Source organism: Caretta caretta, chromosome 8 (genome assembly GCF_965140235.1).
Source record: "Caretta caretta isolate rCarCar2 chromosome 8, rCarCar1.hap1, whole genome shotgun sequence".
Lineage (NCBI taxonomy): Eukaryota > Metazoa > Chordata > Testudines > Cheloniidae > Caretta > Caretta caretta.
Window position 1 is genome coordinate 77,450,818 of NC_134213.1, and position 288,358 is coordinate 77,739,175.

General features: G+C 41.6%; 2 protein-coding genes across 5 annotated transcripts; one reads left to right on the forward strand and one right to left on the reverse strand.

The window, feature by feature from the left end:
• Positions 1 to 1,019: 1,019 nt before the first annotated feature.
• On the forward strand, positions 1,020 to 25,420 carry GTF2B (general transcription factor IIB). The gene is made up of 7 exons (XM_048861384.2): positions 1,020 to 1,182; positions 4,548 to 4,654; positions 19,205 to 19,338; positions 22,501 to 22,647; positions 22,784 to 22,913; positions 23,621 to 23,902; positions 24,957 to 25,420. Exons 1-7 carry the CDS (start codon positions 1,166 to 1,168, stop codon positions 25,088 to 25,090), a joined length of 951 nt encoding a protein of 316 aa, XP_048717341.1. The 5' UTR covers positions 1,020 to 1,165; the 3' UTR covers positions 25,091 to 25,420.
• On the reverse strand, positions 13,136 to 150,918 carry PKN2 (protein kinase N2). Of its 4 annotated transcripts, none has more exons than XM_048861360.2 (23): positions 150,565 to 150,918; positions 136,497 to 136,526; positions 99,179 to 99,479; positions 84,175 to 84,326; positions 73,902 to 74,019; positions 71,592 to 71,737; positions 71,281 to 71,494; positions 63,410 to 63,595; positions 62,727 to 62,836; positions 48,211 to 48,354; positions 47,995 to 48,070; positions 47,501 to 47,675; positions 47,101 to 47,230; positions 46,436 to 46,572; positions 46,269 to 46,341; positions 46,097 to 46,188; positions 41,098 to 41,274; positions 40,291 to 40,353; positions 39,866 to 39,942; positions 37,320 to 37,462; positions 35,416 to 35,523; positions 22,221 to 22,303; positions 14,016 to 14,102 (listed from the first exon to the last, which is right to left on the reverse strand). In XM_048861360.2, exons 1-22 carry the CDS (start codon positions 150,610 to 150,612, stop codon positions 22,244 to 22,246), a joined length of 2,760 nt encoding a protein of 919 aa, XP_048717317.1. In that variant the 5' UTR covers positions 150,613 to 150,918; the 3' UTR covers positions 14,016 to 14,102; positions 22,221 to 22,243. The 4 variants fall into 4 exon arrangements, with proteins under 4 accessions (XP_048717316.1, XP_048717317.1, XP_048717312.1 ...); XM_048861355.2 differs by lacking the exons at positions 14,016 to 14,102; positions 22,221 to 22,303 and adding exons at positions 28,135 to 30,608; positions 30,687 to 30,767 and having other exon boundaries at positions 150,565 to 150,917; XM_048861359.2 differs by lacking the exon at positions 22,221 to 22,303 and having other exon boundaries at positions 13,136 to 14,102.
• Between the last annotated feature and the right edge of the window lie 137,440 nt (positions 150,919 to 288,358).

The following is a 288,358-nucleotide window of genomic DNA, read 5'->3' on the forward strand; positions in this document are numbered from 1 at the left end:
AGCTGTTGCAAAATCTTCTACCAAAATGAATTCCAAGAGAGGTCCAGAAGGTCAAACCCAAATCCCTCAGACCTAGGATGACCAGACAGCAAGTGTGAAAAATCGGGATGGGGGCTTGGGGTAATAAGTGCAGAAATAGACAAAGCCCCAAATATCAGGACTGTCCCTATAAAATCGGGACATCTGGTCACTCTACTCAGACCTGTCTGCCCCTTTTATGTTAGATTTCAGAGTAGCAGCTGCATTAGTCTGTATTCGCAAAAAGAAAAGGAGGACTTGGGGCACCTTAGAGACTAACAAATTTATTTGAGCATAAGCTTTCGTGAGCTACAGGTCACTTCATCGGATGCATTCAGTGGAAAATACAGGGGGAAGATTTCTCTATGCAAAGACCATGAAACAATGAGTGTTACCATACACACTGTAAGGAGAGTGATCAGGTAAGGTGAGCTATTACCAGCAGGGGTGGGGTGGGGGTGGTGGAAACCTTTTGTAGCGATAATCAAGGTGGGCCATTTCCAGCAGTTTTTGTGAACTGCTGGAAATGGCCCACCTTGATTATCGCTACAAAAGGTTCCCTCCCCCCCCCGCCCCGCCCCCTTGCTGGTAATAGCTCACCTTACCTGATCACTCTCCTTACAGTGTGTATCCCATGAAGTGAGCTGTAGCTCACGAAAGCTTATGCTCAAATAAATTTGTTAGTCTCTGAGGTGCCACAAGTACTCCTTTTCTGCCCTTTTATGTTAGTAAGGGCTATAATTACAGCAACAACATGTCAATCAAAGAAAAACCATGAAGCAACCACCTTGAAGCTGTTATCTCCCGTAGCTATTTCCACAGGACAGTCCAACGACCGCCTCCAGAGGCGGGACAATGCGAGAGTCAGTTTCAGAGCCGGGCTGAGGGAGGGCGCGTGTCCCCAGCTGGCGCCCCGCCCCTAGCCATTGCCCCACAAACGGGCACCGCCTCCAGAGGCTCAAGTTGAGGCAGCAGAACGCGAACCCTTTCGTTTTGTCCCTTCGCGCGTCCCGTACCGATGGCCTGGCAGAGCCCCGCCCCAGTGGCGGAGGATATATAAGGGAGTGTGCTGCGTGCTTGTCTTGAGCCGGCCGTGTGCAGCGACAGCACAGCCTGGGACTAGGAAGGAAGGAAGGAAGGAAGGAACATGGCGTCTACCAGCCGGTGAGTGGAGCGAGCGGCTTCGTGGTGGTGGTGGCGGTGGCGGTGGCGGCGGCGGCGGCTAGTAATAAAGTGTCTGAGTGGAGCCCGGGCGCGGCGATTCCGGATTATTAGTTGGGGAGAGAAAATGGCTGCGTCTTCCCCCCCCCCCCCCCAGGTTCAGCTCCTGGGACAGCAGTGCTGACGCGTCCCCCCGCCCCCAGCTGCCATCTCGGGTCTTGGTTCCTCCTCGTTAGTCCCGCTCCCTTCTCTCGCCTTGGCCCCCTTCACTTCTCCCCCACCCGGCCCCCTCCCCTCCCCTCCGTCCCTGCGGGGGCGAGGGGGGCCGGCCTTCTTCAACCGCTCCCTTTCCCTTTTGTGCGGGTTGGGCTTTGACCTTCCTCTCGCTTTGGTGCCCCGTCTCCGTTCCCTGCCCCATTCCCTGTGGTCCTTCCATATCTGGTTTCTACTTTTAGTGCCCCCCCCCCATCCCTAACTCCTTGTAGCAGCGATGAGAGTTTGGCCAGAAAGGCTCAGGGTCTGATCTCGGGTCACCTGTGAGTAATATGCAGCTTGGCCAGGGTGCCTGGTTTTGCCTGAATGCTAGTTTCAAACGTTTTTGTAAACCTCGGAGTTCGTAAGTGATGTGGTGACATGTAGGCTAGTGACGGGATCATCTGCTGCTGCTACCAACTCGTAAATATTGAAATAGGAAGCCTGAGATCTCCAGCACAGGGGTTCTCAAACTTCATTGCACTGCGGCTACCTTCTGACAACACAAATTACTACATGACCCCAGGAGGGGACACTGGCTGAGCCTGCTGAGTCCCGTAAACCCGAGCCTGAGCCCTACCACCCCGGGGAGGGTTACAAAAAATCAAAGCCCAATCTGCCTCTCTCCCCTCAGGTGTTCAGAGGAAGGGGAAGGTGTATGTGTGTCTCTCTGCTGGGCACAGTGGTGTTGACACTGACCTGCAGGCTGGGTAGCCTGTAGAGGTGAGTCAAGGGTGGAGGTGGTGCTCCCTCCCTTGCCCCACCTGTTCCTCTGGGTGCACCTACTCCAGTTTGAAAACCTCTGCTTTATAGTATTTTTTTAAAATTTTAATTTACATCCTTGATTGTTTGAGTAAAGATGCATTCTGGTCCGAAACCAAGGTCTGCTAGAAACTGGGTAGTCTGTTACCCCCTTTGTTGCTGTATAAAACTCTTTGTGCAGGTTAAATCAGGCCATATTTTAACATAAATGGAAGAGTTGCCACAATATGTCTGGTTTCAGAGTAACAGCCGTGTTAGTCTGTATTCGCAAAAAGAAAAGGAGTACTTGTAGCACCTTAGAGACTAACCAATTTATTTGAGCATGAGCTTTCGTGAGCTACAGCTCACTTCAAAGTGAGCTGTAGCTCACGAAAGCTCATGCTCAAATAAATTGGTTAGTCTCTAAAGTGCTACAAGTACTCCTTTTCTTTTCACAATATGTCTGGATGCATATTCTTTTTCTTCTAAATGTTCCTATTAAAAAGCCCCTTTCAAACTTTGCAGGGCCTACTATAGAAAGATTTTTATGGTCCCCTTCAGTTTTTTGGGAGAAAAAAGGAAGTAGTTTTTCACACAGTGCCTTGTGGAACTCATTCCCAGGGGATATGGTGAAGGCAACAAGTATAACTCAGTTCAAAAAAGAATTGGATAGCCATTAGTGGACCTATTCTCCATTAAGTTATTAGGCAAGAAGGTCAGGGATGTAACCCAATGCTCTGGGTGTCCCTGAATCTCAAACTGCCAGAAGCTGGACCTGGACAATGGGATGGATCATTTGCTAATTTTCCTGTTCTATTAATTCCCTCTGAAGTATCTGGCACTGGCCACTGTCTTGAAGATGGGATACTGGGCTAAATTGACCATTGGTCTGATCCAGTATGGCTGTTCTTATGTTAAAAGCTCTTCTATTTCACACCCCATAAAATTTGTTAGACAACATTCCATTATCCCCAGTTTTCCTCATCGCCATGATCATGTGGTATAGGTAGGTCCCTTTTTTTGGCCTGCATTAGCAGCACTGAAAACTAATTACTCTTTGGGTTCCTGTCACAGTTTTCCGTTTTGGACATTAATCAGTTAGTGATTGGTCCCAGTGCCTGAACTATCCTTTATGGGTGAAGAAAGTGTTCTTTCAAATTAGGGCTAAAAGGTACTGTGATGGGACAGTAGAGCGAATCTACTTCCCCTTCTGTATCTGCTCTAGGTTTAGTGAACATTTTCCAGTGTTATCACAACTTCTAGTAGCCGTGAAATAAATGCACACTTTAATAAATATAATGGCCATGAATTTTATTGAAATATTTCAGTGTACAGACGTATAAACTAAGGGGGAATAATGTAAATATCCGGAGAAATGGGCAGACTTTATATACACTGATACGCTGCTGATACTGTCAGAGGCCTCTGTTCTGCTTTGTGGATCTGGATTTAGTTCACTTTTTTATTTAATATGCAGTCAGCCGTGTGAACTTGGGATGCCTATTTAAATGCTCCATATGGCAGAAAGTTGTTGCGTATGGACCAGCATCACTTTTGTGAGTTCTCTGAAATTGTTTCTTCATAGCTTTTTTTTAAATGTGATGCAGCTGGAATCCGTTGAATATATGCAATAAAATTTACTTATTTTAGTTCTTCTTAGTATGTGCTTCTGTGAATCGCTGCTGCTTTATCTTACTAAAATTGTTTAATGTAAAGATTTCCCGACCTAGCAAGTTATGTTTTAATTTTATATTTTAATCTGGCTAAAACTGTGGAGGTTTTTTTTAGATTTACTGATCAAGTTGATAAATTGTTGGTACTGTAAGATGGTGGTTTTCTAAAATAGTAAAGAATGTACTGCTCACTAAAGGAATAGCCTAATTAGATTTAAAAGAAATGGCTAGCTAAATGCAGGAGGGAATATTTAGAATGACATGGTCATCACTAACTTCTGGTAGGCATTGACTTAGCAGGAATGGATTTTCAGGTAGTCTAGTAATTTACTATATATATATATATATATTTTTTTTTTTATTAGAGCACTTCACTCAAAGGAGGTAGCCTTGAGGATTTTAAATGGCAAGATGTTTCAGAGTTCTAATCTCCATAAATCCTGGGTTACCAAATTTATTGTTCTCTGCAGAAATCTCATGTGGTGCTCCTAATGTATTGCTCCACACAAACAATTTGCATGTTTGTAAATTACTCTGCTCATTTGTGCTGTATGTTAAAAACAGCATTAAGGGCATGTGGCTTGAAGTTTTCTTCCATATTGTAGTTTAAATTGCTTTCCTCTAACTTGAAATCTTTTTCTGGAAATGAACTTTTGTTTGTTTGAAATATTTTGAATGCTGTGTTCAATCTTTTTCTTTTAGTTTGGATGTGCTTCCCAGAGTGACGTGTCCAAATCATCCAGATTCCATTTTAGTGGAGGATTACAGAGCCGGAGACATGATCTGTCCTGAATGTGGACTAGTAGTGGGTAAGTAGTTATTCAAGTTGTTGTGACTCACTCTAAAAATGGAGATCAACTATCTGAAGTAATTTGCTTTTTCTCATGGTTGGTGTGTGTGAGAAATTAGTGTATTTTAAGCCTTTTACTTAGCACTAAATAGATATTTTCCCTTTTCTAAAAAGAATCTACCATTTTGAAGAGGCAGTCTTCTGATAATTACTGGCACTTTTAAATAAATGAGCTGTATAAAGTTCCATAGTTTTGTAGCAGATACCCACGTTATGGAGAATATAATTGACCATTGCTGCTTGATGGAAGTCAAGCTGATGGCCTTTAAACCACTGACTTTCCAAATTCAGGGGGAAAATGGGGTTCTTGGACTACAAATAGCTATTTTAAATATCTCATTTGTCTCAAAATTCAGTTATGTCTCAAAGATATAGTGATAGATATTGGAAAAGGGTTGATCTTTGCAGTGTTAGAGGCATCTGTTTCATTTAAAGCTGGGATGCTTCCTATAACGTGGACAAATGTGAAGATTTTACTGTATTACAGTTCATGACCATTACAAGGGTGACGCATGTAAATTGGGATACATATTTAAACGTGATATAAAATTAAGCATGAAAACTCGGATTTCAAATGTGATCACCAGCTAGTTAAAAGAATTAACAAAAAGGATTAGATTAATGTATTGTTTTCAAAATACTTGGAAAAGTCAGTACATAGGAATGCAGTAATTGCTGTGTTGGATCAGACCAGTGTGTCACCTAGTTCAGTATCATGTCTCTGGTAGTGACCAGTACCACTTCTTTCAGAGGAAAGGGCAAGAAACCTTGAAGGTAGTTATGGAATAACCTGCTCATAAGAAGTTTCTTGCTGGTTCCCATTTAGGTTGGCTTCTGCTCTGAAAGAGGCTTTATATCCCTTCCAAAACTTAATTTTTAAATTCCCCCGGATTCTAACTTTGGGCATTTGTTTGGATAAGAATAACCAGTCTTTTTTTAATCCTGTGAAGTGCTTTGCCTCAGTGATATTTTGTGACAGAAATTTTCACAAGCTAATATTTTACGATGTATAAAAAAGTGTTTTTTTATCAGTTTTAAATGTGTCATCAGTCACTTTCATTGAATTATTTTGTATGTGAATAGAAATGTTCTGGATATATCTTGTTTTTCATTCATTACCCTAGACATTTTTATGATGTCCCTTCTTATACCTCTCTTCCGTAAGGTACCATTCTTTTCCATCTCTCTTCATATGAGTTTTTTCCATGCCTTTAATCATTCTCTTAGCCTGTTTCTGAACCCCCTGTATTTCAGTTACATCCTTCTTGAGAAAGAGTGACCAGAAGAACACTATTCCAAGAGAGGGTGTACAACTGACATACAGTGGCATTCAATTCTCTATATTCTGATCCCATTCTTTTAGCATTATAACATTATTTTTTTGACTGCTGTCACACACTGAGTTAAACATCTTCATTAATAATGCCAAAGTCTCTATCCAGAATTACAACTAAATCAGAAATAATGCTTTAAGGGAAGTGTTGTAAACAGGACCTATTATACGCTCTTCTAATGAAAAGCAAACTGGTTTTAATTCTTTATTAAATTACTGTGGAAATTCTCTAAGTCCACTATATATTAACTGATCTACACACCCTTTTAAAACATATTTAATGCCTCCATGCCCAAATAAACAGTGTCATTTTAATTAAATGGGTCTAGTTTAAGTGTCGTTAATTCTGAAGGTTTGGATGTAATCTTAGCTAACTTGATGTTGAACACCTAATATTCCTTTTTTGAAATATGCCATTTGTGAATTTATATACGAGGTTGAATAATGTATGAACCAGGCTGAAGCTGCTGTTTCTTGGATTATTCTAGGCAAAGTCACAAAATACTATCTTAGTAGTGTAACCTTATTTATAGGTTGGTGGCAGCCATCTTATGTCTGCCTGTAGAAAAAGGATGAGTGCAGCTGATGTACAGTTTCACAAATAAAAGTGCGCCAACTGTAAGCTTCAAATTTGTCAGAAGTAAATATTGGAAGCCCATTTTTTGGATTTGCCCTCTTGTTTCCCATTAGTGAGATGTTTGCTTTTGGGATTCAGTTTGGCCTGCTTTCATTTTAAATTAACAGCTTTGATGTTTTCTTTGTAATTCTAAAGTTGAGGGTTCTCAAACTGCATTGCACCATGGCCCCCTTCTGACAACAAAAATTACTTCATAATCCCAGGAGGGGGGACCAAAGCCTGAGCCCCACTGCTCTGGGGGCCAAATCTGAAGCTCAAGGGCTTCAGCCCCAGGCATGGGGCCTGCAACCTGAGTCCTGCTACCCAGGGCTGAAACCCTTGGGCTTTGGCTTCAGCCCTGGGTAGTGGGGCTCAGGTTTCAGCCCTGGACCCCAGCAAGTCTAAGCCAGTTCCGGTGACCCCATTCAGAGGAGGTTGTGACCCATTTTGGGGTCCTGACCCACAGGTTTGAAAACTGCTGTTCTAAAGCAACAAGAATTTTTCATGGGCAGGGATTTAACAAAATACTGTGTTAGCACAGGGGTTCTCAGCCTTTTTCTTTCTGAGGACCCCCGTCTTCCCCCAACCTGCTATAAAAACTCCATGGTCTACCTGTGTCCAGTAAGTGGTTTTCTGCATATAAAAGCCTGGGTTAAGGGGTATTAAGCAGGGCAATTGTCCAGGGCCCCATGCTACAGGGAGCACAGTGAACTTAAGCTCAGGCTTTTGCTTCAGCCCCAGGTGATGGGGCTCAGGGCCCCAGACTTTAGCCCCGTGCAGTGGGACTCCAGCTTTCTGCCCTGGGCCCCAGCAAGTCTAACACTGGTCCTGCGTGGCGGACCTCTGAAACCTGCTCGTGGTTCCGCAGGGGGCCCCAGACCCTGGTTGAGAAACACTGTTAACACAAGCTTGACTTCTGGCTGAGTCATATTGTGGAGTGGTTCAGAGGGCTTCTGGCAATCACAAAATGAACTTAAATCCTCTGGGCTCCTGTTATTGGGAAAACATTGCCTTTTTCTTCACAGGTAGAGTTCTAAGCTTTCAACAGTATTGAGGTGTGGGGTTTTTTTTGTATGGATTCAGTGTTAAAAGGAACTAGTATTTACATTTATTGTGCGAATTAGTGCACTTAATTTTTCTTCTTTGGACTTCCCTTTTTAGCAGTTCAGTTTTCCTGCCTGTGTTGAAGTCTTTACTTTGGGTTTATATCAGTTTGCTTGGAAAATTAAGTGTGTGTTAATTAAATGGAAGTAAGAGATAACTAAACGACCAGTGAATGCATCCGATGAAGTGAGCTGTAGCTCACGAAGGCTTATGCTCAAATAAATTTGTTAGTCTCTAAGGTGCCACAAGTCCTCCTTTTCTTTTTGCGAATACAGACTAACACGGCTGCTACACTGAAACCTAAACAAACTGGAGAGATCACCAAACAGGAGAAATAGTGTGAACATTTATCATAACTTCCCTTTTACTAGTCTCTAAAGGAATTTAAGTGAAGTACAAGGGTAGCAAACTGATAAATAAACTCAAATCTTGGTTCCTGTACTTATCAAGTATGCAGAGCCTGTAAGCTTTAAAAGTGTGGAGCCAAAATCTTCCATTCAGGTCACAGAGGTGCTCTGTGTCTGCTGCTGTAGACTTAAGGATGAAATAACCCCCACAAGACATGCAGTCACTCTATATGAGAAGAAGTTGTTGGGCCTGCTATTAGAGCCACAAAGTCATGATTTACAGTTCAGCCTCACCAAACCAATGTAGATTAAGACCAATATGGAGCACTGCTGAATGGTGAGCAATCTTTTTTGGTTTCTTATCCCATGTACAGCAGAAATGGTAATTTCAGTTGCCAATTGTACATGCATGTGCATGTACAAGTGCAGTCTGAGGACTGGTAAGAATTTCTTAGAGTAGTAGATCAGTAAAGTAAATAAGCTGGTCTTTGTAAGCCACCTGCAAGAAAAAGTGATGAATTCAGTTTAAAACACCACCATTTCTATACTTCACAATTGTAGTTTGGCACAAAGGCAAAAATCTGGTTCTGTGCATAGGTATATAATAAAATACATTGATGTATAATTTGCTTTTTGGAAAGATGACAGACCAGGCAATGCAATAAAAAACGAATTGGTAATGAAATCCTTTTTGAGTGAATGTCAAATTGCCATTTTTCTTAACTCTCTACTTTGGCTGTTAGGAGTGTCAGGTATTGGTCAAAAGGTGTATTTTTGTTTAGTTACAGAACAACAGTTGGCCTGGAATAAAATACCTGTAACACATTGGTTCCCAAAACCTGAAAAGTCTGACTTCCTTGATTTTTTTTTGTTTGGGTTTTTTTTGGGTTGGTCAGCTTCTTTCTTGTGTAGCTTGGACAAAATCAGTACTGTAATTCAGGTGAGACAGTGTATATCCTCATAGCCTCTGGCTGAGCAGGAAGGAGAGAGGAAAAGGAAATGTGGAGGGAGGAATGGGGGGAGTTGGGAAAGCTGGAGAAATGCACGTCACTTATTCTTCACACCATTATTTTTGCCTTTTGAGTACTGCAGGAAGTGCATATATCCCTTTTTTCCTAGAAGGTAATTAAGAAATGTTGGTAGTGATTTGACTGACAGTGTTCTGTGTCACTACTTGAAACACTGTTTCAGTCTGTGGGAAACTGCTGTTGGAGATGCTGCCTTTTCAATGGGATTTTAAACAGATCTTGACTAATTTTGGATGCTAAGGATTCTTTTGAACCACTTGTAAAAGCTGAGGTTTTGCCTTAGTGTCCTGGTAAAATTCAGTTTGATTAAATTCAGTCTACTTACAGTCCCATTTTCATTGCACAATAGTTGTCACTTTGTGTCCTAAAAGTTGTGTAGTTTTGGTATGCATTGTTAAAACAGGTTGCACACACTTTATAGTAATTTGTAGTGAATGAAGATCTTACAGCTTGAAAGTGGTGTTACGTTAATTTATTCAAGCAAGGACTCCCCTTCAGCTCTTCACTACCCTTCCTTTTACTTTGGACCTCTACTGCTCTTTCCTTTCCTTGCTGCTCAGGAACTGTTATTCAGCTGACCTTTTTTCCTGTCTCCTAGCTGCCAATGTTCAGCCCTTCTAGCTCTCAATTAAGATCTGCAATTTTGACCCATAATATCAGTGAGATTTATGTGTTAATGCTAGAGTCTCAATCTGGATTGACCAAAACCTGAAATGCTATGGTGTTATGATCAGGTTAGGCCCCAGATCTGCTAGAATTTTACTGGAGGAATTCCTGCATTTCACCAAGTTCATTTGCCCTACTATTGCCAAAAATTAAACTAAGCCACTTTTTTGTAGCATGTACGGTACAGTAATGTGGTGTTTTGTGTGCTGCTTCAGGAGAAGATCCTGAATGCAGTTCTGAGTTGATGATTTCAAGTTGGTTAAAACCCTGACCACATCCTTTTATCACTTCAGAGCAACTCGTCCAGCCTGCTGGACAAGGGCAATAAGGGAGGCTGGGATAGTGCTGAAAAACCTCATGCTTGGCAGCATTGACCTGCCAGTAAGTGCGGAGAGTGGCTACAATTGCTGAGTGGGAGTGAAGTGAAGAGTACAGAGCTGCCGTGGGGATAAAGGACAAGGTGGAGCCTAGCAGCTAGTTAGATGGGAGAGGCCTATGTGAAATCAGCCACATACCTAATGCATTGGGAGAAAGGGACCATGGACCTGCAGCGCATACCTGAAGCCCAGTTTTAATATATGGGCTGTTAATGTTCTGATCAGAAGTGTGGCGACTGGGGAGAGTATGTCTACGCTGCAATGAGACACTTGTGGCTGGCCTGTGCCAACTGCCTCAGGCTCATGGGGCTTGGGCTAAGGGACTGTTTAATTGTGGTGTAGATGTTCAGGCTTGGCTAGCGCCTGGGCTCTAGGACCCTGCAGTATGGGATGATCCCCTACCTTGAGCTAAAACATCTTCAAAACAATTAAACAGCGCCTTAGCCTGAGTCAGCTGGCATCTGCCAGCTGCGGGTTTTTAATTGCAGTGTAGACATATCCTGGATCTTCTCTTTTGATCTGCAGTCAGATGACTCGAAGACAGTTGCCAGTTTAATTTTTCTAACTAGGTGGAGGTGGCAGTATAGCAACTTTTAGAGTCTTAAGCCCTATGTTAGGGAAACTGGTATTCCTGTTAACTGTCTGATATTGTCAGTTAAAACTCGTGGTTATTTTTCTAGTTCTTGATAAATTTGTGATTCTCATACTTCAATGCCTGTTCCCATCGCAGTTATTCAATTTGCCATAAAGATGAGGAAAAATGTAATAAGGGAATTACTTTCCTCCTAGTCTTAGAATAGAATTAAATTGGAGGTGATGCAAGATCAGTGCTGAAAGTGTGTAGGTTGTAGTGAGGTCCTTAATTGACAAGCTCCTCATGCCTGCTCTCTGTAAAGAAGCTTACTGCTCAGACTCAAGGAAAACACGACAGTGTAAGCAAGCTGCATGTGATACAGTCAGTCTGAAATTAGGACAAATTAAGTTATGGCCTAAATTTACTATAATCTGTTACTTAAAATTTAATTTAAATAAAAAAATTAATACATATTTGCTGCCAAAGTTTTTTAAAGAGTCAAACCACTGAACTAGTGGAAGTCACTGAAGGCACCTGGGACCAGTTTAAAGTGCTAAACAAGATATTGACAACAATAGCCTCTTCTGCAGATACAGAGAATATTTCTTCTTTTCCATCAGTTTAATGACTAGACTGATTGGGAGTTGAAACGTCAGGAAAGCTTGCTTTTCTTTTTCTAATACGTCTAAAAGCAAGGTGTGAGAGAATGAGATCTGCTGGTTCTAAAATCATGAAAAACATGGTGACCAGACACAATCAGTTGAGTTCACTAACTAAAGATAATACTTCCAGCACACTTGAGAGTTTTACTTAACTAATAAAAAAAAAAACCTAAATGCTGTTTTTGCACACTTTAATTGAATTCCAAATTTACGTCCAAATAGAGCTTGACACAAATCCCAAATAAAAATGAATCCTCTAGTAAATAAGAAATGCATCATTCACTGTTTTCCAACATCATAATTGTGTGGTTTAAAAAAAAAAAAAAAAAGTTAAGCTACATAAATTGCTTAAATGTGTCTATATAGATACAGCATATTATCCTGTTAGCAAAAGGGATCCAGTTTGGTGTAAAAGCTGTATTTAGTTGCAGACCAACATTCTTATTGGTTGGTAACCATTAAATCAGCCTTTCTTTAGAAAAATAAAGTACAAATTCAAAATGTGATTAAAATCAACTATCTAAATTAAAAAGAGCTACAGCTCACTTCATTGGATGCATTCAGTGGAAAATACAGTGGGGAGATTTATATACATAGAGAACACGAAACAATGGGTGTTACCATACACACTATAAGGAGAGTGATCACTTAAGGTGAGCTATTACCAGCAGGGGGGCGGGGTGCGCAACCTTTTGTAGTGATAATCAAGGTGGGCCATTTCCAGCAGTTGACAAGAACATTTGGGGGGCGGGGAGGGATAAACATGGGGAAATAGTTTTACTTCTGTAACGAAACACCCATTGGAAATGGCCCACCTTGATTATCATACACATTGTAAGGAGAGTGATCACTTTAGATAAGCTATTACGGGGGGGGGGGGGGGGGGGGGGGGGGATCTTTTGTAGTGATAAACACCCATTTTTTCATGGTTTGTGTGTATAAAAACATATTCTGTATTTTCCACAGTATGCATCCGATGAAGTGAGCTGTAGCTCATGAAAGCTTATGCTCAAATACATTGGTTAGTCTCTAAGGTGCCACAGGTACTCCTTTTTCTTTTTATCTATATCAAGATTTCCTGCTTGATTTAAATTAAAATCTGATTTAAAATGCTTTTATTTAAATCATTCCATTCTGAAACCACTTGTTTGGAGGCAAGTATCAGGTTAGTGTTTCATAGTGAGTCAGTACACCTTACTGACGTGTTTCAACCAGGTAATTTAGGAATGGTCAATTTAACTGGTGATACTTAATATTAAGTGAGTGTTCTTCCATTTAAGATACCAAGTGAACTATTTCAGTCTTACTAGACTTAAACCACCAGAAGAAAGGACCCCAAAAAAGGTGTATTGAGCTTTCCAGTTCTACCTGAATCTGAGCTTTTTGATTGGTTGTAATGATATTTACTCTTCTTCAAAGTGGGATTCTTGTCTAATCTAGCATAAACAGAGGTAGATCTATTACATATGCGTATGACATGCTTATACTTTGTCTAAAAGTATTTTAGGTTTGAATGTGTAAAGTTGTATTTTTTTAGAGATAATCATTTTGCATGCTTGAAATTGCTGAAATTTCTAATAGATCTTTCATTCAGGATTGTTAATTACTGTTGGTAGAGCGAAAAGAAAAGGAGTACTTGTGGCACCTTAGAGACTAACCAATTTATTGCTCACGAAAGCTCATGCTCAAATAAATTGGTTAGTCTCTAAGGTGCCACAAGTATTCCTTTTCTTTTTGCAAATACAGACTAACACGGCTGTTACTCTGAAACCTGTTGGTAGAGCCTCTGTTAATAGGGACTGCCATTTAACATATTTTTCTCAAAAGGATGCCAGAATATATTGATGTGTTCAGAAGTCACTGGTTGGTTTTCATTCTACATGTTTTTGCTTGATGCTGCAAGATCATGGCTCTCACTATTTTTTCTAATTTAAAAATAGCAATAATTTCAGTGATCCCTAGATGGCAGCACTTTCCTTAATTAACTACAGGAATAAAATTAACTTTTAATGAATTTTAAAATAGTTCTGTACTGTATTTACAGTGCTCTTGTACAATAATGCAAATTAATTTTACTGATAATGGAATATATTTAAGACCAAAGCGCTGAAGGCTATAAAGTGTACTTTTTTGATGCAAATTTATAGCTACCTTTAAAGCACATCAAGAGTGAAAATGCACCTAAAAACAAATTGCAGTATGTCTGCAAGGGGAAACTTTAGACACTATTTCAAGATGCAATATGACTAGTAAACTGTGAATCTGTTACTTTGGGTTCTAATTTTAATCTTGTTTATCTTTATTTTGCTTAAGCATCTTTAAGCTATGCTTTCTTTGCATTACAAATAAGATAAAAACCAGTTTGCCAAATGGAAAACAAAATCAACATGCATACCATTTCACAAAAGGTATTACAATTAAGTATACATTACTGTAAAGTAGTTGACAGTGTTCCTTTAAGATGTATAATTGCAGATAAAATGTTCTCAACACTAAGTTTTGTTGACACAAATATTTCCTTCATTGAGAAGTCATGTTTACTATCATTTTTTGTAAGACTACAGTACATATAGTTTGTGATGGTTAGACATTTCTTAAACAAATCCTAAAAAGAAAGATGTGAAGTGGCATTTTAATTTTAGATGCTGACTTGAGTAGAATGCTGGATTCCTGTAGTATTTCCTCCACTGCATTTGTCAACTGTAGGGAAAAAGGCAAATGTTAGTCGGAAGTTTTCTGTTTTGAATTCTACTAAATAAGCTTTTCAGATGTTTGGGAACCTAAAATCAAAGTGGACTCTACTGTCTGTATTTGGTTTTGGGCAATATTTTTAAAAAGTAGCTGCATACCAGAATGGAGAAAAAGAAATGTTCGGGCAAACAGTGTATCATTTGTCCTGTAAAATACTTCATTAAATTAGTCTAATAATGGCTTTCCTTGAAAATGGACCCTATCTTCTGAGGATTTCTTCCTGAAGGCTTTCATAAAAGGGGAGAAAGTACTTAGATTTACTTGTCTTCCCGACAAAAGTTAAATAGAGTTTAACTGCCTCCAGCTGGCGTTACAGAAGTATGTATTAACCAGTTTTGGGATTCTGCATGAAATGGGAGACTTGAAAATAGAGAAGGAAATACTCCCATGTATTGTACATTCTCCATCATTACTGATAACAATTGCAGTAAATAATTATAACCTATTTAAGTCATCACTACGCAGAAACATAAATAAATTTCAAAAGTGCTGACTCAGTATTTCCAAAACAATGACAATGACATTAGCGCTTGTAATGAAGTGCCATTTTACAGATGCTTCCAAACAAGGAAGTCCTTTTGGTAGGATTAGACCTAGGAATTTCAGCTCAATATTTGGATGCATGTCTCAGCCAGGAAAATTCAGTTGTTCTAAGTTCTGTTGCTTTACACTATTTTTTTATACAATTTGTATTAAAACTTTGAAGTTGTCTATTTTATCATTTATTCAAGGGCCACACTTAATTTTGTGTGCCTAAATCTCTTATCAGGTTTTTAAAACAGTGGCTTTGTTCATTTAAAAAAAAATTTTTTTTAGCGACTTGTTGTGGTTAAATTAGCTACTTGTAAGAGTTCATATTTTTCTTGCTAATGTAAAATATTTGCATACTGCATCTAAAGATATATAATACCTTATATTCAGTGGTTGGTCTAGTTGATCCTTTTTTACTATATTGGCATAGTAATGTTAGTCTTCTGTTTGTAATATTTTGTAAAAGTAGGCAGTGATATGCTTTTTTTCATTCGCACAGGAATGGCTCATAACTCACAAGAGGCAGATCTTTGAGTGAGTCATTTAGGTCATTCCCATTTGTGTGGGAAATTATTACATCATTTCCCTGTACTCAGTGTTCTATTTATACCATGCCAATACTTTAAGTACATTTTGCTTTTTTTAGAGGCAGTAAACAGTATTTGGGAAGGTTGTCTTGAAGTGAAGTTATTACTAGGCCATAGAAGGAGCACTACTTAAATATTTACAGAGTTCAGGAGCCAGAGGATCATGCTGTCTGCTAACTTGAGTTGGGGTGGAGGGGGATGTGAGTCATGGAAAGGATGGATATCTGCTTTCCTTGCACAATACACGCTAGATTTTCTTAATTTTCTACCTCTATACTCTTGAATGCAGTTCTGGTTCATGCTGACGTTTTTATATTCTTTGGTTTGTGTCAAAGCAATTAAGCATCCAGGGTGGATTTGATTTAAATCACTAGTCTGGAAGACTCGATTTAATCATGGATTTCTACATAAAAGTGCGTTCTTGTTGGTGGTTATAACCTTAATACATATTCTTCGCAACTCGGATGTAGGTTTCATTTTTAGAAGGTGTACACTACATTTTTTTTAGTGATTTATTTTGAAAACTTTTCAGATTAATTTTGCAGCTATATCAGAAAATGGATGATTGGTTATTTCGTTTACCAAAGGTAAATGAAGCAGATACTTCACCTCCCAATGACTTCATAAATATCTCCAGTTCAACAGGTTAATCATTAATATTTGGAGGATTTTCTTGCCAGGCTGTATTAGGAGAACAGCATGAGAGAGACATTTAAATTTTTTATTTAACTAAAACAATGTGATATATTCTGGATTTTTTCTTCAATAGCAAACAAAAATATTTTAACAAAACAAGCATATGAATTTTTGAATTTAAACATTCGAGTTTTTTCAAATCAGGTTTTTTGTTAATTAAAATAGTTAAATTTTTTTTAAAAGAAAAACAACTTAAATTGACTGTCAGCCAGGTCAACATGAGAAACTTAAAATGTTGGCTCCTGCAGCTAACTCAGTCATCTTCCCCTTCATTTTCCTGTTTTTTTTTTTTTTCATAATCTGGAAAAGAAAAACAAGCTTTCCTGCTTTTTCAGGTCCCAAACGATTTCTCAGTTTGGAATGAATTAGTCCAAAGGAAGAAAATATTCTTTCTACACCCGCAGAAGAAGCTACTACTGTTAAGTGAGGTTGTCACTTCAACAGTCTCTGAATCCAAGTGCTTAAGTGACTTCCACCAGTTCACTGGTGTGAATTTCTTTAAAACATCATCAGCAAACATGTATTTCTTGAATGGTTTATTCCCAAACTGGGTCTCTTTTACAGTCTGCTGCCATTATAGGCTTTCCCTTCTAATGAGAGAATATGGTAGATCTCAAATCAATGAAGGCTACACTCAGAAAGATCTCAAGACTTCCGGAATATGCTGTTCAAACAGTTTCACTTTTGTTTCTACTGCCTGTCCCTCCCTTTTCACATTTTTCAGAGAGAGGTAAGGGATTGACTCTGTGTACACAAATTTGCAGAGGGACAATAGGGTTGTGGTCAGTTATTTCTTACCTCTATATATTTGTGTTATTTATTTAAAAACATTTTTTCTGTTAACAAGCATGTAATCTCTGGAGACACAAAGCCACAGTTTGAGAACTGCAAAATTACGCATCTCTGATAGTATCTTCTAGACTTAACACCGAGTCCCATTGGGTAGATAAAAAGATTAACCTAAATAATCTATACAGAAGCCCCTGGAACCCCATAAGATTGGGTCCCTAATCCATAAACTATTGGAACTCCTTTACAAAAGTTTTCTTAAACATTACATGAATATATTTGTCTCATACTATAGAAATAGAATTTATAATCCCTGTTCCATAATGATATCTTGGAGCTATAATGTATCTTTAGATAGGATTTTTCCCTCAAAAAGCATTTTATCAAAAAATCTGATTTAAATAAATCAATTTTTTTTTGTTTTAAAAAAATCATTGACTTTTATCCACCCTGTAAGCATCAAGGTGATGCATAGGTATGAATATAGTTAAGACAGACCACTAGGTACCTATTGGGTTGAACAGCTAAATAGGCTTATCCTATGTTGGTAAGGGAGAAATTTCACAAATAATTGCTCAGTGTTATCTAAAGATGTTTTTGTCTCAAGTTGATTAGCTTAATGAACGTCCGACATGCTTCTCATGGTCTTTATGAAGAAAATGTTCCTTTTACAAATTTTTTCCCCATGAATTTTGCAGTTGGGCCTATATCCATTGTTCTTCACATATTTCTTCTAAAGGGTCTTTCTGAGGGGAAGTTTATTCTTTATAACTTGGTGAACTGTTACTATCTCAGAGTACCAATGTCTTTCTCACTATTAGTTGCTTATGGTTATCACCACTCTTTTTGGATCCTTACCTAATGACAAAATAATTACATTTCCTTATACTAGTCTTGCTAACAAGCCTCCTTTTGAGGGTCTGAGCACTGTTCATCAGGAGTAAAAAATCAGACTCCAGTTTATACTAATCAGATTTCTGTAGTGGAAATGTATTATGCAGTCACTATAATTATATTCTAGATAATACTTAGCATTGCCTCAGTGCAGGGGACTGGACTAGATGACCTGTAGAGTTCCCTTCCATTCCTACAGTTGATTCTAGTCATATTTTTGCAGACATTCCCTAGACTTGAACATTAAAATTCTTTGGAAGGACCATGTTTTAGACTTTTCTCAGATTATTTGTATCAGTGTTACTGCATTGTAGATTCTTTTCTAATATTAAAAAAATAAAAACTGAGAGCTGGGCTACTTCTCAGGTCTTACCGAGTTATAGCTAAAGAATTTCTCCTTTTCTTATATGCTGGTGTTTTCAAATCTGGCTTGGTGATACTACTCTAGGAGGAGATTGGGACAGACAAGAGTGGAGCAATAGGGGTGGGAAAAGCTGTTAGGAAGAGACAACTGCAGTGCTCCTCAGACCGTTACCATTTGCTCCCGTAACATGATGCAGGTATAGAAACCCAAAAGTGTATCTGAGGCAGACAGTTCAGTCACAGAACACGGGTTTGGCTCTTTTTCTTAGTCTGAATTAACAAAGTGATAACTTAAAGCACAGTACTTCAAAAAAAAAAAAATCATGCGTAAATATTCAATGCACACATTCTGTGATGCTGCCAGATGTTAGGTTAAGCAGGGTTAGACTGGGTCAGGACTTAGAGAATACGAAGGGTAGAATCTGAAGGATCTGCGGGCAGCGATCGATCCAGCGGGGATCGATTTATTGTGTCTAGTCTAGTTGCGATAAATTGAGCCCTTAGCGCACTCCTGTACTCCAGTGCCGTGAGAGGCGCAAGCAGAGTTGATGGGGGAGCAGCAGCAGTTGACGCCCCCTGGTGAAGACACCATGGTAAGTCAACCTAAGTACATCTACTTCAGCTACGTTGTTCACGTAGCTAAAGTTGCGTAACTTAGATCCTCCTCCCCCTCCCCCCCCCCCCCCAGTGTAGACCAGGGTGAAGGAACATAATTGATGCTGCAAGAAGTGGTGGTGGTGATCTAGTTAGGTGACACACTTCCTTTCAAGTTAGTGTTTAATCAATGCCTTAGAAAGCCCACAGGGAGCAATAGGCTCCTGGAACAGCCTTCTTGAAACTAAAGTCTTAATTCCTTTTGGTTATTAAAGATCCCAGGGCACTCTGTAAGAGTAGGAAAGTTTAACCCTGTGTATTCTGGTTAAATACCTACACAGGTAATTACATTCTCCTTACTTAAATCCTCCCTGCAGTTTGAGTTACACCTTTTTTTACTTCCTGCTCCTCTAGTGTTTTGTAGAGTTAAATAGCTCCTGCACGTTATCCCAGAAGTGACTGTTGGTGGATGACATGATCCCTAGCTATAGCTGATAGCTCAGAGGGGTGCAGTCTGCATAGTGAGGCTTAATGAATGCAACATACTTTGAGGTAATGTGTTACAATAATGCAGATTATTACTTTTTATGAATTCAGGTGACCGGGTCATAGACGTAGGGTCAGAGTGGAGAACTTTCAGCAATGATAAAGCAACAAAAGACCCATCTCGAGTTGGAGACACCCAGAATCCGCTCTTGAGTGATGGGGATTTGACTACAATGATTGGCAAGGTAACATTTTAAAATACAAATGTTTAACATTTTTAATAAAATTTTATGTCAAGTACATATTTATATGGTCACAGGAAACCTATGCAGAGAATTGAATGCCATAAAAATAAAATGTTTGGTATAAACTGAATTCTTCACAATAACTACTTGTTATGGTCCAGATTTGGCAGTCTCCCCTCCTGTGTGGAGTAGGGGGTAGTAAGAAGGAATACTGGACTAATCGAACCTTCTCGGTAAGAAGTAAAACTCATTGATAGTGTTGTGGGGCTACCTACTTTGCTTTTCCATTGCTGCTGCTAAGGAAAATGCGGTTTAAAAAAATGACTGTGTATCCCTAAGGAATCATACATAGATTTAGAACTGCAGAATTTTTCACATTTGGAATATACCTGAAAATCCTTTGAGGCATCAGTTAAAATTCTGTATTCAAACTAGGCTGTGTTTCATGAGAAATATTGTATCAATTTAGTATTTAAGATGAGGAGAAAGATAACTGTATGCATGTCTATCACGAATGCTATCTAACTGTTCGTTTGGCATAACAACATTAAAAATACAAATTTGGAATTTTCCTAGTTACTGGTACTGTTATCCTACTGCATTGTACATGTGTAGGATTATAAAACTAGTCAGATGGAAGTTTAGTACCAGTTTGACAAAGTAGTGTGACCCACTTAGAAGTTTGCTATTTGTTTTGATATTGTAAACAATCTTCCCTACTTCATGCCCTGAAGTGTATTTTGCACTGTGAAATCCCAGTTTATACAGCAAAAGGTTTCCCACATTGTTAGTGCTGGTTGACCTTCTAAACGAAAATCTGTGATCCATCTTCCTCCAGTACACTTAAATACATTTCATGAGCTCCTAACTAGAACAATTAAAAAGTTTCAGTTCAAGATTGCTTTTTGAAAAATAAAACTTAACAATGTGATGGGTGAGCCTGTCTTATTAGGAAAGGTGTTCCATACCAGGTTTAACTGGGGAAATAGTCTTCCACTTTTGATTGACAGGCAATTGTGATTATCATCACTAGCAAAGGAAACCTAACTTGCAGTGATACAGTGAAAACTAGGAACATCTGTAACTAAAGCTTGGTATTCCTTTTTTAGAGACTACAAAATCTGAGTCCAGTAAAGAAAGTTAATTACGGGCTCTTCTCACATGAGAGGTGCCTTACAATGGTCAGCTCAATGCTATAGAATCAAGAGCACCTGGGATGAGGGGTGGTTGGTCCACCTTTCTCCTGTGTGGCTCATAATAGAAAATAATCCTGCACTGAGTCTGAAGTTTCCTCAGATGTTTGAGTTGCAGCAGTTTCTCAAGTTTCCTAAAAGCCTGAAACAGGAGGTAATAAAGTTTCTTCTTGCACATGAAAATAAATTTCTATTTTTTTATGATGATTTCTCCCTTGTTGTGGATAGAGAACACTTGTATTCTTTCTGGAGTGATGAGTTCTGCCTAAGCACCCAAAGATGTCTGAGCAAGTTAAGTTGTGTACCACTCGCAATGAATTTTATTTGAAGGTGTTAGCAAGGGAAGATTGTTGATCATTCAGAAAAATCTGAATTTCTGTCCATGATTTAAAGAACTGTTAGTTCTTTACTTTGGGAGCCATCTCATTTCCGTGTGAAAGGAGTTAATGATGACAGGGACTCACCATGCAGACATACAGAGTCAAGAATTAATTGAATGGCCTACAATGAAGTTTACTACAACAGCTGGTTTTCAGGCATTTTCTTAGTAATGAGAGCTTGGTAGTTTGACTCAGTGAAGGCAAGAAGAGGCAATAGGTGTAACATTTTGGATTTGTGTAACTAAATCGCTGTTCTTCCCTGACATTCGCTAGTCTCTGTGCACATTGCAATATATCCCTCTCATTGAAGGTGGAAAACTTTGACTGCTTCTTGAAATGTTCCAAATAAGTATTCTTCTGTTACGCATCGAGGTACAACTCTAATAAAGAGCAAGGTGCTTCCAAGAGAGCTATCTGACATTAGCTGTGTGGCACCAGAGGGGATATCTTAACTCAAGACTAATTACAAAGTAATAATTTTTCCTGCCTTTAAAAGGCAGCAGTGCTTGGAGATTTTCAGCCATGTTAATCAGACATGCATTGTTTGACAAAGGTGCTGTTTTCAATATGGTGTTTCCTTCAAGTCCTTTAACTTTTGAAACAATTTGTATTGGGCAGGAATGATAAGATTTTTCACGACAAGCATCTTACACTTACGTAAATTGTAGAGACATGGGGGGAAATGCATGTAGGGATTATGCATTGACATTGCCAGTTTGAGTAATCAAGTCTTAATTTTTTTAACATTTTTCTCAATTTTTCTTGGAGTGAGTGTGGGAATCCTTAGGGTTTTTTTCAGGCATAATGTTTGGTTTCTGAATATGGCAACAACTTAAAATGCTTCCTATTCTAAGCAAGCAGCATCCCACAAATTGGTTTTGGATCAATCATTATGAATTGATTCAGCCTTTGACTTCCACTTTTTTTGTGAGAGCCATCATTGGAACAAATTGTCACTGTCCTAATCATAAAACTTCATCTTTCCAATCTACCATTCAGCCAAAATGAGCTGCAGCACAGACCGAATGGCACTCGGGTATTAGTTGTGTGAGGCTTGGCTTAGTGCGCTTGGGCTTTAGCAATTGTAATGGGCACATCCAGTGTTCCAGTTCAGCAATATGGCTTGTGTTCATGGTATATAATAGTAGTATAATGAAGGTTTTGTGTAAGGTATCTAGGCATGCTCACTAAGGCAGAGGTTTAATTATGCTTTATTAGCCGAATTAGCTAGCAAATTTGTGCTAGTCCACAATGAACCAGTGGGGATGTCTAACTTCAGCAGTAAGGTTGTTTTAAAGGGACACATTACCTGTTATGTATCCATGTTTTCTTTTAGATTGAGAATGCTGGCAAGGTCTCCTGATAACCCTTCTCCCAAATCCTCTGATTTTCCTAGGAATGGAGATTCACAGTGGAGTTATGGTGGTATAGATATTACACGTGCAGTTTGGAACGCTGCTTGATTTTGAGATTTTTCACTTATGTATTTGTTCCAACTAAGTCTTGAATTAGAATTTTATAAACCTGGAAAATTTGTACTTGAAATATTTCAAGTATGGAATCAGGTTAATAATAAAATCATTTTTCAGGGCACAGGTGCAGCAAGTTTTGATGAATTTGGAAATTCAAAGTACCAGAATCGCAGGACTATGAGCAGCTCTGATCGAGCAATGATGAATGCCTTTAGAGAAATTACTAACATGGCAGACAGAATCAACCTTCCCAGAAATATAGTTGTAAGTTCGTGTCTACTTTCCTTAAATTGTTCTGGCATTGACTTAGTTAGCATAATATAATGAGCACATGAATTTTTGATATTGCTGCTAATTAAATGGCCTAGAGATAATTAAATTTAGTCTTCTTGCTTTAAAGGATCGAACAAATAATTTATTCAAACAAGTGTATGAGCAGAAGAGCCTGAAGGGAAGAAGTAATGATGCCATTGCTTCTGCTTGTCTCTATATAGCCTGTAGACAAGAGGGCGTTCCTAGAACATTTAAAGGTAAGTTTTCAGTTGTACAGATTAAAGATATTTATTTTTATTTGATAAATTTAGCTAGTATTATAGCAGTATGTTGGTAGGATCCAGAAATGGGGCTACAGTGAATGTTAATTTCAGCAACAGGCTACATTTGACTATTTTAATTACTTGAATAGTACTACTAATTAGGATTTTCCTATATGCAGCCCATTACTTCAAATGGATTATTGGGTTTAGCTATCTTGGAAGTTTAATTGTATTAAGGATATTCCTGAGTTACTATTTAAAATTCAGAATATGACATTTGAATACCACTGGTAGTATCTAAAAGGTGTTGCCTGATGATCTGAGCATTGCAAGGATTCATCCATCTACATTTGAACCAACAGCTCCATGTTTGAATGGAACTTGTTTGTTTTGTCTTTGTGGTGTGTGTGTGTGTGTTTTTTTTTTTTTTTTTTTTGTGCATCACATTTGCCTTTAAAGATAGTCAGACTCCATGGTCATTTGCAGAGCAGTTAGCAGTGGATTTGCATGATTTGAAAATTGTCTAATTTAAGAAGAAATTTTCAAATGTGGTATAAGTATTAACTGTTTACAGTGGTGGCCTGCTTTGTGACCATTCTTTTATAGAGGGGGGCTGAAAAATACAACTATGGAGAAATTTACATGCTTAAATTGGAAAACAAACATCACTAAACCTACATTTTAATTCTTTCTTTATTTAGAAATATGTGCAGTGTCCAGGATTTCAAAGAAAGAAATAGGTCGGTGTTTTAAGCTTATTTTGAAGGCTCTGGAAACCAGTGTGGATTTGATCACAACTGGAGACTTCATGTCAAGGTTTTGTTCAAATCTGGGTCTTCCTAAACAAGTACAGATGGCAGCGACACACATAGCACGTAAAGCTGTGGAATTAGACTTGGTTCCTGGGAGGAGTCCAATCTCTGTAGCAGCTGCAGCTATTTATATGGCATCACAAGCCTCAGCAGAGAAAAGGACCCAGAAAGGTAAAATCTTCACAATCCAGCTTTATCCATTGTTTCAACAGGAAATATGTAGGAAAAACTTAATTTAAGGCAAAGAAAATCTGTTTCACTGAAGTCTAAAAGAGCTTCATAAGCCACCAGTTCATGGGTGGACAATGAGAGACCCACAATAACTGACATTTTTCTCATGAAGCTTGAAATGTAAAAGTTAAGCACCGTTTAGCTGTGCTGCACAAATTGACTTCCAGTTTGTGTGGTTTAGTAATTGGGCTGTTTAAATTATGCTAGTTTTGAGTCTACAGCCACCGTTTTTGCCCAACTAAGCATTTGTACACTTACATCCTGCTTTGCTGAAATATTCAGAATGTAAACGTGGTGGTGGTGGTGGTGGTTGTTAGTATCCCTATTGTAATTATAAACCACTCTGGCAGCTGGGATGGGCTGGAGATTGCATCTTGGGTACGTCATCCCACCCCCCAAATCATCCTGTGTTCACAACTGCAAGGGAGGATGATTTGAGGCTAGTTTGTAGTGGACAAGAATGTCTCTTGGGTAAAGAAATCTCCTATACTTCAGCTCTGTGCTGTGCCTTTGTCTCTCACCTAGACTTACACAACTTGTGTGGTCTTCTCAGACTCTAAAATGCAGCTTGCCTGTCTTTCACATACACAAGTAGAAATGACATTCCTCTGCACTTCCCCCATGATCTTCAAACAATTCTACAGACCTTCATTCACTTCACTATCAAATTCAAAATTACCATCCTTATTTTTTAATTCATACATGAACTAGTTCCTGCATACCTCAAACTGTTTCCTTCCCTTACTTCCTCTGCTTGTCTTAACACTAGCTGCTTCTATAATATCCTCCCAGTGATTTCTTCTTCTGTCTCTTCATTTAGATTCACTGCAGATCTTAGCCAAAACAGTATTTTCTTCCTTGCCTTTACCTCTAGTTGTGGTTCTGATTTTAAATGCAAAACTCAGGAACTTGATTACAAAATGGTGTTTGAAATAAAACAAAGCAAGAGAAAATGGTTAATCCATGCTTAATTTGCTTCTGTTCATTCCTCTAGAAATAGGAGATATTGCTGGTGTTGCTGATGTTACAATCCGCCAATCTTATAGACTTATCTATCCACGAGCTCCAGATCTCTTCCCAGCAGACTTCAAATTTGACACCCCTGTGGACAAACTACCCCAGCTGTAAAATTGCTAAGGTTACATTTAATTTCTAAAGAACACTTGATTTCTGCCTATAATAAAGGATGTATAAAGTGTTGCTACTGAGCCTTCATATTGTGGAACTGGAGGAGGATATGAAAATCAAACTGCTGGAACACAGCACACATTCCAAGGGTAAACAAAATAATTGTGTGACATTTTGTATGTATATATTAGTGGAAGTAAATATTTAATGACTGTTGGAACAAGTTCAATTTCATATTATAGTTTAGATTTCTTTTGTAGGGAATCTAGTAAAATGTATTTTGGAAAACAATTGAAATTATGTAATTCCCAATAAACTTTTCCAAAAACATTTACTGCCTTGCATATTTTGCTAGAATGTGACATAGTCGGAGCAGTATAAGATTGAACATAATCTGGCAGATCTTCATACCAGTATGGGTCCTATCAAAAATACTTTCACACTCATTCTCTTGGCAATTTTTAATCTCTAGTGTAGTTTTAATATTTGTAGTTAGCTGCAATTTACAGTATGGTAGACTCAACCCACTGTGCAAATAGTTGCCCAAAAGCAGTTTGAATATTTGCACAACTGCTGCTGAAGGTTTCTGAACTTGTTATGAAAAGATTAGTCATTGTTGGCACAGCCTCCTTGATTCTCATTGAGGTCTCACCCTGTTTCTGTGAATTTCACTTAACTCTGAAGCAACTAGAAGAAACAGACTGAATTATTTGAATTCTTGGACACTGACATCTCATTCTACAAAAGATGATAAACTACGTCAAATACTGATACTGCCCTGTCATTTTCATCTATATCAAATTTGGCTAGCTGATAGTTAAGCTTTCAGCACTGATGCATTCTAAATTAGCACTTAGCATTTGAAATGATAGTCCAGGTGCTGAGGAGTTAAGTCAGGAGTTGTCTCCCCTCCCCCAAACTAATTGCTTCCAAAACTGGGTGCCTCTTGACAGTGTCCCTTTGTGTTCAAAGCAACAAATGTACTTCTGGTTTCTGAACTAATTTTGCATCACAGGTGCAAGATTTACTTTAATTATCAAAATGAACAGCTGAGGGGGTCAGGCTGCTACACATCTGGTCCTAATCCATCCAAGGCAGGGCTCTGTGCCCAGTGCTAATATTACTAATAGTGCTCACTGTTTTCTTGCTGCTTCAGTTTTAATTCCTTTCTCTCACTGAAGACTTGAAATGTGGCAGCTTTGTTTTTTTGTTTTTGTTTTTCATGCCATTTGAAGTCCTGACTACATGTGATCATTAGTTCCCATTCTATAGGAGTAAAAGGTGGTATCCTGCATATCCAGACTAACTGGGTGGAGATAAGTTGCATTCAAGCTTCATAAATTTTCCCTTGATTGTCAGTAGGTTGATAGTCTTGCCCCAGACTGCTGTTGTGTGCTCTTACAGTTCCAGTGCCTGTGAGCTAAACCAGGGCCTTTCAAAGTACTGAATAGTTAAGGTTCTTAACTGGTTGACCTGTGTTGTGCACTGTGTGCTAAGGTAACCTTACCAGGTATTGTGCTTAGTAAATGTACAGCAGCTTCTTTTAAGACTTGATTTTTAAAAAACCCAAGGATTGAAGCTGAGAGTACTGTATGGGCTGTCCCCTTCAAAGGTAATCCCCAGCAAAGTTAGTTTGACCTAAAGAAGCATGTTTCACAAAATTTGGGCATGAGGGAAGATATCCTCCAGCACAGAGCGAGGGTGTGGTAGAATGTTGACAACCAGAGAGGAAAAGTAGGAGCCTGCTTTGAGGATTGCTGTAGTGGCACTGAGGCAACTCCTCTAATCTACCTACAGGCCCAATCCCTTGTAGAGAGGAGGAATAATACACTTTACTGTCAGATCATAGGTGCTACGGAATAGATTTTTCTGAACTTGAGGGACTTTTTCTAGGCCTTGCAGCCTTTGATACATCATTCCTACTACAGGAGTAAATAAGGGTTAGCTGTAGACTATTTTCATCCCATTCATAAGCTTATCTTTAAAAACAGGCTCCAACTTGTAGACAACTCAGTTTTAACTTCAGATCCTAACTCCCATAGGTACTCTTGAAAGTCTTTTCTTAACCATAGGTTTCAGAGTAGCAGCTGTGTTAGTCTGTATTCACAAAAAGAAAAGGAGGGCTTGTGGCACCTTAGAGACTAACATTTATTTAAGCATAAGCTACATGTAGCTCATGAAAGCTTATGCTTAAATACATTTGTTAGTCTCTAAGGTGCCACAAGTACTCCTATTAAAGTAACTGTCCCCATTTATTTCACTTTCTGGACTGAGTGGTGCTAAAGAATGGGCCCAGATGTTTTATGGGTGGTGATTTTTAAATAAACACTACCTTTTCTCACATAAGGGAACATGATCTCTAGCTCTCAGGATAATCTCCTACTCTGGTCCCCTTGGGGTGCTCTTTGGAGAGGGGCTTTTTAGGTTCAGCAGGTAACCCATGCTCAGAAGACTCATGGTCCAGCTTGTAGAGCAGTACCCAAGGGAGGCATCTGTTTAGGAAAGAATGAGCATATACATCATGTGCTGTATTATCAATCAGCCTGATTAGTGAAGGGGCAGGATTCCTCAGCTGCATCACCAATGACCTGGAAATTTAGATTTTAAAGTAGCTTATAGACACCTGTAGTATGAAGGCAGTAGGCATTGCTCATATGCTGCTAATTAAAATGTAAGTGAAAAGTTGCTACAACTTATTAAAATGAACAATGGTAAAATTTGGCTTTGCTTAGTCAGGAATCAACCATGTATAACACTTTTTTTTTTAAATTAACAGGAACTAATCTTTATATACCATCATCCCTGTAAACATTAAGCTATTAAAGGGTGCTCTTACACAGATGGTCATATTAGGCTCCCTTGGACTGTGTGCCAGTGTAAAGTAAGCAGCAATTAGTAACTAAGGTTCTACCAAAAAGTTTGGAGTTTTGTTCTAAGTATCCTCTCTTATGGTGGTTAAATATCAAATTCAGAAAAATCTGTGGGGGAGTGAAATATGTAAGTCACTACACAGTCAATCAGTAAAATCATATTTAGGACACAAGTTACAAACTATTTATACTTTAATTTGTGATATTAATGACTGCAAAACACTTCGAATGACATTGTTAAAGGCACATTTCATTTTAATGCATAGTGTACCATTCTAAAATATCCTAATTTCCTTACAAAGTGCTTGAGCAGCCACATACAGATAAAGTATAGCAAAATATATTTACAATCTAGTTAAAATCTTAATCTGCCTAAAAATAATTTTAAAAAACTACAGAGATAAAATTAGTGCTTTCTTTCAGCTTAACTGTGTGAACATACCCTGCCCTACTATTTTTTTTTAGTGATTTACTTTGATGAAGAAAAATTCTGTACAAGATGTAGTTACAAAAAGGTATTTCCCAGGGTGCTTTTTAAATGCTAAGCATCCTCTTTTAGACACTTTTCTCTATATATGTTTGGGAGCCCAAAAGGGTAAACAGACTGTACCTCAAAAGTATTGAGTGCTTAAATTTTTAAGTTCAGTTTCATTCGCACTTCAAAGATAATCAGCATCTTGAAACAAGTTAAATTATATTGTTCCCACTTTAAGACCTTCATTTAATAAACCAAAAACATGATTTCTATATTCTGTCCTGTTGCCATTCTTCCTTTTTGCCTAAAAGGAAACTGTCCTATACATTATTCAGGTCTATCAACCCATTTTCTCCCAGAGGCCTCATGGTTCAGGACTTCTGATATTTAGTGTTCTAACCAACAGTCATTTACTTACAAAAGGTTCACTTTTCAAAAGTAACACCTTGGTGTTTCACTATTCCATTCTTTAAAGATCAGCATGGTTTGTGTTTCTTTCGTATTTCATTTGGAATATTTAATTCCACAATCTGCACTCATTTGACTTTGGATTTTTACAGTCTTTGCTAACCATTTTCTCTCCAGGTACCCAGATGAACCTACAAGAGGTAAGCACAGGATCAAATATAAATGTTATTGAGTTAAGGAAAACACTGAACTTGTTTCCAAGAGTGGCTGTTTACTTACAGAACACTGACAGCCAAAAATAGTTCTATGGAGGAGTTTAAAAGTACACACAGTATCTGGTCTAAACTATTTTTGACTTTTGAGGTACAGGTTTTAGTGTTGAAGTTTATAAAATATACACTTATCAAAAATATTTATACATTCTGTTACAACATATTGCTTTTACCCTCAGTAATTACCAATCTAAGTTCTGGAATTCAGTGGCCCAAAATGTATACAAATGTTAGTCTATTAAATCAGAGTTCTGTGATGTGTTCACATGGCCACTGTGCAAAATTCATGAAGTGGTACAATTAAATTACATGCCTGTAACTAAGAATGCATTACAACAACTTCCAAATATACATGTTCACAGCATGTATACATTCAAAACCTTTTGTTTTCTAAGATATGATATATAGTAGACAAGATGAACTAGATAGCTAAATATGGTATGATTAACTTAAGATTTGTCCAATTAGTGGAAAAAGGCTTGGATTTCAAGAGTACAGAAGTGGATGGACTTAGGAACACACACTATTGATAAGACTGAACAGACATTCTTATCTGCTGAGTCCTTTCTCCCTCCCCTCCCCCCTCCTTTTCTTTTTTTAAGCCATGCTTAAAAGCAAAAACTGTTTTGGCAAGTGGCTTTGGTAAACTTTCAGGACCTGTCTGTGTTTGTTTTTATGGAAGCACTTTTACTGTTCTCTCACAAAGGCAAAGGCATTTAACACTTTTTTTCTAATAAATACCATAGAAAATTTACAAAACAAGGCATCAGTTCTTAGTTTCCATTTTAAAACAAGCTGAAAGTGTGCATAAGTCTAAAATTAAACATTTTTGGACATTACAGTAATTTTTTTAAAAACTGACCATTTGCCTTCTCCAGATAAAAACCATATTCTCATGAATGTCAACAGCACCCCAAACTTCTATTTTAAGATGGCTGAATAAAATTAAATGGTTATCAATCTAGCTCAAAATCTCCCCCCCCCCCTACTTAAGGCATGTATTTTACAATGTTATCTGCTGTAGAAAAGTAAAAATTACAGTACAGATTTAAGTGTGTCCATGTGAGAGAGCTTAATGTGGCCTGTAGTCACCAACTCAGCTTAAATGCTATAGAACTGTTTTCCAGTGCTCAGATAAGTATGACATGGAGGCCACTCTTCACAAGAGTATTAAACAGTACACTAAATCTTCATGTGAATAAAAATCAGAAGCTACAGGTGGCACAGAGCAATTGAAGGGTTGGTATTCTTCTGAGCCGGTTAGCTAGGATTTCACAGTATCTAGAAATTTAACACCAATCAGCAATGTAATCAAAATCTCTGAATGTTTCCTGCTCTTCTTCTGAAAGTATCCTTGGTTCCCGGGGTGGAGTGAGAATAGGTGCTTCTGAGGTAAATTCATCATCAAAATTACTAACATCTTCTCTTCCTCTAATGGTGGGTACAAAAGGGGGCTTCACTTTCTTAGCCAGCAAAGCATTCCAATCTATTAGCTGTAAAACAATCAATTGTGGGTTAGTTTCCTGCCTCTGAGAATTAATATTTTACAAACTACACTAGCTTTTACTTACCCGGAAGAAGTGATGCTTTTTCACATCCTCAGCATCTTTCTCACCAGCTCCAAGACGCCGCTCTGGATTTCTTCGTAGCAGCTAACAAAACATTTTGAAGATCTTAGCACTCAAAATTGGGGGGAAAATATAGAATAGGTAGCTGATGCTACAGTCCAAAGGAGCAAGGAGATTAGATTTACTGGAAAAGCACATACTCTGTCCCAGAGGAAATGTGTTGCCCATGGAGTAGAAGAGGCAGAGGCAAAGGCAAAAGCTCTAAGTTTCTTTACAAATTGTAAAATTTACTTAAGCTTGTCATCTTTTCCCTCATTTAACCTGGGAGAAAGTGGGTCCTTACAGCATCCATATTTCTCCACCCCTCCATACCCTGTTTCACAGGGCTCAGTTTTGTTAGAAAAGGCTGAAAACTGCTTCATGCTTTGCCACAGAGGGAAATGTGAGATTTCCAGTCACTGAAGACCCTAGAAACTAAATTCTGATCTCCATGTAGAAGCATGTTTTTCTATAAATGGGCCCATAACACAAGCATAGAATTGAGGTGTTGGCTTAAGTTTCTAACCAAACAGACATTTAACTCATCCTTTTACTAAATACTGTCACATACCACACTCATCCATGACCTGAACACAACAAAATGAGTTAAAACTAAGAGGATAATTAGTATCTACCATATCTTTAACATGCAAGTCCTAACACCAGGTCCTGGGTGATCACATGGGAAAACTCTGTTCTTGCCAGTAAGTGTCCAGTTTGGAGTGACTATTCTGTAAGGCCGCTCTCTTTCACTGGGCTAACAACAGATCAGCAGCATAGAAATAAGAACGGACAGCAATGGTTTGGATAACCCACCACTGAAAAGCAGTATTAGCCACTGAGGTGAAGGAGTGCAGAGGTACTACCATTTCCATACAATTTCATAGGATAACCAGTATCTTTTTGCCCATGAAGTCACCATAGCATGAATGAAATGAATGCTAATGGGCACCTTTATTACTTCCTTTGCAACTTTCCATAATAAGCAATTTCATCCACCTTGGACGGGATTTGCAAGGCTTCTGTTCCCTTCCTTACAACCTGTGTATTGAACAAAAAGGAAGTCCCATTTCCTGGACATGGACCAAGTAAGATCATATTTACAAGATGTGAGGGGACTGGATCCTAGAAAGAAGTGACTTTGAAAAGGACTTGGGGGGTTATGGTGGATAACCAACTGAACATGAGCTCTCAAACGGGATACTGCGACTAAGAAAGGTAATGCAACTCTTGGATGTATAAACTGGAATATAAAATAACAGTAAGGTGGTGCTATTACATTTGTATACAGCATTAATGAGACTATTGCTGGAATACTGTGACAAGATCTAGTGTTCAAACTTCAGGAAGGATACTGACAATTTGGAAAAGGTTCAGTAAGAGCACTGAATGATCAGTCTGGTAAACCAACCTTACAGTGAGAATCTAAAGAGCCACCATCTTTTTATCTTATCAGAGAGATGGTTAAGACATGACTTGATCACTGTTGGTAAGTACCTGGGGGATATTTGATAGACAGATCACTATGCCTTTGTCTGCTATCTTGTGGAACTGAAGCTATGCAAACTTGAAATAAGGAACAACTTTTTTTAAGCAGCGAAGGTAACTGGCCATTTGAACAATTTACCAAGGAAAAAGTGTTAGATTCTCCATCACTTCTCGAAAGACCAGAAGATATGCGATAGTTCAACTAGAAGTTATTGGGCTTGTCACAGGAATTCTTAGGAGAAATTCCATGCTTATGTGTTATGCAGGAGGTCAGACTATATCACCACTGTGGTCCTTCCTGGCTTTAAAAATCCATGAAATCGGGCTGTCGCATGTTTAAAAAAATTGCAATTAATTGCACTGTTAAGCAATAGAATACCATTTATTTAAATATTTTTGGATGTTTTGTACATTTTTGAAATACATTCATTACAATTACAACACAATATAAAGTGTACAGTGTTCACTTTATAATTTTTGATTACAAGTATTTGCACTGTAAAAACAGTTATTTTTCAATTCACCTAATACAAGTACTGTAGTGCAATCTCTTTAGCATGAAAGTTGAACTTACAAATGTAGCACTGTTGTTTTTGAATGCATTTTTTGTACATAATGTAAAATTTTAGAGCCTGCAAGTCCACTCAGTCCTACTTCTTGTTCAGCCAATCGCTTAAACAAGTTTGTTTACATTTTCAGGAGATAACGCTGCACTCTTCTTGTTTACAATGTCACCTGAAAGTGAACAGGTGTTCTCATAGCACCGTTGTAGCGGGCATTGCAAGATATTTACATGCGCTAATGAGTCTCATGTCCCTTCATGCTTCAACCACCATTCCAAGGGCTATGCGTCCATGCTGATGATGGGTTCTGCTCGATAACAATCCAAACCAGTGTGGACTGATGCATGTTGATTTTCATTATCTGAGTCAGATGCCACCAGCAAAAGGTTGATTTTCTTTTTTTTCAGGGTTTGTGTTTTGTAGTTTCCGCATCAGAGTGTTGCTCTCAAGACTTCTGAAAGCACGCTCCACACCTCATCCCTCTCAGATTTTGGAAGATACTTCAGATTTTTAAGCCTTGGGTCAAATGCTGTAGCTATCTTTAGAAATCTCACATTGGTTTTGTCAAATCTGCAGTGAAAGTGTTCTTAAAATGAATAAAGTGCTGGGTCATCATCCGAAACTGGTATAACATGAAATATATGGCAGAATGCGGGTAAAACACAGCAGGGGTCATACAATTCTCCCCCAAGGAGTTCAGTCACAAATTTAAACAATGCATTTTTTTAACGAGCCTTGTCAGCATGGAAGAATGTCCTCTGCGATGGTGGCCGAAGCATGAAGGGGCATATGAATGTTTAGCATATTTAGCCCGTAAAGACCTTGCAATGCCTGTTCTCACTTTCAGGTGACGTTAATAAGAAGCGTGCAGCATTATCTCCTATAAATGTAAAAAAACTTGTTTGCCTTAGCGATTGGCCGAACAAGAAGTAGGACTGGGTGGACTTGTAGGCTCTGAAGTTTTACATTGTTTTGTTTTTGAGTGCAGTTATGTAACAACAACAAAAAAAATCTACAGTTTGTAAGTTGCACTTTCACAGCAAAGATTGCACTACACTACTTGTATGAGGGGAACTGACATAATATTTATTTTTACAGTGCAAATATTTATAAATATATACTGATTTCAATTACAACACAGAATACAATATATGAAAATGAAGAAACATCCAAAATATTTAATAAATTTCAATTTGTATTCTATTAATAGTGCGATTAAAACTGCAATTAATCTTTTTAATCGCAATTTTTTTTCAGTTAATCGCATGAATTAACTGTGATTAATCAATAGCCCTACTATGAAGGACTGGGAACTGCTTGGATGTATTTTATTGCCCTAATATTGTAGGAGAATAGCCAAGCCTCCTTCTGCCCAGCTTCAGAATGAAAGATCCTGTAATGCAATCTTAAATAGTGCAGTCTTCCTTTACTGCTATATTAGAGTGGAGTTCTCTTCCTCTTAATATGAGATTATCTAAATGGGGTCAGTTTAAATCTAGTGCATTTGGAAAAGATTTAGATATAGATGTCAATAGTTTTAGGTTTAGTCGTATGACTTGGTACGGTATGCTTTATCCAGCAATTGAAACATTTTAAGTCTAAGATTTAAAGGAACAAAGCTCTAATCACATTTCAACAGATGGGGCTTTTTAATCTGCTTATAGAATTTCTTTCCTTCAGTTTTAAGGTTAAATATTTGTTAGCAAAACTATCTTCTGTCCCTCCTAAACAGTGAAATAATTTAGCATCTCAGAAGGAAGATAAATGAAATAACGCAATTCACCAGACGGGGTGATCTCATGAACTAAGCATTCTGTTTGAAACACAAAACTACATGCTGTGTCTACTCAGGTACTGGAATCTGTTTTCTGAGGTTAATCTGAGCACAATAAAATTCATTTAGCACATTTTCTGGAAGAAAAGTAATGGTCCTGTCTATTCTATGGGGACATTGCCAATGCTATGGATTTTTTTCTTAAGGGTTTGCCCTGGTGCGTCTGGCCAAAATTCTTATACTATTGAAAAGCACACTGTATATTAGTTGAGCATATGGCTGCACCCTTTAGCCTAAGGTATTTCACTTATGCTCTGTCTATACAATTGTGCCTCCTCTCCCATTCTTACGAGAAGAGACTTTTAGATGTAGTGTGTGTGGTATTTCCAACCCCTGACAGAATGAAATGTGAAAATCCCAAAGTCTCTTCTTAGCATAGAATACTCATGTGGTAGTACTGAGCTACCATGCGAGTCTCTGGGAAGGTGTTCTGTTACATTCTTTCCCAGCCACATTTAAATAGGAAATTCTGTATCTAGAAAAATCTGGGTCAGTGTTAAGAGATTAACAAAAGTTTAATTTATAAAATGTAATGTAAGAAGTTTTTAATGAATGAAAATGATTTTGTAAGAATTTTTTTTTTTTTACTAACTAGAGAATGTAAATAATAGTCAAACACTTAAGTTTCATGTTAAATCAAAATGGTGATGCTGATTTTAAAAAGTAACAGTGAAGCAGTTCTGAAACCAATCTGATGAGAAAACAATGTCAAATGTAATGCAGGCACTTAAATTCCCCTCTTCATGGAAAACAATAATTAAACAATAAAAACATGAAAATATTTCACTCTTTTACTATATAGTCTTACCCTTCTCATTATAGAGATGGCTTCTGTAGAAAGGAACCGTGGATATCTTACTTCATCATTTACAATACTGTCAAAAACCTCTTCTTCATCATCTCCAGGGAAGGGTGACTAAAATAAAGTAGTTTAAGGAGGGGAAAAAAAAAAAAAAGACATCATTTTTGGAAGCTAACTTTTAAAATCAACCTATTATTTCTAAATAAACTAAAGCAAGTTGCTGCTGCTGCCATATTTAAGGTAAGGCAAAAAGGAGAACAATTGCCTTATTACACATTCAGCTGCCCATTCAGAGTTAAATGTCTCAATGTGTCAAATTATTTTCCCTCCCTGTAATAGATAATGCAGCTCTCTATAGGGGAAAATGCGATAGTAATACTTCTTATAGACAGACAAGGCAGGCCACAACATCTTGTCCCTTAATCATTTTTTTTAAAAACGTTTGGTTTTTAAAAACACATTTATAAATAGTTTTCCTGTGCACTGAGGCATAAATAATAAACTATCTAACATGGTAGAGCATTTATTGGTACTTGTTTCAGGTGGCTGCCACTCCAAGGTAATGTGGTCATCCCAAATTCATTTTGAGAAAACATTTACCACATCATACCATCCAGCAGTTTTTAAACTGTGGTTTATGGACTATTTGTAGGTCATAGGGTGTTGGTGCGCTTCATTTCCATTTGAAGAAACAGACGTTAGGGGTAAAGATGGAAAACGGACAAAAGTAGGTTGTGTGATTAACTTTTTTCTAAAAGGACAGAATGCACATGGAATTAAAGACAGCTATTATTAATAAATACTTCTCCAATACTATTTTTCAACTTAAGCAGTTGTATCACCTTTAAGGAGTTTTTGCAATTAGGGCAGGAGGGGAGGTAATATTCATTTATATATGCTAACATCTATGGTGCAGAATTTCTAGGCTACTACAAAGAAAACAAATTAGATAGGACATTCACAGAAAGTGCGAAGAGCAAAAGGGTGTTGTAACCATGTTATGAGATATGAGGATATAAAGAGCGAAGGTAGGTGAATCTTATTACACCAACTTCTGTTGGGGGAAGGAAAAAGCCACCAACAGAAATTGGTCCCAATAAGAGAGCTTACCACAACTACCTTGTCTCTCAAGAGAAAAACAGTAAGTCAAATGCTAAATAAGTGTGTCTTGCATCGTGACCTACAGGTTGCTGTGAGAGCACACTACAGTTTAAGGTTGAATTTCAACTTCCATTGTAACTTTCCCCCTTCTTCAGACTATCTTGATTTTCTCCCCAAAACTGTTAAGTTGAAATTTTCCATGCTTGCACTGAGGCCAAAGTTGTGGTATATTGGTTTTTGTTTGTTCATCTAATTTTGCTTAACAAACAAACCATTTGGTTTACAATCTTAGATCTTTAAAAAAAGAATCCAATACTTTTTCCATATGTTCTGATCTGAAATTGCACGCTCCAGTGTTAAAAATAGCTGTTGCTAGAACTTCAGCCTTGTTTTTGTAAATCTCCCTAATACTCAGTCTAATCTGAAGGTAACTGGTGAAGTGGTTTGAAAGTTACAAATGATTAAGTTTGGTACTCAAACTGTATAGTGCCACTGAAATCAATGAGCTACAATGATTTACACCTGCTGAAGATCTGGCCTATAGTGTTTTCTATTCCTCTATTTTTAACAGCAAAAAAAGCTACACCTTCAAGTTTTCTCATTAAGATATCCCATAAAAATCCATACAGGATATGGAACCAGGCCTATATGATACAATAGCTGTAAGCTTAAAAAGGTAGGACATTCTAGAATTCGAGAGCTTGAGATATCCAGTTTATTTTTGTAATCATGCTAGGTTTTATAAGGTTGCTTACACACATCCAAATCTGATGGGCTATCAAACTTTTTTTTGCTACAACCATGCTTACCTCCCCAACTAGCATCTCATAGATGAGTACACCAAGACCCCACCAGTCCACAGCTCTTGTGTAGGATGTTTCTGTCAACACTTCCGGTGCAAGAAATTCTGGAGTGCCACAGAAGGTGCTTGTTCTATCTCCAAATCCCATTCCTGCAAAAATTACAATATTCATAACAAGATGTATTCTTACTACTCCCCTTCCAAGTAAACAACTGCTTCAGTCAGTAAGATTTATTCTTCAACTATGTAAAGGAAAAAAATTAATTATTGGACTTCAACAAATGAGTTCAGTTTACAAATCTTTCCCCCCCTGTGTCAGCCGTGCAAACACCGTCTTGGCCCTGTGCTTCGAGCTGGATTCTCTGTCTGTACATGACTACCCGTACTGATGATTCTGCAAGCCAAATTAGCCCCTCCGTTACACCTTGGTCATCACATTGAAGACAATGCGCTTGGAGAGATGCAACAAAGTGGAACTTAGTAAACAATTCTGTTGGCACATGAGAAGAAATAGAACACATTTGTCATTTGCAGCACTGCAACCAGAGCAGGTAACAGAAGTAAAAAAATAGCACACACTTATTTTTGACACTCAGATAAGCAAAAAAGATTACGATGTACATGGAGTGAATCTGTTGAATAAGGTTTCATTTTACATAATCATTTTTCACAGCAGAACTATAAATTGGTAGGGTTTCTTCTACCAGATTCTAGCATATGACATCAAAGTCAGAGAGTCTTGCACAGGATTTAGTTGAAGATATCCACAGTATACAAATACGACGATATAACAAATCTCTATTAAAGTTGGAACAATGATTATTATTATTATTTTGTATTACCACAGTGCCTAGGGGCCCTGTGATAATGTGCTGTATGTTGCACCAGTAGTGACTAATGGTATTACTGTAGACATCACTATGTCATGATACTAATGCTCAAGGGCATCAGGGTGCTTGGGACTGTGAAAATGTATAGGGAAAGGTGTACTACCTCTTTAAGGGACAGGCTGGAGCTGACAGCCTAGGGATAATCAAGTAGGCCCTGCCACTTTCTGGGGCTGGGCTATTTAAACACACAGAAGCTGAGGGGAATAGAACCCAGACTGGCTGTTGTGGGTGGTGCTCTCTCTCTCAGGCACCTACAGATAAGCCTAAGCTGACTCAGAGACTTCGCCGTGGACTAAATTTGGGAGCCCTGAATAACGGCCCTGGTGAACTGTTCGTTGCAATGAAATATGATTAAAAAGTGACATGGCATTTGGTTAACTTATGTTGGCTTCTCCGTGCCTTGGCTGTTAAAGTGAATCTACTGCTGCTCTGCTTGGGAAAATTGAGGTGCAGCTCACCTGCAAGGCTGTATCAGACCACGAGGACGCATGCATGGATTGTCCACACCTTCAGAGTGACATATAACATTCCGTCCCCCAAAACATGCTTCTAACAATTATACAGTACTAGTGCAGTCTTCATGCTTTTTTACCCCATACCGCCACCCCCAAATATAACATCTGCAGAAAGTGTAGGATTAGCACTATGGCAATGGCACCAAGGACTGTTGTGGTATTAGGAGGTTGTGGGTACAAACTCTGTGCCAAACTTTAAAGGTGAACTGCAAAGAAAAAGAATAATTTTCCATGTTAAAAAGTATCCTATAGAGCTTGATTTTATTGAAAAACGAGGAAATCTGTCTCTCTCATTGATCTTTTACATTTATAACATGACCCTTTGTCATTTTCTAGGAAGTTTTTGTTTATAGTCGAATAGTCACATAACTAGTATCAAAGATATGCAAACAATTCAACTGTAATCTTTGACCTACTGCCCTCAATTTACTAAATTCCATTTCCTATAGTGCTGGGACCTGGAAAGTTGTAGGACAAGTAAAGCAAGCTGGAAAAGGAGGAAACAAATCCGGTTAGATTCGTCCTGTTGATGGCCATCCCTCTCCCCCCACTGAGTTGTTAGAAAAGGGGACACATGTCCCAATGCAGGCAGAGAATCTGAATTACTGATACTAGATCTGTTTTATGTCTCATTTTTAAGAAACCAGCTAGACGCCAGAAACTGACTATTAAAATGTGGGTCCTTTTGAAGATATTTCACTATTTTGAGCTGTGCTCTATTTAGGGAGCTATTTCCACTGCACTTTGTTGTGTGAATTATTTTAAAATTGTTGAAAGTGGACAATGAATTAGAAGGGAACAGTGACTTTAGTGTAGATGGAAAGAAAATGAATGCTTCTAAATATTATTGGATGATGCTTCTAACAGGACAAAGTACTGTTGAGCAAAATGTGATATGACTTATTATTAACAAGCAGATATGACAAAGTAACAACCCTCTTGCGTACAGTCATTCCAACAGAAGAGGAGAACCCTGATAGCAGACACTTGGGTGATCTCCCCACTGAGGGTCTTTTGCTTCCACTGTTCTCCAGCTGAAGATCCCAGAGATTTTTTTCTACAATGATATATAGACAGAGTAAATATGCTAGGTGCTCCTACCTCTAAGACTGCTTAACTGAAAAATCATTTAGAAGAAAAGCAGTTACCTTCTTTGCAAAGACCAAAGTCGGCTATTTTCACAAATCCTTCTGTATCCAGCAATAAGTTATCCAACTTCAAATCTCTAAAAAACAATATTTGAAAGTAAAATGGAATTACTGATATGCCTATAGTGATACTCAATAATAATAATGCACTCTAAGATAAAAAAGTTATTCAAAAATAAAAGAGCAGTACAATGTCCCTCTTAAATTTAGTTATCCCTTTCCTGATTTAAGACTTCCATCAATAACTTATGGTTTACACTCATAAGTATGTCAGAATAAACTTTTTCTGCTAGCATTGAAAGAAATATAACAAATAAAAACATAATGCGTCCAGTAAGCAAATCAGGGTAGAGATGAAGAAAAACAGTGTTAAGAAAAGGAGAAATTATTAAAATTCCAGTAGTGAGAATGTATTGATTACTTACCTATAAACTATTTTGTGCTCATGTAAATACTGGAGTCCAAGAACCACACACGCAGCATAAAACCTGTTCGAATAATTAAATAAAAGCTAGAATTTCAGTGCATTTCAGTCTTGCTAAATTAATCAATCAGTGTTTTTTATTAAAAAGAAAAGGAGTACTTGTGGCACCTTAGAGACTAACCAATTTATTTGAGCATGCAGATAGTCTGCATATAGAAACTTCTCTTCAGAGGATTTTTTAATATGTGATACATGTGGAATTCTATACAATTCTAAGTCAAAGCTTTAAAATTTACCAGGCAAAAGTTTAGACAAACGTGGCCCAACCTGTAACATGTTTTGTCTGCCTATACTGTAGTTTTCTATGGCACCCATTGCCATAGTATCCAACACTTCCCGCTGAAGCCGGTACATTTATATAATGTTTTAATTTCAGCTAACGTTTTAAACAGACTACTAATTCTTCAAAATAACATTACAAATATTACGTATTTACATTTTAAGGCAATTTAGATTTAAGCTATTAGCATATAAGCTTACATTCTGACAGCCTAAAAAATGCTTTGACTATCATAACCAAAACAGAATATATATTTTTTCTTCTAACCAAACTGGGTTGAATGTATTTTAACAAGGCTTTAATCTTTAGTCCATTTAAGATGATTACAGTACTAAATGAAGTGATCCAATACACAAGCATGCGAAGGCAAGAAAAGTTGAACATAGTATTTTTTTCAGCCCACTGAAACAGAACAATGTATATCAAAGCTTTTAAATATTTAATGGTACTAACAGTGTGAACACTTACACTGCTCTTGGTTCAGAAAAGACATCAGTATGAATGTGCATCATCAGGTCTCCACCAGCAGCATATTCCATTACAAAGCAAACGTGATCTTTGGTTTGGAAACAAGCAAAAAGGTTCACCAAAAAGGGATGCCGTACACTATTCACAGTTTCAAAAATTCGCTTTTCACACATAAGGCTGCAAACAGAAAATATTTTAATAGCAAAATTTAAAACTGAATGTTATATTACAAATTTCAACACAAAGAACAATACAATTGACAAGACCGCCCTCATCATCCCCCACTCCCCACCAAAGCTTTCAGAATACCTGAATCTTTTTCTAATTTGATAGGATACTCTAAACACTAAAATTTCAAAGTGCAATGCAGCATTTTAACTGTACAACTCAATTGACTTTGAAGGGAGTTATATGGCTAACATCTCATGAAACTCTTTGAAAACATACCTGTTGGAATTTCTCAATATGCCCACAAATTTAAACAAAATATAATATTTAAAATCAACTGATACAAACTGTATTTATATCTATGCACGTAATATTCAAGCGGTGGGAAAACCATTCCATTGCAGATTTTGGGCACAGACAGCTGAAGTATTACCCCTGGTATTTGCTATGAAAACCATTCCATGAATATACAGTCTCGTGATTCAGTTGTCTTTTTCTTTCTGCATGTCATGACTATACATGCATACATACATTTATTCTCTCACAGTGCAAAGCACCATAGAGTCAAATCACAATGAACAGTAAACAACGCAAGACTCACTGGCCAGCAAAATTCCTCCATGTTTTGCAGACTTCACATAGCCTTGAGAAGCACACCACATTGTATCCCATCCAGTCAGCCCACAGGTGCAAACTATGTGGCCCACAGGACTGTCCAGACTGGCCCTCGAGGCTAGCCCCCGGCTGTCCCCCCTCCCCCGCAGCCTCAACTCGCCATGCCACCAGCGCTCTGGGCGGTGGGGCTGCGAGCTCCTGCCGGGCAGCATGGCTGAGAGAGCCGCTGGCCTGCCCCGGTGCTCTAGACTGCGTGGCGGCTTGGCTGGCTATGTCCAGGCAGCACAGCTACCAGTCCTGGTGCTCTGAATGGCATGGTAAGGGGTTCCAGGGGGCAGTTAGAGGACTGGGGGCGGTTGGATAGGCATGGGAGTCCTGGGGGGCCTGGCAGGGGTGTGGATAGGGGTCAGGGCAGTCAGAGGACAGGGAACGGGGGGGGGGGGGGGAGGGGGGGTTGGATGGGGGTGGAGTCCCGGGAGGGGGTTGGATGGGTCAGGGATTCTGAGGGGGGTAGTCGGGGCAGGAAGTGGGAGGGGGCGGATAGGAGGCAGGGACCAGGCTGTTTGGGGAGGCACAGCCTTCCCTACCCGGCCCTCCATACCAGTTTCGGAACCCTGATGTGGCCCTCAGGCCAAAAAGTTTGCCCACCCCTGAGTCAGCCACATAGCTGAAAAACAAACACTCACCACGGGAGCCCTTTGCCCCTGGCACCAGTCCCTGGAAAAATTTTCTTCAGCAATTTTCCTCTGCTCATCCAACCCACATGCCCTGTAAACTCAAGTTTTCTTTGTCTCAATGATATCTCTCGTCACTCCAGTTATGTTGTAAATTTGGGAGATTGTCTCCTTGCTAATCATGAGCAAAGTACAGATAACGTGCACTAGTCACCTATAACATTGCAATGCAAAGGCAGAAAGCGTCTTAACGTTTCCTTGAAGTCCACGTCTCCCATACACATAAGATGCTGAAGGCAAGAGACTGCATCTTTGCTTCTCCAAATGTGTCCGAGTGTCACTACAGCAGCAGTCGTGAGTTCAATTCTATGTCTGATCTCTACATGATTTTTAACATCCCTTGTAGTCACACACTGCACAGACATTTGAAGTGCTCAACGTACTCCAATGGTTCCTCAGATTTGGGTAGAAGTATTTTCACCTTTTCTAACAGATGCCACCATTGTCTTTGAATATCTAACTTCTCTGCTTCCATTACAACTCTTTCTAGAAATTTGTGCACCTCTTCTTCTGACAATCTGATCAGGTCAATATCACTGGTGAAACACAGATGACTAATTTTGTATCCACCAACAGACATCTCCTATAAGTTTCCATCAGTGGCTCCTCTTAATATTTCTTCAAGATAACAGGTTGAAGAGGGTTCGTGGATAGCAAGCACCCTGGCTGGCACCTATCCTCAAGTCAAACCAACTACTTTGCTCGTGTCCCACAAACATGAAAGCCATCATGCTTCCATAGAGGTTTACCTTCAGCTTATTACGTTTTCACCAATCCGATCAACCATAGGATTTCCCAAAGAGGTTTGTCCCATATGCTATCAAACACCTTAGCAAAATTCACAAAAACTTCCATCGTTCTCCAGTACTCTCTCACATAGCACATGCAGGTTGAACATTTGCTCCACTGTACCCCTTCTAGGTCTAAAACCCCTTGTTCTTCAGTCAGAAAGTTCTCTATCTTGGCTGCAATTCTCTTCAGGATGATATGCAGCAGTATTTTGCTAGGGTGTATCAATGACATTTCCACAAAACAGCTGGGTCTCCCCTTTTATGAATAGGGACTATCAGGGACTGTGACCAAGTCTTCCAGACTCCCATATCACAGTTACAAGCTTATGGCATGCCTAGATGAGTGTCTCTCCACCTCTGTTAATTAATTCTGTTTGTATTTGTACTTTATCCATTCCAGAGGCTTTACTGCTTTTCAATGTCTACATCACATTCTCAGCTTTTTCAACTGTAGGCTGATAAGGATATATCAAGCTCTCATATATAGATCTCCTCTGCCTTTTTCACTTCCAACTTAGAATTTGTTTCACTCATATTACAGAGTTCTTGGCAATACCTATCCCAAGTGTTGGGTGAAAGGGTATTTTTCCTGCCAAGAATCCTTTCAGAAAAAAGTCCTGGTGATTTGATAGGCCTTCCTAGTGGCGTTTGCCACAAAAGGATTATGTATGGTGATGCACTGTTCTTCAAGCCAAGCTTCTTTTGCCACTTTAATCAGTGAATCTTTTGCCACTTTAATCACAATATGGGAATATTGCTCTCTCTTTTGCTTTCATCAGTCTTCCTTTTTGCTCTTAGTTTCCTTCAACGATCACACAACTCAATCTTCTCAGTGATACAGCTTTCTTCTTTAGGATCTGAACTCCTGGGGAAACATCCATGTTCTCTAATGAAGCAGAAAATGTTGTATTCTATCTGATGTATGCTACTAGTGCAGAGGTCAGCAGCTTTTGTTCAGTTATCTTCTTGAATTCCACTTGTTTCATGGACTTTCAGTTTGTCAATGTTATAACACACTCTGAAGGTACTTGCTTCAGGCAGACCTGAAGAAGAGCTGTGTGTGGCTCTAAAGCTTGTCTCTTTAACCAACAGAAGTTGGTCCAATAAAATGTATTATCTTACCTCTATGAATACACAGATCAGTTTTGGTAGAGAACTGCAAACATAATGCTCCAATTGGTTTGACATCCTAGAACCTCGACACATATCTACCTACGTAACACAGTTATTTCCCCACTTTTTGTATATTATACATAAGATGAGACTTTTAAAACTCTACTGCCTTGGCCACATGGTTTGGACAGTTCAATAAGCTACTGAACTACTCATTGAAGTTCGGCAGAATTCCCCAGTTTGTGTTTCTCTTTAGCTTGAAAAGAGAAGAGTGTCATCAAGTATCCAGTTTTGCCAAATAGATCTTTGACAAAAGTTTTAGAGGATATTATGCTGTATGTGCAAACGTCTCGTTTTGAAGCCCTAAGGGACAAAAATGAGAGGAACCCCTGTTGACTTATATCCAAATGTTTTCAAATTTCTTAGAGCTATATACAAATAGTTAAGTCAAAGTAAATGTCCCTCCACACAAGTTCAACTCAGTGCTTCAAGATAGAAGCTCCCTCTGAGGTGCTTCATTCTGCTCACATATTTCCTCTCTAAATGGAGTGTTAGTAATTACTATATACTGTTGGCAAGAAGGAAAAGGATGCTGGAAATTTTGTCCATCCAAGAAGTTTCACTGGGACTAAGTGGTTTGTAAAAAACCCAAAAACTCCAGGACTATTTTTCCAAGTAACTCTTGAATTAATATTTTAGTGTAGAGATGATTTTCACATTCTGTTGTAAACCTCAAACTGCTATAGAATGAGATCTCAACATTTATTTTGAAAGAGAAAAATCAGCCTGCAGATCCAGTAAAGATATGTTTTACTTTGGACTGCTAAGAAAGGAATGAGTTTCTAAAGTCAATGAGTTTCTTCGTTATATCGCCTGTATTAGAGAAACATCTGACCATTAGTTTTGACTATATTCCTCCTTCTGCTTGATTTTATTCTTCTCAAGGTCATGTTTGTTTCCTGGGCTCTGGAATTATAGGTTTTTTTTAACATAAGAATAGTGACCTGGAATTCAGGAGTTTTTTTTAACCTCATCATTTCGATGTTTGGGCATTGTCTGCTGAGGTAACATTCCTCAATATAGTAAGCTCAGATCATAGCATAATGGCCCCTCCCAGTGGGAGGGTAATTTATGTGTTCTCTCCCAAATGAAAAAGGAGACTAGTTACACTCCGAAGATCTACAGACTAAGATGAAAGCCTCTAGTAACACCAATTCCTATGTGTTAAGTTCATATTTATATTGGCAGGTAAAGGGAAACCTAACAGTTTTTGACTGATACAAAAAACTCATGGAAATCATATTTGCAGCTACAATGGGAAATTTCTCTTTCCACTGTAGCCACCTGAGAACATTTTCATATGTTTAACCACAATACTACCGTTTAATTGAATGCAACTAGACTGAGAAACAAATACCTTACATGAGAATTCCTCTGCTAAATACAATCTGAACTCTCACTCTGGGCTCAGTAACATTACTCCGTTAAAATCTATGATAATTTACAACCCAGTCACTATTTCCTGCAGAGGAAAAAAAATATACATCATCATGTATTAGTTACTTTCTTGAAACTGACCTGTCTACTTCATCACGAGCAACAATGTCTCCTTTCTTTAACGCTTTAATAGCAAACATCTCATTTGTGTTTTTGTATTCAGCCAGCAGCACCTGAAAGAGTAGATAAGTGATTTATTCAAACAGGTGAGTTTTTATTTTTTGAATACACTTGTAGTCATCAAAAAATTTACCTTTCCAAAATGACCTCTACCCAGTACAGCACAACACCTAAAATCTTGCAGACTAAATTGAAATCTTTGTGTTCTGTAAAACAGCAATGAATGTAAAAAGTTACAGAAAACTTCAAGTTAGGGTTAACAACAAAACATATAGTCAAAAAAACGAGTGTGTATTTTACCTTCTATCTTCAGGCTCTCGTATGTTGGTACTCTTTATGTCTGTGTGTGGAATTTCAGGCTCACAAATTATTTCAGGTTGGAGTTTTGAAACATTACTCTCTCTCTCATTTTCAAAGTCAAAAGTAGTTTCTGCATCCTGTGAAATATGTAGAAGACACAGAAATCTGAAGATTTAGAAAATGAGACTGCTGAAGAATGAAGAAAGGTACTATATTTAAGGAAAGTGAAGTAAAAAATACTGCAAAACTTCAACAGTGTGAAATTCAAAGTATCAATTAGCCTAAAATGCTGTATTTACTGACAGGCCTCTGTTAAATCCTATTCTTCTAAAGTCATTCCACTCTTTGTGAATACTAACACACACTTCTCTATAAATTGCAGGAGTTGGTTTTTGGGCCTATAAAGCTACCAGTAGGAAAACAGTGTGACTTAAACACTTAAAAACCACGGAAAAAGGCCAATCTCTATAGCCAGGATTATAACATACCATGTGTAATTGTGTACAATTTGATAAAATTTCACACACACAAATTGTAGCATTCTCTATTTAAAATAGAAGGAAATAAATGCATTGTAACTACAAATGTTGTAACACAAATATTAAATATTTGATTAAAGATGTGACATGCTGTGCAACACTTTTTGACTAGTTTAAATGTCCTGCCTGAACGGGTGTATCCGGTCCCTTTTTCTCAGATGAAGAGTCACATATTTCTCCAAGGGACGATGCACGGGGTGGAGCAGGCGGAGGTTCAGGTTCAAGTTCAAAGTCCAATTTGGCTACAGGAGAGTCACTTACAGAAAAACAAACACACTCAGAGTACAATGGAGACTGTTTTACTAGTATTAAAAATACTTAAGAAAAACCTGTTTCAATATGGTTTTAGAACATCTTACTTTTTCCTTTTTTAAATAAATACAACAAATGGCTGTCCAACTAGAAAATGTCGAGGTTTTAAATTCTGTAGACTAAATAAGGAAGATTTTTTTCATTTACATGAGTAAATAAGAATTGCACCATTACTTTTGTACGTAAATCTGGCTTCAAAATCTTAGGCATTTACCTCGCTGACCGTGCTAGTTCAGGAATGCATGTATCAACCACTGGCACTGTCGTAGGCACAGAAACTTGAGGGCTGAAGGTACCAGAATGATTTACTGTAGGAATAGCTCTTCTCACCAGCCTTCCCCAAGTGGCAATATTAATATTCATTTGAGGAGCTCTGAGAAACGTTTTGCCTGTAGATATTGTGAATAAAGAAAATAGAGCACAAGTAATTTCTTTACCTATTACCAAAAGCTATAATTAAAATTCATCAGTTTATAATTTATGGAGAACAAACTGAATTTGTCATGTTCCTTAGCAATTTTCAATGATCCACCATTAAATGCTACTGTATAATATACAATTCTAAACAAACACTGTTGAATGTAATATTAAAGATTTAACTATCACCAATTTTATCTGCAATTACATTTTAGGACTGCATAAAAACATGCAAATCTGTACTACATTCTTAGCTTTATAATTTAATTTTAATTCCTAATAAATTGTTACCTTGTTGTTTTGAAAAAATTTTCTTTTGTCTCTGGAGTTTTGGTCTTCTTTCAATAACTGGATTAAAAAATGTAACCTGCAGTTCAGATAATTTGTATATTACAATTCCACTTTCAGAATATAATGCATTATTAAGAATTTATTAAAAGCGATTTAAAATATTCTGCAATTTAATTATTTCAAATGTGATTGAGTTTTTGCATTAAGTGCTCTTACCTCTGCAAATAGAGTACCCTGTGGTTCAAGATAGAGACACATGCCATGTCGCTGGTTGTCTAAGAAATCTTCTAATCTCAGAAATTTCACTGCGCACAGAGACCTCCAATCACGCCAATAAACTGAAATTTCTAATTCACGTGACTACAACAGTAAAGAAACAAAAAGAAGTGTTACTTACTAGTTGCCTCTGTGCAGTCATACTTACGGGATCTAGCTCCTCTAGTGTTGAGGTGGAGATCTGTATTCAAAAGCTGGGAATGCAGGAGCACACTCACATTACGATGATGTAACTGGATTGGTTTACATAAAGGAGTGCACCCTCCCTCCCTTCCACTCTAAGGCACCTCAGTTTCTCCTCCTTAGCCTCCAAGGCAGAGATGAAGCTGGGTGCACAGTGTGAACGTACGGGCAACTCTTGAAGAATAATAGTTACCACTAAATAACCATTCTTTTTTCTTCTAGTGTCTCTGTGCATTCCCACTTATGGATGATTAGCAAGCAGTGTCCCCATCAGAGGATGGTGGGTGAGGAGATCTAGGCAAAAATGGACTGCTCCACCACTTTACCAGATTGATCACTGGACTGCAATGCCAAGTCCATACTTTATTTAAGTAAACATTGCTTTTCATCAGAACTCTATGTTGCTGATTTGCAAATCTTTTCAACAGGCACCTGTCTCAGACAAGCTACAAAGGCAGGTGTGGCCTTAGTAGAATATCTTCAAGTCAAGAGGCACTGGTTTCCTGGCAAAGAAGTAACATTACTCAATACACCCCTTAATCCAGTCTCAAAGAATCTGCTTATTACTAGGTTCCCCCTTTCTCCACAGGTAACAAATCTGTTTGATTTTGGGAAAGACTTAATACTCTCTAGGTAATAGCACACTGCTCTTTTTATGTGTTAAGGGGTGCAAGTGGGACTCGCCTTGGTGAACATGGGGTTAGGGGAAGAAAACAGGACAAAGATATAAAGTGACAGATGGAAGTCTAGGAGTCCCATAGGGTAGTTGTATCTGGACATGATGACATCTTGGTAATTTGCCATTTGTAAACCCAAAGAGGTGGAATAATAGGCTTTCCTCCCAACAGCATCCAGTCTATGCTCCTCTCCGTCCAAGGGTGCAGACAGGGACCCCTTGTTACTTTTAGATAACTCTAGGGCTGCAGAGACCTGCATGGAATCTGCAGAGGGATGTTGAAACAAAACTAGTGTCCCTTGAGAGCACAAAACATACAAGATTAGCTCTTTTCGATACTGGGAATGAAGGCAGAGAGCCAAATGTCCTTCACTGGATTGAGCAGTCATGGAAAAATAGGAAATGTGACATTGTCTTTTGTCTGCCATTCCATGATGTCAAAAGAGAATCAGATGCATCTGGTGCTGAAACCTGTCTGAAGCTAGAGTGTCAGCCATTCTCTCCATCAGCTCTTGAAACCGCTTCAGTCCATCTCTACTCCTGATGAACAAAGTCCCAATTTATCCATCAGGGGATGCACTGTTGGTATAGTTCCTTATGGGGGACTCCTCCATTTTCCCTGAAGGAGCCTCCTCCGAGTCATCATAAGCATGCCACTCTTCTTGATGCAGCCAAGATCCTGGTGCTGACAGTTGTTGGTCACAGCTATTCCAGCTCAGACACGGCTGTCCTCAAAGGCAGCAGTGCCAGAAATGAGGCTAAGCTGTCTGCTCCAAGGAAGGTATCTCCTTTGACAGGAAAAGTATCCATGTCAGTGTGATTGCCAGTGCCAAAGTGGGTACCGTGCTGGTTTTGGTGGTATCAAGCCAAATCTTCACTGATGCCTGAACATAGGGCTATACCAACAGTTGAAGGGGGCCCTTGTATAAGGTCTTTCCAGGCAGATAGGGCTTTTGGTCAAGATGAAGGTGAAGAAGAATAAGAAGAAAGTTCACCACTGTTACAAAGGCTAATTGTTAGGAGTAATTCAAAAGCAAGAGTCAATCATGTGTAAAAATAGTTTGTTTTATATATATGCTATTTGTGGGACAGTTTAAAACATTTACATACTTTGTATAAATTATAATTTCAGAAAAAAATTTACAGACACTAACTGCCATCCACAAATACCCAGTATATTACATCTCAGTCGCTAGGTGGCCTGTGGTCATTTGAGCAATTCTGTATAGTAACTCTAGAACCAGATATGCGTTTGCAGAGCATTCTGTGGCTCACAGGGGATAAAATCTAAGTTTTTCAACTAACTGGAACTGTTGATATATCTTGCTATGTAAAACCCCAATTTCGGTAATTTTTTCAACCCTATATACTTATGAAAGATGCTACCAAAAATAAAGAGTAATACTTTACAAAATAATCACAACACTTTATGGAATTAGTTATAGCAATGGACAGCAGGACAAACTGGTGTACAGTAATAAACTGAAATAAACAATGGTAGCTATGTTCTAAAAGCAACAATGGAAGAGGGAGAAGACATGTAAATACAAGGGGATGATGATTAGTGGTGTTTATTCTCAAGGCTAAATATGACTTTTGGTAACCAAGACCACAGGGCCCCACATATATCCCATACTACTTCTGTTTTCAGAGTATGCAGTCTGGATTGTTCCAATGGGGGCAAATCTGCTTGTTTCCTAAAAGGAAGGAATTTGCTTTTAGCTTCAGGGAGGGGGAACCACAAATCAGCAAAACTGGGGACCCCCTTTGGAATACATCTCAGATGGAACGTTTGAGGCAAATCAATCTGAAAATTAACCCCTATTTATTTAGGACCCTAACGTTAGGATTTTTTTTAGAAAAAGTCTTGATATATATACATAAAACCACAGAGATGCAAGGACAAAGTAAAGCTTAATTAGGCCTCAGCAACATTAAATGGACAAAAAGAAAGGGTAAAGAAATGCTAGAGTGCAGTCCTGTTCAATACTTGTTTCCTAAGGATTACATGTAAGAGAAAGTTCTTCTGAAACTTTACAAGTGCTTTCACCAATTTGTGTGAATTCTGACTATATTCATGAAGATATGGAATTACCAACTCTGTCTACTTTTAGACAGAACATGGACAAACATTATGCAAGTTTCCACATATGAACTGTATTCTAAAACACCTGCATTACGGTCCAAGACATGTCGAACAAAATTATCAGTCTTGTTCAGTTTTTGCAAATTGTGTAAGATCTAAGCAAGAGAGCCATCACTTTGGGCTAGGATGAGGCTACATTTTTTTTTTTTTTTACACCTGAGACCATACTAGATTTGAGCTAGATCATCAGAGCTGAGATTACTAGAACGTTAACTCTCTGTAAAAATCAGTTACTAGCCTTCTTGTAACTCTTGTTCCTCGAGACGTGTTGCTCATATCTATTCCAATTAGGTGTGTGCGTGCCATGTACACAGTTCACTGGAAGGTTTTTCCTTTAGCAGTACCTGTCAGGTTGCCTCTGGAGCGCCCTGGAGTCGCACCTTCATGGCACCGCATATCGGGCCCTGCCAACCCACCGCCTCTCCAGTTCCTTCTTGCTGGATACTCTGACAGAGGGGAAGGCGGGTGGGTTTGGAATGGATATGAGCAACACATCTCCAAGAACAAGTTATGAGAAGGTGAGTAACTGTTTTTTCTTTGAATGCTTGCTATATTGATTCCAATTAGGTGATTCCCAAGCCTTACCTAGGCGGTGGGGTCGGAGTTTATGGAATTGCTGATTGAAGCACACAGCCACCTGCCGAATGCTGCATCATCCCTGGTGTGCATTCTGGCATAATGTGAAGTGACAGTGTGGACCGAAGACCATGTAGCCACTCTGCATGTCGCCTGGATTGGTACCTGGGCCAGGAAGGCCACCGAAGACGCCTGAGCTATGGTGGAGTGTGCAGTCAGAGCGGGGGCAGCAACCTTAGTGAGGTTATAACACACCCAGATACGGATGTGATCCACGACAATATCCTTTGCGTGAACACTGGGGGGGTCTTTCATCCTGTCTGCCACAGCAACAAACAGCTGGTTTGATTTATGGAATGGCTTAGTTCGTTCAATATAAAAAGCCAGTGCACGCCACACATCCAGGGAATGGAGTCTCTGCTCGCAGCTATTGGCATAGGGTTTCAGGAAAAAGACTGGAAAGAATATGTCTTGACTGGCGCGGAAACTCGAGACCACCTTTGGGAAGAACACCGGATGGGGTAGCAGTTGCACCTTATTTTTGTAGAAAATGGTATACGGAGAGTCCGAAGTGAGATCTTTGAGCTCGGACACCCTTCTAACTGATGTTATTGCAACCAAAAAGTCCACCTTGTAGGAAAGATAGAGGAGTGAGCATGTAGCTAGGGGCTCAAATGGGGGCCCCCATCAGCCTCGAGAGTACCAAGTAAAGGTCCTAAGAGGGGGTGGGCTGGAGAAGAAGAAGATACTCATCTTGTGCAGTAACGATGGTTCTTCGAGATGTGTCCCCCTGTGGGTGCTCCACTCTAGGCGTCGGTGCGTCCCTGTGCCAGAGATTTCTTGCAGCAGTACTTGGTCGGGGGAAGGGCGTGCACAGGCGTCATCTCGTGCAGCCATTGACACCTCCTGTAGCGCGCGCTCCGCCGACCGTCCCTCCTCTACCACAGAGCTCGGCTGTGTGAACTCCGAAGTAGAGGGGAGGAGGGTGGGTAGTGGAGCATCCACAGCGACACACAGCTCGAAGAACCATCGTTACTGCACAAGGTGAGTAACAACTTCTTCTTTGAGTGGTGTCCCTGTGGGTGCTCTACTCTAGGTGCTTATAGTACCCCATCACGTTTGGTAGGTGTTTGGAGTAAAATATAAGTTTGTGATGAGAGCACTATACGGCCAATGATAGAGTGAGTCAAGGCCTTGGGTGATAGCGTAATGCTTTGCAAAAGTGTGCTCCAATGACCAGGTTGCAGCTCTACAAATATCTATTAAGGGGACATTGTTCAAGAATGCAATCGATGTTGCCATGGCTCGCGTTAAGTGGGATCTGTTCCCCTGGGGGTTCTTTGTGATGCAGGTGGTAGCAAGTTTGAATACAGGTAGAGTCTCTGGTCGATACTGCAGAGCCCTTGGAGCGCTCTGCTGTAGAGACGAATAGTCTTGGTGACTTGTGAATGGTTTAGTTCTGTCCAAGTAGAAGGCTACGGCCCATCTGACATCTAGCATGTGCAATGTTACTTTGAGAGTCATTATGTGGCTTGGGATAGAAGGCAGATAAATGTATGGTTTAGTTAATACGAAAATGTGTAGCCCCTTTGGGCAAGAATTTTGGGTGAGGACGTAACATAATTTTGTCTTTGGTAAATACAGTGTACGGTGGTTCAGCCATCAGTGCTCCTATTTCACTGACACATCTGGCAGACGTGATTGCCACTAGGAATGCGATCTTCATTGACATATGAAGGAGCAAGCAGGTTGCTAGAGGTTCGAAGGGAGGTCTTGTGAGACATTTGAGTACAAGATTGTGATCCAAAGGTGATGCAGGTTGGCGTACTTCTGGGTTCATGTTCTGTATACCTGCTAGAAAGTGTAACTGGGTGAGCGAATATCAAAGCCCCTTCTATCTGTTCATGGAGGGCCATAACGGCAGCGAGGTGGACTTTAATAGAGCTTTCAGCTAACCCCGTTCCCTTCAGTTCTAGTAGGTAGTCTAGGATCATAGATAGGGGCGCCTTGATTGCATCCAGCTGTTTTTGCTGACACCAAAGGGAGAATCTTTTGGTGATAAGTATTTCCAGTGATGAGGGGACGGCTATTTATTAATACCTGTTTTACTTTCTACGAACAGTTCAATTCCCCATGTTGGAACCAGAGAGGAGCCACGCTTTGAGATGGAATTTCGCTGGGTCTGGATGGAGCGTCAGGCCCTTGTTCTGGAACAGGAGGCCCGTCCAGAAAGGCAGCAGCTGTGGGGCGCAGACTGCTTGACGTGAGAGGTACGGAAACCAAGTCTGTCTGGGCCATGTGGGGAGAATGAGAATGATGTATGCTCTGTTGAGTCGTATCTTGCGGATGACCTGTGGGATCAGGGGTATCGGCGGAAAGGCGTATGTGAGTGACGCATTCCACGGGATGAGGAAAGCATCCCCTAACAACCCTGGTGCTAGGCCTGCCCTGAAGCAAAACAGTGGACATTTGTGATTTGTCACTGAGGCAAAACGGTCGATTACTGGGTGACCCTATTTTTGTAATATTGTGTCGAGAACCCTGTCGTGGATTTCCCACTCGTGTTCTTGAGAGAAGTGCCTGCTGAGGTTGTTGGCTGTAGTGTTTTAGCACCCTGGTAGGTATGATGCTATGATGTTTATATTGTTGCAAATGCAGAAGTTCCATAAATTCATGGTTTCTATGCATAGCGAGTGAGACCTGGCTCCTCCTTGGCGATGATGTAAAACATGCATGCCACATTGTCGGTGAGAACAGAGATTGAGGTTTGTCGTATGAGTGGGAGGCATGCATTGTGTACCACGCGGTGTTCCAGGAGATTGATATGTAGTCAGGTTTCTGTCACAGACCACTTACCTTGTACACTGTGGTGACCCAAGTGGGAGCTCCAACCTACCAGGGAGGCATCTGTTGTAATAGTCACTGATGGGGGTCTTGCTGAAAGGGAATCCCGGAGCATACATTCCCTGGCTGTGTCCACCATTGCAGGGAGAGGATAACTCTTGGTGGTAGTGTCACACTTCTGTTGAGAGAGTGTTTGCTGTGCTCAACCAGTACTGCAGTGCATAGACTGTGCTCAACCAGTGCTGCAGACAGCGCATATGGAGTCTGGCATACTTTACTACGAAAGTCATAGCTGCCATATGTCCCAAAAGTCCTCACTGCAGTTTGTGGGCTGATGGTCACTGTGGAAATAAGACTGGTCAATGTAGTGAATCTGTGGTTTGGCAATATTGCCTTGGCTTGTATGGACTCTAGGTCGGCTCCGATAAACTCCAATTGCTGGGTTGGTTCCAGGGTGGATTTCTTTTCATTTATCTGTAGGCCTCGCTGGTGAAACAGGTCTATTGTTGTCTGCAGCATGCCTGCCGTTTCTTGCCGGTTGGCTCCCTTGAGAAGGCAATCGTCTAAACTGGGGAAGATTATGACTTCTTTGCATCATAAATGTGCTGCTACTACAGTGAGCGTTTTTGAGACCACGCAGGGAGCAGTGGACAGTCCGAAGGGAAGGACCCTGTATTGGTAGTGGTTGGGTCCTACTGTGAACCTCAGGAAGGTCTTGTGGGCAGGATGCATGGTAATATGGAAGTATGCATCTTGGAGGTCAAGGGCTGCAAACCAGTCCCCCCCCGTCTAGCGCTGGGATTATTGTGGCCAGAGTGACCATTTTGAACCTGTGGTTGCATACAAACGTGTTGAGTTTTCGGAGATCTAAGATTAGTCTCCATCCCCCTCCTTTCTTCTCTGTCAGGAAACATTTGGTATAAAAACCCCTCCCTCGCTATTGATGTGGCACTGGTTCTACAGCACCCAGCAGTGGGAGGTGGTCTACTTCCTGTTGCAGAAGGTGCTCGTGAGAGGGGTCCCTGAAGAGGGATGGGGAAGGGGGCAAGCGGGGATAGCTGTAAAAGGTATGGTGTAGCCAGATTATATGATCTCCAAAACCCATTCATCTGTGGTTATCACTGCCCAGGCATGGTAAAATGGGCGTAAGTGGTGACCAAAATTGTGAAATGGGGTATCTATTGGCGCTAGAGGTGTGAGAAGGTCATGCATACCCTCGACCAAGACTTCAAAATTGTGGCTTAGATGTAGATGGACGGGTGGACGAGGCCTGGTTCTGTGGAGCTCGTTGTCTCTGAGCCCATTATTTGGATCTGTTCTGAGTGAAGTATCGTGGTTGTTGATGGTTAAACGAGGTGTCTCGTGACCTCTGGTATTGCGTAAAGGGAGGGTGTTTGTCAGGCGGTGGGTGTATGCCTAGTGTACTCAGCGTCGCTCAGGAGGCCTTCGTGGTAGGGAGGACGTCGTCTGTTTGAGACGAGAATAGTTTATTCCTATCGAAGGGGAGGTCCTCCACTTTTAGCTGTAGTTCTTTTGGACTTCCCGAAGCCTGCAACCATGATGTTCTTCTCATAACCACAGCTGTTGAGATTGTTCGGGCAGCTGTGTCTGCTACATTGAGGCTTGCAGCGCTATGCGGGCTATTAACTGATCCTCGCTGATAATAGCATTGAGGACATTTATGCTCGGGGAGGTCCTCCACAAGCTCTTGTATTTTACTATAGTTAGAGTAGTCGTAGTTTGCTAGTAGAGCAGCATAGTTGGCAACTCTAAGCAGAAGGGTGGCTGACAAGTAAACTTTCCGCCCAAAGAGGTCCAGTCTCTTGTGTTCTTTATCTTGCAGTGAGGAGCAGAAATGAGGCTGTTTTACTGCGATGATTAGCAGCCTCTACTACCAGAGAACAGGCTTGAGGGTGTGAAAACAAAAATTCCATACCTTTGGCTGGAACAAAGTATTTTCTGTCAGCCCTTTTGTTGGTGGGTGGTGCCGATGCTGGTGTTTGCCATATTACCTCCGCAGACTCCATTATAGCCTCATCCATGGGGAGGGCTCATCCTTGGTCGATGATGCCGGTTGTAAGATTTTTAAACAACTTATGTTGTTTCTCCTGCACCTCATGTAAGGCAATTTCTTGGCTGCTTGCTACTCTTTCGAAGAGTTCTTGGAACTGTTTCAGGTCATCTGGTGTTGTAGGGGTAGATGGCATCACTGCTTCATCTGGTGCAGAAGATGAGTGTGGGGCAGGTGGTGAATCATCCAGGTCTGCCTCAGATAGTATCCCTTCCTCTTCTATCTCTGTCTCAGGGGGGTCAGAGGTTTCTCTGTGTGGTAATGATAGGTGTACTCTGGAACCTCTTGTTGCTGGGAATGGGGGACCAGAATAGGGGTTCTGGTATGTGGGCCGAGGACCCCATTGTGGCCATTGCATGGGGTAAGGTGCTAATGGGTAAGGCTGTGAATGCTCAGACGGATGAGGCTTAGGCTTCACTGCGTTCTCCTCTGTGATGGGGATGAACGTTGAGAGGAGAAGCCATTGTCCTGCACGTCTCCTTCCTCACCACTATGCATGGAGAGTGGTGCAGGAGACGAAGGATGGTACCGTGCTATGTAGCTCGGGCAGTGTTCAGTGCCAAGCAGCAGTGACTGCGGTCCAAAGAGACTGGTATGTCAGCAGGATGCAGGAGTTGCACTGGTCCCGCCTTGGGGTTGCAGTCGACCGTTGGAGCGCGGACCAGTGCTGGATTCGGCTCGTTAGGCAGCAGGAAGTCTTGGGTCAGTGCCGGTGGCAGCAGCATTGATAGCAGTGCCGCTGCCTTTGTCACACTCTGCACTGGGGTACTCGGTGCTGTGAAGGAGACTTGATGTCTCAACTCCGGTGCTGCGCGTTGGGGCTTAGCAGGGGTCCACTGAGGGACGGTGCCGGAGGAGCCTGGTGCCTTGTAAATGTTCGCTCTGGATGAATGGAGCACTGAGGGTAAAGACCTTGCTGGAGAAGCTCTCTTTTTGTGAGAAACCCTTGCTGGAGAGGTTGAGGCTCCCTTCCTGACAGTTTTGGAAGTCAGAGCCTTATCAGAGCTCAGGGATCTCCGTTTATGAGACTCCCCACAGGACGTCTCTTGCGGAGGTTGGAGGGATTTCTCCAGCAGAAGCATTTTCAAGCAGAGATCCCCGTCACGTCTTGCCCTTGTTGTTAAGTTGGTGCAATGTATGCATTTCTGGGAGATATGAGTTTCTCCCAGACAGCAAATGCAGGATGTGTGGCCTTCAGAGACTGGCATCAGTTCATGTCAGGAGTCACACTTTTTAAATTCTGTGGAGCCCGGCATGACTGCAGCTAGGCCTCTCCCACCTCTTGAGAGATGAGGGTTAATTGTAATGGTAAACTATAGAAACTGTTTCCAAACGGGGAGTAAAGGAGAGAAAAAAAGTCATCTTCTTTCTTCTCTCTCTTTTTTTTTTTTGGAAGAAAAACCTCTAAGAGAACTAAGGAAACTATGTAACTACGTATACACAAAGAGTAACTAAACAATGTAACTAAATATAGACTAAAAAAGTTCTTATGTAACTTGTAACTTCACCTCCCCCAGAAAGTATCAAAGAGAGCACAGCCGCGGAGCCCCGTCTGCAGCCGAGATTGGTTGAGAAGGAACTGAGGGACGGTCAGGGGAGTGTGCGCTACAGGAAGTGCCAACAGCTGCACGAGACGACTCCTGTGCGCGCCCTTCCCCCGACTGCGTACTGCTGCGAGAAATCTCCTGCGCAGGGACACCTAGAGTGGAGCACCCACAGGGACACCACTCGAAGAAGAATAGAAGGATATAATCTGTCTAATCCCTTGAGGAACTGCCGACCATTTCGTTAGTGAAAATGGTGTGTCCATGCTCTCCAGAGTGAAAAGCTGAGATGGCAGCCAGGTGAATCTTTATTGAGGAGTGAGACAAACCCTGCTGTTTCAACTTTAGGAGGTAGTCCAAGATAAAGGGGACCGACGATTGTGTTAGAGGGATACGACTCTGCGAGCACTAAATCACAAATCTCTTCCACTTGGCTAGGTAAGTCGCTCTGGTTGAAGGCTTTCTGCTACCCAGAAGAACCTCCCTAATGGGGTCTCAGCATGAAAGCTCTAGCCGGTTCAACCATACAGACTCGAGATTCGGGGTGTGGAAGCCTTCTGTGCTGTTGAGTGATGAGGTCCAGAACTAGTGGTAGAGCAATTGGAGTGTCCACCGATAGCTGCAGTAGCATGGCGTACCAATGCTGATGTGGCCAGACCAGTGCCACCAAGATCACCAAGGATCCATCGCTCCAGATTTTGAGGAGGGCCTTGTGAATCAGTGGTATGGGAGGGAATGCGTAGTCCTTCCATGGAAGGAAAAATGCGTCCGCCAACGAATCCAGGCTGTGGTTTAGGAAGGAGCAGAATTGTAGGCACTTCCTGTTGGCCCTTGTGGTGAACAGATCAATCTGGGGAACTCCCCACCTCTAGAATATATTGTTTACCACATCTGGGCGGATAGACCACTCATGGTTGTGGAAAGACCTGCTGAGGTGGTCTGGTAGTTTGTTCTGAAACCCTAGAAGACAGGACACTTCCAAAAGTATTGAGTGTGCTATGCAGAACTCCCAGAGCTTGAGGGCTTCCTGACACAGGGGTGAGGAGCATGCGCCCCAGTCTGTTGATATAAAACATCACTGTTGAATTGTCTGTCAGGACCGATATGCATTTGCCCTCCAAGAGAGGCCAAAAGGCCTGACATGCCAGCTGGACCACCCTGAGCTACCTTACATTGATGTGAAGCATCAGTTCCTCCTGAGACCAGATGCCCTGAGTTCTGTGCTTCCCAAGGTGTGCCCTCCACCCCATGGCTGAGGCACCAGTTGTCAGACATAGGGATGGACGGGGTTTGGAAAACACAACCCCTGCGCACACCAAGTGTAGGTCGAGCCACCAGTGAAGAGAACTGAGAACATCTGGTGGAAGGGTAACCACCATGTCTAGGCTGTGCCTGCTTGGTCGATACACCAATGCGAGCCAAGCTTGGAGAAGTCTGAGTCTGAGCCTTGCATGTTGCACTACATACATACAAGATGCCATGTGACCTAGGAGTTTTAAGCAACTCTTTACTGTGGTTATAGGGAATTGTTTGAGGTCCTGTATGATGTGAATGACCTGGAAGCGGGATTGGGGCAAGAACACTGCGGCCTGTGCTGAGTCTAGCACTGCCCCTATGAACTCCATTCTCTGAGTAGGGGTGAGCGTTGACTTTTGAGTGTTTAGGAGGCGACCCAATGCATTGAAGGTGGATCTTATGAGGGAAACATGTTGATCCACTTGTGTTCTGGACCGGCCCTTGACTAGCCAGTCATCTAGGTAAGGAAATACCTGAACCTGCCTTTTCCGCAGAAAAGGGACCATGACTGACATACATTTCGTAAACACTCGAGGTGCTGAAGATAGGCCAAATGTAGCACTGTGAATTAGTAGTGGAAACTCCCGACTGTAAACCTTAAGAAGTGCCCGTTGGGCAGGATTATGGAAATGTGGAAATATGTGTCCTTCAAGTCGAGGGTGGCATAACAATCTCCTGGATCCAGGGACGGGATGATAGTGGCCAAAGAGACCATTCGAAACTTTAGTTTCTTTATGAACCTGTTCAGACTGCGCAGGTCCAAGATGGGCCCGAGATCCCCTTTTACTTTCGGTATTAGGAAATACCTGGAGTAAAACTCCTTTCCCCTGAGCTCCGGTGGAACCTCCTCCACAGCTCCCGCCGATAGGAGGGTTTGTACCTCCTGTATGAGAAGTTGCTCGTGAGAGAGGTCCCTGAAGAGGAACGGGGAAAATGGAAGAGAATATCCCATCTCTATCATGCAGAGGACCCAATCGTCTGAGATTATTTGGGACCACGCTTGGCAGAAATGGGATAGACGTTCCGAAAATGGGAAAGAAGGATCCAGTCGAGAGGTTGGTACAACGCGCTCGGGCACGTCCTCAAAAAGCCTGCCTAGGGCCTGGTGTCTGCCTAATGACCCAGACCCCCTGTTATTCGTGGGTTTGGCGACGGCGGTTCTGGTTTATTGGATGCCGGCGGCTCTGGTCCTGCCTAAACTGCCCCTGGTATGGTTGTGTTGTGGGTTGAAGCCTAAACTATCTATGTTGGATGGCAGAGGTGTGCAGACCCAGTGATCTTAGAGTGTCGCGGGAGTCTTTCAGACTGTGGAGTCTCGAGTCTGTTTTCTCTGAAAATAACGTGGCCCCCTCAAACGGTAGGTCCTGAATTGTCTGTTGAACCTCCCCAGGGAGGCCGGCAGCCGTGAGCAATGGCGTACTGTGATGCCCGAAGACATCGTCCATGTTGCAGAGTCCACTGAGCCTAATGCTGCTTGCAGCAATGTCCTGGCAACCATCTTGTCCTCGTCCACAAGAGCAGAGAATTCCAGTTTGTAATCTGGCGGGACAAGGTCTGAGAATTTGGATATTGTGTCCCAAGACTTGAAGTTATATCAGATAAGGATCACCTGCTGGTTTGCAATCCAAAGCAGAAGCCCCCCAGTGGAGTATATCCTCCTCCCGAAGAGGTCCAGCTTCTTTGCGTCCTTAGCTCCAAGGGTAGTTCCTTGATGCCCTTGCCTTTCCCTCACATTAACAGCTGCCACTACCAATAAGTCCAGCGGGAGGTGGGTAAACAAGTATTCATAGTCCTTGGAGGGCACAAAGTACTTTCTCTTGACTCCCTTAGCTGTAGGAGCCAGAGGGGATGGTGTTTGCCACAGGGTTTGTGTGTTCTTCTGAATGGTCTTTACCAGGGGAAGGGCCACCCTGGTGGGTCCTGCCAGGGATAAAATGTCTACTATTGGACCTGACACCTCAGTGACCTCCTCCGTCTGTACCTCGAGGTTCTGAGCAACTCGCCTCAGAAGTTCAAGGTGGGCTCTGCTGTCGGGACGGGGGGGACCTCGAGGATGTCTCTGCCACCGCCTTATTTGGAGACAATGATTAGGGGCCCTCCGGCCCATCCAGCTCCTCAAAACGCTGCAGCTCCGGCCCCAAGTCAGAGTCCGCTTCAGTGCCAGTCCCGGTACTGGTCACAGTACCATCTGTGGTACTAAGTCTTCCTAAGTACTAAGTGGTATCAGTCTTCCTGTATTGCTTCTTTGGGACAGGAGACTGTGAGAGATGCCGAGACTGATCCCGTGCTATGCTCGGCGCAAGGGAATGCCAGTGCCGAGGGTCTCTGCTCCCAGAGTCCTTCTCCGGCATCTCCCAGACCGAAACCAGCGTGCTGTGCACCGACACTGAGGAGCCCGGTGCCGCATCCATGGAGCTTGACTCAGACTGAGGGCGGAGAGCTGCTTCCATTAGCAATAACTTTAGTCTGTGATCTCTCTCCTTCTTTGTGTGGGGGCGAAAGCTTCTACAGATCTTGCACCTGTCTGCTTGATGAGACTCCCCTAAGCACGTTAGACAAGCTGAGTGCAGGTCACCCTTTGGGATAGGCTTCTGGCAAACCTCTTATGGCTTAAATCCCTGGGTCTGAACATGCCCCGGGTCCTGGAAGTGGGGGAGGGAAACACCCACCAGTACCCCAAGTCCAGTGTCTAAGTACAACAATCTTTAACTATTTACAGAAAATATGCAAGAGGATTGCTCGTTGAAGGTGAGAGATGAAACGTTCCTACGACCGCCACTGATGGTAAGATGGAACTGGAGAGGCGGCGGGTCGGCAGGGCCCTATATGCAGCACCATGAAGGCGCGACTCCAGAGCCAACCCAATGGGTACTGCTAGGGGAAAAATCTTCCGACGAACCGTGCACGCAGAGCGCACACAGCTAACTGGAATCGATCTGAGCAAGCACTCAAAGAAGAACAAAACACTTCATGCCATGGAATTGCTTCTACGAAGAACAGGAATACTTATATACATGGAATCTGAATAGGTTCATAACAGTTGAAAAGAACAGACACAGAAAAGCATGAAATTAATCTATGGAACTGAATCTCCATCAATGGAAACAGCAGTGTCTTTACCCTGTCTAGTTCCAGTGTAAACTTCTGATCCCATGACTGATTGGAAATAGGCTTCCAGCTAGTTTGACCAACCACAGTGTTGTCCAGCTTCAATACAGCACAGATTTCATCTGTAAGTAAGTTACACAAACTCAGCTTAAAAGTATAAGAGGATTTTCCACAAAAACAAAAAAACTTCAGTGTTAATGCCTCACTAAAAAAATACCATTATGCCCACATGATCCAATTAAATTTAGGATTAAGAATTTTTGATCCACCAACATATTGATGAAGAGCTAGACCATTTTTAAGTTTGAAATCAATCTCTCAGTTACACAAGTCACAAATACAAAAATGCATTCCTCTCAAAAACATGTGTGTATGTGGTTAGTAAATCTGATGAAGTTTTGAATTCTCTTACTCTCTTCTCTTCCCTCATTCGTCCTGTACAGTAGCAACAGCCCCACCAAGAAGCCCTCTTAACTCTTTGGTAAAATTTAAAACAATATCGATTTTTTTTTTTTACTGGCATCTTTCTTCCTGAGCAATATGCATAACAGGACAGGAAGTGATTGCTTGAGATTTAGCTGTAATAAAGATACAGTCACTGAGCAGGTCTTATACTGCAGATTTTTTTTTAAACAAAATTAACTTTTTCTGAGCATTTTAATTAGACTGTTTCAAAAATAAAAAGGATACTAAACTGGACAAGTCATCTGTTTTCAAAAGGTTTCGACTACTCCCACTTTTACTTTTGCTTGTTCTGCTCATGAAAGATGATCTGGCTTCACTTGGACTCCAGCCAGGTAGAGTAATTGATGTAGCTTTTGATCGACCAGGGACGTTTTCCAGAATATCTTGGCAACCCATGAGCCTTACTTCTAAAGTACCTGAAACAAGATAAAAACAATTGCTTTTGTCACATACTAAGTTCTTATGTGTACACAGTGCAATGACTAGTGAATGATTTTGTATTAGAACCTCACATTCTGACCTATACAGAGGTTACTGAGTAATAGAATTCACAGATATTTGCTTCAGAGAAGTGATGAGAGACTCAAGTTAGACAGTAGTGTTATTTATTGGAAGGAAATCCACTGAAATTAAAAAATTAAAAACATCAAGATTAAACAAATATGGAATCAAACATCAGCAGGGGTTACAATTCAGTGGTATAGCATAAAGCAATTTTAAAACAATCTATTCTGTTATGCTTATATGTAAAGATCTTAATTCTTAATATTTAAGCAAAAGAAAATGAACAGAACTGATGACTACATCAGTAGGGAAGAAAAATTGTCAACTGAAATTTAAAGAAAAGACAATTTCTCACAAATGACAGCTGTGTTAATATTCAATTTAGGTAACAGATACAATGATGTCTACTGTACACTAGCAGGCATTCTTCAATAAAATGTGATAGGAAGCAACACTAGAAATTAAATAATTTACTTTCTGAATGAGGGCACATGTATCGAAGCATGGCAGGTTTTATTTTTTGTTGAAAAATCCTCCAGGAATTTTTATATATTTATTATGCTGAATATGAACGTATTAAGTTATGAAAATATTGAAATGCTTACCTATGTACAGCAATTAAAGAGATACGGTCATATCATATTTGACCCAAAATTTAAGTAATTAAAAATAATCTTTTATAAAACCCAACAGCAATGAAAACTTTTCTATGAATGCTTTTAAAATATAAAGCTTTGAACAAGGTTTCTAGATAGCATTATAATGCTATTTTGCAACCCAAACACTGCAACATCATGCTAATGCAAAGATGGAAATGGACTTTAAATAGACTGGCAACTCTATTTTATTTCCCAAGTTGTTAAAAATATAAGTAAGTAAGTAGATCAACACTGAAAGCTAAATTAGATTTTTTGAGTTTTCAATTTAATAATAAAATTTAAAATTAAGACTCTCTGTTGAAGGGACAATCTCAGCTTACTAAACATCATATAACTAAAACAAAGTTAAGGAAAACACCAGCATGCTTTTTGTTTTGTTTTTTAAATTACAGTGACTAGTGATACTACTAGTTTGTTGAAAAAACATTAAGAAATCTAATTTTGTTCCTGCACACTGAACTCAGGAGTTAAATATATGCATAATTTAAAATCTCAATCTTTTGTAATTTAAACATATCTGGATTTGCTGAAGAAGATGGTCTTTTACACAAGTGGGTATGAGGCCTTTAGGCTGCTTCCCAATCCCTACCCTCTCTGCAGCAACACAATAATGTCTGAATCAACAGTACATGGAAATCCAAGAAGACACCCTCCCCCTTCTGGAGTTAGAATTTTCATATTGATGCAATCAAATTCATTGAAAACTTGTAGACTCTCAGACTTTTGCCAGAAGGACCATCTTGATTATTTAGTCTGACCTCTTGCACATTGCAGACCACAGAACCTCATCCACCCACTCTTATATCTACTACCCAAGATCCATAAACCTGGAAATCCTGGGCGCCCCATCATCTCAGGCATTGGCACCCTGACAGCAGGATTATCTGGCTATGTAGACTCCCCCCTCAGGCCCTACGCTACCAGCACTCCCAGCTACCTTGGAGACACCACTGACTTCCTGAGGAAACTACAATCCATCGGTGATCTTCCTGATAACACCATCCTGGCCACTATGTATGTGGAAGCTCTCTACATCAACATTCCACACAAAGATGGACTACAAGCAGTCAAGAACACTATCCCCGATAATGTCACGGCTAACCTGATGGCTGAACTTTGTGACTTTGTCCTTACCCATAACTATTTTACATTTGGGGACAATGTATACCTTCAGATCAGCGGCACTGCTATGGGTACCCGCATGGCCCCACAGTATGCCAACATTTTTATGGCTGATTTAGAACAACGCTTCCTCAGCTCTCGTCCCCTAACGCCTCTACTCTACTTACGCTATATTGATGACATCTTCATCATCTGGACCCATGGAAAAGAAGCCCTTGAGGAATTCCACCATGATTTCAACAATTTCCATCCCACCATCAACCTCAGCCTGGTCCAGTCCACACAAGAGATCCACTTCCTGGACACTACAGTGCTAATAAACAATGGTCACATAAACACCACCCTATACCGGAAACCTACAGACCGCTATTCCTACCTACATGCCTCCAGCTTTCACCCTGACCACACCACACAATCCATCGTCTACAGCCAAGCTCTGCGATACAACCGCATTTGCTCCAACCCCTCAGACAGAGACAAACACCTACAAGACCTCTATCAAGCATTCTTACAACTACAATACCCACCTGCGGAAGTGAAGAAACAGACCGATAGAGCCAGAAGAGTTCCCAGAAGTCACCTACTACAGGACAGGCCTAACAAAGAAAATATCAGAACGCCACTAGCTGTCACCTTCAGCCCCCAACTAAAACCCCTCCAATGCATTATTAAGGATCTACAACCTATCCTGAAGGATGACCCAACACTCTCACAAATCTTGGGAGACAGGCCAGTCCTTGCCTACAGACAGCCCCCAACCTGAAGCAAATACTCACCAACAACCACATACCACACAACAGAACCACTAACCCAGGAACCTATCCTTGCAACAAAACCCGTTGCCAACTGTGCCCTCATATCTATTCAGGGGACACCATCACAGGGCCTAATAACATCAGCCACACTATCAGAGGCTCGTTCACCTGCACATCCACCAATGTGATATGTGCCAGCAATGCCCCTCTGCCATGTACATTGGTCAAACTGGACAGTCTCTACGTAAAAGAGTAAATGGACACAAATCAGATGTCAAGAACTAGAACATTCATAAACCAGTCGGAGAACACTTCAATCTCCCTGGTCACGCGATTACAGACATGAAAGTCGCTATTTTACAACAAAAAAACTTCAAATCCAGACTCCAGCGAGAAACTGCTGAATTGGAATTCATTTGCAAATTGGATACAATTAACTTAGGCTTGAATTAGAGACTGGGAGTGGCTTAGTCATTATGCAAGGTAGCCTATTTCCCCTTGTTTTTTCCTAACCCCCCCAGACGTTCTTGTTAAACCCTGGATTTGTGCTGGAAATGGCCCACCTTGATTATCATACACAATGTAAGGAGAGTGGTCACTTTGGATAAGCTATTACCAGCAGGAGAGTGAGTTTGTGTGTGTGTGTGTGGGGGGGGGGGGTAAGAAAACCTGGATTTGTGTTGGAAATGGCCCACCTTGATTGTCATACACATTGTAAGGAAGTGATCACTTTAGATAAGCTATTACCAGCAGGAGAGTGGGGTGGGAGGAGGTATTTTTTCATGCTTTGTGTGTATATAATAAGATCTTCTAAACTTTCCACAGTATGCATCCGATGAAGTGAGCTGTAGCTCACCAAAGCTCATGCTCAAATAAATTGGTTAGTCTCTAAGGTCCCACAAGTACTCCTTTTCTTTTTGCGAATACAGACTAACACAGCTGTTACTCTGAAACGACTCTTGCAATAGTTACTGAAGTCCTCAAATCATGATTTAAAGGCTTCAAGTTACAGAGAATCCATCATTTACTCTAGTTTAAACCGGCAAGTGACCCATGCCCCCTGCTGCAGAGGAAGGCAAAAACCTCCCAGGATCTCGAGATATCTGACCCTGGTGAAATTCCTTCCCAACCTGAAATATGGCAGTCAGTTAGACCCTGGGCATTTTGGGAAGACCCAAACAGCCAGACATCTGAGAAATAATTCTCTGTAGTAACTCAGAGCCCGCCCCATCTAGTGTCTCATCACTAGCCTTTGGGGATATTTGCTACTAGCACTCCCAGACCGGCTATGTGCAATTGTAGGCAGTCCCATACCCTCCATACTCCAAACTCAGTCTTGAAGCCAGTTAGGTTTTTTGCCCCACACTGCTCCACTTTAAAGACAACCCTAGGTGCTCAGGATATTTCTTCAGAGGCCAAAAATGTGGACAGATTTTAAAGTGTCTGATGACATGAAAATCTTTAGCATTTAACACATTTCATGTCATAAAAGCATTTTTCCTTTAAATGAAGATTTAGATTCTTTTCTTGCAGTGTATCAAGGGATGTCACCAACTAATAAGTATATTAGCCTGAAAAGCCATTAACTATATTTGAATTCTACTAGTCTTCATAGGTGCTGGAACTAGGACTGCTGGAGCACCTCCTGGCTTGAAGTAGTTTCCATTATATACAGGGCTTATAGTTTGGGTTCAACGGCTCTCAGCACCCCCACTATACAAATTGTTCCAGCACTCCTGCTAGTCTGCAGTCCTCCACCTGCAGCTGCCATGTAATGAGGGCAGTGTGGTATGTGGTGAGCATCCGTGCTTAAGGACCCTGCTTTATTTTGCGACGTTCCAAATGGCTGTGCATAATAAGATCTTCACAGCACCCTGCCCAGACTCTTTCTGAGAAGCTCAGCCCTTAAAGGCACAGTCCCCAATACCACACGCAGCTAGTGGTACTTGCTTCATCCTCAACCAGATGATAGCAACAAGCCAGCAATGTCAAATCTTCTCTGAGGCTGACACACCACCCTCTGGGAGCAATAACCCCAATTAACCAAGCCATGTTGTTTGGAATCATTTTTGATTATTCAGGGAATTAATATATACCCTACTCATGAGTCTGTTCCTGTTGAGGGCAAAATATACACACGGTTATTCACAGCACTAATGCGATAGTTCAGTTTTAAAAAAAAACAAAAAAAGTAACCAATGTCCTTTGCTGCACTTCAGTGTGTCTTCCATTTTTTTTTTAATTCACTTTGTCAAGACTGCAAGATAATTAACGAAACTATCAGTAAGAAATATTTAAAAAATTAACTATTTTGCCACCTGTCTTGATATAAGATTACAATTTAAGAGAAAGGTAAAATGGTTTTAAAATCAAGGGTCAGGACATTAATTATACCCAGGGACACTGAAATCCTCAGTGCTCCAGTAAAAATTCCTAGTGAAATCACATTGATTTGGAGAAAGACTGTGCTGAATCTGTAAAAATGCCACACAGATAACCAGAGGGATTTGCAGAACTTTGTATCTCCACTTTTTGTCCAGTTGTTACATTTCTTATTTGATATAAATGTAAGACAAGAAGAATCATTCCAAGTTATTAACATTAGTGCAGCCTGGCATACAAAGAAAAGTTTGTGTTTGTTATATTAATTTTTTAAAAATTAAACTCGTAAGGCCAAACTCTGATATCAGATATACATATATATCCCCTGTGTTGCAAAGACAGAATTTGACTTCCTGTATTTGTTTTTTGGTTTTTTGCCAACAAACTTCCTCTGTTACAGTTCAGGCTAGCAGTTAAAGGTAAAGTCGTTGGGGAAAACAAAAGAAAACAGCTGGATTAGTACTTCTAATTTGGTAGTTTATTTAATAATTTAATAGACTCAAAATATCTGAATACAGTTTTATTCAACACCTGCTTTAAGCAAACAAAGTAAAATCTGGAGAGATGTATTTGAGATCTTCATTAAAAACATATGAGATCTCTTGAAAACTTTTCCTTTATGAGGTTCCACAATTCAAGATGAACAGCATCTCTGAGACACTGATTGGCTATATAGTCTTGACTTTCATAACCCACTATGCAGACATTTATTTCTGTGAATACTAACACTTAATTCCTCATATTTAGTTATTTTAATCTAGGAAAACCATTAGCACAAATAAATTGGGAACTTAGTATTTTTGTGCATTTCCATTAAGGAATATTTGAAAATTTCTCTACTTTATAAATATAGTTTTAATTTTGTTTTTTTAAACATAAATCTCGCCTTCCATGGAGCAAGTGAGACCTAGTGGATAAGGTACAGGGCTGGGAGGAGACCTGGGTTCTATTCCCAGTTCTGCCACTGACTTGCTATTTGACCTAGGCAAGTCATTTAACTCCTCTGCACCTCAGTTTTTCCATCTGTAAAATGGAGACAATCATACAGTAACTCCTCACTTAAAGTTGTCCTAGTTAACGTTGTTACATTGCTGATCTATTAGGGAACAAGGTCATTTAAAGTTGCGCAATGCTCCCTTATAACATCATTTGGCAGCTGCCTGCTTTGTCCACTGCTTGCAGGATTCTCTGGAAGAGCAGCCCCTCCTTGTGGGGATTAGAACCGGGGGGGGGGGGAAGGGGTGCAGCTTCGCACCTCCCCCCACATCAGCTCCCCTAAATTCCCTGTAAGATATGTGGCTCTGCAGCTGTCCAGCAGCAGTTCAGGTGGCCCTCCCCCCACTGCTGTGCTGTTTCTGCCCTGCCCTCTGCCTTGGAGCTGCTCCTGGGAGCTTCCTGCTTGCTGGGGGAGGGGGTGAGAGGGGTGCTGATATCAGGATGTGCCCCTGCTCCCCCTGACAGAAAGGAGGGAGCTTGCTGGAAGCTGTTGCTTTCTGTCTGAACTGCATGCGACGAAGTGGGTATTCACCCACGAAAGCTTATGCTCCAATACGTCTGTTAGTCTATAAGGTGCCACAGGACTCTCTGCTGCTTTTACAGATCCAGACTAACACGGCTAACCCTCTGATGTCTGAACTGGCTGATCTGCTTAAAAGGGCAACGTAAGTGAAGTGGGGTCAGCATACTGAAGGGGCAATGCACATCTCTCTCATTCATGCAGGCACCCCCCCTGCACTTTAAAAAGTCAGCACCTGTGTAGCGGTGCATGTGCTGTCAGGAGGAGGGAGTGGTGCGCTCCATCTGGATAGCGTGGGCTCATCATCATGTTCAGTTTTTGCAGGGAAGTGTTTGCAGCTACTGCCCTGCATCTATTGTGTTTCCTCCCTCCTGCCTCAGTCCAAGCTGCCTTGTGGAGTGTGAGGCTACATTAACAGCAGCGTATTAACGCTTAAGCCTCAGCTGAGTACTAGTTCATCATTTAGCAGTGAGGCATTCCCTAGGAAATATTCCACCCTTTTACTCTACCACCTCAACCGAGCTTCACAATCATTCATTGCTATGTACAATATTAAACTGTTTGTTTAGAATTGTTTAAAACTTATACTGTATATGTATATAATGTCTTTTGTCTGGTGAAAAAAATTTCCCTGGAACCTAACCCCCCCCCATTTACATTAATTCTTATGGGGAAATTGGATTCGCTTAACACCGTTTTGCATGAAGTCGCATTTTTCAGGAACATAACTACACCATTAAGTGAGGAGTTACTGTACTTACCCTCCTTTATAATGCACTCGATAATCTAAAGATGAAAAGTGCTAGCATTAAACTAGAGAGACCTATTTAAGGACCAGAACATTTCTTTTTTTAATTGAACTTTGTACATATCAAATATATTTAAGGAACCTCAATCACTTGTAATGCCTTATGGGCATTCTATCAGCCATTACAAACACTAAAGCCTTTATATTTATATACAAATTATGTAACATCTTTACTAAATCTAGCTTAAAATTTTAGTGTGTGTGTTTTGGTCATATTTCTTAAACAGAATAGTTGTAAGATAAGCATGTAAGCATGAGATATTTCCACATACTTTTACAGACAATACAGAATAACGTGTATATGAATCACTTGAGTTTAATAAAAATGAGAAATAAATTATAGAAAACCACATACCTGTTAAAGCTGCTGGTTTGGATAGTGTACTATACTGGTTCTGTGTAGATATTATACTTTGACGTGGACTTAGTGTTGGTGAAGAGACCAATGAAAGCTCCTCTATAATAATACTGCTTTTGGGATGGTTTTTAGGAAGTTCATTCAGTCTTTGTTCTAATGAATACTTTAAGAGGTCCAGCTTCTGGCTTGATTCATTAAATCTTGCTTGAGCCTTGTTCAATATAAATTAAAAAAGATTTTTAGAACAATCCACATTCTTCAAACATAGTATTTAAAATTAAATTTCATAAACTACATTAAAAAGTTACTTCTGAAAGTGCTTTTCTGTCGGTAACTTTTCCGGAGCCAAGCAATTTCATCACGTTCTTTGCACCTTCTGCTACTGCATACTCTATCCTAAAATGATGCCGCAGTTCTTCCATTCGAAGCTCAAGAGGGCTTATCACAGGTTTTGCTACAAATAAACAAAACATTTAATCTTCACTGAATACCATCTATTACTTTTGTTCTCAATATTTAGCAATTAAAACAATTTAATAGATGCAGAATGTAACAGTATAGGAAAAATAGATGCAGCTTTGTTAGACTGTAAAAGAAAAGCAGATCATAGCCACGTATGTTATAGAAGCAATAATGAAACTCAAAGTTTTGCATTTAAATAATTATGTTCTGAGCTTGATAAATCCACTAGACTGATACTAACCAAATAACTAAACTTACTAACTAGAGGATATGAAAGACCATGGTCCTCCCCCGGGAAATTAAGGGACAATGCCCTTGCAAAAAGCCAAGTCTCCCACACAGCCCCCTACCTACTGGAAAGAGTAAGGTTTTGAGTTTTTCTTCTAGATTTCTGCCTCTGAACCCAAACTGGAGACTTCATCTTTCATATCACTCTGACAAGATGATGTCTGATCAGTTTGAAGCTCTAACTATTGCCCTATTCCACACCACACCCCAGGTCTTGTGGCTGCTGCAAGAATGAGGGATGAGAGAGGTCTTACACCATACCTTTCCCAAATTGTTTTTGGTCAGTAACTAGTGACGCCTTCTGCTGGTGCTCAGATTTTCCAAGCAGCAGCAGAGAATTACTTGACAGTTTCACTACTGCCTCCAGAGTTCAGAAAAGTAAAGAGTGAACATGACCAGTGTTATTGATGTATGCAGTGTTGTTGTAGCCGTGTCGGTCCCAGGATATTAGAGACACAAGGTGGGTTAGGCAATATCCTGAAGAACAGCTGTGTACTCAAAAACTTGTCTCCCTCGCCAACAGAAGTTGGTCCAATAAAATATATGACCTTACCCACCTTGTCTCTTAGTGTTACTGATACCTTCTAGTACCGTTTGGCAAATCTAGGAGCAGCAGTGGAGACACTGCAGTCCTGTCTGCATACTCAAGAAGATAACAGTGCATTGATTTAAATTCGGTAGGTTCTCTTTACATTTCTAAATCTTATGGTTGTAGTTTGACAAAATTTATGACACTTCCCAGTAAAAAGACTTCCCACTTATCACTAACAAATGGATACATCAAGCCCTGATTATCAGGCAATTTCAATAATTCACAAAATATAGATGTACAAGATTTAAAAACTAGAGATAACACACTGCTCATAATTTTACAGCATCATACTATGATAGTTCAGGGCCTTTAACTTATCTGTAAAATTTCCCTGTAGACTGAAAAATAGCAGATAGGTTCTCTTGGCCTGCAAGGGAACTTTCAAAAAAAAAACAAAAAACAAAAACAAAACAGAAAACACCACACCACTAAATTCTGAGTAGTGTTTGAGCAACGAAAAGATCTGGTTTGAGACAATTTTGTGCTTTGGTTTGTAAAAACTCATAGTTTCTTCCCTGGCCTAAAATTGCCAGATGTGGGCCCAAATCCTATTTGCCTTACTCTCTTAAATGTTCCCATTAGAATTAACAGTCCTGGACTATCCACATGAGTTAGGTGGGCAGAATTTGGACCTTAACCAAACTGAACTTCTTTAAAAAAATTAAAAGGAGTACTTGTGGCACCTTAGAGACTAACCAATTTATTTGAACATAAGCTTTTGAGAGCTACAGCTCACTTCATCGGATGCATGCAGTGGAAAATGAGCTGTAGCTCAAGAAAGCTTATGCTCAAATAAATTTGTTAGTCTCTAAGGTGCCACAAGTACTCCTTTTCTTTTTGCGGATTCAGACTAACACAGCTGCTACTGTGAAACCTTTAAAAAAATTAAAAGCTGTAAAATTTCGAAGAGGAATTGCTACCCACACACAGCAGCTATTTTCTCCACAGCAGAAAAAAAAAGAGCAAGAGCATATGAAATATATTAAAGGAAAAGCCAAAGTGGAAAGGACGAGGTGTGAAAAGATAATGCAAAGCAAACCACAAGCTACACATAAGGGAAAGCATTTTTTCCTTAGAAAAATCACATTCAGGTCTGAATATGTAGTGTGGCATCTCTATTGTGCTGTGCTATTTAAGTTCATTAAAACCAAAGCCTGTCTTCTATCTGACCTCCTCATCCACCAAGGTTTTCTTGCAGTCATAAATACATATTAGTACAACCCTATGTAAAATTCAAACATTAGTAAGCACATTTCTGTCTTCTCTACTTCATCACCATTATCAAAAGCCAACTCATTGGTCTGGACTGCCTGAAGAATCTGCATCCTTATGACTTCTATTTTCGTCTTGCTGTCCTGGAGCATCTGTTGAGCTGTAGCAAGGAGTTTTCGATCCTATTAAAAAAAGAAGGAAGTTTTAAAATGTAAACACTCGGGATGACAAAGAGGTGAAGACGAAACCTAGTTAACAGCAGCTGACATTTATTCCCAAAGCATGAAACGTTTAAAGTTTGCAAAGTAGATCACTAGGACCTCCTATCAAATTCACAGTCCATTTTGGTCAATTTCACGGCCAGAGGGTTTTTTAATTGGTCAATTTCATGTTTTCAGATGTTTACACCTGAAATTTCAATGTTGTAACCCTGGGGGTCTCAACCCAAAAGGGGGCCATAGGGGTGGGAGTCACAAAGCTATTGTAGAGGGTGGTCACAGGATTGCCACCCTCACTTCTTTGCTACGTTCACAGCTGGAAGAGGTTCCCAAAGGTGGAGGTGGGTCTGATCTCCACCTTGAGTAGCCATGCAGGGGAAGAGGAAGTCCTGTCCCTCCCCAGCCTAGTAGCTGGAGCCTGGTGAACGATAGGAGACCCCAGCAGCGGTGTCCCCAGCCCTGTTGCTCTCCCTCCCCCCAATAGCTAAATTTCCCAGAGGAAGTCTGATTTCACGGTCCGTGCCATATTTTTCATGGCTGTGAATTTGGTAAGGCCCTACAGATCACATAATGCAGCAAACCAATTCACCAAACTACTCTAGGACGTTAATGGAAAGTAAGCTAGGGTGGAGGTATATTTTTAGTTCATGAAAACACCTCAAGCCATTCTATTGGAAATAATCTGGATAAATGTGACATTGTCTAGGAACATCAGATCTCGTAAGATCATAGTTCTATCTACCTTGCTGACCTGTTTTTACCTTATTGCTCTGATTTTCGCCCATGCCCTTACTGCTACAGATTTCTGTTTTACTTATTGGTAACACTTCTACACATGGATCCCCTCCAAATTTTTTCATACGGTACACATAACTAAAAATCACTCTCACTTTAATTTAGCATGGCAGCTAGTGATACTCAGCTTTGGCCTGGCAGCCCCTCTGTCCTGACTGAAGGGCTGCCGGGCCAAGTTTCAGTGAGTGGTGTTCTGAACCAGTGTATGGGATTGCAGCGTCACACAGGTCTGGGGGCCCAGGGCAAACTTCCCCTTTTGCCCCCCACTCTGGGTGGCCCTACTCCCCACCAGTGGTATGCACTGTGCACAACGTGCATACAGCTGTGGGCACCCCGGCTCCTACATGAGAGAAGATGCAGGTAATCCATGGTGTGGTAAAAGACATCACATACTTTTAACAGAAATGTACAAACGTAGCCTCAGAGTCAGACCTGAGTACTTGTTATAACATCTGTTGTGCTTAGATCTTTTAATGCCTGAGTCTCCATGAATGCAGAACATTTCTAAGCACCCATATCAGCCCTGAAGGGGTTAAGGTGGTCCAGAAGAGAGGCCAATTAACCTTCATAGTTGCATATGGAGGGAGGCCCAGAGATTTGAAATTTGAAGTAGCAGGGGGCTACAAAGGGAAATTCTGCAGTCACTCACTGGGAGCAAAGAGGTGGGGAGAAGGAAACCCATGGGGAAAATAAGCCTTGGGATCCCAGCTGTGGAAAAAGGGCACACTGGGTTTAGTTATTTGGTTAGTATCAGTCTAGTGGATTTATCAAGCTCAGAACATGAACAAACCTTGCAGATTGGGAGGACGCGGGGGGGGTGGGGAAGCAGTAGATGTGGTATATCTTGACTTTACTAAGGCTTTTGATACTAATCTTGCATGACCTTATCATAAACAAACAAATTAGGGGAAATACAACCTAGATGGAGCTACTGTAAGGTGGCTGCATGACTGGTGGGAAAACCACTCCCAAACAGTAATTAGTGGTTCACAGTCAAGCTGCAAGGGCATACCAAGTGGGATCCCACAGGGATCAGTTCTCGGTCAGGTTCTGCTCTATCTTCATCAGTAATTTAGATAATGGCATAGAGAGTACACTTATAAAGTTTGCAGATGACACCAAGCTGGGAGGGGTTGAAAGTGCTTTGGAGGATAAGACTAAAATTCAAAATCACCTGGACAAATGAGAGAAATTGTCTGCAGTAAATAGGATGAAATTCAGTAAGGACAAAGGCAATGTACTCTACTTAGGAAGGAGCAATCAGTTTCACACATGCAAAATGGAAAATGACAGCGTAGGGAGGAATACTGCAGAAAGTGATCTGAGGGTCATAAGATAAACAGGAGTTAACAGTATAACACTTGCAAAAAAAGCAAACCTCATTCTGGGATGTATTAGCAGGAGTGTAGTAGGCGAGACACAAGAAGGAATTCTTCCACTCTATCTCACACTGATTAGACTTCAACTGGAGTACTGTGTCCAGTTCTGAGTGCCACATTTCAGAAAAGATGTGGACAAATTGGAAAAAGTCCAGAAAAAGAGCAACAGAAATTATTAAAGGTCTAGAAAATATGACCTATGAGGGAACATTGAAAAAATTGGGTTTGTTTAATCTGGAGAAGAGAAGACTGAGGGGGGACATGACAATAGTTTTCAAGTACATAAAAGATTGTTACAAGCAGAAGGAATAAAATTTTTTCTCCTTAACCTCTGAGGATAGGACAAGAAGCAATGGGCTTAAATTTCAGCAAGGGCAGTTTAGGTTGGACATTAGGAAAAACTTCCTAACCGTCAGGGTGGTTAAGCACTGGAATAAACTGCCTAGGGAGACTGAACAATCTCTGTCATTGGAGATTTTTAAGAGCAGGTTAGAAAAACACCTGTCAGGGTTGGTCTAGATAATACTTGGTCCTGCCTTGAGTGCAGGGGACTGGACTAGAAGACCTATCAAGGTCCCTTGCAGTCCCTTGCAGTCCTTCCACTCAAACAGAATTGGAGTAAAATGAAAAGGATGATTTAGTCTGTATATTAAACGGCTGGAGCGCCACAAACTGCTTTTCAAAGACCTGCTGGATCACTGGGAGCTGGTCGAATTTGATAGTCCTTCTCTCCCCATCATGTCCCCTCCCCCCAATCCCAGCCATTTCAGTTGCATCGCTTGCAGGTACTTGGGTTCTTTTACATTTTTTATTTGATACCTTAACCGTAGTCCAGATTTTTATGCGTATAGGTTAAAGCAGTTCAGCTGTTTTAGTCACAACTGAGAACTGTGCAGCAGACAAAATGGATACGTGGCATATCATTTTATATTTGTTGCAGAAACCATTGGGGACAGTGTTTCAGAAAAAGCATCTTCCCTTTCCTAACCCCGCCACCATACATGAAACTGGACTGATTTAAACATTTATCAATTAGCAAGTAAAAGATTCAGTGACTGATTATAATTGCCTGCTTCAGCTTAAAGGACCCTGGGCTATGAGAGGCCACACTGGTGCATTTCTGATGATGATTAAAGGCTAAGATTTTGTCATGGGTATTTTTAGTAAAAGTCACAGGACAGGTCATGGGCAATGAAGAAAAATTTATAGAAGCCTGGTCACCTGTACCTGACTTTTATTAAAAATATCCATGATAAAATGGAATGGGGCTGGGCAGCTGTGAGCTCTGGGAGGCCCCCAGCACCCGTGAGGGCTCAGAGCTCCAGGATCCCCCTCCATCCGCGGCTTGGAACTGCAGGGGTCCCCTTGGGGCCCTGCAGGGATGCCCTTGCCCTGCTGTGGTAGCCAAGAAGCTGAGGAGTAAATCCCCACCACCCATGGCGGCTCAGAGCTTAAGCGGCGGGGTACCTCACAGCTCCCTGCCGCTGCAAGAGGTGGCAGGACCCTGCGGCTCCTAGCCGCAGGGGCTGAAGTCACAGAGGTCTTTCGAAGTTACGAATTCCATGACTTCTGCGAACTCCCTGACAAAATCGCAGCCTTAATGATGATCCATGGGGATCACCTGAATTTTTTTTAGGAGTACCTAAAGCTGAGCTAGAGAGACTGGTCATATGACCTCACAAGGATATAAATGACCTGGAAGTCAGGGTACATGAGCAGGTAGATGGACACAATCTAAGCTTGTATGGACTTTGGTTAAAAGGTACGCTTTTGGTACTTCTTCCAGCTGCCTTATCACTACTTCCTTTTCAATCTAGTAAGCCACAGGTGCATGACAGGCAGGTGTTTTGGTAAAGGACCCCAAAGTATTGGGCAGTTCCAACTGGAGATGTCAAGAGAAACTCATACTGGATTCAACCCAATAATACAGAGGTTCTCAAACTCTGGTGGTCTGTGTATAGTTCCCTCTAAGGTGTGCGCCTGGGTGGCCGCACATGAGAGAATGAAGGGCCACTCACTGAATTAGAGGAGCCGCGCAGGTGTGGCTCCACTAATTAGGTGCCTAGACCCTGGAAAAGACGCACATGTAAGGTGAGGTGGTGGCCTTCGGGGGAGTAGGGGCTGGGTGAGAAAATGGGGTGGTGGGAATTTGGGATGTGCAAGGCTGCGGCAGCCAAAGAGGCAATTTTCTCCAGCTCCAGGGCTGCGGTTGCTGGGGATATACGGCCCTCCTTCCCAGCCTCAGCTCTGTGGCTGCTGTGGTGGGGGAAGAGACCCCCCCCCTCCTTCCCAGCCACAACTCAGTGGCTGCCACAGCAGAGGAGAGAGGAAGAGACCCCCTTCCTTCCCAGCCCAGCTCAGTGACTGACATGGCAGGGGAGACCCCCCTCCTTCCCAGCCCTAGCTCAGGGGTTGCCGTGGTGGGAGAGAGCGGACACATCCATTGCATTAGAAAGGTAAGAATACTGATATTAAAATAAGAGTTGTGTGCTTTTATTTGTAGAATTTTTTTTATTATTAAGGTTTTTTTTAAATATAGGGTTTTTATCCAAAGCGCTTTACAATAGTTAGCTAATGGTACAAACAACATTTGGAAAGATCATTAAGTGGTCCGCCGAGACCCTCAGCAATTTTCAAGTGGTCCGCAAAAAAAAAAGTTTGAGACCTACTGAAATAATAGACTGTTTTGCGTGGGGTGGGGGGAGTGTTTTTACAGAAAGAAGGATTTTAGGCGCCGTCTGATTTTTCTCATTTGAATATTGAGACTTCCTTTATATCCACGAATAAATAAATAAATATTTCCGTGTTTGGTTTAAAAAAGCCTTGATTAGATGACTCATCTAGAACAATGTACATCATAAAAATAATGATATGTGAGCCACAAAATTAAAGAGAACCTATTTAGTATTCCTCCATAAATTTTTCCTTTAACATCTTTTGATTCTACTATGTGTATGTGTTATATATATATATTTTCAGATCTATAATTTATTTAGCTCTTTTGTAACATTTGTTAATGTCAGAAAGTTAGATTGTAACTTTACTATATAGAATATCAAGACATCTACCAAAAAAACCCCTTATGTTTAAGTAAGTTTTCTCTTTAGCTTTCTTCCAAGTGTTCCTCCACATAAGAGTAATTAGAGCAATTACCCTTTAAAAAGAACTAGTACACTTTATATTTAGAAAGATTAATAGTAGATTCATAAAATCCTGATAGCTTCCCTATAAAATGGGAGGAAAAGACTGAAAGTTTGTCTTTGTACAAGAATCTGTTACTGTTGGCTAAAACTGATGTATGCCTTTCATAGACATATTTTGCAAAAACACATTCTGCTTGACTGGCATGAACACTAGAGCTCAAAAATCTTGCTCAAATCATCCTTTAGCCCAATGGATTAAAAAGATGCACCACTCTTACGTACGTAAGAGCAGCCATACTGTGTCAGACCAATGATCCATATAGCTCAGTATCCAATCTTCTGACAGAAGCCAGTGCCAGATGCTTCAGAGGGAAAGAACATGGCAATTTCAAACGAATCATCCCTGTGTGTCTAGGCCCAGCTTCTTGAAGTCAGAGGTTTAGAGACCCACCAGAGCATGGGGTTACATCTCTGACCATCTTCGCTAATAGCCAGATAGCCTAATCCTCCATTAACTTATCAAATTCTTTTTTGAACCCAGTTATACTTCTGGCCTTCACAACTTCCACTTGCAATGAGTTCCACAGGTAGACTGTGCATTATGTGAAGAAGTACTTCCTTTTGTTTGTTTCAAACTTGCTGCCTATTAATTTCACTGGGTGACCCCTGGTTTGTGTGTTATGTGAAGGGGTAAATAATACTTTCCTATTCACTTTCTTGATAAGGTTCATGATTTAATAGATAGCTATCAAATCCCTCTAGGCTGAACAATCCCAGTCTTTTTAATCTCTCCTCATATGGAAGCTGTTCCATACCACTAATCATTTTTGTTGCCCTTCTCTGTACTTTTCCAATTCTAATACACCTTTACCCCAATATAACGCGGTCCTCAGGAGCCAAAAAAATCTTTCCGTGTTATAGGTGAAACCGCGGTATATTGAACTCGCTTTGGCCTCGAGCATTTCCGTTATTAATAGTCAGCAAATCATTTTGTTAGAACTAACATGGTGTATGCAGTAAATAAATCTGTTCTACAATGGTTAAATTGTATCTCCTTTCTTTAATTACAACAATTATTTTATAAGCTTACTTAAAACTACACTTATTAAAACTTATTAACTACACAGGTACTAAACACTGCTAAATGCAACCATGTGAGCTACATTTCATCATACATTAATCATTTGGTCTGCAGTAATGCTTAGGAAAATGCAAAATTCACATAAAATATCAGAAAAAGCTTTTAATTACACATCCTGACAAATTACTGTAAAAGGATTTTGGTATTTAGCAAATAGGAGCATAGGCCACTTTGTCACTTAGCCAACTATGTTATACATATATTGTTCAGTAATATGAACCGTTAACTATTAAATAGTTTGAAAACATTTTGGAGATGGGAGTTTTTTGTTGAGGGGCAACATTATGAATTATATCTACATCTGTAAGTCATTCATAGGTTGGACACATAGCATCCACTCTTGATTAACTATCCCACTTTGAGCCATAAGTTCCTTGTAGACTTGTTCTGCCTTCATGGCCTCTTCTTCCGTAAAACCTTCAAAGTTGTTCTCATCTTCTTCCTCATCTTGGTTGTCATCACTTTCAGTGACAAAAGCACTTTTGAAACCATGATGCCAACATTTCTCTATCGTTGACGGAGGGATTCCTAGCCAGGCTCTCTCCCCTAAGTTAAATACATCCAGCAAATTCAATTTCTTGATTACATCTGTTATGCTACTGTTGTCCTCAACAATTTTCTTTACTAAGACTTTATGATGGTTCATTTTAAATGTGGCTATAATGCCTTGATCAAGGGGCTGTATTTTGGATGTTGTGTTCTTAGGAAGGTAGCTCACCTTTATCTTCCCGTCTTTGTTAGTTAAGGTCTCTACTGGGGGGTGGGCGGGACAGTTGTCAAGTAGGAGCAATGCCTTTGGATCCAGGTTTTGTCTGCGTTGGTGACTCCAGAGAGCTGGTGCAAAATATTTATTAAACCATTCCTCGAAAATATCCAATGTCATCCAGGCTTTTTTGAATGGCGATAAATGAATGAAAGCGAATCCATGTTCTTATGGTGGAAAGCCCAAGGTAACCTGGATTTTCCTATGCACAGAGGTTTAAGTTTATGTGAACCGGTTTTACTCACGCAGAAAAGTATTGTCACTCTCTTATCACCTTAAAACCTTCGGCCTTTTGTTCTTCAGTCCTAGAAGAAGTGTTCTATCCGGCAGCATACGGTAACATAAGCCGGTTTCATCAGCGTTACAGATTTGCTCCGGAGCATAGCCACACTCGACGATGATCTCTTGTAACTTTAGCGGGTATTCGTTGCAAGCTTTTATATCTGCAGAGCACGTCTCTCCTGAAATTGTGACTTGCCGAATGCCATGACGTTTTTTAAAACCATTAAGCCATCCACTGCTAGCTTTAAATTCATTACCTTGATGTGCAAAAGCGTCCTCACCCAAGCATCTAAAATAGAGATCCTTCTTCAATTTCTCCACTTGTTTCCTTATGTCACCGGAAATTGGCGTGCCATCAGAGCGTTCTTGGGTAAACCACATAAATACTGCTCTATCTAGTTGGTTATCCTGGGCAGTTTTGAGGCGTTTCCTTTCCAGACCTTCACGTTCATCCAGTTCAACTAGCACTGATCGTAACTTTTCCTCATCTTAATGTTGTTTCTCCCACTCCTAGTTCTTTTGAGACCTTCACTTGGCTCATTCCTGATTTCAGTCTGTCCAAAGCTTCCAGTTTTTCTTTGACTGTCCATGCCTTTCATTTCCATGGCTGTGAACAACTTGCCATTATGTCAATGGTATTTTAATATTAATGCTAACAATTTTTTAAAATTGTTTAGAAAATGTCAGCGCAGAGTTACAATGTTTCCAAAATACAACTAGTGAGACAACTTAAGCTTAGTCGATACTGTACACAATTTAGAAATGAGATTAAAATAGGCGGGCGAGATGAGAACGCCTAATGGGACCATCGGCAGGCAACATACGTTTACTCCTGCCTTCTCATTGTTGCACATTCGTTCCACCACTTTGATACATACAGTACGTTGTGTGTACAAATGTGCATGTATGTAATTTGACAGAAGCCACATTTTAAGAGCCGAGGCACCAACCACTGATGGTTTGTAACAACTTTAAACTGGCAAGGCAGCAGCAGGTTAGTCAACAACAAAGTTAGACTGAACTCTACTTTCTGATAAATTAGGCATGGTTATAAATACAAAGGCCGTTTTTATTATAACGGCTGTTGAAAATTAGCTACCACCTCGCACATGATTTTGTTGTCCGCAAAACGGAATTTAAACTTTCAATGGTTTTAAACTATCAACGGATTTAAACTGTCAACTTTATAACTTTAATTAAGACTTGCAGACAAGACTGGTTTTTATGAAAAGAAGAACGGAGTGAAAGTTTAAAAATGTTGTAAATGCGCTCGGCTTTGTGTTTCGACTTTCAATCCAAGGCAGGCTTGTAAAAACATACATACTGAATATGTACGCGCTAATCATTAAATGTATGAACTGGGATTAAACAGAATAAAAGTACTGTATGTTGTAGACGAGGCAGAAAACCATTTTTGCTTTACCGCGTTATGTCCGAATTTGTGTTATATGGGATCGCGTTATATCGGGGTAGAGGTGTATGGCTTTTTTTGAGATGGGGTAACCAGAACTGCATGCAGTATTCAAGGTGTAGGTGTACCATGGAGTTATACAGTGGCATTTTGATATTTTCTGTTTCGTTATCTATCCCATCCCGAATAGTTCCCAACATTGGTAGTTTTTTTGATTGCTGCTGCACATTGAGCGGATGTTTTCAGAGACCTATCCACAGTGACTCCAAGATCTCTTCTTGAGCGGTAACAGCTAATTTAGAGCCCCATCATTTTATATGTATAGTTGGGATTATGTTTTCCAAATGTGCATTACTTTATCATCACTCAATTTCATGTACCATTTTGTTGCCCAGTCACGCAGTTTTGTGAGATTCCTTTGTAACTCTTCACAGTCAGTTTTGGATTTAACTATCCTGAATAATTTTGTATCATCTGCAAATTTTGCCACCTCACCCTTCACCTCCTTTTCCATTTAATTTATAAATATGTTAAACAGAACAGGTTCCAGTACAGATCCTTAGGGAACCCTGCTATTTACCCCTCTCCATTGCGAAAGCTGACCATTTATTCCTACCCTTTATTTTCTATCTTTTAATCAGTTACTGACCCATGAAGAATCTTCCCTCTTATCCCATGACTGCGTACTTTGCTTATGAGCCTTTGATGAGGGAGCTTGTCAAAGGCTTTGTAAAAGTCCAAGTACACTCTATCCACTGGATTACGCATGTCCACACACTTGCTGACTCCCTCAAAGTATTCTAATAGATTGGTGAGGCATGATTTCCCTTCATAAAAGCCATAATACCCAGAATAAGCATCACAATATGTCACACCATGTAAAGCACTACACAGCATGCCTTGCTTTTTAGAGTGAATCATGCATAATCAAAGATTAACAGGTGCTAGATTTCATAAACTCGATTCATTATATAGGTTGAAACCCATGGGATAGAACTGATGAAAACTAAACCACCTCTTAATGAGCACCTTCGGTAGGATGAAACCACACTTCTAGAGGTGAAGAGTATAACATTAATTGTCTAAGTTCTACATTACTATGTAGTTTCTTGAAATAAAAAATAGCACACTGTTCATATGTTCAAACTACATGATTTTTATATTTTTGGTTATTTCAGTGTTCTTTAAGTATTCCAAAGCCTTACCTTTGAAGAGCCATTTGAATACATTTGTATCATATTCTCTGCTCCTTGCTTTACTTTCAGTTCTATATCCAATTGCTTTTTTAAGACCATCAATCTGTTGTTTGTAGAAAAACGAGGGTCACTGTTTGGAGTATCTGGTGTTCTGGGACACTCTGTGAATTAAATACAAGATGTAATTTTCATAACAAGTCAATAAAGCTTTTCTAATATACTTCAAATATAATGTTTAATAAAGAGAAAGCTTTGTATTTAAATATTAAAATTGTGCAGAGATATTTTGAGACAATATTGCAAATATGCTTTAATGTGAAAAACCCGGTGAAAGCCCAGGGATTGCTGCGCATGGGCTAATACACAGGAATCATTGACTGGGTTGGTAAAAGGTACCTAGCTTTGTTTATCTGTCCCCATGGAGAATTTGTCTTTTCTAAGATGTCTGAAGTTTAAGGGCAAAGTGTAGTTTACCATTAAGCCTTCCCAAACCCTCCAACCCAACTTAAACTAGAAAAAGAAGAAAAGTTCCTGGATGACCATATTCAATAGTGATTGGTAAGGTCTACGAACAGATATATTAAATACATTATATCTAACATTATTTCAATCATTAGAGACATGCCAGATGCAGTTTACAGCAAGATGAAGGAACTGGTAACATGAACTCTTCCTAACAGTACGTATATACTGTGCTGAGTGATTGCCGATTCAGGGGAACTAATGGAATCACAGGTATCTGGGTAATTAACTGAGCAGCCAGATTACTGAAAAAGTATAACTTGGGAAAAGAGAATGATATATTCTTGCTTGGGAATGTTATTTTTTTAGATCCTGTAGCGGGGTGGTTACCCGCTCTTGTCCTGTGGGGCTTAAAAGCCAGCCCTAGGAGAGAGCCCCAGGGCTGAGGCCAAGAAAAGCTAGGCTGATTGGGGAAATGACCACAGCTGGGCCAAGCCTCAATCAGGCCGCAGCTGGGCCTATAAAGGGGCTGCTAGGCAGAAGCTTAGCCAGAGTCTCTCTCTGCATTTAGAGAGGGAAGGGCCTGGCTGCAGGGACTTAGGTAATACCTATATTGGAGCAGGGCTGAGGGGGAAAGGCCTTGGGAGCAGGGGAGCTCTGGCCTGAAAACCCCCAGGCTGCGAGGCCTAGATTAGGGCCTATTAGGTACTGAGGTTGCAAGGGGGCAGCCCATAGATAGGCAGAGGCAGCAGGTCCAAACCCCCTCACCTGTGATGAGTGGCTGATACCCTGCAGTCGGCCCTGGGGAGGGGGAATAAGCAATGACTGGCAGTGGCCAAGACTGAGGCGAGGTGGAGGTAGTGGGTGGGGAATTCCCCAGGGAGGGGAGACCCTCAGGGATTTTACTGCCTGGGGTTTACTGCTGGGGGCAGCACCCCAGTGGGAGGAGGCACTGGATCTTGGGAGGGACTGGGGCCGGTGGTAAGGTGGATCACCAGATGGCGCTCCAGAGGCTGACGAGCTAATTCCCAAGGACAACCAGCAGGAGGTGCTGCCGGGTGAGTCCAGTTCTATTAGAGATCCCTATTCCTTTTTTAACAGCATTTGTTGCAGCTTTTATCAACCAAGTTATACTGTCATCAACAAGTTCCATTACTTGTCAACTACTACCTCCTTTAGATAAGTACATTAATCACTTATCCAAATTCCATCTCCTGGAGTACAAACTATTAATCTCTCTCCATTCTAAGAATCAGTGTTCACTTGATTATTTCCTATTGCTTAACCAGTTTTAATCCCCAGTAAGATTTTGTTTTTTCACCTGTGGCTAATAGGGCCCCTATCCAAACCTTTCTGAAAAACCAAGTAAATTACGCCCACCACATCATCTATTTTATTTCTTTTAAGCAGAAAATAATTTAGAGAGGGGCACTATATTAGAGAAGTCATCCTGGTTTGTCCCTAGAAGGTTATACTTAGAAGTGAGTGTTGTGATATTCTATTCTTATGTAAATTTTCAATTGCTTTCCTTGGAACTAAAATGAGACTCACTGATCAACTTCCTAAGAACTTCTCGTTTTTATATATATATATACAGAGAGAGAGAGAAAGAAAGAGGCACTACATTAGCAACTTCCCAATTTCAAATGCCAGGTTTTTTTTAGCATGTGCTATTTCACATTACTTCTGCAGAACTTTCTGGTAAGTAGAATATACAGTAGTTCTGGAGATTTAATGCATTTGCTTTCAAGTCTGCCGTATAATTTTTCTCCTACAGACGTCAATCTCTGTCAAGGCTGCTCTCAGATTTCCCATACGAACTGCTTTTGATGCAGCAATTTTCTGAATTGTCTTCTGCACCACACTTTCCTCATTCAGGTGCCTCCTAAAGTTTCACTTCATCCTTACTGCCCAAAAGCTCAGGTTAATAAAAATAATGTCATAACATTTTTAAAACCACTGAAGTTATTCCTTCCGGGTTTCCCAGTACATCCTGTCTTCTGGGTCTTAGCCCCAGCCTAAACAGAGAGTTGCATTGGTATAATTTAAGTTTCTTTAAACTATCTTTGTTAAACCAGTTCCAGAGGCTTGTTGGAAACAATTTCTGTTTAAATAGTCTTATTTCGGCTTAGTTTAAGATGACACAAACAGGTTTAAGATAAACCTATCCCACATGCCTCCATCTCTTCCATGTTCCCTCTCCCTTTTTTTTGTCATTCCATTCAGCTAATCCTCACCTACCAATTTCCCCACTCAAACAAAACCAATAACATAATTATCATAACCTGTGCAAGCCATCACACCATCTACTCTACTTGCATATTTTTTACAATTACCAGTTACTTAATTAGCTCAAGTGATAGAGTCCCCAACCCTTCTGATGACCCAAGTGGAGTCATTGTAGTTGGACACGATTAAGTTTGCTTTTACAGTTGCTTTTTAAAACACACATACTCAGGAAATTATAGAACCCTTCCCCTACATGAAAAGCATATTAAGATTCCAGAGTAAAACACTCAAAAGTTAAGAAATATCAGAATTAAGGTTACTTGTGCAACTGTAATTCACTCACCTCATGCGCATTATAATAGTCTTTAACAACACGATTCCTCCATCAGGTAGAACCAAAGTGACCCTTATATGGGTCATCAGCAGGGTTGGGACCTTTAGCTCCACAACACTCTATTTGAGCTTACCGAGTAACTTGTAGCAAACAGCAATAGTAGGCTGTTATCTTCCATGTGGATCAACTACTAGAGGGGGAAAAAATCCATTTTGCTAGTGATTTTCACAGCTTTATACTGGACAGCAAAGAATGTTGAGACTCCAGAATCTTGCATTCATTACCAGGTTTTGGAGGGGAGAGTTCTCTAATGGTTATAGACTTCTGCACTTGTGCTCCTATTTTCCCATTCACTCTCTCCTTTCCCAACTCATATTCCTCTATCCTACCTAGCTCCTATTGTTCCCTGCCTAATCCTTCCCTGACTCCTTTGCACTCAAGTCAGGTTGCTTCCTCCTCTTTCTCCTTGCTGCCTGAGTGCTAGCGGAGGGTCACTGAGCGCCCCCGCCTGACATCACATTGGCCCCCTAGAGCACTGGTTTTCAAACTTTTTTTCTGGCAACCCAGCTGAAGAAAATTGTTGATGTCCGTGACCCAATGGAGCTGGGGATGAAGGGTTTGGGGTGTGGGAGGGGCTCAGGGCTGGGGCAGGAGGTTGGGGCACGCACTTACCTCAGGCAGCTCCCAGTCAGCGGCACAGCGGGGGTGCAGAGGCAGGCCTTCTGTCTGTCCTGGCACCGCGGATCCTGCTGCGCCCCAGAAGTGGCCAGGAGCAGGTATGGCTCCTAGGTGGCTCTTGCCTGTAGGCACTGCCCTCGCCCCCATTGTCCGGGAACCAGCCAACGGGAGTGCAGAGCCAGTACTCGGGGTAGGAGCAGCACACAGAGCCCATGCCCCTGCTCCACCCCCCAGGAGCCAGACCTTCTGCTGGCCACTTCTGGGGCACAGCGTGGTGCTGGAATAGGTAAGAACTAGCCTGCCTTAGCCAGGCAGCACCACCGACGGGACTGACCAGAGCCGCTGTGATCCAGTCCCTTCCATTCCGTAACCCAGTTCTGGGTCGCAACCCATGGTTTGAAAACCACTGCCCTAGAGGAACAAAAGCAGGAAAATTTCTGCTTAGCCCCTGCAGGATAGAGCACATTCAGTTGCTCTGTGGGGATGGAGCATGCTCAGTGAAGACAATCCTCCAAGAACATACTGCCAGGGGTGCTGGAACAATTTGTATAGTGGGGGTGCTGAGAGCCACTGAACCAAACTGTAAACCTGATGCAGCCGATGAAGTGAGCTGTAGCTCACGAAAGCTTATGCTCAAATAAATGTTAGTCTCTAAGGTGCCACAAATACTCCTTTTCTTTTTGCTGATACAGACTAACACAGCTGCTACTCTGAAAACTGTAAACCCTATACATGATAGAAACCACTTCAAGCCAGGGGGTGCAGCAGCACCCCTAGGACCGCATGGTCCTATACATACTGCCATCCTCCAACAGACTTTTACTGTGTATGTGTAAACTATAATTTTTCAGAGACTGACTGCTTAACCAACTCAAATTTGGCTTTCACAGGAGAAGGCAAAAGGCACATCCCTAACACCAAAGCAAATGTATTTGTAAATTCTGAGTCCCTGCTCCCAAGCATGGAGGTATTAGATATTCTCAAGGAAATGGCTGTTGGAATTTAACAAGAGCAAAACAATGTATTTTTGCTTATCTTGTTTTAGTAAACAAGAGAACCATTTTTTGCTGAAAGTCTTCCCCTCCCCACCTCCAAATAAAAAAAAGGGCGGAGAACCCTGAAGCAGGCATCTGGCATAGAAAATTTCATGTGAATGGTTTAAATTTTAAGCAACTGAAAACAAGATCTTATAGTTGAAAGTGTTAGGCAACCTTAACTATAAGCAGCACTACCAGCAAAGCCTTTAATGTCCCTTCTCTCTGTATTGTCTGTTCAGGTTGTAAGTACTTTGGGGCAGGAGCTGTCTCTCATTCTATATTTATATAGGACCTAGCACAGTGTAGCTCCAGTCTCAATTAAGGCCAGTTAGGCACTACCATAACAAAAAACAAGAGTAATAAATTCATCCAGGTCATTTAAGTCAATTGGATTTAAGCAAATACTTAAAATTAAACATGATCCTAAGTACTTTGCTTAACTGGTACAAAAGAAGGTATTTTTCAGGTGGAAGAGGTATGTGTGAATAAAAGGTTCTCTAATTATTTAGCCACATTCGCTTGCACAATAATGAAAATGTAGTATTTAATTTGTATATTTCATCCTTTAATTTTTATACTAATGAAGCCCGTAATCTTATTGCAGATGTGGAGAGCTTTACTGTACTGTGGATTAACAGCCTTTCACCTATTGATGCCTAGGTGAAGTTACAGTTTATGTAATAAGTGAAGTAGTTTGGCTTTCAATACAGATTTTAGTGGATGTCTATCTGGTTCCCATAACTAGCACAATATTTTTGCTCAGACTAGAAAATACAAGTGTTTTTGGTTAAAACTACTGGGTATTGGCAGAGTTGAATGCTAATGTACATCAGTTGCTTACACTACATTTTTTTAAAAACAGTTTCAGTCTTTTGCTTTTGAGAGAGAGCACTAATTCACCAAATTCACAAAACAAGTTAAAGGAAATATTTTAACTCATTGATGACCCATTTCTCACATTTTTAAATAAGACTGGGTTAAATTTGAATCATGGTCATTTTCAGTTTGAAATGTTTTTGTTTATAATATATGACTGTGACCTTTATTTTTTATTCTTTGGACTTTTTTTTGTAAAGTCTCTTCAGCTTGATTTGTACAGTACTTATTAGCAAACATGGTTTTTGCCTCTAAATCCTCACTTGACAAACACTGCCACCCAAATTGCAGTCATTAGTGGAATAATTGAGCTCATCTCCTTCTGAAACTGTCTGGGATTCTTGCCTTGGATGCTAAGAGCATTATCTTTTCAACAAGCTCAGCATGAGATCTGGGAACCCAGGTTGCTTTCTGAATTTGGTGTCCCAGATGGTACTACTGCATGCTGCTAAGCTATTCAATTAGAAGCAAGCACCCTTGGTAACTAGTTAACTTTAATCTTATTTTAAATTATTTAATTGTATTTAGCTCCTTCAGTGTCATGACCAACAGAAGCTCCTGAGATGCACATTGCTGCGTTTTTATTACCAACAGCTCATTTTTCAGGCAGCATTAGACTTTCTAATTGTGGTCTCCACATTGTCTCCCCTCTTCATCATGGCTCTCTTTCTTCACCTTTCCCATTCCCTGCCCTTTTGGTTAAATCTACCTCCTGCCTGTTAGTTCTATGCTGTGTAACTGTAAGCATGTAACAGAAGAATAGATTTATAGGAGAAGAGATTAAATAAGGCCCAGGAAAAAGTGTGATGAGGTAAGGAAAGAGGCAATCAGATGCCTCATTTTCTCCCCGAAAAGTGTTCTGCAACAAGAATAAAGTAAAAAGAAAAGGAGTACTTGTGGCACCTTAGAGACTAACCAATTTATTTGAGCATGAGCTTTCGTGAGCTCACGAAAGCTCATGCTCAAATAAATTGGTTAGTCTCTAAGGTGCCACAAGTACTCCTTTTCTTTTTGCGAATACAGACTAACACGGCTGTTCCTCTGAAAAGAATAAAGTAGTACCTCCCATGGGGTACCTAGTTAAATAGGAGTCTGCATACTATAAGTATTATATGAATAAACTGTTCACATGTTACAAGTCAAAATAGTTCAGCATTGTGCTACTTGATTTACTGTTCTATGTAAATTGTAGTCGTAAGACATATGGGAGAGCATTAAGATAACTTGAAAAACACTTCTACATACGTGCACAAGGCAATAACAAAACAAACACGCCCATATTTTGGATTAGAATTAATCCTTCAGATTTACAGTAGTAATGGCCACCAAGCATCCATTATCTTGTTTGTCAATGAAGCATAACTTAACACATATCCAGTACAGTCTAATGCTTTTTTCTGGGTTAAACACCACCACATTGATTTAACTTTCCTAAAACTCTGCCTCTCACTTTGAGTAATGCAACATTCTGAAAGATGATGAGAGATCTAGATACAAGCCTTACTTCTAAAACAAGGCTAGATACACCAGCAATTCTATAACAGAAAAAAAAAAACTATTTTATGTTGTGGCAAAAGCTATTACCTTTGAATTATCAGAGAAAATATGCTGAACCTAATGGTAGATTCAATACTACAGCTTTTTGAGCAATCTGTGCTTAATGACGGAGGTTTAATGCCAATTCCTCATCTAATCCTCCTCTTGAAGTGGCTGCTGAAAATAATTTCTGATGGCATTAAGACATAGACCTCTAGCCAAAGCACCAACAAAAGACCTTTTATAATTCATATACATTTCTGAAATTAGATTTATTAGCAATTTAATTTGTAACAGTTATGGCCTCAAGTATGTGTGTGTGTAAAAAAATAAACTATGAATCTGATGTTCATAAAAAGTAGGGCTGTCGATTAATCGCAGTTAACTCATGCGATTAACTCAAAAAATGAACTGAGATTAAAAAAATTAATCGTACTGATGAATTTCAATTGGTATTCTATTGTTTATTAAATATTTTGGATGTTTTTCTCTGATGATTACCCAGCACATGTTCATTTCAAGAACACTTTCAGAACAGATTTGACAGAATGCAAAGAAGGTACCAATGTGAGATTTCTAAGGATAGACACAGCACTCAACCCAAGGTTTAAGAATCTGAAGTGCCTTCCAAAATCTGAGATGGACGAGGTGTGGAGAATGCTTTCAGATGTCTTAAAAGAGCAACACTCTGACGTGGAAAATACAGAACCCAAACCATCAAAGAACATCAACCTTCTGCTGATGGCATCTGACTCAGATGATGAAAATAAATATGCATCAGTCTGCTCTGCTTTTGATAGTTATCGAGCAGACGCTGTCATCAGCATGGACACACATGTGTCTTCTGGAATGGTGGTTGAAGCATGAAGGGACATATGAATCTTTAGCACATCTGGCACGTAAATATCTTGCTATGCTGGCTACAACAGTGCCATGCGAAAGCCTGTTCTCACTTTCAGGTGACATTGTAAACAAAGACATGGGCAGCATTATCTCCTGCAAACTGTAACCAAACTTATTTGTCTGAGCGACTGGCTGAAGTAGGACTGAGTGGACTTGTAAGTTCTAAAGTTTTACATGGTTTTATTTTTGAATGCAGTTATTTTTTGTACACAATTCTACATTTGTAAGTTCAACTTTCATAGTAAGGAGATTGCACTAAGTGCTTTACTAGGTTGTAATAAAAAGTAAATATAAAATGAGCACTGTACACTTTGTATCCTGCGTTGTAATTGAAATCAATATATTTGAAAATGTAGAAAATATCCAAATATTTAAATAAATGGTATTCCATTATTGTCTAACAGTGCGATAATTTTTTTAATCACTTGACAGCCCTAATAAATAGTAGTGCTGGCTACAGCTAGATACTGTGCCATAATAAGAGTCCATATAACATTTGCATAGCATCTTCTTTCTGTAAATCCTGACGAGCTTTACAAAGATTATCTTTACAGCCATTTTATAGATAAGAAAACATGCAAGGAGAGGTAAATGACTTTCCCAAATTACCACAGCAAATCAGAGATAGAGAAAGAACCCAGGGTCTCCAGAGTTCCAGTCCCAGCGCTATCTAATGAATCACACTGCATTTAGATACTGTGCAGTCATCCATACATCACTTAATCAACTTACCCTAAATCTGACCTGCAAAAACCCAGTTCTTTTATCCTTAAGTAGGACTATGGAAGTTATGTCTAGAGCCCTGAATCCAGCAAGTAAAGGAGAGTTTGACTTTACTGACCCACAAACACGACTGAAGATCCACAAAGAGATCATGGTGACCATAGCGAATGCTATTTTCACAACTGTTAAGTCTTCTCTCACAAGGCCAGTTTGAGATCATGTCACCAAATCTCAGGGTGTCTTCTCCCTATATTCTGAAAGGCAAGGGACAACTGTCCCCCAAATGCATGAACACTGGGCAGGAAAAAGTTGTAACCTGTAGTTTAATCTATAACTAAGCAACTACTGGGAGTTCCCTACCAACCATGTGCAAGGTGGGATGTCCCCACCATCTAGCAAATGGTTATTGCAGAACTCACAGTGGCTCCTAAGCTTCTGTGCCAAGAATAAGTTTCCATATAACCCTGCAGTCTGAAATGAACTAAGAATAGCAGATGCTATCTGATGTAAAGATTCCCAGCACCCTCAAAGATTATTAATTTTGGGAATGGTAGTGAGCACCTTTAAAGGGGCCAGATGAGAAACTGGACAATCGGCATTCCTTGAAAACTGCAAAGAGAACACCTTTGATCCAGGACAGAGAGTGAGTCAGCCCTCTGAATATAAAAAGGTGGTGATCTTCACAGTCTAGCTACCTCTCAATAGATATTAAAGTTCATACATCTGAGCCTTTGTGTAGCAGGGCAGTTACCCCACTCCTAGAAAAAAGGCTAGGCTGACTGGGGAAGCAGCCACAGCTGGGGCCACGTCCAGCCTCGTTACAAGGGCTCAGGGAGGAGCTGGGTCAGTCTCTCTCCAGCCTGGGAGCTCAGGGTACTGGAGTAGAGCAGTGCTGGGGAAAGGCAGGAGGAGCTAGGGCACTCCAGCCTGGCAAATCCCCAGGCTACAGGCACTGGGGTTGCAGAGGTGCAGCCCGAGGTTAGGCAGAGGCAGCTGGTCCAACCACCCTGTCAGTGATGAGTTGCCATGACTGACTACAGTTTGCCCCAGCGAGCGGGGATTAGATGAAGACTGGCAGTAGCCACTGAGGCAAGGTGGGTGTCCGGGTTTGGGGTTCTCCTGGGAGGGGAGACCCAGAGCAGGGGTACTACAGAGGGCAGAACCCCAGGGTAAGAGGCACCAGGGTCCGGGAGGGATATGGGGGCCAGCGGCAGGCGAGACACCGGCCAGTAGGAGGCGCTCTGTGTGTTGGAGAGCTAATTCCCAAGACAACAAGCAGGAGGCGCTGTGCCGGTAAGTCATCGCTTCGCTACACTTTCAAACAAAGATTACCAGTTTGATTTTGCGATGGACAGATGCTCACTAACACAAACTTATGACCAAAGCCAGGAATTTAACATTAACCCAGCATACCACCTAGTCCATGTGCATCCATTATCAAAAGAGGTTGTATCTGCACATCAGATTCTCAGTCTTCAGAAAGGAAATTTACTGATAGCAGGAGGTTTTTCCTGTGAATTAACAGCTGTATTAATGTGGAAGGAGCTCAGAGAAAATTAATTTAAATTACAAGGGCAAATGGCATACAAGAAAAATAAAATAAAAAGTTATTTTATAAAAATAAATAAAAGTTAGTTCTAAGTTCTTCCTCAATGATCAACTTAAACACTAACAAAAGATTCGTAAGGTTTCTAGTCTTCAGAAAGGTTGTAAAATATGTTGTTAAAGAATTTAAGGCTTCCACAGGAATAACTGATATGAACTAGAGCTAAGAACAAGAAGATATATACATTGAATTCATAAGAAACATTTCCTTCCCCCCGTCTCCTCGAGGAGACTTAAATATGCAGACATACCCCTAGATACAAGGAATTTACTCTATATTTGTAATTGTCAAAATATAAAAATGACATACTTTGATAGGACAATATTGAAATAATCACTAAGATCAAGACTGTAAAAGCTCTGTATGGACTTAAAAACAGCAATTAAATAAGAAAGAAAATTCAGAAATAGCACTGAGTAAATAGCGAGATTAACACCAAGTAAAAGCAGACACCTATTAATCTTGTGGTTGGTAGTTGTGGCAAGAACCTTCAGAGCAGCAACCCGAGGACACAGTCTCCCTGGGCTCATGCTGGAAAAAAAGAAGAGTCATCTCCTTTGTCTTTTACTTTAAAGCTCCAGTATGGAAGACAAAGAGGGCCCAAATAGTTTTGGAACTGCCACTTGTTAGCAAGAGGTATGGGGAAGCCTCTGCTGGATAACTCTGGCCTTCTCAGGAAGGGATCAAAGGAAGAGTCAGACTCTTTGCCCTGGTTCTTCTGACCCAGCTCATGAGCTACACTGTTTTGTTGATGGTCAGTTGCACTTCATAGACTCAGACTTTAAGGTCAGAAGGGACCATTCTGATCTTCTAGTCTGACCTCCTGCACGACGCAGGCCACAGAATCTCACCCACCCACTCCTGTAACAAACCCCTGACCTATGTCTGAGCTATCATGGTTTAAATCATGAAGTCCTCAAATCATGGTTTAAAGACTTCAAGGTGCAGAGAATCCTCCAGCAAGTGACCTGTGCCCCACGCTGCAGAGGAAGGCGAAAAACCCGCAGGGCCTCTGCCAATCTTCCCTGGAGGAAAATTTCTTCCCGATCCCAAATATGGTGATCAGCTAAACCCTGAGCATGTGAGTCAGACTCACCAGCCAGACACCCAGGAAAGAATTCTCTGTAGTAACTCAGATCCCACCCTATCCAGTGTCCCATCATAGGCCATTGGGCATATTAATCGCTAACAGTCAAAGATCAATTAATTGAGAAAATTAAGCTCTCTCATCATACTCCATAAACTTATTAAGCTTAGTCTTGAAGCCAGATATGTCTTTTGCCTCCACTGCTCCCTTTGGAAGGTTATTCCAGAACTTCACTCCTCTGATGGTTAGAAATGTTAGTCTAATTTCAAGTCTAAACTTCCTGACGGCCAGTTTATATCCATTTGTTCTTGTGTCCACATTGGTACTTATCTTAAATAATTCCTCCCCCTTCCTGGTATTTATCCCTCTGATATATTTCTAGAGAGCAATCATATCTCCCCTCAGCCTTCTTTTGCTTCTGCTAAAGAAGCCAAGCTCTTTGAGTCTCCTTTCGTAAGACCGGTTTTCCATTCCTCGGATCATCCTAGCAGCCCTTCTCTGTACCTGTTCCAGTTTGAATTCATCCTTCTTAGACATGGGAGACCAGAACTGCACACAATATTCCAGATGAGGTCTCACCAGTGCCTTGTATAACAGTACTAACACCTCCTTATCCCTACTGGAAATACCTCACCTGATGTATCCCAAGACTGCATTAGCTTTTTTCACGGCCATATCACATTGGCGGCTCATAGTCATCCTGTGATCAACCAATACTCCGAGGTCCTTCTCCTCCTCTGTTACTTCCAAGTCATGCGTCCCCAGTTTATAACAAAAATTCTTGTTATTAATCCCTAAATGTGCGACCTTGCACTTTTCACTATTAAATTTCATCCTTTTACTATTACTCCAGTTTACAAGGTCATCCAGATCTTCCTGTAGGATATCCCGGTCCCTCTCTGTATTGGCAATACCTCCCAGCTTCGTGTCATCCGCAAACTTTATTAGCACATTCCTACTTTTTCTGCCAAGGTCAGTAATAAAAAGGTTAAATAAGATTGGTCCCAAAACCAGTCTCTGAGGAACTCCACTAGTAACCTCCTTCCAGCCTGACAGTTCACCTTTCAGTATGACCCGCTGTAGTCTCCCCTTTAACCAGTTCCTTATCAACCTTTCAATTTTCATATTGATCCCCATCTTTTCCAATTTGGCTAATAATTCCCCATGTGGAACCGTATCAGATGCCTTACTGAAATCAAGGTAAATTAGATCCACTGCATTTCCTTTGTCTAATAAATCTGTTACCTTCTCAAAGAAGGAGATCAGGTTGGTTTGGCATGATCTACCTTTTGTAAAACCATGTTGTATTTTGTCCCAATTACCATTGATCTCAATGTCCTCAACTACTTTCTCCTTCAAAATTTTTTCCAAGACCTTGCATACTACAGATGTCAAATTAACAGGCCTGTAGTTACCCGGATCCTTTCTTAAAAATAGGAACTATGTTAGCAATTCTCCAGTCATACGGTACAACCCCTGAGTTTACAGATTCATTAAAAATTCTTGCTAAATTCTTCCCAAATCACACACTAGTAAACATCACTGGTGAACTCCTCTTGCGGCAGAGCTGTATGCATATTCTTTCCCAGGCCCTATGGAAGATGTTTACTACTAACTAAAAGCCACTTGGTCCTAGAGAAGCTGAAACTAAAACCAAAAAGCTAGCAAGCGAGTGCAAAGAGAGAAAAGAAGGGGAATGGAGACAGAAGGGACTGGTCCCAGTTTGTTTAGTGTTGTTGCTATTCAATAAGGGATGGGGAAGGTATTTGTCATGTTCAAGAGCAACAAAGAAGCAGAAAAACTAAAACAAAAAAAAACCAAAATAAAAAAACAAAATAAAGACTTTTTGAAGTCAAAACATACTATTTAAAAGGGCTCTTTCAAAACCTTGATTTTTTTAAAAAAATTAAATTTAAAATCAATAGTGCGCCCTTCAAATACCAATTGCAGAGTAAAACCTGCAGCGACTGATTTGTGTACAGCATCCAGCAAAATGAGACCCCAATCTTGGATGCTATTGTAATACATATAATGATTCTTCTTGTAGACAAATAGCACTGGAAATCTCAAAAACATGACCCCTCTTAAAGTGTTTCATTTAAGAGAGAAAGTGGGATGTGACAAATATCTCCACTCACCCGCTTCTGAAGTAATTCTATTTAAAAAAGCCTCCAAATTTATGTCTGTACAGATTTTTCAACAAGAACCCACCTGCAATCTAGGTATCTATTTCTTCACCTCATCATCAGCCACTTCAGTTCTCTGCAATGCTCTGTTACTTGATTATTGCACGTCTTAACTCATGAGAGAAATTACATATATGTTTTTAAATATATGTGACATGTAGAAGACATACATAAAATGTACACATTTCCATTTCGCCCTGAAGCATACTTATAACCACCCTGAAGCAACCCCTCTGCCTCACAGATTCCAAAGTAGTTCTCATCCAGCCTTCTTTGGTTAGAGTGCATCTTGCAGGAAGACCAATAATAAAATGCACTGAACTCTATGCAAGCCTAACAAGGGTAACTCAGCACTTTGGCAGCATGCCATATTCTCAGATATTGTGAGTAAACTGAAATCACCTGCCAGTATGTTTCAAGACTCTCACTGCATCCTCTACTTTAAAACAAGATTGATATGTTCTTTTTATTCTGTTGCCCAAACTTCTCAAGAGTTGACAGTTACTTAACAGACACCCTCAATGGCATGTGTATATTTATACAGACTCATATTAGCAATATTTTAATGTCAAATCACCATACTGTCCTTATCCAAGTCATTTCACAATACTGAAAAAGGCATTTGTTTGACTGTTTACTTTCAAAACATTCCATTTTGAAATGCCAAGTTTGATATTTTTCAAAATTAATACCAACTCCCTGCACTTTCACAGAAAATACAAGTTAGAGTATAACGTAGTTTAAAATATCAGTTAATGACAGCTTCCACATATGTAAAATCCCTAAGATTTATTCAAATTATTATGATAAACAGCCATTTTTACTGTAAGTTAGCCAACGAACAGAATAAGAACTAGTATTTTAGTTTCAAACTATTAAGGCAAGGGGTTCAGAAACCTTTTCATAATGTAAATCACAAAACACCTCTCATGTACCACTTTCCCACCCATTTGTAATCACATAACATTCCTTGGGGAAACTACATGGAAAAGCAATATTAGGAAATTATTTTTATAATTTTGGCAGTCATCTTAAGCACTTTAGTAACTGGAAGTAATTGCAAGCACTACATGACTAGCCAGTGGTCTCCTGACCACAAGCAATTGCTCTGCGGACCACCAGTCCTCTGAAAGACTACAGTTTAAAACTTACTTAGGGAATCTAAAACTATTCCAATTATTATGTGAGGCAAATATAAATGTAGGTTGGTAATTCTTTAAAAAACTATTGATACCCCGGTTGCAATAGCAATTCTTTATAATTAGAGGATTTCATTTAAAATAAATCAATGTAAATAAAAGTACAAAATGTCTAAGCTATGAGAAAAAAATAATAGTTTTTAGTATTGTATTATACCTGTAACATCTTCTGGATCTGTTACAACAATGTGCGCATTTAATTCCTGTAATTTATGATGCAATTCTTCCAATTTCTTGTTTGATTTTTTCAAAATGTTGTCCACATAAGCCAAGTTTTTTTTATCTGTTGTGACCTTTCTCAGGTTCTCTGCTCCTTCCTTGATTTTAAGTTCCTTCCTTATTTCACGTTTGATTTGGTCCTTTATTTCATCCAACTTCTGTTGTACCATTGTGTCTGAGAAGTCCAATTTTTGGCCAATGCTTACATTTTCCGAGACTAGAAGACTTCGGGCATCCCCCTACAGGGAAAAGAAAAGCATAACCAGAGGTTAGCTGCTTGCATGACTAAAAACACTAGGCTTATATCCAGAATATATGTTAGACACCCACCTTGAGAAGCCATTTATTAAATATTTCTCTGTCATGCTGCCCCGACAAATCAACAAGCCCATAAAATTGTAAAAGTTCACTGAAGTTATGCTTTACAAGTAACAGATTTGTTTTAAGTCTAGTGACACCTTTACCCTGCCCTTTTTTTTTTTTTTTTAATGGAAAGAGACTTAAATACCTCTGGATTTGTCATGCACACATGCCTTGCCTTGGAGCCAACATCTGTATTTTTTCCAGATTTAATTGAGAGTTTTAGTAGACTAAGTGGATCTAAGCAGTAACATTTAATTCTTACAGTTAGTAACAAAGAAGAATTCCTATACATTTACTTAGAATTTCAGTAGTTACCCTATTTAAAAGTACTGAAAAAAAACAAAACAAATAGAGCAACCATTTCATAGGCTTAAAGAAACACTGCAGTGTTTATAGATACTAGGTATTTTGGAACATATGTTACTCTAATGCAAGTTTCTCTTTCTGATTTGCTTCTTTTAAATTTTTATTTAGCAGGATTTAAAACATGAAATAAAAGTTGCAACTTCCTTTCTTGGCATAGATAGATGGGCAGAGGAGGAGATGAAAGTATGAAGAATAACTGATCAAAATAAGTTTCTGTAAAGCATAGGAGTGGAGAGTGACATACAAAATAGTTATTTAAATTACAAGTGTGGTTCAAAATATTTTGTTTGTGTGGATCCTACTTATTCTACATGTATTCGCTGGGGCATACCCTCATGCCCCATTCACCTTGGGTATACAGAGCAAAGCAGCCCTCACAATTTCAGTTCCCTTGCTAATTCAGAAACCCAGTAAAGATGGATTCGGAAGGAACAGGAATGGAGTGCAGGTTGCGGATGCCACACCGACAAAATAGTTCAAAGAACCAGTTACCGTAAAGTAAGACTGAGTCTTTATCCATGTAGATCCCCTCCTTATGATAACTAGCTATTAGTTCCCAGATTAATAGGAGGAGGGTCTAAGGAGTCTTTATCTACAGCTAGCTAAATAACGATTGCAGAAATGATCTACTAATTTGGAATCTGATCTAGTCTCCAAATCCAGGGCATAACATTTAGTAACAGTATGTTACTGAGCTGTAAGTAGCTATCCTGCAGATGTCCGATACAGGAATATTTCATAGGTATGCTAAAGAGGTTTCCAAGGCTGTTGTTGAAAGGGAGCCCTGACTGTTGAAGGAAGGTGTATATCTGCTAGTTAGTAACAGATTGATCCACTTGGATAATCTCTGGGAAGAAATGGTTTAACATTCTAAAGCTCTCCCTAACGGAAAGAAAGCATTTGGATAAGGGTTAAATGCGGTGGGGATGTTCCGTAAGAACTATTTTAAGTTCCAAGGATGGGAAAGGCTATTTAATGGAATGACAGGTGTGAACCATTTTTTAAAGAAATTTTTAAACAGTGGGATGAAACAACATAGAATTCTGAATGTGAAGGTGACCGGCTGAAACGGCAGCTAAATGGACTCTAATGGAGCGGATGGTGAGGCCCTGTAGCCTGAGGTGGAGGATGCAATCCAGAATCTTGGGAACAGAAGTTTGCAATGGATCCAGACCTTGTTGTGAAGCCAGATACAAGATCTCTTCCACTTTCATCAGTAGACTGATCTTGTAAAGGGTTTCCTTCTTTGTGTCAGGGATTGTTCTACAAGTCCAAGACAGCCTCTCTGTGGGCTCATTCAGCCAACTTCCAAACAGGTACAGGGATGGAGACATGGATGGATAATTTGGCCTTGACAGTAAATCCTGCAGATTGGAGAAACAGAGGTCTTATGAGCTTGTGTATTAGAGTGACTGGAATTAAAACAGAAAAAGGGATGAGAAGCATTGTGGAGGGACTCTGGCATGGTAAATTCTCTGAAGCAGAAGACAAATTTTTTGTTCTTGCAGGTGGCAAAAATAGATCTATCACAGGGAGCCCTATCTGTGGAATAAAAGCTTGAGAATGGAATCTATTAGTCACCACTCATGGCTGGCTGAATACTTTCTGCTGAAGTAATCTTCCAGATAGCTGTTTGCTCCTAGTAGGTGAAGAATCATGGGAGTTATCCTGTGAACATGGCAACATTTGCACACACACACACACACGCACTCACACAGCTATTGTTATACTACAATGGAGACATTATCTGTCAGGAATCCACTGTTCTTTTCAAGAATGGTGGAAAACTCTGGAAGCTAGCTGAATAACCCAGAGTTTGAGTACATTGTAATGGAGCAAGAACTCTCTCCAGGACTACACTGCTTTGAATTTGTAGGTGGTTTTGATAGATGCCTCCATGGCTGGTTGGGAGGGGACTATAATCAGCATCACCATGGGAGGTTGTGGTGCAGAATGGTACTCCTTTGCAACTATCTGTGGGTTTGTCTACCAGTTCAGGGAAACTTGTATGGTTCCAACTCTTATAAGTTAAGTTTGGTGGTTGGAAAACATACCTCAGCCATGCAGAGGCATCTCATAAGTGCATGATGCCATGTGATACAATAATTTGAGAGTTTCTTGTTGCTCTTTCAAGATTATATCTGAAGCTGGAGATGATGGGTATGATTGACTGAAATCTGTCTAGAGGGATTTTGCCTTTGTTGACTTAGAATCTAGAAGATCCCCTATAAATTCTATGGATTTTGTTGGAGTGAGATTATTATTTATCATTCACTCTCAGACTGATGGAGTGAGTAAATTGCATGCGGTGGAATAAATTTTCTGTACCCTGGATGAATCGCTGTGTGACAATAAGTGTCCTGAAGTTGAGAGGCGTAAACCAATCTGAGCTTCTAGAGAGGATATGATGAAGGCTGGTGTCACCATTCTTAATTTAAATCAGCATATGAATTTGTGTAGTCACTTCAGGTACCTGATAGTTTCTTCTGGGAATAAGTAGTAGTGGGAACAGAAATCCTTCCCTACCCTCTGAACATCTGGGTACTACTTCTGTTGCTTCTAGGTTGTAGTAAGGAACCCACTTCCTCGTTCAGCTTTCTCTTGGAAGATGCATTTCTGAAGAGGGATCAGGGATTGGGTATGGGGCAAGGACTAGACCGGTATGGAGTGGCCTTCTGTAATAATCTCCTATACCCATTGAACTGAAGTAATTACAGCCCAGGCTTAAAAGATATGCAAAAGGCAGAAATCAAAAACGGAGCAGACAGAAAACTCCTCAACTTCAACCTGCCATATGGAAGATAATGCAGTGAAGGTAGTAGAGGAAGAAGACAGGGCTCATGTGGGAGAAGCAAGACCTCCTATAGAAGTGTAGTCAGCAGCCCTCTGTTGCTGACAGGAGGAAGTTCTCTGTCTGAACCGGGCCTCAGGTTTCCTCCTAGTTGCAGGTGTACAGATACCCAAGAATCTCAGTGTAGCCCTAGAGTCCCTTAGGGTATGTAACAACTCATTTGTGAAGCAACTAAACAGGTCTGGCCCTTTGAAGGAAAGGTCTTCAATATCCGTTTGGACCTCTTTAGGAATCCCCAGGACTACCCTCTTCTTGGCAAAGGCTAGGACCACTGAACAGGCTGCTGTATCAGGGTCATCCGGGACTAATTGGTGGAAAGTTCTGTCTAACTTTCAAACTCCCTCTGAAATGATGGATCTCAAGACAGCCCTCACTTCCTGTGGGACCTTGTCAGTGAATGATGACACTCTTTGTCCCAGGTCCTGTAGTCATATTTAAAGACTAGGGCTTGATAGCTGCTTATTCACAGTTGGAAGACACTGAGAGGCAGGCCTTTCTGCTAAGAGGTCAAAGTCTCTTGGGATCTTTTGTCCTTGAGCGGTTTTAGGTAGTCCTGTCTTCTCAGATTTCTCCTATGCTGCAGATACTGCTAGATCTGGGAGTCAGATGCAAGTAGACGTCCTTAGAGTGGCGTGGTGGTGGAAAGGAGACATGGTATGTTTTCTCTGATTGTTTCAGTGCAGAAAGTAAAGGCTAGAGTTTGCCAAAGGTGTTTTGTGCGCTCTAGAACTCCTTCATTTATTGACATTGTCAATCTGCCAGGGAAAGTAGAATGGTGAACAAAGTGTATGTGCTTTTTCCTGTACCACAGATAATTGCGTGTTCTGTGTCTGCTGTCCTTCCTAGTATTCCTGAAAGGACTTGAAGTTGTCAGATAATAGTATTGTAGTGGATATCACCAGAGGATAAGGATGTAAATATAGTTTAAAAAAAGTTAACTGTTTAAACGATTAAAATATTTTGTTTAAATGGTTAACCAATTAAAGGGCTGCTCCAGCCGCTGGGGCCGGCCAGTGCAGGGCTGCTGGGCCGGCCGGCCCGTGGGTTTAACAGTTAAGGCAGGTTAACCGGTAAGACTAATGCTTACCAGCTAACATTTACATCCCTACCAGAGGAATGCAGATTGTTCAGAGAAAGGGTTGAGGGAAGTCTCTTCTGGATGTTTAAAAAGCCCAACAATATCTTCTACCTCTACATCCTGAGCCGCTGCCTCCTCCTCATGTTGTTCTCTCTATCATTCCCTAGGGAGGTCTACCTCATTGAATGGTCTATTCAGGAACCTAACTGATGAAGGCAACCTAGGTTTGTAGGAAGAATGAGAGTGCAACTCCTAGATCTAGACAGGGCTCCCCAGAATGCCCAGAAAGTTAGAGGGGTAAGACTGAAAAGGCCCAAGATGATGTTTTTCAAGGCATGTCAGGAAATCTGGGTGGAGGGCCCTCAAAATCTGCTGGCAGTGATTTTGAGTGTGATCTGGGGGTTGCTGCACTAGAGTAATTCCTGCAAGGAGAAAGTAAATGGATGTCAAGAGAAGGGTCTCTGCTTGACTCTAGAAAGCGAGTGAGAGAACAGGGAAGGAAGAGAGAGTACTAGTAAATACATTCTAGAAATATTGCCAACCTATAAGTGGTAGGATAGGAGATTACCAGTACCAAAATTCTTCTGGTGCTGGAGAGATCTGTGCCAATGGCATCAGTACTGAGGCTGGTGCTGGGTCCTCAACCTCAGAAGTCAGAAACAGATCTGCTGGTATCATTAAGGATTCAGGCACACCCTCGTTACTAGATCTGGTATGTGCCAGTGAGGAGTCTTTGCTGGTAGAAGGCTTCAGTGCTGGAAGTTCCGCTCTGCCAGGTGAGGCAAAGAATCAGCCCCACTAGCCTGTCCAGTGCAATCAGGCCTCTGAACTTGTGACTTAGAAGAGTCAGGAGGGTCCATGACACTCTGTTAATACCTCTGATCTCTCCCATTGCAGAGAAGAGGATTGGTGCCATGAGTCACCCTTAAAGCAGAGTTCAGATCTGCCTTGCTTTAATGTGATGGAGGTGGTACCAGAATTTGGCAATGAGCTCCCAGCCAGTGCCAAAATTGGTCTGGAGAACAGAGAGCAGCTGACTAAAGTAGTTGGAGACTCTCTCTCATTACCAGCAATAGAAGTCTTCAAGGGTAGAGTCCCTATTTATAAGGGCACTGAAAAAGTGAATCTTTAGGAGGGAGAGTTCCTTTTCTGAATTAGAGAAATGTCTTTCCAAATCAGACACTTTCTTCATTGACTGCACCAGCAGACAGATCTTTAGAAAAGTATATTTGGAAAAGTGAGCTCCACTCAGTGAAGATAGATGAGCACACAGACCAACAGTCTGGAAAGTGACTCTTGCCCAAACAGAAGAGGCAGTCTGTGTCCACTGGTTAGAGGAATATCTCTGTCATACAACAGGCATGGCTTGAAACTGGAGGGCTTAGGTTTGGCCATTAAGCAGAAAGGTGCCTAGGCACCAACTAATAGTCAGAAGAAGGAAAGAAATAAAATAAAGATGAGGCTGCAAACAGGGCAGAAAAGTGTATCTACACTAGTTCTAGTAATTACTAATAGTTACAAAATTGATTTGATGACAGGGCATTACAGGATGACAGGCAGACACTGCTGAGTTTGTCTTGCTGCCAAGTGAAAGGTGGTCAGGGACATTCTGTCGTCTTTTATACTCTTGGGTGCGGGGGGGGGGGCGGAATAGGGAAGGATACGGGGCATAGGTGTACTATAAAACTACAGAAACAGACTCAACTACAACTTGTTAAAATTATATGCAAGTTCTCCTCTGTACAAGTACACTAACCCACTTAAAAACAAAAACAACAACAAAAAACACCTTTTACCAGAATACTTCCAGCCTAAATAAAATCCAGGCATTAGCTGCCATTTTTGAATAAGAATATCCTAAATAATAAGAGGAGCAAGAATCACCATCTTGCCTTGGATTTGTTGATGAGTATTCATGGGACAGAAGAACAACAGATAAGCACAATTTTTCATTGTTTAATTGCTTAAGCAACTCAAGGAAGTTCATGCAAATGTAGTTGTACTGTACAGTGCACAAGAAACTTGTCTGACTTGTGGAGAAACAATTTATCCTAGTACAAACTAAAATAAGATCAGCAGGACAGATTCATTATGCATACACAATGTGACTATAGCATAGTTGTATATGTAGGTATGTGAGGAATCCACATTATCTGCCAGAGTACTAAATAATTGCTATCAAGATTTAATACAAATACTTATGGCCATTGTGGAGGATAGGAACAGTTGGTACCTGGAAAAGGAAGCAACCAGCCACATTTTGGTGACTATTTTATGTAATTACTATGCAAGTTTTGTTTCAGGCACTTGCTTGTATTTATGTAGAGAGTGAATCTAAAAATTACACCGTGATCCCTGGTTTCCGAATTCACCACAGGGCATATAAATCTAGTAGTGTAACAGTTAATCTCAAGATTTAACATACAGTCCTCTGGCTCTTAAAAGAAAAACACATCAAAATACAGCATTTTCTTTGGGTTGTTCCCCTACCACCACCACCACCACCAAATACATTAATTTGCACTTGGCTTTCTAGCCAAACACAGTCCATTTACTATAGTCATGAGCATCCTAGAAACAAAATTAAAATAAACAGAAATAAGTTGATCTCTACTGCACTTCAGAGCATAAAGTCCTATTCTGAAATTTACAAAGTTCACTGGAGGGGAAAACAGGTAGTAAATGTCAAAAGTAAGTATTATATAAACAATGTAACATTAGCACCCAAAGTATGCTAAGATCTATTTGCAAGGAATGTACATACAATATGTAGCCATTTTAAAAAACCTAGGTCCTCAAAACAAAGTAGTCATAAAATAAATTAATTGTAGAAGTTAGATCTAGAAACATGTAATGTGAAAGAACAGGTTAAGGACTATTTAGAAAAGCTGGACAAGCACAAGTCCATGGGGGTCGGATCTAATGCATCCAAGGGTGCTGAGGGAGTTCACTGATGTGACTGCAGACCCATTAGCCATTATCTTTGAAAACTCATGGCGATCGGGGGAGGTCCCGGATGATTGGAAAAAGGCAAATATAGTGTCCATCTTTAAAAAAGGGAAGAAGGAGAATCTGGGGGAACTACAGACTGCTCAGCCTCACTTCCGTCGGTGGAAAAATCATAGAGCAGATCTTCAAGGAATCCATTTTGAAGCACTTGGAGGAGAGGAAGGTGATCAGGAACAGTCAACATTGATTCACCAAGAGCAAGTCATGCCTGACCAACCTGATTGCCTTCTATGATGAGATAACTGGCTCTGTGCATATGGGGAAAGTGGTGGATATGATATATCTTGACTTTAGCAAAGCTTAAAATATGGTCTCCCACAGTATTTTTACCAGAAAGTTAAAAATGTATGGATTGGATGAATGGAGTACAAAGTGGATAGAAAGCTGATTAGATCATCGGGCTCAAAGGGTAGTGATCAATGGCTCGATGTGTAGTTGGCAGCCGGTATCAAGTGGAGTGCCCCAGGGGTCTGTCCTGGGGCCAGTTTTGTTCAACAACTTCATTAATGATCTGGATGATGGGATGGATTGCACCCCTCAGCAAGTTCGCGGATGACACTAAGCTTGGGGGAGAGGTAGATAAGATGGAGGGTAGGGATAGGGTCCAAAGTGACCTAGACAAATTGGAGAATTGGGCTAAAAGAAATCTGACGAGGTTCAACAAGGAGAAGTAGAGAGTCCTGCACTTAGGATGGAAGAATCGCATGCACTGACTGCTACAGGCTGGGGACTGACTGGCTAAGTGACAGTTCTGCAGAAAGGGACCTGGGGAAAGTGGACAAGATGGGGGTGAGGCCAGAGATGAGGAGTTTGGGGTGCAGGAGAGGGCTCCAGGTTTGGGGGGGACTCAGGGCTCTGCGCTGGGGGTGCAGGTTCTGGGGTGGGGCTGGGGATGAGGATGGATGGATTTGGGGTGCAGGAAGGGGCTCCAGGTTTGTGGAACTGGCCAATGGGAGTGCAGAGCCCATGCTCAGGGTAGAAGCAGTGTGCAGAGCCCCATGGCCCCCTCCACCTAGGAGCCAGACCTGCTGCTGGCAACTTCTGGGGCACAGCACAGTGCCAGAACAAGCAGGGACTAGCCTGCCTTAGACGAGCAGCTCCACCGAAGGGAATTTTGACAGCCCAGTCAGCAGCACTGACCAGAGTTGCCGCGACCCAGTTTTACATTCCACGACCCAGTTTTGGGTCGCAACCCGTCATCTGAAAACCACTGGACTAGCCAGTTCTTTGACAAGTCCTTCAATGTTCCATGGGATTCTCAAAATAGCTGAAGGGTTTCTTAAGTGTTAAAAGTAGAGTGAGGGCAACTTTAAAATTATACACCTTCTTCTGACTCTTCAGTGTGTAAATCAGAACAACTCAACAATCAGTAGAATGGGTGTGAATACGGCTAAGCCTACAGTAGTGTAAGATAGTTTAATTTACACCACTTTATGCATCACCTCTAAATTTGGCCCAGCGTGACTGTGTATCCCAATGCTAAACAATTCACAGCGCCCATCTTGTTACTAATAAGCATAACAATAGAGTCCAAGATGTCCTATATTCTTGGTAAGTATATCAATGATGAGGTAGAGTGTAAAGAAAGAAGTAGTGATGGAACGGATAAGAGAGTCTGTCTGGGCAAAAATCACACTGGGGAAGAAAGCTACTAGAGCCTCCTCTGGGATAGTGCTTGGGGTGAGCTATAGACCACTGGGATCCAATTTGGATATGGATAGAGACTTCTTTAATGCTTTTAATGAAGTAAATACTAACGGGAATTGTGTGATCATGGGAGACTAACTTCCCAGATACAGACTGGAGGACAAGTGCTAGTAATAACAACAGGGCTCAGATTTTCCTGGATGTGACAGCTGATAGATTCCTTCACCAAGTAGTTGCTGAACCAACAAGAAGGGATACCATTTTAGATTTGGTTTTGGTGAGTAGTGAGGACCTCATAGAAGAAATGGTTGTAGGGGACAACCTTGGTTCGAGAGATCATGAGCTAATTCAGTTCAAACTAAATGGAAGGATACACAAAAATAGATCTGTGACTAGGGTTTTTGATTTCAAAAGGGCTAACTTTAAAAAATTAAGGAAATTAGTTAGGGAAGTGGATTGGACTGAAGAACTTGTGGATCTAAAGGCGGAGGAGGCCTGGAATTACTTCAAGTCAAGGTTGTAGAAACTATCAAAAGCCTGCATCTCAAGAAAGGGGAAAAAACTCATAGGCAGGAGTTGTAGACTTAACTGGATGAGCAAGCATCTCAGAGAGGTGATTAAGAAAAAGCAGAAAGCATACAAGGAGTGGAAGATGTGAGGAATCAGCAAGGAAAGCTACCTTACTGAGGTTAGAACATGTAGGGATAAAGTGAGAAAGGCCAAAAACTATGTAGATTTGGACCTTGCAAAGAGAATTAAAACTAACAGTAAAAGGTTCTATAGCCATATAAATAAGAGGAAAACAAAGAAAGAAGAAGTGGGACCGCTAAATACCGAGGATGGAGTGGAGGTTAAGGATAATCTAGGCATGGCCCAATATCTAAACAAATCCTTTGCCTCAGTCTTTAATGAGGAGCTTAGGGATAATGGTAGGATGACAAATGGGAATGAGGATATGGAGGTAGATATTAGCACATCTGAGGTAGAAGCCAAACTCCAACAGCTTAATGGGACTAAATCGGGGAGGCCAGATAATCTTCATCCAAGAATATTAAAGGAACTGGCACACGAAATTGCAAGCCCATTAGCAAGAATTTTTAATGAATTTGTAAACTCAGGGCTTGTACCGTATGACTGGAGAATTGCTAACATAGTTCCTACTTTTAAGAAAGAGAAAAAAAAGTGATCCGGGTAACTACAGGCATGTTAGTTTGACATCTGTAATATGCAAGGTCTTGGAAAAAATTTTGAAGGAGAAAGTAGTTAAGGACATTGAGATCAATGGTAATTGGGACAAAATACAACATGGTTATACAAAAGGTAGACCGTGCCAACCCAACCTCATCTCCTTCTTTGAGAAGGTAACAAATTTTTTAGACAAAGGAAACGCAGTGGATCTAAATTACCTCTATTTCAGTAAGGCATTTGATACGGGTCCACATGGGGAATTATTAGCCAAATTGGAAAAGATGGGGATCAATATGAAAACTGAAAGGTGGATACAGAACTGGTTAAAGGGGAGACTACAATGGGTCATACTGAAAGGTGAACTGTCAGGCTGGAAGGAGGTTACTAGTGGAGTTCCTCAGGGATAGGTTTGGGGACCAATCTTATTTAATCTTTTTATTACTGACCTTGGCAGAAAAAGTAGGAATGTGCTAATAAAGTTTGCGGATGACACGAAGCTGGGAGGTATTGCCAATACAGAGAGGGACCGGGATATCCTACAGGAAGATCTAGATGACCTTGTAAACTGGAGTAACAGCAATAGGATGAAATTTAATAGTGAAAAGTGCAAGGTCATGCATTTAGAGATTAACAACAAGAGTTTTTGTTATAAACTGGGGACGCATGACGAGGAAGTAACAGAGGAGGAGGAGGACGACCTCAGAGTATTGGTTGATTACAGGATGACTGTGAGCCGCCAGTCTGATATGGCTGTTAAAAAAGCTAATGCGGACTTGGGATGCATCAGGCGAGGTATTTCCAGTAGAGATAAGGAAGTGTTAGTACTATTATACAAGGCACTGGTGAGACCTCATCTGGAATATTGTGTGCAGTTCTGGTCTCCCATGTTTAAGAAGCATGAATTCAAACTGGAACAGGTACAGAGAAGGGCTGCCAAGATGATCTGAGGAATGGAAAACCGGTCTTATGAAAGGAGACTAAGAGCTTGGCTTGTTTAGCCGAAGTAAAAGAAGGCTGATGGGGAGATAGGATTTCTCTCTATAAATATATCAGAGGGATAAATACCAGGGAGGGAGAGGAATTATTTAAGATCCGTACCAATGTGGACACAAGAACAAATGGATATAAAACTGGCCATCAGGAAGCTTAGACTTGAAATTAGATGAAGGTTTCTAACCATCAGAGGAGTGAAGTTCTGGAATAGCCTTCTAAGGGGAGCAGTGGAGGCAAAAGACATATCTGGTTTCAAGACTAAGCTTGATAAGTTTATGGAGGAGACGGAATAGCCTAATTTTCGCAATTAATTGATCTTTGACTATTAGTGGTAAATATGCCCAATGGCCTGTGATGGGACGCTAGATAGGATGGGATCTGAGTTACTACAGAGAATTCTTTCCTGGGTGCTGGCTGGTGAGTCTTGCCCACATGCTCAGGGTTAAGCTGATCGCCATATTTGGGATCAGGAAGGAATTTTCCTCCAGAGTAGATTGGCAGAGGCCCTGCGGGTTTTTCGTCTTCCTCTGCAGCGTGGGGCACGGGTCACTTGCTGGAGGATTCTCTGCACTTTGAAGTCCTTAAACCACGATTTGATGACTTCAATAGCTCGGACATAAGTCAGGGGATTTGTTACGGGAGTGGGTAGGTGAGATTCTGTGGCCTGCATTGTGCAGGAGGTCAGACTAGACGATCATAATGGTCCCTTCTGACCTTAAAGTCTATGATTCTATAAATGTCATCACTGATGATACAGTAGCCAAGTACAAGATATACAGCAAATGCAAAAAGAATGCATATGCACCACAGCAACTTTAAGAGATTCCCGTTTGCCTTTGGTCCAAGGCTGGCATAGATCTACTTGAATTAAACGGAAAAGATTATTTTGTTAGTGGACTTTTACTCAAATTCAACCACCGTGCAACAACGTATCAAGTAAGGTGATAAGACACTCAGTTACAGCTTACTTATCATGGGATTTTACATTAGTTAATACATAAGGGTCCACAATTCACAAGTGGATCATCTGGCAATTCTGATACATCAGTTCAAGTATACCATGTCAAGCCTGTACAAATGGGTTAGCAGAGAAATCATTGCAGGCAGCAAATAACTTGATTTTAAAAGCCCAGGCAAATTCAAAGGATCCAAACTTTGAGCTGTTGGAATATAATAATGTAAAGTGCTTTCCACAAGGGGCAAGATGTCATGTTTTACAAAATGCTGCTTTTATTGCAGAGTGTCATGCTGACAAAGAAATAAAATGCATTCATGAACACACACCTGAAGGTCCAAAGCCTTAGTGCCAACAGCAATTCCACTCTGTTCAAGCAGGCAACAGAAACCACCCACACATTCCCTGATGAGGATTACCATAATATGGAGGAGTCCTCACTGGCTATAGAGTCTGCATAGCTATTTCCTACTCTCTCCCTCCCAGGTTATGTGTCGGGGCGAGAGGGTGCAGGGACAAAGAATAGCTGAACCACCGTTAGCCGGCACAAGCAAGAGGAGACTAAGCTGTTCTAAAACTGGGCTGGAACAGAGACTCCATGAGCTACAACTGGTTATTGGTTCTGTGTGTCTCTTTTTCCCTCTGGTAGCTTCATGCAAAAAAGGAGATATCTTTTGGTAGGTGCTTCCACAGCCTGTACGGAAGCAGCCCTACTAGAATGTGTTATCACCCTTTGAAGAGGGTGAATGCCTGCAGTCTCATAGCAAATGACAAGATATCCATCTCAACAGTCTCTGAGCTGAAATTGTGGATCCTTTGGATCTATTCGCAAAGGAGATGAACAGCTAGGGATCTTTGAAATTGCTCAATCCTACCCAAAGTAGAAGGGCAACACCCTTCTAACATCCAGGACTCCTGCGGAAGAGTTATGTGGCTTCAGAAGAAAAACACTTGTAGATAGATTGATTCAGGTGGAACACCAAGAGAAGCTTAGGTAAGAATTTAGGATGTGGGCTTATAGAACCCTTCTTCTTGATGATAGCTACTAGAAAGCCAAGCTCCAAGATACAACCGCATTTGCTCCAATCCCTCAGACAGAGACAAATACCTACAGGATCTCTATCAAGCTTTCTTAAAACTACAATACCCACCTGGTGAAGTGAAGAAACCAATTGAGAGAGCCAGAAGGGTACCCAGAAGTCACCTACTACAGGACGGGCCCAACAAAGTAAGTAACAGAATGGCACTAGCGGTCAACTTCAGCCCCTAACTAAAACCTCTCCAACGCATCGTCAAGGATCTACAACCTATCCTGAAGGACGATCCCTCACTCTCACAGATCTTGGGAGACAGGCCAGTACTCGCTTACAGACAGCCTCCCAACCTGAAGCAAATAGTCACCAGCAACTACACACCACACAACAAAAACACTAACCCAGGAACCAATCCCTGCAACAAACACTGTTGCCAACTCTGGCTGCATATCTACTCAAGGGACACCATCACAGGACCTAACCACAGCCACACGATCCGGGGCTCGTTCACCTGCACATCTACCAAAGTGATATATGCCATCATGTGCCAGCAATGCCCCTCTGCTATGTACACTGGCCAAACCGGACAGTCTCTACACAAAAGAATAAATGGACACAAATCAGACATCAAGAATTGTAACATTCAAAAACTAGTAGGAGAGCACTTCAATCTCCCTGGACATTCAACAACAGACTTAAAAGTGGCAATTCTTCAACAACAAAAAAACTTAAAAAACAAACAGACTTCAACGAGAAACTGCGGAACTGGAATTAATTTGCAAACTGGACACCATCAAATTAGGCCTGAATAAAGACTGGGAATGGACGGGTCACTACAAAAAGTACTTTTCCCTCTCTTGATATTCACCCCTTCTTGTCAACTGTTGAGAATAGGCCACGTCCACCTTAATTGAATTGGCCTCGTTAGCACTGACCCCCCCACTTGGTAAGGCAACTCCCATCTTTTCATGTGCTGTGATATTTATACTGCTTACTGTATTTTTCACTCCATGCATCTCACGAAGTGGGTTTTTGCCCATGAAAGCTTTTGCCCAAATACATCCGTTAGTCTCTAAGGTGCCACAAGGACTCCTCGTTGTTTTTGCTGATACAGACCAACACGGCTACCAGTCTGAAACCTACTAGGAAGGTCATTTTCACAGATAAATAAAGTATAGAACAGGTTGTCATAAATTGAAATAGATGTTTCATAAGGTAATTGAGTACCAGGTTGAGGTCCCAGGTCAGGGTGAGAGCTCTACTCAGCGGGTAGAGATTCCCCAAACCCTTAATAAACCTGGATGATACAGGATGAGCAAATATTGAAAACCCCTGTGTAGTCAGATGAAAAGTTGATATTGCAGCCAGACCTTAACTACCCCAATTTCTTCAGATCCAGCAGATAATCCAGGATGACTGAAAGAGGCACAGATCCAGGCAGGAAGTGGCAATGACAGCACTAGTGGAATAATTTCTTCCATTTCTGCAGGTAAGTAGTATGGGCTGATTTCCTACTATTCAGTAATACCTGTTGCACTTCTGCAGAGCATGAGGATTGATTCTAACCTTGCAACCCAGTTAGGAACCATGCTCGGAGGTGGAGAACTAGGGTGAAGGCGTTTTGGAGTGAACCATGTGACCCACATCTTGTGAGAGGAGAAAACGAGTGGTCAGGACCTTGAGCGTTGAAGACACAGATGCAGGAGGTAAGGGTACCAAGTTTGTCTCAGCCAGGTTAGTACAAGTATAACCTTGGTCCTGTCCTGTCTGATTTTGTTCACCACCCTCAGTATCAGCGGAGTTGGAGGAAACACATAGAGCAGACTCTTCTTCCAGGACAGAAGAAAGACATCCCCCAAGGAGTGGTGGCCCAGATCCCCTCTTGAGCAGAAAAGACGGCAATTCTTGTTCCTGGAGGTGGTGAAGAGATCCACCTCTGGAAGACCCCATCTTTGGAATAAACTGTGGAGAACTTGAGAGTCTAGCTCCCATTTGTAGTCCTGTGAGAAGTGTCTGCTGAGAACATTGGCTGGGGTGTTCTGAATGCCTGGGTGACAGACCACCAAAATTTGGATTTGATGAGCCATGCATCAGTTCCATGGTTTCTCAACACAGAGAGGGGGATCTTGCTCCTCTCCGCTTGTTGATCTAGAACGTGCAGGACACACTGGCTGTCATGACCCTGATTGATTTGCCCCAATGAGAGGTAAGAAATGGGGGCAGAGATTCCTGGCAGCAATCTGTTGGAGCTCAGGGATGTGCAGATTGGTTTCCTGAGTTGTCCATTTGCCCTGAGTCATGAGAACATTGAGATGAGCTCTTCATCTCAACAGCAAAACATCTGTTGTTCATGTTAGTGATTGAGTCGGGTGACAGAAGGGAATGCCCATGAAGATATTGAGTTCATCTTTCCACCAATCCCAGGAGTTCCTCACTTGCAGAGGAGCCATCACCTGTCTGTTCAAGGTGTCTTTGACTGTAGAACAGGTCATTCTGAACTAACTTTGAAAGCAGTGCAGGCGTAGCCTTGCATTATTGGTCGTGAAAGTACAAGCTGCCATGCACCAGCTGAAGACTGATGACTATAAGGAACTAAGGACTCCCATGGCAAAATTAGGTGGAGAACAAGAAATCAGAGGGGGAATGTAATACTTTTTATCTGCCCTTTTGCATGTTGGTGGAATAGTAGCAGGTGTTTGCCACACAGCCTTTGTTGGATCCAGGAGCACCCCAAGACCACCACCACACTGGGCGGCGTTGCTGACTATGTTGTGAATCGCTCTCAACTTCAAGTGGAATTGAAGAGCATCAGCTACCCTCTTTATGAGTTTTAGAAATTGCTGAAAATCAGCCGTAGAACGTGCTTGAGGCATAATTGCTTCATCTGGAGACAAGGTAAGATGGGCATTCAAGGGGTGGCCTCTTTATCAGCCCTGGCCTCCTGTTCCTCAAATATCTCCTCCTATGCAGGGAATTGGTTGGGGAAAAGAGGACTGAACAACCCCAGTCTCCCTTTGAGATGGTACGAGTGGTCTGGAGAATTGCTGTCGGTAAGCAGCCCAGGGATCCCAATATGGTCATTGGGGAACCCATAAGGAAGTGGAAACGGCATATAAGAGGTTGGTTCCACATCTTTGATGAGGGTCACAATCTTCCCTTTGACTGTATGAGAATGTGTTCCAACAGGATATGTTGGGGAAACCTAGGAGAGACTGATTGGAAGTCTCCTTCATCCTCCTAAAAATCATCCAATGGAGGAACCCCCAGAAAAAAGCATGGAGAGTCCTGAGGTACCAGAGGATGGTAGTAGTCCAGAGACTGAAATCTCAGTACCAAAAGATGTTCAGCATCCATGAGGAGTAGGGACTCTGGCTCATCTCTTATGGACTGGTCCCTTGCATGTCTAAATTCTTGAGGTACTGAGTAAAGGAATTGGTACCAACATGATAGCTAAGGATGTGGTAGCCAAAGCTGATGGCACTGTCAATGGTGGACGTACCAATGCAGGTGCCAAGGAAGCCTGGTGCTGCTGTTTCCTCAGTATGGAAGATGCCAAATGAGTAAGTGCCAAAAGCAGGGCGGAGCCCAATGGTATCAGACGGAGGTGCTTAGGATTGCTCTCCTTGTCCCTGGTCTAGGGTACTAAGCTCTGGGAGAGCCATGTATCTCCCTTAAGCTCCAGGGCTTTCCAGCTCTGCTGGAATCAGAGGTGTCCTTCAAGTCAACGCTACTGAGCTGAGAGGTCGAGGCTTCAGAGACCGTAAATCTTGCAGGGGACTTGGGCTTTTTTTTTTTTTTACCCTGGAGCAGGATCCTTCAGATGAGTCTGTACTCCTCCTTCTGGGAGCCCTCTCAGAAGCCTCCAGTGACCTCCTGTTCTTAGAGGAAGCCTGCACCAAGGTAGAAGGGGTGCTGGATCTGTCCAGAGACAGATGAATGGGAGCACAGGATGTCTCCTGACCTGACTCAGATGTTGGCTGAAGTGATTAAGAGTCTGAGACTAATTCCTCTGTTCTTCCCTGCCTTTGACCTCAGGGCTTATCAGAAATTGCACTTCTGGGAGATGTGGGACTCCCCAAACAACAGACACACTTAGTGTTGCTCACAGGCATAACCTTTCAACAGGAGAGGCAGAGTTTGAAGCCTGGCAAGCCAGGCATGCCCTGCCAGGAAGACAAGGCTCCCCAAGAAGAAACAGGAGGGGAAAATAAATAAATGCAATCCTCTCACTACTAACACTTATCTAACTAAGTGTAACTACTACTAACAACTAACTAATCTTAACTATAAGAAGAAGAAATAGCATAGGCACATTCTGAGACCCTAGAGCTCCATCTCAGGCCAAGGAAGTAGAGAAGGAACTGAGGGTGGTTTGCCCACACATCCCTATATAGACTCAGTGTCCACCATGAAGAGGCTGAATGGGTACTGCAAGCAGAAAAATCTCCATTCGAAGGCTCAAGAGAAGCATGTACACCTGAAGTGGAGCACCCACAAGGACACTACTTAAAAAAGCAACATATTTCAGTTTGTAGTCAGACTGAAATTTTGTTAACACAGTAAGCCCTCAAGGGTCACAAATGAGATACCACTACTTTAAGAACTAACATATAGGAAAACACAGAACTAGCTATCTTACTGCAGTGGCTTAATGAGCTCAACCTCTCCTGGGTTGCTAGCTTGAAGACTGACTATTTAAACACTTAAAATTCAAGATGGTAGGCCTTTAAATCTCTGCACACCAGGCAAAAGCTTTTCAAGAATGCTTACTAAAAGTAAGAGTAGCACTTTTGGTATCTATTCTAGCAATGTGGTGTTTTGTAGCCTTTATGGAGTCTATAGTGCCTGATACAGGGAAGTGATTACTGATGCCAGCCAACGAAACTCAAATTCCTAACCCCTTTCTCAGTTAGTTCTGAACCAAATAATGCATGAATCAGCCTCTTGGGCAAACTGAATTTACTATTCAACCTGCAATTTAAAATGTATGGGAAAAAAAAACACCCTAAAACTGATGAAGAATGGAAACTTGATGCTGTTTCCTCTGCTGGGGAGAGATTAGCATGGAGTTGAAGGCATCAAGATATCAATGCTGCAACTGAGTAAAGGGAAGCAATTTCAATTTCAAATGAGATTCTCCAATTTCCACTGCTAGCAGGAAAGGACAGCCCTACAGTCCAGAATTGATACTTATGCTGTAGTGACCTTTTTGATAGCATGGTGTATCTGAATTGTTTTATCCAATTTATTCACCATAAGGAATATGGAGCAGAAGAGAGTTCTGATTTAATTGTAACAGGTGGAAACATGAAGAGTTTTCAGTTCTGGTATGCTTTGAAGCATTTAGTTTGCAAGACAATGACAACAAGGTGTTGTCTATTCACAAAGTGTTGCTTAGAGAGGGAGTGCTGTCTTTTCTTCCTAGGTTCTGATTAAGGAATTTATTTAATCATAAAAAAAACCAACCAACAAACAAAAACAAAAAACCAACAACCCATCTACCTTTAGTATAATTTGGAACATGAACAGAGAACAGTTTGGATATGAACCTAGATTTTTCAAAAAGAAAAGGAGTACTTGTGGCACCTTAGAGACTAACCAATTTATTTGAGCATGAGCTTTCGTGAGCTACAGCTCAGCTCACGAAAGCTCATGCTCAAATAAATTGGTTAGTCTCTAAGGTGCCACAAGTACTCCTTTTCTTTTTGCGAATACAGACTAACACGGCTGTTCCTCTGAAACCTAGATTTTTCAAATAGCCATATTAAGAAGGGAAGAGTTAGGAGATTAACAGACAGAAAAAGAGGTATACCCCGTTTTTCCAACCCAGAATGCAGAGTTTAGTTTGTGAAGCCATGTAATTCTAACAGCTGATCAGGCAGTGTGATTCAATATATAGAACTCTAGGACTGCGACTCTGGGGACCTGGGTCCTATTCCTGGCTCTGTCATTGATTCACTATGACCTTCAGCAAGTCACTTAACCCAGCACCTCTCATATTCATCCTTAGATCTCTACTTTACAAAGGAAGGTATGCATTAATCACCCCCATTGTTAAGAAACGGAAATTGAAACAGAGGTTATTATTATTCTACCTTAAGTGAAAATAGAATAGAGTTGCTAGCAGATATGTCATACCTGCATAAGATCTAACTTCAACATCGTATTTTTGCAGCATTTTAGTGCACAAGATTGGTATGGAACACTGTGCTCTTAAATTCATATCTTATAAAGTGAAAAGATCAAGTTCTCATTAAAATGTGTGGAAATGAGCCCTACTGCAGGTAATTCTTTAGTACTTTAAGACACACTGTAAGACTGTGTATGCTCCAAATTGTAGTCCATGTAACTGAGTGGGAGAACATCTGTCAATTCCTATTATCTTTTGTTTAGGCTATACCCTTCTGTTACAAAAGAGAAGTCACTATTTATTCATGATTAAAGATGCAGCAAACAAGCAGAAGGAGCAAGATTTCAGCCGTTTCTAGAGCTGTACATAAAAAAAAAATCACATAACTATCAAGTGATATCAAACAAAATGCACAGCCACATTGGCTTGTGTCCTACAAAAAAGTGGTGGAGGGAAATTAATATTTTCCAAATGGAGAAGAGAGCAGAGGAAAAAAATTATTTGCACATTTCTCAAAAATTTTCAAAAAAATCAAATCGTACTTGATTGTGTACCTCCTGAAAGGTATTGAACATTTGGTTTCAGATATCTGTTCTGGAAACTGCATTTAAATCTACCTAGTACAGATTTAAGTTTTCACTGATTTTCCAGTCCTCTTCCCCCATGTCTGTTCATTCTTCAGACGATTTTTATTTTACTGAAGTTTATGTAACACTGTGACATTTGATTCTTATTATCTGCCATCATAATTTTATTATTTTGTGGACTATTCTCAAAACACCATAGATACCTTTTATTAAAAAAATTGCTTTTATTCATGCTAATAAAATAACCTGCAACTCACATGGAGGCAGATACAATTAAATTTGAGACTTTTTTGCTGCGAGCAAGCATTTAATTTGGTTTTGAAAAGAGGCCACATGAAAATTCAATAAGAATTGCATATATTTGTTTTAAAGCATTACTGTTCACTCTCATTCTCCTGACTTGCAAAAACATACTGACCAGTACTTTATTCTCAATATTGCATTCCATTGGAATTGTAAGAGTTAACTAATTAATGTTTACTTTTAGTGGCCATAATTAAGTACCAATCTTTCAGTACAACAGCATATTGATTTCTAAGATTATAATTCTCACTTGATACATAATTAGACAAATGTGCTACTAGAACTCAGAAAGATTAAACGTGTTGTAGTTTCCTGCACCATTCTGAAAAACTGGAGATTATACATCATTCTATACAATCAATTTAACATATTAGGTCTTGAAAACTTTATTCAGAAAATTCAATTTAAAATACATACATTTAAAGGATTTCTTTGTACGAAAGTGTGGTTTTATAGTGAACTACTTGCCAAGGTCCTTGAAGCTCATGATAGTAATTCCTGCAAAACACAGTAGTCTTTGATTTTAAGAACAAATATAATCAATTGCAAGCTTCCCATCTATGGAACTCAATCACAAAACCAGATGTGACTACTTCTCTTGATTACTAGAACTACATGTTTCAGAGGAACAGCCGTGTTAGTCTGTATTCGCAAAAAGAAAAGGAGTACTTGTGGACTATTTCCTCCCTCCCAGAGGCAAATGCAACTATGGTTAAGATCTCAACACCCACTCAATATCAAGACCAAAAACCTGAAGGTTTAAACAGACTGGAGCATTAGTTTACTGAGCTACCAGGCTAGCAAATAAGGATTTAAATTTAATCTGAGTCACAGCTCTTGTTTTTGGTAACACTAATCTGGTTAAGTTACAGATAACCATAATGCACTGCATTATATGAGAATAATCAGTGTCAATTAGGACGCTGATTAAATGGGGTTCAATTCTCATGTGCTTTCGAGTTCCTGGTTGCATCTCTAATAGCAGGACAAGTTTAATACATACAATGAAGGCTCCTTTAAAATGTAAAAGGAACTTTGTCACATTGTGTAAACATTATACTGGAGGAAGAGCTAAAGAAAAGTGCCTTACGAGTGATGAAGTTACGCTTATGATGTGGAAATATTTCTAATTCAAGAATATTGTAACGCAGGAGGATATTACATTAACATCTAAACTTCCATCTCCAGCTTCCACCCCAGCATTAACTCCATACATTTGGCCATATTCATCCCTCGGTTGCTCCAATTTTGGCTAGCATTAAACTAGGGCAATACCCTCAAGGCAGATGGCCTAAAAGTGGGATGTGGCACCCGCAAAAAATGGCCCCCTCCCTTGGCGGTATGAATCAGCAGGGGGCTATAACAGCCCAAACAGCAAGTAGCTGTATCTGGAAAGGGGACATGGGCAGGTAACACACTTAGATGCTGTGGTAACTGGCATGTTATAGACATCTGATTCAGCACACTCCCTTAGCAGTGGAAATCCCAGAGAACTCCATTCACAAACTTAGAACTGTTACTCCTGACAAAAAACACCCAGGGGAGGCCAACAGTGGAAACAAACCTAGGTGTGAATCTTCCAAGGCACAAGAGACCAGGATAACACTGGGAAACAACGTACCTCCTTGTTCTGGTGAATTTTTGTTATATTTAATTAGGAACAAGATTAGTATGTAGAATTAAAGCATATACTATCTTTCCTCCATTTCATTATCAGACCTGGCTATGCTATGTATAATTTAGCATGTAGGTTTTCTGTGTATGTGAAATCCCAACACCATTTATGGAACTGTAATAAACCATTTTTCACTCATTTGTTTTATTATATTAACAAAGTTAGGAAAACTGCATTTAAGTCATTAAGTATTATGATTTTCAGAAGACCACATATGCTGTACCATGATTTTTATTAACTGCCAAAATATAAATTAGTTCTTTCAACACAGACAACAAGATCTTATAAACTGCCATAACAATGGATTCCTTACTATTTTTTTCCCTAAGTTCTTGTTGCACCATTATTGGGACTATTTTCAACGTCACTAAAACTGTACTTGGATAATAGCTGAAAAACAGTGAGTACCCCCAAAATGTGTACAACACAAACACTAGAATAAAAAAATTCATTTTCAGCATTTTATCATAACATTAATAAATCCTCAAACATTTTCATGTTTAGGAGATGGGGAAATAGACAAGTTGAGCCCCTTGTCGACAAGTCCCTTATGTAGTGAAAGGCTAATTCAGAGATGGAAGAATCAGAGTCTACCCATTGCAGCTTCCATACTACAGATGAGTACTTCTGCAAGGACAAAGGACTGCCCTTTGTATCAGATACATGTATGGTGCACACATGCAATACCCTGTACTACCAATGAATGCATTCCATGTGCAAAATAAATTGTGACCTCTTCAAATAACATGTCAAATTTAAACTAACTGAATTATGCTTTGGAAAATTACCCATACAAGACACCTTTTTAAATGGAGCTATGAAAAAGTATGCTGAGTGGAACATGAGAATATGGTAATGGTAAAGGGGCAGAGTTATGATTGGTTGAGTGACCTTAACTGTATTTCCATACTTTAGATGTTTACAATACTTTTTTGAAACCTTAAATTTTAACATCAGCCTGAAAAATCAAATCAATCGAGAGAGTTTTTCACCTAAAGTTTTCGGCCATAACTCCAGGTTGAAGCTTTCTGCATGAAAATATACATTATTTTCTACAATATGTTATAGTTCAGTTATATTTGTTAATGCTTACAATGATTTCATCCTAACAGCCCAGTTTAGTATATTTCCAGTATATATCCAGATGTTTTAATATGTGCTCTTCTCTATAAAGAATGTATTCTAATATTTGTGTCACTATGCAAGTGCTATCTGTTGAAACAGGTGTTTATTTCCTTGGGAAACGAATACACATTATTAGATTACCATTGAAAACAGTGTTTCAAGCCATTTCAGAGGAACATGGATGGGGCCAAATTCATCCCATGTGTAACTTCAGTAGGGATGAATTTGGCCGAGGCAGTTATTTTGCTGTCTCCCATATTAAGCTAATTTGCATTTTTATGTAACCTATTTTCAAATTCTCAATACATTTCAAATATCACTTACTGATTACTAGACGTACCCTCTTAACTAATTTAACGTAACTGGTCATATAAAGAATTTTTATCTGAGCATTATTGATTTGGGAGTTAGCAAAGCATTTCTACTTGTACATCACGAACAACAGCCAACTGATTCCCCCATCCCCTCCATGGACAGATAACATACTTCATGAATTACGATTTAATATTTTTAAATAGCATATATTCACTAAGGTGTTAATGAAGCAAACTGACAGACTATTTAATAGAGTTATGATTTAATTAAAAACCATTTTATGTGCTAGTACAGAATGCTTTTGCATGTAACTTTTATGTCACCTGTACTACATGTAAATGCTTTTACTGCTTACTTTTCATATAAAATACTTTCATAACTTTATCTAGCATGCAGAATCTATTCTACATGATACAAGATATCACATATGTATCTAAGGGTGTGGGAGAAAACTGAATGATATTGTTATGAGTTTATGGCATGTGACAGTATAGGGGAGATTCTCAAAAGGTAAAAAGGGCAGCAAATGGGAGTGAGCCCCCAAACTGTCCTTTGTACCACTGAAATGTCCCCCTCAGATTATAATGCATGTGGTACAAGTCTGAGAGTCAATGTTGCATATCCATCCGTATCTTTAGCTTTTCCTCCTGAAGGTGGACAGCTGTGACATGTTACACTAAAACAGGTTTTAGTATTTTAAATTTCTGCTCGTAATGATAACTTGAGTCATGAGCAGGAGGAGATGAAAGTTCTAAAAACCATTAAAATTGACTTATGAGCTCGCCCATCACAAACATGAGAGTTTTCTTGATAATTTACTTTTTTGTAAGAGTTAAATTGAAATTAGGCTCCTCTTAATTAGGAGAAGGATTTTCCATTTTACCCATGCACGTATTTTTACAGAGGGGTTAATAATGTACCTATAAAAGTGGAACCCAGCATTAAAAGTGAGCAGCCCCAAAATCTATGGATAGTCATTGTTTAATGTTACACATTAGCTCAAGTATCCAAGAGTGATGCTATGATTTGATAGCTGTCTTATTAGGAACTCTGTACAAATGGAGTTTTTCTGTACCATATTTCATCTCATTTAAAAAAAAAAATCACAAGCCATTGAAATTATGTAAATGAAAGCCTCAATTAAAAGGAAAAGAGATCTCCTATTAATCTACCAAATGTCATCCCGATGGTAAGCTACTGAAACTAAAATAAACTAATACACCAGTAGCTTAATAGAAATCTGAATTATCCCCAGTATATGAAGCTATATTTTTGTTATGTATTATAGGTATGTTCAAAATCTACTTTGTTTATGGCAAATTCTAGTTTGTAAAAGTGATGCATTACTATATTTTAACTAAGTTATTTTTAGCCAAGTACAAGACTAGCAGAAGAGTTGAGAGTCTACATTCCACTCTAATTAGGCCATCATGTTTAGCAGCCAACTATTTTAAGCCATTATAAATGTGGCATTACATATCAGTGATAAAAACCAACACTTCTGTTTTATGAGGCAATGGGCCAACTGGCTACATAGTTGATCTCAGTTAAGGAATTACATTTTTGCTTTCTAGGACAGTGTTTTACCAGGGCTTGAAAAATTTGCCAGATATCTAATAGCAGCCAATAAAAGACAGGTGAGTTCCTCAGTCAAGTTCAGTGGCAGCACACTGTTGAAAACGGTACGCTTATACACACCAGTGAAAGGGATGTATGTTTGGATTTGCATTAGGGCTTTGCCCCTGGACTCTTTGTGCGCTCTATCATGGTAGCTTTGTCTGAGAGCTGTGTATCTGAAATGACCTTTTAAGAGGCAAAAATTCACTCAACACCCCAACCTACTGAGAAAGCTCCTGCTGCCTTCCTTTCCAGCTCCTGGGGCAGGGAGGCAAAGCCTCCCACATTTCTCCCACCACTGTCAAGGAAGATTATGGTAAGATTACTTTTCAAGAGCTGAGGCTAAAGCTGTTTTATCAAATGTTCTGTTTGCAGAGGTATAGACATCTAACTCCATGTCTAGTAAAAATATATGGAGAATCACACACCCATTTTACACTACTCTATGGAAGTGCTGCTTCAGCTCAAGAGATAGAAGATGATGCACTCTACCAGAAACAATACTATTTGACAAGTTCTTCCCAGAACATTGCTGATATATATTCTGATTCATTTGGAGCATATTTCTGTCGTCTTTATCTCTTTCTTCAGCCCTTTCAAAGAAGTGACCACCACTCATTGACTCCTAATTCCCATTTTTATGTAAAGAAGTTCTAGCTCTTCTAACACCTAAGAAGAGCACCAGAAGGGAAGACTATTTCCTGATTCTAATGAATGTTAGTAGTGAACTTTTTTCCAGAGTAGCAGCCGTGTTAGTCTATATCCGCAAAAAGAAAAGGAGTACTTGTGGCACCTTAGAGACTAACAAATTTATTTGAGCATAAGCTTTCATGAGCTACAGCTCACTTCATCGGATGCACTGAACTTGTCAATGAAAGAACAGTACTTAGGACAACTGTGCTCTTATAAAAAACTAAATTGGGACATCTGAAAACTACAAATACCCTCTCAGACCCTCCATGAACAGAGACAATGATACTACAAAAAGGGCATTAGGGGTTAAGAAATCTGAAGGAACAGACTCCACTGGATGAATTACATGGAGCCTGTAATAACAGATTTAGCCTTTAAAGTACAAATAACTTGCTTCTCAGTTTTGGGGTTTTTTTTTAATGCTTTTTCTGTTTTTATGAGCCCTTGTCCCTGTGTTGGCCTGCAGTATACTCCTTAAATTGTCCTTCTAATTGCTCTCACAACGGAACCCTGACATTTTAGACGTTGATTGTGAGGCCCTCCAGACTTTGCTGGAAAACCTAGGATTTTACTGAAAGTGCATTCTGCAGAGATATTAGATAAATTCTACTCCTTGGGTAAGTTCTCCCTGATACAGTATTAGGACATAGGCTGTTGTCCCAGCTCAGATTTTGAAAGGGTCTGTCACTTCCTTTTGATGTGGCCTTTTGAGGGGTCTCAGCTTCTCCTGACTGACCCTTCTTAGTTTGTCCTCACTTGGGTCAGTTCCTGGACCCAAACCTTCAATTAAGTCTATTAGACCTTCAAATGTTAGGGTTTGCAGTCTCCTGGCTATTTTCTTAGAGGCAGTCTGGAGCAGGGCTTTTCCTCCTTTTCTATCCCAGTCTTTTTTGCCTCCCTTTCCTTCTCTTTACTCTCCACTTTATAGCAGGTCTTGTTTTCTCTGTTGGTTGCAGCTGTGGGTTCCTGCCTCATTGCTTGTAAACAGGAGGAACTCTCCTCCTTCCCCCGTATATGCTCACTATGTGGGATGTAGATCCCCTTACAGGATCTCATTTATTTTGGTGCACACACTCCTTCAAAACTGGAGGTTAGCCTTGGTCTCATTGGATTGCCTGACGTAGACTTTGGTGACCTGGTACTTTTCTATGGAGGCACCAACTTGTGCTCCATAACAAGCTGGGGGGGGGGGGGGAAGTGGAGGGGAAGAGATCCGAAAGTTCCTTAACAGCTTGATTTTCTAGGAAGCTGAACACTCTGTCAAGGTTCCTTCCTCACTCTGAACTCTAGGGTACAGATGTGAGGACCAGCGTGAAAGACCCCCTAAGTTTATTCTTACCAGCTTAGGTTAAAAACTTCCCCAAGGTACAAACTTTGCAGGGAAAAGGAGCACCTCTGTAAAATCAGGATGGTAAATATCTTACAGGGTAATCAGATTCAAAACACAGAGAATCCCTCTAGGCAAAACCTTAAGAGACAAAAACAGGAATATACATTCCCTCCAGCACAGCTTATTCTACCAGCATTAAACAAAATGAAATCTAATACATTTCTAGCTAGATTACTTACTAATTTAACAGGAGTTGGAAGGCTTGCATTTCTGATCTGTTCCCAGCAAAAGCATCACACAGACAGAAGAACCCTTTGTTCCCCCCCTCCAGATTTGAAAGCATCTTGTCCCCTCATTGGTCATTTTGGGACATGTGCCAGGGAAGTTACCTTAGCTTCTTAACCCTTTACAGGTGAAAGGGTCTTGCCTCTGGTCAGGACAGATTTTACAGCACTGAATACAGAAAGGTGGTTACCCTTCCCTTTATATTTATGACAAGCTCCCACTAAGTTTTGATTTTTTTTATAATTATGTTACTATTTGAACCAAATGTGTCTGCCTGAATCTAGTCTACAGATAACCTCAAAAAACTTTAAGTATGAACTTTCCAATTAATCTCAAAAAGGTGATAAGCCTAAGGATCATACAATATTGTTAACTACTTCACTCAAATCACCTAAAAAGAGAGACCGTTATATAAAAACCTGAACAATTTACTGTGAGTGGTCTCTCGTTTTGTTGTCAAAAGTGAGACGAGCTTCAGAGTGTAAGACCATTTTCTTGACCCTTACCAACCAAACCCCTTGTAGCAGGCTCTTAGGGACCTGAAATAAGGATGGAGAATTGACTTTTCTGAAAATTGGGAACAGTTCGCAGAAGACAACATCCTTCTACAGGCATCTGCAGCCCTTGGGTATGTCACTTCCTGACCCACTTCTTGCTTGTGCACTTTAATATGATCTTTCCCAATTTCAGTCACTGCCCCAGAGCAGTCACAACCTTGAGTGTCTGACCAGTAAGGGGGCAACTTGGTCCCAAACAGCCAATGAACTAACTAAAGACGCCACATAATGACTACCACAGTTAGCCTCATTGCATATTCTGTGTCTGCTCATGCTCATGGTATTCCCGCTAGCTCTCATCGAGAGTATAAACAGTAGTGTTACCATGGTAACATGGGTAGCAGCAGTGGAAGCATGGTTTACCACCCATTTAGGGAACATTACTGCAAATCTTCTGGACTACAGCACAGCACTACCAAACCTCAGGATCTGGAGAACTGGAACATCAGCATCCTCAAAGGTTCTGAAACTCAAGTTACTCCTCACTCTGCCAAATCCTTATTGCCACTGAGTTCAGGTGACATCTTCCATCATCACCACACACTAGGATAAATCAAAAAGCTAGGCACTTGGAGTCAATTGCTTAATCAGCAAAACGACTAAGAAACAAGATGACAATAGCTACACCTCCAACCTCTGAATGCAAGATATTCAAATTATTTTGACAATGATATATATATATATTTTTTTTTTTTACAAATAATGGCCATACTGAATCAGACCAATGGTGCAACTAGCCTATTATCCTGTCTTCCAACAGTGGCCAATACTGGGTGCGTCAGAGGGACAGAACAGGTAATCATCAAGTGATCCATTCCCAGCTCCTGGCAAACAGAGGCTAGGGACACACTTCAGACCATGGTTTTGCATCCCTGACCATCCTGGCAAATAGCCATATCCCCCATGAACTTATCTAGCTCTTTTTTGAACCCTGTCATAGTCTTGGTCTTCACAACATCCTCTGGCAGAAAGTTCCACAGGTTGACTGTGCGTTGTGTGAAGAAATACTTCCTGATCTAATTTGGATGAAGCAATTAACTTTGCTTGTGTCAAGGAGATCTGGTTCAATGCCACTTCTAATCCTGCCCTAGCATAACTAGTACCCAGAGGATATTTTCTATGTCATAAATTAAGACAGACCCTAAAATGCACTGGGGGAGGTGGGGTGTGGGAAGAGAGATTAGCAGTACTGATCTCCTAATACCCCAGAAGCAGAAAATTCTCCACCCAGAACCACACATTGGAATGCATCCCATATGTTCTGTGAGGTGAAGAACAAGGAGGAGCATAGGACTCCTAGCAGCGTATAGACCTCAAGATAGAAAACTCTCAGTTCCCCCCAAAAAATGACAGAGTGCTGCCCACTACAGTGACAGAATCCCTCAGATTCCCAGTATTCTCTGATCTGAACTTCCACACACAAAGTATACAACAGTATTTTTGCTCATGGCCCATGTAGAAACCATCAGATTTTCCCAGAAAATCTCCAGACCCACACATTCAGCAGGCTGCGTGCTGAATCTTATAGTCAGCTTAGAAATGGACATGAGACATATCTTCTAGTCTAACCACCACCTCATCCAGGCAAAAATCAGAGCCTCACCTTCTTCCCACCAGGATAACAGAAATGACCTTGAACCCTCTAGACTTTCAACTCACCCTAGGAGAATAAACCCCCAAATACTGAAAGACAAAACACTGATGAGTTAGTACAACAGTACAATCATCACTATCATAGATGCTTTAGTCCCAAGCCACCAACTCCTTCCATGCTGACCAAGGTCACCACAGTTCAGATGAACAACAGAAATTGAATCACATAGGCAGAAAGTGGAGATCACCAACGGCACCAAAAGCATTCCAAATCCATCTACCAACTGTAAAAATAATTCTTACAGTGGAGTACAGGTGTAAAGAGCCTTCTATGGCTCTGTAATCAACACAGCAGAATCAGCTCTGAACTGACTAATCAACCCAGGCAGTCTCAAACAGACCATTGTGAAGAGCGAATCAGCATACACTGCTGATGAATACAATTAACTAACTGAAAAAGAAAATCCCATTCCTGAGCAGATCATATTATTCAGTCTGCCACCACTACTAAGTTTTGCCCCACCATACATGCCAAAATGAAGAAGCCCTAATAAAATATCGCAACAATGAGTCCACCAGACCCAGGCCCATCATGACTGGTGAAAACCAACCAAAAACAACTATACCCACTATTAATAGAAATAGTCAGCACCTCATTCAGAGTACCCCTGCCAAACTCCTTGAAAAACACAATAGTTTCCTTAAGAATCTATCACTTAATCCTGAAGACCTTTCCAACTACTATCCATTTCCAACCTCTGATTTGGTGTGCTTACTGCAGGGAAGAAGACAAGTGGGTTTTAACCAGGCTGCAACTTTATTCGTCAAGTTACATTCAAGGTTCCCATTGGGGACAGCCCAACGCAATCACTTGCACCCCATTGATCCTTTGTCAATTCTTGAGTCCTCCTTGTGGTGGGAGTCTCCAACACTGGGAGGGTCTCTGGGTGCCTCCAGTCACTCACTAGCATCCTTCCTCCTTTCAGGGGTTGAGGAGAGAAGGGACCTCAACTCCCAGCCAGTACCCCTGTCAAGTGATTGGCATAGGGCCATTTGCCCCTAGGAGCTTAGACATGATGCCCACTATGTTACTGATTTAAGCTCCAAATCCAAAAAGGTGAGTTCTTGCACTGGGCACCTGCCATAAGGAGGTGCCAGCATCAGTTTGACTGCATCCACCCCACCTTGCATGGGCTACCTAGGAGTTTGGCCAACCCAATACTGGGATCACCCAGGAACAAAATTGGTACCTATATCAGAGAAGTATATGCCATCCTCTCGATACAGCTCAGCCACACTCTGGGCTGATAACCAAGCCATCTCTGGACTACAACCATGCTGATACTTCCTCCGGGCCCTATCCGCCTTTACGTGGATGAATTGTGGTCTGCCTATGGGCCAGCATCTCCAACCATACTATATCAGCACCAGGTATCATGTCCACCAGCTGTCCAATATCCTGCTTAGCTTTCCAAATCAGTTTGAGCCTGGAACATGTTCACAGGTTGTTCTCCTCTAGGTGGATAAAGAGGTCTGGTGTATCCTCATCAGGCATCAGCCCATGCAAAAGAGGCATGAGCTGGTCCCAGCAATGCCCCATTTGTCATGCAAAGACAAAATAGTGTTCAGCCTGAGGCCCAGCTGCAAGCCTCTTCCTAAATTGCATGCTCCCTTGCAAGTCCAGTGCACAACGCTATGCCCACAAATCCAGCCTTGGGAGTGCTCCAGAACATTTTACATGATAGACATGGTGAAGGATGGATTGTCCATGTCCTGTAGCCTGGACCTCTGATGTATCCACCCAACTGGGAAGCTGGTGTTGCAACCCCTATCCGGAACAAGTGGGAGCCATACTCTCCCAGTGGGGAGCTCAAGAATGACAGCTCCATTTAAACACTCCCAGAAACTGGAATTTGGTTAGGAAGGAACAGTCCCACTTGCAGGAACACGGCATCCTCACCGGGTGGCCACTGAGCCACATATGCTTGCAGTGCCCTTACAGGACAGGTTCCCCTCACCAGAGTGGTGCAAAGCAACAGCCTCGCCCATCCCAATCTGATCATTTTTCAGCTTGAGGATCTTAAGCCATAGAAAATTACCTCCCCACAGGACAGCCTGCAGTTCAAGAGACTTCCTTGAAGAGCCTCCTTTGGCCAAAGGGACCAGCTCACTGACCTGAAAGGCACCAAAGAAAGCCCACAGAAAGGCTGCCCTCAAAAGTACAGCCTCCCCCGCACCCCAACCCACAATCAGGAGCAGACCCAAGGAAGAACCTCAACTAACAGCCTATGGACCTGTAAAGTGACTGGCTTCCTGACATCACATTTTTATGGCTGACTTAGAACAACACTTCCTCAGCTCTCGTCCCCTAACGCCCCTACTCTACTTGCGCTATATTGATGACATCTTCATCATCTGGACCCATGGAAAAGAAGCCCTTGAGGAATTCCACCATGATTTCAACAATTTCCATCCCACCATCAACCTCAGCCTGGTCCAGTCCACACAAGAGATCCACTTCCTGGACACTACAGTGCTAATAAACGATGGTCACATAAACACCACCCTATACCAGAAACCTACTGACCCCTATTCCTACCTACATGCCTCCAGCTTTCACCCTGACCACACCACACGATCCATCGTCTACAGCCAAGCTCTGCGATACAACCGCATTTGCTCCAACCCCTCAGACAGAGACAAACACCTACAAGATCTCTATCAAGCATTCTTACAACTACAATACCCACCTGCGGAAGTGAAGAAACAGATTGATAGAGCCAGAAGAGTTCCCAGAAGTCACCTACTACAGGATAGGCCTAACAAAGAAAATAACAGAACACCACTAGCCGTCACCTTCAGCCCCCAACTAAAACCCCTCCAATGTATTAAGGATCTACAACCTATCCTGAAGGATGACGCAACACTCTCACAAATCTTGGGAGACAGGCCAATCCTTGCCTACAGACAGCCCCTCAACCTGAAGCAAATACTCACCAGCAACCACATACCACACAACAGAACCACTAACCCAGGAACCTATCCTTGCAACAAAGCCCGTTGCCAACTGTGCCCACATATCTATTCAGGGGACACCATCACAGGGCCTAATAACATCAGCCACACTATCAGAGGCTCGTTCACCTGCACATCCACCAATGTGATATATGCCATCATGTGCCAGCAATGCCCCTCTGCCATGTACATTGGTCAAACTGGACAGTCTCTACGTAAAAGAATAAATGGACACATATCAGATGTCAAGAATTATAACATTCATAAACCAGTCGGAGAACACTTCAGTCTCTCTGGTCACGCAATTACAGACATGAAGGTCGCTATCTTAAAACAAAAAAACTTCAAATCCAGACTCCAGCGAGAAACTGTTGAATTGGAATTCATTTGCAAATTGGATACAATTAACTTAGGCTTGAATAGAGACTGGGAGTGGCTAAGTCATTATGCAAGGTAACCTATTTCCCCTTGTTTTTTCCTACCCGCCCCCCTCCTCAGACGTTCCTGTTAAACCTTGGATTTGTGCTGGAAATGGCCCAACTTGATTATCATACACATTGTAAGGAGAGTGATCACTTTAGATAAGCTATTACCAGCAGAAGAGTGGGGTGGGAGGAGGTATTTTTTCATGCTTTGTGTGTATATAAAAAGATGTTCTACACTTTCCACAGTATGCATCTGATGAAGTGAGCTGTAGCTCACCAAAGCTTATGCTCAAATAAATTGGTTAGTCTCTAAGGTGCCACAAGTACTCCTTTTCTTTTTGACATCACTCTGTGCCCGGCAGCCAGGGCCCAACTCTCCAGCATCCTGCAGACCATAAATCCCTGGCAGGTGTCTGGATGACCCACAGACTGCAGTAAAAGGGCACCCGAGATAACTGCCAAATTTGGAGTTTGGTATAGACCAGGCCCTGGGTAGACCCACAGCCTCCCCAATGCCTGGAACTCCACAGATGTTACTGTGTAAGCTAAAGAGGTGCAAAGTACAAGTGCTCCCTTAGCCACAGATACTGCTTCTAGCAACCAAGATTCCATAGGGCTGCCAGCATCTGTTTGGGCACCTCTTTGGCCTTCTGTGCTAGTACTCTGAATCAGTTGACTCAAATTCCTGGCTGCTGGAAACCAGCGAACAGGAAGTGGCCCTGACCACAGGGTCCTATCCTGGCTCCAAATCGTATGCGAAATCCCATGAGTCCTCAAGCCTACCCAAGGAATCCTGTGGCATCTGGAAATCTCACAGGACCTGGCCCATCCTGTCCCTTTTTCCCCTCTTCCATTTTGGGAGCAACCAAACTCACCCCTTGCTGAGCTCATGACCTTCTTCTGAAGAAAGTAGAGGTAGTAGTAACCACTAAGCTCCATACAATGGAGCCAACATGCAATGTCAGCCAACATCCTGGATGATTTACAGTCAGGATTCAGACCAGATCACAACACAGACACATCCCCAGTGGCACTAAGAGACCACTTCCTTATGGCCACAGACACAGGCAAGGTCCCCATGCTCATACTGTTGGATTTCTTGCAGCTTTTGACAAAGTAAAACCAACAGATACTGCTAACTTGCCTACTTGACATAACAGGAGAAAATGGCACAGCGTAACAGTAGCTGGTGTCACTCTTCTCCAGCAGAGCTCAGCGTGGTGCTCCTCTTCTCCAAAGGCCTTCATCTGCTCAGACCCACAGATATTCATACCATCTCCCCTTTTCATAAAAAATTACCATTTTTACTTATCAATCTTACAGGGGTCAGCTTATAAATGAACTGGCTTATGATCGAGTATATACAGTAGTTAAAAGTGGTGTCAGTGTTGTAAGACCCATTCATAAGCCAACCCTATAATTCAGGGGTCGGCAAACTTTGGCTCCCAGGCCATCAGGATAAGCTGCTGGCGGGCAGAGACTGTCTGCAGGCATGGAGGTAAACTAAGTAAACAAACCATCCGGGCCCGCCAGCTGCTTACCCTGACGGGCTGGGACAGCAACTGGTGGGGAAAGTTGGGGGGGGGGGGTGAGAGGGTCAGGGGAGTAACCCCTGTGACCACTCCCCACATGACCCTACCCCTAGCCCGGGACCCCCATCCCCCACCCCATCCCTTAGCTGGGGCCGGCCGGGGAGGATGTCTCTGGCCTGGCCGGGCGGCGCATGCTCCGGCGGGTGGGGCCGGGCGGCATGGCCGCAGCCCCGGAGCTGCAGTTGCTTCAGAGGCTGGAAGGAGAGCAGCGTGGCCAGAAGTGGAGAGACTCTGGCTCTGCCTCTTCCCTTCTGGCTCTGCTGGCTCTGCTGCCTCTTCTTGCCCCCTCTGTTGGGGGGAGGGGCTGCATCCCACCTCTCCCGCTCTATACCCGTTCATAAGCCAACCCCCTTCTCTGATGCTTCCCTTTTTTACTAAAAAATTCAGCTTATGAACGAGTATATATGGTAATCTCTCAAAAAAATAAAAATCTTTGCAACAAATGATAAGAAATCCTCCTTCAGACAGAGCATTTACCCCCAAAAGGGAGAACCACCAGATACTCCATACAGTTCACTAGAGACTTTACTCCTGTTCTTGATTTTACAGGGAAGGTGCTCAGATACTACAGTGATGGTTGGTAATATAAAACCATCCACAAGATCTTACAGTTTGCTGTGTCTTTTAGTTTTGCTTTGCTCCACAGTTCTGAGGCAGAAACGCAGTATATTGCCACTGTTGGGATTAGATTTCCAGTTTGGTCCTCTTCTCCAGAACTGGTGTACTGAAAGTGCATTGGTTTCAGAGTAGCAGCCATGTTAGTCTGTATCCACAAAAAGAAAAGGAGGACTTGTGGCACCTTAGAGACTAACAAATTTATTTGAGCATAAGCTTTAGTGAGCTATCCGATGAAGTGAGCTGTAGCTCTAGAAAGTTTATGCTCAAATAAATTTGTTAGTCTCTAAGGTGCCACAAGTACTCCTTTTCTTTCTGAGAGTGCATTGTGATCCAGCCTCTGAGGGAGGAGCCTCTGCCATTATGTAGCAAACCCCTTAGCTGATTATAGGAACAGTATTAAGTGGCACCTGGCCCTCCTTCTCCACAAGAGAAGAGCCTTGTATATTGGAGTGGAAATACTATATGGTAGAAATTAGGACTCAGATTATATAGCACCCCAAACATGATTTAGTTCAAATATGATCCCTTGACTTTATTTACTTATTTATCTGTTTATTTAAAAGTTCTTCTATACTCTCCTCAAAGAAGCAGTTAACATGATTTATGCCAAGTTTTTGGCACACTGTTTATATTAGCTTGAATTGGCTATGCATCTTTGCTCTTCACTTACATAAAATTCTTCTTTTCCCAATCAGACTATATGATAACCAGCAAAACTTTGGAATAAACCTTGTTTTGTTTTAATATTAAGTAGTATTGTATCTGTTTTAAAAGAGATCCAAAACTGTAACCTTCCATCTCATCCTGAAAGACACTCAGGATGCCAAGACTGGTCACATTTGATTAATTTAATGAATAGTGTCAGGAATAAAAATGAAGAAACCATCTTCTTGACGAATTATGATTGCAAGTGAAGTTTTAATCATTCTGAAACTGCAAAGTGTTAAAAGTTATCATTCTTTGATTAAAAACATTAACTTAATATTAGCTTATTAGCAATAAAACTCAAATATTGAAGAAAACCGTCTCCATTAAAGGAGATTGCAGAGTCCTAAATGGGCAGCAGTTCAAGAATGCTACAGCAGTAGTCAGACATGTACAATTTACAGTACTCTTTACTTTTCTAGTGCTGCTGCTAACTTTAGAACATCTCTAAAACCACTGCTGATCTAAACATCATTCAGTAATTATGTCAAGTAATAAAATAAGTATATAAGCTACTTGACTGAAACATACCCCTTGCCTTTTCCCGAGCTCCTTTCTTTCTAAAAGCTTTATCTAGAATCTGTAGCTTAATGCATTTTTCCCACTACACACACCTTCATGTATTTAAGGCTGGCAATCAGCAGCATCTTATATCCGTTAATGTATCCCCACAATTCTAAAATATAAATTTCTTTTCTAAAGGAAATATACCCAATTTACTCAGCCTTTTCCTTCTAATATCAATCTGAGATCCAGCATCACTAAGAGAAACAATAATCTTGTCTTACCTTACACACACTAAATCTATAGAGAAATCTTTCACTGAAACAGGTCAATGCAAAAACAACATTTTTAAAGCTTCCAGTTAAGCTTAGAAATTAATACAGTATAAATAATAGGCTATTGGAAAGGCTATTGATTGTTTTAAATATGGTGCTTCTAAAACCATAAGCAAAGGCCAGACTGCAGATTTGCAATTTTCTTTAAGTTTTCCAGGGAACTTCTTGATACTATGAGGTTTATAAAACCTAAACCAGTGATAAATTACTTTTATCTTACAATGTGTGATACACATTATAAATTATGAGCATCAGCAATTTAACACTAACTTAGGGAGGGGGTGTGACCTTAGCATTTAGCCCACAAATTTTATCAAAACTTTTAAAAATAATCTATTACTTTTGCTGAGAAAGAAAAAAAAACCTACCTTTGCATTGGCTTGGAGAGTTGATGTCACCTAGGGAACAGAGCACAGGGATGGGATCAAGGATTTATCATCTTATTGGCCACTAATATTCCATGTGATTTAGCTTCTTCATCTGTAAATTGGAGTTAATGTTATTACTAACCCACTTTGTGGGGATGCTATGTGGATTATGTTTGTAAGGAACCGTGGGACATGAAAAACATTGAGCATCATTTTGCTCTGCTTACCTAAAAGCCACATTCTAGCCAACAGAGATGGTAAAAAAGAAATCCTACTTGCAAAACTCTAATGGAATCACTGATAACAATCATGACAAGTAAAAAAGACCCAGGATTGACTGGGGCCATAGAGTGGGGGAAGAAAGCCAATATTTTGCTAAACAGAAGCCAATAAAACAAAAACTTAAAAACAATATTTCAATAAACAGATTTACTTGAAACTAACAAGGGATTTCTGTACCAATATGCTGTGGAGTTTTCGCCAGGCTAAGCATCTAAAACACGACAACCATTACTGCACACAGTTGTCCAAGGAAGGTCTAATCAGTATCTTATACAATCACTCACTCATGCCACAACTGAGCATACTATATTATTGTAGACATGAAACCCAGGATTGTTTGTTTTCTTTAGTGAAGAACCATTTAAAATATTTGTTATTCAATAACTGATAAATACGATGAAAATGTTTTCATATTCAACTGTAATACCACTTCTTAGCTCAGATACTTCATCTTTATGAACTGCATTGGACAACAGTGCTACCCAAGTTACAAGAACAGTCAGGCCTGGAAGGGAAAAAACCCACATACTTTCAAGGTCTACAGTGAAAGAGTTCTTGGGTCCTAAACGTCCATCCTGAAGTTTGGCAACAGTAGCTCTTTCCAACTCCAAAAGTTTGATGTTCTATTTATTGTGCATCTTTTCTGCTTCAACAGCGCACTCATCAAGTCAATTTTCTTTTCACTCAATGACATAAAATTCACTGCCAAAAAGCTTCACTAACACAGTTTTAAGGTTGCCCAGTGCTACCTCAATGCCTTTCCACAATGTGGCTTTAACACAAACCTCTGAAAACCTGGAAATACAGAATTACTGTAATGTCTCCCACACCATATCATACCCATATAAATTTAACTCTGTCCTTTGGTCACTGGCAATAGACACTGGGACCATGCAAAGCCTGACTTCTCAAGAAAGCCTACTATTTTCTGTGTTGTGTCCAACACAATTCTACACTACGCCATCATGCCTCTTCAAACACTCAGACCCTCACTGTGTTAGGTGTAACAAATTACCAGACTTCCCATCTGAAGGATATGCAACTGCAGCTAGAGTTTTTCAGGGACCTCTTTTTTCTGGTGTTGCTATGCAAGAGATCCAAATAGGTGAGATAAGGAAATACCTTTTTTTTTTTTTTTTTTTTTTTTACAGAACTAGATTCTTCACAGCCCCTCAAAACAAAACACAGAATGAGTAATCTCAGAAATCTGCCACGGACAGGACTTGAACTCACAATATGTGGTTGTTGCTCAGATTCAGTGTCTTTAGTATCTTCCCCATAGCGATCCACTGACTGATATCAGGCATGCCGCTATGCCAGAGGTGGGCAAACTATGGCCTGCGGGCCCCTCCTGCCCGGCCCCTGAGCTCCTGGCCTGGGAGGCTCGCCCCCGGCCCCTCCCCTGCTGTTCGCCCACGCCCGCAGCCTCAGCTCACTGCACTGCCGGCACAATGCTCTGGGCAGCGGGGCAGTAAAGCTGCAGAGCCCAGCCTGACCCAGCGCTCTATGCTGCATGGCGGCGCGGCTGCAGTGCCGCTAGCCACCGGTGCTCCAGGCAGCACAGTAAGGGGGCAGGGGAGTTTAAGGGGGCGGTCAGGGGCCGGGGGGGGAGGGGAGGCGGCTGGTGTGGATAGATGTCAGGGTGGTCAGAGGGTGGGAAACAGAGGGATTGAATGGGGGCAGGGGTCCCGGGAGGGAAGTCAGGAAGGAGGGGGGGGTTGGATGGGGCAGCGGGGGGCAGTCAGGGGCAGAGGTTCCGGGTGCAGTCAGGGGACAGGGGGTGGTGGATGGGATAAGAGTCCCGGGGGGGGGGGTGTCGGAGGCTGGGCCACACCTGGCTGTTGAGGGAGGCATAGCCTCCCCTAATGGGCCCTCCATACAATTTTGAAAACCTGATGCGACTCTCAGGCCAAAAAGTTTGCCCGCCCCTGTTCTATGCACTCTTACTCGCCACAGAGCAGTAGTCCCAGGGCATACGTGTAAATCATTGTAGTGTGGATCCCAAACATGCCAATTTGAAGAGCTAGAATGAACCCAAAACTTTTAAAATACCCTCTGCCACATTGGGCAAGCAGTACTGGATGCTAACAGAGGTCAAAGTCAATCAGATAACACTTGGGGCTGAGGGAAAGGGGAGGGGATGGACGGACAGTGCAATAGTTTGAGCCATAGGTATGAGCAAAAACAAATAATAATAATAATAATAATAATGGAAAAGTTTATGACAAGGCTTTTTTCCCTCCCCTGTGCTCTCTATCTCTGTAATCCTTAGATAAAATGATCCCAAGTTTACACCAAAAAACCTACCCTGGGCCCCACTAAAGCCCAGAAATGTTCAAGACAATCTGAATATGCATGTGGATTTTAGAACACTTTGGAAAAAAATCAGCTTTTAAACAGAAAAATCATAGGTCAGCTTTAAACTATAATACAAGGGTCACAGTAAGCAAGGGCTACTCCATAATATTACTAAAATTCCTGTTGAACTACAAAGCTTTGTTTTGATGTGCTAAAGAACTTCTCATATACTTTCTATTTTGCCTGTATCTAAAATTTTTAAGTTATCTACTTTCAATTTCTCACTGTTTCTCCCAAAAAAAACCATGGCACACCACCTTCAATAAAAGCCAGCATGATTACTGGGACTTCTATTTTATAATCAAAGACTATGTTAAAAAGAAGCTAAAGTTGAGTACATATGAGCAATATTCGGTATAAAAGTTGCAGGTAGGTTTTATTATTCCAAAACCAAGCGTAAACCTAGAAAATTCAGAGTTAAAGTTCAAATTAAAATCAATCCCCACATCTTAAAGTAAAGAAATGCATAGTTATAATAAAACATACAACCTTACCTGTCCTGTTGCGACACTATGCAACAGCCACACAATTTTAATGTACGACAGTAGATCTGACTTTTTTTAAAATTGTGTCAGTATAAAGCATAGTTAAGATGTTTGGATACCCTTATATTTCCATGCCTACAGAAACTTGTGACATGGAACTTTCTAAAAGATCTGAACTATATTATCTCTATCAATATTTGTACATAATAGTAACTTCCTCAAACAACTCCCATAGACAGTTTACACAACTCTATTTGTTCAGTGTGTCTTACTTGATTCTTTGTAGTATTTACACAAGAATACAACTACACCTTAAAATGAGAAAGTGCCTATTGCTCTGATAGATTTCCATTCCTCCACCCCACCCCTTAATATACCTTTGCGCCTGTTTGCATGTGGAGACATTATCTGAATCACTTAGTCCAGAAACATCTTTCCACCTCGGGCAAATATCTGTCACATTAGTTTTGGTACCTACTTCCTTTGGTAATTTAACAAACAAGCACACAGCAAGGATGTAATATATGCATTTGGAATGTTCATATACATGTAGTTCTCTTATGTCTATAAAGGCAGTGTGCAAAACATGACCTCTTAAAAACTTCTGAATATCAACTTCTACAAATTTCGTCTAAAGAGGTATATCAGCACTTATACTTAGAGGGTTGGAACAATATTTTTGGTCTCACTGCCCAGCACACTTTAATTCTGCCACCTATTACTTTTAATTGATTTATAATCCAAATTAAAAGTTACTCTTTCCAACCTGGTACAGTTGAAAACACTTTTGTAATGCTAACTCCCCCCACACTCTTCTGTGATCAGTTCTGAAGCCATGATATGCAAGCACATATACCTGATTATGCACATATTACTAATTTCTCTCTTACTGCTCTAGATCTAAGTTTCAGTTACACTCTTTTTCTTGTCACCCAAAAAAATGCTGCCAGAGAGTTATCAAAAGAAATACCTTTCAACTTGAACAGGAAAAACACTGTTACTGCAACACTGAAAATAAGATTCACTCATAATTTGAAATCTATAATCTTTCTTACCAACTCTTCACAAAGAAAATGGTTTAAAAAAATCTTCAATAGGATCATTAGTTTGTTGTAAAAACTTCAGTAAACTACAGAAGTACAAACAGCAGCCACGAATTAGACCCATATTTTCCAGCTCCAGACACCATATCCTCAGATTTGTACTTATTCAGGCATCAAGTAAAGAGTTTGTCTGTCTCTAAGTACTGTAACAGAATCTACAGTAAAGGAAATTGAGATTTCTAAAAAACAACAACACAGGACTTCAGGCAAAAAGAGATCATTTTAGCTAATTAGTCCATATATACCCTACAAATTTCGGCCAGCATAACAAAGTCAGTAGAGATTGTGAAGAGGTGTTATCCCTGACCAACACCTGTGCTGGCAGAAGTCCTTAATGTAGACTCATTTATATACTGGCAAACGTTTATCCTACTTCACTCAGTGGAAAGAGGAGGCTGGAATTAGCTATGCAGGCAAAAGCATAGTTTTGCTTGAATAAACTACATCTACATCTTCTAGTGTACATATGGTCTTAATGCAAGGCATAGGAACATGCATCTAACTTCAGCAATGTCATTAAGACGGACAAAGACTAAGTAACACTTCCCTCCTAGGTTTCAAAGTGGTAGCCGTGTTAGTATCCTCTCATACTAACTGGCACAACCCATAGTCAGTGGAGTTGTGCAAGGATGTATCTTCATCTACCCTACCAAATAGGGCCCTACCAAATTCACGGCCATGAAAAATGCATCACGGACTGTGAAAGCTGGTCTCCCCTGGTCTTTTGTGTGCTTCTACCCTATACTATACAGATTTCACGGGGGAGACCAGCATTTCTCAAATTGTGGGTCCTTCCCAAAAGGAAGTTGCGGCCGGGGGGGGGAGGGGGGGGAGGGGTGTCATAAGATTATTTTAGGCGGGTTGCGGTATTGCCATCCTAAGGGTAGCAGTATCACAAGCCGCCGCTTCCCCCGCACCCACACACTGAATAACCTTGAGACATTCTCCCCCCCCCCCCCGCCACACACACAACTCCTTTTTGGGTTAAATTTCAGATTTAAATAGCTGAAATCATGAAATTTACTATTTTAAAAATCCTATGTCCGTGAAATTGATCAAAATGGACCATAAAGTCGGTAGGGCCCTAGCCATAAACATGAAGAAAATGAGTGTCTAAATCTATACACTCAAAGCAGCAGCATCATCAGTAACAGAAGTGAATAAGATATTCTTCTCATACTATTTCAAAAAATATAAGAAGATTTAGGAACTTCTTGAATGACGCATTGTTCAATGGACTCCAACTTGAAATCCAGTCATTTAAAAGGGATAAATAACCTCCTTCCCAGTTCCCATGCCAGTTTTATTTTATTTACACCATACTTTTTTAAACTTTCTCTCTTACCTGTTGCTGCTTAGAAGACCCACATAAATTAATGTGTATGTAGATGATGTTCTCATGCTGCTGCTAATAAATATACATAGTGCATATAAACCAAATTAACCATCCACCTGGAGTTTGGCCAAATTTGAAGAAATTAGGTTGTAACTAAGCAAAGTTATTAATTATTGTAAACATTATTAACACAAGAAATTCAGAGTACAAGTTACACTTAAAAGAAATCAAAACATGTTAAGATACACAGGCTCAGTTATGGTTGAAAAATACAACAAATCTATTCCCTTCAAAAACCACTTTAATATAGTCTGTGACCACAAATACTAAAATACTTTAATCATAATTGTATGGTTATTGGATGGCATTACTATATGTTAAAGGAAGAAGAGATAAGTGGTCTGTGAGAAGCATAATTAAGTTTCCTGACCTTTGTGTATGCAAAATTCTCAATCTTAATTTTTATTAATTTTTTTCAATAATAAGATCACTGATTCAAGGAAATGAAACTGAAGACAATTTGTAAGTCATCTGCTTTACATGTCCCTGTCAATCTATCACCCTCAGACCATCCAGCATGTTTTTCCAAGTGTTTTGTTGGCTTTATGAAGCCTCAAGTTCTTATGCCACAATAAAGCAGTTTTTAATCACTCATTCAAAGTGTTATAAAATCAGGCATATGAAATTAATATAAAACTCAACCTAGCATCATTTTTAAAAAGTTAATCTAAAACTTATGAAAGAAGCTAGCTCAACTATGTTAGAAACTAAGCCCACTATTCCCAAAAGTGGTAAAGCACAGGTAGTAATAATTAAGCTTCAACACACTATTCAAATGTCTCATTCATGTTCTGCAGGAAACATCCCTAGAGGTGAAAGTCCAGTTTAGTCTCTATTCTCATTCAATCACTGGCACCTTAGCGAAGTAGAGCAATGAAACTACCAACTAGTGCCAAGTGCAACAGGCGTTTTGGTGATAGGGAAAAATTAGAGACCACAGTATATAGTCCACAATGCTTGGTCACTATGAACCTGAGGCAGATGTGAAATGATGTTTTAGGCCCAGATTCAACAGTTCATCCCTACTCATCAAAGCACTTACCCATGTATTTATATGCTTTGCTGAACTGGGGATTTAGAGATGAGATTGCCTATCCCACTATTAATCCCTTGAGCCACCTCACCCTCAACATGAAGTGCATGTACAATTAGTTTTTTATAAGGAATTCTCCTAGGGTATTTTGAATTCTACCATAATGAATCCCCAATCTCACAATATACAAAACTGCTCAGATGGTGGAGATATTATGAATGTTGTGAATACATATCTGTGTCATTATTGCCCATTACCATGTAACTGGATGCTGAACAAAAGTTAAAGCAACTGTCTTGGATCCAATGACCCAGGAAGCACCAACTACCGCTGAGTAAAAGAAAAGGTAGCCAAAAATTATAATGTTAACAGGTCAGCTGACAGGACATCAGTTCAGAAGGTGTCTCAAAACCAACATATCAATAAAACTACACATTTAAGGATTATTTTTGTCCCATTAAGAACTTTTCCAGCTTTTCAAAATGTTTAAAGAGAATCAAATGTTAATTACAATTAAAGTGTATCTTAAACCCAGACAAGCAGAGAAATTTAGAGTTAGAGCTGGAAGTCTTCCCTAAGCTCACCATGTTATGGGAACAGTATTCAAGGATCTGAGAAATAGTGGGCAACTCTACAGGTACTTCAATACCTATGACACAAAAGGATGGTCAAGGGCAATTTTAGCCTTCGCTGTGAGTTGTTTTTTGTTTTTGTTTTTTTTAGTTCTGTAGGAACAGAGACAAATAAGTTATTTGAGGGTAATCTTTTATAGTTTAATTTCTGAAATAAGTATACTATTCAAAAGAGAGTAACTAGGATACTTGTGCAGTTTTAAAATTCACTCAACTATTTTAACTAAGTTTGAGTAAAAATAATATTTAGTTCTTATACAGTGCTTTTCATCCGTAAATCAAAGTGCTTAATAAAGGAGGTCAGTATCGTTATCCCCATCCCAACTGAGGCACAGAGAGGTGAAGTGACTTGCCCAAGATCACCCAGCTCCAGCTGGCCAGTGGAAGAGCCAGGAATAGAACCACGGTCTCCTGAGCTCCAGCCCAGGGCTCTAATCCAAAACATAAACACTCAATATTCCATTTCATTTAACACAAAAATAATTTTATAGTACTCAAAACAGTGTACAACTTACTTCGAAAATAAGTCAGTTATTTTCAGGTACTACACGTGTCATTGATACCCTGGCCAACCTTTCCCCCTCCCAGTCACATTCATTTTTAAGTGTTCTTCTCCCATGTAGAAGTGTGGAAAAAAATAAACACAAACATAAGAAGTTAACAGTACAGGAAAGTGATATACAAAATGTGCCATTAAGTTAACTGAAAGGATTATTTTTCTCCGCCATTCTGTTATGATAATGTTCAGTGTCATTTCAAAAAATAAAAACACACTTCTGTCTAAATTAACTTGGTAATATCCTTTTAACTTATTGCCACTTGGAGGTAAACATTTAAAATGACTTATGAAAGGTTTCTGTTGTGAAGTTTAGCCTGGAAAGATTGCTGGCAATATAGTATCTGATTAGTAAATCGGGTAACAGGGCTGGCTAGAAGACTTCATCAAAATCAAATTTCTATGAAAACATGAAACATTTTTTCCTTTATTCTGCTCAGGTCCATAGGAATACTCCAGAAAAAGACATTTACAAATTAAGTTGTTATTTAGGTAAATATACCTGTTCACATGTAAGACCCAATTCTGAAAAAATGTAAATAATTTACTAACTGCAGCAGCCCAATTTGAAGAAAATGGAACTCCTCAACATACTAGGCTATGGCCTGTAGTATTAGTGGAATTAGATCTTAATTCTTTGCCACTCAGTTTAAATTTAAAAACTGCTGCCAATAATATACTTAGGATATGTCTACACTATGCAACTTTTAGCAACAGGGCTGTCTCACTACAACCGTGTCCCAAAAGGCACACAGCGTAGCCGCTGTTTATCAGCTCCCCAGCTCACAAAAAACCTTCCATTCCCAATGAGCAGCGTTAGCGTTGTCAGCCGACAAAGTGCCGTTCACACCAGTGCTTGTTGTTGGCAAAACTTTTGTCTTTCGTGTGTGTGTGTTTTTTAATACCTCTGAAAGATGAAAGTTTTGTCGTTCAGTTGCCAGTGTAGACATAACTCAAAAGAACAAACTAAGGCTAAGTGCTAATAGGTGTTTGGGGAAAAATTTTGAATGAATATGAAATTTAATTATCTAAATATATTCTATAACATCAATAAAAGGGGTTTCAAGAGCAAAATCAAAGCCTGTACCTCTAAGGACCAGGTCCTATACACAATTAGCACATCAGTAACTTTACTCATATAAATTCTGTAGTCCAATTTAATATGCATAAGTAAAGTTATTCACATGCATAAGTATTTTCATTATCCAACTCTGTATTAACTTCTTAATGATATGGCTTCTGTTAAGCTTCACCACTCTCAAGGAAGCACCAGTAGTCTGAAATAGGCAACACTTCTTGTACAAATTGTAAAATTTACAATTAGAAAACAGAACACTACACACAAAACATCATTTGTAATAACTTTCTCCCTGTGAAGCTGAAGAGGGGAGCATATGTGGATGGCTTACGATGCAGATGGTAGATATTTGGAAGGGAGGATTGTGTTTTATTTTAAACATATCTGTTTAAGTTGTGAAATAGATGATGTTCTATATGTAAGATACAAAATGTCATAAAAGCAGGTTTTGCGTAGGCTTTTAGTAATTCCTGTCTTTCTCTCAAAATTACTACTACTGTTTATGTAGCACAACAGGAGGGAGTTATAATACTTGATTTATACCTAAGTGATTATTCTTCCTCACCCCTATCACTCTGTAGAAGTACCTGAATTGTGTGACATGAAGGGACTGTCTCTAGAGGTAAAAAGGTAGTTTGTTTTCCATGACTTTGGCAGTGTCATCTGATAAGCCAACAAGAATGCCAAACAGAACCTATTATGAAAAAATCTGACAGACCACCAAACTCATTTCACATATCTTCATTTGATAGCTATGGATCTGTATTTCTGACCTTTGACAAATCTGAACCAGCAACCTAGAGACAAGTGCAAGATTTTTCCATATCTCATTAATAATTCTGTAAACAATCCAGTACTCTTAACTTTTTTGTATTTTACTGAAGATGGATATAGAAAATTAAGGTACCAACTGAAATCTATTTTCCTACTTACTTATGGAAACCAAAAGAAACTAAGTTTAATTTCTTTTAAAAAAATCAGATATACAGTCAAACCTTGTGTTTGCTATATAAGTGTCCAGTTAATATGTCAAAGTTAGCAAAATCTCTCTTTGTAAGTCAAGTTCATTTCGAAACAAGCGTATTTGCTACAGTAACTGCTGCATCAGTTCCTAGTAAACCGTACTGTCAGCTACTTGTGAATGTTTTCGCCTTATCATGCTCATTGTATTTTGCCAAGACTGAAGTATTGTCCAACAACTAAACATTACCTTCTAATTACAAAATTCTAGCAAATACTTAGACTATACCTGATTTAGGTAATGCTTTGAATCTTTACTGTAAGATCAGTTGGTTCTATGCATTCTTTTAACATTTTCTTAATACTCTCCATTAACACAGATATAAAATATTTTACAGCATCTTGTAATGATGTTGCTGTCAGAGAAAACAAAGTTGTAGATTTTGTTACTGAGAAATTCCAGATTACCAGCAAACACACTGGAAGCCATAGTTTATTGTTCTCTCATTCTTCAATTCCTTACTCCACATAGCCGAATCCCAAGCTAACTTGACTAAAATACAGTGAAATGTGACTCGGGAAAACACAAGGCTTTAAAAATGGTCTTTAAAGACTGAATGAAATTACAGTGGAAACTGAATGAGACATTTAGAGTGGTCGCTGTATGGGACCTTCAACAGGAAATCTGTCAATTTCACAAAAATGAGTTAGAAATCGTTTCAGCCAGTACAACTGCTCCCAAGTTTTCTTGTCAAAAAACCCACATGAACAAAAGGAGAGTATCTTGACTACCTAGGGAAAGTTCTGTCAAATACACAAAGTAAAAGTAAAAATAAATTCTCCAACCCCTATCAGTTACAGTAGTTTTAGAGGTTACTTGTAGGTAAAAAATGTGCCAGTGAATTAAAGAAACGTGAGCGCAACTGTGCACTCCTGATGTGAACTACAGTTAAGTGCCTTATACTGGAACCAGCTCAAAGAAAAAACTTTCATGTACATGATTTAATACACCTCATTACGTCTTATTTTAAATAATAAGAGTGGTGAATTCAAAATTCTAATATGCAATTTTTCCAGAAAAAATAAAAATCTAATAAACCACGATTTAAGTGAATAATATAAAAGGATAGGAAAATGGGATATAAAACTAATTATATAACTTTCACAAAGTTGTCCATTCTGATATGATGACTCCTTTCTATATTTTGCAGAATTGACAGAATAATAAATTTAAACTTCATTTGGATTTCCTAGTTAATATTGTAGGTTTCCTGTATTGACAGCTAGCTTTACATATATTGGTACATATTATATATTACTACTAGTAGTGTAGAAAATACAGAAGACACAGGATTTGTTCCACTCTTGGTTTTTCCACAAAAAATGTCACTGTTCTCGACTATGCAGTTCTGCTACAAAGTTTTCTAATAAATATTTCTAAACAAATTCAGTTTCACCTCTATTCATATTCACTTTTTTGTATATGTAACATTGTGACAACCATTTAATTAAACAGCCACAGGGATGTTTCAAAAACGTCACACAACTTGGGTATCAGCAATATCAAGTTTTATTAAAACACTGAGTTTATAAAAGGTCAGTACAAACACTTTCTATAGAAAGTCATGTTATGAACCAGCAATTGGAGTTTAACTTTTGAGCTAGTACCCTGCCTTTAGTCTTGTTCTCATTATAGGCAGTAAGTCAATAGGCAGATCATGTGCCAAATCCGGACTGCCAGATGGTTTTGAATGGACCACAACATTTCTTATTTACTTATTATCATTATTGTTACTGCGGCGTGAAAAATGTTTCTCTAGAGTCTGGACCTTGACTATACCTTGACCAAAAAATATGGACCATGACAAAAAATAATTGACTACCCTTGCAGTAAGTAAATGAATTATGCTCAATATTCATTGTACATTCTTTCCGTTAGACCAGGGGTGGGCAAACTACAGCCCGCGGGCTGGATCCGGCCTGCCAGCCATTTTAAGTCTGCCCTTGAGCTCCCTCTGGGGAGCAGGGTCTGAGGCTTGCCACGCTCCAGCTGGCGCGCACGGTTGGGAGCCGCTCCATGGCCCTTCTCCTGTGCTCCAGTCAAGAAGCAGAGTCAGGGGCCGCTCCACACGGCTCCCGGAAGCAGCGGCATGACTGCACTCCAATGGCCCCCTCCGGCATTCCAATGGGAGCTGCAGGGGCAGCAGACAGGACAGCGCGTAGAGCTGCCTGGTCACACAGTCAGGTAGGAGCTGGAGAAGGGACATGCCACTGCTTCCGGGAGCTACTGAGGTAAGCGCTGCCCAGAGCCTGCACCCCTGAGCCTCTCACCACGCCCCAGCCCTGATCCCCCTCCCACCCTCCAAACCCCTCATCCCCTGCCCCACCCCAGAGCCCGCACCCCAGCCGGAGCCTGTACCCCAACCCCCAGCCCTGATCCCCCTGCCCTCCAAACCCCTTGTTCCAACCCAGAGCACCCTCCTACAACCCAAACTTCTCATCCCCAGCTCCACCCCTCTCCAGCCCAAAGCCCCCACCCCCAACCAGAGCCCTCACCCCCACCCCAATTGTGTGAGCATTCATGGCCCACCATACAATTTCTATTGCCAGATGTGGCCCTCGGGACAAAAAGTTTGCCCACCCCTGCCCTAGACTCTTAGCAGTAAGCACGTACATACTGTAAACATCACTACTATATTTTAAAAAATTACATGCAAATTACTCAAAGTAAAACATCTTCCTTTCAGGCATCTTTTGTTCATTTCCACTCAAATTACATGCTTTCCAGTTACAGACTTTTTCTTTAGCTTATTATCCTATTACTAACTTGAAAGTGATATTCAGAGTTGCATCTTTGCCCTATAAAAACTGTAACGCCTTATTTTGTATCGATTTAGTAAAGTTCTGAAGTCTAAACAGAGGCTTGGGGAACAGGGGGCAAGAGCTACCAAAATCCATTTCCTAGTTGAGAAATAATCTAACATGCAGTAGAAGTACACAGCAAGTCTACTCTAAAAATCTCTATTTAGTCTTGTAGTCAAAACATATTGGAGAACTGTAACAGTTACACTGTTCATAGTCTAACTCCATACTTCACACAAGTCAAAGAAACTGGCCTGTTTTCAGAGAGGCTTGGAAATGACAAACAGCTGCATTTTCATAACATTCTACCAGTTATTACTCTATAACTAAAGAAAAGAGTTCTCTGAATGCACTGAGCTACATTTATATCTGTCCATTTTCTTCTCTGCATGGATTATGAGTCCAAAGCCTACATACAAGAAAAGCTGCATCTGGTATGATCATCAAGCACTTCAACGGGAATGAAGAAACAAAAACAAAGAAAAATACTTTCTATTAGAAAAAGACTGGAATTAGACCTGACTGGTTCCCTGCTGGAGAGAGCATTTGAAAGTGACACAGCTGAAAAAGTTGCTCTACTTCACATCCTCTACTATGCATAGGGTGCCCAGCACTGACTAGCCAATTACGTTTATTTCCTTCGATGAACCGACTCGGGTGTTTGTAAACATAGCTTGATGTGCACCTTGATGGGCTGAACGAAGCGAGGAGGAAAAAGGGAAATCTCGGCAGCGGCACGTGGAAGAGAAGGGACCTCACACCACTTGCACAAGGATTTCAGGGGCTATTAATCTGTTTGCGAGCTCGAGCCAAGGCTTGGAGAGGCCGTTTCAGCTCACTCTCAAACAACCTGCCCAGAGGGGGGGGACGCTTCCTGAGTCACTCCGGGCATTAATCCGGGGAGGGAGGGAAGCGGCTCGGGCCAAGAAGATTATCCTCCGGCAGCGCGCGCTAAGCAGGAGCCCAGACGGGGCTGGGGGCCTGGCGGAGGGGAAGGCGGCTGCCCCAGCTGGGGAGGGGGAGGAGAGAGACCAGAGCCGGACCCAGGCGGGGCGGCGGAATGTGACGGGAATGGGGTGGGGTCCATCCCCTCAGCACCCGCGGAACCGGCCTGCGACAGGCCGGGGGGGAGGGTCTCAGCATCCAGTCTGCGGAGCGTTGTGCCGCGGGGGCCGGGCCTGAAGGAGCCAGGGGGCGGTTGGATTCTCCAGGCAGCGGGGCTGAGACGGGACGGGACCCGGCCCTCGGTGGCAGGAGGCGAGCGGGCTGCCCGCGGCGGCCAGAGCCCGGTCACTGAGCGACCCCGGCCCCGGCCCCGCTTACCTGGAGGTCGGTGAGGAGAATCTCCCTCTCCGCCGTGTTGGACGCCATTGCGCTCTGGTTTGAACTCCGCACCTGGACGTTGCTGCTGCCGCCGCCGGGGAGGGGAGGGAGGCGGGTCCGGGTCCGGGACTAATCGGGGGGAGGGGGCGCTGAGTGCTCAGCCCGGGCGGGAGGCTGGGGGATCCGGGAGGGGCAAGAACCCCCCCTCTCATGGGGGTCGGCGCGAGCGCGGCGCTGCGCTCCCCGGCTGGCTGCCCACCCGAGCTCCGCTTCCCCCACCCTGGCTCCTCCTTGCTCGGCTCCGGCAGCCCTCGGCCGCCGCCTCCACCGCTGCTGGCTGGGGCCGCCCGCCGCGGCTGTCGCACCATTTGGCTGTCACCCTGTCGCAAACGCGTCGCTGCTTTGCGGCTCCCTATGAGCACGTGATGGGATGGGGGGGTGCAGGTTCGTGGGGAGTGAACCCTACAGCTTGCCATTTGGGGCAAAGCGGGAACGGGCCGAGGGTAGGGGCCACCCCCCCGCATCGCTGTGAAGCGGGAAATTGGGAGGAGATGGTGCCCCCCATTGTTGCCAACTCGTGATTTTTTGTTAGGTTTTTTTGCGGGAAGCCCTGCGTCCATAAATCCCCAGCTCCTGGAGTCCTGTTACTACGTAAACCTCTCAGCTTTCCTAAATTTCTAATCTTCATGGTTGCAGTGAAAAGCTCGAATCTTGAAGCGCAAACAACAGATAGTCCAGTAGAACACCACCTCCCCTCCCCCAATATTATTTTTAATGGTGATTTCAGGAAGCCTGACTCAGGATTTATGACCACTTGGATTTGACAATACAGCACACAAACATAGCCCAGAAGGAGGCTGAGGGGCAGTTCAGTAATATGTTTGATATATAGACAACAGTGTTTGTGCCTGGATTTGGGCAGGAGAGGCATCTCTGCCACATTTGGGGATTAGGCTCATTCACTTATCCTCATTGCCTCCCCAGGTCAGAAGGAATCCCACTTTTAAACCATTTGTTTCCTCCTCCCTGCCACTAAGGCCTGGTCTACAGCCAACACAAAGTTGCTCCAATCTACCTGCAAATATGATTTCAAACCAGTTTAGTTAAGCTGATGCCAGGCCAAGTGTGGATGCTGGGTTACAGCAGTTTAGCTTGTTTCAGTAAATGTAGTGGCTCAGTCTAAACTGATCATTACCATTTATGAACTAATGGAAGTGTGTCCACACAGGGATTTGCCCCTATTTAAAATTGCTTTACAAATAGATTGTTAGTTAAGCCAGTGCAATGTATTTGTATAGACAAGGTTTAAGCATAGCTTGTATACTCTAGAACTGGAATTTATGTTTTCACAGATATAAAAAAGTCAAACAATAAATTACAATGACTATTTCCAGGCTGGGCTTGCCAGCAGAGATTGGCCAGAACAGCTTGAGTGTACTCATACTACTGCTGCTGAGCAACAAGGAAGCAGCAACACTCCCCAGCAGAAGCTGGCATGGGGTGCAAAAATGTGAACATGCGGACTGTCTTTCTTACATAAAAACAAAGCTGTCAAAATAGTTCTACAGTAATCATATCAATCTGTACCTATATTTTAGGGGTATCTTTATAGATAAGATATAGATAAGGCCTAGTTATTTATAACTCAACATAGTTACTTAAACCTGAATCCTGCAAACACACATGCTTAACTTTTCACATGTAAGTAGCCCCGTTGAAGCTGATGTGGTACAAAAATTACAACTATTTCCTAAAAACTATTATAGACAATATATAACAAGGTTTACTCTGCAACTGCATAACTAGTTGTCCTGATTTTACTGATAGGGTCCCAGTGGCACACATTCTGAAAGTTTTGGGTAATAATGACAGCTTTGCCATGGGAACTTAAATAGTCATACTTTTAGTTAATGGATTGAGAAAGGACAGGTATATCAAGTCTTCATCTTATTTATAGCACCATATTTAGGGTAGACATTTCATATAAACCTACTTCAGGTTGCTCTAAGTTGTACCAGGGGAGGGGACTGACTCAGAATCCGTATAAGGGAACAAAAAGGTGATTTAAAATAATCTTTGCATCCCTTTCTTGAGTTATACTAAATCTTCTGCTCGTGCAGCTCAGGATCTTGGCCAGTTTTCACCTACTATGCAACTTAAAAGCTATTTAATGAACCTTTATTTAAAAAAGGTGATTGTAGTTCTATGGGGGAAGGAAAAGAAAGAGAATGTTGTCCAAGACTAAATTAATTTGTTTAGCCCACACAAGGGAATCATGGGGCGGCTTTGCCAAATCATAGGTTGAGTTGAGCTCTCTTGTTAAGAGCCAGTTTTTCAGCATGCGCTAGTGTCCGCATGTATACTCAGACTGTCTTGAAAACTGGTATGCCTCATCTGGGCTGAGGGTGGGGAAGCTGATGTAATGTAGCATCACTTTGCCAAGAGATTCCAGAGCTACAGTATCTCCCCCAAAAATATTTAAAAGAGTTATTAAAGTGTCTTTCTGCCTCTATAAATTGGCACACATCTGTGATCCATGCCAGAGAAAGTGATTTTCACATACACTTTTAGAATAGTGCACCGTAAGCTTGAGGCACTGCACTGTGACGATCATCTGAATGGAGCTCAGCTCACATGGTGGCTTAGGGCAGGGGTAATCAACAGGCAAACTGCAGGCCAAATCTGGGCTGACAGACACTTTTGAACAGATCCCCCCAATTATTTTTTTTTACTTATCGTTATTGTTAATTTTTTTATTATTTTCTCTGGAGTCTGGACCTTGACTATATCTTGACCAAGAAATCTGGACCATGACAAAAAAGAATTGACTACCCCTGGCGTAGGGGAATATGCAGTTGTCCTGCATCCAAGCACTGTTCAAGAGCTAAGAGTCCTCTCCTTTGCAAATACCTGAAAGTGTCTGGTTATGCAAGCACTCTACTTGGGGTGAGGAACTGCAAAGAGACTTCTTTTGGTAGTTGTGCCTCAAGTGTAGGCAGTATTATTGAAGAGCTTTAGAGCAGATTTTTTGAAGTGCTCTAAGATCCATATCCATAAGGAGATTGTCTTGAAAATTGGTATGCCAGAACAGGGGGTGGGGTAAACTTTGTGGTGCAAGTTTAAAGTCATTCGGTCAAGGAGTTCTCAAGATACAGCCTCATACAGTCATGCACAATGACTTGCTTTTGATTTTTAGTGTATATTGAAAGTTAGTCTAAAATCTGCTTGCATAAGGATATTTTATTGAAAACTGGTCTGACAATAGGGGTAGGGGTATAAAAATGACACCACAGAGGCCAGTCCAAAAGAACTGGTTCTTTGGTGGAGAGGCCCACTGAACTCAGTCAGGACGCACTACCACCACTTCCTCAGAAAACAAGGGACATTCACGGACATAAAACTTTGTTAATAAACAGTTAAGGTTGCCTAGTGCTTTCTCACGCCCTTCCAAAATGTGGAAGGTGGCTAATCTTCAGCCTCTATCAGGAAATACAGAGTTAATGTTGTGCATGGGAGCCATTACCTTAACTCTGTGTTTCCTAGAGTTGGCAGGAGACACTGCAACCAAACAAATCTTGACCTATCCCCAACAAAAACTACCATTTTCTGTGTTGTATCCAACCCAATTCTATACTATCATTGCTCTTCACAGACTCACTGCATTAGGCATAGCTGTAGTGGTCCAGGATTAGCAGCAGCAAGTTGCAGACTCACACAGTTCTCACAGGAGATGTACAGATGAAGCTAGAGGAGTCAGGAGCCCTTTTTTTCTGGGCATGCTCGTTGGGTGTGAAAAATGAGATGGAGAGTGCTGACTCAGCACTGTAATAGGAACATATTTTTATTCTTTGTTAGTTTTTCCTCTTAATTTTCCCTACTGTTAATGGAAGCATGAGGCAAAAGTTGGAAACAATATATATATATATATATATATATATATATATATTTTTTATTTTGTTTCCTATTGTGGGAACTAAAGGTTATAAAGCTGTGCTCTAAAGAGTTCACAGTTAGATGTATTTAGGGACAAAAGCTATTTAGGTTGGGTACAGTTTAATGTAGTTCTTTGGTTTTCTTCTGTACTATGAAATAAGTAAAAAAATTGTATTAACTACTCAGGATCTTAAATCTCACAGATGTTGTGATCTAAAAAAAAAAAAGCTCATTCAAAGAAACCTCATACAGTAAAAATGAGAATGGAGGATAATGTAGCTGCTTCCCCTCCCTCCCCACCCCCCCATGTAAAACTCTTCTTTTAAATTACTTTTCTCATAATAACTAAAAGTGGGATTTTTAGGAATAATTTGAATGAAGGGAAGGTGCTGATTTGGTTTGTGTAGTGAATTCCACACCAAATGGGGTCATTGGGAGTGCATAAGTGGATATTGAGGCTGTCATTGATGATGCAGAGGAGGGGATTATGGCATGGAATGAAATGTAGAACTGTTAGCACTAAAGCTGCTAAATAAGGGGTATTTGGGTTATGTGATTTTTGTCTGTTCTTAAACTATTTGGTTACTTTTATTCATAAAACCAATTCATAACTTTTCTACAAGTTATTTTTATGATAGAACTGTTGCCCCATTATTGATCATTGCATGCTTGATGAGATTGTCTGTTCAGTGCTTGCATTTTATACATATTAAGTTAAGACCAGCTTTCTGTTTAAAGCTTGACTCTTAGGTGCTCTAAAATCTATACAATTGATTGGATTGCCTTGAAATTTGGTGCCCCTCATGAGAGTGCAGGGTTCTGTTAACAGTCCAAATTTGGGGACATTTAATCAAGGGGTTCCCAAGTTATGGTACCCAGAAAAAACAGCTTTTCTTAAAGTTGACATTCTGGCAATGTATTTTTGTTCACAGACAGAAATCAAACCAGGGTCTCATACACTCAAGGGTTACTCCAACAGAATGCATGGCACCCACCGAGCCATTGTGGGAAATCAAATTAAAACATTATTTCAGAAAGAGTTGGCTTTTCTAGTTAACTTCTTGAGAAGGCTCACACACTTAATGGATTATACTGAGCATGTATTCAGAGAGGCGCTAACTATCTGGAAAACTATCTCAAATCACAGGACTTGGCTGGTTCTGAAGGCATCAATGATTATCAAATCCAAGCAAGGTCTCTTCTGGGCTTCTTAAACTCCACACAGTCCAAAGGAAATTAAACATTCTCCTCCTAGGGTCCAAATTTATTCAGTCCTCTGGGCCACTGGCCCTCCAGGCCCCAAACCCAATTCAGTGTCTCTTGCCTGGTAATCCAAAATAACATTTTTTTCAAAATAGAACACAAATTCACTGTCCTTATCCAAGTTTCAGTTAGTCACAGCCTCTCCTCCACAAGGATCTTTCTTTCTGCTTCCCAGCTCCTCAAGTTTGTTCTTCTCCATGGGCCTTCCCTGCTGAACTTTCTGATTTCCTACAACCTCTGCAGGTATTGCCACAGTTTCCTCTAAGGTGGGACTCATTCTGTAATCAATGTTGGCTAGCACCAGCCCTCCAGCCAGGAAGGGGCAAACCATAGTTTTACAGACCATTAACTCCTAACAACAAGTGTTTCTTTTTCTGTTTAAAAAACTAGGAAATAGCAAAAAAATTGTTAATACAAAGTTAAGGTTGCCTGTCGATAGCTCATGCCCTTCCAGAACATAGAGTTCTGCAGAACTCAAACTTCTGAAGACCAGGAAATACAGAGATAAATGCCCACACAAGCTTAACTCTATTCTTGTTGAACAACACATATACCCTGCCTTTTCACTTGCTACTTGCAATTGCTCTACTCTCAAACTCTGAGCCTATGCCCAGACAGACTACCATAGTTGTAAAATGTAGAACCACTTCATCCTCTTTTAAAACCCCTTCATATTTGCACATAGGATACCATCTAAAAAACTTATACTTTCCTTTACCCATCATTAAATCCACAGACTGCTCTCATATCCCACCTTGCTACTGACAGTACCAATAGCAAGGCACCAGTGGCCTGCTGTTGACACAACCTGTATTAAACTGATGCAGACTGTGAACTTCAAGGTATGTATGCACTTTTCCTTAGCTGTTGCTCTGCTATAATTTAATAAACTAAGACGGCAGTGCCGCAAATGGATGTACTAGCCCTTGTGCAGAGTTTCAGGGAAGTCAATGGGATTCCATGCAGGCACCGGGATTTGTGCTAGTTCATCTATTGCAGGATCAGGTTCCTAGTGTGGCCTGACTCAAGTCATTCTCATTCAGCTGCTGTACCAGTCAAAAGGTGCTTCAGCTGTCAAGTCTTGGAATGCAACACACACTCATAAATGTTACAATCCAGTCCTCCTGGGTGACAAAAATAGCACTGTTCTCTCTTGAATTGAATGCATGATGTTTGAGTTCTGATTATATTACTCAGACTTATGATGATATAAGGGGGGTCACGTCTTTTTCCTGTAGATATATTCAGTATGTGTGGCATGTAAATAGTGCTCTATTTTTCATTTAAAGACTATATAAAGTATCAGAATCTGGCTAAAATGATATTTTACTCCCTAAAGATTGTTAAATAGTCTGAAGAATAATTTGATGAAAAATTATGATGCGCCCAATTCTGCAACACTCTGTATGGGTGGAGTCCCAACAGGTTTCAGCGGGGCTCTGTCTGGACATGGGCCTGCCTGTGTGGAGCCAGTTGCAAGATCAGGGCCTGTTTCTGTAAAGAATTATAACTTGGATTTTTTTAATTTAAGATGACAATTAACCTAAATTAACTGTTTTTAATACTGATATATCTAAATACTAACTAAGTGTAGGAGGTCTTTAAATTAAGGCTATGGTCCTGCAATTGGATCCATTCAGGTGGATCCTTGCCACCATCCTGAGCCCCATTGACTTGTACTCAATTTGATTATAGGATCAGGTCTTAATGTATTAGGCCTCAATCCTGCAATGAGTTCTGCACAGATGGACCTTGTGCTTATGTGCCTGGCTCATTATAGCCTAAGGCCTAAGTTTTCTGAGAGTCTTATTACCAGATACATAGATTCATCCAAATAATACAACTTTACTCTTACAAAGTTTTTCCTGGTCTCAATTGCTTCATTGTTTTTCCAATCACAAGGATAGCTTCCCCAAATCCTCCTCTATTAAAACAAATGGTGTCTGATTCAAAGTCTGTACTTAGCTGTCTTTCATCATCCAAATGAGATGAGCTCCCAGAAAGATGTATTCAAGAAATTAAGATTCAAGCGGTGGTATCCTGTATGAAGAGATCTACATTTCTGAAGCAGTTTTGACAGCTGTGATTTTGAGTTGCCACCAGTATGGATGCTTAATCTGTTAATTTGAAATTGGGGCTCTGACGCTATTGAAGAGTTTTCACATGCTTCCTTTTGCTGTAGTGTGGGGCGCTTTTTAGATTTTAGGAACATAAAATCATACAAAAGGCTTTACAACTATCAGAAATAAACAGTTTGAGCTATATTGTGGTTTTCAAGCCATGGCTTGCATTGGAGGAAGGGGAAATGGGTTGCACAGCTGTGGAAGTCATTCTGGCTGATTCAGAGGAGCAAGGAGTACGTAGCAGAGCAGGAACTCTACCGCTGTTCGAGAGGGGGCAGCATAGGTATTCCCAGTGATGTTGGCCAGCGTGGAAGAGGAATGTGTCCTTACCATCTTTGAGATATCTATCACTGCCAGCAGTGCTAGATTCATGCCAACTTCGTCCTTATTGAAACTGTAGCTTAACTCCCAGCACAATGGGCAGAGGAGAGGCTTGTTGTATCCCTCTCCCTCTTGCTGTACACGGAGAGATACATTTTGAGCTCTTATATTGATTTTGATAATGTATTACCTTTGTTTGGCCTCATCTATGTCTAAGCTACTGTCTTCAGTGTCTACAGCAGAAATGGAGACTAAAGTCCTTTATTTAAAAACTGCACAGACACCCAGAAGTGCAGTGCAAATTTCTCCACATTGTTCAGCTAGTGTGTCTCATTGTGACAAGTCTGCAGTGTAACTATGTCACTCAGGCGGTGTGAAAAATCCATACTCCTGAGCGATGCACTTCTGCTGACCTAACCCCTGCTGTTAGACAGCACTGTGTTCACAGGAGAACTTCTCCCTTTGACATAGCTACGACCGCACACAGAGGTGGGTTAACTACATCCATAGGAGAAGCTCTCCTGTCGGCATAGAGGCATCTTCACTTAAGCACTGCAGCTGCACCAATGCAGCATTTTAAGTGTAGACCTGCTCAAAGGGTCCATACTCCTATGATCTTTGGTGAGTCCGCTTATATAACCAACAGTTCTGCAATTGTGCCCAATGCCACTAGGAACTAACCATAAACAAACTGATTTTATGTAGACCACCGCACAGTGTTAGATGACTTGTCATGACCAGCTTTTTTCCTCCCTCTCTTTCTGTGTCTTTGGGTGTCATCTCAGAACTAGTAACCTTCATCTGAACTTTAATGAAAGGTTTTAAACTCATAGGTAGTTGCTTAGTGTTCTAAGATGAATGATCAATGAAAGTGGCAGCTCCATCGTCAACAGATAGAGAATTTAAAAAAAAAAAGATAAATCACCACGAAGCTTTACAGCGAGCTCAACCCTGCAATCTCTCCACCATGTCCTCATATGTGCTGATCTCCTTCTACCCTACTAACGCCACAGCTCTGCTCCTCTAGCAGCCAACTTACACCAGCTAGGATCTCGCCCATTATGTAAAAAGAAAAGATGATATTACAGAGTTCCCAGGACAAACTACCAGCTGCAAAAGAGAAAGACAAGATCAAGAACTAATCGTATCAAACTCAGACGATGTTCTATTTCTATGTTCATGCCTGGTATTGTAAGACTGCACAGGGACCTGGCCATCCCCCAGTGTAAATTAGAGAGGTCTCGGGGTGCTCTGATTAATGATCTATTTCCTGTGACCTCTGGAAGCAGAGAATACTTGTAGTGGAGTATAATCCAGCCATTTTCCCAACATACCCCTGTTTTGTCCCCTGTGGAGGGGGTTGGGAGCAGGGCTCATGTAGAACCCTTACACTAGCTCTGCACCAGCTGAGAAGGTCCCCTTTACAAGGAATATTCTCAGAGGTCCATTTCTGCCTCCTCTTATCATAACTGAGAATGAGGCCCATAACGCCTGATCTTGCGAAACATTCTCATTGACTTCACTGGGAGCAGGATTGGACTCAAAATTATTCACAACAAAAAATGAATAACTGTTTATATTTAATCCTCCTTGGAAATTCATGGTCCTGATATATATGAAGAAAATAGGATTTAATTATTGTGGCAAATTGCCAGCACTACTTTGATGGGTCTTGCGCTCTCTCTTATTGGGGAGGGTTCAGGGCATCATTTCTCACCCTGAACTGGGGATATTCACTGCCCAACTAGTGTCCTAGAGGAGGGGAGTGAAGAGGGAAGGACCCGGGCCTGCCCTCTACTCCGGGTCCCAGCCCAGGGGCCCTAGGGATAGTGGTAAACTGCTTGAACTAGCGGGTCCTTCCCCTGGGCTACTTCCCTCTCCTGCCCTTCAGCTTGTGGGGCTTCCTGCCATCTCTCTGCGCAAACCAGGTGTCCCTTTACCTAGGGTCTTGGTCTTCTTAGCCCAACGCAGCACTTCTCCAAACTCTCCTCTGCTTCCCTCCAAACTGCTCTCTGCTCCAACACCAATCCACTCTGCTTCAACTCCTTCCCTTGTCTGATTGAAGCAGGGGGGGGTTATCAGGTGACTGGCTTCAGGTGCTTTAATTAAGCAATAGCAAACTTTCTTCCCTTCTACTACTCTCCTATTGCCCCCTAGCCTGGGCTTTCTTTGCTTTTTGCCCCTGCTTTCAGCTTCCCTCCCAACTGGGCCAGATGCTCTCCCTCCTTCTCCCCGCTTTTTTTGTTTTGTCTTTCTGCTGTTGCTTGAGTGCTGGTCGGATGCCAGCTGGCTGTCAGGCCCGCCCGCCCTCGGACGCTGCTGCCACTCCAGCTGAGACCCCCTGAGAGAGGGGGGGGCCTGCTGGCCCGCTCCCCGGAGGGGGTGTGTGGAGGGACCCAGCCCCCAGACCCAGCCGCTTGCTGTTTGTTTGTGGATCCGTATCCGGCTGAGAGAAGCTCTTATCATCTGTTCCGGCATCCCTGGAATACTACAGCTGCAAAGAAAGCCCGGAAAAGAAAGGGCGCATAAGCCGTCCACCGGAGGAACACTGCCCGGGAAATCTACAAATCGCCGTGGAGGGGGCCTTAAGACTGAGTAACTTTCGAACTGTGCTCTTGTGTGGGGGGAGGCCTTGACTGTGTCTTGACTGTGTTTGTAGGGACACAGGGGGTGTGGCACGGAGCTGCCCCCCGATCCATCTGTGTCCTCCCAGCCCCCACACTACTGTCTTCACCACTGGCCCCCTGCCCCCAACGTCTTTGCTGGTTGTTTAACATCTGCCTCTGGACTCAGCTGCTCGCCCTGATTCCACCGTGGGGGCCAGAAGCACCAGCCAACCAAACAGAACTCTCTGTACAAGCGTACGGTGGTTAATGTGCCCCCCCACCCCCCGAATTGTCCACCCCACAGCTTGTCCCTCCTTACCTGACTCCAACTCCTGGTAACCACCTGCCACCGCCCCTGCTCAGGCATCGGCAATGGAGGGCACCAGGGTGACCTCCACCGCTGCCATGCCCATCGCCTCCCCAGACTCTAGGGGAGCCCCCCCAGCTGGCGGGAAAGGCCAAGGCAAGAAGAAGGGGAAGGGCTCCGCTAAAACCACCAGGCCCTCCATGGCAGGGGCCACCCCCACTGCTGCAGCCCTGCCACCGACCACAGCGTCCTTCCCCGCTGCCTCCTCCACCAGCTCTGTTGGCGTCCCTCTCTCAGCCCCCAAGTCCCTCCCTCATCCCCCCCCCGCCTGCCGCCTCATCTCTCCCGCCCACCGCCTCCGCCACCATCAATAGCAGCTGGGGCCCCTTTCCCACCATGACAAGGAAGCACGGTGTCCGATGCCTCCTGGTGCCTGCCTCGCCCCACGAGGAGACCTACGTGCGGGCGTTGGCGAGGGTGGTGGGGCCCTCGGCCATTGTGGCGGCCTCCAAAATGTACGGGAAGGTCGTCTTCTTCTTAGCATCGGAAGCTGCCGCCCAGGAAGCAGTGGAGAGGGGCCTGGCGTGGGGGGGGTGTTTGTCCCCCTAGAGCCGCTAGAGGACCTGGGCGTCCGCCTGGTCCTGACCTCTGTCCCTCCTTTTCTCCCCAATGGTGCCCTGTTACCCGCCCTTTCCACCCTGGGGAAGCCTGTTTCTGTTATCAGCCCTCTCCCGTGCTCACAAACCGGGTAGAATTAGTGGGGGAAGCAAAAGTGGATGGGAATCTGGGAGGCAGTGACCATGAGTTGGTTGAGTTCAGGATCCTGACACAGGGAAGAAAGGTAAGTAGTACGATACGGACCCTGGACTTCAGGAAAGCAGACTTCGACTCCCTCAGGGAACGGATGGCCAGGATCCCCTGGGGGACTAACTTGAAGGGGAAAGGAGTCCAGGAGAGCTGGCTGTATTTCAAGGAATCCCTGTTGAGGTTACAGGGACAAACCATCCCGATGAGTCGAAAGAATAGTAAATATGGCAGGCGACCAGCTTGGCTTAATGGTGAAATCTTAGCGGATCTTAAACATAAAAAAGAAGCTTACAAGAAGTGGAAGGTTGGACATATGACCAGGGAAGAGTATAAAAATATTGCTCGGGCATGTAGGAATGTTATCAGGAGGGCCAAATCGCACCTGGAGCTGCAGCTAGCCAGAGATGTCAAGAGTAACAAGAAGGGTTTCTTCAGGTATGTTGGCAACAAGAAGAAAGCCAAGGAATGTGTGGGCCCCTTACTGAATGAGGGAGGCAAACTAGTGACAGAGGATGTGGAAAAAGCTAATGTACTCAATGCTTTTTTTGCCTCTGTTTTCACGAACAAGGTCAGCTCCCAGACTGCTACGCTGGGCATCACAAAATGGGGAAGAGATGGCCAGCCCTCTGTGGAGATAGAGGTGGTTAGGGACTATTTAGAAAAGCTGGACGTGCACAAGTCCATGGGGCCGGACGAGTTGCATCCGAGAGTGCTGAAGGAATTGGCGGCTGTGATTGCAGAGCCATTGGCCATTATCTTTGAAAACTCGTGGCGAACCGGGGAAGTCCCGGATGACTGGAAAAAGGCTAATGTAGTGCCAATCTTTAAAAAAGGGAAGAAGGACGATCCTGGGAACTACAGGCCAGTCAGCCTCACTTCTGTCCCTGGAAAAATCATGGAGCAGGTCCTCAAAGAATCAATCCTGAAGCACTTGCATGAGAGGAAAGTGATCAGGAACAGCCAGCATGGATTCACCAAGGGAAGGTCATGCCTGACTAATCTAATCGCCTTTTATGATGAGATTACTGGTTCTGTGGATGAAGGGAAAGCAGTGGATGTATTGTTTCTTGACTTTAGCAAAGCTTTTGACACGGTCTCCCACAGTATTCTTGTCAGCAAGTTAAGGAAGTATGGGCTGGATGAATGCACTACAAGGTGGGTAGAAAGCTGGCTAGATTGTCGGGCTCAACGGGTAGTGATCAATGGCTCCATATCTAGTTGGCAGCCGGTATCAAGTGGAGTACCCCAAGGGTCGGTCCTGGGGCCGGTTTTGTTCAATATCTTCATAAATGATCTGGAGGATGGTGTGGATTGCACTCTCAGCAAATTTGCGGATGATACTAAACTGGGAGGAGTGGTAGATACGCTGGAGGGGAGGGATAGGATACAGAAAGACCTAGACAAATTGGAGGATTGGGCCAAAAGAAATCTGATGAGGTTCAATAAGGATAAGTGCAGGGTCCTGCACTTAGGACGGAAGAACCCAATGCACAGCTACAGACTAGGGACCGAATGGCTAGGCAGCAGTTCTGCGGAAAAGGACCTAGGGGTGACAGTGGACGAGAAGCTGGATATGAGTCAGCAGTGTGCCCTTGTTGCCAAGAAGGCCAATGGCATTTTGGGATGTATAGGTAGGGGCATAGCGAGCAGATCGAGGGACGTGATCGTTCCCCTCTATTCGACATTGGTGAGGCCTCATCTGGAGTACTGTGTCCAGTTTTGGGCCCCACACTTCAAGAAGGATGTGGATAAATTGGAGAGAGTCCAGCGAAGGGCAACAAAAATGATGAGGGGTCTGGAACACATGAGTTATGAGGAGAGGCTGAGGGAGCTGGGATTGTTTAGCCTGCAGAAGAGAAGAATGAGGGGGGATTTGATAGCTGCTTTCAACTACCTGAAAGGGGGTTCCAAAGAGGATGGCTCTAGACTGTTCTCAATGGTAGCAGATGACAGAACGAGGAGTAATGGTCTCAAGTTGCAGTGGGGGAGGTTTAGATTGGATATTAGGAAAAACTTTTTCACTAAGAGGGTGGTGAAACACTGGAATGCGTTACCTAGGGAGGTGGTAGAATCTCCTTCCTTAGAGGTTTTTAAGGTCAGGCTTGACAAAGCCCTGGCTGGGATGATTTAACTGGGAATTGGTCCTGCTTTGAGCAGGGGGTTGGACTAGATGACCTTCTGGGGTCCCTTCCAACCCTGATATTCTATGATTCTATGATTCTATGATACAAGGACCCCACCCTCTGTCACATCTTCTCCTTCCGCCAGCAAGTGCAGCTTCTACTGCCGTCGGCAGTGTGTGACGGAGAGGCACTCGAGGGGTCCTTCCTAGTCCCCCACCAGGGGTCCCGTTACCGGGTGTACTTCTCCACGGGAGAAGCCCGATGCTACCTCTGCCGGGCGTCGGGGCATGTCCGGAGGGACTGCCCCTTAGCCCGGCAAGGAGGGGCACCTGGGATCCCCGAGATCTGGTAGGACATCGGCCCCGTCATTGCCGACGCCCCCGGCCACCCGGTAACCGAACCCGTCCCCCCTCCTCTTCAGACCAGCACTACTCCGGCTCAGGCCCAAGGAGAACCTCCCCTACAACGCCCAGACAAGCAGGAGAGCCCCGCCCTCGCTGCTGACAATCTGGCGGGGCCTATGGAAGAGGGTGTGGCAGAGAACCACCAGGCATTGGAGAGAGCCTGCCCCAGGGAGAATCCTCCCTCCCTTATGCTGCCCCACCGTTCCCCCCCAAGTTTCTGAGACATCACCTTTACCCCCTGACACGACCCCTGCTAACCAGCCCCCAGATGATGCCATGGAGGACTGGGCCCTAATCCAGGGGAAGCGAGGCAAGCGGAAGGCTCGAGCTCCGCCTCATCTGCCTGAAGCGGAGGCCCCCCGGAAGACCAGGAAGGGGGGCACCGATGCCGAGCCTTCTGCTTTGCCCATGAGTGCGTCCCATCCACCGGTGTCAGCTGGGAAAGACGTGGCAGCGCCGGAAGGTAGTGTTCCCCCTCCACGGGAGACCCTCCCCTCCGAGACCCTTGAGGAAGCCCCTTCTGTCCTGACACTACCCAAAGCCCCCGTGAACCCCGAGGCAACTGTTGTGGCGGATGCCAGCGGGGAGAACCCCGGGGTGGCGGAAAGTGTCCTCTCCTCCATGTTCGAGGAGATCGAGGCCCTAGATCTGATCCTGGTCGCTCAGGGGGAGGACGACCTTTTGCCAGTAAACCTCGATCTGGGCGACCTCACTCCACCCCTCTTTTCCCCATGCTCCCTCCCCCAACTGCTGCTTCTGCTCCCACCTCCGAGAAGCCTCTGGACTCCTCCATCAACCCGGCCGCAGATGGCACCCCGCTGATGACCACCGAGCCTGCTCAGGTGACAGCCGGCACCACGCGGCCGGGACACGAGTCGCCAGGGGCACCCCCCCGTTGGTGCAGAGCAATCGACTCCCTTCCAGGACGGGGGCCCTACAGAAGATAATCCTCCTTCCGATGCTGTGGCCACTAAATCCATTGTAGAGCCCGCACCCGGTATCACTGAGAGCTCCCTCCCCACCCCCTTAACCCTCGATCTTGATCGGGAGGCGCCACCATCCAGCTGCTTGCTTCCTGAAACCCAGAATCTCGCCTCTGCCCCTGCCCCTGTCCCTACCCCTATGCAGTTTACCTCCTGCAATGTTATCGCCGCCCCCGGGGCTGTCTCCTTCCCTTTTCCAACTGATGACCCCCAGGGAGCAGCCTTTGTGTTCTCCCACCCCGACCCATTAGGGGCTGCTATTTTCCCTCCACCTCCCCCTATCGCCCCAGGGCTTGAGGCAGACCTAGACACTCCAGCCCATCAGGTACCCCGTCGGCGGTCCGCACCCTGCTTGCCCGTTTTAGTGGGCCATGGGGCTGCATCAAGGGCCCTGCCGGGGAACAACCGGGAAACCGTAACCCTACCCCCCCATGAGCTGCGAGGAGAGCTGCGGAAGTTTTTAGAGGACGTCCGTGGCTCCCGCAACAAGGTACAGCTTGCTCTGCAGTGATGGGGAGACTTTTCTCAAATCCTCCGCTCCACAAGGGCCCTCATGGGGGAAGGTAAAGGGACAGGGAAGTGGGATGCCGCGGCCTACTGGCGGGTCCGTGTCTTCCATGAACAATTACTCACCTACGGGATGGGTCAAGGACTGTTGCAGGGCCCGCTGGGGGATGCGAGCATCCCTGCCAGTGAGGATCCCCCCCGACCTTCCCCGTGTCACCTCTCACCATCGCAACGTTGAACACCCGGGGTTGTAAGATGGCTCTCCACAGGTCCCAGGTGCTCTCCTTCGGGAGGGAGGGTACTCTGTGGTTTTCCTGCAGGAGACCCATACGGATCCGACTGCCGAAGACAGTTGGCGGCTGGAGTGGGGGGACAGGGTCTACTTCAGCCATTCCACAGTTTGACAGGCTGGAGTGGCGACCCTGTTCTCCCCCAACCTACGGCCTGAGGTGCTAGGGGTCGCCGAGGCCGTGCCGGGTCACCTGCTGCATCTCCGGGTCCGTATAGGGGGGTGGGGGGGCTCGTGGTTAACCTCGTTAACGTCTATGCCCCGACATCGGGCCCGGAGCGGCTGCAATTCTATCAGCAGGCGTCCGCCTTCCTTGGCACCTTAGATTCTCACGAGTGCCTGGTCCTGGGAGGGGATTTTAATATCATCCTCGTGGAGCTGAACTGAGCAGAGCCCGGCCGCCGCAAACACCCTCCGGGAGATAGTCGAACATCACTCCCTAGTGGACATCTGGCGTGACCACCACCCGGATGACACTTCCACGTTTACCTTTGTCCGGGCGGAGGCCCATTGGTCGCGCCACTCCCGTTTGGACCGCATTTATGTATCACGCTTCCATCTCTCATGAGCCCACTCCTCCAGCATTCGGCTGGCCCCATTTTCTGACCATCACCTAGCCACCGTGACAGCCTCCCTCTGTACGGAGAGGCCAGGGCCAGCCTATTGGCATTTTAACAACAGCCTATTGGAGGATGAGGACTTCATGACGTCCTTCCAGGAATTCTGGTTGGCCTGGCGAAGGCAGTGGCATGCCTTTCCCTCGGCGTGGCGATGGTGGGACCTGGGGAAGGTGGGCGCCTGGCTTTTCTGCCGCGACTACACCTGGGGCATCAGCCGACGGAGAAATGTGGCGATGGAGCAGTTGGAACGGGAGGTCTTAGAGCTGGAGAGGCGTCTGGCCGCCAGCCCCGAGGACCCACTCCTCTGCGGAGCGTGCTGGGAGAAGCGGGAGGAGCTCTGGGCCCTCGAGGACCATCGGGCCCTGGGCGCCTTTGTTCGATCCCGCATCCGCCTCCTTCGGGAGATGGATCGCGGCTCCTGCTTCTTCTGTGCCCTGGAGAAAATGAGGGGGGACAAGAAACACGTCACCTGCCTCCTGGCAGAAGATGGCAGCCCCTTCACGGAACCGGTGGAGATGTGCGGGAGGGCCCAAGCCTTCTACGCAAGTCTTTTCTCCCCGGATCCGACCGACCCTAGCGCTTGCAGAGTGCTCTGGGAGGAGCTCCCTACAGTCAGTGTGAGTGATCGAGACCGGCTAGAGTTGCCTCTCACCCTGGCCGAGTTCTCGGAAGCCCTCCTTCGTATGCCCACTAATAAGTCTCCAGGCATGGACGGGCTGACCGTGGAGTTCTACCGTGTGTTTTGGGACGTCCTCGGCCCAGACCTAGTCACCATCTGGGCTGAGTCTCTGCAGAGCGGGGTCCTCCCTCTTTCATGCAGGCAAGCTGTGCTCGCCTTATTGCCGAAGAAGGGGGACCTCTGCGATTTACGAAATTGGCGTCCCGTCTCGCTCCTCAGCACGGACTACAAAATCATAGCGAAAGTAATCTCGCTGCGGCTAGGGTCTGTGCTGGCGGACGTGATCCACCCAGACCAGACCTACACCATCCCAGACCGCAGTATCTTTGATAACCTATTTTTGGTCGGGACCTTTTGGAACTCGGGCATAGAGACAGTCTGTCGTTCGCCCTCCTGTCCCTAGATCAGGAGAAGGCGTTCGATAGGGTGGACCACAGGTACCTCCTGAGCACTCTGCAGGCGTTTGGCTTCGGACCCTAGTCTGTGGGTTTTCTCCGGGTGCTGTACGCTTCCACAGAGTGTCTGGTTAAGCTCAACCGTACCCTGACCGAACCGGCCAGCTTCAGGCGAGGAGTACGGCAGAGGTGCCCCCTCTCGGGCCAGCTGTACGCTCTGGCGATCGAGTCCTTCCTCTGCCTCCTCCACAGGAGGTTGACAGGGTTGGTGCTGCGGGAGCCGGAGCTGCGGCTGGTCCTGTTGGCGTACGCCGATGACGTGCTCCTCGTGATCCAGGACCCGGGCGACTTGATGCGGGTGGAGGCTTGCCAGGCCATCTATTCGGCAGCCTCCTCCCTCCGGGTCAACTGGGTCAAGAGCTCTGGCTTGGCAGTAGGAGACTGGCGGCAGGCGAGCTCCCTCCCACCCACGCTTCAGACCATCCGGTGGAGTGCAGGTCCGCTGCTGTACCTTGGTGTTTACCTTTCTGCCACGCATCCCTCTCTGCCGGAGAACTGGGAAAATTTAGAGGGCGGGGTGATAGAACGGCTCCGGAAATGGACGGGACTACTCCGATGTCTCTCCCTCCGAGGGAGAGCGCTGGTGCTTAATCAACTAGTCCTGTCCACGCTCTGGTACCGGCTCAACACCCTGGTCCCGGCCCCGGGTTTCCTGACCAACCTCTGGACATCGATTCTGGGGTTCTTTTGGTCAGGAATGCACTGGGCCCCTGTAGGGGTTCTTCATCTACCCATGAAGGAAGGAGGACAGGGCCTGAAGTGTCTGCACACTCAGGTCTGCGTCTTCCGCCTCCAGGCCCTACAGAAGCTCCTCTATGGTGCAGTTCGGTGTGGAGCATAGTGGCGCACGCCATCCTGCGCCGCATCCGAGGGCTCCGATATGACTGGCAGCTCTTTTATCTCCGTCCGGGAGGTCTTCCGCAAGACCTCTCTGGGCTGCCGGTCTTCTACCAGGACCCCCTCCGGACTTGGAAACTGTTTTTAACGACCAGGTCCATGGCCGCCACTGAGGGGGTAGATCTCCTCGCAGAGCCCCTGCTACACAACCCCCAGCTCCGTGTGCAGGTGGCGGAGTCCCACTCGGTGCGCCAGAGCTTGATGCTGGCAGAAGTCACGAGAGTCGGAGACTTCCTGGACTACGACCGTGGAGACTGGCTGGATCCCCTGACGCTCGCTCGGCGCATGGGGCTCTCCAGACCTCGTACCCCCCAGCACGTACTTCAGGAGGTAAAGGCCGCTTTGCCGCCCACTGCTCGAGCTTACCTCGACCAGGTCCTGCTCGAGGGCACGCCCCGCCCACCCTCTACCCCAGGCCCACCGGACCTTTTAATTGGACCTCTGCCGCGTAGACCCAATCGACCCCCTCATCCCTTTACTGCGAGCCGGCTTCATGAACAGCAGCCGGTATACTTCCAAACCGCGCCAAGGAAACATCTATACACACTTGTGCTCCACACCCTTCACGCCCTCACCCTAGTGGCCCGCCCCGACACAAAGTGGCGAGACCTTCTGCCACCTTTGGAGGGTGAGCAGCCCCGGTAGGCCAGCCTATATTCCACCTTGGTTCCAAGGCCCATCGGGGAAATCAGTTGGCGGCTCCTTCACGGAGCTGTGAGCACGGGCACGTACTTGGTGTGGTTCATCCCCATCCCAGATACTTGTCCCTTTTGCGGTGTGAGGGAAACCCTGGCACATGTATATTTGGAGTGTGCCAGGCTGCAGCCCCTGTTCCTGCTCCTCACAAATCTTCTATTATGTTTTTGGTTGCATTTTTCTCCTCACCTTTTTATTTATGCACTCCCCATCCGTGGCCTCACAAAGTCGCGGGATCTCCTAGTTAACCACCTCCTGGCCCTGGCTAAAATGGCCATCTATAAAACCAGAGAGAGGAGGTTGGCCGATGGAGTTTCCTGTGACTGTGGGGCCGTTTTCCGATCCTCGGTCCGTTCACGTATCCGAGCGGAGTTCCTCTGGACAGCGTCCACCGACTACCTTGATGCTTTTGAGGAGCGATGGGCGCTGTCCGAGGTTCTCTGCTCGGTGTCCCCGTCCGGTTCCCTTTGTTTGACCCTTTGATTGGGGGAGAGAGTAAGGGACCCCAGCCCCAGCCATTGCTGCTGCAGACACCACCACCTTCGAGGGGTCCCTTCACACATGGGTGCACGTGCCCGCCCCCCGGATTGTCCACTCCACAGCCTGCCCCTTTTATTGGGTGCTTTCAAAGGGAATTGTTGGTGACACTGGGCGTGGTGCCAGGTAGCTCGAGGGGGTGGCAGACCTTGAGAGTCGATGAAGCCCCCTTGCTCTGGGCCACTAGGTAACTCAGAAGGGTGGAAGACCACGAGAGTCGAGGAAGCCCCCCACCCTGGGCCCAGGCAAGCTTGAACACTTCCCTCCCCTGAAGCTAATGAGAAAACAATTGTGTTTGGTTGCTGTGTTACACATTGCATATGCTGTTGTTTTTGTCTTGTAAGTGTGTTCTGCAAATAAAAAAAACCTTTTTTTTGCTTCCAAAAAAAAAAAAAAACCCCAAAAAAACCACTGTCCTGCTGCCCTTTGGCCATGCTGTATCACTATATGTAATACATAGAAAGGTGTAGTGACAAGCTACATTTAGAACCAGAAGGAAATGAGGAAACATTAGGAAAAAAAATATCAAAATTTCTAATCAGGGTAATTTTTAACTAGCTGTAACTGAAACTGAATTTTCTTCACAGTATTCAGAAACACTCTCTTTTGCCATTTGAGTAAATCTGTAAAATTTCAGGCAAAACTAACAAGCCAGCGTTCTAAGAGGGATCAAATACAGCTTTAATAATGGAAGCTGGCAGCAAACTTAACTATGGAGAAGTTACTGCCTATCTGTATCTCCTCTGTGCCATTATTAGAGGATTGGCCTCTGAATGTGTTAATCCCACTGATAACAAAATACAGTGTTCAACGATTCCAATAAAACTTTTAAAGATTAATGAGTTGAAGACTGAATTCTTAAAATTAATAAACCCCAAAACATGGAAAAAGTACCTTGTTATAATCTGAAAGTTTTATCAAATTGAAGTAAAATGATTGGCTAGATTGGAGGAGTTTTCTTTCCCTCTTTGAAATTCACTGCTTTCTTTTAGAAAGTGAAATTTCAGGTATCTCCTGGAGTAATATACAAAGGAACTTCTTAATCTTTAATGGCATCTTGCCCCTTTCAATTGTTAAGCAAATTAAGAGATTTTATATAGTAATTCATCTAAATTTTCTTCTCTTCTCAGCCAGCTTGTTCTGCCTCTCTACAGTTATTAACTTTCCAGATTGTTGTCTTCTTATTTTAGTTCTCTTGTCAGTAAGATTCTATGGATGTGTAGTAGCTATCCAAAATGAAGTGTTTGCAAATGGCATCTAATTTTTTTAAATTTTATTTTACCTTGAAGCTGCCTTCAGATTTAATGTAAGTAAAGCCACCAGTATGGTCTCAGATTTAAATTTCTTATAACTATTTTACAAAATATACTAATAGGTGTAGAATGCACCTTCAGGTTACTTTGCTGTAAGGCATGTAATTTGCATTCAGTGAACTTGTTTCTCCTTTGAAAGATAAATGAAGGCAGGAGATACTGAAGAATCTATGAAAAAAAAAAAGTTTCAGAGCCTTGATCTGTTTTCTATATCTACAGTGTCAAAGAGCAGTTAACCACAGGCACACAGAGGCAGTGTTAATGGAGGAGAAGGCGGAGATATTTCTGGTGGATATTTGAAATGTGATGACCTGGATTTTCTTCACATTCATTCTCCTCGGTACTTGCTGTGATGTCGATGTATAAGAGCTGCTTTCATCAAAGCTAACACAAGTGCTAGAGATTTCTATAAGTGGTGAAATATCTTATTTCCCCACCCCCCCGCTCCCTTGTTAGAAATTACCTGGACTGGACTGAAGTGAGGCATGTAAACTAAGGGTAATAACTTACAGCTACAGTAATAATGCCTTTTGATTTTTCTCCTTTTTGTCAGTCCTACATACTATCCTTCTTTCTCCCATAATGCTCAGATCCATTGAGTAGGCCAATTTTGAATTTCAATTTTCTTAAGGACTATTTGATTGAGGTAGAAGGGCTTAGCTTAATTGGAGCTCAGCTTAATGTGGTCATAATGATGATAAAGATGACAGGACACATCAATTATGTGTGTCCTCAGTATCTTTAGGTATATGGACTAATGCTGCCTGGCAAAAAATTACAATTACCTAGAAGGAGTTGCATAAGCAGCTAGCTGTTTGTTGCCTTGTAACTATATCTTCCATGATGAATCATTTTTATTAGAGGACTATAATGCATGTACTATTGACATAAAAGGATATATTTTCATAATAAAACAAAGCAATAAATCTACTATTTACTTTTGTACCTGCCATATATGGATTTAACACTGTAATCCCCATCACTGCACTTCTTTCTAATTGCATGTAGTGCATTATCAATTGTGCAGTCATTGGCTGCAAGAGTTTACATATCCCAACATAGGTGTCCTCAAAATACAGGTATTATATAGATAGGTAGATATGATTGATGCTCTTGATACTTCAGTAATTAGTTACACATTTTTCACAGCATTCACCATCTACTTACTACAAAATTTAGAAAATTATGAATACTTCAGGAGCAGCACATAAAACTACAAGCAAAGCAACTGAAAGATAAAGGGTGAAGCTGAGATTGGCAGGGAGGCTCTCAGTTGAATCCCCGAGTGCTGCTGGCAGGGCTTTCTTGCTAGACTGCACTTAACTTTGTAACTTGCTTCCCTTCTTTGTTGGAATGAACCGGAATCAGCTGACCTTCAGGACAGCTTGTAAGGTCTATCTAAGCCCTTTGGTATTTTGGAGAGGTATATATTTTGAAATGACATTGTGTGTGAAAACAGTGAAACTGTGTTGTTTAATTTATGTATAGGTACACAGGTCACTATCAGACATTTTATGCATGAAAACTGTACTCCCCCCCCCCTTTATTAAAATATGTAATAATCCAGTACTATGATATTGGTCCAACTTTTGATCTCAGATAGACCCCTCGTAAGGTTACTCGTGCTTAAAGTTAAGTATGTGCATGTTTGCACAATTGGGGCCTGTAAGCACATGCCCTCACCTCTGCATGCCTCCTCAGGCCTGGATGCAGCATTGCAGGCGATTTTGCCTCTTGCACCCCTTTGGTGGCCACTTTCTGTTGCAGGGACCCTCCCTGCCAGTCTTTCCGAGACTCCCTCACTGGGCTCTTCTGGGGCTCAGCCCTCCAGCCAATTCACACAACAGGTCCAGTTCCCTTCTAGGGTTCAGCTCTAAACAAAAGATCCTTTACCCCTCCTAGGCTCGACTCCAGAAATAAAAGGCCTTGGGCTTGACTTCAATTCCTTTACCCATGTAGGTCCTAGCTCAGGACACCCTGCCATCAGAGACCTTTCCTCCCCTCTCCCCATGCGCTGACTCCTCTCCCCCACCCCCATCAACTTACATGACTTAGCTCTGCCTCCTCTATCCAGGGGGTAATTAGTTACCTCCCCAGGTGCAGGTCATGACTAATTGGGTCCTTTCGCTTGCCTTTCAGGTACTGGGGGCTAAGCCTTATACTCTTCATTTCAAGGTAGTACCCATCAGGGTACTCTTCACAAATTACTGTTCTGAGCCCTGCAGTCTTGCGCTCTTCTTCCAAGTCATGTATCCAGGTAAACAAATGTTATTTGGCAGGAGACCATCTTGATAATGTTCTTTCCAGTATCTTTTGTCTTGTCCAGGGCCCCCTCTGCAGCTAACCTGTCTTGGAGATCCTGCATTTGTATACTCTCTACTGCTGGTCAAGCCTCTTGTGGTTACCTTTGGGCTGGCAGGTCAGCGTCTACAATCAGGTCAGCTGCTCTCATCTCTTCACTCATGACATCTGTCTTCCACACACATCACCTAGTTTGTTTCCTCTCCCTCAAGGGCCTGCTCTTGGCTTCCAGGGATTGAGGCCCCATTGTCACATAGTTTTGTGGTTTGCAGTACAACTAGCACTCATTCAAGTTGCTGATAATTTTTTTTTTCCATACACCAGGTCTAGTCTTGTCAGAACCATTTCTTGTTCTTGTTCTGCTGCCTCCTCTGTTATGAGGCTTTCACCTCTTCCAGCCTTTGGTTTGCCTCATGTAGCTGTGTTTCCAGGGCTTGTAACTGACTTGATGTCTCCTGTTGGACTATCTGGAGTAGTGCCCCCTGGTCTTTTGACGCCTCTCTGCCAGCCAGCTAGCCTAACACCCCATGTCGGGTGAGGATCATTTTACAGGAAACTGGTCCAAATAGTACCCTCTCTCATAATAGGGCTGGAAATTAGGCCATTCTCTGCCTACAGTTACAGGTAAGGGGAGGTCTCTTACCATGCTGCCCCTCACCTTGCTCACACAACCTTGTAGCTCTGTCTCCACCTCTGTTCTCAGGTAGAACCATGACTCTCTGTATGCACATGAAATGTGCACTGGCAAATGTCAATCTAGTCTCACTGCTGGGAGACTACTTTCCCAAACTAGCATCTACCTGCACCCATAGTGAATCAGTCCTCTCATTTCCCATCCAGCACTTTGCTTAGTAGCAGTCCATATAGACACACTCTGAGTAGGGAGTCCTTTCTTATATTAATCTGTTGGCCACACCAGAAACAGACAATGGAGTTCTGCTGCCTGATTCTCAGGTGCTTGTCTCAGGTACCCAGTATCAACTGAGGCACCGCAATTTCCATCATTTTCTTAGGTACAGAATGGTCTAAGAATTTCACTCTTCCTGTGTCCCCCTTACCATCCCAGGGGCAATGCTCATGGTCATCTTCCTTCTCTGGGAATGGTGCTCTTGAACTAACCCCTTGTTCAGGGGTTCAGCATTGTCAGCTTCATATAGGCCTCTGTCCTTGCCATTACCTCCTCAGTAGAAGTCAGCTGAAATCTCCTGACTTGACTTTGGGCTCCAACCCTTAGGAATTGTTCTAGGGGCATAAGGTTTCCCCATCTTGTATAATGTGTTAGTGTTGGGCTGCAACCAGTACATTGCCAGATCTTGTAAACATTGTGCTGCCACTCTAGGACGCAGCTCCAGAGGGAAAGGCTATGGCCTATAATGGTGGTGGTATGTTTCCGGGATCAGTCAGAGTCTATCCAGAATGGTCTCTTTTATAATTCTGTAGGACCATGCCTGCTTGTCGGAGAAAGCTCAATAGACCCACCTGAGACTCTCCCAAGAGGAACAGGACCACTCAAGTGATCCAAGAGGATTTGTCCCACCCTGCAGTGGTCACTACCTTCTCAAAAATGCACAAAAACACCTCTTGGTCATCACCTGAGCTCAATTTTGCCAGGTCTCATCCTGGTGTAGACCCACTCTCTTCTCCCAAAACTACCCAGGTCCCAAAGATCTGCTTTTCTAAGCATTGCAGGAAGTGTTCTTACTGAGCTGGTTAAGCTTCTTGCTGTTGTTGCTGCCCTTGTAATAGGTGCAACAAAAAAGTATGCATCTGCTCCTGTTGGGCTGCCAGCCTGCAGAGTAACTCCACCATCTTTCCAAAAGAAAAAAAGAGTTTTAGTTTGTCCCTCATCTTTAAGGTAATTGATATCTCCCTCCCTCCTTGGAGAGGGGGTCTCCAAATCTCACTTCCAGTACCATGTGAAAGTGCATGCCCTCACCTCTAGGGCTCCCCCTCATGCCTCAACACGGCATTCCAGGTAACTTTGCCTCTGACACATAGGATGACCAGATGTCCCTGTTTTATAGGGACAGTCCAAATATTTGGGGCTTTTTCTTAAATAGGCATCTATTACCCCCATCCCAATTTTTCACACTTGCTATCTAGTCACCCTACTGACACAACTTCTAGTAGCCATTTTCTTGGCTGGCTAGGGGTGGGGTCCATAACCAGACAGTTCTTCCCTGTACTCCCTCAATGAGGTCTTCTATGGCTCAGCCTTCTGACCAAGTCACACAACAGTCTAGTTCCCTTCCTGGTTTCAGCTCTACACAAGAGATCCCTCACCCCTCCTGAGCTTGATTCCAGAAACAAAAAATCCTTTGCCCTTCCTGGGCTTGACTTTAATTCCCTTACCTTTGTAGGCCCTGGTTCTGGGCTCCTCTCCATCAGAGAGGCCTATCTTCTCCTCCTCACTCTCCCCCAATTGAGTTCCCTCAGTCTTAGCTTTGCCACCTCTGTCCAGAAGGTAATAGTTAACCCTCTCCCGGCACCCAGGTGCAGAACATGACTAATTGGGTTCTTTCCCTTGCCCTTAAAGTGTTGGCGGGTTAAGCTCCATCAGACGGCCTTAGGTGTAAATCAAAACTAACTCCAATGAAGTCAGTAGCACTACACAAATGTAAAACCATCATACACGAGAAGACAATCAGGCCCATTTGCTCTGTTATGATATTACTATGTAAACCACTCTAAATGTTTAATAAAAATATTTCTTCAAAAAGTTTAGTCCTCAAACTTAAGACCTGCTCCCACTGAAGTAAATGGCAAAATTCTCATTGGCTTTAAATCATAGCAGCAAATAATTTTTTCCCACTAATAAATTAATTTGATTTAAAATATATGACTTGACTCTCAGTATTTGTGAAAATCAGGCTATTACCTTTTTGTCCTGTTCAGACTAAAAATTGCCCCCAAATGCTGACAGTTATATGTTGTGCCAAGCTGAATTAATTTTAATAATTAAATTATAAACATTTCAGAACTGGGGTTTTAACAGAAACCCTAACAGACTTCTATTTCCAACTGTGTTCCTAGTCTTTGCTATAATATCAAAGGAATATGGAATTACTCACCAATATACGTATGCTAATTTGCTTCCCGCTTCCCTATTCTGTAAGGACAGAGTGTTTCCAAATGTGTTGTAATGTAAAAGGAGCAAGTTGGAAATTGTTGTATTGAGGGGATCTGCTAGTTTAAAACCTGAGAATTTACAAGAGGATTTTCTTTGTAAATGATGAAGTGATGAAGTGAGCTGTGGCTCACGAAAGCTCATGCTCAAATAAATTGGTTAGTCTCTAAGGTGCCACAAGTACTCCTTTTCTTTTTGCGAATACAGACTAACACGGCTGTTCCTCTGAAACCTTTGTAAATGAGAATATTAAAATTGAACTGCTCCATCTAGTGGTAAATTATTATAACTGATGATTTTACTCTAGTTGGTGTTTAGTCCTGTTAAAAATGTTGGAGCCTGATCCTTCTCTACTTCCTTGTGCAACTGGTTCCACTGATGCTGATGGGACTACACATGTGAGAAAGGGAACGGGGATTGATCCTGCTTGCTTTTAATTCCACAGGAATTTAGCATTTTATTTCAGAAGAAGCCGGACTGGGCCCTGTGTTCTTTGGTTTATTTTGTCCTCTGGAAGTAAAAAGAATTAGCTGTGTAAATAATTAGATATTTCACCTGTATCTTGATGCCACTTTTTTTTGTAAAGAAGACTCAAAATACAGTTAAAACTTTGGAATTCAAAGGCATATATTTGGAATACAACACAAGATCACAGTCTTCTGCTGAATGATTTGATTCTAAACCAAACTTGTTATTAATATTTCATTTTTTATCAGTGAAATGTGATTAATTTTTGTGATGTTTCTTTTAATTTCAGTATACATTGGCTTCAGCAATTAGAATTCTTATGGCAATATACAAACAAACAAACCGTAGGAGGTAGAGGGAATCCAGATTGGGTGGTCAGAGAAAAGGAAAGAAGCAATAGAGGCAGAGATTTTGAAATCTAGATCTGAGTCTTGAATCCAGATTGATCTGTGATAACTTTGGGAGGACATTTGGATAAAATGGCAAACAGCTCCTTAAAAAAATACTTGATTTCCTTCTGGGCTCCTGATGTGATCCCAAATGCAGCGAGCTGCAAGTTCACAGGTTCAAGGGTGCAGCATTAGAGAGCACCCTATCAACTAAAGCTTCTTGTCTGTTCTCTGCTTAGAAAGCATTCAATTCAAGCAAAGAGGACAAGGAAGAAGGAACCCAGCGCCATGTAGCCAGCAACTGATGCCCCAAGCAGCAGGTAGCCTTGTAGTGCGGGAGCAAAAATATTTAAACATAAAAAGCAACAAAAAGAGGGGAAAACACCAAGAAAAGTGTAAATGAGAAGGGGAAAAAGTACAAGCAGAAAAGGACAGAATGGGAGAAGGATAAAATGTTGCCTACAATAAATTTAACAGTTAGAATGAGATCACTGCCAATCATGCTGACCAGTATTGTCTTACTGTTTCCTTATACTGCCCTGTCTGTCTCTCTGTATCCATCTGTTGTCTCTTGACTTATTAGAGTGTAAAGCTCTTTAGGGGCAGGGACTGTCTCTTTGTTATGTTTTCGTTAAGCACTTAGCACATTGAGGTGCTTGCCAGGAGTAGGGGTCCTAGGTGTTACTGTAATACAAATGGATAGAAAAAAAGAAGGTTATGGTGATAGCTATTCTTGGGGATGTGGCAAGAGGACACATTGAGGTAACCATCTGCCAATCTGTCTCATGTAGGGATCAAACAAAAAGAGCTTGGGAACTGTTGCCCTGGAACTTATTTTTGCCAGGTCTACTTCAATTTTTTTTAAACCTGTTGCATAAGGGTGGGTGAACCATACATACCACATCATACCATACATTCTGGATAGTTTCCAGTTTGACTAACTTTCCTTTCTTCTGAACAGAGATGGGCCTGAAACCCCACCCTCACCTCATTATCTGCGTTGGTGCATCAGTTATCTTTAAAAAGAGAGGATAGACAAGTGGCACTAATAATCTTAGTACACAGGAAATAGAAGGCTTATGCCAGGGCTATTTGCACTTCCCCAGTGTTTCTGAGCTACTGTGTACCCCTCACCATTTCATTAACCTGGCTCTTTTCTGCTACGTAGTATTTTCTCTTACAGATTGATAGGCACTGCTGTGGTGGAAGGGATTTGTGACAGTAGGCAGGTAGAGCTGCAAACTGGGCATAGCAGGGAAAAATAGGATTCTAAGATAACTCTTTATTTGTTAACGTTATATTTCCTGCACTTTGGTCCCTTTTGAACGCATGTTTTCCCAGGGCTTAAATTCAGCCAGAGCCCATCGGAGTAGAGCTCCGGTAAATATTTTCAAACGCACAGGAATCCCGGCACCTCCTGCAGGAAGAAGCCCAGGCTCCTGCCACAGGGCTGAAGCCCGGAGCCCCAGTACTCCTGCAGGGCTAAAGCCATGAGACCCCTGCCCTGCAGCTGAAGCCCAGAGCCCTGAACGGGGGTATGTAGGGGCCTCTGGGAAATCATCTCTGAGAAATTAAGCCTTGTGTTTTCCCCACTATTTGAACTTCAGGGGATATCTGGGCATTGCTGTTTTCTACTCCTCGGAGAAAGAGACATGAAGAGAGCAGGGGACATATACCAGCTGATTCAGGACAAAAATTATTCAAAGGGAAAGGGAAGGCGGGATGGCAAGAAAAGCAAATATAAGAGGTGGAAGTGACACATTCGAGATGTCTCCCAGAGGTTGGAGCTGAGTTGTACATCTCAGTGTGATTTAGAGGAATTGGATCTGTGAATTGTGGTTGGTTGGGTGTTGGAAGTGTGAAGGGAGTTTGTTACACAGATGTAGAGTACGGTAATGCGTTTGGATATTGTCATGGTTGTTGGGTGGTTAGCAATGGGAGAAGGTTCATGTCATCTTAACTGGTGATTTCCTTTCTGTTAAATGGTTGCATTTATTTGGAAATGTGCTTGGACTGTCTTAACCATTAGCAAATGGTATTTTTTGTGAGAATTGTGAAGGAATACTTGGGTCATGTTCTTAAACTAGTAGGGCCTAATTCTCACATGAGAATACTAAAGTCCCAGAACCCTGAGGTCCACTGGCAATCATTTTCTAAAACTCTTAGTATATAGGAGAGGTCCCTGAGGACTGGCCAAGAGTGAATGGTAGGACCTGTGTCTATAAATAGTAAACATAAAAGAGTTTGAGAAGGTGGGAGGAGGTGAAAGGGACTAAGAGAATTACCTACCAATCAGTGCAACTTCAATTTCAGGAAAGACTTAAAATGAGTAATTAGAGAGTCAATTTGTGGCCAATTGAAAAGGAAGAGTGTGATAAATAACAGCCAACATGGGTTTGTTCAATCAGTCATGTCAAACTAAGAATCAATCATGTCAAACTAACCTAATTTCCCTCTTTGATAAGATAATTAATTGAGTAGCTAAAGAGAATGTGGTAGATATCACATACCTTGATTCTGGAAAGGTATTAGATGTAGTAGCATATGGCACTCTAGTAGGAAAATTGGAGAGTTGTGTGATAGATAGGACTATAATAGGATGGATTAATTTGTCCCTTAAGCCTCCCTTTAAGATAGAAATGCAAATAGTTTTAACCAAGATAAGTATATGTCTTATTTATAGAGTACTGCATCCCCAGAATGCTACATTGATGGCTCCAGACATCTGGGAATCAGGAAAATAGATAAACTGTTTCTATTATAAATTAGCTCATCATTTTGTTTATTGAGGTATTACCCAATCTGGACCCAAGTGTGCTCTACTAAAAACTGTCTGAACATATTTGTCAACTGCAAGAGGAACAGGAGCAGTTCCAATATGCCATAGCATTCCTGCCTTACCCATATGAGTAGTAGGTTCTTGTGGGTGGGGAGGATGTCTACACTGCAATAAAAGTGACCCCAAATGTCTATACTGCAATTTTATAGCCCTTCAGCTTGAGCCCTGCAAGCCTAAGTCAGCTGACACTGACCAGCTGTGGGTCTTTTATTGCAGTGTAGACATACCCATGGAAGCCTATCAAACTATTTGCACAAGTAAAAGCCAGGGGTGTCACTTGCTATGGGTTAGGAGGGCAATTGTTTCCCCAGACATTGGTTTGCAAGCCCCCCCACCCTGACTTTCCATAGCTCCTCACCAGCTGGTGCTGGGGTGTCTTCCTGGGTTTGGGGGGCAGGGGCAGCTGCTGGGCAGGGCTCATAATCACCATGTTGTCAACTCTGCCCCCCTCTCCCCACCAACTGGGCAAGAAAAAGCAATGGTGGCCTGGGCCAGAGCTGAGCATGGATCAAGCCCCAGGCCCTGCCACAGACCAGCTATCAGTGTCCACCCCACCCCTGGCCCACTGCCAATGGCACCAGAAGGACTGGAAAAATTGGAAGGCCAAGCCAAGTCGTAACACCACTTACAGAAATTTGGCCCAGACAGCCCTCCAGCAGGGAAAGAGTTCTGCCGGGGGAGGCCTGTTTAAAAAGTGTGTGTATGTGTGGGAATGGCCTCGCCTGCCTTCAACACCCATGCTTGTGGACTGACCCCCTCGCATCCCACAGTCTCCGGGATAGGATTGGCCTGGCACCTCCTTGTCCCCCTCCAGGATGAGACTGGCCCACTAACCCCCACAAGTAGCTACAGCCTCAGCAGGGAGGCAGAAACAGGGATGTTGACACAACTTTGCACCCCCCAGAATTTTTCAAAATGATGCCCTGAGTAAGGTTGACAGGATGTTGCCCTGTCTTAAAGTATTTTGAAAAACCCCCACCAACAATGGTGTCCTTTTGCAAAAGAAATAAAAGAAGAATAATGATTGCTTTGTGTTACTGGACTGGGATTTTTAGTTCCCATTTGTGCCATAAGCTTTCTGTGTGACCTTGGGCAAATCACTTGATCTCAGTGCTTCAGTTCCCCATAAAATTGGGATAATACTTCCTTTCCTTCTGTCCTTTATTTTAATTGTCTACTTAGATTGTAATCTTTCCAAGGTCAAGACTGTCCCTGGCTCTGTGTCTGTAAAGCTCTTAGTGCAATGGAGCCCTGATCTCAGTTAGGGCCTTCTCTTAATGCTCAGAAGATAAACAAGTGAAATAATAATTAATAATACAACATCTTGTGAATATTGAATTCTGTTTCCATATTTGATTTTTCTTTTTTGTTCTCTGATGTGAAATAGCTGTATACTTTGGTGATTTTAGTATATTTTCCATAGAAGGCAGGAGGTGTTTCCTTCATTTTATCTTTGACTCTAGCTGTCACATGTTATCTTTCAGCAACATATAAGTGTCGCAGTAGTCTAGAAGTCTGATTTGCTCTTTAAAGAAATAGTCTGTTTTCAGATCACACCTCAGTTCAGTAGGACTGTTTTCCATCTTTTAGTACTGGCTTCATCCCACATACCAAGTTCGAGAGCAGTGAAACACAGTTGTGCTATAAACTCCATAAAATAGAGGCTTAAAGTGGAAATGCTGACAAAAACTTAACTCAGGTGGCACTAATGTTTACGGCAGCAATATCCGGAAATACTACTCAGGAGGAAAATGTAATTTTGAAAGTTGAACTTCTTATTCCTTTTTAATTAGAAATTTATGTCTAACAAAAGGTGTTATGCAATTTTAGTTGTGCACAAAAGGCCTTTTAAAAAAATAAAAATTGAATAAGCAACAGAAGATTCAATGTATTTTTAAATGCAATTGTTTTAATGCAAAACATTTCTATTATACTGTGTGCATTTCTGTTTTTTTTTTAAAAAATGTAATGACTGTTTAACCCAAGCCAAAATCAGTAGTAACAACATGGTATATCATGATATTTTGAAAGCTCCATAGCCTGCTAGTGTACAGTTAGTCATTAGTGCAGAGGTAGAATTTAATCATCTGTAGAACATAGGAACTCCATCCACAGGAGGTGCTACTAATTGGCAGCACACATGCACTTCTGTTCAATGTATATAAGGAAGGTGGGACTTGCATATGGTTGCAAAGAGCTAGTAATGTAGCAACAAATTTGACCTCAAGTTAATAGCATTCCAGATCATGGTGGCTTTTATATAACTAAGGGCCCAATAATCCAAACACTCTTCATGCAGCACTAACTAGCATGAATCTCATTGACTGTCCTTTTTAAAAAAAATCCTCCCTTTAAATAGGCAAGGTGACTCACTGCAGTCAGCACTAAGCCCCGAATGTTGGCAGAATCGGGTCTTTAGGCAGTGGTCTTTGAAGCTGCTCTTTGAGGGTGGACCAATGAGCCCATTCATAGGCCCATTGACATTAGTGTTGTTCATCCTGGGTCCAGGGGTCTCCTTACATGCAGCAGCATGCACGATCAGAGCCTTAGTGGTCAGCTCTCCCAAACTATGCCTGTAGTCAGCACTGTCAAGAAATATTCACTAAGAAAAGTAAGATGGAAAATGTTTAGTTTGAGCCTGATGTCATTGAACCCCTCAATCACCCAAATAGGCAGTTCTGAAAATGTTGTCAGACAACGTTTTTAATTCATTAATAGTTTATAAAAATCCTCAAGAGCTTGTACAATAACTGTTTGAAAGGGCCAAAGTTTTAAAAATCCCATTGAAAAAAGAGGGCATGTTGCAAAATTCTCTAAGGGTGAACTAACTGCTCTATTTATTGGACTGTAAGGAAAAGTGAAATCCATCACTGAGGGCCTTCCACTGAAAATACTCTGCCACCAGCCCCAACACATGTAAATCTCAAGCATTTTAGCTGTTCTCAATTGCTGTAATGGTACCTTGTTACATTATTATTATTATTTACATAGGGTGGGATTTTCAGAAGTACTCAGCGTTGGCCTGATTTTGCTGCCAGAGAAGTTAATGAGAATCTGGTTATTGACTTTAGTGAGAACAGAGTTAGGTCAATGTTGAGTGCTTTTGCAAATCCCATCCCTAATGCTCCTACATGTCTATAACTTGTAAACTCATAGTACAATGCACTAAGATGACATTTTTTAAAACCTTCTTCCTGTTTGTTTTTTCTTAAACAACATTTGGCTGTTTGCCTTTTTACTGCTTGAATCCTATCAAGTGGCCTTTCATATAGTTCTTTAAACCTTGGCTATATTCCTTTGTCTCCTCTGGTTTTTAACCTTATCTTATTTTTATTTTTTCCACCCTTGTGTGACAATGTGGTGGAAAATCAAAAGCGCAAAGGAGGCTACAGAGGTTCAAAAGGAAATTGGATAATAATTATGCCAATAGCATCTCATGGCAAATTTAAAAGTAAAAAGAGCAAGCAAAGAGAGAGATTGTACTAGCTCAAATACACAGTATCCTAGGCTCACGTTCTAGAGGTCTGTTTGTCTTTCACTTAGATCACTGGCTAGGGAATTCAACCTCATTGCCATAAAATCTCTTTACTTTCTGACCACCTAGGCATTAGGGAACTCCCTTGTTTTAACCATTTATAGGAGTCTTTCCTGGCATGCTGTTCTGGTTAACTGGCCTTTTAAACCTGGGAGATACAATCTGCCTCATTCTGAAGTTTTGCTCTGACTGTACAGACTGTGGCTCCCACCCTTCACCTACTTGGCTGTACTCCGTATTTTAGGATGTATTTTCCAGCTTTCTGCCCTGAGATGGTGGCACATCCTCCCAATCTTCCATTTTAATTTTTTCGACTTATGTTGAAGTGGGTATTTTTTGTTTGTGGATTAACTTTGTGTTTGGTATTAAGCTGAATAACCTCGCTCCCTCTTTCAGTCACTAAAGCAAAAAGATATAATGAAGTCCACAATCCAAAACATTAACTTAAGAAATACTGGAAAGCATTCAGTAAAGAAAGTGTTACTTGAAAGTGCTGGCTTGGCAGCCCTGGACACTCTCTTTATCCACAGAACAGGTACAATATAGGCAGAGTCAGCACAAGCTTCCCCATCGCCGTTCCATGTATGCGCTATATCCTGGATTACTGGGTGGACTGGGCACCTCTAAGGGCAAGAGTGTAGTTCAGTTCCCGTGCCCATTTCACCTTTATTTTAACTACTAAAACTTCCAGGAATCGTGCAAATTAGTGTCAGGTATAATGCTGGCTTTTGGAGTCAGTAGGGAATTTAATATCACAAGTGAACAACATATTGCATAATGTCGTCCTTATAATGGTCCCAATTCTGCAGTCCTTATTCAGGCAAAACTCTCATTGAATTAGAATAAGGGTTTGGTATTTGCTTCAGTTCCGTAACTGTTTTCTTTTTCCTGCAGCATTTTGACAAAGAAGGAATGAACTGTTTATCTTATAAAAATGTATAGTCTATAGCTTCTGTAGTCTTGTGAAGAAGACACCTGCTGTCCAAATAGCAAGGTTAAAGTGACTGTGCATAAAGTAAATACAAACTTCAACTAGTATTTCATTCTGAAAACCAGTCTGAACAATACTTAGATAACGTCTCTGTGCTAGAGCATCTGCCCCACACTGGCCTGTAAGGGGTTAATGTAGCCCTAGGGAGGCTGGGCAGAAAGCAGCCAATAGGAGAGGGGCTATGAGGAACAGCCAATCAGGGTTTGGCAGGCCCATATAAGAAGAGCTGCAGAGCAGAGCAGCTTCATTTGCTCCCTGGAGCTCGAGGAGGGGGAACTGGCTCCCTTGTAGGAGGAAGAGCCAGAACAAGACCAAGTCACTGACTCAAAGAGTTCACAGTCTACAGAGAAGTGTTCTTTATGAGCCTCATTTAAATTAGACAGAAATTGGAATTATGCATTGTTTACAGTTGGTAAAAAAAAAATCTTACTGGTAATTTTTTGTTGTACTGGCATTAGCTATTCACTGGGAGCCCTATATTATGCATCCACATAAAAACACACTGAGGGGAACAAAGGAATCATGGAGCAGGTCCCTGGAAAAATCATGGAGCAGGTCCTCAAAGAATCAATCCTGAAGCACTTGCATGAGAGGAAAGTGATCAGGAACAGCCAGCATGGATTCACCAAGGGAAGGTCATGCCTGACTAATCTAATCGCCTTTTATGATGAGATTACTGGTTCTGTGGATGAAGGGAAAGCAGTGGATGTATTGTTTCTTGACTTTAGCAAAGCTTTTGACACGGTCTCCCACAGTATTCTTGTCAGCAAGTTAAGGAAGTATGGGCTGGATGAATGCACTACAAGGTGGGTAGAAAGCTGGCTAGATTGTCGGGCTCAACGGGTAGTGATCAATGGCTCCATATCTAGTTGGCAGCCGGTATCAAGTGGAGTACCCCAAGGGTCGGTCCTGGGGCCGGTTTTGTTCAATATCTTCATAAATGATCTGGAGGATGGTGTGGATTGCACTCTCAGCAAATTTGCGGATGATACTAAACTGGGAGGAGTGGTAGATACGCTGGAGGGGAGGGATAGGATACAGAAAGACCTAGACAAATTGGAGGATTGGGCCAAAAGAAATCTGATGAGGTTCAATAAGGATAAGTGCAGGGTCCTGCACTTAGGACGGAAGAACCCAATGCACAGCTACAGACTAGGGACCGAATGGCTAGGCAGCAGTTCTGCGGAAAAGGACCTAGGGGTGACAGTGGACGAGAAGCTGGATATGAGTCAGCAGTGTGCCCTTGTTGCCAAGAAGGCCAATGGCATTTTGGGATGTATAGGTAGGGGCATAGCGAGCAGATCGAGGGACGTGATCGTTCCCCTCTATTCGACATTGGTGAGGCCTCATCTGGAGTACTGTGTCCAGTTTTGGGCCCCACACTTCAAGAAGGATGTGGATAAATTGGAGAGAGTCCAGCGAAGGGCAACAAAAATGATGAGGGGTCTGGAACACATGAGTTATGAGGAGAGGCTGAGGGAGCTGGGATTGTTTAGCCTGCAGAAGAGAAGAATGAGGGGGGATTTGATAGCTGCTTTCAACTACCTGAAAGGGGGTTCCAAAGAGGATGGCTCTAGACTGTTCTCAATGGTAGCAGATGACAGAACGAGGAGTAATGGTCTCAAGTTGCAGTGGGGGAGGTTTAGATTGGATATTAGGAAAAACTTTTTCACTAAGAGGGTGGTGAAACACTGGAATGCGTTACCTAGGGAGGTGGTAGAATCTCCTTCCTTAGAGGTTTTTAAGGTCAGGCTTGACAAAGCCCTGGCTGGGATGATTTAACTGGGAATTGGTCCTGCTTTGAGCAGGGGGTTGGACTAGATGACCTTCTGGGGTCCCTTCCAACCCTGATATTCTATGATTCTATGAATCCTGCCCTATATAGGTTTGGATGCACAGCCTCCTCAGATCACAAGAGAATTGGGATTACAGTGCAGGAAGAGTACAGGGCCAAAAAATCAGCTACAGAGACCAGCCATCTGCAGAAGCCCTGACCCACAATCCTGCAAATATGTGGAAGGACTTTATACTTCTCTCAGGAACCCCATCTAGTCATGGCAGCATGGCTGGCTTGTGGCCATGCTGCCTTTGGCTGCTGGCCAGCATCTGCACTCTGTGACCCTTTCTGATGGGGCCCACAGAGCATGAAGGATGAGTTAATGTTGTGTCAAGCAGCATTAAGGAATCCATTTTTAATGCACTTTTGCCTACAGAGGAGTGGGGGAAATATAGCTTTGAAGATGGGTGTTCCCTGGTTTCTCCTCCAGCTCTGCCCATACCCTCTTTTATGCTCTGGCTAAATTTGGGTGGATGGGCAGAAACATCCTACATTTTCCATCCTCACAGTATTTGTCAATGTTGTTTTTGCTCCTCCCCAGCGGACACTGCACCACTGGGGAAGTGAGAGGCAAAGAGCCAATGTGTATCCTCTGCATTAACAGTCTCTTTATTTCTGTTTTATGTAGAGTGTCTTAAAAATTTGATCTGAAAGTTACTTGTCAAATATTCTACTAGTTTTTGTCACTCTTGGCTTCATATAAAATACACTGATAGCTGTAAAGGGACACTGGCAATTTAAGACCTTGATTCAGGAAAGCATTTGAGCACATCCTTAACTTTAAGACTCTGCTTAAGTCCCATAGAAGTCCTATGGACTTCAATGGGAATTAAGCACATGGCACATGCTTCACCTTAAGCCTATGTTAGGGTGGCACTAGGCTTTTAAGAGGTCAGAGGCCACTGCACCTGTGACTTGTCAGTTGACTGTCTCCTGTCCTCAGCTAGGCTTAAGAAAGGGCACCTGGACTTTTGGGAGAGGCGACTGGGAGACTCAGAGCCTGAGAAGACTCAGATACGGGAGGTTCAGGTGCCAGCTACCAAAGACTCAGGGGGAGACAGGAAACTGCAAGGAAGAGCTGGCAGCTGAGTCGCTTGGGAGAGTGCTACATGAGACCAAACAAACAGAGAGCTGAGTTTGGATGAGAACTCGCCAAAGCTGGGGAGTCCCAATGAGTGGAAAGCTCGTGTATCGGCCCCAGGTAAAAGGGGAAGATGCAGCTTAGTCAGGGGAAGCTGAGACTAGAAGCAAGAGGGTTCCTGCAGGAAGGTGGATCCCCTGAGCAGAGGTAGGACTCACAAGCAGGGAGGCCTGGGAAGGGGAACACTGCAAGAGGGGAAGACCTGAGATGGAGGATTGTGGGAAGAGCCCAGGCACAAAGGCTTAGTCTTGAAGGGACATTCCCTGAAGAGGGGTGGAGCTCCCAGGCAAGTGGGAAGTCGAACCCTGTGGGGAGCTCTCTCTCTAGTGGGAGACTTGACTTGGGGGCTGTGATAAAGTGTTATGGGACTGATCACTACCAGGCAGGTAGGCCTGGAGACTGTGGTCATGGATCAGGTGCAAAAGGATCAGAGTGCTGCTATTGACTCTTGAGTGGATGACCTGGAGGTGATGTCCCTGGAGAGGGGAATGGAAAAACAATTGTAACTTTATATGCTTGTGGAAATGTTTATTTTGGAGATTTGGGGGAATTACCAGTGTATATGAATAAATTATGCCCAGAGGAAGGCTTTGTAGTGGGAACTGAGAGACTAGGTTAATTTTATGGGTGGAAGAAAGGGGAAACGGAGGTAGGCATACCTACTGTGCTGTGGTCTGCTGCAGGAGGGCACTCCTGGGGTAGGAGGTTCCCTATGACAGGATACATTCCTGAATCGGGTCTAAATTTGGCCCAATATTTATTGTGACAAAGAAGAGTTTTAAAATTAAAACCTAAGACAAATAGGAGTGTTTCCATTTTAAAAATTCCAATGAAAACAGGTGTTTTTAAATAAACATTCCTGTGCCCTATTTGAAACAGACACTTCAGCACTGAAAACCTGAAAGTGAAATTGACTATAAACAAAAGGAAACTAACTTCATTAATATTCATTATCTAACTTGCAAAAAGTAAATAAAGCATAAATAGAGAAGTGAATTTTTAAAGTTATTCACTTTAAATAGTGAATTGGGATTATTAGTAATATAGGCAAATACGTTGTTTACAACAGGATTGCTAAACTTTGTTCCATTGCTAAACTGTGTTCCATTTATTCTTTTTATGTGTCTATTGCTTTGCCTCTTTCATTGCATCAGTTGCATATCCAAGGCTTTATTATATGGCTCTAATTTGCCAGTATTTTTTTTTTTTATTCAGAACCATCACACATTGTTAGGAAGGGAATAATATCCACTTTCATGCTTGATGGATGATAAAGACTACCAAGTGAATATCTCTTTGATATTGTGGGTTTAGAGTGATAAAGAAGACCCCAAACACTCCTTTTCATCTTATGCAGTGTTATATAATAATTCAGCATATTTCTTTTCTTATAATTCAGTGTATAAAATCTGTCATTTTACCACAACCAACTGAAAGACATTTAACCCCGAATGATGGCTTTTCACAGGGAAAGAATGTAGAAAGAGCTAATATTCACAGAAATATATACAAATAGGACCTGATCCTGCAAACCCTTACTCATGTGACCATTTCTTTTGCAAATAACCATTTTTCATGAGTAGTGCCATTGGCTTCATGGGGACTGCTTGAATGCATACACATGCTTTTGCAAGATTGGGTCAATAGGGCTAATACAATTTCTTTTAAAGTCAGTGGAAATCATTCCATTGATTTCACTGGGATTTGGATCAGGCCCAGAATGAGTCCTGATTAAGTTGCAAAATAGCATTTTATTAGAGCTGCTTGAAAATGTGTTTGTCACAAAGAAGGGGATGGTCAGCAAAAGCAATTGTTCAGACCTCAGCTCCCTGGGAAAATGATAGAGCAGCTGCATAGCAATGAACTGCTATAGGCAAAAGGAACCTGGGTATGAGTCTGATCCCATACTGTTGGAGGTCGTGTCCAGAGTGGATTACGGATAACCAGCATGGGCTGCTATCGTGCCTTAGCAGTGGGGCCAAACTTTCAAAATTGACCAGGGCCAGATTATCAACTGGGGCAGACTTTCAGAAGTGCTCAGTTCCCATGGTGACACTTATGGCTAGATAGTCAAATGAGTTCAACCGCCAATGCACTGAGATGTTTTGAAAATCTAGCTCCAACTGTGGGTGCTGAGCTCTTGATTCTGCCCATAATAGATACTTGCAGTTGACCAGATTTAATGCTGCTTCATGCAACCTTCATTATGTCCCTTTATTCTGTTTAACTATAGCACTTTTATTATTATGTGGCATAGTTTCCTTCTCCTACAGTTTGGGCAGCACATGCTCCCCTTTCTGTGATTAGAATAATCCTTATAATCATCTGCAAAATGGCTTTTTTTTTTTTTAAACTGGTAAAGTTTGGCATGGAGTCCTAGTTCTTCCTTTCCTATGCAAGGTGATATGCTTGGCCTTTTCTGACATCTTGCGATATGTTCCTTTGATAGGCACTTTGTCACTAGGGTTGCCAACTTTCTAATTGCACAAAACTGAACCCCCGTGCCCTGCCCCAAGGCCCTGCCCCAGCCCCAGCCCCAGCCCCACCCTTCTAACCCCTACTCACTCTGGGCCCCCCTCCCTCTGTTGCTCGCTCTCCATCATCCTCACTCACTTTCACTGGGCTGGGGCAGGGGGTTGGGATACGGGAGGGGGTGAGGGCTCCAGCTTGGGGTGCGGGCTCTGGGTTGAGGCCAGAAATGAGGGGTTCAGGATGCAGGAGGGGGCTCTGGGCTAAGGCAGGCGGTTGGGGTGCAGGAGGGGGTGCAAACTCTGAGAGGGGGCTCAGGGCTAAGCCAGGGGATTGGGGATATGGGAGAGGGTTTGGGGTGTGGGCTCCGGGAGGAGCTTGGGTGCGGGAGGGGGCTCAGGGCTGGGGGAGGGTGTTTGAGTGCAGGAGAATATTCCAACCTGGGGCAGTGGTTTGGGGTGCAGTTGGGGCTGTGGGGTCTGGGAGGGAGTTAGGGTGTTGGAGGGGGTTCCGATCTGGGGCAAGGGCTTTGGGGTGCAGGCTGCGGCCGGGCGGTGCTTAACTTAGGAAGCTTCCAGTCGGTGGCGCAGCAAGGCTAAGGGAAGCTCCCTGCCTGCCCTGGCTCCACGCTGCTCCTGGAAGTGGCCACCATGTCTAACCCCTAGGTGGAGGCACAGCCAGGCGTCTCTGTGCAGTGCACGCTGCCCACACCCACGGGTGCCACCCCCGCAGCTCCCATGGGCCGTGGTTCCCAGCCCATGGGAGCTGTTGATGCAGCACTTGGGGTGGGTGCATTGCGTGGAGCTTCCTTGTTCACACCTGCCCTAGGGACCATAGGGACATGCCAGTTGCTTCTAGGGACTGCGCGGAGCCAAGGCAGGCAGGGAGCCTGACTTAGCCCCACTGTGCCTCCAACTGGACTTTTACTGGCCCAGTCAGCAGTGCTGACCAGAGCGGCCAGGGTCCCTTTTCGAAAGTGTGTTCCGGTCAAAAACTGAACTCCTGGCAACCCTATGTATCACACATGGGAGCATATGACCCTTAGTTAATCTCCTTTCTGTCTTTTTTGGGGGTTTTTTTAGAGTTGTAGATGTGGCATAGCTCTTCAATGGAAGAAAGAGTTTAAGTTGGGAGGGGAAGAAACAGCAACTAAGCCTCAAGAAAAGTAGCAGCTCTACAGAGAAGACCACATGATCAGAGGCTTGTTCACTGCACATCTACCAATGTGATATATGCCATCATGTGCCAGCAATGCCCCTCTGCCATGTACATTGGCCAAACTGGACAGTCTCTACGTAAAAGAATAAATGGACACAAATCAGATGTCGAGAATTATAACATTCAAAAACCAGTCGGAGAACACTTCAACCTCTTTGGTCACTCGATTACAGACCTAAAAGTGGCAATTCTTCAACAAAAAATCTTCAAAAACAGACTCCAACGAGAGATTGCTGAATTGGAATTAATTTGCAAATTGGATACAATTAATTTAGGCTTGAATAAAGACTGGGAGTGGATGGGTCATTACACAAAATAAAACTATTCCCCATGTTTATTCTCCCCCGCCCTTCCCTACTGTTCCTCAGACATTCTTGTCAACTGCTGGAAATGGCCCACTTTGATTATCACTACAAAAGGTGTCGTCCCTCCCCCCCACCACTCTCCTGCTGGTAATAGCTCACCTTACCTGATCACTCTTGTTACAATGTGTATGGTAACACCCATTGTTTCCATGTTCTCGGTGTATATAAATCTCCCCACTGTATTTTCCACTGAATGCATCCGATGAAGTGAGCTGTTGTCAAGGTTCCTCCCCCACTCTGAACTCTAGGGTACAGATGTGGGGACCTGCATGAAAAACCTCCTAAGCTTATCTTTACCAGCTTAGGTCAAAACTTCCCCAAGGTACAAAATATTCCACCCGTTGTCCTTGGATTGGCCGCTACCACCACCAAACTAATACTGGTTACTGGGGAAGAGCTGTTTGGACGCGTCTTTCCCCCCAAAATACTTCCCAAAACCTTGCACCCCACTTCCTGGACAAGGTTTGGTAAAAAGCCTCACCAATTTGCCTAGGTGACTACAGACCCAGACCCTTGGATCTGAGAACAATGAAAAAGCATTCAGTTTTCTTACAAGAAGACTTTTAATAAAAATAGAAGTAAATAGAAATAAAGAAATCCCCCCTGTAAAATCAGGATGGTAGATATCTTACAGGGTAATTAGATTCAAAAACATAGAGAACCCCTCAAGGCAAAACCTTAAGTTACAAAAAAGATACACAGACAGAAATAGTTATTCTATTCAGCACAATTCTTTTCTCAGCCATTTAAAGAAATCATAATCTAACACATACCTAGCTAGATTACTTACTAAAAGGTCTAAGACTCCATTCCTGGTCTATCCCCGGCAGAAACCCGCATATAGACAGACACACAGACCCTTTGTTTCTCTCCCTCCTCCCAGCTTTTGAAAGTATCTTGTCTCCTCATTGGTCATTTTGGTCAGGTGCCAGCGAGGTTACCTTTAGCTTCTTAACCCTTTACAGGTGAGAGGAGCTTTCCCCTGGCCAGGAGGGATTTCAAAGGGGTTTACCCTTCCCTTTATATTTATGACAGCTGTAGCTCATGAAAGCTTATGCTCAAATAAATTTGTTAGTCTCTAAGGTGCCACAAGTACTCCTTTTCTTTTTGCAGATACAGCCTAACACGGCTGCTACTCTGAAACTAGTCTTTACAATGGGTCTCCATCAAATGCTGGAAACTCACATCTCCCTATTAGTATACATGTCCTGACATAGACTACTGGAAGATACTCAGATCATGTGTTACTCTTGTTTTTACACAAAATTATCTTTGTTATTCTAATAGAGCTGTGTCAAACTTCTTTCCCACCATTATTTATTGTATTTGTGTCAAGCCTTTGAAGAGCCCAGTGCTGTGGTACCTAGGCATGCTTTTTATGGATTAAATTTAGGTTCACCCTCATTCACCAATAAAAGGAGATGCTAGATCAGGCTTTACTGCAGCCCACAATATTGAAGACATTGTGCCAAATTCTCCACTGGTGAAGAGCCTTGTAGATGGGCCATAGTAGTGGAAAATCCATCTTTCAAGGGGTTGGGTGTTGGGACACTGCATACTGCCTCTAACATTCCCTCTACCAAGGAAAGTTTATAAGTAGCCAACATGGACTCATGTGGGAAGGCTCCTGGCTGGAGAGGGATGTGGCAAATGGCTGGGGCAAATGACATGCTAATTCAGAACATCCTTTCAGCTTCCTCTGCCTCTGAGAAGAAATGATAGTTTCCCCAAACCAACAGAAACCCCAACAGGGGTGAGGAGGGGGGAGCAGTGGCTGACACAGAAAGATCTACCTTGGCGAAGGTGGGTCTGGCCATAGGACAGGGAGACATCTAGCTTGTTGGCTAAGTATTTCAGTATTGTCAACCCCCAATGTTCAAAAATCATGTCAGCCCCTCTCCTTCCCCCCCAAAATCTGAATCGCTTAAAATCATCAGAAGATTAAAAAAATTAGGCTGGTGATGGATTGTTTGCTTTCTGGTTTGAGCCTTTAGGGTGCACTCAAGTCATGTTTCCAAACTATTCTTCACAGCTGTGAGGAATAGAATTAAAAAAAAATAATAATTTTTTTTTTAAATCACACCAGTAACGAAACTATTTAAACCTGTAAAGCTTTTAAGTGTGCCTGAGCCTTAATCTCTCTCCCTCATCTGGTTGGTTGTTTTTTTAAAGTGGATGGATGTATGACAGGTAATAACACTTCCTTACCTCACAGGGGTTTTGTGATAAATGTATGCGAGGCCCTTGGATGCTCGAGTGACAGGAGATGTGTAAGTAGATAAAAAATACTCCAAAGGAAAAAAAAATAGAATATGACTTTCTTCCAGTCTTGTTTCAGAGACTTGCTCTGTTCTCTCAACTTTGCTCTTCCCAGCTAATGCTCTATGTGCAGTCCAAGCAAGAACTACTAGCTCCCTAGTTGCAAATCATTTTCGGAACAAGAGTAACTTTTAATAATGATAAAGGATTTCAGGGGTAAACCGCAGTCGCCAGATGCCAAATTCACTGGCTTTAACTGAATCATGTGGAGTTGCATCTGGGATGAATTTGGCCAAGTATCTTTATTCTTTTGTTGTTGTGTCTTAATTTGATGTTCATTTAAGCAGTTTGGTTCATGTACAAGTGTTTCATGTGTGTGCACAGTGAGCTTGAAAAGCTGACAGATGCAGTCTGGAGGCCTGTTGAAAATTTTGCTATAAAATCATAAATACACCTATGTCAGAAAAGAACAGCTGATAGTTCTTTTTTTCCTTCACTTACCTGGCAGAATCTCAACTCGGTGCTCCGTATCTCACCTGTAGTGCCAGTAACAGCTCAACCATCTAATACCGTATAGCAACTGTTTCCTTCTGCACCATTAAGACCCACTTTTATTCCGTGGAACACAAAAGTGAGTACAACTGGTCAGTCTGAGCAGGTGAGCAGGAAAGTGCAATTTATTCTATAGCCTGCTCTTCCATGATTGCAGATTGCTCTGTACAGCTCTAGCCAAGTGAAAGATTTTCATACATCATCATTCCCAAATATGGTTAGCCGTTCTACTCCATAACGGCTTAAAAATGGGAGCATTTTCCTTTTCTCGGTGTGCCTCATTTTAACCTACATGGTTAGAATGAGTTACAAGTCAGTCTTGGTAGCACTTTACACATGATGAAATTCTGTGATTGTACCCGTCTGAACCAAAGCATTTTCCTGATTTCCCCAAAACGTCACAAGCTGGTGCAACCCGGACAGGCTATAAAATAACAGTCAACACAGAAAACTTACTGAGATTTGGGGGGCGATACATTGACCAAGCAATAGGAAATGTATGGCACATGAATTATGCACTCATACCTAGCAATGGACATGCAAAACATGGTCATAATTCTTGTCTACATTCAGGGGCAAAACCATAATTTTCCTAAGCTTATATAGGGTAAACTCATAAATTGTCCGCCCTCTATAACACTGATAGAGCGATATGCACAGCTGTTTGCTCCCCCTGGTATTAATTACTTACTCTGGGTTAATTAATAAGCAAAAGTGATTTTATTAAGTAAAAAAAGTAGGATTTAAGTGGTTCCATGTAATAACAGACAGAACAAAGTAAGTTACCAAGCAAAATAAAACAAAACATGCAAGTCTAAGCCTAATACAGTAGGCAACTGAATACAGGTAAATCTCACCCTCAGAGATGTCCCAATAATCTTCTTTCACAGACTAGACTCCTTCCTAATCTGGGCCCAATCCTTTTCCGACCAACACTGTGGTTTATGGCCTGGGTCCAGTAATCACTCACACCACCTTAGTTATAGTCCTTTGTCCCAGTTTCTTTCAGGCATCTCTTTCGGGGGGAGAGGCCATCTTCTGAGCCAGCTGAAGACAAAATGAAGGGGTTTCCAGGGCCTTTTATAGTCTCTCTCTTGTGGACAGAAACCCTTTTTTCTTCTGTGCAAAATCACATCAACAGGATGGAGTTTGTAGCCACCTGGGCAAGTCACATGTCCATGAATGAGTCAGCTCTTTGCAGGCCGATGCCATTGTTTACATGTTAGTTTGAACCTTCCCAGGAAAGCTCAGATGTGGATTGGCATCTCCCAAAGTCCATTGTCAGTTAAGTATTTCTTGATTGGGCACTTACTGAGAATAGTCCTTTCTCAAGAAGCTGAGCAAATGCTTCACTGAGGCTACTCAGAATCAAACACATTAAGATACAAGTACATAGCCAATATTCATAACTTCAAATACAAAAATGCTACACACATATAGACAGTATAATCATAACCAGCAAATTACAACCTTTCTATAGGCACCTTGATTGCAACAATGATCTATATGGTCACAGTTAATGTCAATAATGTCACAGAGGGGTGGGAGGCAAACTGCTGCAGGGGTTGCAATGCCATTCACTTTTGACTAGCCCAAATTGCCAGGTCCAGTCAGGGGCCACAGGAAAGAGGGAGGCTGGGCCCCCTTCCCATTGTGCCCCTAACTTCACTCAGGAGGAGTAATATGAGTGTAAGGTTAAAGTGTGTCCCAGTTGAAACATATCACAGTGTGATTCACAAATTGCTGCTGAGCTATGTACTGATTCCAGTCTCTAATCAAATGCTGGGGAAGTGAAACTTAAAGGGAAAGGTAGGTGATAGGGTCTTAAAATAGCCCTATACCCATGTAATGGCTCCATACCCTACCGTAGTAATAATGAAAGGTATGTCAATGCTTCAAATACTACAGCGGCACAGCTATAGCACTTCATCATGGATGCTACCTATGCTAACCTGTCCCACTGGTGTAAGTAATCTACTCTCACAAGAGGCAGTAGCTAGGTGGATGGAAGATTTTTTCTGTCAACCTAGCACTGTCGACATGGGGATTTAGGCTGATTTAACAATGCCTCTCAGGGGTGTGGATTTTTCACACTCTTGACTGACTTAGTTAAACCAATCTAATTTTCTAGTGTAGACTAGGCAGAAGTCACCACTCCCATATTATGGAACAATGTGCAACAAGGAACAACGTAATACTGCCATGCTCCTGAGATAGGTTTGCCTAGGAGAAGGGAAGGGAAGTGACTTGCTAAAGCTTGCTGAATTTGGATGCTGCCTTTGCCAAACAAGTGATTTTTTTGGGGGAAAAAAGCACATTGCACCCACAATCTATACATTACAGCATCAACTCTCTCTGGATAAAGAATTTACAGTGCCTAGCACAAATAATAGCAATACTTAGCATTTACATAGCACTGTACATTATCTTAAGTTCTTTACAACATAAATCAATTAGCAAGATATCATATTCAACACTCTGTGTTTATTTTGTATTAACATCTCTGTGACTCAAACATGTTGGAAACACTTGGGAGAAAAGAAGTCTTTCATAAAAATTCAGCACTTCTGCTTCTGCAATTTAGGGCTGAGCAAACTCACAATAGGCATCTGAGACCTACAGCAATTTCTCCAGTTAGAGAAGACCATGTTTGATGTTTCTGATATTTCTAAGGTAAAAGAACAAGCATTAACACCCCCTTTAAAACAAAACATCTTAGCATCCTGCATAAGTCCTAAAGAAGCTAAAAAGGACACAAACCCTATTTTCCCTTTGCAGATCATCTTTTAATTTCAGAGGGAGTCATTAACAGAACTGGGAACAGAACACAGAAGTTCCTGACTTCTATAACTCTGTTCTCAGATCACCTAAACTTCTGGAAGACAAAAGTCACAATGCAGCACCTCTGCAGTTCTCTGGTTTCTGAGGCTGACTGGGAAGCAGCCTGGTTCCTGGTCTATTTTAAGATGGCCTAGAAAGACCCACAAGAAGCCATCCTGGCAGGTAAGTGTGGCTGGTCCCTGTAAATGAAATAGGTTCAGTTCCTCTGTGCCAGAACAGATCCAATGTGGCCAGTTGAGAGGGTGGGGCAGCAGCTAGAGCTATAAAGGATAAGAGAGGACAAGAGATGGGAGGAAACCAGTGAATTAGAGCTGCCTGAGTAGGAGCTGGGGATAGTGAGAGCTGCTAGGGGGACTCTGGAAGGTCCCAGAAAGAAGCAGAAAGTGTTTCCTGGGGGAAGACTGAAGGCAAGGGGAGCGGTAAGAGGGGTTTACTGGCTGACTTCCCTGGGCCAGAGGGCTAAAGGCAGGAGGAGCAGCAGAGGGATGTGCTGGCTGGCTCTATGCTGGAGCTGAGGGATGGAGCGGGTGGAAGGCATGAGAACAGCAGAGGGGCTGACCTGCTGACATCTTCATGCTGGAGAGTAGACTCCAGGGAGCAGTATGAGGGATGCTTCCCTAGCAAAGATGAAGTCCTAGCAGAGAGGCTGTGGGGGTTCCCAGTTGGAAGAGTGGGGTTGCACTCCAGTTGGTGGGGCTAGGGTTATTGTCCTGATAGAAGGATAGAAGTGGACTGATGAGGAGTCCAGGTGTGGTGGAAAGGACCCCTGAGTGTGCTATGGAAGGACTTCCACAGAAGCTGGTGCGGGGTGCCTGCTGGGAAGAGTGGGGTTTTAAGGGCTGTACATGCCAGGGGTGGGGAATGGACTATGTCTGGGTCTCTTGTTGGGGTTGTAATGAATGGGGTTTTGGTAAGAAACTGGCCCTAAAGAGGAGTATTATTTCGGCAAGAGCCGGAAGAGGATTTATTAGGTTATCTGAGAGGGGAAACTGAGGCAGGCGTGCCTGTCATGCTTTGGCCTGCTGAGGAGGATACTCCAGTTGGGGCCACCCTGTGACAGAGAGTATTACAGTGCTCTAGCCATGCCTCTGTGCTCAAGGGTACATGTGAGGATAATGTGTGTGGGGGGGTGAGAGAGATGTAGGGGGCATAGGGTTGACCATGACTAGCTAACATGTTTTAAAGGTTTTAAGCTGTATCTACATTAGGTGCAAATTCATGCACTTAAAAACATATTAACTAACACACTTTAAAACATGACCTACTGTCCTTGTCTAGATAGGGTCAAAGAGGGAGGGAAAGCTGGGCTACGTACCGCTGACTTCCCAAGCCAGCTGAGAGCTGGTTCTCCTGGCTTGTGGCTCAGTGCTCTATATTATGGCTCTCTGCTCTCCCCTGCTCATCTCCGTGACGCCGAGCAGGATGGGAAGGAGCTATGGACTGACTGAATGCACTCAGCACAGACAGAGCAATATTCAGTTGCCCAACAGGTCAATTTTTTTCCCCATGGAATATTTTTTCCATCAGAAAATCTGGATTCAATGGAACATTCTGCAGGAACCTCCTGATTTTTGTCAATTTTTGATGAACACTTTATCAAAACTATTCTGAGAAGGTTGTAGCAAAATGTCATGCTGGATTCTGACCAGCTCTGCTCTGCAGCAGTACCTAAGGGTAGGCAGTTGAAATTGCATATGTCTCTTCAAAGGCACCACACTGCTACAAGAGTGGAGGAAAAATTGAGTTCTCAAACAAGTAAAGTAATAAAAAGGGTTTAAGATAACATTAATATTTACATATGGTAGCGCTCTCAGAGCAAGTATTGTGTTAGCATATTATCATTTTATGTAGGGTGTAAGAGTTTAAACAGCTGATGAACTTTTTGCTTTGTGTGCAGACATAGGCAATAATATGGTAACCTCAGAGTTCCTGTACAACCTTACCTTCTCAGGCTGCAATCTAATAAGCTAAGTAGGGGGTCCGCATTTGAATTAGCATTTGTGGTTATTACTTGTGTCTCTGAGTCAGCATTGAATGAGTGTGTCTCAGCACAGGGCTTGGTTAGGCACGGAAGATGTGATATGGAGGATGTGTAAAACAGATCTTTGCCACTTCCAGTCATTAAAGATCTCAGTGCAGTTGTCACAAGAGTAGGGAGTTAACTGTAGTGCTTTACCCTGTGACAGAATGACACTGGTCCTTTAAGAGGGAGCAGGGCCAGTGCACCTGTGCTGCATCAGCTGACCTAGGTTAGGCTTTAAAAGAGGGCCCCTCTCTACAGGAAAAAGGGAGATCTGGAGACTCAGGTCTGGGAAGAGAACCAGTGAGACCCTGAGAGGTAAAGTGGGTGTGGGGGAAGTCCTGTGAGTTAGTGTCAGGTGAGCTGCAGAACTATATTTTGTTTGGCCTCTGTTTGAGAAATTCCCACAGTCTCCTTGATGCAGCTTTATGGCAGTCGGTCAGTCATGGGCTGCTGATGAACCCTGCCCTGTTACATGCCCAAATTCCAAATTGGAATAATTAAATTCAATCTATCTCAAATGGCCTCTGAATTTGGGACAAGGAGTTCCTCACTTCCTGTCTTATTGTTATGTAATGTTAACATTAAATCATGTTTCACCCTAGAAGTGGCCAAATTATACTGATGGATGAAGTATTGCCTATCTCTGATTCATTCGCAGCAGGTAGAAATTGCTGTACTAGGAAATACATTTTGGGAGAGCATCTTAAATTCTGGATAGGGCACCATAGAACCCAAGCTGATGGAGACTCACCACCCCAGGAGATACAATGAATCAGAGTAAGGCTTTGTCTGGAATTCTCCATCCAGTCAAAGATGCCTTGTTTACAATGAATTCCCCCCTAATTGCTTTATTACCAATGTAACTCTGTGGGTGGTAGCAGTGATGGAAGCACTATTCTACACGGACTGCTGGGTGAGGTGATACGCTGGTAAAAATGCTAGGGGGGGAAGGGGCTCAGCCCATACTGGCATTCCCACTATTGCTACCCGGGATAATCCATGAATAATCTCCTTGTCAGAATGGAGAATTCCAAATAAACCACTTCCCTTTGGACCCAAGCTACATTCTGTATTTAAAACCAAAAGAAGCCATACAGTGGTGAATGGAGGTAGATTTGGGCAAGTTGTTTTCTAGGCAGAGTACAAGTCTGAGCAATTAGAAGCACTGTGAGAGAAGTCTCTGACCCAAAATGTCTCAGTTGGGTTTTGTAAGTGGAATTACGTTAGTGAAGCATTACTCTTCCTTGACTGACTGTCCACTGTAGTAGTGATTTAGATACACCTGGAAGTGCTTCGGTCTGCCAGTATCGCCACAGAAAAATAGACCTTAACATTCACTATAACCTGAAATTTGGCCTACAGGTACTCAGAGTAGAAGCCAGTAAAGTCCAATTGGCTGAAAGTCATGTGTCCCTTTTGAACACTATAGGGCACGAACCAAAACAATATTTTTGTAGTCTTTTGAATCCTGCAGGTTTTGTCATTACATTTTTCTAGTCCTAAGTCACACCGTTTTGCAAAACGTCTTGGTAGATTCTGGAATTTCAGGGAAAACTTATTTAAGTTTACACTGGTAACTGAAAATATTTTTTTTTCTTGCACAACAAAGTTTTATATAGGACTGAATATAGTAGAGATTCCATCTCCTTTTTCTTTCATTCACAAAATGAGTTGTATTGAATGGTATCTCAGCTGGGGGATTTTTCCCCTCCCCACCATTGGCCTGATCTAACTTCCATTGAAACTGATGAAAAGACTGTGGCTGTTTCAGTGGTGGTTTGATTGGACCCTCTTTCTCCATTAAGGAAACCTATAGGCTATCATGAAGTATTAGATTTTAAGGGTCACCTTTTCAGCCATTTACAAACTGGCATCTGCATTTTGTACATGGAAAACTTGCATATGCAAATGAAATGCATAAGTTCTAATTTTTGCACCTACAAAAATGCATATCACTAAAAGTCTGGCCTTAAACATCAGCTCCAAACCAATAGGAAGAATGGAATTAGCAGACAAGATAATTGTAGGTTTTAGCTGAACTCTAGTATTCTACCAGCATAGAACTACTAACACTAGTGCTTGGATATTACAGGGACAAGTATATTAGAAATATTGACAGAGTAAAACATTACCGCATTTGGAAACCAATTTTCTCTTGTAGTTTAAGCAGAGGGAGACCTGTGTGAATGACCGAGAGAAGAATTGTTTTATTGTGAGTAACTTTAAGGAAGAACCACATATTACAATAAAACATAAGATTTAATTACAACATGCTCAATAACACTATTAAAATATCATAAAGTAAATATATGAGGTGGTGGTAGGGATTTAGACTTTCTATAACTGGCTGTCAGTGATATCACACTGATGCTAATAACACCTGGGAAGTATTAAGGACTGCATAAGATAGACATAGGTATTGAATACTATACCAGAACTCAGATTGAACCTTCTTTGAGGCTTGAAAAAGCTTGGATCAGTTTTGTCCTTTATCTTTCAGTTTTGTATGCATCAGCCCTTCTTGGTTCAAGGCTAAAAAATGGAGGTGCCAAAATACCTCCTCCGGTTGTGATACTTTTGACCCCATCAGCGGCAGAAAGTGCCAGAAATCTTTCCTGAAACCCTGTTGGTATGAGAATGCAGTCTTGTTTTTCAGACTGAAAGATTTTGAGGAAGTTCAATAGATATGTGGTGAAATCCTGGCCCTGTTTACTTCAATAGGGCCAGCATTTCTCCACTTTTTTTTTTGTATTTATCCAAACCACCGTCTCTTCTGAAGTTTGCCTAATGCAAGAAGATAGGGGTGACTCCATTATTATTGCTTTTGCCCCTAATAATAATGAACTGGAGCCCCACTGTGCTAGGCCCTGTATGTAAATACAGTAAGAGAATGCCTGTCTCTGAAGAGTTTACAATCTAAGGAAACAAATGCACAGAGAGGTGAAGTGAAATGTCCAAGGACACAGCAGGTTAGTGGTGGAGCAAGGAATAGACCCCATATCTCCTGAGTCCCGGCCAGGATGTAAGTGCAGGGGACATCTGAATGGAAGCAAGCACAGAATATTGACACGATCAAGTGGAAGAGGAGAGGGCCTATATGTGGTTTTGATGTTTTCAGGGGTCCCCTTTTATGAACTTTGGCCAGCCCTGTTTGTAAATAAACTGTTCTGATTTTCTCTGTTTTAATTGTAAGTTCTATTTCAAAACAGCAGTGAGAAACACAAATTGCAAGTTTATAAGGGATTAATACCTTTTTCGGGTAGTTCAACTTTCTTCCTCTTGGCCTCATGTCCTCGAGGTGTGCTATGTATCAAGATTAATGATATACACTGGCTATTGTGCATGGGGTTTGCATAAAGGGAAATGTCTTCCACTAAGAATCTATGTGATGTGAAAACATCTAATTGGATAACTTGTCTCAGGAAATCAAGAAAAAGATTCCAGTTAGAAGTTGGCTTACCAACATTACTCTTGGAAATGCCAAACTACATTGATTATTAGTAGACCTTAAAGAATTACGTGTGCCCTTAAAACTAAACAAAGAAAACAAATATAATAGTGAATTGTCATGTGACAGTTATGAACCATTATTAACAAATACAACAACCATCTATTCATTGAGTTACCTAGTCCAGGCTTTGATACAGGGCACAATTCAGAGTATGAAAGCAACTTGATGCAGTAAAACAGCTGAGAAAATTAAAGCTAGAAACAGATTAGCTGAGCATGTGCACCAATGATTTACCTATCACTTTATCATATTAATTCCACGTTTACTAAAATGGAGAAGTATCATCCTGAAAGCAGTCAGTAAAAGCAATGGAAAGCCTGAATCCAGAGACTTCCCCCAACTTTGGATTCAGCTTTGTATGTTGGGCATCATTTGCATAACACATAGCAGGCATCACAAGGCTGTTGAACCCCATCGGAAATATGAGCAAAGGTTACACCAGGGGACAAGTAAAGTTAAACACTAGGCATAGTCTTCAACACTAAAATAAATCAATCCTCTTATGCACCCACTTGCTTATCCTCAAACACAGGGTTAAGAGGTAGGGTATTGGCAGAGAATAGACTTCTGTCAAAACACGTGGACATAAATGATATCCTTGAACAAGTGAGATACTTAACTACTTGCTCTTTGGCCTCACTCTTGCAAATGGACAGGAGTAACTTAGTAGCCATACAGCTGTGCTCTACTGGAGTCATGGTGGCTTCTGCGTGGCAAAGGGATAGTATAGCCCCAGACTAATTTTTGTGGGATTGGAGGGGGAGGACAATGTGTATTAATCCTCACCACTCTTATCTCAGGCATGGACCACAGACTATGCGGAGATGTTTCTGCAAGTTCAGAGAGGTGATGGTACCAAATGGAAGTTCCCGTCCATGTACAGTTCTAAGGGGCAGGAACTGGGCCCCAGAACATAACATTCTATGCTAAACTCTTTAAGGCCAAATTCAGACAGTGTGTGTAACTGAATTAAAATCAGTGGAGCTGATCCTGCTTACACTAAGGGTATGTCTACATTGCAATCAAAAGTGTGACTGCAGTGTACGTATACATGCCTGACCTAGCTTGAATTTAGCTAGCTCAAACAATCGCAAAGAAGCCACGGCAGCATGGGCTGTACAAGCCCGCTGGGGACCCTAGGGATGTACCCCTGCACATGGCAGCTTCGTCTAGCCTCTCGAGTACACCCCCAGGGCCCCTGGTGGGCTTGTACAGTCCATGTTGCCATGGCTTCATTGCTATTGTTTGAGCTAGCTAGCTTTGTGTATGTCTACACGTGCTGCAGTCACATGTCCTGATTGCGGTGTAGATGTACCCTAAGTCTGAATTTGGCCCTTTATTAAGAGATCCTTTCCACAGTAGTTGCTAATTTGAGAGAATTCTTTTATGAGCAAACAGTACTAAATGTTCATACAATAATCTTGTTGAAGGAGGCTTCAGATAGCAAACTTTGCCTTTTGATAATTAAGTTTTGTCAGAAATATAGTACAGCGGGCTATAGATGTATAGCCTAAGACTTTTCAAAGAAAATTCCAATATGATGCCCGGCTTAGGAGAGTCTGTGTAGAGCTACATGTCTGGTGTCAAAACTAAGACGTTTCATTCTTCTCTGTGGTTCTTTTTGGAAACTAGTTCAGATCTGACCTTGTATAAACACTTTTTTTAAAAATTACTTAATTTTACAAATCCAATTGTGTTTGGTAAAATCACTTCAGCTCACTGCACTTGATGCTGGATGCTGCTGAAGTTGTATTATAAACACTGTAGTTGTTTGTGATTCTGGGTTACTGAGTGTCCTTTATTAGAACCACCTCAAAAGAGAATCCTCCTGTGCAGGAAAAGTAGGTGAATCACTTATACTGCCCTGCACAGTGTCACATAGCAGTCTTTACTGGGCAAAAATAAAAGGATGCTTTGAAAAACTCAGTGCTGTGCTTGTAGGAGATGTCATTTAATCAGCTAGGCCAGTTAATAACTCTTGCTGCTTTTTTTATTTGTCAAGGGCTCAATATTTTTTCAATATGAGATCTTCACTGTGCTTTAAATGGCAGTTTATAATTAATGGTACTTGTATGAATTTTTGAAAAAAAGAGACACTCAACATTTAGTTACAATTTATACATGATTTTAAAGTCTAATTAACATTCATCTTTACAAGATATATGCAAACAGATATGCAAATTTGGAAATAAATATGCAAACATATAAAATGTTGTTGAATTAAGTAGTCCTTAACATTTTTAATGAAATCAATATTTTATTCATATTTTGCACACAATTTTTAGTACCTACTGACTCAGTAGTTCTCAGATTTGTGGTCCATTTGTGAAGACTAAGGCTATGTCTACACCAGAGCTTACTCAGCATAACTTATCCTTCTCGGGGTGTGAATAAACCGTGCTCCTGAGTGACATAAGTGCTTGTGTGGACTGTTCTATGTTGGTGGGAGAGTTTTCCTGCTGATGTAGCTTCTGCCATTCACTGAGGTGGTTTTATTGTGCTTCAGGGAAAGCTCTCTCCCATTGCCATAGAGTGATTTCACCAGCTGCATTGGTATAGCTGTGCTGCTGCAGTGCTGTATGTGTAGACATGGCCTAAGTCTCTTCAGAAATTTTCCCTTTCCAAACCTATATTTTCCCTTTGGCAACTAGGGACTGATCCAGGTTCTGTTACGTCAATGGGAATCTTTCCAACAGCACTCATAGGAACTGGAATTGGCCCCTAGAGAGTTTGGGTACATGAAAAAGTGACTAACACAATATTGTGTTAAAATCTGGAAACAATCTCACTTTAATGTGGTAGGTCCAGCTGTTATGTCCCCCCAGTTTGTGTCTGAGTGGCTTATTTCCTCCCCTTGGGTGTAGCACTTTTTGTCACATCATCACCTATCGCTCTCACGGTTCTAATCTTTCCTTGTCAATATGTTATTTGATTCTTCCTGTTAGCTACCCCTTCAATCCAGTAGTTGTCCATACATTTGATCTCTGCTGAGAAAATTTGATATACCAAAGGAAGACACAACAAAGACAGCCATGAGGTCACCACAAAGGGTCAAGAGGTGTGCTTGGCTTTTTGTGTTTTAATTGGTGGTGCAGGGGGGAAATCTAAAACTCCTAACAGTCCTGGCTATTATGCTCTAATAAATTTGTAAGTCTCTAACATGCCACAAGTACTCCTGTTCTTTTTGTGGATACAGACTAATATGGCTGCTACTGTGAAACATGTAGAAGCAAGTGTTACTGCTGTATGACTGACAGGTGCTTCACTGTTGTAATAGAATATAGTGCTCTGGACAGTGTGGATGTACTCCATTGGCTACCAGTGACCCCCTATTTTGAGATTCACTGATGTAAAATGGAATCTTCCAATAGGAGCTGGAGAGAGAGAGAGAGGCATGGAGAGAAATCTGGGGACTGGTTTCCGTGGTGGCCAGTAATTGCAGTAGTAGGCAGTTTGTAATAGGAGGCCTCCATTCTGTTCTTCAATCTCAAGATTGCTTTGAGTTTGCATTAGCTCTGAACTATTGCGAGAACACAGCTGCCAAGACTGGGATTGCAGAGACGTAAGTGGAGGCCAGCAGTCACTTCAAGTGCATAGTTAATGAATCGTTTTACATCTCAACTTACGTAGCTGATAGAGCATACTGGGTAGGTAGTGGCTCAGTCTGGAGGTGCTTAGCTATATACACATGCAAGTATGAAGAGAGGATGAAACTGGGGGGGCCATAAGATTGCATTCAAAATAGAGTATGCCACAGAAAATGGGAAGTTGTTTTAAGTTTGAGTATCTAGTCAAAGTGAAGCTTCTCCTTGTCCTACGGATGTTCTCATGAAGCCTTCCACGCAAATAGTAACAAAGCCTTATTCTGTGAGATCTGATGTGATCACTGTCCAATATGATATGGCTGCAAGCTGTAAATCACTTAGGACTGGTTCATCAAACCCCTACTTAATGTGAAGAGACCCCTTAAAATCAATGGTGGCAATTGTGTAAGTACAGGTGGAGAGGATCAAGCCTCCAAACTGTTTCACCAAATATCAGATCCTGCTTTACTGAATTTACTCCCAATTTTACGCTAGTGAAACAATAACCAGAATCCAGCCTAACATGGATTTTTTTAATAGAAATAAGTAGCTATCAGTATGACATCAATATGTCCGTAATCTGCTTTGATCACTGCTAACCGCTATTTGAACGACAATATTTTGGATCTGAGGGCTATAGAGATTCATCCGTCCTTGTGGGTACAGAGTAACCAATCAAAAAGCTACTTCACTGCATGCAGCACTATAATTTCAGTTGATGTTTTGTTCATTTGCTGCTACAGATATAGTAAGTAAAAACCACACAGCTGTTTTCCCTGTGCATCTGTATCGGTTTCAACATTTTACCTTATAATTGGGTGAAACAAAAAAGACTTGCATTTAGTAAAATAGAAGAAGGGTATTTAGAGCTGTGCAAACCCCTCTGCCTGCGTGCCAAATAACCTTGGTCTGTAAAAGACCATGCTTGCTCAGTCAGTCAGTTCCATATGCCTTTTATTCTTCCAACATATTTCAGAGCTGGTTTTTGCAGCATTTTGTTTCTGTGGGATGGATTTCATTTCAGCTGATTGCCCAATTCACTTTTCATTCTATCATAATTGTTTTTTGAATTGTCTCAAATGGGTTTATGACAATCTGAAAATTAACAATGGCCTCTTAATTGCACTGGGCTGTGTGATTCACAAAGCCCATACTTGACTGATACTCTATTCCCCACACTTGTATCTAGGCAATCTGTTATTTTTTAACCCATGTTGAAATGGTGAAATGCAATTATATTAAAACATTTTTTCCTGGCATTCCATCACTTGGAAAGCAATCAGAGGTTTTTCCATAGGACAATGTATTGGCAATAACATAAACCCAACAAAATATGGAAACATGATTTTTGATTATGCTATAAATTGGGATTATTTCCTTGGGCCTGCGGAAGAATATGCCAGCTGGACTTTATATCCTGGCTGTTAGGAAATATTAGGAGCCAGAATTATAATTAGCTCACTTCTATTGAAATATGCTCTCCACAGCTCTGTTAATTTTTTGCCAGAATCTGAACTATTCCTAAAGAGTGAAATTAACCTCAGTGCAAGAAGCTTGCATCAGATCCTTGACGCCACTTAAAGCCCTTATGGGGCACTTATAAGGAGTTGCCACTGGTGGAATGGCTCTCGTGGGGTTTCCACATCCCCTGTGCGGTGTGTAGTGTCTCTCTCTTTCTCTGCACCTGCCCCACAAAGGGTGGTGCAGAGGGCAGTAATGGAAGTGAACCAGACAAAGAACCACAGCTGCAGAGGCTGTAATACTCCATGCAAATGGTGCATGAATTGCTCAGGGTCAGAATGAATAGTTCTAAATAATTATTTCAAAGAAAACTGGGATTGGTTTGTGAACAAGCCACTGACCAAAAAAGACATTTGTTACAAATATGTCATTATTTGTATTACAACAGCACCTATTTTTATTATTTATATAACAGATAAGCCTAGAGGATCCAACTGAAATAAGGGGTCCCATTTGGGTAGGAATTGTACAAACTGCATATGTCTACACTGTACCTAGAGGTGTAAATTTCATCTTGGGTAGACATATCCATGCTAGCACTGATAAAGCTAATGTGGTAAAAATAGAAGTGTAGCTTGAGCAGCGTGGGCTGTGGGATGGGTATCCATCCTGAGTATGATCCCATTGGAAACCCTATGTATGTACTTAGGTGGCTAGTCTGTCCTGCCACTCATGCCTACACTGCTATTTCTGTTGTGTTAACTTGATCAAAGCTAACTGCAGGTATGTCTACCACAGCTGGAAATTACCCCTCCTGCTCCAGAGTAGACATACCTATAGTAAGGGACAGTCCCTGCTCTGAAGATCTTACAATCTAGATAAGACAAACAGGAAATGGCAGAACGAAGGGATGAAGTGACATGCACAAGTCACATAATAGGTCAGAGGCAGCGCTGAGAAGAGAACCCAGGTCCCACTGATTCCTAGTCCAACACTCTATATATGCTGCCCTCTCCGTTGTTTAAACACTTCCACTTGCCACATTTTTTCACTCTTTGAAGTCCACTTTCCCAAACTACATTTTATTATGGTGGTGGTGGGAGAATGGGGTTAAATAGTTTGGCTGAAGAGCTCTGACAGACTGTGTTCATGGAGTTGTTACTTCTCACTATTCACTATTTCTAATCCATGCTGTATGTTTGGTCATCCAAGTCATGTGCTATTGTCTCATACCGAATCAAACTCAGCACTTTTATTTTTAAAAATATTCTTGGGTCAGGTTTTTACTATTTGGCCAGTCTTTAGTTGCCAGTGTTTGTGGTTATTTTTCCCCTCCCTCTGAAGGGTTACTTCATGCCCTTATGTATACAGGACTGTTCTCTGATCTTATTTCACCTCTCTATTTTGAAAATTAATAAGATTTTTGTATGACTTATCATACCACCCATCTGTAAGACCTTCAAAGAACACTCTCTAGGTTGGTTGACAGGCCTAGAATTTGACACCACTTATCATAGAAAACTCTACCATTGGGGCATTGTCCACTCCGAAAACAAGGGGGGTGGAATCAAAGGAAAATGATGTTGTCTTCATCCTATACCTATGTGCCATTCACAGCTGCTGATTTAATTGACTAGCGCTTCTAGATGAAGGGGCTGTGCAAAGACTGCTGCTCCAGTGTGACTTCAGACTATATAATGTGCATGTTCACACTACAGCAGAAGGCTCCAGTGCAGCAGAGAAACTTTCCTGAACAGCTGGCCAGCACTGAAGGGCACTTTAAAAAATGTCCAAGTGCCAAGTATACGCATTTTATTTACTTAAGCATTTTACGATTTTTAATTAAAATAAATATCTGGAACTCCAGGCATCCCGCTAACTACAACAATAAAAATAAAAGCAGCAACAAAACATGTCGCTTCAGGCTTCATAAGCTTCAAGCTATCTAGAAGGGGTGCAGAACAGCTGAGTAGTGCATCATCCGAGTAAGCTGAAGACAAGGCCTTGTCTGAACACAAAGTTGCATCAATTTAAGTAAATGCTTTACAAACTGATTTAGCTAAATGGGTACATCCCCCCCCCCCCATGTGGATGCTCTTATTCTGTTTAAGAGTAAGAGTAAGAGCCTTATGTTAATTTAGATTGCTTTGATTCCATACCAACGTAATGACAGGTTTCAGAGTAACAGCCGTGTTAGTCTGTATTCGCAAAAAGAAAAGGAGTACTTGTGGCACCTTAGAGACGAACACATTTATTTGAGCATAAGCTTTTGTGAGCTACAGCTCACTTCATCGGATGCATTTTCCACTGAATGCATCTGATGAAGTGAGCTGTAGCTCACGAAAGCTTATGCTCAAATAAATGTGTTAGTCTCTAAGGTGCCACAAGTACTCCTTTTCTTTTTACCAACTTAAGGAGCTTATCGAGAAGAACATATTAGGAAACTTTCAGCAATTTTGGTAGTCAGTAAAGAGAGGGAGGAAAAATTCCAGAGCTGGTGCTAAAATGGAATTTGAAACAGAGCTAAAAGCTAATGGACTACACACACAGAGGTCTCCAGGCAGGCTCTGTATGTCATCCAATGGGGGTAATCAGTGTTTGGCAAGTTCAACTTATGAGAGAGACAGAAGGGAGGGCTTTACTTGGAGATACTTGTGATAACATTTTTTTCTCAGCCTAGAACAGGTAGCATTTTCCACCTGATAAAACTATAAGAAACATCTGACTGTGTTTACCAGTTTGAAATGCTACCTAGTTATTCTGTTCAAGGTAGCATTTATACTACGGGATTTGAATCTTGCAATAGTAAAGATCTCTATCTTTTGTTCCTACTTAAAGACTGTTAACTTGGCCTAATCATGTGAAAAGAATGGAAAACATGTGCATGTCCATAGATTTGTGTGGACTTCAGACTATTCGATCATATTGATTCATCAAACTGATCAAAGTGTATAATACTGGCATTACAGGAAATAAGTATGTTGCTGTATTTCAAAAACTGACTGCAGTTTTGAAGTAGCTAATTCAGTAGAGAAAATTCAGAGAGGAGATACTGGGCTTCACAATATTGTAATATTTTTTTTTAAATTTGCATTTCTTATTTTAAGTGGTCCTTCTCCATATTTTAAAACCTACAGACTATGAAGCTGCTGGTCAGACATCTCAACTCTGAGGGGGCAGATTCCTGGCTTTTCAATTGGCTACACAACAAAATGCTTTATGCTCTTGAAGGTACCCAGACATTGGGCCATAAAATCAGAACATAATGTACAGGAAAGCTATTTTTTAAGATTTCTATTTCTTTGCTGGTTCGCCTCCTTCCTCCCTTCCCCCAACCAAGATTTGTGTAGTTGGACTGGTGGTATGGAGACACCTGATTTCAGAGATGAAGGGAAATAAAAAGTAGGACCAATTCAGTATTTAATAAACTCTCTTTAATATACTTCTTTCTGAAATTTCTACAAAACTGGAGGTTACCAGTGGAGTTCCTCAAGGATCGGTTTTGGGACCAATCTTATTTAATCTTTTTATTACTGACCTTGGCACAAAAAGTGGGAATGTGCTAATAAAGTTTGTGGATGATACAAAGCTGGGAGGTATTGCCAATTTAGAGAAGGACAGGTATACCCTACAGGAGAATCTGGATGACCTTGTAAACTGGAGTAATAGTAATAGGATGAAATTTAATAGTGAGAAGTGTAAGGTCATGCATTTAGGGATTAATAACAAGAATTTTAGTTACAAGCTAGGGACGCATCAATTAGAAGTAACGGAGGAGGAAAATGACTGTGGAGTATTGGTTGATCATAGGATGACTATGAGCCGCCAATGTGATATGGCTGTGAAAAAAGCTAATGCGGTCTTGGGATGCATCAGGAGAGGTATTTCCAGTAGGGATAAGGAGGTGTTGGTACCGTTATACAAGGCACTGGTGAGACCTCACCTGGAATACTGTGTGCAGTTCTGGTCTCCCATGTTTAAGAAGGATGAATTCAAACTGAAACAGGTACAGAGAAGGGCTACTAGGATGATCCGAGGAATGGAAAACTTGTCTTATGAAATGAGACTCAGGGAGCTTGGCTTGTTTAGCCTAACTAAAAGAAGGTTGAGGGGAGATATGATTGCTCTCTATAAATATATCAGAGGGATAAATACCAGAGAGGGAGAGGAATTATTTAAGCTCAGTACCAATGTGGACACAAGAACAAATGGATATAAACTGGCCACTAGGAAATTTAGACTAGAAATTAGACGAAGGTTTTTAACCATCAGAGGAGTGAAGTTTTGGAATAGCCTTCCAAGGGAAGCAGTGGGGGCAAAAGATCTATCTGGCTTTAAGATTAAACTTGATAAGTTTATGGAGGAGATGGTATGATGGGAGAATATGGTTTTGGTAATTAAATATTCATGGTAAATAGGCCCAATGGCCTGTGATGGGCTATTAGATGGGGTGAGATCCGAGTTACCCAGGAAAGAATTTTCTGTAGTATCTGGCTGATGAATCTTGCCCATATGCTCAGGGTTTAGCGGATCGCCATATTTGGGGTCGGGAAGGAATTTTCCTCCAGGGCAGATTGGAGGAGGCCCTGGAGGTTTTTTGCCTTCCTCTGTAGCATGGGGCACGGGTCACTTGCTGGAGGATTCTCTTCTCCTTGAAGTCTTTAAACTACGATTTGAGGACTTCAATAGCACGGATATAGGTGTGAGGTTTTTTTTGTAGGAATGGTGGGTGAAATACTGTGGCCTGCGTTGTGCAGGAGGTCAGACTAGATGATCATAATGGTCCCTTCTGACCTAAATATCTATGAATCTATGAAAATGAAATGCAACTGCCTGTCTTTAGATCAGGGAAATCTGCAAATAAACCTAAAAAACCCCACAAGTGCTTCTGGCATGAGTCTAGCACATTTGTACTCTATAATATGGCTACAAGTAACTCAGATGATAATGTTCAGGGCACTGTTTTTTAATAGCACCTTTGTTGCTTCTCTGTGGGGAACCACTAGGGACATCAGGTACAAATACAAATAGCTAATAAGGCAAATGTTTGGCTTTGCCATTTTCCAATGTGTACACCAAAATGTACAAAACTTAAATAAGAACCAGGGAATTTTGTCATTTCCAGCTGTACAAAATGAAATGTAGTATGTGTGCCCATTTTGTCTACAGTGAGTTGCTCTGAAAATCTTTTTCTGAAAGCAAAATTAACCTCTGCTTTAGTATCTGTGACTAAGGTCCTGATCCTGTGAAATGAGTGCCCTTAGAAGCAAGTGACTTGAGAGTGTATAATATTTCCCAGGACTGGGCTCTAAGGATAAGGCACAGAATCTCAGCTGGGCCCAATAGCTTCTCAGCTGTGTAAATGAGTTGGTTCTGAAGCCCTGATCATGGGCCTAGTCGTGTGTCAGTTCTGCCATACATTAGAACAAAGTTGGGGCTGCTCTGAATTTTGCTGACTGGCTATGGTCCCCAGGGACCGTCCTGCCAGCTGAGTATCATGGTAGTGCAACAGTTCTCCAACCATACCCTCTTCATCCTCTTGGACTACTACACCTGGCTGCTCGTGGGCATGAGATACAAGCCAGTTATGCCAGGTGGAGACTGTTCCATAGCAGGGAACTTCATTGTTGGGGAGAACTACTAGTTTTATAGCTCCTTATATTGCTGGAGTCATGGGACAAGGGGGCTGTAGTGAAGATAATCTGGACCCATTTGTGCATGGAACACAGGAAGAACTCAAGGCATGATGCAATTAGAGTGAAACTCAATCCAGTACAGACGACCTGCTCAAGGCCCTCTATGCAACTTGAAGGTAAGACAGGTATAAGTGATGTAGAGTGCCAAGTGCAGTTCCTCCGAGCTCACCATGGAAATCATCCTCCAATCCAAATGAAGAATAAAAAGGCCAAGAGTAAATAAGTAATGAGCTGTTGGTAGAAAGAGGCAATGGAAAAATAGAAAGAGGCGAGAGAGATGAAGAGAATAACTGCCAAAAAGCAAGGTGCCAAAAAACCAAGAGCTGTCAAATTAGTATTAGCAATGAGTGCAAAGATCCCTAGTTACCCATTAGCTGCACATATTGCAAGAGAGTTTGTTTTACATTGATTTACAAAGCACTTGCCAAGTGATATGTTCTTTCCGGAAGAAGCGTCAGTGGAGACAGGTGGGGAAGTCAGATCCATATTGTCTTGTAATAAAGGCAGAACATGCTAAACACCTGGGTATTCCCAAACTTTTCCATAGCATGGGTTTCCTCTTAATACAGAGATTGGGGGATACAAACTCCACACTGGACAGCAAGGAGTTAAGGAGCTGCTCTGGGCTAAACCAGCCCTGCCCCACTGCTCCTGCTAGACATGCACAGGATGGAGGAGGAATTAAAAGGGAAGCAGAACAGCTCACTTGTGGGCAGACCAGGGAAGAGAACAGAGTATCAACCCCCGGCTCCTGAGGAAAGGCAGGAACTTCCCCGGCATCCAGTCTGAAGGTCCCTCCCTGCTGTACCCTGAGAGGGAGTCATTCCTTGCTCCCTTGTATTAACTCTGTTTGTTTGTGTTAATTCCCCTGGCTTTTTGTTTGACTACCTTGGAATGGTAGAGACTTGGAAGTGACCTGATTGGAAGGTCAAGTCATAGGAAGAGGCAGGCCCCTGCAGAGGCAGAGCAACCAGCAGCAGAAGACACCAATGGAGAGAACTGCCCTGCCACGCTTGGCCATGAGGAGGCACCAACTTTCCACAGGTTGCTTTTTCTCCAGTGCAGACCACCCATTCCCACAGGCGATCAAATAACATTCCTTTGGCAACTGCTGCAATTGCTTACGTGGAAAACTAATATTAGGAAAGTTTTCTGAATGTATTTTAGCTGTGCTTTTAATGCAGTGTGGGGGTTCATAATGTGTGGTGAGCGATTGGCATCAGTTGACTCTATTCCTTTTATGTACTAAGTCATTTCCTTAATTTAACAAATGATTTAAAAAAATATTCCATCTTATCCACTTCATTCTGCATAACCATTGCTTCCAAACTGTTAAACACCCATCGGCCCAAATTCACCCCTGCTGCAGCTTCCCTGAGTACAGTGGAGTTACATGAAGGATGAATTTGTCCCCTCAATTTTAAATCTAGTGATTTAAAGTAAAAAACCCTGCTTAAATCCAGTGCTGTCTTCTCCTTGTATCAGCGTTTAATTCCATTTGCATATAAGCCTATTTCCCTTCTCTAAATTTAATTGGTTAGAGCCTGGCCCTCAGCAACAACAACAAAAAGTAATTGCATCCAGTCCTGGGCAATGGTGCCAGCACAGCATGTGGTATAAAAGATGCTTCACACTAATTTACAAAATGTAGTCATTAGTAACTTTCTGCCTGGCAACAGGAAAACCAGGGCCTAAAAAATGTGGTGGGCTACTGTGCAGACATGTGACATATCTAGTAATACATGTACAGTGAAACCTACTCCAATGGCCAACTGTTAGCAACTTCATTAGGCCAGGTGACTGTTTAATAGGTAACAATTAGGAACCACCCTAAAGAAGACGGATGCTTGAGTGGTTAAGACACTTGATTGGACCCTGCTCCCTTGGGTCCCAATTTTCAGCTCTGTGACCATGAAAAAGACATGCAATTGCTCTGTGCCTCAGTTCCCCATGTGTAAAATGGGGATAAGAATACTTGGATTCTCCACCTTTTATTTGCCTTCTGTAAGTATATTTGCCCTGGAACTTCAGCTCCCCATTTTAGACACCCTAATACACCCTTGCAGTAGAGCCTCCCAAGATGCTATCTGGGCCTCAGTCTCCAGAGGTCCCCTTCTCATTTTAAAAATTAGTTTGCTCTTTCAGGAAACTCAAAAGCTGCGTATTATTAATGCAGTTGTCAGTAGCTCTCAAAGCACTCTACACTGAGGATGGGTATAATTATCCCCATTTTATAATTGGGAACACTGAGGCAGACTGACATGCTCACTGTCACCCAGTAACAGAGCTAGGAATAGAACCCAGCTCTCCTGAGTCCCAGTCCAGTGCTCTATCCACTAGGCCACACCACATTAAATATAGTCTCATTGAATAGGAACACATGCACAGACACTGTCTCAATTCATGTCTCATGATAGATGTATTCGGTGACTCTAGATGGATCAGAATATTCCCTGCATCCAGTATGGACGCTAAGGTTCTTGTCCACTCGCTCTGAACTGGAAAGCTGACCTAGCATGTTGTAAGGTCTATGAGATAGTGGCCATACCTCTCCATGTCATCTACTCACCTTTTGCATCCACTTGGACGTGGAAATGGTGTCTCACTTGCTGAGTTGACACCCCATTCCAACCAGGCTATGAGATCATATGCAACATCTCTTATTCAATCTCTTCCTTTCTCTGAGACTCCACCTTCAATGGAGCCAGGACAGGAAGGGTAGGCATTCTGGGATGCTGCCACATTTTGCTGAGGAACTGGAACATTATGATGGATGCAAAATCCAAGCTTGCTTAACTGCCCTCAGAGGTGATCAAGCCCTTTGAAGGATCACCAAGAATACTCTAAGTCCTACAAAGATCTATTCCCCTTATCCTCCAGACCATTATCCTTTCTTTCATTTGGAGCAGGTCTCTGAGAAAGCAGTACAGTTTCTCTTTAGGCTTTGGCTCCTCCTTTCTCTTTTTCAAAAATGAGCTCCTCACTTTTGGAGCTGATCTGGAAGTGACTTATCTGATCTGATCTGGAAGCCCCCTTCCTAGTGAAACTGTTTTATAGAGATCAAACTGGCTCAGACTCAGTGGGTTTTGGTCATCTCATTTCAGGACACCAGGGTAATAAAGTTGCCTGAAAGGTTTATTTTGCAATTTCTCCCAGCATATAGTTTGGGAGCCTATCTCCTCCTGGCCTGTTCTCCCAGGAGTCTTCAAAGTTCCATGCCCTGCACTTTAAAATTCAGGACCTTCTGGACCAGAGACCTATTACATTAGTCCCACCAGATGGCAGGGATCAGAAATTTTATTCACATTACTTCCTCATGATGCACTTCCAGCCCATCCTCAGTAGGGGTAGAAAGTACTCAGCATCCCTCAGGAGGCAGTTAGCACTTACAGGATTAGGATAAGCCTTCCTTTGATGTTTTTATGGTCATAGCAATCTGTCATAACTGCACATGGAGAACAAGCCTTTGTTTTCATTTGAAGGTCTAATTATGTATAAAAAGGTCAAATAATTGTACTTAATTTCATGTTTTTCCCCAATGTGTCCACTCTTTTTTTAAAAAAAACACAAAAACAAAATAAAAAAAAACCAGATGAAGCTAATCTTTAATGTGATGTTTTTGTAGATGGCTATTGTGTGTTAAGGTCAGATGAAGATAATCATTCATTTGAAAGGTTTCAGAGTAACAGCCGTGTTAGTCTGTATTCGCAAAAAGAAAAGGAGTACTTGTGGCAATAAATTGGTTAGTCTAAGGTGCCACAAGTACTCCCATTCATTTGAAAGTTTTGCAGATCAGTGCCCTGTCAGAAACAGCAAATGAGGCTGTTCCCTCTGAATTTTTCAGCTGTAACAGTTGTACTTCATTTCCCTTCCTCCCCTCTCCCGCCCCAATCCATACACTTGTTAAAATGTCAGATAAGGCTAATCCTTCATGTGACACTACTACAGATGAACACATAGTGAACTTTACTTAAGCCAGATGTTGATTGTCCAAATAATCTGGATGAAAGCTCATTACCCAAACCAAATCCATTTTGTGTATGGGTGATGTTATCAGTTATGGTATATATAAAATCTTTTTTTCCTGGACACCTTCCATGACTGTCCTTTGCTTCCTCACCCTCATACTTTCTAGTTCCTCATTTCAGAAATTGTTTTCCACGTCCCTGGTCTTATAATTTAAAAACAGCTAAACCAATTATGTATGTATATATATGTAATATTTGGTTTTAAAGAAATCTTTCTGCCTGAGACTGATTGCCAAGTTTCAGCCCACAGGGAATTTCATCACTAAAGACAAACCCCTGAATGTAAGGGGAGGTTAATGGAAAGATTAGCAGAAAATGTTGAGTATTTGCCAAGTGGGCTTTGAGGGAGGAGGAGGAGCCCATCGGCGCTTCAGAATGCAGTGGGAGCAGATGAGGCAAAGCAGAGAGATATGATCTTGATTCTGGTAGATTTCCAAAGTTTCATGGGTATCTGGAACACAGGTTTTGGTACACTCATGGGTAGAAATACCACCTATTTAAACCTGCAGACTAAATCCAGGGTGGTTTCCTTTAGTTTAAACTTACCTCTTCACTGCACTAATATCCTTGGCTATTTTCTGGATTGGGACGCTCACAAATAGAAGATAGTCTCTGTCTCTACATCTTAAATTGCAATTTATTTACTTCAGAATTTCTAATATGGAATATTGCTGAGATTTAAACACTGACTGTTGCTCAGACTTAAACAGATCTGTGTTGCATTTTGAAGATGTATAGTATTGCATCACAGTATGTTTGTCCCCAGTGCAGATGGTAATGAATCAGAAAACAAACAAAAAGTATTTCATGGTTAACTTGCATTTCTGAATCTGTCTCTGACATCTGGGTGCTCAGAATTAGGTAAATCAACATTTGATCAAAATGCTCACCTTGCTAGCTGGAGTGTAGCTTTGATTTAGGTGGGAGCGGCAGAAACAGCCTGGGGTAGGTGAAAGATCTTCGCCAGGAGCAGCAAGGTTGTTCCATGTCCTTCTCTGCTTCCCGAATCCCACCCCACTCACTTGCTTTCAATGGGAGGTTGGTGTGAGGTTTTTCTTTCCTCCTCCCCCACCTCTTCCCCTTTTTTGTTTTCTAGGGTATGGGGAGGAGGAGTAGGATAGCCGATGCTGTTTCCTGGCTCTGGATCCTGTCCTATCCACCAGTGCTACCACTGGGTACTGGGTGATTGGTTCTTTCCTGGAGGAGATGGAGGGGAAGGGAAATGACTACTGTTGGCTGCCTATGTGAGAAGCCATTTTGGGCTTCCTGTTTCAACCCCACTCTTAAGCTAGTAGACTGGGTCTCCTGCATTGCTGCGGGCTAGGCTGATCACCAGTTTTGGGACCTAGAAGGGATTTTTTTTTCTCATGGTAAAATTGGGACAGCTGTGTGGGTTTTCTTCCTATCTGAAATCCTCAGTATGGTTTTGAGGGGTACAACTGTCACAACTTTGTCAGGTTCTAGAATGCTTAGTGAGTTAGAAAGCATCTGATCAGAGGTCCCTGTAAGCCAGTGGGCTGTTTGGACATTGGTCTTGGGCACAGTAATTCATGGTGAGGGTTATGCCTCCATGCACAGCATGTAGCCCCCCCTCATCTCATCCCTTACCTCCTGTGTGGAGGAGGGAAGCAGGTTGGGACTCTGGTTTGCAGACTAGCTTCCTAAGCAGGTCTGAGGATGTAGAAGGGTCATAGCCTTCACTCACTCTCTGGTTTGTTGTTACCAGAGCTATTGGTGCCAGTTGAGGTTTGCATTGGAATAACCCTGCTGAGGAGTTTGGGGACTTTACGCCAGCCGGGTAATAGTTTTAAATACAGTTGCAGCTTTCAAATTTAACCATACTATGGTGTCTTGCTCACTGGTTTCATGTCCACACCAAGGACTATATATACTCTTTGTCCTAACTCCAGTAATATATGGGCCAGATCCTTTGCTGGTATAAATTGTCATACCTCTGTTGGTTTCAGTGGAGCTATTCTGATTTCAATCAGTGGAAGATCTAATCATTATATATGAATATATAATACACCATGTGATAGTAAAGTATATTGACTTCTATTTGTGATGAGGATATTCACTGGAAAATAAAGTTAAAACCCCTTTTAAAAGAAGGGAAGGAAACTAATCTTTAATTACCTTGCAGAGCAAGCTCCAAGGATATCTGCTGACAGCCTTCAGCAATGAGATCAGTGAAGACATATTGGCCAGATATTTTCTGTCGTTAATATATGCACTGTGATCGGATCCCATCATAATTGTTCATTATGGGATCATAAAGCTTTATAATAAGAGAGAGGGAAGTACATTGGTCTGAAAGGTCAACCAAAGGAAGACAAAATTATCACAACAGACGCATAGACATGAAAGATGGGTAATTACATGAAATTGTTGTGATAAGCACGAAACCAGACTCTTACAATTATGTATTTTGTGGCAAATGAGGTCCTGGTAGGCTGATACACATTACATTAAATATTATGATTAATAGTAATAATGTTATTTTAATGTTTGTGGTTATCCAAGACTAGAAGTAATAACTGGCTTTAAATGATAGTAACATTTGACTAACCTTCCATAATTACTAGAATGATTATTTTTAAATGTAAGTTTTGTTACAGTATGACTGAGAAATGTCTTGAAAATACACAGATTCGACTTCAGTGACGTTTACTGCCATGAGGGTGGGGGGTTAGGAGATGTCATTCTCTTACAAGGTGTGGATGTAAGAAGTCCATAGACCCACTAACTGTAGTCAGGATAAATATTTTGCTACAAATATTGTGTTGAACCAGTTGTCATATTCAAAAGGGCCATTTCTATGGATGTAGCAGATGTGGAAATGACATTTCATTGAGTCTGAAATTTCATTTCCAGAAGTACTGTTCTGTGGAGCATGTGTATATGAAAATGCTATCCTAGCATTGTGGGGTTGTGGGTACACACATCCCTAATTCAGCTTTTGCTGTTGAAATCAAACATGTTCTAGTTACACTGGTGTGTACTTGCTTATTGTAGTTAATGGGTTATTCATCCTCTTTGTCCTTGATATAATCCTAAATATGTTCATAAAACTCACATCATGTTGCCCATAAAATCCAATCAGCCTAGAGTTGTTCTTCTGCAAGGTGTTGAACATTCACCCAGAGCAGATGGTAAAGATAATGTTTAATAAAGAGTTGGAAGATTAGTTGGAACAGAAACAAGCTGAAAGAAAGGAATAATTTCATTTTGTATGAAGCTCCATGACTTTTCATGTACCCAAAGACTTATTAAAATGATACCAAAGCTGCTCCTTTTGGCCAGTTTGTCCTAACACTGACCCTGTTTATAATGTCAGCTCTTGTACCTGCATGTATTATTTCACCAGTTTTTTTAATAACTCAGAAGAAGGCTTCTGTAGTCTGCTCCAATGAATAGTAAAACTAAGTGTTAAATGAATAAATATGTAGGAAGATGACAGGCTTCTGCTAAATATGTTTATATTGAACTACTGATAGCTTCTACTGAGGTTTAGAAGACCATTTATATAGGTCATCTTAAACATAAATACATTTTAAATGGTAACTGTCATAATGTTTACTGCTGAACTTTGGATTCCCTTAATATTCAGAAGCTAAATGAAAACTAGATCAGGGCCTATCACATAAACAGTGTTCTAGCCTTGTTTTAGGAAAATTGACATAACATATGACACAAAATAAAGTCAAATAACAGCTGCAGATATTGCACACTGTATAATATCTGCCATGAAGCTTGAATTGTCTTTGACAACATGAAATTAAGGGGATTAAATCTCAAAGATATATGTGCTTTGGAATTAGGGTATTTCTGGGTGTGGGTTGGGGTTCAGTAGGTCATACTCTTGCATTTAATCTAAATTCAAGTTGCAGCTGAGGAGCTCTGATACAAATGTTTCTAGCCATTGACTCAGTAGAAAGACTCTGATAGATAACTGAATGCAATGCCCTTTGGTCTAGACCCTTAATTTCTTTTTTTTTGTGGTCATGTGCATGTGCTCAGGGGAAGGAGTACTAGAATGGCTGCTGGAAAGACCAAGGGCAAAGTTGCCTTTGGGAAGACAAGGCTACACACCCAGGAGAGGGGACACATTCAGTAGGACAGGACTGAAATCCCAACTGGGGAGTTATTCCCATTTTACTGAGTTTATGGGGGGAGGACTTGTTTTGATTTGATTATGCTTTCAGGAAAAGACCTTGTTGTTTGTGACTGTTGGCTTTCCCCCCCACCTGCTGTCTCATTCCAACAGCCTTCAGAATTGGATGCACACATAGTTGCCATTGACAGCTAGCCAGTGCTGAATTTGAAAGAGGTGCTGGGGCTCAGCAAATTTTTTTTATGTTCATAACTGATACAGCAAGCCCAGAGGTGCTGGGGCTAGGAACTGCCAAGTCTAGAGATGCTGGGACTCAACCCTGGCACATATTAACACTGCAACTTGCCTTGTTGGGGACAAGTGGGAGCAGGTGTACCTAGGTCCCACCTATTTCCTGGATAGGTCAAGGCTCGTCTGGGCCTTGACCAGCCGGGTACAAGTTAGAACAGACCCCAGGGGCCTGCCTTAACCAGCTCCAGATCTGAACAGGCCCCATCAGCTCCAGGCTGTAGGGCTCAAGCAGCCTCCTTCTGTCCCTGAGCCATCCATGGATGAATTTCACCATTTCTTATTTGTTCCCAGAGAGCAATTGACACCAGTGTTCACTGTGGTCTGAATGATGATACTGAGCATATATTAGCTGGTATATTGGCCCAAATAGACATGTGCCTGGATAGCAGCGTAGTACCACTTGGCAGGGAACAGACCCTTCAGCAGCTGCATACAACATTTTGTTAGGACCACTGCACTGAGGTACAAACCTGAATCGCTGACAGTACATGTAGTAAGGCTGTTGAGATGTCATGCTGGAATATCCTGTCCTATAAGCTCACCAATGAAGTGGCACATGGTAATGTACCAGCTATGAATAGGGGCAAGATGCTGCTCTCTAGTGACTGGCCCGCAGAAAGGATAAAGCACCTACTATTACTGCCTGCTAAGTACAAGTCATAGAGGCATGTAGTTTTGGAGCTGAAGGCTGCTAGATACGGCTCTGGCAGCGTAAAGGAGCTTTATGCCCACTTTTAGGTCCTTTTACACTGCCCACGCAGTTCAAACCAGCCTCAGGCAATGTCTGCATTACAAGCTTTGGTTGGCGCATGTTACTTCAGCAGAAAGCCGCCACGGTTAGTATACTGCGTGTACATATTGGTTCCTTATGTTGGCACTGCCTGTACTCACCAGGAGTGCTTGTGTCGATGCACAGTGCAGTACACCATGGGTATCTATCCAGTGTGCAACCCACCACCATCCAGCACCCTGTCTTTTGGGAAGTTTTCACAATGCATGGTGGTGGAGCAGAAACGAGTCACACAGGGGTGACTGGGAGCAAGGGGTCAACTTCCCAGCAGGTAACTGTCTCCATCCCATAATATCCTATATATCTATAGAGGGGTTTGGCTGGGGCTTGTCCATCTCTGGGGTGGCAGGGAACCACGCTGCCTCATTACTTCCTTCCAGTTGCTGATGGGGAATTAGCCCGGCCGCGGGAGTCTCTTGCCACGGTAGCAACAGAGGCAAACACAGACAGTTATTCTTGCCCGGCCCCTGGTCAGCTGGCAATAGTGAGTCCAGGGCTCAGGTCCTCAGGCAGGAGCTGAGCAGCAATTTTATAATTAGCAGGCCCAGGCCCTGGGTCAGGGTGATGGAGCAGAGTCAATGGCTCAGGCGGGGCTGAGCAAAGGCAGGTAAACAACCAGCCCAGGCTCTTGGCTCAGAGGGGCCTGGGAGAGGAGAAGACTGCCACCCACAAGTTGGGTGCCAGAGGGGGACACAGGCCCACCCACACCACTGTGTCCCAGCCCGGGGCCCTAGCAGTGGCAGAAGACCCGCTGCTATGTCAGTGGGGATCCTGGCCGCAGCACACGCCGTGGTCTCTGGCAGTGCTACAGCCAGACTAGGGTTGGCTGCCCCCAGGCCACTTCCTAAATCCCCCTCTAGAGGTACCTGGCTCCAGATGGTGTCCTCCGGCTGGTCAAGCACCATGGGCTCCTCAGGGTAACTGGTGAGGGGCAGGCTGGGCAGCTGCTCCGGGCTCTGGTCGGCGTCAGGCATCAGCAGGTCAGGCCACCTCGAGTCCGCCATAAGTATCTGGGGTCTCCCAACTGGGAGCTAGGCCGGAGGCATCTGGCCTGTCTGGCAACTGCTCCCCAAGTGAGCTCTGGCCCCATCCTTTTCTACTTCCTGTACAGCTCCTGACCCTCTGGGAGGTGGGCTCAGAGCTCTCTGGCCCCACCCACTCTGGTGTCCAGAGGAGCTCGTCCCTCTCCAGGGTGGTGGAGAACCTCCCCACCATGATACAATATCCCATAATATTCACAGCTTTTTAAAAAAAATCCATGAACCCACGTGGCCCTCGTTACTGTCTGCCATCTCTGACAGAAGCAGGGAACCTGCACAGCTCTGCACTATTATCATAAGCATTGCAATCACAGGGCACATGATCCTCCCGTATTTGCAGAGCTGTAAGAAGAACCAAACCAGCATGAAACTTGACAATTTATTGGAGGACGATTGCTGTGGGACATAGCAAGAACCAATTCAAGGTTGTTGTTGGCGTTCATGTAGCAGGTGCAAATGGGGGAGCGCTCCTTCTGGGCCCAAGAAATGAACACAGACTGGTGGGATTACATTGTAATGCAGGCTTGGGCCACAGAACTTTTGGTTGTGCCAGGCCGAGCTCCTGGATCTGTTTCAAGCTCGCTGCAACCAATCGGGCAGGGACACTAAAATGAGAGCTGCACTGACCGTGGAGAAGTAAGTGGTGATCGCACTGTAGAAACTCCCAAAGCTGGATTGCTACTGGGCAGTGGGAAATCATTTTGGAGTTGGAAAATCCGCTGTGGGGCCCATTGTCATGCATTGCAGGGGTATTAATGGTGTTCTGCTACACAGTACTGTGATTCTTGGCAATGAGCAAGACATGGTGAATGGATCTGCAGCAGTGGGGTTCCTGATCAGTAGTGGAGCAATAGAGGGCACTTGTATCCCTATTTTGGCACCATCCTGCCTTGCCACAGAGTACATCAACTGAAAGCACTACTTTTCTATGGTTATGCGAGCACTGGTGGATCACTGGGCACGATTCACTGACATCCGTGCTGACTGGTTAGGGAAGGTGCATGATGCTCACATCTAAGAACACATCTAAGGACTATCAGAAAGCTAGAAGCAGAGACTTTCTTTCTCAACTGGCAGATCACTATTGGTATTTCAGAATCATCAGTGGTACTCCTGGGGGACCCAGTCTACCCCTTGCTCGCTTGGCCCCATACATCAAGCACAGAATGATGGTTGAATGTGCTTTTGGTAGATTGAAGGGACACTGGCATTGCTTACTCACAAGATTAGATCTCAGTGAAAAAGTATCCCAATGGTTATAGCTGCTTGCTGCATCTTGCATCATATCTGTGAAGCAAAGGGAGGAAAGGTTCTGTATGGGTGGAGGGCAGAGGTGGAGTAGCTGACTGCTGAGTTTGAACAGCCAGACACAAGGGCTATTAGAAGAGCTCAGCGTGGAGCTATACAGCTGAAGGAGGCTTAGAAAGAGCACATTAACAGTGTGCCACAATAAAGCATTGTGGCAGACTGTGCTTTAATCTGGCCCTGCTGATTTGGTGCCTCTTAGGAACTGTATGGAGCTTGGTGTACGTCTATCAATAGAAGTCTGTCAATGCACCTATTAATTTTGCGGTGCTTGCTGTACATTTGATTATTATACTGTTTGTCACTAGTCCTATGAGTTGTCACTAGACTGGGTGCTTTCAGAACTTCTAGGCACTCTACAGCATATGCTGTGAACTAATAAAAATGAATTCTTTAAAAAAAACCAGAATTTTATTCAGAAACAAACTAGTGCAAAGAAAAATTTGTTCAGTTTGAAAGAAAATACATTAAAAACATAACATATTAATGAAACAGACCTTAACAAGGGAAAGAACATTTGTGTCTGTTTTACCTACCCATATACGGAGCTGTGAAAGCCATGGTTGCTATATGTGAAGTTGTGGTTGTCCTTATTGTCCCTTGGGGTGAAGTGGTAGGGATGTGGGCCCTGATGCCACTTGGAATGTGAGGGTGGGATGTAGGGAGCTGCTTTAATGGAGTTTGTCATGGATTGCACAAGGAGGTGAGCCTGTGATTGTTAAACCTGTAAGTCCACAAGAAAATGCAGCATATGGGATTGCTGCTTGAGAACCGGCATTATGTCCTGGTGCATCTCCCTCTCTTCTTCCTGCTGGAACTCCTGGGCCTTTCTCCTGTCCACTTTTTCCTTCTCCAGATTGTCTGTAATGGTCACCCTGGAGGCCCTTCTCTTGCTGTCTGATGCAGCGCTGGCTTGCAGGATCTCATTGAACATATCAGCCCGACTGCTCCACTTTCTCCTCCTTATCTGGATCAGACATTCCATGGATGTGAAGGGGGAACACTTCAAGGCCACAATGGCAGCAGCTGCTGATAACACACACAGATAAACATTGCCCGTATAGTCACAATGGAAAGTGAAAGTTCAGGTTCAGAACTCCCTTCCCTTGCTCCCCAAAGTTTTTAAACAAGACTTGTTTATTGACACTTCCACTTTGGAGTGCTTGTGCATGACACCACTCACAGCACCAGCCGGAGGTGAGGGAAATGAGGAGGGAGTTGCTCTGTTATATGAAACTATGATGGCACTCAATATTGGCACCATTTTCCACAGGCAATGGTCATTTTAGTTGATATTTCACTCCTGAGGCTAACAAAGACACAGAGAGCACAGCTGCTGCTGGCACCCCAAAGCCTCCTGGGCCTGTATGCTGCTAACCTGTGTGCTGCAATGGTGTTTGCTGAAATTACTGCAGAGTGGTGCGGTAAATGTCCTACCCCAGAGGAAGAAATAAGACTGCCATCACTTGAAACCTTTGGGAGAAGATTGCAGAGTATTTCTATGAAAGTTTAATCAAGATCACTCAGGAGGATTCAATGGACATTCCTGTGTACATAAACAAACAGCTCCACATGGCCCCCCCTTGCCTAACTCCAGAGAGGAATGAAAAGCTCATAATGCTACTACCTGTCTTTGTTGTACCACTACTTCTTCTGGTATGAGTAAATGAATGAAACGTTGATAGCTGTGTTCTGTTAAGTTGGGGACACCATCACTATAATGGGAAATAAATTTCCAACCTTACCTGAGGATACTTCCCCTGCGTTGGGCTTGCCCTTGCTCAACTGCTGGGACTGACTGGTGGTGGAGTCTCCTACAAGTTCTAGCTCAGACAATAACTGGACCTATTCCCTCCCCAGTTGCATGTCCCCCATCCTCCTCCTCATCCGTGCTGTTCACTCCAGGGCCCTGGGACTTGGGCTCCTCAGAGGTATCCATGATGGTCTGCAAGGTGGTAGTGGGGGCATGCAGTTTTTGTAAAAGAGGCAGGTCTGTTGGGCTCTCTGGCCTTCTGATATGCTTGATGCAGCTCCTTTGCTTTCATGTGGCACTTTTGCTGGTCCCTATTGTAGCCCTTCTCCTGCATCCTCTGTGCTATCTGCTCGAAGATGTCCATGTTTCTATAGCTGGTCCATAGCTGTGCATGCATAGCCTCTTCTCCCCACATAGAATCATAGACTTTAAGGTCGGAAGGGACCATTATGATCGTCTAGTCTGACCTCCTGCACAACACAGGCCACAGAATCTCACCTACCCACTCCTGTAACAAACCCCTAACTTATGTCTGAGCTATTGAAGTCCTCAAATTGTGGTTTAAAGACTTTAAGGTCCAGAGAATCCTCCAGCAAGTGAGGGTTCCGTACCCCATGCTGCAGAGGAAGGCAAAACCCACCCAGGGCCTCTGCCAATCTGCACCTGAGGAAAATTTCTTCCCAACCCCAAATATGGCGCTCCACTAAACCCTGAGCATCTGGGAAAGACTCACAAATCAGACACCCAGGAGAGACCCAGAGGAGTCAATATCTCCTGTCTAATCCAACTTAGAGTGTGTCAGGAGCCTGTAGTAGGCATGGTCAGCTGGATAATTGCGCACACAACACTGGAGACCTGCTAGGTGTGCTTGTCAGGCTGGACAATTGGGAAAAGGCATTTCAAAAATTTGCGAGACTTTAAAGGGAAGGGGAACCTTCCAGTCTCCGTGACTCCTGGGCAGTGGAGTTCACAATTGTGACTAGAACGATCCATGTTGGGCATTGTGGGACAGCTGTTGGAGAATTGTTAGGTTTGACATAAGTAACATCATGTCTAAACTCATGCAGTACAACGAGTTTAGACATCCCCAAGCTGCATTGAGCCATGGTCGAAGTGGTGTTACTACATCACTGTAATGGGGCATTTACATCAGTGGAGACAAATTTAAGTGTAGACACATACACAACTAGGTGATGCAAGGCCACTTACATTGACTTAACTTTGTAATGCAGTGTAGCTGTTATTGTAAGTGAGAGTCAGGGCCCTGGCCTTTGGTATCTTTGAATGTAACACTTTACCACAAGTAATTCTGAAGGACTATTAGAGAGTTGGAACCTTTCTACATGTTGTTCAAATCTCTTTTCTTTTGGTATTAAAGAGGGTGTGAGTGTAGTGGCAATGGATGTTGAAGTGTTTGGAGAAATGTTTTGACATTTAATATTCAGACTTACTGTAAAAATGGCTTATGAGTTGTGGGCAATAATTTATGGTTGGCAGGGTTCCAGTTAAATGCCCAAGACAGTGTTGCAGAATGTCTGTAGAATTGTTACTTTTAATATTGTGGGTCAGATTGTGCTACTAAGGAGCTGCATCTTCATCTCCATGTTCCACACACTATCATTGGGGAGAGTTGAGAGTGTTATACCTCAGAACTGTGCCTCACAATGACTTCTAGAGCTCCCAGCCTGAAGGGGAGTGTGTCCCTGGTATCCCCAATTTGGAGGTGCAACGTGTCCTTCCCTGGTGGCCATGTGTACTGGCTGGTGTAGATGGAGGAGTAGGGCTATAGCCCCATTTTGTTCTTGCCCTTTTGAAGTGGCCAGTATCTATGGGTTGGTGGCAGGGAGTATTCCCAGTGCTCAGAAGAGCATGAGGACTCCAGCTGTGCCTGGCTGTGTGCTGGGGGTATAAGGGGAGATAGCTCCTTGAATGCAGCCCCCTGCCCGCTTCTTTAGCCTTGTGAAGGCCAAGTACAATCTGTCCTCAGTTGTGTTTTTACTGCATCTCAATATGGCTTGATTTAAGTCTCTTTTTCTTAGCTTAGTGATCTGTGCTGCTTTCCTCAGCGTATGTCTGTATCTCTCTGAATAAAATTTTATATTTTTGTAAAGCTGTGAATGATGTTTAATGAGAGCCTCTCACCCCTATGTAATAGCTAGCGATGGAAGGAAAGTGTCGACATTTTAAAAAAAACAATTCAAAAAATTTATGTAGAAAATGTCAATTTACTTTGGTGTGCGCAGATGATTCGCCTAGCAGCTGAACTGCAGTATTTCAATCTTGCTAGCTTTTTTTTTTTTATTCATTCTCCCCCCCCGGGCAATCTGATCTAATTACAGAACCTTGCCTTGTTATTGTGGTAGGTTCTCTCCCCCCCTCCCGCCCATGGCTGAGAAAAGTTAATCAAAAAATAAAATGTGGGGGAGGGGGTCCTATTGATTCCTCTGCCATTACCAAAATGATCTCCAGTGATGAACTAGGACAGCTTGTTGCCATTACAAAAGAGATACCAGAACTTTGTTGCCTTATATTTTGCCTCAGAATAACAAACTATTGCCTTCTCTTTCCTTTTGAACTGGAATATTTAGTAAGAGAAAGATCAGCTTTGTGCAGTGTAAATTTCAACACAATCACACACAAAACTTCTGTAAAGTGAACTGAGAGTCTGTGAAACTGAAAGTCTGTATTTGACCACTGGGATCAGGGAGGAGCTTCTAAAGAAGACTACCCCAGGAATGAGAAAAGAGGAGAAGGGACACAAAGTCTCAGAGGTCAACTAAATACATGGGACAAATAAAACAGGGGCATGAATGGGGTCATAGGTCATAGAACCAAAAATGCCATAGGGGGATACTATGCTGAGAACTCTGGACAATGACCACTGTTCTGAGAGGTCAAGGGAGCTGGTGGACGCTGCTCAGTGAAACTCTGGCCAGATGCTGAATTTATCAGGGCTAGAATGCAGCCCCAGAGAGCCTCTCTATCCTGATTCCTTCTTCAGGACAGTTGGATGGCCATTCTGGCCAGTGCCAAGAGAAGGCTGATGAGATCTATGGACTTCTTGGGGCCAGAGATAGACTGGTTAAAAATAAAGTCCAGAGAAGAGGTGCAGCTAGTACCTCAGCAAAAGGTTCTAGAAGTGTTGAAAAGGGGACTGTGGCCTGGCACACTGAAAATAGGCATGTGCTAGTCTCTGCCACTCACCACAGAAATGGCAAGTGTCAAGGGAATTGGTGAACTGAGCCACCTCCTCACAACCCTCTGGAGGAGCTACAACTGGTGTCCCCTGTGGGCTGTGGAATCGTGGTGAACTGAAGTCTAGCCCACCGGAATATTTGTACTATAATGGAAGCAAAAGATGTGAAAGTTCCTGAACTTCAGATCCTAGAATATGAAGTTGTCTATCCACAGAACAGGTCCCATATAAGTAGGAGCAGTACAGGAGTCTCAACCGTGCCCTAGCTGCCATGTCTTAATCCATCTAGACGTAATATTGTCTCCCTATCTACTCATTCCTTAAATTCTCTGCTGAGACTGGCAATGAAGATGCCCATTAGTGCCAGATTAGGGACTGTATAATGATTTTGGGAATTTATCTACAAGGAACTGGACTGAGACCACCAAAAATTTCACAGGGGGAGTAGGGCAGTCCTGTGTATTTTGTGATTCTACATCTGTGGACCTTGCCATAGAATTCACACCTTGCTGAAATATTGTGCTCCAGAGTCTGAGTATTTAAAAATGAATACTTTTGTAGTCCTTACAGTTCCAAGATAACCTGGAAAAAGTGAAATAGAGATTGAAAATCGTTACATTCCAGTGGTTATTCAGTGCCTTATGTGAAATAAGCAGGTAATCTCAGCCCTTTCCCTACTGGAGAAGTATTTGAATAATAATAATTACTATCACTGTTGACAGTTCCAGCAGAAAGGCCAACAACTGAATGAAAATGGAAACTCCTACATCTCTTGATACATGTACATAGTCCTTCCTGGTCACAGCTGAGGCACACTGGCTGCATGGGAAAGCTTAAAATGCTTCTCACCAAGATGTACCTATTATATGGAGAAATGGAAGGCTCTAAGTCCAGCACCTTTCACTACCACTAGTCTTTTCCTTACCTTCTGGAAAGTATAAGAAAACCTACCAACAGTGAGAGAGTTACCATGTGATGCACATTGATGGGGATGAGTGCCTTCCATTGAACAGCAATGGAATCCTGCATGAAAACTTTTAACTGTACGCAGGAAATGTCAAGTGTCTCATTCCTTTTTTGTTATGACCATTGCTAGTTACCAAGAATGCTCACTACGTTTTTCCACAATGCCCCACAACTGTTCATCAGCAAGTTCCTTAACAATGATGTGCATCAAGCTGAAACTTGTCTCACTGGTGCACCTTTTTTTCTTTTGCATTTTATTTATTTATTCCAAACCCATATTATATTCAGTAGTGCAGCTTTTGCTTGGCTTTCAAAGAACCAGGACCCAATTTTTAAAGAAGACTCAAGTCTTCTAAATTTCATCTGCAAGTGTTTGCATGTGAAAATCCTGTATTTGAATTCATAAAATCGCAGGTGCAATTTTAGAACAATCTTTTAAAAATTTGACAACGTTAAATGTGACATACAGACAAGAGATGCAATCATACATTGTCGTCTAAAAACTGGTCTAGCAACAGTTATAAAAGTTACAGCTAAATGCTAACCCATGATTCAGGAATAAAAGTAACATGTACATACCATAGAGCGCACAGATGTCTCCATTTACATTCTGCAGATGTTACTGAATGAGGTCAGAGGTATGTAGGAGCCAGAGGCAACAGCACATTTACTAAATAGGAAAGCTCTGACTTTACCTCTTAAGGGCTGTGTGGGAATTTCAATGTCCTGGTCAATAAGAACCACACTGTAGGGCTCTCATACTTTCCTGTCTCTGGGGGAGTTCTGGGCACGTGTGTTGGAGAGCCAAGGATTCCATCATGTTCACTCTTCTTTGGGTAATTGTTGTATGTATCTGTTCTCCCTCTCTAGAAGGGCTGTATGTGGCCATCTGTAGCTCTGTCATTCAACTAGACAGTTTCTAGAAGGGCTTCCACCTACTGAGAACTCCTTCATGACTGGGAATGCTCGCACCTGAACATTGCATGGCAGTGCAACTAGACTGGTAGGGTGGCATAACATCTGAGTCCTGATTCTTCACTGCCCTATACCAGTTTTACATGGGTATTCAGTGAGTTACACTGGCATGAAAATTGTATGAGGAAGGTATGAGGCCTTCTACCTTGGAATGCCATAAATGAATAGCTGACATCACTTCCTCCCACCTGCTGTCTGTGGGGTTGGTTTTTTTGATGATGTTGCATACACTCAGATTCCATGGGACACATTTAGAGGCCCAACTTTTGTCTCTCAGTGGTTTAACTTAATTGACTGCTGGGTTTGCACCAGTGTAAATGAGCTGAGATTCCGTCCTCTAAATGGGAAAATGTTGCCTGACAAATGTTTCCTATACACTAAGTAAGATACCGCCACCCTGCTTAATTCATTTACAGCTCAACCTTTCACCCCCTTAAAGACATATTTCACTTCAGAGGGATTTCTTGAGTCTACTTTTTCTACTAGGGTTTGAGCAGGAGTCATGGCAAAGTGGGCTAATACAAAACATTATATGCTGCTAGGCAAGTTGGACAGGAATTGCTCCTACTGAATGGATGTGGAAACTGTCTGTTAGAAAATTTCCTGCTGGCTCACAACTTACATCAGTAATGGTTTGTTTTCAATGCAAGAAAAATTGCTAGTGTCATATTCCAAAGTGAGTGTAAATTGTTTTATTATAAACTCTCTGTTGGTCCCTGTTTAAGTAGGAAATCGTTCAGAATCTATATTTATCTTTTCTCTGCATGGCATTGACATGTGCTGGCATTATCAAACTTTGTCTCAGTTACAAGGATATCATTCCCCTGGAGGACAGACAATACTCCCAACTGATTTAGCAATCTCCGGAGTATCTTTGGCGATCTCAGCATGTGTTAAATCTTCCTTTGCCCTTTCTTAGTTTTACTTTTCATTCCATTTAGTTAACGTAGGGCTCTGAATTTCATTTTATCAAGCATTAAAACTTAGTGCTTCATAAGACGCTCTATCCAAAGGGAGAACCTCCATCTTGCCAAAACTTGAAAATGAGATAGGATATTTAAAAAAATATTTTCTAAAGATTTAATTGGCAGTGGTTTTTTTTTTTTTTTTACTCTCTGCTGAGCAACTGTTATTTATAGATAGTCAGCTTTCCGTGAAATCTGTGCTGGAATTCAATTGCAGAATGATTTGAATACAGTCAGTCTTTCCAAATGAGCAGGTCTGTTTGAGTAATAGTCATTTAAAGGTGCACAAAATAAACATGTAGTATTTGTGATTCTCCTTTACAAACTTCTCTATTTTTCTTCAAATCTTTACTATTTGGTGCTATGTAAATAGGAATAAAGTGCTAATGAAAGACTTGCAAGAACTATGGAGTAACCAACTAGCCACACTGCATTCCCTGCTTAATGTGACCATGTCTTTATATCCCAAAGCCTTAGATTTATTTCAAATTTTCCTTTTGCATTCTTGGTAGTGCAGGAGGTTGCAACTAAAACTTGGGTCAAATCCAACACACCTTACTTATACAACTAGTTCTATTTACATCAATAGGATTGTGAGAATGAGAAAGGTGAACAGGTTTTGGCCTCTTCTGGTTTTGGTAAATATAGATACAGTGCTGATTACAAATGTTGGCTTGCTAAACACTAATCTGCTAGGTTTTATTTTCATATGTAAATATCTGCCAACATTTATAAAGGGGAAGAGTTGAATAAAACTATCAGACTGGTTTGTTTGTCTGCTGTGTTTTTTTGTGTGTGTGTTTTTTTTTGTTTGTTTTTTGCTTGCTTGAAGTGGAGAGCACTTTAATCACTGAAAGAACCTGAAAAGAAATGTCAGTTTTTCTGCTGGGAATAACTATTGTTCACTGGAAACACAAGGTGACTTGTATCTATACTGTAAATAAAAGGAAAAGTGGGGAAAAAAAGTTTGGAAATCATGCAGTTATTAGACAGTGGTGTGCTCCAACCCTGCTTACACATAGCTTCTGACTCCCATTTGCTATTGGATTGGGGGTGAAGGACCCAGCTCAGGTCCTGAAGTTACATTTTCTGCATGGCAGCACAAGTAGACTGGTGCCACTAATCTTGTAAGTTTCAAAGAGAGCTGCAGGCACTCAATCTCAGATGGAGCAATTCCAAGTTGGAGGGAGGGCTACTGCTCCTCTAATCATGCCAATCAGATGTATTAAGAACATATTGTATTCACTCTTTTTATCCATTATCTGAGGTCTAATTTAGAAGAGCTCTCAAGGAATGATTGGTTAGAAGATGAGGGCTTCTTGCTATCTACAAGTGGCATGGTTTTTATTTTGTTTTTAAGGAACCCTGATGACAGAACTCCCTGTTGGGGATGGGAACATCACTTTTACCCTTCTCCGGGATCCCATGGATTTTCCCCATTGACATTTCTGGTTCCTTTTCTGAACAGGAAAGAATTTGGTATGTGTGGGAGAAAAGATAGAGATGACAAATGGAAAAAAAATATTTAACCCTCTTCTTTCCTTTCTAAATGGCTGCTGTGCTCTCTTTCTAGCCCGTTCCCAAAGAAGAAAGGAAAAGGCCCTGTTTTATTTTTTGAATATGCCTATTTAACTGAGGGCAAGGGAAAGGGGAGAATGAGAAGTGGGTGAAGCAGTATGCATCTAGCTTTTCCAAAACTGGAAAGAATGTTGCCTGATAGAGGAGGAGGAAGGAGAGAGAGAGAGAAGGTTTACCTCTTCTCTTCTTTTGTTGTTTTGTTTCTCAGTTCATGAAGACCTGACTGAGAAATAAGCAGTTATCACTTCCCACCGGCTGAATCTGTCTGTCACTTCCTGACAACCGGCAGCCAATAGGTCCCAGCTAGTCCAGCTGTGGCTAATTTAACAAGTCACAGGTGCAGCAATAACCCAGCCAGCAGGAACTGAGTCGGTGTGAATATTCTTTCGCACAAAGGACCGGCAGCTACAGCCTGCAGTTCACATCAGGCAGGAGCTGCAATGAGATCCTGGAGGATGGTTGGAGTAAGTCGCATAAGAGCCTCAGGAGCTGAAATCATAGTCTGGCTGTACTTTGAATAGACGTAATGCATGCTACATAGTTCTATTGTCAGTAAATGTTCATTTATGTGTGTATCATCACTTCACAAACCTGCCCCAGTCACTCAGCCAAATGCTGTAGATGCTGAAATAATGCCCCATAACTTAGGATATGTCTACCCTACAAAATTATTTTAACCTAAGTTATGTCGACATACAGCCACCGCAGTAATTCAATTGCTTTTGCCTGTTCACGCTATGCTCTTTGTGTCAATGGTGCCCATCCTCGCCAGGAGTGCTTGCACTGATTTAACTGTCAGCGTGAGGCATTGTGGGATGGCTTCTGAAAGCCAGCAGCAGTGCTGCCTCTGCGTTGACCTAACAACATCGACCTAAGCGCTACATCTCTCATGGAGGTGAAGTTATTAAGTTGGCGTAGCCGGCCAGTTACATCGGAGGGAGCAACATTTTAGTGTAGTTGCTTACAGAGTTAGGTCAATGTAAGCTGCCCTGTGTCAACTTAGTGATGTTCGCATTCCATCCTATGAGTGACCCTCAGCTACCATGTGTACGTACACGTGTGTGTATGCACTTAACAATAGACTAAATTCTACTGTTACATCAGTGTAAGTCTGGAAGAAGAGTAAATCTGGAATTCAACTGAGCTGAGCTACAAGTATTTTAAATTAAAAAAATCAGAGGAGTTACTCTGGATTTATATCAGTTTACATGGGAGCAGAATTTAGCATGCTCAGTCTTGAAAATCACCAACTAGTGCTCCCACTGCTGGCCTGTCTTTGCTATCAGAAAAGTATCATGTGAAATATTACTAGGTAGTTTGCTATAACTGCATTGTGTTGCTGTTTGTCAGAACTAAACATAAAGCCACTGATGTAACTGGGAGACATAAACATAACATGTTCAACCATAAAACTATAGCTACAGAATATATAACACCATCATTTTTTATTGTCTTCATAATGGAGTGATCCAGAGCGACATGCAGTGGGGATGATCAGCAATTTGTGAATTTTCTGCCAAGAGAACCAACCAATGTCCTATGATGTCCAAGGGTAATGCAGGTTTCCTTTAGATAAACATCAGAGGAAAGAAATAAAGGCAATTGATTCCTCTTTTCTCCCTAACTCACCCTGCTAATCTAACTCAAGGGGAATAATCATGGACACCAAAATGTAATGTATAGCCAGGGCGCTGCGTATTCAGTGGCAAGGTCTTCTGGTTTCTGCAGCTAACGGAGAACGCTGCGGCAGCTTCAGATAAAGTAAGAGGCATAGTTTGGGGATACAGGGTGACTTTGAAATAATGAATGTTGTCCATTTATATGTAAGTGTGTAACAGTGTTCATTCAGATAGGGGAGGAGAGAGAAGTGGCCTTGAGAATGAAGAAGCAGAGAATGAGACCCTGAAAGGGAAATGGGATGAGGAAAGAGCAGACCTGGAGGGGACAGAGGTTGGGAAAGAGGGGCAGATAAAACAGGCAAGTGAAGGACCTTTCAGGCCAGTGCTAGCTTGAGAGAGAGAGAAGGGAGTGAAGAGCAGAAGCCAAAGTGAGAAAAAACTATGAGAAAAAAGACACTCTAGGAGATGAAGAAGATAGATAGAAAAGGAGAGGAGAAGTAATAAAGGCATGACTTGGAGGGGGGTAAATACACTAAAAGGCAGACTGGAGACCAAATAACAGAGGAGGGAAAGGAATACAGAGGGGACAGGCATTCTGTTACTATCTGACATCAGAAGAGATGACTTACATGCTAACAATTCACAGGTTGGAAAGGATAATTAACATACCTGCTTGTCTATTTTAGCTATCTTTAATTCATTGCAGAGCGTGTATTCAAATGGAGTAAGGAACATGACATTTAATTGGATAAAAGGTGGAGTTTGCTATTTAGGTGATAAACTTCAGAGTATGACTGAAATTCTTCTGTACCTGGATTTCTTGAAAATACCTGGCTCTGCTCTGGTACCCAGCTAGTCAATTTATTTGTTTTTATTTGTGCTGTTTAAAAAAGTTACTTAAAGACTCAGATGAAAAATAGCTTGAAAAGTTCAATTAAATGCAATGCTTTCTAGTCTCTTTCTTTCCCCGATACAATTTTAAATCTTTAATTGTAAGAGTCATGCTCCGGTATAGCTGTAATACATTGTAAACATGTACAGTATCTCTGTGTGTGTGTTTATATATAATTTTTTGGAAGGCCATCTGGTTCAAGGTTAAGTCAAGATAAAGTCGAAACTTGCTTGAGCTGAGATATAGATAAGTGTATCTGAACTGCGATATAAGCCACCCTATTGCTGAACTGCATTATCTGATTTTGATAATGTACATCAGCTGACAGGCTTCTTGTTGGGCTTCACTCTTGCCATTATGACTTCAAAAGGTGGCTGCACTTCATTGCAGATGAATATCTAACAATTCTAAGGCGGATTGGAACTAATTTTGCTAGATCATTTTAAAGTAGATTATTTGGAAGTGTTTAGCAGTTTGTCATGCGCTACTCTAGACAGCTAAACTCCTTATTCTGGAATAAAAATAGAAAGTTCAGACTTTTTTGTCAGTAAAAGGAAGTGTATTTTTCTTAGACTTGTATCTTTCTGATAATTTATAATGTATAGTCCTTTGACACCAGGCAGCATCAGTATTTTATTGTATTTTATTCTATTACAGACTATCAAAAATAGAATCTTTGTTTCTTAAGAGTTCGTCTGTTGCCCCAAGAAACAACCAATTGTAATGTCACACTAGGAGTACAATTTCAGGTGGGGAAATCAGCAGAGGGAAAAGATAAAGGTTTAAGAAACAACCAAATCTTTCCTTTTATAAAGGACTAGGCAAGAGAACTACAGAAAACCTTCAAGTAGAGTGGGGCAGGAGGCTGGGATTCGGTTTTGAAAAACCTCATTGATTTGAATTCTGGCATGGAGCAGTTCCAGTCTGGGTTACGCTTTATCTGAGGCACCAAACTGTGAGGTGATAGGCCAAAAGCAGAACATTTTATCCAATTTCAATGGTAAAGCAAAATTACTTTCATTCTGGAATGTTATTAGTTTTCTGTAATAAACAGCTAACACTCCCCCCTCCCCCCCCCGCCCATATTCCTCACCATAAAAAGGACCTTTAGAATTTAGTTTGAAATAGTGTTCAATGGTCAGTGAATTTTCTACAGCTCAGTGGTCAATGTGTAATTTGTTTTCCTCGAATACAGACATTGTGCCTTTTAGGAAGCAAAACTGATTGTGAGAGGTGCTCAATCAAGAGCAGTCCCGCAATTTGTACTTTTGATGGTGCACTTGCTGGTTGTATTTATGGCCATTTTGCAACAAGCCACAATCTGAACTTGGAGATGGTTAGATATATGCAAGACTTTAGGTAACAGCTCAAGGCAAAAAATAAGGGTTCAAATTCAGAAGATGCATGTATGGAGGGTGTGAGAGACCACTGAAGGATTAAGTGTTTGAGAGGCTTATATAAGATTTGGAAATTCATACAATCCTGAGGCAGTGTGTAAATAGTACCTTTGTATCTGAAGGGCACATTTCAGACCTTCACAAATAGGATACATATGTTCTGAATGGAATAGCTGAAAGCAGACCAGAATCAATTTTAAGAGATTTAGAGGACGCTGGCTGTATTCATATTGTGTTTCATTATGTTTCTACTCCACCTGGCGGATCCCCAAACATCCCCCTCCTCCCCACACATCAGTTTGATATCCACATTATAAATAGAACTCAGCACAAATGCATTAGTTTGAATGGGGTCTCCTTCTATGAGAGATTCTTCTTTAATAGTGTTGTTGTACCTTGCTTATAGTAGGTAATGGTGAATGGTACTGGGTTTTGGGAGTGCTCATGCCGCTAAAATAAATTTTTTTTGGGGGGGGGCAATGCTAAAATATTGGCTTGCAGAAATGTTTGTTAATGGAATGAGGGTACAGTTTGGGAGGTCCTTCATAGTATCATGCTTGGGGCAACAGCAAGCTATGTGCAAAACAGAGAGTGATATTTGGATTTGAATACTCATCTATTTATTATAATACAAAATAATAAACTACTGCTCTTTTTTTACTCATCTATTTATTATAATAAAATATTTCCAGAAGACAGGGTTATGAGCAGAGCAGGAGTGCTTTTTGAACTTCTGGCCCATTTCAAAGCAATCCCCAGTTACTCCTGGCAGCTTAAGACCATACATACTATGTGAATTTGTTGATCCAGTCCTGTTAATGCTCCACAATATGTCTTCCTCATTCTTACTTCATTAACATGCTTGAAACCAACTTTTTGTGGTGGATCTGCACCAGATTCAGCCTTGCTCTCTCTGCCAATGGGAACTTCACCCACAGTAACTAAAAGGCACAAAAATAAAGAGCAGACATCCACAATATAAATATCCTTTAAAATTATAGCCCACAGATTGTGATTTCTGTACTGACTCCTTAAGCTGTATTTACATTTTGGCAAATGTCTATTAAAAAATGACACCTTCTTACTCAATGGATCTGCTACTTTGTATATTCATCATCATCTCTTCTGAATTGAGTTACAAAACTTCAATGTTAAGGGCTTAATTTAATTCTTGTAGCTCTACAAAATTATTCAGCTGGGAGAGAATGAGCTGGACTCCATTTATCCTAGTGTGACCAAGCTCCTGAAGAAGAGCTCTGTGCAGCTCAAAAGCTGTCACTTTCACCAACAGACGTTTGTCCAGTAAAAAGTATTACCTCACCCACATTGTCTCTCTAATATTCTGGGACCAACCCGGCTACAACATCACTGCAAACAACCCAAGCTCCAGTCAGTTACACCTCCGCAATTCCATTGAAGACAAAAAAGATGCACATGTGTAACTGAGAGCAGAATTTGGTGTGCAGAGTAGGGGTGCCGGCAGACGGGGGGCCAGGGAGCCATGGCCCTTCCACTTTTTACTGGCCGTAAGGGTGAGCAGGTGGTGAGGTCTTGCTGGGAAAGGGCGGTGTGGGGTCAGGGTCTTGGGGGAAGGGGCAGTGTGAGGATGGGGACTCAGAGGGGAATGGGTGGTATTAGGGTGGGGCCACAGGAGGGCAGCATGGCGCAGGGGGCAGAGCCACAGTTCAGGCGCCTGTGGCTCCCGCACTTTTAGGGCGCTTCCACCACTCCTGGTGCAGAGCCTTTTTTACTGATGAGAGTGTCAGATTCAAAGCTGTGTTTGTGGGATGGCAGTTAGTAAAAAAATAAAATAAAATCTCTTTATTTGTAAACCAAGGACTGAGAGGTAATACATGTTGAACCCCACAATGCTATTTTTATAGTCCCTATTCAAAGTGGAACCCTACTAGAGGCAACTACTGCTCTCTTTCTCTTTTTTTTTTTGGTGTGTTTTCAGCTTTATTATTATTTTACTGTTGAGGCTGCCTGGTCCCTCTTTTAGTTTTGTAAGGCTAGATATAAGTAAAGAAGCTATGTTGTAAACCGGTGATGACTATGTACGGTGCAACTTCTTTTCCTGTCTAAATGCAGAAGAAAATCTGTCTGCAAATCTTGTGGTGATTGGCTTTTCCTGCAAGAATTGCAGCACGCTTTTTCCGCCGCTTCCAAAATGTCACAAGAAAAAGCCTCTTTCATTGTAATTTGGAAGAACCTGGAAAGTGCCAGAGCAAGATCAACTTGAATGTTTGAACTAAAGAGGTTCAGTTTGAGAGGGCTGGTGAGTGGGTTGGGTCAGTTCTTAGATGATCTAAAATGGCTCTCCCATCCCTATGAACAAGGCACTATAATTGTGCTGGCTGAGATTTTCAAAGAGGGCAAAAGGAGCAGGGTAGCCAAATACCAGTGTAAGTAGGTCTCTCTGAAACTCCCACCCACTGTGCACCTGGGGCCCAGTCCTGCAGTCATTGATTAGCCTCTCATCCTGTAAATGTATCTCAGTATAATTTTATGCATGTGATCCCATGGATTTCAGTGGCACTACTCAAGCTTCACGTTAAGCACATGTGTAAGTGTTTGCAGAATCAAAGGTATACCTGAGATTCCCATTTATTTCAGTGGGAGTTTTGCCTGAGGGAAGATTGGGCCCATGTGATGCTGCATTTGGATTGTACTAACTAGTTAAAAGATGAGTCAAGGACACAGCACAGTCACATAGTTTTCCTTAGATGAGCCCCAGAAAAGGACTTCCATGGCTATGTATTTCTTAGCTTGTATGGGTTTAGGTTTGCCCTTTAAAACTATTGTAAAATAGATGTAAAAATTATTGTTTTTACTGATTTATTGGTGAAAAAAAAATTCAGAGGATAGTTCCCTGTTGCTCTTCTCTCATAAAATACACAGGAATTGTAGGTAGTAGCAATCTTATGGAATATCTTTTTGTCATGTCACCCATAGTATGTAATACTGATTTTAGATTTTTTTTCCCCACCAAGAGAAATGAAGTGAAATCAATAGTGCAGCTATTCCCTCATTTATTTTCAACTCTGCATTGCTGTTATATGTGGCAAATATAAATGCTACTGTGTTATCTTTATATCACTTAAGTAAGTACTTTACTCAGTGTACTTCTCTCCAGAATGTAATACAAATAACTGAACGAATCCCATTAATATCAATGGTTCCTACAGTCCATTCACTTTCACAAGATTTTGCCTATTAAAATACATAGTAAAGCTACTGACCACTAATGTGGTCAGAGTTGTACTGTAATCACAAGCAAGAAGTACGGTGAAAATCTGATGGCATGATATGACTCAACATCAGGAGTCTGATTCTGATGTCACATTAGGGAAAATGATGAGGAACTCTCTGAAGTCAATAGTTATGGTTGGGTGAAGATCAGGACCACGCTCTCAATATAATAATTGTATTGCATGTTGTTCTAACTACATAAAAGTCCAGTGGAAATAAATGCTGCAAGGGTTCTATTAATATCTAGGTGATTTTATTCAGTACTAAATTAGGCTACATGTACACTGCAAGCTAAAGGCCCGATTCCCAGCTTGCGTACGCATACTTGCATTCGCTCTCATTGAGCTAGCATGAGTGTGACTAAGAGTACAGCTGCGGTAACACGGACAGCGATGGCACGGCTTAGACCTGCCAGTTTAAGGCAGGTTTGTATTCGGCACAGCTAAATGGTGCTGGTACTGCTGCCTGTGCTAACGTGACTATCCTGTTGTTCCTCCTCGCGCAACGCACTGAGAGCTCGTGCAAGTATGTATGTGCAAACTGGGAATCATTCACCGAGCTCGTAGTGTAGATGTTGCCTATATGGACATGAAGCCAGATTCCTCCTTTGTGTAAAAGGACGTTTTGCATCATTAAAGACTGCATAATTTAGCTCATAGTTGGAGATACTACTTCTGATTTGAGCATAGTTTTGTAATGCATGGGTGACAGGATGGGAAGTAAAGCTCAGCAGGCCTTATGCCTATGCCACATATGAGATGTTGTGTTTTTTGTTTGTTTGTTTTTAAATAAATAGAGGCTGGCCAAACCCAGCTCTGAACTTGCTCTAACCTGGGAGTAAGCGTGACTCCAGATTGCAGCGTGGTTGCTTTAGTCAGTTGAGGAAAACTTCATAGCATGTATTATTTATTTTATTTAAAAATATTTTGCAGAATTATTTTATTTTCAGAAAATACTGCATGTTCAGTAACACAACAACCTCTGTCTGGGTTTCTATAAAGAGACAGATATTTCACAGAGCCAATTTCGGTAACTGGCTCCAGGTCATCACCCATTGCCTCTGGTTGTACTTTATCCAAAGGTACCAGACCACATAAAAGATAATATAGTAAAGGGATGATGGTCAAACTGTTGTAGCTGTGATTGGTAGGAAATCACCTGAAATATCATTTTTGTCCCTTTTTTTGTCCCTTTTTCCAGATGATAAAAATAGATAGTGTGTGTGTGGTGGGAGATATGGTGTGTCTCAGCCCTTTCCCAGAGGATCACCTCAGTATATGACAATAGAGTTCATTCTTGTATCCCTTCAGATCTTGGCCTTTCTGAGTGTGGTGGTGAAGGTACCAGTTGCACATCTGTCTAGTAAGCCCACTGACTTGCTTCCTATAGGCTTCATATATCAAATGAACAATCTGTAGAAGTAATGACTTTTGGTCACTATTTATATGAAGTAGATTCAGACTGGCGACATGGAGATGGAAAACTTTTTGTATCTAATTATCAATCTCTTCAGCCACAGAATCCCCCTTCAGGAGCAGAGTTTATTCTTTGTTCAGTTTAGCCACTAAAGGCCAAGGTCATTACAATCTTTTGAGCAAGTCTGATTTTCTCCAGGAGAAGCTGTGAGACACAAGCTAAGTTGTATGCAGTGTCGTTGTAGCCATGTCAGTCCCAAGCTATTACAGAGACAAGGCGGGAGAAGTAGTGTGTTTCGTTGGACCAACTTCTGTTTGTGAGAGAGCAAGCTTGTGTCTCACACAAACAGAAATTGGTCCAATAAAAGATGTTACCTCACCCATCTTGTTTTACACAATTAAGTGTATAACAACTTCAAAAGGAATTCAGTGTTAAACATTTAAGCAAAAACTAATAGAATTTCAGGATAACAGGAAATACCAGCCATTCTCAAAAACACTAGCTACAACTTGATAAGACACTCTCTAGAAGTGTCCCTTGCACACATTATTGTCTATTCTTTTTCTAGAGGTTGCATTGCACAATAGAGTCCCAGAAGAAGTTTTACTCCATTTTGGCTGATCATAGTACTGTGTTCTCAACCTTCCCTTGGGGATAGGAGGAAGCAGAAAGGTTTCTTCTCTCAGATTAAATTTAGAGGAAAGTGTTTCTAGTTTGTCCTCCAAGGAGGATCTGGGAGGCTGTAAACCATATTGTCCTGTTTGGAATATTCTCACTCCAGCATCTCATCAACAGAAACATCTTGACTGTTATTTGCTAGCAGAGTCTGGCTGAGAAGAGCAAGACAGCACTAGAGGCAATGGCTGGAAAGCCTTTGGGTAAGAAAAATCTATTCCATTACTATTGCTTGAGCTTATGATAAAATATGTACAACTGCTACAGCAAGACTCACTGCTTTCCAAAATTTCAAAAACAAATGCTAACTTGCTAACTATGAGCAAATGCATTAGAAGAAGGAAAACAAAAACAAAAAAATCTGCCCCCACCCTCAAAAGTACCGAAGTAGCAGGAACACACCCGAGGTGCAAGTCATTTCCGTACAGGCTTGATTCTACATCTCCTACAGTCCATTTTCTGATAGGTGAAGAAATTTGTGTTTGTACAAAATGCTTTCTCGGTAGGCCATTTTTTCCTGATGTTTGATCCTGAAGTAAAGTCATAACTTATGCTCACATCTGAATCACACTCTGTGGCTATGGAAAGAACTGTGATCTAGTCTTTTATGGTTTCATAGCACTTCCTGGACATAACTAACTAATCCTCACAACACTGCTAAAAAGTAAGGGTTTGACAGATGGAGAAAATTAGGCAACTTGTCCAAGGTTGCACAGCCAGGATTAAAATCCTATGTATCACAACTTCTAGTCGACTGTTCTAACATCATAACCTCTCGAATTCAGCATTATGACTTGACTGTAGCATCAAGTAAGAGGTGAAGCAAGCATGTCTGAGAGGATATTATTGTTTTTATAAACACAAATTTCATGCATAATTAGCAAAATTGGCAGAGGAAGTCTTAAAAATCTGTGAAAGATTAAATGAATTAATATTTCAATGATGTAGGTTAAAGTCCCTATTTAAATATCCACAGGACAGTTCCTCTATGTACTCAGTACACGACTTTGCTCAGCTGCATACTGTCATTTTAAAGCAATTGTGCAGCAAACTTTTAAAATGCTGTCAGAAAAAATGGCTAAAACAAAGCCTGATATTAAATTTGTCTGCCACTCTGACTGCACTTTATGGTGAGCCCAAGGTTTAGCTGTCATATTTTGATTCCTACCTCCTTCTCCCTCCTCCTCCCTTCTCCCCCCCACCCAAATAATTTTACTGATGTGCTGGCAAGAAAACTACCAAAAGCTCTTTAGACTTTGAGTGTGAATCCAACTGAGAAGGATTCTCAGACTACTTAGAGGAACAAACTGAAATCTATTTTTATTACAGCTTCTATATATTGCCCTTTAAAGCAATACAAGAAGAGAATATTATAGCTTTAAAAAAGCTAAACACTATATGGTCAAGTAATTTTCAATTAAGGCCCCAAATAATCTTAACTCTGCCTCAATATCTTTTACCTGTGAGTTGGAAACCTTCCCTAGTTGCCGCATGAAATTTAGTCTCAGCTGAGGAAAGTATGAATTCCAACAGCATTTTAGCAAAAATTCAGAGGGGGCAAACAATAAACAAATGATTAGAGGAATGGAGGACTTCCATCTGAGGAGAGATTTGAAATATTACAGCTATTTCGTTTGGAAAGCAGCATCAGAAAAGCTATGAAAAGAGAGAAAATAATGCTATTCTGAGACATTTGTTTACGAATGTAGCATACAGTAACAGTTGCTTCATTTTATCTTCAACACAAGTAGACGACTTGAAATCAAGTCAGCAATTTTAAAAATGGATAAAAGGAAAATATTTTTATGCAACATGCAATTTGCCTGTGGAACTCGGTACCTTAAAAGACATTTATAATGAATCTACAGCACATTAGCTGGGACACAATTACATGTCACAGTATTGCCCGATAAGGTATTTTATAAGGCGGCTGAGCAACATTAGAACTTCTGGTAGGATATCAGCTGTTAGCCGGAGTGATTGATAGAATACTGGATTAGTCTGACTATTGATCTGTATTGGTGCTGTATGGCAGTGGTAATTTTTATGACGATTGACCCATTACCCTTTTTAGTGCAGGGTCAAAGTCTCAAAGATGGTCTTTAAAATATGTGAGCCCATAATAGTGCGCCTAAATTCTGGTGCACAAGATTTTAGGCTGTGCCTGCTACTTGTTAACATAATGTCTATCTGCCCAATATGTGCACATGTATGCAACAGCTTGTGTGTGCAAACCCTTGTTTTCTCAAAGCTGTATGCACAAAATTACAGAGACAAAAACTGTGTGCCTATCTGGTGGCATTTTCTCACCCTACCCCTTACTCTTTGGAGCAACTGGCACAAGTCCAGAGCTATGCATGCAGAGAGTGGTAGGAAAAGATATGGCTGGCTCAGGCAGATGCAGGGTAGAGTAGGGCCAGAGTCAGGGGATCTTCATAATTCTTGCAACACCAAGTAGAAATTCTGCTGAAATGGCTTTATTACCTATATGGCTCATTTTGTGAGCCCCTCCAGGCAGGAGGAGGACTCCTCATATTCCCAGGGACAGCTGGCAGTGGAACAGCCCTGGAAGTTTGGAACTGCTCTGCTAAGAAAGAAGGGAAAATTGCAGGCAGGCATAGAGCTGGCTGTGCAGGCACAAGGCCTTTGTGCAGATGCTCCTGGACTCTGTCTGATCCACTGAGGTCGATGAGGTTCAAGATATCCAGACAGCCCCCTCGGCTTGTGAAGGGAGCATAGCTTTGACACTGATCTCTCACTGCTGATACTGCAATTGAAATCTAACCTAAGGTCTGAATTACAGCAATTTGATGGGGCAAATTGTTTTAGTAGAAAGTGGCCCATGTTGCTCAACTCTCACCAAAACTAGGAGTCTGCACTGGGAGATGGTGATGGTTCGGTACCATATAGACAGCCATTTAAATCCCCTTGCCATGCTTTACAAATTATTTTCCTATTCAAGTTTGAGATCTTTTCCTGGGCAAAATGAAAAAGGCAGATTTACTTTTTTCTGTTCATCAAAACCTAAAAGTATCCTGCAAAGTCCATCTTGAATCTTTAATTATTTTAAATGTATATTTGCATGAATAAATATAAATAACTCAGCCTGGCATAAATTTAAATAAAGGAAGGAAAATCATTTTCTATAATTTGCTGCTGTTAACAATTTGCACATTTGACTGTAGGGGGAGTGAATATTCATAGTAGAAGAAATTCCACATCCTCAGTAACTCCTAGCATCAGTTTCTGATCTGTAAACTTGTGGATATCAAATTAAGAGCACTGGCACATCAGTTAGGGCCTTAAAAGATTCCGTATTATGGCACGTTAGTAACTAGAAAACTACAACTTTTATTTGAGTCACAGTTTTTCAATTTGAAACAATCTCATAACATTTAACTAGAACGCATTTTTCCTTGATACAAATGGGTGTATTAATTTCCATAAGATATTATCTCTTACAGTATGTTTAATTCAGATCCTTCTACTTCCACGAAAATAATTGCTTACAGTACACAGACTTGATTTTATATGACTAATTAGAGGAGTGCATGGGAAAAAATAGGTTTCCAGGTAATATTGAAATTAAATATGTTAATCTATACCTCAGTGTGCACATTTTATATGAGCTTTAATTTGCTATATAAATGATAGTCCTGTGTTTATAAGGTGCCCTTGAAAGAGTGTCCTATTTTTTGAACGCTAATACCATAGGGAAACAAATATACAAAGCTGTTAGCTATAGGCTACACTTGCATAAATTAAGGCAAGTACAGTTAGTTTCTAAATGGAGGTATGAAAAAACTTGCTTTTAAAATACGCTACAGATAGTTAATGTCGGACTTCCTCTGTATTTAAGATGATAAATAACATTTAGTTCCAATATAGCATCCTTCAATAATACATTTTGAACACTGACAAATTTAATATATAACAAACATGCCACAGTTGACTTCTTACATCCAGAGCTATAGATGGTAAAAGGGCTCGACAATAATTTGTATGCAACCAAGCACCTTCAGTGTTACTCTGTTTAACTGTAGCTAGTTTATAAACTACCATAGTTGCAAAACTGTTTATCGTAACCCGATTGCTTTAAGATTAATTAATGATGTTGAGGTTGTATTGGCTAAATCTGTATTGCATAAAATTTACTACTGAAAGAGGTAGGGTGTGTGTGAGTTAAAGATAATGCTTGGCATTTTTTAGTAGAAATAAAAAAGTAGTAATTGCATGGCCTAAATCCTGCCCTCAGCCTCACCTCAGTGTCATTCTGCTGCACAGGGAAGGGCAAGTGATGGTGGAGAACATGAGTACTGACCCGCGGGTCTTTTTTTAAACTTTTCTTTAATCAACTGAGTGAGCTGAATAGGTTAACATTTAGATGCCTCAGAAATCACCAATGAGAAAACAGGCACCTGATGAAGATATAATGCCTAAGAAGTGCAATAATCCCCTCAAAATGTATCGCCTAGAATGTTTATCTGTTTTGAAACAGAATTAAAAATAAAAATCAAGAAGCCACCTGACCTGTACATGTACTGGGCATTATTGCCAGGGGTATGATATAACTGGTCCAAAAGCTCCATTTGAGACTGAGAGATTTCAAGACATTTTCTAACATAGAATAGTAATATCTGGGCCATTCTATGACTTCCTTTACATTTTAAGAGGCTTAGTGTGACCTAAGTCTTCCCATACGCATCACAATAAAACAGCAAACAACTCCGAGATAAGTTAACCTTTCGACTGACAAAGTAAAATAAACAGTTTTATAAATGAAAATAGCTAGTCTGGAACAGTTCACAGCTAAGAACTTCATTTTTATTTCTTCTCTTCATACAAGGTGAAGACCATACAAGTGAATGTATAATACTGTTCCTTTGAGGAAGCTACATTCAAAACACCACCTAGAATTAATGACACAAGAGAGCTAAACAAACCAGAAAAAATAGCTCCAGAACCTCCCATTTTACAGTGACTATGGTATTTTAAATAAAAAATAGGTCTGATTTTTATTTATTTTTTTGTTCCAAGGTTTTCTTAGTTTCATATAAAGTTGTTAACATGTTCAGTCCTTTGGAAAAAAATCATTTTATCAGAAAGTCAGTGTTAGTAGTTTATTTTAACTGTTCAGTGCTATCCTTGGGGTATGGAAGGTGGGATAGGATGACAACCAGTAGTTTGATTTTCACGAAGATGACAGAAAGAAGAGACAGAACTTCACTCTCTCATGTTCAGTTGCAGCCTCCTCCTTATTAGAAGAGGTGAAAAGAAGTTTACTTGATTTTACTCTATACCTGAAAATATGATTGAAGGAGCAGAATTCTGTAATGAGACTTAAGAGAAGGAATTCAATCTCTTGTGATGTATCCAACATTCTTTACTGCCATGTTCAGAGGTGCCCACTATAATTTTGTACCTCTCTAATCCCATGTCTAGTAAAAGCAACAATGAAGTAAATTAACATTTTAAATGTTTTCTTTCTTTTCATATTTGAAGTCCAACAAAACTCAACATAGGAAAAGTAATGGCACAGGACTTGATGAGAAACTTCCTGCAGGAGGAACTCAAGCTTTGAAAAGGGGCAATCAGTATGAAGTCTATCACGCACAATTTAAATCTTCAGCTAAAATAAACAATTGGAATGATCACAAGAAAGCCTGTTTCCTAGCAATTAAATTGACAAGTTGGCTATGGATTACACTGGGGATCCTGGCAGCTGAGAGAGAAAAAGAATACAGAGGGCAAAAGGACTAACGCAACTTATTAGATGGACATGGCCCACATCTATTTGAGCTGCAGGCTGGGGAATTCGGAAAAGACATTGGCTAAGTTTGCTAAGTAGATATGCAGATACTAACTCAGAAGCTATGCTTAGGTGCTTTAAAAATTACTTGTATTGCCCAGATAACCCATCCCACCAATTTTCCACTAATAGATAGGTGTCAAGTAATATTTTAAAAATCTGTTAATCCATTGGCAATAAGGAGCAATGGAACATACCTCCTCCCTGAAAAATGACGTGCTGAAATCAAGTGAAACTTATAAATGGAACATTTTCCTGTGAAACTTGCTAAATCCTGCCAATCTTTCTATGACACACTGGAGAACTAAACAGGGATTTGCAGAACTACCCCATCTTGGGAGGTTGGACTATATGTTGATTCAGTACCAATGTGTGGTTAGACCTACACAGAGATCCTCAGTTGGGCAAGGTGGGCCTTTGGAGGAAGCTTTCACAGTTGGACAAATTGCATGGTTCGTTTTTTTTAGATCATATGTTTTTAGCAAGACACTGTACCAATCTGAACATCTCATAATTATTGATGAATTCCTTGGAAGTGAGGGCGTACCTAATATGTTTCTAGGCAATATTTTGGGTGGAAAGATAATTGATCCTAATTTGTTCGGATGTCTTCATGTTTAAAAATACAGAAAACTCTGTACTAATAATCACCAGAGAATGAAATACCTATCCCTTATTCTCTCATCAGTGTTCAAGGCTGAGACGAACACGCTACAGCCATCTTTCTTTCCTGAAGTATGATTGCTGTAGGACATTACAAACTACCATAGCACTTACATCTGAGAGTCCTTCTAATTAATTAGCCAACAAAGGTCAGGTCTTGAGTTGACGTACCCAGTTCCTCAGACTGGACTATACTAAATCTGATTATTCCCAGTCCTACTACTGGACAAAGATTTATTGATAGTTATCTCTAACAAAGAGTGGCAGGGGTAAGACTAAAAAGAAAAAAGGAGAATTTTGTTCTTTAAAACAGAACAATTTATATCAACATACGTTATTATTTGAAGACTGTAACCTCCCTTTCTTAAAGGACTCGATCAAATATCAGCTTCCTGATTTCCACATCCATGAACATTTTCATTCATCCTCTCTCATTAACTTTACTGTTTAGTCTGATTGCAAAAGGTATTATTCAGGCCTGTCGACATACTTCAAAAATTTGTTCATTTCGAGCAGGTCACTCACTTTAGCTCCAAAGTTACCTGTGTTGCACACACACATTTGGCATCTATTGTTGAACATTGTTGACACTGCAAACAAAGGGCTTGTCTACATGGTGGGGTAATATGCTGTGGGGATGTGATTTCTGAAGTACGCTAACGTGTTTGCATTCATTGGTCTGTGTAGATCCCCCGCTGGTGCACTTTAACATCGTGCTGTTTGAAACAATACGACGTTGAAGCATGGACCAATTAATGTGCAGCATGTTAGTGTGCTTCAGAAATCACACACTCGTTGAGCACATACCCTTCTGGGTAGCCAACTTCTAAGAATCAGGAACCTGAATTTACAGAAATAACTTTGAAACTTTGTCACATGTTGTGTCCCACATTCGGGCCTACGCAGTTTGTGATGTTTGCCTGTTAGTGATGAAGGAGGGAATGGAACACAAGGAGACCTGTACTTCACCTACTAACTCGTGACATTTTATGCAAATAGGCATGACTACAAGCCTAATCTTTTTTTTTTTTCTTTTCTTTTCTGTTTCCCCTCAAAATTTCACACTTGTACTTTCCTAGCTTGAAAGTTCACATACAATAAGCTTTACAAGCTTTGGTGTGGCCTGTCTCGGGGTGATTTTTTTCACCCCCCCAAAATCACCTTTTTTGGGGGTGAAAAAGCTTGTGAAATGGATGAGCAAAAATTTTTTCTAGAAATGGTTTAGTTTAAGAAACAAAACATCAAAAACATTATCAGTAGAACTCAAAGCATTTTACAAAGGAGGTCAGTGTCATTATTTTACAGACATTATTTTTGAATGTCACCCAGCAAAGCAGTGGCAGAATCGGGACTAGCACCCAACTCTCCTGAGACGCTGTCCAGTGCCCTAACCATTAGGCAATACTGTCTCATCAATTGTACTCTGTAATACCAATTGTTGTATGATGGATACCCCTGAATTCATAGCCCCTGACCTGTGTGGGCCAGAGTCACAGAAACACCAGACTGAGTGTGTATTGAAACACCACCACCCAATATTATGGGCTAATAGTTAGCAAATGTGTATTTTTAATTTCAAAGTTGTTTTTGTTTTTATAAGCACAAGAAAGCTTCACAATCCAGTGAACTTTACTTTTTTATTATACTGGTTTAACTTAAAAATGGCTGAACTAAACTTTTTCCAAAATTGGTAAAAATAATTAAGTCCCTGGCTGAGACTTTACATGCCAATTACAGCCTGGAGCAAAATTTTATTGTTAAGTTATAAACTTTTGAACAAAAGGAGCTATAAATGCCACATGCAAAACCCTGATCTTCAGCAGCATGAACTGTCATTACGCTTTAAAAATAAACATGTAATGTTATCATGCAATATGCTGGCTATATACTTTTACATTACCCTTTAATGCTTATATCAAAGTTAAATTCAGATATTAACTTGTAAATATTTTAAGCTACCAAAAAATCTCTGTAATGCCTCTTCATAACTCAGATCAAACAATGTAACAACCTATTTACAAACCACCTTTTTGGTTTCTTCCAGTTCTGGCTTGCTCTTGTTTCTGTGATCACAATCAAGGATATATACCTATACAGGTGGGCATTGCCCAAGGCAGAGTCATTTTAGCTTTGTGCAGGGGAACTGTGGCACTGTTATGGTGGAGTTGCCATTAATTCCCATTTTACTACCCACTGCAGAACAATTCTCCTGAACTTGACCCTACAGTCAAATCGTGGAAGTGTCCTAAAAACAAGTCCACATGGCCCTTTATATGAAAGGTCCTGACAAAACTGTCTTCAAAACAATACTGCATCTTTCACTGCCCCCCACCCATATGCTTACCAACCTATATCCATATTCCCTATCTTTCCGCTTGTATTTTATATGCTACTTTCCCCTAGAAGTACAATATTTTGATTTTTTTCAATTCAATTTCATTTTTTGTGATCATCTGACCCACTTCTACTTCTAAACCTCAACAATTGAGCTCAGTTCTTTGGTGCTATTCTCTTCTTGTTCTGTCTCATCTTCCTTATCCACCTCTTTTCTGAATTTGAAGCTTTATGTTACTTCCATGCAGATGATACCCCAAACTATGTTCCTCTTATTGTTTTGACCTTTTTATCACTTCATGCCTACTTCTGTAATATCAGCCTCTCAATTCCGTCATATTTTCCATTGACTCATCATATCCAAAACCTATCAACAAGTGTGTTTGTTTGATTTTGGGGGGGTTGGAGAAGGATACTAAGCCAAAATTGATCCACCACCCTCTTCAATTAAAATCAGAACATACCAATTATTGGTAACCTCAGTCTTTTGATTAAAAACTCATGTACATCTAATTACTATTGCCTCAAATATCACCCATATCAGAAATTAATTCCAAATCCCATATGTCAAAAATCTTATTCATGTCTTACTTTTTTCCCCTTGGTTGCTGTATATTCCTTCTCTTTCCAACTCTAAACTCAGTGGATCAGATCCTGACTCTTACTCCCTTTGTGCTGCTCTAGTCAGCATAGAGCTGGTATAGTTATTACTTTGCTCCCCTCCAGAGTAGGGAGTGTTTTGGGGACCTGGCCAGAATGCACTGCACCGCAGTGATCACCATCACCAACATAGTGACCCCTAGGAGCCATAATAAGGTGGCTGAATTTACATCAGTCCAAAGAAACAATATGCATTTTAATAAGGATAAATGTATACATGTAGAAACACAGAATGTAGGCCATAATTATAGGATGAGGGACTCTATCCTGGGAAGCAGTGAGTTTGAAAAAAGTTTTGAGGACGTGGTAGATAAACATGTGCTCCCAATGTGATGCTGTGTCCCAAATGGCTAATGCAATCCTGGGATGCATAAACAGGAGAATCTCAATTAGGAGTAGAGAGGTAAATTTACCTCTATATTTGGGAGTGGCGCTGGAATGCTGTGCTGGAATACTGCTGCTGGAATACTGTGTCCAGTTCTGATGTCCACATAGGAAGAAGGATGTTGAAAAATTGGAGGGGGTCCAGAGAAGAGCCACAAGCATGAATAAAGGATTACAAAACTTGCATCATAGTGATAGATTCAAGGAGCTCAAACTGTTTAGTCTAACAAAGATAAGGTTAAAGGGTGACATGATTACAGTCTATAAATTGGGAACAAATATTTAATAATGAGCTCCTCAATCTAGCAGAGAAAAATATAACACAATCCAATGGCTGGAAGTTGAAGCTAGACAAATTCAGATTGGAAATAAGATGTATTTTTTAATAGCGAGTATAACTAACCATTGAAGCAATTTCCCAAGGGATTGTGGTGGATTCTCCATCAGTGGCAATTTTAGAATCAAGATTGGACGTGTTTTCCAGGAATTATTGTGGGGAAGTTATATGGCCTATGGTATACAGGATGTCAGACTAGATGGTCACAGTGGTTCCCTTCTGGCTTTGGAATCTTTGAATTTCCCTGTGTCTCTGATTCCACAATGAAGATCTGTCCCTATGTCCCTATCATAAAGAACAAAATTGTTGGACACATAGATGAACATAATTTGTTGGGAAATAGTCAACATGTTTTTTGTAAAGGGAAATCATACCTCACCAATCTACTAGAATTCTTTGAGGGGGTCAACAAGCATGCGGACAAAGGCGATCCAGTGGATATAGTGTGTTTAGACTTTCAGAAAGCCTTTGACAAGGTTCCTCACCAAAGGCTCTTAAGCAAAATAAGCAGTCATGGGATAAGAGTGAAGGTTCTCTCATGGATTGGTAACTGGTTAAAAGATAGGAAACAAAGGGTAGGAATAAATGGTCAGTTTATTAATAAATGGTCCAGTTTTAAGAATGGAGAGAGGTAAATAGTGGTTTCCCCAGGGATCTGTACTGGGTCCAGTCCTATTTAATATATTCAAAAACGATTTGGAAAAAGGGGTAAACAGTGAGGTGTCAAAATTTACAGATGATACAAAACTACTCAAGATAGTTAAGTCCCAGGCAGACTGCGAAGAGATACAAAAGGATCTCACAAAACTGGGTGACTGGGCAACAAAATGGCAGATGAAATTTAATGTTGATAAATGCAAAGTAATGAACATTGGAAAATATAATCCTAACTATACATATACAATGATGAGGTCTAAATTAGCTGTTATCACTCAAGAAAGAGATCTTGGAGTCACTGTGGATAGTTCTCTGAAATCATCCACTCAATGTGCAGCGGCAGTCAAAAAAGCAAACAGAATTTTGGGAATCATCAAGAAGGAGATAGATAATAAGACAGAAAATATCATATTGCCTCTATATAAATCCATGGTACCCCCACATCTTGAATACTGCATACAGATAAGGTCGCCCCATCTCAAAAAAGATATATTGGAATTGGAAAAGGTTCAGAAAAGGGCAACAAAAATGATTAGGGGTATGGAATGGCTTCCGTATGAGGACAGATTAATAAAACTGGGACTTTTCAGCTTGGAAAAGAGGTGACTAAGGGGGGATATGATAGAGGTCTATAAAGTCATGAGTGGTATAGAGAACGTAAATAAGAAAGTGTTATTTACTCCTTCTCATAATACAATAACAAGGGGCCACCAAATGAAATTAATAGGTAGCAGGTTTAAACCAAACACAAGAAAGTATTTTTTCATGCAACGCACTGTCAACCTCTGGAACTCCTTGCAGAGGGTGTTGTGAAGGCCAATACTATCATGGGGTTCAAAAGGGAGCTAGATAGATTCATAGAAGATAGGTCCATCAATGGCTATTAGCCAGGATGGGCAGGAATGCTGTCCTTAGCTTCTGTTTGCCAGAAGCTGGGATTGAGTGACAGGGCATGGATCACTTGATAATAACCTGTCTGTTCATTCTCTTTGGGGCACCTGCCATTGGCCACTGTCAGAGGACAGGATACTGGGCTTGATGGACCTTTGATCTGACCCAGTATGGCCGTTTTTATGTTCTTATGTTTTCTAAGAAACCAATCAAATCCCACTCTTTACCACCTCTGCTCCAATTTCCCCATGCTCTGTTATTCTCTTAGAAACTTACTGTTTACTTGTATGTACATGTATTGAATATAGTTTGCTGTGAAGAATTCTGTGATATTTTTGTATGAATTATAGTACCTCAAACAAATTGCACTACATATATACAATGCTGTATGTAAATTTAAACAACCAGATCCAGGACCTTGTTTTATACCTGTGCAAAAGCAAGACGAAGGTGATGTATTTGCTGCAAAGGGGGAGGCTTTGTGTTTAAAGGAGTGAGACTGTGGTTTATGAGACTTGATTAAAGCTGGCCGAGTTAAATAAACTGAATTGCAGTTTGCAATTGAGTGTAAACAGGAGAATATATATCTGTCTTTTCTTTCTCACTGGGGAATAAAAGGCTCCTCTTTTGATGTGTAGAGTATTGAAGTTTCCATTCTATAATAAAATACATGCCCTTTACCTCAAACAAATGCCAGTTGTCAAGGTGGATCCAGAATTTGAACAAAATAACACAATTCAAATAGATGGTATGTTGCATTTTGGCTTTAATATACAAGATATTTTAAGTAGTGAACATCTCTCATTAGTTGCAATAATTTGATGGAGTGATAGATTACAAATTTAAGTAAATAAAACAAATTCAACTGATGTCTGTAGAGTAAGAGTATTGGGCTCAATCTTACATGTGTGAATAGTTCTGCTGATGGCATTGAGCTATTTGGATGAGGAGGATTCAGTATGACTTGTAGCATAACTGATTTTTCAGACCTCTTTTGGGCCTTACTCGTGAAAAATACTAATGCCAGTAAGATTTTGCAGACTTGGTCCCTTGCAGAATGAGCCAATACATTTCAAACTGAGCATGACTGTGAAGGTCAAAATCAGAATTAGTTAGGGCAAAAGATATTTTGAGGCAGAATACAAACTGGCCAACAATTTATATCCATAGGGATTGTTTTGCATCCCTTTAATTCTTATTACAGCTCTGTGGTTTTTAAAGATGATTAATCAATTCACCGCTTTATCCCATCCCAATCCTTTTATTGGGCAAAATAATGGTATTGAAAGTTGCTGTTTGGTGGCCTCATGCAGCAAGGTGCTGAATGCTCCTGCTTTCCCCTGCCGTCCATGTCAACTGAAGGTTCATGGAAAAATTTGCCTTCTCCATGGGTTTGGGGATATGCTTTTGGGGTGGGGGGGGGGAGGAGACAAAGGGAGGTCAGGATCAGACCAGCCCTTAGGTGATGAAGAAGATGATTAGTGAGCTTGCCAGCTTTCAGGATTGTACTCCTCAGAGGGTCAACAGTGTCTGTTTTTCTAGTTTGTGACCATTTTCCCCTATTTAGTAGACGAGTTCAATCAGTTCTCTGGGGCTGGTTAGTGATTTATATTTGAAATCCTTGGAATGCAGGGGAAGGGGGGGAAGTCTCAGAAATGCCCTTCTAATTAAACAACATGGAAATAATATAAACCACAGAAGAGTATAAAGAAGATTATAAATGCTGCAGAGGAGGGATGGTCTTTCTTGTTATGGGTTTATATCACATGGGGTTGGTCCCTGAGTGGTGGCCCCCTGGCAATATCAGTAACAATATTTAGAGGGCTGCACGTTTCCCTGACCTTACTCTGGTGCATACATCAGTGGGGTTAGCTACTGCAGATATAACAGGTGCAAAGTTCAAATGCGAGCACCAGCCCTAGCCTTTGCAGGCCCTGCTAGACAGATGTTCAGGCCTCAGGCAGTTACTGCCACAGGTGGGAGAGAGCTGTCTCAGGGCCAGCACCTGGGCCCCAGGAAATTTGCCCTGCTGGCCCTGCAGGGCGCCTGGCTGGCTGGGAGGAAGGGAATCTCTCTGGGTGGCTTTGTGCACTGGTGATATCAATGCTCGCCCTGCCCACACAGGGTTTTGCCCCAGCAGTGCAGCAGCAACTGCGAACGAGATATTCGAGGGTGGGTGTGTTGCGGGGGTAAATGACCAAACACGCTGCTCCTGGAGTGGAGCTGAGGTGGCGCAGGGGGCGCCCCGGCTGGGCTCGAACCTGCGGCAGAGGCGGCAGCAGCAACAGCAGCTGGCGGCTCGCGCGGCGCGGGGGAGAAGGGCTCGCGCGGCGCCCGGAGAGCCGGGGAGAAAGGGCAGCCTGCCGCCTGCTGCAGCCTCCGCGCGGTTAATCACGCGTCCCCCTCTCGCGGCTGATTTGCAAGAGCAGATTAATCAGAGCGCGCGGCTTGATGAAATTTGCTGTTATTGTGCCCATTTTTAGCAACATCTTTTATTATCTTCATTATTCATTTACAGGGGACCGGCATCAATTATGCAAATGAGCTCGCAGACTTTGCAGATTACTTCATTTGCCGCTATTGTTTGTGGAAATTTAATTATTAAATATTATTAAGCTTGCGTTTTCTTCAATTTTCCAAGGCGTAGTTTCATTTGATTTTTCCTCCAGCTGCTCTCGTTTCCTTTCAGTGCCAAAACAGCTCCTCATCAAAGCGGCTCTGGCATGTGAAGACCAAATAAAATCTCCTCAATTTAATAATTTTGATGTTAGTCCCTTGTTCTCAGCTGCTTGCTCAAAGCAATGCAAAGAGAAACGCAGAGCACATTCAATTTAATGAGCAGAAATTGAATTCAAGTTTGTTCGGAATTGACTTCAATTAAGCAGAGTCTTAATGATAAATTAATCTCTTTTCTTTATTCCCTAGAATTTGTTTTTCAAAGTAGGAAATTGGACTACATTGAAAGACCAAATAAAGAATACCAATTTTAACTAGATTATGGAACCGATAGCAAAATTTAATTCTTTATAGTAAGGTACTTGGACAAATAGCATTCACTCTATGGCATGTATTATAATTTACATTCATTGTTACCACTCACACTTTCATGGCATGGATAAAATGGCAGTTGAATTAAATATGGGCTTGTAATAGACTTGAGAATTTTAATCTTTATTAAGAAACTCTAATTGAATGCATAATTAGCTTTTCAGGGTCTAGGAAACTAGGTTTAATATCTATGTGGGCTGAAAACATAGATCAGGATTTTTTTTTAAAGAGCAATTTTATGAGTTTATTTTTGAGGAGGAATTATCTTGTAACATGGACTTGTGTATATATATAAAAAAACTCCTCATTTTAACTTCACCGCAAGAAGCTACAACCTGAGGAGAACAGTGAGGGTTCGTTTTGTTTATCCTCACTGCCGCAAGAGCATCTTTGTGGTAATCAAGATCAGTGCTAGCAATGCAAGGACCTTTCATAAAAATGTACCTCATAACATTGCTGCCCCTACTAAAGACAAGTCGGCAGAATTAGCACAGTTTATAATGGCAATGGTATTGTGGTTTCAGAGTAACAGCCGTGTTAGTCTGTATTCGCAAAAAGAAAAGGAGTACTTGTGGCACCTTAGAGACTCTTAGTCACTTGAATTAACCCCATTGTCTTTCATGGGGCTAAAAGTAGGTGAGTAAGGTCTGCAGGATCAGGTCCTTTGTTCTGAAGAACGTACTTGTTCATGGTGGCTAAGAGCTTCAAAAGTGACTAGTGATTTGGGTACCCAGTTTAAAGAGCCCTGATTCTGAGACTGTTGGTGCTTGTCCGTTTCTGAAAATTAGGCCCCTTTAAGGTGTCTTGAGCTAGACACCCAAAATCATTAGTCGCTTGTGAAAATCTTGGCCTGTGTTTTGAAATGCTGATCTCGTTTTCATTCAGTAGGGGGACAGCGTACATCACTCTTTGTGAGGGAACTGAGGAGACAGTGTTAGCTCAAAGCTCCCTTTAGCCATTCACTACTTAGCATAAAATCTACCTCTACTAGGGCAGGATTAGCATTTCCAAGCATTCATGTAAACATTTTGCCTTGTGACATTTCAGTACTTCATGTCATTGATAATAAGGCTAATTGCATTCAAAGAAAATGACAGTTTTGCTCTGTTACAATGGTGCAAACAAAAGGTGTGTAGTCCGCTTGCTAGGATGTGGTCAGCCCGTTGCCCTCCTTGCACATATTCTGTTGCATTTTGGAGGCACTAGGCAGGGGTGCATGCTGCTCCTTTAAAAAGAAGCAACACTTCAAGCATTTGCCTGTGTTGCCTTAACCAATGTGCCTTTTGCAGCTGGGATGTTCCCACCATGTGTCCACCAGAGTTCTGTATTATAAGGTGCCAATAACATGCGAACAGATGTTTTGCACAATGCAAATCTTAAAGTAGAGCTATTAATTTAAGACCAAATGTAGTTTAAAGGAATTGAGAGATTAGGAGCTCTACTTAAGGTTGGCCAGTGTCTTGAGGCATGTATAGTTCCTAACACTTGGACTCTCCTTTTTAACCTAATTTTTCAGTAAGTTATTTTCTTTATGGAACCGGGTTAGGGTTTTTCTGGTGGAAAGCAAAAGTGTTTGTTAATCTCAGCTGCCACTGGTAAAATGTTTTCAATGCCCTGGTTAATTATAAGGAGAATGTATTTGTCCTAAGTGTATTCAGTTCTGATACATGTCTAGCTATAATATCCAATTCAGAAACTGAATCATTGACACATTGTATAGAATATTCAGGATTTATAGATTTGGGGCCAGATTTACAAACATATTTACAAAAAGAAAAGGAGTACTTGTGGCACTTTAGAGACTAACCAATTTATTTGAGCATAAGCTTTCGTGAGCTACAGCTCACTTCATCGGATGCATACTGTGGAAAATACAGAAGATGTTCTTATACATACAAACCATGAAAAAATGGGTGTTTACCACTATAAAAGGGTTTTCTCTCCCCCCACCCCACTCTCCTGCTGGTATTACAGACTAACACGGCTATTACTCTGAAACATATTTAGGTACCTGAGGAGGTTGATAGTCACCTAGTGGAATTTACAAAAGCACCTAAATGAATTAGGCATCTAACTCCCATAGTTCTTGTAAATGCCACTAGGTGTTATCTGCATCTTTAGGCACCTAAATACCTTTATAAAGTTGGTCCTTGAGCATCTGTAGGTGCTACAGACAGGTGTTGTTGCAACAGGTTATTTACTGTATAAAAAACTCAGGAAAAAATTAAGAGAGTTAAAATTGGAAATATATATCCCTTAGAGTGTGGTCCTATCCTAAAAGGTAACTCTGTAAGAATGGCATTGTGGGGTGCCATACTCACCATGTATCACTAATGTCCTTATCCAATTTGCTCAATTTGTAATTAAGAATATCCTTCTCTCTATATGCAAGCCCCAGAAGCTCACTTTGGGCTCTGTCAAGATTGGTTCTTGGCATCCCAAACATCACTACTAATAATTGATTTTATGCTGCCAAATTAGGCCACTAGCTACACCTCCTCAATCCCTTGCTGTCTGATTATGTTCTTGGTAACACCTGTGCAAACCCAGTGGGACTAATGACTCAGCATAATAGTAGCTTTTCCTTTCAGCTGAAGAAGCCCTGTGAAGTCCTACTCAAACCCAGGCATAGTGGGTACTTTCCCCAAGTTTCTTCTCACAAAGTTTTGTGTCTCAATGCATTATTCTCTAGGTAGTAGAAGTTCTTTGTCTTTAACTGAGCTGACGCTGCTTATCCCAGGACTGAGTTTTACCTCAGTGACTGTGTACTTTGGTTTAGCTTCAAATTTAAGATTCTTTTCCCCAGGAAGCTTATTTCCTTATCTCAACATTCCAACTAATTCCCTAAACTAAACCTTGCCAAAGGAGCAACTCCCTTAGAGATGAAGAAGGCTATGCCAGCCATCTAAGCAATGAGTATGCTCAGTCTCAGACCCGCCAAAAAGATTGATAACATTTTAACAAGTATAAATACAAGGATTTAAAATTAAACATTGTAACAGAGGAAAATGGTTCAGTTCTGGCTAGTCTAATAAGTAGTGAATCTGGTAAATTCTCCAACCTGGGTTCCCCAGGTGAAAGCATCCAAAGATGGTCAGTCCTCAAAGAAAGATAGGGGAAGATATAGAAAAGGGAAACCATTTATTATACATTCATGCTTTAAGGGGATTGTAGAGGGAAGAAACCAAAAGTAGAGCTAAATCATCCCTTTCCAGACTAGATAGTATCTGACAGGGTAGATTTCACCCACTCATGCCATGAGTAGATATACACTGAATGCCTTTACTTCTGTCCAGAAGTGTCAGTTTCCTGCAGGAAGCTGATCAATATTTATTACTACGTATTTTTAGTTTATTTTATGATGTTGGTGTTCTACAAATGAAAAATAATACATTATTTAAGAGAGAGTTTTGCATAACTTCAATTAATCAATTCATAACCAAACAATATGATTAAAACTCCCCCCAACATTTCCACACACCTGCATGCTAAGAGAACGTTACAGTCACACAGTTAAGCATTGGAAGCCCAAGAAATGTTAAACTTAACTTACTCTGTGCCCTTTAAGATGCAATATACTATTTCTCAAGTAGAACATAATTATGCTATGTGTGGCATCTTGCACTGTGTAATACTCTATGTATGCTAGATAAAGTCCGTTAGCCACTTATATGACAAGTACACAGGTCAATTGTTTGTCTCAGCCCCTGTGCCTTTCAGGCTGATAGTGCCAAATCTGCATTCTTGGCTATGCTATCTCTAATCACATGGCCCATATTCCAATTGCACAGCTAGGAACAGATTACAAGGATTCTTGATTTCTGGCATTCTACTGCTGTCTAGTCAATAGTTCTAAAACTCAGTGGTGAAGTTTGCTGTTAGCTCAAGTAGTAGAAGTATGTGTTGTGGATACAAAGACCCAAGTTTCAAACCCCACTGATAATCCACGTGACTGCACATGATGAAATTTCTTTCCAGTTTTTAAATAGAGTATTATTTAATTCACACAGTGGGAAAATTTCCTTAAAATAGGTTTTATAGTTAAAAAACATTGTAATCTGTTACTTATGTGTGGCATGCAGCGAAGTACAGATGTTCTGTATTTTGGTTATTTGTCATTCATTTTGATGGCTTATACCACATATTGACAGGTTGAGGTGTGGCTGGCAAATGTAGGCTTACCTTAGCTTGTAGCGAAGTTAGTTTCATAGTAAACTCTCTCATTTCTTGAATTGGACCTAAGAAAGGCAGTACTGCTGGCTGAAAAGAACTTGTGCAGTATGTAGCTGCTGACTAAAATAATGAAAAACATACTGTAGAGAGAACAGAATTTAATCACATAAAAGTCTGTCAGCAAAGGTATACTAGTCAATTATAAACAATAGAAAAATTTCAAGGTGTGTATTTATGTGTGTATCTAGGTTTGTAGAAGAAAGTGTGGTATTGTATGACAAATAATAAATGATCAGGGTTGGGTGCTGTTGATTCCCCCCCCCCCCCCCCCCAAACCTCGACTCCAAGAGCCCTCAGTTAGTGTGAAAGGCATCTTGGGGAAAGGCCTCATTTCTCCTCAGTCCAATACTCTATTTTGGGGCAGATTGAGGCCTAGTCCAGGAGGAGCACTAGACCCTACCTCAAACAAGGACTCAACAAAGGCAAAGCATTGATCCTTCTGTAGTTTACAATGAAACTGTTCTTACCTACCCAGTGGGTTGGCATGAGGCTTGATAAGGGGTGAACTCCATTCTCACTAACACCAGTGTAAATCAGGAGGAACTTCAATAGATTTACTCCTGATGTAGACGAACGTAAGGACAGAAATTGGCTCTGGATACAAATTTGTGGACCATTTGGAGACTGTCTGATGAAAGGCATCATAAGGTATAAGTGCACATTTTTCTCTCTTTCATATAACTATGTCCTGAACAGCAATTTTATTCCTGGCTCATACCACACTATCAGAAGTGTTCTATGTACAAATGGAATGAAAACTTTAAAAAGAGAAGCATTCCAGTGTTCTGTGTTCTTTGAAACTGTTTCATTGTTTTATCTCCACTTGTGATTTCGTGGGGAGCTAGCACTAGGAGGATGTTTTCCTGTCTTACCCAAAGCAAAGCAATGTATTGAAAGTTATGTCTCATAACTGCCTATTGAAGGGTTTCTTGCACCTGAATCTGAAGCATCATCATTGCTGGAAACAGGATAACAGACTAGATGGACCATGAATCTAATCCAGTACGGTAATGCCTATGTTGCCAAACTCATAGCATGTATCGGAGCTCTGACTTTCATTAGAGATGGGGTGCAGTTGCATTGCCCCAAGGGCACAAAAGTGAGGTACCAAAGGACTAAATTACCATGCTGTCATATTTAAAATAAATTTTCAAATGTATTTGGGTAACTAAATTAATGTGAATTAATTTAGGAATACTTAAATATAACATAATGACACCTAAATGTGGTATAATATCAACAATAATTAAGGTAGAAAAATCCAGTTTTTGTAAAAATAGGGTCTAGGTTTTGAGTGTTGACTTTAAATCAATCTGGAAGGAAAAAATTAGAATCCTGAGGAAATGTTGGAAAATATACAAAGTCCTTTCTTTATTCATAATCACATTATAAACACAACAAACCCTTTGCTCTTTGGAGGTCCTTCTCTGCATTGTCTGGTTTTTAAAAAGCTGCTATTCCTATCTGGCATACTTCCCAATACCAGAGCCTGCCAAATCTGCTGTCTTGTCCGGAGGTAAAACTGTTGAATTCACATGTCACAGTGAAAGTGACATGACCTCTATATTCTTATCACTGTAGAAGTCCTTTATATTAGCTGTAGTAATTAAACACTCATATCTTGGTAATTTTTTATAGAAACTTGTACAAATGGCACACAAAGCTAATGACCATATTTTATAATTCATTTTTAGTGAAAATGTATTAACTATAAAGCAAATTGTGAGGAAGACAAGTGGAAAAGTGCTTGAGGAAAGTGCATTGCAGCTTATGACATAATTAGAATTTTGTAGAATAGCCTGGAAACAAAACTGATTTACAAATATTTTGTGAAAAGTGCTGAGTTCAGTTTGCTGTAATTCATAGGGTCATTGTATCTGTCAGTATTTGCATGATCGATGTATATGGGAAAATGCTAGCAAATCGTATCTATCTATCTTTCTGGGGGAAATTGAAGAGACAATGTTAGCTCAAAGCTACTTTTAGCCATTCCCTGCTTTATATTTATATTCACATTTTTCAAAATTAGTAGGAAATCTACCTCTACTGGAGTAGGATTAGCATTTCAGAGCACTAATGTAAACATTTCACCTGATGATATTTCAGTACTTGGTGTCATTGATAGTAAAACTAATTGCACACACAGAAAAAGTGACAAATTTTGCTCTGTTACACCGGTGCAAACTGAGGGCCTATAGGTTGAAATTTATTCTAAGAAATCATTTGGTAAATACATATGAATGACAAATACAGAAGCAGAAATCAGGATTGGTTTGAGAACAATTTGCTAATTGAAAAAGGGGCTGAATTCAGACAGATCATTCAAAATGAACAATTTGGGCAGCTCTAGGTGTAATGCATATGACCCATAATGGTCATAGTATGGGTTAGGGGAAGTCTTATGTAATTTGACTAATTCCATTGCACTTTATGTTTTCATACACAAAGGAGACAAAGACGACTTGAGGAAATACAATATAGACCCAGTACCTTCCCGTGTGCAAACTTCCCCCACATTACTGAGCAATCAGTTCTCTGAAATATCAGCTGTTGACAAACAAGGGGAACAGAGAGTGTTTAATCAGGATTCTGTCATATGATAAATGAACCCGTGCAGCAGCGAAATGAATATAACTTACTGTTCTGTATAGCACTCATCAACAGAGAGCGCTCAGTTCTGTGCCAAAAAACTTCCATGTTACGAGCTTTTTAGTGACAGATCTTAGTCAAAACCATGCTAGTTTCTCGAGAGATGGTGCAAATACCACATTGATTTATACACCATGCAATTCTATTGCCTTCTCTAGGATGGCACAATTTGAGGGTGTAAACCAGCAGAGAACTTGGCTCAGTGAAGCTGCCTACTTACTGTACATAATATGAAAGCAATAAAAACAAGCAAATTAACCATTTACCTCTGTTCTATCAGACATTATTGCTCCAAAGTTTATTTTATTGCCTGTATAGGAAAAATCTTTGAGGAGACTGCTGTGACAGGGGACTGCTAAGGAAAAAGACCTATCAGAGAGCATCTGAACTTTCTTAGACCTCAAGCACAAACTGTTGAAGAAGATGTGGAGCTCAAACAGGAACTGTAATGAAAGTGAGCACAATGAAGATCCTAGTTAATGAAAACATGAATCGGAATAAATAGAGAGCATTAATGGAAGAAAATAAAGATTGAATGTCTCAGGTGGGAGATTAATGTTCCCATTGATATAAATGGAAGTGTTGCCAGTGATTTCAGTGAGAGCGGGAATAGGTGCACAGATCGCAACTTGGCTGTGCTGGAGGGCACTAGAAAATATGACCTGAAAGAAATGAAGAAGAGCATCTCCCACTAAGAACAAGGAGAGATCTACAATCTGTATACCCTCCCAGTCATTAAGTAGATTAATTAAAGATTCTCTCATAAGACACGAGATCCAAATGGGACCCACTGCATCTACGAGGCAGCTGTGCCAGCGGGGGGACTCATCCCAGAAGAGAATGGTTTGTGGTATCACTGCTCTCCTATACCCCTGAGGGCAGTTTCATTTTTGGTTGATGGTCTGGAGCTGCTCAGCCTACAGAGGCTGGCCAAGAAATTCCCTGAACCACCCATCTCCTGGTGGGCTCTTCCCCTCTCCCACTAGTAAAGTGGCCAAAGATTGAATGGTCACAGAGACTGAATGAGCCTCTCCACTCTGGAGAGTGTTCATTCAAGACAGGAGTGAGGCAGGAAAGGAAAGTTTCTGTTGCAGCTGCATATTTTGTGGATACATTGTTTTCCGGTTCTGTCAATGTAGCAACTTTCATGAACAGTCAGTTTGTTCTTTGGCTGAGGATCCCAGCGCTTGACTCTCTTAGGTGGGTAGCCATATGTCATCCTATACTCTTTAACATCAATAGAGAGAGTCTTTATCATGAATGCTGGAGAAAAAAAATATTCTCTCTCTGACTTTTCTCCTTAAAGTATAATTTAAGACCAGACTTGAAGTATATAAACCAAACAATGATATTACATCCGTTAAGCCTTCAGATTTCAGTAGGGAGCTCCTGATTTTGCCCATTCTGTATTGTCTTCCTGGCTACCTTCAAGACTTCCCTGGAGTTTGGGTTGCTCTCCAGCAGCCCCTCTCATGCCCAAACAACTGCTGTCAGTGGCTTGGCAGATGGCTCATTTGACATGATTCTGTTACATTGTGAAGAGTGTGCAGGAGCGAGATCAAATGAAGAGAAAGCTAGCTCATCTGACTGCCTATCCAGCAGCTTCAAGTCAGGGAGAGCATCCTTTTAATTATGACTGCAGTAATTGGGAGAGGAGGAGAATACAGACTGGAAGATCAGCACTGCAGTAACATAGGGGGAGGGAGACAGAAATTGTATGGAGATGACTGCAATATTCATAACATTGGGATGGAAGAAGGATAGCTTTTTACAGTGCCGTATCCATGTCCCAGGGAACTTTTATGGAAAATATTTTGCTTTTGGCATTTTCAGCCTTAGCCTTTTGGCACAGCCTTCCTCTAATGCACACAGGCATTAAATCTTATGCTTTTGAAAGGAGAGAGAAGGACAAAAATAGAAGGGTAAGATGGGAGGAATGAATCCTTTCTGACTCAGGACAGAAGGGGCAAAGTAAAGAATCAGGTCTCATGTTCTCTATGTATATAAATCTCCCCACTGTATTTTCCACTGAATGCATCTGATGAAGTGAGCTGTAGCTCATGAAAGCTTATGCTCAAATAAATTTGTTAGTCTCTAAGGTGCCACAAGTTCTCCTGTTCTTTTTGCGAATACAGACTAACACGGCTGCCACTCTGAAACAGGTCTCTACAGAACTCACAATAGAGTACAGAATACTCAATTGACTAGTTTTACTCCCTTTGTAGAATACAGTAGCTCAGAATAATTTTCTAAGGTACTCGGCTACTATGGTGAAGGAAGCAGCAAAAATTCCTAGTATATTTTGGAGGGGCAGGGGGAAGAGCTGGGGGGGTACTTAGTAATAAATTAATGAAAAATCTCTTCTGGAAAATATTGAAGGGAGATTTATTTTTATTCAAGTGCAGATGTCAATGCCAAGACAATAAAGAGAAACCACAATTTGTTCCATTAAGCTTGTATTATATTGTCAGTGCTTGCCCATATGGAAAACATATAAATTGTCATGAAAACATGAGAATGGGACAGTTTGGTAATGTTTTGAGTAGGCTTTATAAATATCATATGTATTTTTAAATACATGAGTGGTGCAGTTTTGAACACAAAAATCACACATGTGGGAGCCAAATTTCACTATGTTCCCAATGCAGCAAAATTAGCAGAGCTGCAAATGTAATTATTCAAATTTTGTGTTTTTGGAGTACGCCAGGAAAAGTACAGTAAAATGAACAGATTTGGTGGAAAAACAATAAAAATAAGAAGCACGAATGTGCACATTTTCTCCTCTCTAAGTATAGGGATTTGTGTATGCAATTCCCTTTAGCATTAATAAAGGTCTTATGCCAGGCCCCATGCGTTGAGCCTTATAGTCACATCTGTGACTATAATAAGTGGGGCAAATCCCCAACTTGTGTAAATTATCATAGCTCAGTTGAAGTCAATGGAGTGATGAATATTTACACTAGATGAGGATCTGGTTCAGTATGTATAGAGCCTGCTTCTCTTAGAACTCTGGCATAGAGCCCTTGTAGAACTGGGCCAGAACTTGCAATCACTTCTTAAGCAAAACTCCCCACTGATTTCATTTAAAAATTGATAGCAATGTGGCCATTGTTACAATCTACGTAGGGCTGATTTGATGGGGAATCTAGGGCAAATCCCTGATGGTACAAGTGCTGAAACTTTAGAGTCTATTCAGAACGCACGCTCAATTCCCACTGTCAGCAGAGTTAGTAATATTTCGTGCAGATAGATATGACAGTGGCACAAAACAGATGCATTTGTTTCAAATGAAAGTGCATATTTGTTAGTAGATGATGATGGCAAATATGGCTCGGAACATGAGCCGAGGCACAACTCAGGATGGGAGATGCAAAGGTGCCTTTAAGCTACAATTGCTGCCCCCATCAGTCTTTGCTCTGTAATTATGACAAGCTGGTTTTCAGCACTAGCTTGCATCTGCTCCCAAAGAACCACGACAAAAGCTGGGGTTTGACACAAGTACTGCTGTGGTGATCGAGGCCAAATGGGATTCTCCTACATGGAGGAATCTTCCATTGCTTGGCTTCCGGGTAGCTTTGTGCCACCTGTGCGTACAGAAGAATTGGGGATGGTGCCTTATTTTGGGAGAAAGGATGGTCTTTGGGGTCAAAGCTCTGGAGTGAGACTCCACGGGTGACTTTGAGCAAGTCACGTACTTTCTCTGTGCCTCAGTTCCCCCTCTATACAAGTGGGATAATAACACTTCCTTTGGCCTTGTCTATGTGGACTGTAAGCGCTTCAGGGCAGGGACTGTTTCTTACTTTGTGATCGTACATTGGGTCCCCATTGTGCTAGGCAATCTCAACTGGAGCCTATAGTTCTATTGTAATACAAATCATAATGTATGACATTTGTAATACCGTCCCATCCATTCCAGGTCTTGAAAGCAAATGTACTGCATTGTGCCAGCGCGACTTTCTGTGTCCATGGGAGATATGCCTGAAGGGGAACAGCATAAATCTATGCTGGAGGTTCTATAGAAGCCACACTGTTAGAGGCTACTTAATGGATATGCAGCATCAACCCACTTTCCAGGGTGACCAGAGGTCCTGATATTTGGGGCTTTATCTTATATAGTACCCTTCTCCCTCCCCCCTCCCCCAGTCCTGATTTTTGCTATTTGGTCACCCTACAACTTTCCTACTCACTTCTCTCCACCACTGATTTGGGGGGCTGAGTGGGTCTCCCTGGCAGAGGGAGATTGTGCTGCACATCTCCTTTCCTGTGGAGATTCCACTGCTTGAGGCCCTGGGGCTGGGATAATTTGGAGTAGACTGTGGATGGATCTAGCCCAAAGTGCCTTAAAAATGCATTACAGCCAGACTACTGTGTGCCTTCCAGAAAGCTCTGGGAGGAAGGAGAGAGAGCATTCAATTAAAAGGCTGTTCATTTTATTTTTTTTCCTTTCAAGAATTCTAAGGAAACAAACATAGTGATTCATGCTTATTTAGAGAATATTGAAGAACTTACTTTACCGAAAGCAGTGAAGAAAGGATGAGATAAAATTCTGGTGCTATATTTATATTGTATTTTGCAGACATATCTAATCTTCAGTAGCATGAGAAATGTTGTAGAAATGTGTGTAGCTGAAAATTGCTGCAGCATCATACTTAAAAACGTGTCCTCCAGAAACCAGGTCAACTTTCATAGCAGGGTATAGTAATATATGTGTAAACTGTATAGTTTTTTATGTCTTATAATAGAGATGGTATAGATAATAATATGCTTTCATCTATTACTCTTATCAGGTTGTCTCATCTCCTCTGTTCCATCAAAAGGCTGCATTCAGAAAATATTAAGATAGGAGTGTCTGCTTCATTTGATACGCACATGAGGGGCCTGATCTCATTTCCATTGAAGTCGATGGTGATTCTTGTCATTGACTTCAATGGGAACAGAACCAGCCCCCTGAATGGTATTAGACACATCCTATTAATGTTAATTACAGTATTATATGTACATAGGGAATGAAGAAGAGGCTCTTAAATCACAAAAAATTGTTACAAATGGAAAGATCGCACCATAGGTCACATGTTTTAGTGCTGTAACTTTTTTAGTAATGAGCAAAGCTCCATCAACTCTCTTCTGTCTAGGTATTTATGTGACCCCCACATCACTGTAGTATCTGAGGATCTCCAAAATATTTAAATAGAAATAGCATGCTTTCCCTCTTCCTTCTTTCCCAGTCTACAAGAGAAATGGTTTGATTAGTTTCAAGGTTTGTTTATTTTTTTAAAGGATTAAAGGGGGCATCATTGGTGTCATGAATGCAAAAACCTTTTTGAGGAAAAGCAAAGTTGAAGAAATTCATCTTTTAATTCTGAAAGTGGTGAGATCTGTGTTATGTTGTGGAAGCAAGTTTCATAGCCTAGATCAGTCTCTTTTGAAAGTTCTGTCTCCCACCCTCACAAGTCAACAGGTTATGTAGAAGCTCAGAGAAGATGATCTTAATGATCTTTTCTGGCATTAAAATCTGAGTCTATAGTTGCAGAGGGAGCAGTGGTGTCTCAGTTAGCTAGCACCAATCCCATGATGAGTACTGAACATCAGGAAGGAGACATGGATTTTTTTGGGAGCCAGCACAAACAGCAGAGCATCCAAGTGGTATATTCATGAAAACCTAGACTGTTTGTTGTTTTGCTCTAGTATGAGCTTTCTTTGGTGAAGTGGTTTGTTCCTTCAGATGAGTTGCAGTGATCAATGTGGCAACTGTTAGTCTCAAAAGATGGTAGTACAAGTGCCAAAGCAGTTCAGTTACTGTGTGTCATGCTGCAGCATTGCAAGTGGCTAAGAAGTCTAATTCTCAAGTGACAAGTTGCTACAAATAGTGCAGGCATAAGGCACAAGGACTTCAGGATGAAGCTGGTGCAATACTTGCCCTTGAGGGCTGCTACACTTTCCTCTCTCTCAACCACCTCTCTTCACCCTCTTGGACTCCCTGGCACAGCACAGCCCTCCAGTGTGACATGTGGCTAGCTGTATCTTCCCATCTTGCAGTGTAAATGATGAAAGTTTTCAAGTCCCTCTTTCAAACACCCTTGAGCCTGAGTCTAGATTGGCCCAAGGGCTTTGGAGCATCTTCAAGTTCTCCATACAGAAGGTCCTTTGGAATGTGTCTATCATCCATCAGGTGGAGATAACCAACCCAATGGAAACATCTGTGTTTGAGAGTAGTGATTAGACTTGGCAATTTTTCTTTCTCAGCTACTTTGGTGTCAAGAACTTTGGTTTCCCACTTGATATTTAGAATACGGCGAAGATAGAGGGTGAAGAAGTTTAGTCTTCGCTCATGCCTGCTGTAGGTGTTCCAGGTCTCACTACCATACAGAAGCTTGCTCAAAATGCACATATGGTAGAAGTAATCAATACTACACATGGATTGCCATAGCAAGGTGTTACACAGCAGAATATAGAGCAATATTTTGGCTTGCTGAAATTTTTTTTTTAAATTGGGCATCCAATCATCTCGAAGTCCAAAAGGGCCCCAAGACAGCAGACATTTAACAATCGAGGACAAATGCCCTTGATAGTGTGGGATATTACTGGGTGGAGTTCTCCAAAATGCATTCCTTTTCCTACTAGCATCACAACAAGCTTGCCTGCATTCAAATGTAGGTGCTGGCTTGGTACCATGAATTGATCTGAAGCTTGACTGAGAGGGATCCAGGATACTGGCAGCTGATAGGATGAATTGGTGACTAGCTTCTCAGTTAGTATGCTTAGAAAAGAGAAGAAAGACAATGCCTGGTGGCTTTGGTGAGGTCTCTAGTATGGAGTGGTGGTTTCTTTAGTAGGGTCACATTGTTGCATATTTTAGGGTGGGTGATAGATTTCCCCGCACCAGGGGAGGTATTGACAGTCTGAGTCTCAGGTGTTGTCTATTCTTTTGTCATCCTGCAAAGGCAGCGGTCACTTATAGGTGACAACCCTGGGTGGTTGTCAGTGTTCCCTTGACAACTGTTGTGTGAATAGACCTAACTGGCCTGTGAGATCATCCCAGATGTGGAGTGACCTTCTCAAGAGGTTTTGGAGGTTCAGCTCACCTGTGCACCTCAAAGATCTGTTGCTTATCTGAAGTTTAGCAGCACTACTCGAATCTCCAAAGTTAGACCAGAATCTGTCACACCAGAAACATGAAGTCGCTCTTTCTTGTAGAATTTTGACATATTTGCTTCTAGTCACAATCAGAATTAGGATGTACAGAGGGGTACTACAGTGGACAAGCAATGGGACAAAATCATTCAAATTTGGTTGAACTTGATAAACCTTCCTTTTCTGGTTCTGTTTAAAGATTTGGATATCTATCCTGTTTTGTCTAAGCTGTTTGTGCATTTCTAATCTTAGGTTTGGTGTGCGGGTGGGGAAACAGAACTCTCTTTTTTGAGGCCTTGTAATGAAGATTGGTAACTTAACATAATGTGGGGTGGGGGGAAGGTGTCACATTTTAGATCTGCATTTCAAGTGCAAGATCTATTGGTATGCATGCACCAAGTCAGTGCTTCTGATTTATAACAGCCTTTTGTAATAACGTTATCTACTTATACTGCTGGAGAAAAAGGAAAAATATTCTCTGAGTTTCCTGTTGCTCTAGGATGTAGAAGGATATCTGGAATGACTCATAGGGGAGTTTAACTGTAATAAGTAACCAAGTATCATTTCAGCAGAGAATATAGAAGTAACTACTGAATGTGCAGTGAAACTAGATAACCTTTCAATTCATTTATCAGTTCTCAGTTCCTATTTCAAGGCAGGTGAAACAATAAAAATATTGAGCAAAGAAAATTAATCTGTACCCAGAGTATATTCACTTAAAACTAATAATCAGTGCAGACCCCCTGGTTCATCCAAACTCTTGTTTCTTCTTCTTGTCACTTGATTCTGCAGAGTTTTAACTCTTAACTTGATGCAGATATTTCTAATCTGTTACCCTCATGCAGGAGTTTTGAGAGATACTGTAGTGAGTTAGATGGCATTTGCATCCTAAACTATTTCTGTGTTTTAATTAGATAAAGTGTCCTTTTATTAAAAGAAAACATCCTGAAGGATTCTACAGTAAAGGTCAAAATACACTACGTCTCTGCAATAGCAACACTGATTTTTTTGGGTGAGAGCTGGAGAACTTTCTTCTTCTAAGGAGTGAAATAGCTGATGATATTCAGTAGATTAAAATGCAGGCTAGGTAATGGCATTGTTCAAACAGAATGATTGTGATTCAAGTTCTACATGTATAATTATTTTTCTTACAGGCTTCCCTTCTAATCATGGGATCCCATGCAAATACCTGTTTCATTCTTGGTCTTAAAAATGGTAAGTCCCTTTTAAGGTCGCTGTCAGCTGTAACTCAAGAACCCTCGCTCTGCTAGTAGATTTAGTCAGTTGTACATAAGCTGTTTCAATGTGAGGAGCCTCTATTGAAATTCTGGCAATAAAACACAGTCTGACCTATTCCTGTGTCGTTTGTATGCTCCTAAATTTACTCCCCATAAGACGGTACAGTCCTCTCTTCTCTGGAAGTGTAGCTTCTGGCTGACGCCGCAATCTTGCCTAAATTTTCTGCTAGTTAAAATTTTTCAGAATCTTAAATGTTAAATGATCTCAGACTTCCAGCAGTAAGGGATGGGGAAAATGACTGTCAGTCTGTCTTTGCTAAGAAGACCTGCAAGTATGACACTGCAGACATGAGGAAGATGAGTAGTTGAGACTGACAGAGGTCATTAGAGAAGCAGCCTTTAGAAAGGGGTTGTGGTTAAATTGTAACAGCCTAGTGAAAACAAGGATAAAAGCACAGTTTCTCTATTATGTGCTCAGTAAGGAGTGGGGGGGAGTTTCTCAGGTGAAATAAGATATGTTCATATCTTCTTCCTCCAAAACTTGAACTGAAGCCAAACCAAAACTTCCTATGAGGCTTGAAATAACATGGCTGCCTTTTCTTTTTGTATTGTTGTGAGCTTTAGCCTTTCCTAATTTTTGGACAGAAGAGGATGTACTGGAATATGGCAAGAGACCTGCCCTGTGGGCAGATTAAGGTCCTGATTTAACAAACTGCTTAAGCATGGCTTAACTTTAATCACGTGCCCAAGTGTTTTGCTCAACTGGGATGGACTTAAGCCTTTGCTTAAAGTTAACCATGTGCTTAAGGGTGGTGCTGATTCAGGTTTTATGGTAGGATGCTTGGGATTTGAGCCCCGTGGTCATAGGAAGGGAGAGTAGTGGGGGACAGCAAAGTTCACTGCTGATTATTGGGGTGAGCTCTCTGGGGAGGAAGAATAAGGATTAGTGGAAGATGAGTCTGTTTGGGAGTCCCTGGACAGGAGAGCCTGTACTGAAAAGGTGTGGCCTGGGTGGGAGGAAAAGTGTGTATGAGGGCCCCACATGAACTGCTGTCATTCTATTCATACACTTTCAGTCAAAACATTTATTTTATATTGAGAACAACAAAATGGGGAATCAGAAAAGTAAGGAGTCAGTGGGTGAGCACAGTGTATGTGTGCCACCCCTGTAGCAGGCTGGATCTGAACACCAAATAGCAGCTGACTCTGCATTTAAAGGTGCAAGACCCAGCAAACATACCATAACACATACAGACTCTGTATAGAACATGAATGTGTTGTGGCTGTAAGCATTATTTATCCTTCATCCATTCCTGGCTAGTCTTGCCACGTTTCTGGCCTAGCCTGTATCAGGTGATACTGGAAATCTCCTGAGAGTACTTGTTCATTCGCATGAGATGCAGCCTGACTTTTTGACCAAAGTAGTTTGGCTGTACTGGGGCAAGTATTAATACATTTGGATACCTACTGTATCCAGATTAGAGGAGGGCCACATTTACAGTGTTTGGATCTGGAGCCAAACCTTGGGGAGTGATTGGATCTGGGGTTTTAGTCTGAGATGATATTTTTTAACTAAATTGAGTTTATACAATCTTTTGGAGGCTTTCACATACTGTGGTGATGGGGCCATGTGAGAATAATACCCAGATAGATAAATTGACAGGCATCCATGACTAGGGTTCTTCAAATACGATCTTTTAAATGGCCTGTTAAAAATAACGTTTTTATTTAAAAAAAAAACCCTTTCATAATTATTATGGTCTTCAAGTAGATTTTAGTTCATTGTTTTATAGACTAGTAGTCTTTAATCTCTTATCACAGAATCTGAAGTGTACCTGTTAAATACTAGTAAATTAGTTATCAGTCCCTTGGGCAGTATATTTTAATATCAGTATTATATGGCAGATGATATAAATCTTGTGTACGGTATTATTAGCTTAGGCAGCTGCTGACTTAAAAAGGCCAGTTTAACAAGTCACCACTGTATTATGTTTAATTAGGTACAGTTTATATAATGAGGTGTTCAGTTCTAATGGAAAGACATGCTGTGAGCAGCACATCTGCAGGAATAACTATTACAATCAGCATTGCAGAGACCCATGGAACTGCAAATTAGACTTACTTATCTAGAAATAAATTACATCCCAATGCCTTCATAAAGCTCATTAATTAATTCCACTGGCATAAAGGTCTTTTTCTTAATTTCATGTTCCATTAGCATAATAAACACAATTTGAGTTACAACAGTATGATCAGTTTAATGGATGCTATTTATTTTAGTTTTTTTATTTAAAGTCCCGGTAACGTAGAATTAACATCAATGTGCTGTTTGGTCCTTTATTAAAAATTCCCATAGGATAACCAACACAGATGTTCAATACAGCATCATATATTTGCTTCATTTTATGACTCCACTAATTGGCCATATGGAAAGGTGTTGCTTGGATTTAATTTTAAAAAAAATCTGATAAATTATATGGATTGTAATAATCATAATCAGTACGAAACATTGGATTGGTTCATATAGACTGCATGCTGAAAGCAGAGCAAGAATAAGCAAAATTTTGTGTGCATTGGTGTTATTTACCATAAATCAATGTACGTCAGTTTATTAAAATTAGTTTCAACAACCTGCTTAGTTCTTGAATAATTATAATTTATGCCAACCCTGTGTAATCAGAAGAAAATGTTACCAGCTAGCTGTTTAGTCACAGTTTAGTTGCAACCAACCTTATTGTTCCATTGAACAGTTCATGAGTAGCATGTTTCATGATACACAATATTGCTAAAAACATTTATGGCAAGATGATCTACATTACTAGAACATAAAGTTTCAATGTCCAGTTAATACTCATTCCTTTGAATGGCTTTACATATGTTTGGTTAGCTTGTAATAGACTAGCAAAATGTCATTGCATATTTCATTTTTTTGCCTTATGTAGTCAAACGTTACGGTATTATCTGTTAATATAACCATGTTAACTCTATTGTTCCACCGATAGCGTATACTGCTTTATCATCCTCTCCTACACTTTTTCTCTCTAGCTCATGTCGCTCCTCTTCTTTTTAAATATCAATGCCTGTCCCTGTAAATGTCTGATGTCTTCCCATCATATAAATTAGTCACACTTTCTCATGTTACTGAGTCAATTTAGATAATGTTTGGCTGTCATCTAAATCAGTCTTCTGATTTTTCAAATAAAATCTGATTTCCATCGTCATGCTGTAATTCATCCTTATAGTTTTCTCTTATTCACTTAACACAACCCATCTGACCATGAAATGTCTGTCTCTGCTGGTGCTGCTAACCCTGAGCATGTTGGCCCCTATTATGATGTCAGTGGGAGACGTACCCAGGCATTAAGGGCAAAATTGGTCCCATGAATTTGAATATATAGACTGTAGAGAGTACATCTAGAGGAAACTATGTATGCATTTTGGTTTGAAAAATGCTATGTAGCTCATGACACTTGATGTGAACACAGCAGCAAAATGGAATTAAGCGGCAAGCCTCAACTTTTATTAACACAGGGGACTGGCACTATTGGCCCATCACCCATAGTCTCTTATACGAGGCATTTAGTTGATTCCAGCGAGGGGGTTGCAGGACTCCTTACCATATAACCCATAATGTCGGGTAGGCTCTCCTCAGCCTATCCCCAGGACTTGGCTCTCTCTGTGAGGGAGTCTGAGGGTATAGCAGGGTGGGGACCTCAACCTGTGAGGTCCACCAGGTCTGACCTTAGCCTTCAAAGGCCTCAAGGTCTTACCCTATTATGTGAGCCTAAGGCCCATCATCAAAATCCCAGGTCTTTTACTATTGGGAGCCATTCATTTTATTCTCTTAACAGCACTGGAAATGGGCCACAAGGAAGGCCAATTGGCCCATGGGAGAAACCATTCTCTCCTGACCCTCTAAACAGCAATCAGCTAGACCCACAGCATCTGTCAGGATGGGTTCCCATTCCCAGTGTGGGTGGCTAGAGTGGGCTGCTGGAATGGAGACAAAAGAGGCTCCACATGGGCCCTGCACTGGGTTAAAACCTGGGAGCTGGGGAATGCTGGCCAATCAGCACCCCTCTCCCCCAGCTGGCCAATGGGTGCCAGAGAGTCCTCTGGGAGGAGTTACCTATTGTCACTTGGCAAATGCCCCCCTCCCTTGCTACTGGGGCTGTCCCACTTTCACCACCAGCCCCATCAATTTCCACCACCCGTTTATGTGGGTCGGTGGCATTTCTGGTGCCTGTATATAGGCTTATTTTTCACTGTTTCTATGGATGATGAAAATAGCTCAGTGTCTCAACTGTAAATTACATAGATACACACAGAAAACCTAGAATAACCTTTTAATATCATCTCTTGTAGATGGTTCTGAATCTTTGGAAACACTTGCTGAGCAAAGCTGTAATGTTAAACATCAGATGTATTCTTTATTCTGTGTGCAGTGCAAATGGTTAATGGGATTTTTAAAATGAAAGTTACAAGTTTGCAGAATTTCATAATAAAGAATTGCGGATTTCATATGTCTTAATGTTATGGATCCTAAGATATAAACATCTGAAAAAAAATGAGGTTGCACTGAAGGCCAAAGCTCACGTTGTCAGCTGCATTGCCGGTGCATGGCACCACTTCATTCTATATGCTATGTAGCCACAGTACTATAAAGTTGAAAGAAAAGTGACTTGGGGGAAGGGGAAGGGGGACTGATCCTGTCCCCACTGTAGTGAGTCAGGGTTACATTTTTAAAAGTTCATGCATTTACAAATTCCAGCATGGATGCTTATTTTGGCGTTCAACCTTGAGACAGGTGTGCATAGGTTTTCAAGAGTTGTGGCTGGGCACGCACAGGGCTTTTGTATGCCAAAGCATGGCCTTGTGCAAATGGCTGGCTTGGGGGTGGTCATGCAGATAGTCATGCTTGCCCTATTTTCAGAACTGCACAGGCCTGGTCCAAGCTGATTTAGGCATATGCAAGGTTGTTACTGCTCAGGCAGATGTGAGCTATTAGGAGTGGATGGAGGGGATCCTCTCGTCACCCCTCTAGTGTCTGCTGAACCTGTCTCTTTCCTACGAAAGAAGAAGCAACTGTGGGACCAAGTGTACTTACACATGTACTCATGTGGAAAAAGAGGCAGGCAGCATTCTTGGAAGGTAAGAGAGCAGTGGGTGGTTGTTAGCTAAAGGTTCTTGCTGGGTTCACTCTGAGGTGGGAGTGGAAGGGGAAGTAGAAGCAGTAGAAGTCTGGGGTGGGACTATACTGAGGGGACTACACAGGAGCCAACCAGGGAGCTGGTGTGCTCATGCTTTTAGCCTGAAGTATCTTTCTCTGAGAGCTTTGAGGCTTGCATCAAGAATTAGGCTAATCCTCTTAACATATGCTATGACACAGGTAAGGTCATTGCTATGCAACCCTGCCCTGGAAGGGCATGCACAGGGTTGTAGCAGAAGGTATTCAGTGGTGCTGAGGGGTACATCCACATAGCCTAGCAGCCATTATAGTGTACTGGGGTGGTGCTTCAGTGATTGATTCTACTAAGCCTGTGGTTCCATGCAAGAGTCTTGAGGGTGATATCCACAGTGCCAAATAACCACAAAGAGAGAGGATTTTGGGGAGTCTGTTCTCTGGCACTTTTCTGACTCATAAAGCCTAGTATCTGGGCATGTACCAAGGCAAGTACTGCCACATCAGGACAACAATGCTCCAGGTGGTAAATACTCGCCAATTTTTCTGAACTTGTGTTTTGGTGCTAGCTATTGTGGGCCCGACTCTGTGGACAAAAGGCATGGCTGAGTGAGGGTGCGACAGCCTGAGTCCTCTTTATAAGCTTTATCTAGTGGCTTGCTTTTTCCTCTAGGATTCAGAGACTAGTGTATTGAGGGCCTGGATCCAGAGTTAACAGTTGCTGCCAGGCACCTCTCTCTGGCCCAGCCAATTCCTCTCCTTCCCCCCATGACACACAGCGCATGAGGAACCTCCTCAGCTCTGCAGGAGGCACACAGGATGGGGAGGATACAAGTACTGGGCATAGAAGAACGATTTGGAGTCTTTCATCATTTAGGACTGGAGGGGAGGCATTCAGTTGAGGTGGGAGGGCAGGGCGAAGAGATTGGGGAGAAGATATAGCTTAGAATAGCACAGGTAGGTCTTTGACCATATGTAAGTTTAAATATACCTTTAGAACTCCCCAATGTTTTCCCCTCTGCTTTTTGTTTGATGAAATAAGGCAACTTGTGAATGTTCTCTGGTAGAGTGAGAAGCTCACGGAGCCATTCAAACCTAAGTACAATAGGTTAGTGGTTTGGGACTAGTATAAGGATAAAGGTGTAGAGCTTGAAAAGTAGTTTTAGAGTAGCTAATGAACACTTTGCTCTGTTTCTTTCTCAAAGCCATAGAAAAGCAGATTATAGTGTCTTCTGCAATGGCTGGATAATTTGGGTTTTGTTTATTGTAAAAGTTTAACATTGTTGATGATAAACGTTTTGCCTGTTTAGACCATCTTCCAGCTAAATGGAAAGCAGCTGAGTGATATCTTGGATTCATTCAGACCATCAGAAACTGAAAGAAGGGAGAGGGGGAGACCAGAGCATAATAGAGAGCAGACTTGTATTGGTCTGCTGCTCTTGGGCGAGCCAGGAAAATTATGGGTTCTCCTTCTTGTCTTCTCATTCTTAAGAAGCTCGGCAGTCTTCAGAATCTCATTGCAAGCAAACCATAGACATGCTCTTGTCAGGCTTAATTTTCAGCTTGCCTGCATTTGCCTATAGGGCTTTGGAATAGAGACATCATTGTGGGGGCACAGGGGGCACAGCAAACATGGCTGTAGGGATCACTGCACGTGCACAGCTGGTCCTTGGAAAATTTGGCTCTAAGCATTTTGCTGTTGACTTCAATGGGAGCAGGGTCAGACCAAATGTCTTTATAATTGAGTCAGAACTGAATAAAGAGCTTTCATTCCATATCAGGCCTACACACCAATTAAGTTCAAATTTTCAATATGGTGTTTCTAATTCTCTGCTAAACAAGCTACAGCAAGTATAGCACAACTTATCAAACCTCATAGCAACTCTTTTGACTATGTCTTATCTAATTAGTATCCTAATTATAAGGAATATTTAATATAGTGTAAATCTTGAACTGAAAGACCCTTCCAATTTCAGTGGTATAACAGAGCTCGACCAGCTATGGCTGAAAATTACAGAACTGAAGAAAATTCTTATAAACAGACTATATATACTGTATATTGTTACATCTCCAAGAACTATCCTTTATACAGCACTACCAGTGTGTTTCAAACATTTTATTTGTACCTTAATGGAAAACATTTATACAGTGGATGAAATCTTGTTTAAGAATCTGGTAGAATACTGGCGTCCCTTTTCCTAATAGAAACTACTCTTCCTATATAGTTTATGCCTTTGATCATCTAAACCTCCAGGGAAATGAATGAATTACTTTTTCACTTCCATTTGTAGTGTTATGCTGTATATTACTTGATCTTAAAGAAACAATATCCAGGGCCACATCGGAGCTTTGGGCTTCAGACCACCTATTGTGGCTCTCTGCTTGTTGATTTTCCACACTTCTTACTTAGAAAAATAGATGACTTGGAGCACCAATAAATCATCAGACAGTGATACACAGGGAAACTAAACAGTAACACCAATATGTTGATCTGCAGGACTTGTGACCTTTTGTATTTGCTTAAGCAGCCCGTTTTAATTAGTAATGGATACTGTTGCACTCAGATAAACATTACTGACAATTGAAAACAGCACCTTATAAGCAAAGCGTTTGTAGAAACTTAATCTGTGTATGCCAACTCTCCTTCTTTAGGGGGTTGCTTTGTTCTTGTCATAATGCTTAAGTTAATGGACAACTAAAATAGAACGACTACATATGTCATACATTGAGTGAAGAGGACAGACCAAAAGCCATTAGTGTCCAGAAAAGAAAGACAAAGACAGAAATTCTATTGCTTCCAGATGAGTCCTTACTATTCCCCAAACTCTCTATTAGTATGACAGGCAAGAGGCAGGGCCATTAATCCAAAGGTCAGATAGTGCAATTTTAGCCAGATTTTCTTGATTGAAAAGGCAATGGGAGATTATCTAGAATGCTAGTGTTATGGAATCTACAGGATGATACTTTTAAAACACAATTTTAATGTCTTGATGCCCTAAGTGACAATTCTACCTGTCGTACTAAAAAGGAAAAAATAACTTTTCAGTACTGCCTCTGGCTGAACAGTTGGCTAAAAGGAAAAGTGGGGCTGTGGTGATTCCTGGAGTTACTTAAAAATTTTTTAAAGTAACTTTTCAACTTTCTTTGTTTCTTCACAATTGACATATATATTCAAAATGTAGATCTGAGAAAGTACCACTAGTGTTATTGCCAGGCTTATGTAATGTTGCTAATAACGTTTTTGTTCTTGACAAATATAGACTCATGCTAATATTTTTACCTTTAACTATTGCAAACAGCTCCTAGCTGTAGCATTTAGGACCATTTTCATTTGGCACATTCACCATTCTGATATTTAAATTACATTAATAAGTCTATATAGCCCACTATGGGCATGGATATACAAATATTAATTACTGTAGAGGGTGCTCCAATTCTATGGAGATATGCAACAGACCAATGTCTAATCTAAACTAGATTCGGGACTGGTAGACTACCACTGAAAATAATGTATACAAGATCCTTTTCTTCAATTAACTGATGCCTACTGGTTAGAGATATTCTTACTGGAAAGTATTTCAAAAGTAGTTCTCCAGCTTGGCTCATCTTGTCTAATACTTGGTTGCTCCCAGACCCCAGCCACTAAATAGACCAGATTAGAACTGGTTGATCTTTGTAAACTCAGTTGGCTAGGAAGAAAGATTGTTTCTCTTTTAAAGGTTACCAGTTTTCCAATCCCGAAGCTTAATTAATGGCAAAGTGGGGGAGGAGGAGGAAGACTGTTCTGTTTGCTAACCAGCAAAACTTGATTCAGTCAAACTATAACAATATTTAATTATTTGTGGCTATGAAACCCTTTTGTCAGCGCAGTCTTTCTCCCACCATTTCTCCTTCTTGTTTATTCTTTTTTGTCAATGTTTTGGAGATGGAAGGGGGCTCGGGGAGGAGCAGATTAACAGTAGAAATCAGCCATTGGGCAGGTGCTAAAATCCTTTTGTATTGTGTGCACCAGAAATATTTTAATGGGTAATTGGCTGATCTGACTAGCTTGGTACTTGATGTAGTGAAGTTTCAATGAGAGCTGGTGCTGGCATGTGGCATGGAAAAGTCAGCAGTGCCACTCCAATATGCTTTTGTTCACTAGGTGGCCAGTAGAGAGAGATTTCCCCCAATCCCCCACTCAGTTGTTACACAGATGGAGAAAGATGTCTGTGTCCAAATTATTACTATTACTCCACAACAAGAATTGTGGCTGAGCCGGAGCAACTGCTGTGATTAACTCCCTTACCCCGGGATTCTCATTCACTATGGGATTCTCCATAGCTGATGGAGAGAGGGCTTGTGCTAGAATTGCATGGCAATTGCTGTAAAGGCTCTGGTTAGTGGAGGTTGTACACTGACTATTTGTCCTACAGTTAGAAGTTTGCTGCTTGAGGAGGAGTTCTTTGTAGTTGTTCTTTAGAATGACCTTCCCCCTACACTCATGCTGGCAATCAGCACAGATGCTATATGCCTGTTTTCAGAAGGTTTCTTTTCAACATGCAGTGTCTCAGGGAATCTGGGGAACAGCAGTGCATGTGAGGTGGTAGCTTAGTCAAATACAAGTTATTGGAAAGGTGACAGGATGAAATTCTATGGCCTGAGGTATGCAGGAGGTCAGACTAGATGATGTAATGGTCCCTTCTGGCCTTGCAGTCTATTAATCTATGCCCCACTAATACTTACTTGAATGATGAGCCTTCTTGAGACTTTCTTTCTCACCTGTTCGAGTGTGTTAAGTATCGAATGTTGTTAGCGAATAGCTTATGGGAATGGGTGATCAGGACGACTTTACGCTCAGGACCACAATATGTAAAACGAAATGGGAAAAAATGAATTGACAAATTTGTGTTGATGTCGTATTACTGAAGTACTATACTCAAGTTAACCTGTGTGTCATGGCATAATTATAGCCAGATGAATTGTGTGTGAAGTGCCTACTTGGGAATTACAAATGGAAGCAGGGATCTAACCTGATTTCATAGAATTGTTGCATAGTGTAAACAATATAGCATACAACCGACAAAATTATTGACTTTAGATAATGCTTTCCTCTCAAGTGTTTTGCTCAGCTGTAGTTTGAAAAGCTCTCCAAGCCCACACACACCAGGCAATAAAAGGAAAACTACAAATTTCAGTATTTTTTGGGGGGCAGAACCTCTAATTTTTTACTCCCTCAGGTGATTCTCAACAGTGTCATGCCATTAGACTTGAGGTATGTCTCTCACATTTTTGAATCATCCTCTATTCCTGAGTGAGGGAATGTTATGTATTGGCTAAAGTAGGGGACTTTGCTCCACCACCATGTGACCTTGTGCAAGTGCCTCAGCTTACTCATCTGTAAAATGGGGATAATACATATCTACCTCACAGGGGTGTTGAGAGTTAACAAATGTTCGTGATGTACTCTAGTGCTGGTTGGTCATGAATGTGGGACTATTTCTAGTGTTTGTTTAATACTGTAAATATTGATTTCAGAAATGGTAAGTCATGAAACTGGGGTTATACATATTAAAGAAATTAACTCCATGTCTTTTCTAGCTCCTTCCTTCTCCAATTATTGTAGCATGCATACTTTTAAATCTGTGATGCACAGCTCTAGCAGGCTTTTCTGGTCTCTTGTATTTGTTGGCCCATACAAGATGTTACCTGTATAAGCAGAGGCAAACTTAAATGTCTGTCAAAAATGAAGTTACAGAGAAAGTTGTATGACACGAGTGATGGCTTCAGAGAAGCTCTGCTTATGTTCTCTTCGGTTTCAATTTGGAATGGTAGTTTGAGCAACCTGGCTGGCTGGCAGCATGACTTAGATTTGAAGATATCCAAAAGTCTCTGCAACCATTTCCACTGAAAAGTAAAAATGGAGTACAGAGAAGTTTTGTACCCAGGAGCATTGTTAGAAGACTGTGGATTCATTATTTTGTCTTTTAGAAGATACTAAAAGCTTTGTTTCAAGGAATCATTGGTTACTGGTTGCCTGAGATTTGTGTGACTTTTTGGAGCTAGTATTTCTGGGAGTGATATATGAGATTTCTGGGAGTGCAGTGGCTTGGTTTTCTTGCAGTAACTTCATGTAGATCTCTGTTGTTTTTGTTGAGAATTCATACAAACTAATTTCCTTTTCATCTCAGAGCACTTGCCTTCGTGTTTTGGTGCTTGATGTGCACAATCTCTTCTCCTTGCTTAAAAAACTACTTACCTGTTGATACATATGCATAGCATCTCATTCATGTAAGTGTGAATTTGGAATGAGTGGTTAAGAAAAGGCTCTTTATATTTGTTTTAAATAAATATGTTCAGAACAAGATCATGATACAGAGTTCATTCTGAGCATTTTGATTTATTTGAGTAGCTCTTCTGGAATCCCACACATGTAACAACTTACACTTTCTGTCTTCCTAATTGTCAATGGACATGCTTTAAAACCAGATTTACTCTTGAAAGAAAGGAAAGATATTGGTGCATTCAAGATTGTGAAGATATGAGATCAGATGTATATACAAGTGCACATAGTTCCTAGAATGCATAGCTCTGCATGTTTTACTGCAGTTCTGCAGTCTTGTGAGTATATATATTTTTAAATAAAAAACTAAGGCTTAGGGTAGAATTTTAAAAAGCGCTCAGCGTCAGCCGGCTTAAATCTGCTGCCATTGAAGTCAATAGCAACTCCCGTTGACTTCAGTGAGAGTAGAGTTAAACCAATGCTGAAAGCTTTTGAAAATCCCGCCCTTAAGGAATATCTTTTCTGCACCATGGATGAAATGCTTGAGCTGGTGGAACCTCGTAACCCAGCTGGAAATGTAAAATAAGTACAATTCCTTGATTGAAGAGTTTTTTGTTTAACACCACCACTTTCCTTTGTCTCCCTGTGATGATTGCATCTCCAGCCTACTTCAAGGAGGGACATTGTACATGATCTTGTTGTTTAGAATAGGATTATTCAAATAATGTATTTTTCTCAATTGCCATAACTATTGAAGAAAACCTAGCACCATGTTCCTGAATGGCTTTCCTGTGTATAAAGAAAAGGAGTACTTGTGGCACCTTAGAGACTAACCAATTTATTTGAGCATGAGCTTTCGTGAGCTACAGCTCACTTCATCAGATGTGTACTGTGGAAACTGCAGCAGACTTTATATACACACAGAGAATATGAAACAATACCTCCTCCCACCCCACTGTCCTGCTGGTAATAGCTTATCTAAAGTGATCAACAGGTGGGCCATTTCCAGCACAAATCCAGGTTTTCTCACCCTCCACCCCCCCACACAAATTCACTCTCCTGCTGGTGCTAGCCCATCCAAAGTGACAACTCTTTACATAATCAAGTCGGGCTATTTCCTGCATAGATCCAGGTTTTCTCACCCTCCACTCCCCCACACAAATTCACTCTCCTGCTGGTGCTAGCCCATCCAAAGTGACAACTCTTTACATAATCAAGTCGGGCTATTTCCTGCATAGATCCAGGTTTTCTCACATCCCCCCCACCCCCATACACACACAAACTCACTCTCCTGCTGGTAATAGCTCATCTAAACTGACCACTCTCCAAGTTTAAATCCAAGTTAAACCAGAACATCTGGGGGGGGGGGGGGAGGAAAAAACAAGAGGAAACAGGCTACCTTGCATAATGACTTAGCCACTCCCAGTCTCTATTTAAGCCTAAATTAATAGTATCCAATTTGCAAATGAATTCCAATTCAGCAGTTTCTCGCTGGAGTCTGGATTTGAAGTTTTTTTGTTTTAAGATAGCGACCTTCATGTCTGTGATTGCGTGACCAGAGAGATTGAAGTGTTCTCCAACTGGTTTATGAATGTTATAATTCTTGACATCTGATTTGTGTCCATTTATTCTTTTACGTAGAGACTGTCCAGTTTGACCAATGTACATGGCAGAGGCATCCGATGAAGTGAGCTGTAGCTCACGAAAGCTCATGCTCAAATAAATTGGTTAGTCTCTAAGGTGCCACAAGTACTCCTTTTCTTTTTGCGAATACAGACTAACACGGCTGTTACTCTGAAACCTGTTGTAAGTAAGCTACTTTTGGAAAATAGATCAGAGTAGGATTTTTGCTGAAGTTGTGTATTTAAAGGAAGATTATGCACAGTGCACTTGTTTTTTTGTGTTTCAAAAGCCTGAAGCATAATTTTGTAAAATCATATTATATTTGTCCTTTTTGCCCTGAGGTTTAAGATTCTATGTTCATAAACATTTCAGGCTTCTTCTAAAATAAATGTTTAGATTCTTTATTATCTACAATAAAATTGAATACTAAGGGCTCAGTTTACAAACTTAGTCACCTGTTAGGCTGAGTGATCAGGTTCAATGCTGGGAGTTGGATTATTAGCAGAATCTACCGATAAATACCCAATTTAGAAGTGCTCTGTTTTCTATAGCTAAGATCCCATTGGATTGGTGAGATGCAGATATTAGGTTCCAACATATGTAGGAACTGATGTACTGAATCATGATTAATCTAATCTAGTATCCTGTCTCTGGCAGTAGCCGCTATCTGGGGATTCAGAGAGAGGTGTGAAACCACATAACTCGCCTAAGGGGGAATTTCTACCTAAACTCATGAAGGTAGTGCTTGGTTTATATCCCGAAGCATGATAGTTGATAGCTTTCTGTAAATGTTGTTGTATCTTATCTAAGACTAGGGTGACCAGATAGCAAGTGTGAAAAATCGGGATGAGGGTGGGGGGTAATTGGTGACTATATAAGAAAAAGCCCCAAATATCAGGACTGTCCCTATAACATTGGGATTTCTAATCATCCTATCTAAGACCCCAGTCCAGCAGAACTTAACATGGTTA

Coding starts and splice junctions, on each gene's coding strand:
- PKN2 (XM_048861355.2), bottom strand. CDS start 150,612: ATGGCGTCCAACACGGCGGAGAGGGAGATTCTCCTCACCGACCTCCAG. Junction 48,071..48,210: donor AGGGTACTCTATTTGCAGAG/GTAAGAGCACTT, acceptor TCTGAACTGCAG/GTTACATTTTTTAATCCAGT. Junction 47,231..47,500: donor GAACTAGCACGGTCAGCGAG/GTAAATGCCTAA, acceptor TTTTTCTGTAAG/TGACTCTCCTGTAGCCAAAT.
- GTF2B (XM_048861384.2), top strand. Junction 22,914..23,620: donor CGTTCCTAGAACATTTAAAG/GTAAGTTTTCAG, acceptor TTCTTTATTTAG/AAATATGTGCAGTGTCCAGG. Junction 23,903..24,956: donor AGAGAAAAGGACCCAGAAAG/GTAAAATCTTCA, acceptor TCATTCCTCTAG/AAATAGGAGATATTGCTGGT.